At 37.9% G+C, this 288,358-nt stretch overlaps 6 protein-coding genes and 4 long non-coding RNA genes across 22 annotated transcripts; 3 read left to right on the top strand and 7 right to left on the bottom strand.

Moving 5' to 3' along the window:
- Positions 1 to 52,101: 52,101 nt before the first annotated feature.
- On the bottom strand, positions 52,102 to 58,512 carry LOC137240682 (uncharacterized). The gene is made up of 2 exons (XM_067767259.1): positions 58,202 to 58,512; positions 52,102 to 58,135 (listed from the first exon to the last, which is right to left on the bottom strand). Exon 2 carries the CDS (start codon positions 57,957 to 57,959, stop codon positions 56,151 to 56,153), a length of 1,809 nt encoding a protein of 602 aa, XP_067623360.1. The 5' UTR covers positions 57,960 to 58,135; positions 58,202 to 58,512; the 3' UTR covers positions 52,102 to 56,150.
- Positions 58,513 to 66,784: 8,272 nt separating this feature from the next.
- Positions 66,785 to 105,662, top strand: LOC137240678 (uncharacterized). Of its 3 annotated transcripts, none has more exons than XM_067767255.1 (7): positions 66,785 to 67,111; positions 82,803 to 83,005; positions 83,067 to 83,317; positions 83,381 to 83,480; positions 85,910 to 86,038; positions 91,262 to 91,384; positions 101,368 to 105,662. In XM_067767255.1, exons 2-7 carry the CDS (start codon positions 82,880 to 82,882, stop codon positions 102,163 to 102,165), a joined length of 1,527 nt encoding a protein of 508 aa, XP_067623356.1. In that variant the 5' UTR covers positions 66,785 to 67,111; positions 82,803 to 82,879; the 3' UTR covers positions 102,166 to 105,662. The 3 variants fall into 3 exon arrangements, with proteins under 3 accessions (XP_067623356.1, XP_067623357.1, XP_067623355.1); XM_067767256.1 differs by lacking the exon at positions 66,785 to 67,111 and adding an exon at positions 70,009 to 70,305; XM_067767254.1 differs by lacking the exon at positions 66,785 to 67,111 and adding an exon at positions 82,535 to 82,737.
- Positions 68,974 to 71,300, bottom strand: LOC137240681 (uncharacterized). Its single transcript, XM_067767258.1, has 2 exons — positions 71,012 to 71,300; positions 68,974 to 70,930 (listed from the first exon to the last, which is right to left on the bottom strand). Exons 1-2 carry the CDS (start codon positions 71,049 to 71,051, stop codon positions 70,590 to 70,592), a joined length of 381 nt encoding a protein of 126 aa, XP_067623359.1. The 5' UTR covers positions 71,052 to 71,300; the 3' UTR covers positions 68,974 to 70,589.
- CaBP1 (Protein disulfide-isomerase A6 homolog CaBP1) lies at positions 104,975 to 110,185 on the bottom strand. Its single transcript, XM_067767257.1, has 3 exons — positions 109,907 to 110,185; positions 109,172 to 109,818; positions 104,975 to 106,035 (listed from the first exon to the last, which is right to left on the bottom strand). The coding sequence occupies exons 1-3, from the start codon at positions 109,920 to 109,922 to the stop codon at positions 105,394 to 105,396; spliced, it is 1,305 nt and encodes a 434-aa protein (XP_067623358.1). The 5' UTR covers positions 109,923 to 110,185; the 3' UTR covers positions 104,975 to 105,393.
- A 2,519-nt stretch (positions 110,186 to 112,704) lies between these two features.
- On the top strand, positions 112,705 to 257,051 carry jhamt (juvenile hormone acid methyltransferase). Of its 11 annotated transcripts, XM_067767245.1 has the most exons (7): positions 112,705 to 113,041; positions 229,709 to 229,853; positions 229,927 to 230,019; positions 230,517 to 230,740; positions 255,367 to 255,677; positions 255,748 to 256,031; positions 256,091 to 257,051. In XM_067767245.1, the coding sequence occupies exons 4-7, from the start codon at positions 230,732 to 230,734 to the stop codon at positions 256,327 to 256,329; spliced, it is 843 nt and encodes a 280-aa protein (XP_067623346.1). In that variant the 5' UTR covers positions 112,705 to 113,041; positions 229,709 to 229,853; positions 229,927 to 230,019; positions 230,517 to 230,731; the 3' UTR covers positions 256,330 to 257,051. The 11 variants fall into 11 exon arrangements, with proteins under 11 accessions (XP_067623346.1, XP_067623352.1, XP_067623344.1 ...); XM_067767251.1 differs by having other exon boundaries at positions 229,709 to 230,019; positions 255,376 to 255,677; XM_067767243.1 differs by having other exon boundaries at positions 229,709 to 230,019.
- On the top strand, positions 113,051 to 117,415 carry LOC137240675 (uncharacterized). The gene is made up of 4 exons (XM_067767253.1): positions 113,051 to 115,365; positions 115,427 to 115,613; positions 116,144 to 116,321; positions 116,534 to 117,415. Exons 2-4 carry the CDS (start codon positions 115,570 to 115,572, stop codon positions 116,981 to 116,983), a joined length of 672 nt encoding a protein of 223 aa, XP_067623354.1. The 5' UTR covers positions 113,051 to 115,365; positions 115,427 to 115,569; the 3' UTR covers positions 116,984 to 117,415.
- On the bottom strand, positions 133,857 to 134,616 carry LOC137242650 (uncharacterized). The gene is made up of 2 exons (XR_010950320.1): positions 134,430 to 134,616; positions 133,857 to 134,338 (listed from the first exon to the last, which is right to left on the bottom strand). It is a non-coding gene; the product is annotated as an uncharacterized lncRNA (long non-coding RNA).
- LOC137242649 (uncharacterized) lies at positions 151,837 to 152,962 on the bottom strand. The gene is made up of 2 exons (XR_010950319.1): positions 152,410 to 152,962; positions 151,837 to 152,318 (listed from the first exon to the last, which is right to left on the bottom strand). It is a non-coding gene; the product is annotated as an uncharacterized lncRNA (long non-coding RNA).
- Positions 156,992 to 157,763, bottom strand: LOC137242648 (uncharacterized). The gene is made up of 2 exons (XR_010950318.1): positions 157,631 to 157,763; positions 156,992 to 157,538 (listed from the first exon to the last, which is right to left on the bottom strand). It is a non-coding gene; the product is annotated as an uncharacterized lncRNA (long non-coding RNA).
- Positions 162,631 to 224,523, bottom strand: LOC137240676 (uncharacterized). The gene is made up of 2 exons (XR_010949802.1): positions 224,434 to 224,523; positions 162,631 to 163,191 (listed from the first exon to the last, which is right to left on the bottom strand). It is a non-coding gene; the product is annotated as an uncharacterized lncRNA (long non-coding RNA).
- Positions 257,052 to 288,358: the final 31,307 nt, after the last annotated feature.

Here is a 288,358-nt window from a genome sequence, read left to right as displayed (position 1 = left end):
TATCGAAACCGCTACAGCTTCATGGGTATCCTTAATTTGTTCTAAGATATCCAAAGCATCCAAAAAGCTATTCAAGTTTTCAGCTTTACCATTGAATTCTGGCAAAATTGATGAAGCAGTCTTTAAAAATTCGACTATTGTTTGTATTAGTTATACATAACCCTGTATTATAACGGGCAAACCAAATCGTCACATTCCCTTTTTAGTGTTATTCGTATATTCAATACAATTATCTACTTTGTGTTATTTTGTTACTCACTCGAATAAAGTATATGAAATCGAACGGTCGTGGTGTTTAACTTGTCTGACATCTCCTTCAAAGGTTATGGGCCCAGACTCATAAGAAACACGTGATTCGAAAAAATATATACTTAAATAAAAAAATCGGTCGATATACATATATTTTTATATTATCGTGTATTTTTGGGTAACGAGTAACAAAAAAAAACAAAAAAAATTTGTTCAAAATGAGCATCGGTTCCGTTTTAAATATTGAAAACCTAAATGGTGAAAATTATGAGAGTTGGTCCCTGCAAATGAAAAGTTTATTAATAACCATGGACTATTGGGAAACAATAACAACTCCCTGTCCAGAAGGTGCTAGTGCGCTACTTAAAACTAAATGTGTAACTACTGACCAAAAAGCATTGGCTACATTAACGCTTTGTGTTAAACCATCGGAGCTCCTGCATGTAAGGCAATGCAAGCATGCAGCTGAAGCTTGGAACAAATTGCAAGAAGTATATCGTGCAAAAACGCCATCGAAAAAAGTAAGCTTATTTAAAAGCTTATTTCGGTTTCAAATTAAAAGCGACGAAAAAATGGCAGGTCAGATAAATAGTTTTTGTAGCATAGCTGACAATTTACGGAAAATTGATATTGAGGTACCAGAAGAACTTCGGTGCATTTTGTTGTTGTGTAGCTTACCCGACGAGATGGAAAGTTTTGTAGTTGCCATGGAAAGCCGCGATAATTTGCCGACTCTAGAACAACTCAAGGTCAATATTTTGGAAGAAGAGCAGCGTCGTGGAAGTCGATATGACAACAGCAGAGCAGAAAAGGTGTCTGCAGCGAAAATCGAAAGAAAGCAAATGGATAAAGCAGTTCATCGCAGTGGTGCAAGCGACAACAACAACCACAATGGCAGGGGAAATAGACGGCGAAATATCAGTGCTATTCGTGTGGTAAACGTGGTCACATTAGATCGAAATGCAGCAATAAGTCACAAACAAAAGTCATGAGTGCATGTGAGAAGGTATTAAGTACCAACAACAATCATTGGATTATGGATAGCGGTGCATCCTCTCATTTGTGCCGAGATATCAAATGTTTTAATAACCTGGAAAAGAGTATACAAACAATATTATTAGCTAGTGGCGAGAGTGTTATAGCGCAAGGCGTGGGCGATGTGTTTGTAAAATCGGCACATTGTGATATTACTTTACGCAATGTTCTTTTTGTTCCAGACTTACATTCTAATATTTTGTCGGTTAGCAAAATAATTAGTAACGGGTATAGCGTTCACTTCGGTAAAAGCATACCGGTTGTGGTCGATAATTGTGAAAAAATTGCTTTAAAGCAAATATGGTGGCTGGTATATTTAGTGTATCCTTGGAAACGAGACGAGAGCGTGCTTTATCCGCAATAGACGGTGATAAAAGCAAAATTTGGCATTGCCGATTCGGGCATTTAAATTACAAAGATTTGCTGGCTCTATCAAAACAAAATATGGTGCGTGGTATGGATGTTTGTTTAGTAGACGGATTGTCGTGTATCACCTGTGCAGAGTGCAAAATAAAAGTTGCCCCATTTAAAAGCAATAATACAGTTTATACTAAAAAAATGTTTAGAGCTTGTCCACTCGGATATTTGTGGTCCGATGCGCGTATCATCTCAAAGCGGTTCAAGGTATTTTATAACCTTTATTGATGATTATTCGCGGTATGTATGGACATATTTTTTGAAAAATAAATCGGAAGCGTTGGCAGCATTTAAAGATTTGGTTTCCCGAGCAGAAAACCAAACGGGTTTGAAGGTAAATGTTTTGCGCAGCGATAATGGGCGGGAGTATCTGAGCAACGATTTCAAAGATTTTTTGAGAAAAAAGGGCATTCGCCAGAAAACCACCGTCAGTTACACTCCGCAGCAAAATGGAGTTTCTGAGCGCGCGAACCGAACGTTAGTGGAAATGGCCAGGTGCATGTTGGTAGGATCGAAGCTACCACAAAATCTTTGGACGGAAGCTGTTAATACCGCTACCTATATTCGTAATAGGTCTCCAACTAAACTGTTAAAGCATAAAACTCCGTATGAGTGCTGGTTCAATAAAAAGCCGAATGTTTTTCATTTGAAGGTGTTTGGTTGTGACGCGGTGTGTTTGAATAAGAAACCTGGTAAATCAAAGTGTTCATTCGTAGGATATTCTGACCAGTCGAAGGCATATAGGTTGTATTGCAAGAGCAACAAAACCATAATAATTTCGCGTAACGTAATATTTTTTGAAAACTCGTTTTCAAATACGGCTGAGGAGCTTGAAGAGTTTGATATCTTAGATTTGCAGAAAGCCGTTTTAGCTACTGGTGAAGAAACCATAGCTGTGTCAGAAAGTGTGGACGATATATGTACCTGCCGGGTCAAACGGCGCAGCAGGGTTGTCAGAATCTGAGGTCAGTGATGAATGCTCAATAGTGGATGTTGGTGTTAAGCGCAAACGTTGGCGACCAAAAATTTTGAGAGACGGCCATGTCGGCAGGCCGCGGAAAATATTTGCAACAGAACCGCAGGAGGTACTAAACCAAGTAATGACTTGTGCGCGTGATCCAGTTACAGTGGCGGAAGCTATGTCGGATGGTTTTTCTAAATTATGGAGACGGGCAATGCAACAAGAATATGAGTCACTGATAAAAAACAACACCTGGGAGTTGGTGGTTAAACCAGATGCGAAAAATATAATTGGGTCTCGCTGGGTATTCACCACGAAAAAGAGAGCTGATGGAACTGTTGAAAAACATAAGGCACGGCTAGTTGCTCAAGGTTGTAGCCAGAAGTTCAAGGTCGACTATAACGAGACGTACGCGCCAGTTGCGCGTTATTCCACTATTAGGCTTATTTTGGGTTTAGCTGCACATCAAAATCTCTTGGTTCATCACATTGACATTGTTGCGGCTTATCTAAACGGCGACTTATAAGATGAAGTATTTATGAAGCAGCCGGAGATGTTTGAGGACAAAAACAGCCCTGAGAAGGTGTGCAAGCTTAGAAAAGCATTGTATGGCTTAAAGCAAGCCGGCCGCGAGTGGAACCGAAAAATTAACGACATTTTGTTAGGCATTGGCTTTAAGAGAAGCTTTACAGACAGTTGTGTGTATTATAGTGGCGAAAAAGGCAAAATTTCAGTCATCGGTTTATACGTAGATGATATGTTGATTGCGTGCCCTTCGGAAGCTGATATTAGGCAAGTGGTTTTAGAGCTGAATAAACACGTAGAAGCCATAGACCGAGGTCCGACGCAGTATTTTTTGGGTATGGAAGTTTCAATAAATTCTGAGAATAAAACAATCCAGCTCCATCAAAATCGTTTTATACAAGATCTATTGGAAGAATGGGGTATGCAAGATTGCAAGCCAGCGTCAACCCCTTTGCCTAGCGGGACAGTGCTGACCAAATGCGAAGATAAAAACTGTTGTAAAATTTGTGGTTTAAAAATGTACCAAAGCCTTATTGGTTCATTAACTTACTTAGCCATGATCTCCAGACCAGATATAGCGTATACGATTTCGAAATTGTCACAGTTTAATTCACATCCTCACCATGAGCATTTCGTGGCGGCAAAGCATGTACTTCGTTACTTACAAAATACAGCGAAAGGTATTATAACTTATTATTTAATACTAATGGTTTGGTTTCTTACACAGATGCCGACTGGGGATCGGACTCCATTGATCAAAAATCGTACAGTGGATATGTAGTTTTCTTTGCTGGAGGTCCAGTGGCGTGGGAGTCAAAGAAGCAATCCGTAGTATCTTTGAGCTCGATGGAAGCCGAATACATCGGCATGTGCCAAGGGTCAAAAGAAGTATCCTTTATACGTAGCCTTCTTAACGAGATGAGGTTTACAAATTTTACTGACTCGGCTACAACATTTTTTTCGGACAATCAAGGTGCGCAATTTGCAGTGAAGAACCCAACTGTTCACAAACGAAGCAAGCATATAGACATCAAATTTCATTACATAAGAGAGAAATACAACAACACACAAAATGATATAAAATATATACCCACCGATAAAAATGTTGCCGATATTTTTACAAAATCTCTTTCAAAAGAAAAACATAGAAATTTTTGTAAAATGTTAAATTTGAATTTTCCATGAACTCCAATAATGTATTTAGTAAATAATGTTTAAATTTGTTTCAATTTCAATCTGGTTTGACCCGGAGTATGTTAGTTATACATAACGCTGTATTATAACGGGCAAACCAAATCGTCACATTCCCTTTTTAGTGTTATTCGCATATTCAATACAATTATCTACTTTGTGTTATTTTGTTACTCACTCGAATAAAGTATATGAAATCGAACGGTCGTGGTGTTTAACTTGTCTGACATCTCCTTCAGTTTGTGACATTTTGTTGCTTTCAGTTTGTGAGGTTTTCTTAAAAATTTCAATTTTTGGGGTTTCCCCTAGATTTGGTTGAGTTTCAGGTAATAAGCTAGCAAAATCCATTTCTATCTCCCCTTCAAATGACGTTGGGACTAATTCCTCAATGTTATATCTACCTAATGAGGATACTAATTTATCTCTAACACCGGAAAAGATTTGTTGTGCTTCTAGTTGATGGCTGGCAGTTAATTTGCTATGTACTTCTTGTATAGCTTTGCCTATATTATTCAATGGCTGCAATATTGTCGTGAGATCTTTTAAAATGGTTATTCTTTGTATGCTTATATTTCTATTAATACATTTATAAGCTTTTTCTGCTAAAATTTTTTCTTCCACAAGTGTGTTGAGAATAGTTTCCCATTTGCCTATCGAGGTAAAAAATATATATTTTTTTTTTGGGTTTAGACTTTGTCTAGACCATCTGCTCGGCTCATGTATTTTTTTTTTTTAAATTTATTATGAGTTGAGTATAATTTTAGAAATAAGTTGACGCAAGTGCAGACCGTCAAAATTATCAACAAGATTTTGATAAGGTCAAATGCCTCACTATTGTCAATTACTTGAATGGAATTAATTACGTTTGCATTGAGTTCTTCTACTTTGGATTCTTTGCCTCCCATTTTGAAATAATAATTGTTAAAAAAAAAATTTTTTATGTTCTGTAAGGTTATACATTATCAGCGCGCGTCTGGTTTCCTCGATTCTAGTAGTAGGATTAATGACATCCTCCATATTTGGTTCCCTAGTCATACCAATATCTTTCCAAAAGCCTTTTAGCCATTGTAACTCCTTTTCTAAATCCTTTTTTTCTATTTTATTCTCAAGCGTAGTGATTGGGTTTTTGTTCGGCATTATAATTTAAAAAAATTTTCCTTTAAAAAAAAATTCTTTTATACTTCTTTTAATTCCCTAATTTTATTTTTTAGACGTATCCTTTCCTCTGTGTTTGTTGTCAAATTAATTTCTTGATACAATATGGCTACAGCCTTTCTTATGTTAAATCTTTTTCCTCCTCTTTTTCTTTTATTTTTAGTGGGTTTCGGAATCTTTGGTTCCTCAATTTTTTGTTGTTTTATTCTACGCCTATATTCTTCTATGCTAATTGCGTATATTCTTCTATGCTTGTTTAATTATTTCTGCTTCTTTTTCTTTTTCTAATTTATTTAGTTCTTCCTCAATTGATTTACAACAATGCATGAATAATGTGTCAAATTCTTTTTGATTATTGATTTCGTTCATCGAAAAATTTAGTGTGAGAAAAAAAAATTCTTAATTTTATTAGCAAAAATCTACTTTTTGCCCGTAAACTGGCAGCCTAACGCCAAATGCTTTTAAAATAAACTACCTAAATAATTACATACATAATCTGCTATCTGCGTTTGTCTTCTTGATGTGTGTCTGGAGCCTAAGGTCTATTCCATGTCTTTTTGAAGCCTTACGCTTGAATTCCATGTGTTCATAATAATCTGCTATCTTCTTGATGTGTGTCTGCGGCCAAGGTCTATTCCACTTCTCTATGCCTTGCGCTTCAATTCTATGTGTTCATAATAATCTGCTTTCTTCTTGATGTGTGTCTGCAGGCCAAGGTCTATTCCACTTCTCTACGCTTACGCTTCAATTCCATGTGTTCATAAGAATCTGCTATCTTCTTGATGTGTGTCTGCAGGCCAAGGTCTATTCCACTTCTCTACGCTTACGCTTCAATTCCATGTGTTCATAATAATCTGACATCTTCTTGATGTGTGTCTCTTTAATTATACTCAGTTGACCAGAGCTCACAGAGTATATTAACTTTGATTGCATAACGGTTGGTTGTACAGGTATAAAGGAATCGAGAAAGATATAGACTTCCATATATCAAAATCATCAGTATCGAAAAAAAATTCGATTTAGCCATGTCCGTCCGTCCGTCCGCCCGTTAACACGATAACTTGAGTAAATTTTGAGGTATCTTGATGAAATTTGGTACGTAGGTTCCTGGGCACTCATCTCAGATCGCTATTTAAAATGAACGATATCGGACAATAACCACGCCCACTTTTTCGATATCGAAAATTTCGAAAAATCGAAAAAGTGCGATAATTCATTACCAAATACGCATTAAGCGATGAAACTTGGTAGGTGAGTTGAGCTTATGACGCAGAATAGAAAACTAGTAAAATTTTGGACAATGGGCGTGGCACCGCCTACTTTTAAATGAAGGTAATTTAGAAGTTTTGCAAGCTGTAATTTGGCAGTCGTTGAAGATATCATGATGAAATTTGGCAGGAACGTTACTCTTATTACTTTATGTCTGCTCAATAAAAATTAGCAAAATCGGAGAACGACCACGCCCACTTTTTAAAAAAATTTTTTTTTAAATTCAAATTTTAAAAGAAAAGTTAATATCTTTACAGCATATAAGTAAATTATGCCAACATTCAACTCCAGTAATGATATGGTGCAACAAAATACAAAAATAAAAGAAAATTTGAAAATGGGCGTGGCTCCGCCCTTTTTCATTTAATTTGTCTAGGATGCTTGTAATGCCATAAGTCGAACAAAAATTAACCAATCCTTGTGAAATTTGGTAGAGGCTTAGCTTCTAGGACGGTAACTGTTTTCTGTGAAAAAGGGCGAAATCGGTTGAAGCCACGCCCAGTTTTTATACACAGTCGACCGTCTGTCCTTTCGCTCGCCCGTTAACACGATAACTTGAGCAAAAATCGATATATCTTTACTAAACTCAGTTCACGTACTTATCTGAACTCACTTTGTATTGGTGTAAAAAATTGCCGAAATCCGACTATGACCACGTCCACTTTTTCGATATCGAAAATTACGAAAAATGAAAAAAATGCCATAATTATATACCAAATACGAAAAAATGGATGACACATGGTAATTGTATTGGTATATTGACGCAAAATATAACTTTAGAAAAAAACTTGGAAAAATGGGTGTGACACCTACCATATTAAGTAGAAGAAAATGAAAAAGTTTTGCAGGGCGAAATCAAAAGCCCTTGGAATCTTGGAAGGAATACTGTACGTGGTATTATATATATAAATAAACTAGCGGTATCCGACAGATGATGTTCTGGATCACCCTGGTCCACATTTTGGTAGATATCTCGAAAACGCCTTCACATATACAACTAAGGGCCACTCCCTTTTAAAACCCTCATTAATACCTTTAATTTGATACCCATATCGTACAAACACATTCTAGAGTCACCCCTGGTCCACGTTTATGGCGATATCTCGAAAAGGCGTTCACATATAGAACTAAGGCCCACTCCTTTTTAAAATACTCATTAACACCTTTCATTTGATACCCATATCGTACAAACAAATTCTAGAGTCACCCCTGGTCCACCTTTATGTCGATATCTCGAAAAGGCGTCCACCTATAGAACTAAGGCCCACGCCTTTTTAAAATACTCATTAACACCTTTCGTTTGATACCCATATCGTACAAAAAAATTCTAGAGTCACCCCTGGCCCACCTTTATGGCGATATCTCGAAAAGGCATCCACCTATAGAACTAAGGCCCAATCCCTTTTAAAATATTCATTAACACCTTTCATTTGATACCCATATCGTATAAACAAATTCTAGAGTCACCCCTGTCGATATCTCGAAAAGGCATCCACCTATAGAACTAAGGCCCACGCCCTTTTAAAATACTCATTAACACCTTTCATTTGATACCCATATCGTACAAACAAATTTTAGAGTCACCCCTGGTCTACCTTTATGGCGATATCTCGAAAAGGCGTCCACCTATCGAACTAAGGCCCACACCCTTTTAAAATACTCATCAACACCTTTCATTTGATATCCATATCGTACACAAAAGTTCTAGAGTCACCCCTGGCCCACCTTTATGGCGATATCTCGAAAAGGCATCCACCTATAGAACTAAGGCCCACTGCCTTTTAAAATACTCATTAACACCTTTCATTTGATACCCATATCGTACAAACAAATTCTAGAGTCACCCCTGGTCTACCTTTATGGAGATATCTCGAAAAGGCGTCCACCTATAGAACTAAGACCCACACCCTTTTAAAATACTCATTAACACCTTTCATTTGATACCCATATCGTACAAACAAATTCTAGAGTCACCCCTGGTCCACCTTTATGGCGATATCTCGAAAAGGCGTCCACCTAGAGAACTAAGGCCCACACCCTTTTAAAATACTTATTAGCACCTTTCATTTGATACCCATATTGTACAAACGCATTCTAGAGTCACCCCTGGTCCACGTTTATGGCGATATCCCGAAAAGGCGTCCACCCATAGAACAAAGGCCCACTCCCTTTTAAAACACTTATTACACTTTTCGTTTGACACCCATATTGTACAAACGCATTCTAGAGTCAACCCAGGTCCACTTTTATAACGATATTCCGAAAAGGCCTCCACCTATAGAACTAAGGCCCACTCCCTTTTAAAATACTCATTAACACCTTTCATTTGATACCCATATAGTACAAACAAATTCTAGAGTCACCCCTGGTCCACGTTTATGGCGATATCTCGAAAAGGCGTCCACATATAGAACTAAGGCCCACGCCCTCTTAAAATACTCATTAACACCTTTCATTTGATACTCATATCGTACAAACAAATTCTAGAGTCACTCCTGGTCCATCTTTTTGGCGATATCTCGAAAAGGCGTCCATCTATAGAACTTAGGCCCACGCTCTTTTAAAATACTCATTAATACCTTTTATTTGATACCCATATCGTACAAAATAAATTCGAGAGTCACCCCTGGTCCACCTTTATGGCGATATCTCGAAAAGACGTCCACCTATAGAACTTAGGCCCACTCCCTTTTAAAATTATCATTAACACATTTCATTTGATACCCATATCGTACAAACAAATTCTCGAGTCAGGCCTGGTCCACCTTTATGGCGATATCCCTAAATGGCGTCCATCTATAGATCTATGGCCCACTTCCTCTTAAAATAGTCTTTAATACCTTCCATTTGATACACATGTCATACAAACACATTCCAGGGTTACCCTAGGTTCCTTTTACAACATGGTGATTTCCCTTACTTTGTCTCCACAGCTCTCAACTGAGTATATAATGTTCGGTTACACCCGAACTTAGCCTTCCTTACTTGTTTTTTATTAACCTGTCTGTAATCTACAACCATTCTCCATCTTTTTTCTTGGTTATTCGGTAGTGATTTTTTCGGTACTAATAAAATTGGACTATTGAATTCTGAAATTGAAGGTTCTATTATGTCATCTTTAACTAATTTGTTTACTTGTTTATTAATTTCACTCTTATGAGCTTCTGGTATTCTATACTTTTTTACGTAGACTGGGTTATTGTATTTTATATGAAGTTTTTGTTTGTAAAAATTATTAGTGGTAATTGGTTCTGGTTCCAATGAAAAAATGTCAATGAATTCCGCACATAATGCATTAAGTGCATTATTCGCGAATTTTGGAAATTTTTTATTTAATCTTTCTAATTTTTTCTTATTGTTGGTCTCATTTTCGAGTTTTTTATTTTTAACTATTGCATAATCATTCAAATTTTCTGTACGAATATTAAAATCTTGAAGTGTTGCATTTTTATCTGTTGTATTTATAATTCTAACGAATGTTTGTTGTGAATTGGCAAACACACTAGCAATAAAAATACCTTCAGACAATTTTTGTTGTGGGATTAGTAAATCTGAATTGTTATTTTCTATGTGAATTTGTCAACTACTTCTGATAGTGCGGTAATTGAAATACTATTAATTGTTGGTTTGTTAGTCATCTGAATTATTATGTTTTCTGGGTAGTCATATGGTCTTAGTATTAGAGTGTCACCTTCTGTTTGATAATCTAAAATGCAATTATATTTTTTAATGAAATCTAATCCCAATATTCCATCGCATGGGATTGGGAAATTGTCTTCTACTACGTGAAATTTGTGTCTAATTAGTAGGTAATCATCTTTTAAGTCCGCTTTAACCGTGCCAATAGTGCTTGTTATCCCTTGACCAATTCCTCTTGCATCTGTTTTTTGAGAATTATTTATCGTGACATTACTGTTAATTGGACCCTTTTTTATTATTGAAATATCCGCTCCCGTATCGATTAGGAGGGTTGATATGGAATCATTCAGAGTTGTTCTGGAAGATATGTAGCTATTAAGGTGTAAATTGAAAATATATAATTTTTTATTTATTGAGGTGGAGTTTGTTGGTTTTCCTGTTGTGTAACATTTCGGACATTTCTGTTGTTATTGCGGGTATTTCCTCGCGATCCGAAATTTCGACCAGATCTTTGCTTATTTTGTCTGTTATTATTATTATTTTTATTATTGTTATAGGTATTGAAAAAACGTCTATAATTTCCTGTATAATTATTGTTTTGGTAACTCCTGCGGAAGTTACCTCGGAAATTGGAATTTTGTTGGAGAATATGTGAAATTGAATTTGTATTTCCAGTTACTTCTGTGCAACTGTTAATAAATTTTGATATAGCTTCGTTCATTGTTGTGAACGTTCCAGCTTGCATAATTGTTTTTACTTTATCGCTGGAGCAGTTTTTATACATAGCTTTCACAGCTGATTGTGTAGCATACTTGGTTGCTAACTCTGGTGTTAGTCCGTCAGATATGTATGCTTCTTCCAACGATTTTGTGAGCTTTTCAATTTCAGCAGAGTATTGATTTGCAGTTCTACCGCGCTGTTGGATATTCAGGAGTTTTGCTGCCAAAACTTCAACTGATTCACCCTTAGTTGCTGTTTTTAATTTTTGTTTTATTGCCTCAATTGAGCTTTCAGTGCTTATAAGGTTTCTGGCTGTTCCTTTCAGCTTGGTTTTTATCATCGAAACCGCTACAGCTTCATGGGTATCCTTAATTTGTTCTAAGTATCCAAAGCATCCAAAAAGCTATTCAAGTTTTCAGCTTTACCATCGAATTCTGGCAAAATTGATGAAGCAGTCTTTATAAATTCGACTATTGTTTGTGACATTTTGTTGCTTTCAGTTTGTGAGGTTTTATTAAAAATTTCAATTTTTGGGGTTTCCCCTAGATTTGGTTGAGTTTCAGGTAATAAGCCAGCAAAATCAATTTCTATCTCCCCTTCGAATGACGTTGGGACTAATTCCTCAATGTTACATCTACCTAATGAGGATACTAATTTATCTCTAAAACCGGAAAAAAATTGTTGTGCTTCTAGTTGATGGCTGGCAGTTAATTTGCTATGTACTTCTTGTATAGCTTTGCCTATATTATTCAATGACTGTAATATTGTCGTGAGGTGTTTTAAAATGGTTATTCTTTGTATGCTTATATTTTAATTAATACATTTATAAGCTTTTTCTGCTAAAATTTTTTCGTCCACAAGTGTGTTGAGAATAGTTTCCCATTTGCCCATCGAGGTAAAAAATATATATTTTTTTTTTTTTTGGGTTTAGACTTTGTCTAGACCATCTGCTCGGCTCATGTATTTTTTTTTTTTAATTTATTATGAGTTGAGTATAATTTTAGAAATAAGTTGACGCAAGTGCAGACCGTCAAAATTATCAACAAGATTTTGATAAGGTCAAATGCCTCACTATTGTCAATTACTTGAATGGAATTAATTACGTTTGCATTGGGTTCTTCTACTTTGGATTCTTTGCCTCCCATTTTGAAATAATAATTGTTAAAAAATTTTTTTTTTATGTTCTGTAAGGTTATACATTATCAGCACGCGTCTGGTTTCCTCGATTCTAGTAGTAGGATTAATGACATCCTCCATATTTGGTTCCCTAGTCATACCAATATCTTTCCAAAAGCCTTTTAGCCATTGTAATTCCTTTTCTAAATCTTTTTTTCTTTCTATTATATTCTCAAGCGTAGTGATTGGGTTTTTGTTCGGCATTATAATTTAAAAAATTTTTCCTTTAAAAAAAATTCTTTTATACTTCTTTTAATTCCCTAATTTTAGTTTTTAGACGTATCCTTTCCTCTGTTTGTTGTCAAATTAATTTCTTTATACAATATGGCTACAGCCTTTCTTATGTTAAATCTTTTTCCTCCTCTTTTTCTTTTATTTTTAGTGGGTTTCGGAATCTTTGGTTCCTCAATTTTTTGTTGTTTTATTCTACGCCTATATTCTTCTATGCTAATTGCATATATAAAAAAATTCTTAATTTTATTGGCAAAAAAATACTTTTTGCCCGTAAACTGGCAACCGTTAGGTTGCCAAATGCTTTTAAAATAAACTACCTAAATAATTACATACATAATCTGCTATCTCCGTTTGTCTTCTTGATGTGTGTCTGCAGCCTAAGGTCTATTCCATGTCTTCTTTATGTGTTTCTGCAGCCCAAGGTCTATTCCACTTCTCTATGCCTTACGCTTGAATTCCATGTGTTCATAATAATCTGCTATCTTCTTGATGTGTGTCTGCAGGCCAAGGTCTATTCCACTTCTCTACGCTTGCGCTTCAATTCCATGTGTTCATAATAATCTGCTATCTTCTTGATGTGTGTCTCTTTATCGGTAATTCCTCGAATTTTTTTTTTTTTTTTGTGTTATATCGCCGTAATTTTGATATTTTGTCCTGTTTCAAATTTTGCAGGATTTTTTAGAGGAAGTCTGCCTATATTTCAAGCAGCAGACGAGGGAAGCTGCCTATTTAATTCAGCAGTTCTAAAGGATAACAAGGAAATGGCAGGATCGCCATGTAATGTTTGCGGATAAGAGGAAATCGAAATCTAGGTTGCAGTGCCCAGTTAGCGCCACCAGATAGAATTTACTGCCAATTGAAACGGCAGCAGGTTGAATTCTCTTCTTTATTCAAAAGTTGTTTTCTTTTATACAAAATTTCTATGAGCTAAAATACTTACTTACACTAATACTTACGAACTAAGTATAACACACATATACATTCAATTCAGTTCCCTGGGAACTGCATTCTAAGCATAATTAAAATTGGCTGTGGAATGTGCAACGCAAGCATAAATGAATCATGCTAATAATTTGTCTACAGGTAAAGGATTGTCGCGAGCAAGCTCTAAACGGTGGCATACCAAGGCTCATGTTACCATATGATGCACGGTGTATAAAATATATGTTTGTACAAATGAAAGTGAATGAATCTCATGCCGTACCAAACCGAGCCAAAATATACGTATGTACAATTGTATGAATATGTATGTAAGAGTCAATATATTTTAAGACATTCCAAAACGGGTTGAAATATATGTTTGTACAAATGAATGAATAACTTAATGAGTGAATGCTACAGTAGTCTCTAATTGGAAGCACAAGAAGAGAAACGTAAAAATTTTACAGAAAATAATATAGGTTATCTACTGACGATTGATTTTAGATTAAGGCATGTGAAACATAATCTAAGATTACGTTAGGCGCACCTATATGAAAAACTGCATATGTGACGGTGATTTAAAGGCCCTTGCCATATCCATATCCATATAAACGGCCTGGCAAAGTTAACATAGTCATAGCCATATTTTTCCTTATCCATATCAATTGTCATCAGTTATTGGTGCCTTAAAATATGTGACAATTTCATAAGAACACAGAAAATGCAAAAAATTACGAACAAACTTCACAAATAGAAAGTATTTTAGTCAAAACGTATCCAAACCAAAAAACAAAATATCCAGAAAGCTAAAGAATTCACCAAATAAAATATTTATAGATTATGGATATGGTGAAGAACCAATTGGTTGGTGTGGTATGGCTATGGTTAGGGCGTTATGGTATATCACCATTGATAAACAACATTGATTTCCATAAGGATGGTTGGATCATCTGTTTTTGTACGGATATGGATATGTCAACCTTGCCACGGCTTTAAAACAGCTTTTCCAAAGTTGCTATGTATACATTTATTTCGCTACATTCGCTCAATGTGTTTATTCGGTTATCTGGTAGTTCTTTGATATTTTAAAGTGTTGGTTATGAATACAATGTTTCCTCTAAATACCATAGTGAAGTGTAAAAAATAATTAAAGAAGTTATTTTCCTTAAAATTTAAGGATAATTATTTCATTTGGCAATCAAAGATTATCTTCATATTCGTACCTAACGGGAGTTATACATGATAGCAAAATTTTTAATTTGAATGTCATACTGCCATATAGAATTACCACGTAGACCTAGTTTACATATATGGAGATTATCTTGTTTTTCGTACTTAAAGGGGCAATTAAACTTCCCTAACGCCATATTCGTAACCATACCCATATCCATAACCATCCCCAATGTGATCGATTAATGGTGCCTTAAGGTCCATGCACATTATACGACGCGACATGTAGCGACATGGTCCAACAATTTATTCGCGGCATTTTTGCCCTAATTTGTCAACTTTGTCGTGTCGTGTCGTACGACTGTCGCTAGATGTGCATGGTTCCGTAAGAATACATGCAAAGAATATTTTGTCGCTACATGTCGCGTCATATAATGTGCATGAACCTTTAACCTAAAAATCGTGAAAAATAAGCCTCTTAGTCATAACGTATCCAAAACAATGAATAAAATCTACAAAAAGTTATAAAATTCACCAACTCAAATATTTTTAGGTTATGGATATGGCGAGAAACCAAAATCCAATTGGTTGGCTATGATATGGTTATGGCGTTAGCGTTATGGTATGACACCATTAATCAATTACATTGATTTCCATAAGTAGGTTCGATCAGCTGTTTTATCTGGTTATGATTTTATGGTTGTAAGTCACCATTAATTGGCCCTTAACTCCTAATCGAATCTCTATAATAGGTATAGAAATTTTGCACAGTGTAGTGGTGCTATCCTTCAAAAAACGCGAGTACTCCATAAATAGTGTAAGCATGGCGGAACGATACAAGGTGGCAGCATGGTTACATGCATACAAACATATAAAAATTCTATGTACTTTGTTTTTGTAAATTTGATGGACAAATGTCAAAATCGTACTGCGCCGGAAGTTGATGTATCAAATTAAATACAAAGTTTATAATCAGCTGTCCCATGCTGCCACCTTGTATCGTTCCGCTATGAGTGTAAAGCTGCAGACATTCGTGCTTTATCGGTTACCGCATCGGTAACCTTATAACAGCTGATTCGACCAACCTTATGGGAATCAATGCAATCGATTATTGATGCCGCTAAGGTCTTAACCGTATCGTAGCTAACCACCCTACAAGACGGAGGTAACCAGTTCACCCACACCTTCAAAGCTTTTTTCGCTCTCCACTAACACATCGACGTTTCATGCTGTCATCGAAATGACAGTTCATTAATTATTCCGGAAAACATTCACCCTTATTGTCATTGTCGTCGTCGACATCGACGTCGTATTTCAGTCGACGTCACATCGTATCGACGTCGTCGTCACTTCGACACCAAATCGGTATTGGCCATGGTTGAACTATATACAGGTTGGCTCATCTGTAAAGCAACAAAATATGTCTGTTCAAATTGTCAAAATCTGTGTATTGGTGTTGGTGCGAATGGTATGGTATGGAAACATAAAACTTAGCAGTTTTTGTATGTGTAAGTAAAATGTTGCCAATGTGTTGGTTTCATTTTGAGTTTGCCATCTCCTTTTGACAGTCCCTTCGACCATGTAATGACATAAATAAAATCAGCTGATGAGATGAGCCAACCTGTACATAATTGAACCATGGGTATTGGCTAAGCTTGTTGAGACGACGACGACAATTTATCGATAAAACGAAAGGAAAATATACCATCTCTGTCAATTCTGGATCAGCTGTTGGATTTTTTTTTACTATTTCTGTATCTTTTTTCGCGATTTGAGATTTGTTTAAATATTTCTTTTCAAGATTTTACAAAAATGTTTTATTATGAGCTCTAGTGACGAAAATAATAAAGAGGAGCTTAGACTCAATAGAAAAAAAATCAGAAATAACTTCGATTTTTTCTAGCCCAGCTACAAGAATCTCTAATTATTGCACACACGTTATTTTCATTTTGAATATCTAAGAAAACAATGCATATTACATATATGTATATTTAATTAATTAAAAAAAATGTTTTACTTACAAATTTTCCTTCTGTCGTCAGTAAAAGCCGCGTCGACACAAATGGCGTCGTGTGAGCGCGACGACGACAGCAAATTTGCTTATCCAATACCAAACATATTTCGATTGTCGTCAATAGTTATCGAAAACGACAACGGCAATACCGAATTTAACATGTCGTCGTGAGACGTCGTCGTTCAGTGACGACGACGACAATGACAATAAGCATTGTTTACTATATAGTTTGGCAGCTTAAGTAGAGGTTATGTTGCGAATAGAGTGGAAGGCAGTGGACTAGCAGTCGAATGTCATATAATGAAGGAATGGTGTTCGGAGTTTTTTCAAAGTTAAAAAAAAATGATAAAAGCTTTAATATAAATAAAACTATTGTTTAAGCGACTTAAACTATGACTTTTTTTCTTTCGTTTGTTTCATTAGCCATTGAGTGTGCTTGTAATTCTCAACTTGTTAGTGAAATATTCTAAAGATATAGTTTTAGTCGCCTCCATATCACATTTTTTAAGGGTTCTTCAAATAGAAGATGAGGTGGCTCATTAGAGCGAAACCTCAGAGCCCCCAGTGCTCGCCCCCAATGAAGGAGGTTCTTCGAGTAGAAGATGGGGTGCCAATACCTCAGAGCCCAGTGCTCGCCTCCATATCACATTTTTTAAGGGTTCTTCAAATAGAAGATGAGGTGGCTCATTAGAGCGAAACCTCAGAGCCCCCAGTGCTCGCCCCCAATGAATAAATACAAGAGGTTCTTCAAATAGAAGATGAGGTGGCTCATTAGAGCGAAACCTCAGAGCCCCCAGTGCTCGCCCCTAATGAATAAATACAAAGGGGTTTTTCAAAGCAAAACAAGGTGGCTCATCCCGCAGCCAATACCTTGGAGCCCCCAGTGCTCGCCCCAATGAATAAATATAAGGTGTAACAGGTACATAGTGACCTCTCTCTAAATAAATTTAAAAATAACAAACAAATACATTAAAATAAAGATATCATAAATAAGGTGTACCGATGCTTTGTATTGTCCCGTATTTTAAATACACCATAAACAAAGTAAAATAACATACAGTCCATTAAAATAGTAATTTATAAAATAAAAAAATCCAAAGTTGCTATGTATACATTTATTTCGCTACATTCGCTCAATGTGTTTATTCGGTTATCTGGTAGTTCTTTGATATTTTAAAGTGTTGGTTATGAATACAATGTTTCCTCTAAATACCATAGTGAAGTGTAAAAAATAATTAAAGAAGTTATTTTCCTTAAAATTTAAGGATAATTATTTCATTTGGCAATCAAAGATTATCTTCATATTCGTACCTAACGGGAGTTATACATGATAGCAAAATTTTTAATTTGAATGTCATACTGCCATATAGAATTACCACGTAGACCTAGTTTACATATATGGAGATTATCTTGTTTTTCGTACTTAAAGGGGCAATTAAACTTCCCTAACGCCATATTCGTAACCATACCCATATCCATAACCATCCCCAATGTGATCGATTAATGGTGCCTTAAGGTCCATGCACATTATACGACGCGACATGTAGCGACATGGTCCAACAATTTATTCGCGGCATTTTTGCCCTAATTTGTCAACTTTGTCGTGTCGTGTCGTACGACTGTCGCTAGATGTGCATGGTTCCGTAAGAATACATGCAAAGAATATTTTGTCGCTACATGTCGCGTCATATAATGTGCATGAACCTTTAACCTAAAAATCGTGAAAAATAAGCCTCTTAGTCATAACGTATCCAAAACAATGAATAAAATCTACAAAAAGTTATAAAATTCACCAACTCAAATATTTTTAGGTTATGGATATGGCGAGAAACCAAAATCCAATTGGTTGGCTATGATATGGTTATGGCGTTAGCGTTATGGTATGACACCATTAATCAATTACATTGATTTCCATAAGTAGGTTCGATCAGCTGTTTTATCTGGTTATGATTTTATGGTTGTAAGTCACCATTAATTGGCCCTTAACTCCTAATCGAATCTCTATAATAGGTATAGAAATTTTGCACAGTGTAGTGGTGCTATCCTTCAAAAAACGCGAGTACTCCATAAATAGTGTAAGCATGGCGGAACGATACAAGGTGGCAGCATGGTTACATGCATACAAACATATAAAAATTCTATGTACTTTGTTTTTGTAAATTTGATGGACAAATGTCAAAATCGTACTGCGCCGGAAGTTGATGTATCAAATTAAATACAAAGTTTATAATCAGCTGTCCCATGCTGCCACCTTGTATCGTTCCGCTATGAGTGTAAAGCTGCAGACATTCGTGCTTTATCGGTTACCGCATCGGTAACCTTATAACAGCTGATTCGACCAACCTTATGGGAATCAATGCAATCGATTATTGATGCCGCTAAGGTCGTAACCGTATCGTAGCTAACCACCCTACAAGACGGAGGTAACCAGTTCACCCACACCTTCAAAGCTTTTTTCGCTCTCCACTAACACATCGACGTTTCATGCTGTCATCGAAATGACAGTTCATTAATTATTCCGGAAAACATTCACCCTTATTGTCATTGTCGTCGTCGACATCGACGTCGTATTTCAGTCGACGTCACATCGTATCGACGTCGTCGTCACTTCGACACCAAATCGGTATTGGCCATGGTTGAACTATATACAGGTTGGCTCATCTGTAAAGCAACAAAATATGTCTGTTCAAATTGTCAAAATCTGTGTATTGGTGTTGGTGCGAATGGTATGGTATGGAAACATAAAACTTAGCAGTTTTTGTATGTGTAAGTAAAATGTTGCCAATGTGTTGGTTTCATTTTGAGTTTGCCATCTCCTTTTGACAGTCCCTTCGACCATGTAATGACATAAATAAAATCAGCTGATGAGATGAGCCAACCTGTACATAATTGAACCATGGGTATTGGCTAAGCTTGTTGAGACGACGACGACAATTTATCGATAAAACGAAAGGAAAATATACCATCTCTGTCAATTCTGGATCAGCTGTTGGATTTTTTTTTACTATTTCTGTATCTTTTTTCGCGATTTGAGATTTGTTTAAATATTTCTTTTCAAGATTTTACAAAAATGTTTTATTATGAGCTCTAGTGACGAAAATAATAAAGAGGAGCTTAGACTCAATAGAAAAAAAATCAGAAATAACTTCGATTTTTTCTAGCCCAGCTACAAGAATCTCTAATTATTGCACACACGTTATTTTCATTTTGAATATCTAAGAAAACAATGCATATTACATATATGTATATTTAATTAATTAAAAAAAATGTTTTACTTACAAATTTTCCTTCTGTCGTCAGTAAAAGCCGCGTCGACACAAATGGCGTCGTGTGAGCGCGACGACGACAGCAAATTTGCTTATCCAATACCAAACATATTTCGATTGTCGTCAATAGTTATCGAAAACGACAACGGCAATACCGAATTTAACATGTCGTCGTGAGACGTCGTCGTTCAGTGACGACGACGACAATGACAATAAGCATTGTTTACTATATAGTTTGGCAGCTTAAGTAGAGGTTATGTTGCGAATAGAGTGGAAGGCAGTGGACTAGCAGTCGAATGTCATATAATGAAGGAATGGTGTTCGGAGTTTTTTCAAAGTTAAAAAAAAATGATAAAAGCTTTAATATAAATAAAACTATTGTTTAAGCGACTTAAACTATGACTTTTTTTCTTTCGTTTGTTTCATTAGCCATTGAGTGTGCTTGTAATTCTCAACTTGTTAGTGAAATATTCTAAAGATATAGTTTTAGTCGCCTCCATATCACATTTTTTAAGGGTTCTTCAAATAGAAGATGAGGTGGCTCATTAGAGCGAAACCTCAGAGCCCCCAGTGCTCGCCCCCAATGAAGGAGGTTCTTCGAGTAGAAGATGGGGTGCCAATACCTCAGAGCCCAGTGCTCGCCTCCATATCACATTTTTTAAGGGTTCTTCAAATAGAAGATGAGGTGGCTCATTAGAGCGAAACCTCAGAGCCCCCAGTGCTCGCCCCCAATGAATAAATACAAGAGGTTCTTCAAATAGAAGATGAGGTGGCTCATTAGAGCGAAACCTCAGAGCCCCCAGTGCTCGCCCCTAATGAATAAATACAAAGGGGTTTTTCAAAGCAAAACAAGGTGGCTCATCCCGCAGCCAATACCTTGGAGCCCCCAGTGCTCGCCCCAATGAATAAATACAAGGTGTAACAGGTACATAGTGACCTCTCTCTAAATAAATTTAAAAATAACAAACAAATACATTAAAATAAAGATATCATAAATAAGGTGTACCGATGCTTTGTATTGTCCCGTATTTTAAATACACCATAAACAAAGTAAAATAACATACAGTCCATTAAAATAGTAATTTATAAAATAAAAAAAAAAAAAACAAGATAATAAATTTAAAAAAATGCTTGCAGTGGGCTTTGAACCCGCAACACCAAACGTGTGAGTCGGGTACGTCATCCACTGTGCCACGACTCATACGCATACAATCACATCAAATTACTCCCTTATAACTCACATTAAACTGCTCGCCCTCAACTGCCCCACGCTTAGCTAACTATTGTTTTAATAACAACAAACACGCCATATATATTCTGTATAAATAAATTTGTAAGGATTATCTCACTTTAAAATTTGAATTAAATAATCTAAAATTTTTTTTTGAAACTGAGTCGAGAACTGTGCGTGTGAATGTGCGAATTTTCATCGATCAGCTGTTAGTTGCGCTACTTGGTAAAATTTACAATGACAATAAGGGTGATTGAAACGCAGAAAAAATATCTTTGTTTACAACGAAAAATATCTTGTGTTTTTAGTTGTGACATGTGACGGAAATTAAAAATTTTGTTGCAGAGAACACCTTTTTGCGTTGGCGGCCTTCGCCCAAAATAACATTAAAAGCCGATTTCACCAACTCGACTTAACTTAGTTAAGTCATATTTTTTAATTTTTCTGTTTCACCACCAATGCTTAGCTAAGTCACAGATAAGCCTACCTGCCAGCTGGCTTAAGCCGGAGTCATTGGTGCCGTATGTCGTATCGCTGTATCCGTATCCCTAACGTAATCAGCTGTTTATCGTAACGACGGTAAACCAAAACCCAATTGGTTGGCTACGATACGGTTACGACCTTAGCGGCACCAATAATCGATTGCATTGATTCTCATAAGGTTGGTCGAATCAGCTGTTAAAAGGTTACCGATACGGTTACCGATAAAGCACCAATGTCTCCAGCTTTATTCTCGACTTTCAACAGTGTTGCTGTAGTACAAATTTTAAGTCGAATTAAATGGCAGTATTGATACTTAAGCCGGAGTCATTGGTGCCGTATGTCGTATCGCTGTATCCGTATCCCTAACGTAATCAGCTGTTTATCGTTACGACGGTAAACCAAAACCCAATTGGTTGGCTACGATACGGTTACGACCTTAGCGGCACCAATAATCGATTGCATTGATTCTCATAAGGTTGGTCGAATCAGCTGTTAAAAGGTTACCGATACGGATACCGATAAAGCACCAATGTCTCCAGCTTTATTTCATTATGCAAATATAGCAACCCCGCTATTGTTGACATCTGCAATTTCTCTGAAGTGGCTTATTTGTATTCTCGGTGGAAAATTTGTAAAAAGTTTAATGGATCTTCGAGATTCTGGTGAAAGTGATTGCGATTTTGAAGCTCTGCAGGTAATCGTGCTTCGACGAAAAAGAAAAATTAAAGAGCGTCCTAACTTTTTTCATTATTATGACGATGTTGACTTTCGCGAACGATTTCGTATGTGCAAAGATGCTGCTTGGTTTGTTTTTTCTTTAATAAAAGACAAAAGGGCCGTTCCATTGGTTTATCGAGCTCTGGCTCTGGCTCAAATCTCATTGGAACGATCTGGATCAACTTTATGAGAACTGGCAGCACTAATATAAAACATCTGTCTTGTTGAAAATAAGAAGAAACGTACACAAAATTTTAAGATACTGATAGAATTATTAACATTTAAATAGTTTCGCACGTAAGCAAACTATTTATTTTCCTTACATCATCTTCAAGTTGTTTACTCTTTCAGTGGTTTTGCTTTTAAATATGGCGAATTCTTTTATGTATACACAAATGTACACATATTTAGTTCAGTGCTACAATGGCTCAACTATATGGTTGGCTCAACTATATGGTTGGCTCATCTCACCAGCTGATTTTATTTTTTTCATTTCACTGTAGTAGGGATTGTCAGAAGGAGATGGCAAACTTAAAATGAAACCAACGAATTTACAACATTTTCTTACTACACACAAATGCTGCTAAGTTTTATGTTTTCATTCCATTCCATTCGTCTAACAGCAACACTCTGATTTTGGCAATGTGAACAAATGTATGTTGTTGCTGTAGAGATGAACCAACCATATAGTTGAGCCATGAGTGCTACCAACTCAAAAGTGGTTAGCTGTCAAAAAATCTACTACAGAAAACGAAACGAACAGAACTGCTATACGGATCAGAAATTGAACCAGATAAATATCAGGATCACAACGTTGTTGTTGCATTTGCATGTTAAATTTCTATCCGTATCTCGCTCAAGTCTCAATGGAACGTAACTAAAATTTATCTTGGAGCACGGTAAGTTTACATCATATTTTATAAATGTTGTCCTAAATTACTTCTTCGTTTACAGCAACAACGCAATGCAGCCACATCAAATGTTATTCATTGCACTCCGGTTCTATGCTTCAGGATCTTTTCAGCAAATTGTGGCAGACCTTTCCGGAGCTTCAAAAGCAAGTACCTCACGTGCAATTACGCTAGTTTCCTACCACCTAGCATCCTTGCGACCAGATTTTGTGAAATTTCCTCAAACGGAACAGGAGCGCTTGGAAACACAGGCTGCTTTTAAAGAAACGGCAAATTTTCCGCGTGTAATTGGGGCTATGGACTGCACCCATGTTAAAATTAATTCCCCAGGTGAATATGCGTGAATAGTAATTGGAAAACAATATCTCTATATTAATTTATAAACGCTTCCTAAGGCAGCCGGTTCTGTCCGGCTGTCATTTCAGTGTAATCCCGTTTAATTTGTTGCGTCCCTCCCACAAATTGTCATCCTCCCAGCAAATCCTTGCAGCGGGGTAAAAATATAGTTGAGGGGTCGACTACTAATACGCCACCAAAAATATCGAGAGAGGTATCAAAAGACGCGTATTAATCTCGAAAATAACAATCCGAAGGCGGAAAATAAAAATTTTATCTCAGTTCGCAGATATTTGCAGTTGAAGTTGACGATTTTCATGTGGTTGTTGTAATGTTGTCGTACCCACAAAAAACATTGTGAACATAAGTGTTTTGCGCGGACGATAACCACGCACAATAACCACGCCCACTTTTTCAATATTGAAAATTTATAAAAATGGAAAAAATGAGATAATTCCATAACAATTGCCACTAAGGTAGTGAAATTTGCTAGGTGGATTTGTTTTATGACGCAAAACATAAATTCCCAAAAATATTGGTATATGGCATGGCAAAACCCACATTTAGAAGAAGAAAATTTGGAAGTTCAAAAAGCCGTAAATCAAAAGCCGTTAAAGATATTATATTTGCTTTGAAAATGAACAAAAGTGCCTGAAAGCTACTCCTACTTCAGCGTTTCAATTGCACAGCTGGGTATGTAATGTTTGGTTTCACCCGAACTTAGACCTTCTTACCTGTTTTTTAGTTTTGATTTTGCTCTGAAAAGTGTTAACACTGCACTAAATTTTTTTGTGTGAAGTTATCATAAATAATAGCTTAAGAGAAAAGTTAATAATTAATAATTATTTCAACTGGAATGATTTTTTTCTGTTTTTCACAACAAAAAGTGAAACTGTATCCTATAAGAAGACTCAAATTTTTAGTTGCAGAGAGGTCATCTTCATTGTGACTCTTTCGATGAATCTTTTAAACAGATTATTTTACAATTACACGCACATGTGCACTTAAAAAAATAATTAAATTATTTCTTGTTGGTACATTTAAAATTGTGCTTTTGTCTTCTGTTTTCGTTCAAGAAGCTGAAGCTCAAGTAGTAGTTACATACACATAGTTAAACCAAAGAGGATAAATACAATAAGAGCCGTCACTCGTTATTTTTTTGGCATTTACTCGATGTATACTGAGAGGTAGTCGCTACTTTTTTTTTGGCGAGATGTTTATAAATGTCTTCTATACATTTTCGTGGGGTATTTGTGTTTATTTTTCGACTGTATTTAATTAATTTATTTAATTCTCTTTCCAAAAATCACAGTTGCACAAGGGGCCTACACGGCATGGATAAATGCGAGACAATTAAAAATGTCCCTCTCAGAAAACATTCGGCATCAATTTTTTCAATTTCCAGCGAGATACTCGCCACAAAATAACGAGTGACGGCTCTTATTGTATTTATCCTCTTTGGTTAAACGAAGTCAAGGTCAAAATGAGCACAGCCTTCAATTAAAGCTTAAGTGGTGTTACCACATTGCATAAATGTATATATGTACTAAAATACTTAAGTACATACAAACATACTTATATAAATAAATAAATGTAAGGCGCGATAACCTCCGAAGAGATTTTAGGCCGACCTTCTCTTCCAATTTGCATCGTGCTCCTTTTTAATTTTTCCTACAAATTGGCGGGACGGGAAATACTTGTTTTATGTTGACACCGAACGGCATCTGCGAGGCAGATGAGTTTTCACTGAGAGCTTTTCATGGCAGAAATACACTCGGATTTTCATGTGGTTTTTGTAATGTTGTCGTACCCACAAAAAAAATTGTGAATATAAGTGTTTTGCGCGGATATAGTTTTGGTCTGCAAACCGGTGTTGGACCCACCCAGGGTAATTTTTTATAAGCGCGGCCGAAGGCCGCCAATGTAGAGAGGTGCAAAAATACTATGGATCCCACTCCCGGTTTCGGAGAGACCCGCGGGTCATTTTTAGGTTTTTCGTTAATATCTTTTGAACGAGCTAAAATTTTTATTTTCCGCCTTCGGATTATTAATACTGATGTCAGGACGCCTCGTTTGACACCTCTTTTGATATTTTTGGATGCGTATTAGCAGTCGCGCCCTCAACTAGACTATTACCTGCAGCGGGACTGCGCCATACTCTCCTGCTCCGGGAAGATATCGAACCCCTTACTACTTTCCAGCAGCTCTGCTGCTCAACAAGCCACGTCCCACGGCACCACCAGCTCATACGGCCGCTCCCACTCATGACTACAATCTCCGTAGTTGAGTTGGTAGCAATGCCGAGCATCAGCACCCACCCCCGTCTTGAAAATAGGGGGTTTCAGAATGGCTTAATTGTTGCTGATAGTGGCTATGAAAACTCGAGCGTCGTGTTGACACCTCTTTCAAATTGTACAAATAGAGCAGAAAATTTGTATAATGAGTCGCATATCAGAACACGTAATTGCATCGAGCGCTCATATGGTGTGTGGGAACGTAGATTCCCTGTGCTATCAATGGGCATTCGAATGAGAGTCACTAGAGTTCCTTACATTATTGTAGGAACAGCTGTATGCATAATGTTTGCATTCGCTTTAATGATAAATCCGCACCAGAACTTTCACCTGAAGTTAACGATGCTGTAATTAATGTTTTGACAGTCCCGCTCAAATGAAGGGCGATCTCGAAATGACCATACCAGAAGAACAATAATTGATACATATTTTGCTCGACTACAACTTCATAACAATTTGCAAAAATAAGGCAATATTAAAGTATATTTTGCTTGCCCCGCATATTCATATATCCTTTAATGCGAAACAAAATTTTTAATACATATTTTCAATGGTAGTCACCTATGGCCAAGAGAAAATTCTGCATCCAAATGTAACCCGTCAGGGTGATGTCGATATTTTCCAGCATAATGGTAACCGAACCAAATTTAGTACAACGCGCCAACATTTCAAAAACTGAAAAACTTCCAGCAACCGATTGATAACAACACTATATTCGATCGCATTGCGGCCAATCACAAACAGCAGCAGCTCTATAATGAAAATACTGTAAAGTCAACAAAAGCCTTTGATATTCCTAAAGGAGAATTTAAGTAGAAATGCATTTCTGTATTTTCATTTTAAAATAAATTGTATTATTTCTTCACAGATCCATTCTATTAAAGCTAACTGGAAAACACCAATGCTACTACGTGAACTCAATTCCTTCGTGGCAGATATGTCGCTGAAGCCAGAAGTCGAAGGCATAATATTATTAATATAAATAATAATAATTTAATACTTTATAAACACTGTAATTAATTTATGTTGATTATATTTAGTGACAAAAAACAACACCCAACACAGTGTTGTAAAATGAATTGCTTATTATTTTTTGGCCACTTAGCCCGGCGCAAATTCCGAAAGCTTCCTTTTATGTTACTGATAGGCTTGCCAGATGTACGGGTTTCACCCGGATTCTCCGGTTTTCGAGCGAAATCTCCGGGCTCCGGGTTAACCATCAATTTCTCCGGGAATGCAATAAAAACTCCGGGAATCTCAGGGAAATTTTTCTAATTTTTGTATTATTGAAATTTATAGGCCAAGAGTATTCATGATAGAAGGTTTATAAATTAAAGACGTATCTTCTTTTGATAGATTTGCACAACCCTATATTTATCGAAGCTATTAAAGACATATCTAGTTTTGGTACATTACCACCCTATCGTTATCGAAGCTATTATCGATTCGATAGGCAACACTATTCCCTAAGCAAAACAGCTGTTTTACATTATTTGCAATAATTTGCGCGTGTTAATAAATTGATTTAATTTATCCAAAAATGTCAACGCCGCGAAAAAAGAAATCTTATTGTTGTTTCAAAGATTCTTGGCTGGCTGACGATAAGTTCGGCACTTGGATTAGAAAAGTGGACACATCTACTTCAGAATGTGCAATATGTAAAACCAGATTTACAGTGAAACACGACGGGGAAAAGGCAGTAAAAACCCATTTGAATAGTGATTCGCACCGCAAAACAGCAAAGGACGTTGCAACAAGTGAAATTATGTCAGCTTTTTTAATAAGAAAAGGTAATATAATTCGTTTTTTAATTGATGACGAATAAAAACATCTTAATTTTGTAGATTCTCCCGATGAATTGAATGTAGCCATAGCTGAATTAGCACAAGTTTATCATGGAGTATGTCATCACCACAGTTACATTAGTATTGACTGCGGAGTTAAATTGAACTGCAAATTATTTTCGGAAAGCAGCATTGCAAAAAAAGTGAAATGTGGAAAAACCAAGGCGGAGGCGTTGGTTGAAAATATATTAGCTTCTCAATCACTTGAATTGGTTCTTAATGAAATTTCAGTACCAAAAGACTTTAAAGTATTTTTTTCAATCGCCTTTGATGCCTCAAATAAAGGTAATCGCAAATTATTTCCGATTGCTATAAAATATTTTAATACAAAGAAGGGCATTAGAGAAAAATTGATTGATTTTTATGAAGACCCTAATGAGTCTTCTGAAGCAATAACGAAACAGATCCTCAATTGTCTAGCGAAATATGACCTTGATATTGGGAATGTTAGTTCTTATTCAGCAGATAATGCTGCAGTAAATTACGGTCAACACAAATCAATTTATCAAAAACTTACAACGCTAAATTCCAATATCGTTAAAAGTAACTGCAATGCTCACGTAATTCATAATGCTGCCAGAAATGCATGCAAACTTTTATTGTATTGTATTGTATTGTATTGTATTTTATTAAACATTTTCCAGATGCATACTTATTAACCTAAGATTACAATATTACATTAAATAATTTCAAATTACTATGCAGCATAGGAAAAGTATATGGCATTTTTTATATTAAAGTTTAACATAGTTCTAAATGCCAGTCCTAGCTTTGGTATATTGTTTTGTGTGGGGTGTACAAAAATAAAAATTTCATAAAGAGTTTAAGTTATACATTAAATTAAATCATCAAAGATATGAAAGAGAATCAATACTAAATATTTGCAGCTTCCTAAGGTATGTACGGTTTATAGGGTCATCCTCAGCATCGTTTCTAATTCATAGTGATTATAACCAAAAAGATACAGCTTAACTTCTTTTCTAAATAAGTTGACATTTCTTATTACCTGTACAGTGGGAGGAAGGGAGTTGAAAAATTTGCACGACGTGTATGTGTAAAAACTTCTAAAGTGCGACGTCCTAGTATGCGGAATTTGTACCATCGGAAGTAGATTTCTTCGTAAGTTGTAGACTTCCGAAGGAAAGCTTTCCAGGTAGCCACACCGTATAAAGAATGTTTTTAAAACTTTGTAAAGATAGAGATGTCGACACGGAAATATATCTAGTTTCCTAAAATATAGCATAGAGTGAGACCTATAGTTTGCACTACAGATTCGCCTTATAACCCCCTTTTGAATTGTTACCACTGCTGACAGCTTATTAGCCGAAGCGCCGCCCCAGCATGTGATACCATATTGCAGTTTAGATTGAAATATTCCGTAGTAAACTGTTTTTAAAGTGGATATTGAACATAACTTTTTCAGACGATAAAAGTGACGAGTGGTATATAGAAAGTATTTTTTTAGAGCATTAATGTGCTCAGACCAACTCAAGCGGTTGTCTATTATAATTCCTAGGTACTTGAAATTCTCAACAACTTCAACCCTGAAGCAGCTCTCACTACAGTTTCTATTACAATCAAAAGATCTCATCGCGTCACTTTGAGTGCACGCTATATGGTGCATGTTAAAGCGAGAGCACACTGCGGAGTGAAATATGACATCATAACTTGGTTGTTCTTTGAGAACATGACTGAAATACATAAGTCTAGTTTTACTACTTACAATCAGTTTGTGTGAAGCGAACCAGGTTCGTAACAAATGTATATCATGGTTAATGTCACATATTAATTCAAAGTAATTCGGTGTACTGTACGCAATTGCAAGATCGTCTGCAAAGGCAGTGGCCTTGCCTCTCAATGGAAGCTTAAATATTGAATTAATATAGACCAAGAACAATATTGGACCAAGAACTGAGCCTTGGGGAACACCCAGATTAACAAGCTGTAAGCTACTGTAGCTACATTCTACTTTAACTTTTTGTGTTCTGCCCGATATATACGATTTAAGCCACTTATGCATAACACCGCGGAATCCTGCACTATATAATTTATCCAATAGTACACCCCTATCGACCATATCAAAAGCTTTTGTTATGTCCACAAAGAGACCAGCACAACTTCTTTTTTCATCCAGAGCTTTGTAGACGTTGGTGCAAAAATCTAGCAAAGCGTCTTCTGTTGAAAGGTCAGAACGAAAGCCAAACTGCATGGAGCTAAAAAAGCTCGCTTTATTTAGAAAATTAACAATTCTGGTTTTAACAGCCTTTTCAAAAACTTTAGATATGGCCGAGAGTAGTGAAATAGGTCTGTAATTATTAACATCTTTTTTATCCCCTTTTTTCAAGATCGGAATTACAATCGCACATTTCAAACCATCGGGAAAAATACCCTGAGTAATGCTGGTGTTGAATAAGTATATCAGTATATCAACCACATTAAAATATATCTTTTTTAAAATTAAATTGGAAATACCATCCTCACCGCATGAACTAGAGTTTTTTAAGGTTTTTATAATGCTTATAATTTCGAAACCTGTGATAGGGTCAAAAAAGAAGCTATTTCGAGCATATTGGCCCGATGGTAAATGGGTCGCAAACCGACAATTGCAGTTAGTTAATACTGTGTTCCCAACCGTTGTAAAGTGCGTGTTAAGTTTATTAGCTACTTCCACAGCATCCGTAATCGACTGACTTCCAGCTTGTAATGCTATTCGCTCATTATCTTTTTCACCGTTTCGATTAAGAAGATTATTGACAACTTCCCATTCTTTCCTAATATTACCAAGTGCTGAATTAAACTTGTTTCGAAAGAAGTGTTCCCGCGTCAGTCGTATGGCCTTATTGGTGCTATTACTTATTTTGTTGTATCTAGTGCGGAGCCTTCTATTACTAGGATACTTAGCACATTTTTTTCTTAGTTGGTTTTTGAGCTTTATTTTCTGTAGGAGATCCCGAGTAATCCAAGGCTTAAGTCTCACATTTTTTTTACGATTATTTACAGTATACGAAGAGTTGAGAATGTGCGCGTTTAAGGTATCTAAAAATATGTAAAAAGCTACTGATATGTCATTTTCAGCGAGGACATTCGACCAACTTTCGAAACATAGCTTATGGTTCAGCATAGGGAAATTAACTTTGGTATATGATTTCTGAACGCGATTTGCTTTTGGTTTGTCGAAAACAATTCCAAATATTTGCAAACCCGTCATCGTGTGATCAGTTATTTGCAAGTCAATGTTAAAACTATTACAATATCTATATGGTACGGCATTAAAGCGGCAAAAAATATGATCAATACACGTACCCGAACTTAAGCGCGTCGGCTCATTAATATAGGAAGTATAACCATTTCCAGCCGTCAAGGCCAAATAATCGTCAGTTGTATTACAGTGATGCAAAAGGTCTAAATTAAAATCACCCAGTATGAAAAAGTTTGTAGTTTCTTCACACAGCACGAAACTGGAGTATTCTTGAATAAATACAGAAATAGGAACAGATTGTAGTCTGTATACCCCTAGGAAAACAAATTGTTCGCCTTTTATATTAAGAGAAAGTTGTAGCATATCAGCACTATAAAGATTTTTACTTACTGAGGTACACTCATAAGTATCGCGCACAAAGGCTCCAACACCTCCCGCACTGTATCTATCATTCGCATTGGCATAAAAATTGAAATGAGGTATGCTGTAGTCACTTACTTCATAAGAATATATCCAAATTTCCGTTAAAAATATAATATCTGGTAGGCAACCTAATGCATCGATATGACTTAAAAATAAATCAAAATTCTGCCTAAGGCTACGTATATTCTGATGCACAACTTTTATATCGTTAGAACCTACTGAGGGCGCTTTATGAAAAAAATTTTTGCTAGCGATGATTGGGTTATCATCAATCAGAACGTCAACAAACATCGAAGAAAAATAAATGAAGAAAAAAAGAACAAAGAGTATAGCTACAGAGTAGCTAATCAACAATAAATTTGATGTCTTCAAAAGTTCTGATGTTGATAACCCTCTCATTTTCTGCTCTTTTTAATAGGAAGCTCGATTTCCCTAACCATAAATATTTGTAGTGTTTCTCTTTCTTTAATTTATATGCTGCCGTAAACAAAGCTCGATTAAAACCCGTGAGTGCATCATTAATATATATTTTGCTATTGCTAGTTCCATCAAACATTCGCGCTGTCAGCTTACGTGCTTTTGTTTTTCTCGCTGCCATAACTCTCTTCTTGGTATCAGTTGAGGAGAAATGCACGCGTATAACACTGCGGGTGAGCGAAGCGTCATTTTTTTGCTTTATGCTTCTTACTACGCATTTTTCAATCTCAGATGGTGTTACTGAGATTCCCAAAGTGTCCACGATTTTCTGCATACATTCTTCCGCATTGTTGCTGTGTTCTTGTGGAATGCCAGCAATTTCAATCACGTTGTTAAGGTCTCTCTGGTCTCTCCAGTTAAGCTTGCTCTCTAACGTAGTCACCTTTTCTTTTAATGCTTTGTTTTCATCAGCAAGCATACTCAGTGTGCTAAGCATTTCAGAGTTAACACTTCTGAGGGCAACTATCTCTTCATATAGCAGCTGAAGAGTTATTGGCTTTTTGCTGCTATTCGGTAATCCGCAAGGTTGTTGACTCGTAGATGCCTGAATTTGACTTTTTATTTGATTGTTACCTTTATTTTTCATGCTAATCGTATTGGCATGTGTGTTACACTGAGCTGCACGTTGTTTTTGTTCCTCTGCACCTGCTGTAGCCGAATTAGTGTACAGCGCAGTGGGAGTTGTGGAGGCGACAGGTGGATCAGAAACAGCTTGCATTGGTGCCAGGGACTGCGTCTGCATCGATTTGCGACGGAGGATGGAACATCCCTCACATCTATAGTTAAGATTATTGGCTTTCATATATTCCACATCAGTCTTGTCCATCTTGGCGCACAAACAATGAAATATGCACTTACAGTCTGCACAGGTGACTTTGGCAGGATCTGCGCGGTCAATTTTTTGCTTGCAAACTTGGCAGTTCATAATTATTTATGTAAATTATTTAGTGTAAAAGAAAAAACTAAATCAGTTTAGTGAAACGAAATAATCAAATGCGCGCACCCCACACACACCGAAAAACACGTCCACTCGTGACGACGATTACTCTCTTTTTTATCTTTCGATGTTGAAAATTTGGTTCTAAAAATATTCGCGGAGTTTTCGAATAATTCAAAAAAAGTAGAGAAATTAAAAGAATTTTTTGAGTTCTTAGAAATGAAGTACGAAACTGTATTGCGCCATGTCGTCACGTGGTGGTTATCACTTTTCCCTGCAGTTGAAAGAATAATTAATTCTTGGCCCGCTATAAAAACATACTTCCGCCGGCAGGGACAAGATGACACAAATAAAATAATTTGGAGTTTTGTAGAGGACCAAATCGATGCTAATTTAAATCTATTAACTGAGACTTCTACCTTGCCTGAATGCTTCTTATATTTTGCCCATCACTTTATGCGAATTTTTGAAAGAGCCATTAAACCACTCGAGTCAAAGTCGGTATTGAGTTCAGATGTTCATTTAATAATGTCTTCACTGCGGGATAACCTTAAGAGTAGGCTACGAGACAAATACTTCGGTTATAAAGTCAATGCTAGTTTGCCTCATCTTGACCCCGAAAAAAGACACGCGTTTGAAGTTGAAGTTACTAAGGTATATTCCAAAGCTATTTCGTACCTAGAGAAATGGTATAACTTTGAGAGCAGCCCATTTCAACATTTCGCTGTAATTAATTTAAAAAATGAATTGGGTTGATATGATGACTTTTTAAAAGCGGCATGCGCAGTAAAACTTGATATAAACCAAGACAACTTGTATGACGAATTACAGATACTCTCAAAACTTTGTTCATCAGTTCAAGGTCTTGATATCCCATTAGATATGAAATGGGTAAAAATATTTAATAATTAATATAATATCTCCGGAATTCAAAGAACTGCCGAAACTAATTGGCAAAATCCTCTCTATACCAGTAAGCAACGCATATTGCGAAAGGGTATTTGCTTTAATGGCAAACATATGGACCGATTCGAGAAATAGGATGAGAGTCGACCTTGTAAAAGCAGAATTATTTACGAAGTTAAATTATGAAATGTCTTGTGATGAATTCGAAAAATTTTTACACGAGCCTCAACAACGCAAATTGCTGCAAAAAGTATCTAATAACGAAAAGTACTCATTTTCAAAAAAATGATATGGATTTAAAAAAAATGTAAGTTAATTAAATGAATTCATTTGATAATATATTTATATATCGTTACTTTAATTCACAAAGGCCCTATTTACAGTACAAATTCCAATATGCACATAGATGTTCTACTTTTCTAACATACTATTAATTTATGTTTTTCTTTTGTTTATTTACTTTTCTATTCTATTTTATAAAAAATGGAAGTTAATTGAATTTACGTAATTGATTTAATAGATGTTCTACATTCCTAACATACTATTGGTTTATGTTTCTCTTTTGTTTATTTATTTTATTACACTGTTTTATAAAAACGCGAATACGCTATATGGTACAAATTTATGATCTCAATATGAAATAACTATGTAACAAATAAAAATAAAAATAATAAATGTACATACATATATTCATTTTACTAGTGGATCAGTAGTAGAAATGGGGCCCCTTAACAAGAAAAAATCTCCGGGTCTGCTGTCGTTCCAATCTGGCAACCTTAGTTACTGACCATGCTTTGCTCAAATCCTGCTTGAGAAGCGGCACCAAGCAGACAAGCGCACAAAAAGCAAAAACACCATGATGCGCCTCTTGACATAACCGTCGAGGAGGATGCGTTAGCCATCAAAGAAGCCAAGTCTTCCATAGCAATAAGTCCGGACGAGATATCCATGCTGATGCTTAAACACCTCGGCACAGAAAGAATCGAGTACCTCACGCACTTTTTCAACCATGTCCATGCTGACGTTAAAATGTCTAGGCAATGAGGGAATGAGCTACCTAACGCGAATATTCAATATGTCATTCCAGAGAAATGGAAACAGGCAAGAGTGATACTGGGATTTCCACAAATCAAGGAGAGTCATACCGTCCGATATCTCTCCTTTCACCAGTACCCAAGCCATTGGAATCCGTTCTATCCCCTTATTTTAATTCCAACCAATTTATGGCAGTTAAGTAAAAACTGTCGGCTTAGTTGTTACGCTGCTTGACATTGACCATTTTTGCCTTCTGATGAAGGTGGGTCTCAGACGACATAAGAAGACATCCGTTAGCAGTTCTGATGGCAGTGTTTTGGCAGACTTGTAAATTCCTCCAGTTGATATCGGAGAGGTTGGGCGACCATATCGGGCCGCGTAATCAATGACCGGCCAGTCAATAGCCTTATAAGTAGTTAGAACACCAACCTGTGGTACGCCCTACTGCATAAAATAGTTCCCATGACGACAATTTTGACATACCATGTATATCTACTATTATATATTTTGAATGCAATTTTTCTGCTAGTAAAACTCGAGAACAGCCTAATTAGGTCTATACACGATGGGTCTGACTCGCGAGTCATCTGTGTACGTGTTGACTCGCTGTCAATATCTAATAGGGTTTGATTTTCATGAGTCACACCAGAGTCTTGTCGGTGTACCTAATACTAACATATTTTCACTACCACTTTCAAACTGACTTTTGATTCAGACGCACCTTGTATAGACCCTATAACCGATCATAATGAAATTTGTGACGCGAACTCTCTATGTGCATGGTTAAAGACCTACACATTTTTCTAAAAGGTATCGGGTTTCGAAAATACCGGTATACAGAGGGTTCAGCTCTATTAAACAGCTTCCTAGCTTGGCGAAACTCATGGCAACGGTTACGAGTATCTTTTGACCTGAATGGCTACTTGTGAAAGAAAGTGGTGAGCTACATCGAATCCGGAGGTCTGCTGGCCATGGTACTCTGCTACCTTACAGATAGAGCCAGCTAAAAATAAAATTTGAGGTTTGACTTTTACTACACAAATCAGAAATAATAGTTAACAATTAATTTTGGGATAGAACTTGAATAGTTGAAATTTGTTTTTTATTATAACGTTGTATGTAGTATGTATTTATTTGAAAATTTGTCCCTAGCACAACAATTTTGACAAATTATTTAACAGTGCTAGTCATGAGTAGCATGAGCCATAAAAATTGAACATTTATAATAATAATAAATTAGATCATACATGTTAAATTCCAATTATAATTAGCAATTGATGCAATTGGCTTATATTCTGTAATTCATTAAACAATTAGAAATAGTTCAACTAATTCACATTAGATAATTGAAATTTTTATTCTAATGGTAAATCTAATTGCAATTAGTTGCCACTAGCAAAAAAATTGGGTTACCTTTACAATTAGAAATCTAATTGACTTCTACTAATGCAATTAGATATTCAATTAGCTCGAATTAGGATCAATTATTTATATTTATTTACATCATTATTCGTTCACTTCAATAATTATTTGAAACAAATTTATTTTTATAAAAATAATTGATTCTAATTCGAGCTAATTGAATATCTAATTGCATTAGTAGAAGTTAATTAGATTTCTAATTGTAAAGGTAACCCAATTTTTTTTGCTAGTGGCAACTAATTGCAATTAGATTTACCATTAGAATAAAAATTTCAATTATCTAATGGGAATATAACCGCACTGCGTTACCCGCCTTTACGCAACAAAACACACCCCTGCATGCAAGTGGCATCGCCGTCAGCTGTTGCTGAACAGCAATGCCAATTGCACTCAGCAGTGGCAATGGCATTGAGAGAGATGGAAAAATGGCAACGCAGCGTGGGTACATATTTTTAGAGTTGATATAGAACCGGTAAATGACAGACACGAAAATTAAAGTGAAAAAAATAAGTGACTAGAGAAATTAAATTAAAGTTAAAACTAGAAACTAAGAAGAAACTAAAACGTGTAAAGAACCAAGTTGTAAATAAAAACAATTAAATTTAAAACATTAAAATAAACATTTATTTAAAAAAGGAAACTCAAAAGGAAGTAAGTGTGCGCATAGCGGCGTGTGTGTGTGTGTAGAACATTTTTGGTATCTAAGATGGACACCTTTCATGGCGACCGTGGGCCGAAGGCCTGCAAATGCGGGGAGTGGCCATTCAAGCCCCCCAACAGGCAACAGGAAAAATCTACACAAAATTTAAAAATTTAAAATCTTAAAAACTTAAAATGCTAAAAACCTAAAATCAAAAAGTTTGTTAAAAATGAATTAAACAAAAATTAAAGAGTTATCGAAGGAATTAAAATTTAATTCACACAAAATTTAAAAATCTACAAAAAAAAAAAAAAAAACATAAAGATCCAAAAAAAATACAAAACTTACAAAAACCCTACAAAAAAAAAAAAATTTAATACCATTTATAAATCTACAAAAAAATTACAAAATTTAAAACCTATTACAAAAAAATATATAAAAATGCAAAACTCTTACAAAAAAATTTAAAAACGAAAAACTACACAAAAAAAATGTTCTTTAAAAACTATAAAAACACTTACAAAAATATATAAAACTTTCAAAAAAATGCAAAAGTTACAAAAAATGCATACATACATATGAAAATCATGGGTTGGGGCTGTACCAAAAACCCAATACGCAAAATAACGGAGCATCAGACCATATTTCAATTGTACAAAAACACGCCACGACAAGTATAACGGCGTAAATCCCACCACAAAACTACAAGTATAACATGATACATAAAACAACAAGTATGCTAACCAACGACTTATAAAGCGGCAGAAGAAAACCAGCAGAAGAGGCAAACCCTAGGAGCAGCAGCTGAATTCGGTCAGCAATTCGGAAGCGGAGCAGCGTTAATAGCAGCAGCATAAAGCAGTATCATTCGGCAAAAATATGTATGTATGTATAACTTTTTGGAATTTGTAACTTAAAATTTTAAAATTTTGATGAAATACACCTATATCGAATTTATTAAACTTGTATCACTAAAATTTCACATTTTCTACTTGCGACCATTCAAAATAATCATTTCAAATTGCATACATATTTCAGTAACTGCCATATTAATATTACGACTTTTTCTCCTTTTATACATAAACTACAACAAATACATTAAATATTCTTGTGAATATGAACAATATATTGCTAAATAGATGGAACATTTGAGGAGCTTCAAATCAAGCGCATAAGTGTACATACAAATATTTTTTTTCGGAATTTTGACATAATCTTATTCTCATGCGAATATCTAATTTTGAGAATTGTGAGACTAGTCTACCTAAGATGGTCAGCAAACATTGTATTTTTCACCAGATCAATACTTTTTGCAAATTTTTTCTAACTTCACAAAATTTTTTTTTTGTCGATTGCATTTATCGTGTTTTGATATGAAGCCCCTGATATATAAATCAGAGGTGAAAAATTTAATTTTTGAGTAATCTTACATGCTTAAGAAATATGGGATTTTTTTTTGGACATAAACAAAATAAAACCGTAAACAAACATACATAATTTTTTTTGCGTAAACGGTTTGAATTTTTTTTAATCCCGGTGCGTCCGAAGATAATCGTATTACAAATTTGAAAAGAAGCGGTGCGCCCGTATCTATAAAAATAAAACCATACAATTTTAATAAAAACGGTGCGTCCGTAAAAGCACAAACACATTGAGATCTTTTTAATAAAGCGGTGCGTCTGTTATCAACAGCCAAGTCCTTTCACCAAAATAAAATATTTTCTTTGAAATCAATTTAAACTAAATTACTTCAATATACATTCAATTTATCATTAAATATTCAGTCTTTCATTAAATTGCCGGATAATTCTTTCAATTTCACATCAACATTCAATTCAATTTCAATTTCTGTTAAATTTTCGTAAGCAATTTCTAGAAATTCGACTTTAATCAGTTTAAATATTCCTTCTTTGCTACCTACTACATATGTTCCTTAGAAACCAAAAAGTAGTTCCCAGAATTTCAGAACAAGACTCAGATTCCGAAAATTCCAAAAATTCAGATTCCAATTCCAAAAATTTTAATTCCGAAAGTTCCGCCTCCGAAAATCTCGATTTTAAAAGCCCAGTTTCCGAGGGCGCAACCACATACTCGCCCATTACAATCAAAAACCTTGTTGCTAGACTTACTTTGTCCGGAGAATTTCACGGATTTGAGGAATTGCCCGAAACAAATATTTCAAATTCTCCTAATTCCGATACAAATATGGCGACTCCTGAAGAAAAAAGGACGTTTATCGGCATATGTGCTGGTATTATGCGTGAAAATTATAGCGGTGAGCCCCTAGAAACAATAACAATTTTAGAAATTTTCAAAGTAATAACCGAGGTCGAAATTTCCAAAATCAAAGTCGTAACATTAACAATTATAGACAAAATAGACCATCTTTTGGTAACTATGGCAACAACTTCAATCGCGGAAATCAAAGGCAAAATTTCCGTTCCGGCGCCGGAAATCGGAATCAGCCTAACAATAACAATAATAGCAACAATAGTCGTACTGGCAATAACAACGGTTCTAACACTACCAATAATAGAGGTAGAAATGCAAGCGTCCGGGCTTTAAACAGGGAATCCCCTCAGGAGCGAACACTGAGGGAGGACGAGACAAATTACTAACTGATTCAGCTCACAGTTTTTCTTCTAAAACGTTTATTGTCTTAACTTAAATTATTCCGATTTTATACAAATAAATTTAACTGGCTCTAACAAATTTTGTACATTTCTAGTCGATACACAAGCCGACATTTCGTTAATTAACATTTCTTCTCTTAATAAAAATCTGTCAATTAATAACAATGATACAATTAATATTACTGGAGTAACTACAGATACAGATTCTACATTAGGTACTTTTACAACTAACTTACACTTTTCAAATTTTTATATCAAACATACGTTGCACGTGGTAGACAATGATTTCAACATTCCATCAGATGGAATACTTGGTAAGGATTTCCTAAAAGCAAATAAATGCGATATCAGCTATGCAACAAATTGCATTTCCTTCTGGATAGGCAATGAAAAGATCGCACTTCCCATCCTTCACGGAATGGATACATTTGTTATTCCACCTCGTTGCGAAGTTTATAGAATTTTCGCCTTGGAAAAAGACTCAGAACCACTTTTCGTGGATTCTCAAGAGATTTCTGACGGTGTTTTCACAGCGAAATGTATAGTTGATACTAGTAATCCGATCATTAAGGTAACAAATACCACAAATAGCGTAAAATACGTAAACAACCACAACATTCAAACCGAAAAACTTTCTAATTATAACGTTTATAAAATCAATAACCCAGTAAAGCAAGATAGTCGTATCAAAGAACTTAAAAGCGTTTTAGAAAAGCAAATACCTAATTATGCTGAAAACAAGCTTATTAACTTATGTTTACAATATTCCGATTTTTTTGCGCTAGATAATGATAAAATGACAATAAACAATTTTTATGAACAAAAACTAAGACTAAATGATACGACGCCAGTATACATTAAAAATTATCGCCTACCGTATTCTCAACGCGAAGAAATAAATAAACAAGTTAATAAATTATTGGAAAACGATCTGATCGAAAATAGTTGTTCGAATTATAACAGTCCCTTGATTTTGGTACCGAAAAAAGAGCTAAATGGCCAAAAATCGTATAGAATGTGCGTTGACTTTAGGGCTGTAAATAAAAAGTTAATTGCCGACAAATTTCCCTTGGCACGTGTAGACGATATTTTGGATAACCTTGGCCGTGCGAAATTCTTTTCTACATTAGATCTTTTTTCGGGGTTTCACCAAATTCCACTTCACAAAGATTCAAGAGGCATAACATCTTTTAGTACTGACCGCGGAGCTTTTCGATGGAAGGTTTTACCATTTGGTCTAAACGTAGCTCCAAATTCATTTTCAATAATGATGTCAATTGCATTTTCTGGTATTTCACCCAACCAAGCCTTTATGTATGTAGACGATATAATAGTAATTGGATGTAGCGAAGCACATCATCTCAATAATCTAAAAAAAGTTTTCGAAACCTGTAGGAAGTTCAACTTGCGACTTAACCCAAAAAAGTGTAATTTTCTTAGACCTGAAGTAACTTTCTTAGGGCATAAATGCTCAGCAAATGGTTTGCTACCAGACGATTCAAAAATTGAAGCAATTAAAAGGTATCTTAAGCCACGCGATAAAGATGCTGTCCGAAGATTCGTGGCATTTGCAAATTATTATAGGAGATTCATTCCAAATTTCGCTTCTTTAGCAGCTCCATTGAATCGTTTGTGTAGAAAAAAAGTTGAATTTAATTGGGATACGGCATGTGAGTTAGCTTTCGAAAAACTAAGAAAAAGTCTAATTTCTCCAAAACTATTACAATATCCAGATTTCACCAAGGAATTTTTAATTACGGTTGATGCTTCAAAGTTAGGTTGTGGTGCGATACTGAGTCAAAATCATAACGGTAACGACTTGCCAATTTGTTTTGCTTCAAAATCCTTTAGCAAATCGGAACAAAATAAAGCAATAATAGAATTTGAACTTTTGGCAATATATTTTGCAATAAAGCAATTTCGTCCATATATTTATGGCACTCACTTCAAAGTTAAATCAGATCATCGTCCACTAGTTTATCTATTTAATATGAAAGATCCGTCGTCGAAACTTTCCAGAATCCGTTTGGAATTGTCCGAATATAATTTTACCATAGAATATATTAAAGGAAAATGTAACGTAGGTGCAGACGCATTATCGCGAACTTCAATTCAAGAACTTAAAAATTCCACTAATCAAATTTTAGCGGTACAGACGAGGTCTATAACGAAACGTCACGAACAACTACAACAAACGGCTGAAGACATAAACGAAGAAAATGTCAAATTACAGGTATTCGACAAATTTTCATTTAATTTTTCCAAGAAAATCCATAGGATAAAAAGCCAAATATGTCATGACATCGATAATGATAGAATCAATTTAAAAATATATGCGCATTTAAAACATAAAAAACTCGAGTTACTTAATATTGTGTGTACTAACAAAATAATGCAATTAGATGAATTACTTTTGAAGCTTGAAAAAGAAGCTGGTAAACACAGTATTAAACAAGCAGAATGGCAAAAAGATGATCAGTTATTTATTTTCAAATTTTAAAAGTACAAGGAATTCAATTTTAAAAAATTTAAAAATACTATTAATAGAACCTGTCGAAGCAGTTACGGACAACGACAAAAAACTTAAATTAATGGAAATTTACCACAATGACCCGATATCAGGTCACTGCGGAAATAAAAAGCTTTACGCAAAAATATGTACAAAATATTATTGGAAAGGTATGACCCGTGACATTGCCAAATACGTCAAAAATTGCAAAAAATGCCTTTTGAATAAAGTCAAGCCAAAAACCAAAGAAAATTTGGTGCTTAAACCAACACCCTGCAAACCTTTCGATTTCGTAGTTATAGATACAATAGGACCTTTGCCTGAGTCGAATAATGGGAATAGGTTCGCGGTTACCATTATGTGCGACCTAAGCAAATACCTAGTTACAATATCAATCCCTGATAAGACAGCAAAAACAATTGCAACAGCCATTTTTGAAGGCTTCATCCTCATTTATGGCATAATGAAATCAATTAAAACCGATTTAGGAACCGAATATAAAAATGAAATTTTCTCTGAATTAACTAAACTCCTAAAAATCGAACATAATCTTTCTACAGCTTACCATCATGAAACCCTAGGTACAATTGAAGGAAACCATCGGGTGTTTAATGAATATTTACAAGCTTTTCTGAATGATAACTTCCCCGAATGGGACGTTTATTTGAAATATTTTACATTTTTGCATAATATAACTCCTAGTACAGTTTTTGATAATGGATTTACTCCATACGAATTAGTATTCGGTAGAAATGTTACCTTACCAAATGAAGTTCAAAAGCAACAAATCGATCCAATTTACAATGTTGAAAATTATGCAAAAGAAGTAAAATATAGACTACAAAAAACGCATAAATTAGCAAAAGATTTAATTAATAAATATAAAATTAAAAATAAGGATCTTTATGAAGAGAGGGCGCGTCCGTTAGCTATTAATATAAACGATAAGGTAGTAGTACAAAAAGAACCTAGAAATAAACATGAAAGCATTTACCAAGGACCATATATAGTCACAAAAATTGATGGAGTTAACGTCACGGTTTTAGATGAAAGAAATAAAAAGGAAAAAACCGTTCACAAAAACCGAATCAATAACGTAAACTGAAAAATTTTTTTTCTCACACAAATTTACAAACTAACTTGTAACTAATTTTAAATTTTCATTATTCTGTTAGTGAAGCATGAAATCTCAAATTAAAATTTATATTAATATACGAAAACAAAAATTTCAATTTGCATGTAAATAAAACCAAATATTAATATGCCCGCACTATTTGTAATAAATATATATAATACATTAATTTAGTGCAATATAAATTAGAAAACAAATTACATGTAAGTAATTGAATTAATGTTAACAAAATTTCAAATGTAAAAGAAAAAATTGTTCTGATTGGACGAATGAGAAAAAAGGGGAGGAACACCCTAATATCATACATTCATTCAACCAAAACAATTTGAAAGTCATGAGAACAAGAAGAATATGACAAATCTGATCAACTTGTCAGATTCTTCTTTTTCTAAGGAAGGGTGGTATAACCGCATTGCGTTACCCGCCTTTACGCAACAAAACACACCCCTGCGTGCAAGTGGCATCGCCGTCAGCTGTTGCTGAACAGCAATGCCAATTGCACTCAGCAGTGGCAATGGTATTGAGAGAGATGGAAAAATGGCAACGCAGCGTGGGTACATATTTTTAGAGTTGATATAGAACCGGTAAATGACAGACACGAAAATTAAAGTGAAAAAACTAAGTGACTAGAGAAATTAAATTAAAGTTAAAACTAGAAACTAAGAAGAAACTAGAACGTGTAAAGAACCAAGTTGTAAATAAAAACAATTAAATTTAAAACATTTATTTAAAAAAGGAAACTCAAAAGGAAGTAAGTGTGCGCATAGCGGCCTGTGTGTGTGTAGAACATTTTTGATGTCTAAGATGGACACCTTTCAGGAATTAGTTGAACTATTTCTAATTGTTTAAGAAATTACAGAATATAAACCAATTGCATCAATTGCTAATTCTAATTGGAATTTAACATGTATGTATTTATGTATGTAGATGTAAATCTTAAAACTAAAGAAAAGTAATTAATAAATATTAAAAGACAGCAGTAGTGATGATGAATAACCTTTGGCTGATTATAGATCGAATAGTATTTAACAAATAAAGAAAGAAGAAACAGAGACACGTTTATACGGCATACAATTTTTGCATTGCCAATTTGACTTTCTGTAAACGAATGTTGAGTATTTCCATTTCTAAAGCCTGCCGCTCCTTGCATTGGAGAACATCTAACTCGTGCCGCTCACGCATGATTTTCATTTGGAGCTCCACCCTCTCCTCTTCTCTCTTTGCCTGGGAAACCTCTGCCTGCTATTTAGCTTCCGTCCATTTGCTTTTAATGGAAGCCAAATGCTCCCAAGATGTCCTCTTATTATCCTTCTCGCACTGTTTTTGAGGCGTCCACAGTGGTGTGCTCATTTTCTTTCTCAAGGTGGCAGGACCAGATGCAGGCGTTTCCAAATTGGGCTGGGGATTATCATTGTTTTCCGCCCCTGGGAGAGTAAATCATTATTCAAACAAAAAAACTAAAATTTTACTGCAACTTACGATCCTCTTTCACAGCATCTGAGTCGGCAGAATTTGGAATACCATCAATCTCCTTTTCATTTAACATCGACAGCATCCTCTCCTCTGGACCTGTGAAGGTGTGCGTTGTTGCTGGACCGCCGCTCGTACCATAAACGCTTTTACGCTCATCAGCTGCCTTGTTTTTCGTCGTAAATTTTATGTTTTTATATTTCTTTTTTAATTCCTTACACTCCCGAAAAATTTCAGTTCTAACACATGCCGCAATGTAAATACCCGTCGCACAAAAGTTTCCTTTAAAATTTTCCTTTTTTTAAATCCAGTTTTAGGCAAAAGTTGACAATTTATATAATGCGTTTTGAACTTTATGCACAATTTATTATTTTTATTATAATTTTATCAAAAGTTGCCAATACGCAGCTGACAGCCGTAACTGACAATACTTCAATTGTATTGGGTTGCGTGAAACTAAAGAGTAGCAAAAAATACTACTATGTATAAAACAGCTGATAGGGTTGTTGTATGTCAATTTCGTTAAGTAACTAAATTGGTGAAACCGAAAAAAACTAAGCCGCAAATCTGGACTAACTTAAGTCAAAACTAAGTTTTAGCCTAAGTCGAGTTGGTGAAATCGGCCCTAAGTTAATTTTAGTTGTGACATGTGACGGAAGTTAAAAATTTTGCTGCAGAGACCATCTTTTTGCGTTGGCGGCCTTAATTTAAAAATATCAAGTAATAATAAAAACGGAGCTCGAGGCGCGTCTTTTGATTCCACGTTTGATAATTTTTGATAAAAATTAGGTGGCGCACCGTCTTTTAAATCGTTACCATATTAAGTTGTATAGAATCGACGGGATGGCCTACAAGGTTTCATGTCATACTAAATCGCTCCCGATATGGTCGGCCTAGTACCTTAATGGTTCCCGGAACGTACCCGATCTGCATGCGGCAAAGGACCAACAAAGTCGATAACGGGGAGTGTCCTTATCGCTACAACAACAACAACAGTTACTTTCTGATTTTCATTCATACGTATGTGCGGCCGCCGTGGTGTGATGGTAGCGTGCTCCGCCTATCACACCGTATGCCCTGGGTTCAACTCCCGGGCAAAGCAACATCAAAATTTTAGAAATAAGATTTTTCAATTAGAAGAAAATTTTTCTAAGCGGGGTCGCCCCTCGGCAGTGTCTGGCAAGCGCTCCGATTGTATTTCTGCCATGAAAAGCTCTCAGTGAAAACTCATCTGCCTTGCAGATGCCGTTCGGAGTCGGCATAAAACATGTAGGTTCCGTCCGGCCAATTTGTAGGGAAAAATCAAGAGGAGCACGACGCAAATTGGAAGAGAAGCTCGGCCTTAGATCTCTTCGGAGGTTATCGCGCCTTACATTTTTTTTTTTTTGTATGTGCATTTTTAAATAATAAAAAAATGTTATATTATTTTAATAGATAGCATCTCCGCCGGATTGCGAATCAGCTCAGAATATGCCAAAATCAGAGGAAATCTACAATTAAATGCCGATTCACGTGGCATTTGCCAAGGATACAAGATACTTTACAAGCAACATGCTTTGGAATACGGTACCAAACTGGTATTTCCCTAAAAAAGGGTGGAACTACGCATCTTGGTTTGCCAGTATTTGCTTCGGTAATTTATATTGATCTGTATTGATTAAAAATTGCAATAGTAGATAATGTAATGTGAATTAAAATTGAATAGGTACCCGGGGCAAAAAAGGCAACTGATCGGCATGCAACTGTTATTTATGTGGCGCCACCGGGAGCTGCTGCTGCTATCCTAGAAGCATTAGTAGCAGAAATGTCTTTGATTTTTTGCATCACCAAAAGTTTGTCATAACATGATATGGTTCACGTTAAGCACGCTCTCTTAAGGCAAAAAAAATCGCGTCTAGTCAGGCCCGATTTTCCAGCAATCATCGCGCCAGAAAGGGTAAGTAAATTGGCTACCATATTAAATATATAAGCAACATGTATGCATTTTTTAGTGATAATTTGTCATGCTTTTGTTGATAATCAACTGAAGAATGCAAATACGACAGAGTTCGAAGTTCATGTGAAAACTAATTAATTTTTTTAATTAGCGTTTGGAGAGAAAAATACATATGTATGTATGCATAGAACTGCATAGAAGGGGAGGAATTAATTAATTATTATCAGTAGATTTGCAAGATTTTTGTCATTTTCCCTGCATCGCAGTTGTCATTACATTGCGTTAAGAGAGGACATCAACACCTTACTACCCACAGCCAGTTAAAATTTTAGTAAATTTTGCTCTTTTCATCACTGTTTCAAAACGTGGAAAGTTATATATCGAGCATTCCATGGTCATTATTAATATTCAATCCCTAGAAGGTTTAATGTAGTCATATCAATAGTTCCCGAGATGGTGGGGCTAGTACCACAATGGTGCTTGTTTATTTATTTATTTATTAGTCTAAAAATATAACAATTAATCAGACTAAGAACTAAAGACCGGAACGTAGATAGATAGATAATTTATTGAGGATTGCACAGTGACTTGCACATCTCCTTCACAGCACCTCATCCTAGCCGACTTCCTTGATGAACCCAAGCAGTGTTCTTGGCTTGAGGGATTAAATGTGGGAATGCTCTGGCCATGGTGAGCCCATAAACTTAGCCCTACGTCTTGAAATCGCCCCGCAATCTAGAAGGATATGGTCCACCGTCCGCTGATCCATCACAAAATCGGTATGTGTTGTTCGATATTATACCCAGCTTTTGCATGAGACTGTTCAGTCTACAGTGTCTAGTAAGAATAGCCGTAAGGATTCTTAGGTTATATTTTTGAGAGGCCTATTAATGCCCTATATCGAGTTGTGTTGTAACCCCTACCAGTAACTTAGATTGACTCAGGCCTGGCATATTGCGCCAATGTTCTCTCTTTTCCCTCCCTTCTGCTAATAAATGCCCCTGTGTACCAACTCGCAGGAACGGCTCGGGATCGATGGGTCATGCAGTTGCTGCCTCTCTTTCCGTGTTGTCCGCCTGCTGTTGTAGCAGTGCTTCGCCCCATCCAATAGGTGCGACCGATCACAAATTGTCATCAATGTCCTCTAACGGGAGTCCAAAGAAACTTTCTGTTTCAACAGGGGTGGACCATAATGAGAGGAGTGTTAGAGGCGTTTGTTCCACAATACAGTTAAAGAGATGGTTGGTGTCATGTGGGGACACATTACAAGCAGGACAATGTTTTGTATGTCGGGGTTGATTCTGGATAGGTAAGAGTTTAACCTGTTACGGTATCCAGATTGAAGTTGAGAGTGACTACTCGCGTTTCCCTAGGGAGAGTGCGTTCCTCCTCTGCTAGTTTTGTTCTTTGAGTACAGAAATCACCGGCATAGAGGTCCGACGCCTGTTTGTGGAGTTCACTGAAGACATGCTTGTGTTTTTTAGCTTCATACGGCTGTGTTCTCAGGTGCCGTATTTCCTCATAATGTAATGCGAGTGATTCCGATCAGCAATAGTAAATATCGGCTGAAAATACCGAATTTCAGCGAAATTAGTTTTTGGAACTGTTTGGAGTTACAGGTGGCGACCGATTTTCTTTTCCATAGGGCCGGATGCATTGTATTTTGCTGCTTCCAATATTACCATTCCCTTTTTGAGCTCCAGTATCGGATATATCATGTAAAAAATAATTTATTTAATTTAATTTAATTTATTTATTATTACGGCTGTTTAGGCCTAAAACTTAAACTACTAAGTACAATTCATTATTATATCACTTATTTCTATTGAATATGCTGTTGGAATGCCATGTGATTCCGATCAGCATATTTACTGGCGTGACAAACGGACGAGTCTGGGAGCCAGTCATTTAAGGAAGGTTGGAAAGGACGCGTTTCCAATCCTCCAGTGCTCCCAGCTTAAGGCAAAAAAATTTGGAACTTATATTTTTCAAATATATTTGTATTTTAAGCTGTCAGAATGTATTGGTATCCGATCAACACAGCTAAACATGTCTTTGGATGTTGGAATTGTGTACCCAATGACCCCTCTACTTTGTTTAGTAAATATGCTGTCGGAATACATGAAGATTCCGATCAGCACAGATCAAAATATAATGGGAGGTTGAAAAGGACGTGTTTCCAATCCCCCCTGCTCCAATTTTTGTTTAACCTTATTTTGGTTACACATCATATAATTTTATTGTTATATTAATGCTGTCGGAATGCGAGTGATTCCGATCAGCAACAGTAAATATAGGCTGAATATACCGAATTCCAGCGAAATTAGTTGTTGGAACTGTCTTGGAGTTACAGGTGGTGACTGATTTTCTTTTCCTTAGGGCCGGGTGCATTGTATTTTGCTGCTACCAATATTACCATTCCCTTTTCGCGCTCCAGTATCGGTACATCATATTAAAAAATAAAAGAAAAAAAAACTTTATCTTATTGGAAGGGTTTTACAATGCTTCAATAAACTTTTTTTAAAAGTATTGAAGTTATTACTAATTTTTATGTGATTAGGAAGTTCATTAAAATATTTCAGGCCCTTATATATATGACCGTCCTAAAAAGATTCTTTTCCGGCAAACGCAGCAAACCCATTTCTCAGTACTGGGGTCAGGAGGATCTGCTGGGAGGTTGACAATTTGTGGGAGAGACACAACAAATTAAACATTGAGTCCGCCTGCTCATTACCCTCCACTCCCCTGTGGCCTAGGAACCAGGGCAACAGTACTACGTTGTGTGCTCCTAATTGATTCAGCTTTTCTACGCACTGAAGGACCAGTGCTGACTTTATTTCAAACGCCGCAAATGCCTTTAGTGGGGAGTGACTGTCTGACTGAGTAAGGCAATTGTTTCATTGGGGTATCAGCGCTGAAGGTTCAGCTTAGCGCACTAACTTATGGCGAATACTTCCGCTTGGAAAATGCTCGGATGCGCTTTTAGTGGTACTGATAATTTGGCTCTGGGTCCGAAAACTCTGGCTCCAATCCCCTCTGGCGTCTTCGAGCCATCTATGTACCATACGATCTTGAGCAACTTAGTAATACATTGCACCCGCCTATACCTATAAAGCCGTACCAAGAGACGGAGCAGCCCATTACATATTGGCGCAACCGGATCACTGCTAGACATCCATCCTATATGAAAGCTATGCATTCAAAAGTGTTTGTACCAGTGGCTGGTGCATACAGAACTGAACCAATGTATGCTATATTGAGGCCTGCACAAATACCAAGCTATGTTTATGTAAATAATATTACTGCTAATGTCAATTTGCACGGTTGAGCACATACAGTACCTACGTTTATACAAGGTGGAACACCACACTACCTACATGGCGATGTAGCAACCGATCAGGTTGTTGTAAGAGATTAATTAAAATATGTTATTCATAAACACTGATTCTTATATTTTCATTATCATTAAACCGTACACTAGACTCATGACGGGTATTCTTACTGGATACTGCCTTCTGGCGTCACATGCCTTTAAATTAGGCTTGGTCAGTGATAGCAGATGTAGGAAGTGCGGGTTGGAGGCGGAAACGATCGATTACGTTCTGTGCTCGTGCCCTGCGCTTGCCGGGCTAAGACTCCAGCTGACAGCTGTCAGATCTAGAAGCAGCAAGTGGCTTCAGTTCTAGGAAGCCGCTAACCCACTGGAGCCATGAGAAGCGTGAGTGCACTTTGGGTGTCCCAAGACAAGTTCCGTACCTGCTCCGAATAATTTGTAGCTATCTAAGCGACAAAGTACTCCCTTTTGATACAGATGAGGGACTAAGAATGCACAACACCACGGGCGGTGTCCCTCAGGGATCTGTTCTAGGTCCAACTCTTTGGAATGCGATGTATGGCGGGGTGCTACAAATCGACCTTCCCGGAGGCACGGAAATTGTCGGCTATGCAGATGATATTGTCGTAGTAGCAGTGGCCAAGAAACTTGATCTGCTCCAAGCATTATGTAATGACGCCGTGGGAAGAATAAAGGAATGGTTGATGAACACGGGGCTGGAGATGGCTAGCAATAAGACAGAAGTGGTTCTGATGACCTCAAAGCGGACTGTGGATGAGTTGGTCCTAACCATTGGAGATTATCAAATAAATTCAAAGCCCTCCTTGAAATATCTAGGAGTAATCATTGACTCAAAACTAACTTTTAGGGAGCACTTCAGGGCGGTGGGTGAGAAAGTTTATAGAGTTAGTGGAACCCTAACACGAAGAATGCGCAACATCGGCGGCCCAAGCGAAGCTACCCGTCAGCTATTATCCAACGTAACCAGCTCTATAATATTATATGCAGCACCAGTATGGCACAGATCTAAAATGGTCCACCAAAAAGATATACTAGCAGCGTACCGTATTACTGCTATACGAATAGCATGTGCTGTTCCCACGACGCGATCCATGTTTTATCCAGGAAAATCCCAGTAGATCTACTCTCAGGTGAAATGGCGGATCTGTATGGCATTGGATTCAGCAGACCATCTGAAGATGATAAGAAAAGCGCAAGGTCACGAACAATAGTTAGGTGGCAAGAACTGTGGGAAGATTCGAGAAAAGAGCGCTGGACCTTCATGCTAGTCCGGAATATAGCGGAATGGTACAAGCGAAAACACGGCGAACTAAATTACCATCTCACACAGATATTGAGCGGGCACGGTGGCTTTAAGGAATATCTACATAAGCGTGGGGTAGAGGAGCATCCTTTCTGTCCAAGCTGTCCATCCGAATTGGAAAGCGCAGAACATGTAATGTTTCACTGCCCTCGTTTTCACGGCGAAAGACTGTCTGTAAACAGAGTTTTTGGAGAGGAACCTTCCATTAGGAATTTAGTTCCACGAATTTGCGGACAAATAGATTGTTGGATTGCTGTGAGCAAGATGGCCTTTATAGTAATGACGAAATTGATGCATGCCGAAAGGGAGCGCAGAGATATGCGCATACGAAGTAGTGGCGACTAAATCGCCTGCCCCCCCCCGTGACGTTATGCCTAACGGCGGTCCCACAGGGTGCGTCCAATAAAAAAAGACAAGTTCCGTCGTGCCTGGTGTTGTTGGGTGAGCGGCCAGACAACAGGGTGCAACAAATGCACCTTTCAGGGGAAAATAAGATGTAACAAACGAGTATATTCTGTATCATATGATCAACTTGGAGACAACCAAACGTTTATTTTCCTGTCCAAAACAGAACTGGTGCACGGCACTGCTGCTAAAGAATGATAGGCGTAGTCATATCAATTCGTTCCCGGGTTAGTCGGGGAAAGCAATTTTAGCATTAATTTGTCCTTTTCAATTTGAACATCGATTCAAGAACTTCGCATAATAGATTAAACAGTCATCTGTATTTATTTGTTATTGTAGCACGTCTAATTAATTTACTTCGTAACATCAATCAATTGTCCCTTGTTATAATTTTATGTTCTCTATGAATGCAACAGCAAAGTATCTTTGGGTACCCCTGCCAACGGAGGATGCATAGGCATGTTGGAGTTTCATTTGAAGTTACTTTACCAGGTCCTGATTCTAGTTATCTGAAATTTCTCTTGTGCCTTTGGCCTCTCAGAAAAGAGCTATGTGTGGAGCCCTATTTATGGAACACTTTTCGGCTTATATTAAAAACTTTAAATCTATTCTTACTGATATGAGTTTCTTTTTCATTCTAGGTAATTTGATTTTGACGATGTGAGGATAGAAACATCCCAAATATTACAGCTGTGGCTGTAAGAACATACATTTGCTCAAATTAGAAGAAAACTGCACGGTTGAGCACATCCAGTACGTTTATACAAGGAGGAACACCACACTTGTCGTCGATGCGAAATAAAAATCTGTCGTCAATTACGATTTGCGAATTTAACTCCACGTATTAATTTATTTGCGGGTGTTTTGTGGGTTTATTTCTACATATTTAAAGGAAACTATTACAAATATGCTTAACATTTAACAAGCTAACAAACAGTAATTACCGCAGTGTTGTTCGCTCCAATTCTTCATCGACGACTAAAACGGTCACCAAATTCATAGCAACTTTGTATGCAAGAGTTAGAGCGACTAACATTGCGGTTTACAAATAAATATAATTGAACAGTTATGAAGTCAAATTTATGTACCTATGCGAAAGAGCGAGACATTTTCACATATGTATTCATGTTTAGCGGACAATTTCCAGGTTTCAATAAAACAAACAGACTGTGACATATGTACGTACATATGTATGATGATAGAACAATAAACAAGGATGACAAAATATTTGAAACAGTTCATACCGTAAAAGGGCCGTGCTTTAACATCCCCGCCTCCGTGAATCAACCAGATTCACCACAATTTATGTCAAGAACGGCCAGATTCGACGCCGCTCTACGTTTTACGCCACCAGAAGTTCTAACGTCCGCTCGCCGAACTTCGCCGTCATGCCCAGGGTAAATGCGTTCTATTTTACCGCGACACCAGTCGCGTCTAGGCACGTTCGGGTCGCAAATGAAGACAAGGTCCCCTTCCTGCAACTTCTTTGGCGAATTAAACACCCAGTCAACTCCTCGTCGAGACAACTCATCTTGCACGCGAGTACAATCAAAAACTTCGCTAAATCTCTTGGCCTCTTTGTCAGCACCCACAAAATTTTTCCCGTTATCCGAACGCAAGCGTATAGGTACACCGCGACGGTTTACAAAATTTCGAATTGCAATGATACAGTAATCGGTGCTCAAATCGTGGGCCAACTCCAAATGAACCGCTCTCACAGTCAAACATGTGAAGAGTACCCACCTCTTCTCCGTGCTGCGTCGTACAGTTACAGTTACCGGGCCGAAATAGTCCAGTCCTGTATAGCTAAATGGCCGGATATATGGTGTAAGCCTGTCAGGAGGCAGTGGTCCCATCAAAGGGGCCTTCGGCTGTGCTCTACTTATGCGACAGACTAAACATCGTACTATTACACCACGTAACAAATTTCTCAGCCGTGGAATCCAGTAAGTTCGACGAATTTCACATATGGTAGCTTCTGTATTTTGGTGATGCATGATACAGTGATAGTGCGTTACGACAAGCTTTGTGAATGCGTGTCTCGGCGGCAATATAATAGGGCGTCTAGAACTTATGGGCAGCCAACTGGCAGCGTCAATGCGACCTTCCACACGGAGCACCTTTTCTTCATCAATGTACGGCGAGAGATGGAAGAGCTCGCTATTATGGGCGATGTTCTGTCCACTTTCGATTTGCTGGATTTCCGTGGAGAACGTCTCACGTTGTACAAGTCGACATAGTAAGCGTTTTACTAATTCAGTTTCTCTAGCGGACAGACCATGACATTCATTTGCTTGTGTTTGGCGGCGGCAAATGGCAATAAACCGCAATACCCAGGCGGCGGTTCTGACCAGTTTCCTGAAGGTAGAAAAACGTTTAAATTCAAAGAGATTAGTGTCAATAATTACCAAAGCATATTTAGATCGGAGCTCTTCATCAGGATCTGCATTCTCGCAAAACAAAGATTCACCAATAGGCCAAGAAAGATGCGATGCTTTGAGAAATGGTGGGCCGGCTAACCAGGGCGTTGTCGAATCGAGACGCACCTGATTATTTGTACGAGTGGCTACATCTGCAACGTTAAGATCAGTAGGAATCCACCTCCAATTTGTTGTTGTTGCCAATATTTCTGCAACCCTGTGTTGCACGAATGGCTTATATCGACGGTGCTCGCTATTGATCCACCTTAAAACCGTCATTGAGTCGCTCCACAAATAGTAGTTTTCACTGTCTATCGGATGACCTTCACGCACACAGTTAAGTAGGCGAGTTCCTAACACAGCCGCCTGTAGTTCAAGTCGCGGCACAGTTAGTGGCTTTATAGGGGCGCATTTGGACTTGGCGCATATGAAAGATACTTCTATTTCTCCGCTCGAACTTACCGATCTGAAGTAGGCTACAGCTGCAAAGGCCTCCTCACTTGCATCTACAAATATGTGAAGCTGCAGCATTCGCGGAGTGCCACATCGAAAATAAAACGGGGCATGGTGTACTCACTGACCGCAGCCAACTGGTTTCGCCACTTTACCCACGCGTCGTTGATGTCATTTGGCAGTGACTCATCCCATCGCATATTTCTTTTCCATACCTCTCGCATTATTAGTTTGGCGCTAACAATAAAATGAGCTAGAAAACCTAAGGGGTCGAAAATAGACATAACGACACTTAATAGCTCACGCTTAGTGGGGCATCTTGATCCGCTTATGACCGCGGGATCGACGTTATTAAATTTTAACTGAAACCCAAAGCAGTCGGTTGATGGTTTCCAAAATAGACCTAAAACCCTTTCAGTCAAAATGCCTTGTTTTTGGCTCATTAGGCGTGTGCACTCGTTACCACCTAGCCTGTTAACTACCCTTTGTGAGTTTGATGAGAAATTTCTAAGCTCGAAACTAGCTTTCAAATGGATATCCCGTACTTTCTCTGAGATCGTGATTGCTTCTTGCTCCGTTGCGAAGCTGTCCACAAAGTCGTCTACGTAGTGATGATTTAAAATAGCATCTACAGCTCGGGATGTAATTTCGTCGGTATTTCCATATTTCATTGCGTTGATGGTTTTAACATAATTTGCAGAGCATGGTGAGCAAGCGGCACCAAACGTCATCACTCGCATTTCATAAACTTCAGGCTGTTTTGTGGAGTTACCATTGCGCCACAGGAATCGCTGCGCACATCTGTCGTCTGGTTGCACAAGCACTTGGTGAAACATTTCTCTTATGTCACCACATACTGCATAGGCACCTTTGCGAAAATGAAAGAGTATCGAGGGCAATGCTTTGTACTCCTGCGGTCCCTTCAGTAGGCACGAGTTAAGAGAGACACCTTCAACCTGAGCCGCTGCATCGAAGACTAAGCGTAATTTGCCTGGCTTATTGGGATTTCTGACGGCGAAGTGAGGTAAGTACCATGTTTTGGGCGACAATAAGGCTGCTTCTGTTGGTAGGAGCTTACGTGCGTATTTCTTCTCTATATATGAGTTTATGATTCGTTCATATGCAGCGCCAAATTCAGCGTCGCGACTCATTTTCTTCTCTACACCAACCAACCTCTTCAGTGCTAGCGGGAAGCTATCTGGTAGTACTGTGTGGTCACTCTTCCAAATGAGCCCAGTCTGGAACCTTCCATCAATACGAAGTGTGGTTGAATGCAATATCTGTCGTGCTCGGCTGTCGGATTCACTTTCTATTGGCGGTGCGGATCTAACTCCGAAGGATTCAGTATCGAAAAAGTTGGCCACCATATCATGGAGTGACTGATCGCTACAATTGTTCAGCAGCAAACATGACGACATCATTGGGGCGGGCATGGGTATGGATATGCTCGATGTTGGGCCAAACAATACCCATCCTAGTTCGGTGTTCGCAGAGAAAGGACCACTCTCTCTAACTCTTACGGTAGTGGATGGCAATCCGAGGTGGCAATGGTCAAGACCGATCAGAAGTTTCGGTCTAACTTGCGGATATGTCTGTACTGGCAACTCACTTAGATGCGACCCATGGCAATTCAACTCGGACTTACTTAAACTTTGAAATGGAAACTTCAAATTTGAAACCCCATATACGTTTCGTAGCTTGTGCTTCTTGCGAACACTTACTCCACTTATTGACAGGTCAACAATGAGGGCTGGCTCCTGTGCTGCGCGACCACCGAACCATTTCAAAGTCCAGACTCTGCTCACGTCCTTGTAGTCCAAGTTCGTTCAGAAGAGTATTGTCAATCATTGTTATTGAAGAGCCTTCATCTAATAGCGCATACGTCTCGACCGATCTGTTGATTCCATACAAAATGACTGGTAAAATTCTAAATAATAACTTACTTTCAGCGCCGTTACTGCAACTGAGCACAGCTGCTTCTGCGTCCTTTGGCTGTTGACTACCTACTGGCGGCTGCGTGTGCATTACGGTGTGATTCTTGGCTTGAACCATCGAAGTTTCGTGTCTTTTGGCCGAATTTACTGCTTTCGGCAAATTGGTCGTTGGACGTTCGACCTCATGTAGGAGTTTATGGTGCATTCTCCTACAACCCTCTATAGCGCATGGCTTGCGCCGTTGACAATCACGCATACCGTGTCCAGAGCTAAGACACCCGAAGCAAAGGCGGCTCTGCTTTACTTGAGCCCACCTGTTTGCAACAGTCAGCTCAATAAATTGTTTGCACTCAGATGTTTTATGTTGACCCTGGCAGATTGCGCAATTTGATTGACGGTAAGTTTGCGCAGTGTGAAGTACGACCCGGCGTTTATGGTCCCGCACTGGATCACCATCCTGAACTGTACAAATGACACTCGCGAGATTCGTGAGCCACTCGCTAAACTGTTTCACGGTCGCATATGATTGTACCGTTGCCGCATAACTAGCCCACTCGATTCGTTTGCTTATTGGCAATTTCATGACAAGCTCGTCGAGTAGCGTAGGGTTGGCTAAATGTAGATCTCCTCCTCTCGCCGATTGTAGGAAAGCGCAGATATTGTTCACGTTACTGGCAAACGGGACAATTTTTACCATTGCATTTTCCGCTATGGGTGCAATTTCTTTTACGCGTGCTAGCTGGCTACGGATCAGCTGTTCTGGCCGGCCAAATCTAAATTTAAGTTGCTCTATTATGTTGCTAACGTTGTTCGGGTGAATAAGTAGAGACTTTACCGATTCTCTAGCTTCGCCCTTCAAGCTTCTCTGTAGCCGCTGATTATTTTCGAAATTGCTGTACCCGTAGACCGCCGTAGATTCTGTAAAGGCAGTATAGAATATTGGCCAGTCTTCTGGTTTCCCACAGAAATCCGGCAAAGCTTGCATTTTTCTAGGTAAGCAAGACGACGGTGCAGCTACAGAACTCATTTGTGTATAGGCAGGAGTGCTGGCAGGGTTAAACCCTAGCGGAGTGGCCCTAACAGCTGGCAGCGGATTAGCATACATATTATTAAGCGAAATATATAGGCAATTTTCAGTAGACGTAGTACTACAGGCAGTGAAAAGTGGCGGCGAGTACCGAATGTCGGCTCGTAATGGAAAAGGTGGTGTATTAGCAGTCGTAGCTGTTATTTCTTGCGTTCCCGTCGGGTGCGCAGATGGCAATTGCGTCGTTGGTGGCTGGGGAGCTGCCGACGTAGCACCCATACCATTGTTTGCTGCATTTTGCGCTTCATGATCCCTCAACTTTGCTTGAGCAACTCTGAGGTTACTTTCGAGTACGGCTATACGTTGTTGCATTGCGCTAACCACGCTTTCTTGACTTGCTGCTGAAGTTGTTGAGGAACCTGAAGTAATTATAGGCGAGGCTGGTTTTGTTGCAGGCATACTAAGTGTTGTGTTTGACATTGGCATGTCTTTTTCCATTAAAGGCATGGCTGTTCTTTTGTGCTTACCACTGACTGGATTTAAACGAGTACTACGGCGTGGGGATTTATCCATAAAAAGGGCCATGCGCGGCTACTTATTTTTATCCCCAACGATTTGACGAGTTCCATAAATATGTAAATGTATTTACATTGCGAAATAAAAATGTGTCGTCGATGTGAAATAAAAATCTGTCGTCAATTACGATTTGCGAATTTAACTCCACGTATTAATTTATTTGCGGGTGTTTTGTGGGTTTATTTCTACATATTTAAAGGAAACTATTACAAATATGCTTAGCATTTAACAAGCTAACAAACAGTACTTACCGCAGTGTTGTTCGCTCCAATTCTTCATCGACGACTAAAACGGTCACCAAATTCATAGCAACTTTGTATGCAAGAGTTAAGCTGGAGACATTGGTGCTTTATCGGTAACCGTATCGGTAACCTTATAACAGCTGATTCGACCAATCTTATGAGAATCAATGCAATCGATTATTGGTGCCGCTAAGGTCGTAACCGTATCGTAGCCAACCAATTGGGTTTTGGTTACCGTCGTAACGATAAACAGCTGATTACGTTAGGGATACGGATACAGCGATACGACATACGGCACCAATGACTCCGGCTTTAAGCTGGAGACATTGGTGCTTTATCGGTAACCGTATCAGTAACCTTTTAACAGCTGATTCGACCAACCTTATGAGAATCAATGCAATCGATTATTGGTGCCGCTAAGGTCGTAACCTTATCGTAGCCAACCAATTGGGCTTTGGTTTACCGTCGTAACGATAAACAGCTGATTACGTTAGGGATACGGATACAGCGATACGACATACGGCACCAATGACTCCGGCTTTAGAGCGACTAACATTGCGGTTTACAAATAAATATAATTGAACAGTTATGAAGTCAAATTTATGTACCTATGCGAAAGAGCGAGACATTTTCACATATGTATTCATGTTTAGCGGACAATTTCCAGGTTTCAATAAAACAAACAGACTGTGACATATGTACGTACATATGTATGATGATAGAACAATAAATAAGGATGACAAAATATTTGAAACAGTTCATACCGTAAAAGGGCCGTGCTTTAACAACACTACTTTCACGGGGATGTAGCCACCGATCACGTTGTTGTAAGAGCTTATTTTAAATATGTTATTCATAAACACTGATTCTAATATTTTGTTTTGGTTTTTACTTTAGAGTCAACCTGTTATATAAGCGATGTCAGCTATGCCTGTAACTTAAGCGCCTTCAGATGTAATAGTTACCGCGGACGCGGTCACAGGAGTAGTGCACTACGTGGGGATTACACTAATCAAGGACTTTCAATATCGGAAGGTTTTCCAGCACCATAACAACACCAACAATATGTGCAATCACCCGAATAAATTGTACAACAAACGTTAACACCACATCATTAGCCAGCAACAACAACAACAATCGCAACAATTTGAAACTTCTAAACAATTAATGACTAGTGAACCACCAACATATCCGCAATATGCGCAAACATCAACACCAACATATGTCGCCTACTTTGCAACACGGTGAAGATGGCCAAGGCCATTCTGATTCTGATAAAAGCGAACCGTTGGCAAATTTAAAAACTCAAACAGACCACGAAAAATGTTGATGATGGTATTAATTCTAGTACGGATAGTGAAGAATTTAAACCTAGGAAAAAAGCTAAACTTGATAAAAACTTAACCGAATATGACGATGTTTCTAATTCTAATACTAAGGAAGATGAACCTTTGATAAACATGAAGCTTAAAACAGAGTTATCAAAAAATGACGATGATGATAATGATGTTGATGCAAAGTCCAATGTTGAAAATGATGAAAATTATGAAACAGAATCTGAAAACAGTATGAGTGTGGATTATAACCTGAAGGAAAACTGTCATATCCGGTACGACCAGATTTAGATGTTAAGAAAAGAGGCTCAGTATATTTATGGAAAATTTATCATGAGACAATGCCCAATGTATGTATTTCAATTAAATTCAGCACATTGTTGGAAAAAGCATCTAAACTTTATGCATCGTGTAGAGAAACCAGAACATTTACAATTTAAATATAACGAACGTGGTGCAAAATGTAAATTTTGTGATATTCAAGCAGCTACACCAAGCTTCAACAAATTATTGGACCATGAGATTTCTCATGTGCCCAATAGTCATTATTTAAAATGTAAATTATGCAATTGGAAGACGAAAATACATTCAAGTATGAATTTTCATTTACGTGTACAACACGCTGAAACAATTGATGTAACAACGAAAAGTTTAGTCCATATTGTAATCACAATTGTATTTACGCAAACACTTAATACAGGAACATGAGAAATCAGTGGATGAAAGAACATCTTTTCTATGTTTAGAATGTGGTGAACAATTTAGAACAAATACAAGTTTACGTGTACATGTTTATGAAAAGTTTGCTCATTGTACACCACAAGATTTGAACGGAAAGATCTTGAGGGTATGGTTACACCTATGTGGCATCTACAAGCTATTTATAATGACTAGTATGGAATGAATCCGGATATGGAAGAAAACGGAGGTGACGAAATGAATCACTATGCTTCTTTGGATTCTGGTGATACTCCTGACAGGCTTCCTAATTTCGCTACGTCTGATCTTACTATACCTACCAAACTAATATGACTCTGCAAACTGATGAGCAACACTACCAGCGCAGGAAAAATAAGAACTTCAAAACAAGGTTTCGGAAAGGGCCCGACTATGAATAGACGTTAATGTATTTATATAGTTTATAAATATAAAAATTCACATATGTAAAGTTCACTAGAGTAATAAGGGAATAATTTAAATTGTAAAAAAACATTGTATATATGAACTATTTATAATTAAATATTATCTGAACATAAAGGACGCGTTTCATTCATGGAAAAAGCGATTTGTCAGAAGGTAACCGGTACGGGTAACCTATAGGCCAGTTACCCGTGTTGTTGTTGCATATGTTTTGGTTAGCGATAACGAAAACATACCTAATGAAGTAACTTAAAAATGTAAATAACATCGAGCGAGAAGGAATGTCGAAAACACAATAGGTAAGAGCGAGAAAGCGAGTCACACGTACACTATTTTGAGAGAGCGCATGCGTTAAATCCTTCCGCGATTTGCAACCAGATTGACTGAATTTTGGTATGTGTGCGTATCGGGTATTTGACGCTTGCCCCGCGACTATCAAATAAAAAGCCATCAATCAACATTTGCATTGAGAAACCGTAGCGCTCGGACGTGAATATGCCGTCATCGGGTGATGACTTTTTGTTACTTGCAACTACAGCAGTTTTATTAAATAATAAAAAAATTAATAAACATTTTATTAAATAATAATAAAAGCTTTACATTCCATAAAGCTGAATAAGTTGTTGCCATAGTAAAATTTTATTATCAGTTATTTGTATTCCATATTTTACTTTTGGCAACTCTGTTCGAACGTCATCATGTCGTGATCACGGTCGTTAAACAACGAGCAATGATCGGCTGATGGTGGTCCGCAAACGCATTGCAAAGGAGTATTGTTAGAGTACTCCAACATGAAGAAAATAGAACACGTAATCTAACAATTTTTGCAGGGTAGGAGTGTTCCAAAACTAATCTGTATTCATACAAAAAATGTGCTCCAATTAACATTGCGATGTCCTAGGAGAGGATCAGCTGATCCCACTCTCGCTTTGTTTGTGATTATTCCATAGAGTACATACGTGAGAGTACTTTCCAAAGTAATTTCACTGTAGTACTCCATGGAGCGCCCACAGAGGATCATATGCCAAAGTACTAAAGAGGAATTGTGTCGGAAAGAATTATCTAAGTGAATTGAATTTAAAATGAAAGTAAATGAAGAGGGGCAATACAACTTTTATATTTTATACTACGAATATTCTTATGTTATTTAGCATTTGCGTGAATAAAGAAAATAATATTCTCTATACATACTATAGTACGTATACATAAAACCAGTGCGCGGTCGCATTTTATCAGAGTTGCCATAGTAAAATTTTATTATCAGTTATTTTCATGCAATATTTTACTTTTGCCAACTCTGTTCGATCGTCATCGTGTCGTGATCACGGTCGTTAAAAAACGAGCAATGATCGGCTGATGGTGCTCCGCAAACGCATTGCAAAGGAGTATTGTTAGAGTACTCCAACATGAAGAAAATGGAATACGTAATCCAACAATTTTTGCAGGGTATATATAGATGCAAAAATCACAGACATAAGATTGTGCATTGCGCATGTAAACACATGATCAGCTGTTTTTGATGACGTAGAAATAGCTTATTTTCATTTAGCCGCGCTTGGATATACGTGTATTTGGCGTTATTTGTGAGAGTTTTAATTAAATAAATCTATTAATAATACTTTGTTCTGTGTTTGGGTGTAAAAACAACAACAGGAAAACCAGTGAAAACAAATGGAGATTTTTCCATTTTCCAAATGATGCAGTAATGGCTAGGAAATGGCTTCATTTTTGCCGCCGAAAGGACGTAGTGAGTCTCAAAACAGCATGCATATGTGAAGTGCATTTCACTCCACCCACCATTAGGTGGTCTTGCAAGCTCCATGTGATGTTCAAGCTCGTTGTCTGATAAGCATACATCATTATCTTATCAGCATCCTGTCGCCCTTTACATTAGGTGGTCTTGCAAGCTCCAAGTGCTGTTCAAGCTCGTTGTCTGATATGCATACATCATTATCTTATCAGCATCCTGTCGCCCTTTACGTTAGGTGGTCTTGCAAGCTCCAAATATCTTTTCGAAAACATATACATAAGTAATTTAAGGTTGTTGTTGTTGTTGTAGCAGTGCTTCGCCCCACCTAATAGTTGCGACCGATCACAAATTGTCATAAATAGCCTCCAACGGGAGTCAAAGGAAACTTGCTGTTTCAACAGGGGTGGACCATAATGAAAGGGGTGTTAGTTAGAGGCGTTGGTTCCACCTTACAATTAAAGAGATGGTTGGTGTCATGTGGGGACACATTGCAAGCGGGGAATACATTTTGTATGTCGGGGTTAATTCTGGATAGGTAAGAGTTTAACCTGTTACAGTATCCAGAACGAAGTTCACCTAGAGTGACTCGCGTTTAGTAATTTAAGGTCGAGCTGAAGGTTCGAAGGGAAAGTTCTGGTAAAACTCTCCTAACATTCAGGGAGGGAAACACAGGATGAAGTTAACAGCATAAGATCAAAAGTCGTAGACCTGTTATGGAAATGTCTTTTTTTTATTTCTATAGCAACACAACATATTTTTGAATGCAGGTTTAAAATCATGAAGTATTTTGTTCTACTAGTGGTTCTATCATACCTCATTTAACGTAAACTGGGAATCAAAAACTCCTCACGGAAGGACGTGTTTGGATGATCCAGCTTGAAATCGATCCCGATATAGTCGGGCTAATGTCTTAAAGGAACGTACCGAATTTATGTATATTCGGCAAAGGATTAAAAACACAGACCCCGGCGGGTTAGGGGGTCAGAATATAACCGCGGTGGGTATGCCTGTCGTAAGAGGCGACTAAAATAACAGATTCAAGGGGTTGTGTAGCGCAACTCTTTCGGCTTACCAGCGCATAATATAGCTTCTCCAAACCCAATTGTCAACCCCACCTATCCGTGGCGAATCCTGTTTCATTAACAGCCGAGGCTCTGCCCACCCCGACCTCCTCATGGATCTAGGGCGTGGGAGGGCGGTATGGCCAAGAAGGTTGCATGTGGTCATAACAAATCGCTCCCGAGATGGTCGGGCTTGGTATCGGAACGTACCGGATCTGCATCCGGCAAAGGACCATCAACATCAATAACACGCCCCAAGGCCTTGGGGAGTGCCCTTATCGCTACAACAACAACAACAACATTAACAACACTGGGATTGAAAGAGTTGTTTATAAAGGGTCGCACATTTGACCTACTACCACACCAAGGACAATGAAATATCTGTTTACATATTGCCGAATCTGATCGCATTGCTCATGACAATGACCCTTTTCAAAACCACGCTCAAATCTATGTATTTATGCATTAACTTTTAAGAACTATATAGTTTCACTTACGGCATTTGCTGCACAGAAACTTCAGTTGGTTATGACGCCTCAAGTGCACATGATAAAATGATTTTAGTAAAGCGCGTCCACAGAGATTACAATCCATATGCTCATCCTTTTGGTGAACTTGCCGTCTATGTAAACGTAAAGCATTTTTCGCAAATATCACAGGGGAAATTTAGATTTTTATCTCCCAAAAAAATGGAACAATTTAACAAAACTTTTGGTATATAGCGCAGAACTCCGTAAATACCTACCATGATCTAATTCATAGTGATGTAACAAGTCCCTCTGAAAATCGAATATAGATGTACAAAACTCGCATTTTAAATCAAAACAAGTTTTACGTGTACCACCAATACTTGGATCATCTGGTAAATTATCATCATAGCCAGCAACTCCTTTTGTCAGCCCATTCTCATCATTTGCAATACTATCCTCTTGCTCAATACAAACGATGCCGTCTACACTTTCACTAAGGTGTGACTGCTTTTGACTAGTATATTGGGCGGTTTTATGTGGGTTGAGGCTTTCTACCACTAATTTAGTTAGCTTTTCGTTTGCGATTTCTAAATCATAATTATCGGTATCACTTATGTCAACGGGATCATCAACAATGTTTGCGTTTGATTCTTCGTATTCGAACTCCTTAAATTATATTTAGTTACATTTCACTTTGAGAAAGTGTAAATGACTCCATCAGATCTATATAGTCATTAAGTTCGTCCTGACTAGCAACGAATAGACACGAGCGACAACAGCGCATATATTCCAATGAAACTTCTGTTCTTTGTGAGGAATCCATATTTGATTTAAAAGCAAAGATATTTTCACTTCATTTTACTGATGAAAAAAGATTTATCTTTTGCCCAGCCAGCCCCTTGCCAAAAATCACACACACAAGATTGTGCACAAGCGTTTCATGTGGCGGTGGATCTAAGTGAATTATATCATTTACACCAAGTGCTTTAAGCATAAGCACAGCATTCCCAAGATTTATAAGCCGTATCCCTGGTACAATATTATTTTCTGATTCTTGTTTGTAAGCCCAAGCGGTATAGAGGCGAAAACATTTGCCTGGCGCAGTATGTCCAACACGTCCTGCACGCTGATGCTTTAGAAATCGGTACAACCATTAATGATTCCATACCAGTACCAGGATCTATCACACATATATAATGTTTTCAATTGTGAGCGAAGTTTCGGCGATATTTTTTTAGATATGTTAAATTATATTTGACTGCTAAGAACGATACATTTCTCGGTAGTAGTGCAGTTTAGGGGCCCCACCCTAAAGTTGGGCCAAAATTTTCGAGTGAGCTATCAAAAGACGCGTATTAACAACAACAATAATCCGAAGGCGGAAAAGAAAAATGTTATCTCTGTCCGTAGATATTTGCAGTTGAAGTTGGCGATTTTCATGTGGTTGTTGTTGTGTTCTACCCACAAAAAAAATTGTGCATCATCGTGGCGGTAGCCACGGTTATACCACACAACCGGACTTGGCATGGCGTAGCCCAGGGTTATTTTTCATAAGCGCGGCCGAAGGCCGCCAACGCAGAAAGATGTTCTGCGCAAAAATACTATGGATGCCACCCCCGGTTTCGGAAGTACCCGCGGGTCTTTTTTCGATTTTTCGTTAATATCTTTTGAACGGGTAAAAAAAGTTAACTTCCGCTTTCGGATTCTTGATCTAGACGTGAATACGCGTCTTTTGATGCCTCTCTAAAAAAAGGAACAATTTTAGGGTGGGCCCCTAAACTGCACAATTACCCATTTCTCGGATACATTTACGGTTAAAAACATTTTAGATAAACAATTAATTAAAATAGAATAAATTTGCACAAAAGCATGCTCTTTTATTTTGCAATAAAAACAGCATATCAGCTGTTCGCTCAAGTCAAATGTGACGTAGATGCGCAGAACGAGGAATTTTGAACTCGTCAATGCGCAATAGATGTGTCGTTAAGCGCCAAATACACGACAAGAACATTTCCGCGAACATTCCGCAATCTTATTCGTAGCTTTGGCCATACACCATACGAACTTTTGGCCGAACATTAGTTCTCTTTCAGACAGCGATGAATACGGACAACAATTGTGCTGCAGCAATATTGCTCGCTGTGGCAATTAAGCGTAAAAAAAGAGAGAAGATCGCTAAAAAAGAATTTGGTGCAAAGAATGGTTTAAAAAACGAGCAGTTCTTGGACAAAGTGAGCTTATTAAAGAACTGGAATTCACGTCACAAAATGATTTTAAAAATTACGTTCGTATGAGCAAGGCAACATTTGACCAACTTTTACAAATAATTTTGCCACTCATAACGAAAAGGGATACAATAATGAGAGAAGCGATTCCCCCTCATCTACTTCTTTTAATTTTTCGATTAAAGTCGCATAATCATTATTCTTTTTAATTCTATTACAATAATCTTTGCTTTTTACTTGCCACAATGATGGCAAAGATTTATACATTTCAATAAATTCACTCAGAATTTTTTTATTGTCCATTTTACTTTTCCGCGCACGTCTGTTCCGTTCAGAAATTACTATGATTATGAGCTATTTCGCCATACATGCACGAACAGTTCGCGCAAATGTTCGCCAAAAATTAAAATATTTTGATTTTTGGCGAACATTTGCGCGAACTGGCAAACACCACCATACACGACAGAAAAGGTCGCAGAAACATGACATAACGGGAATGTTCGCGGAAATGTTCGTGTGGTGTATTTGGCGCTTTAGATTAGCTCGATTCAAAGAAATCGATTACTTTGATTTTTTGCTTAAGAGGCGAATCTACCATCTCAAATCATATTTTGTTATTCTCCAAATGTTTACAAACATTTTCATTTATGCTAATAAATGCTTGATACTCATAAAAAATATCAGTAGTAGTGTCAAAAGTAGCGTTTTAGGAGCAGCATCGCGAAAATAATGGGCAAAATTTCAATTCTGTCAAGGAGCGATCTATAAATTATATGAGTCTAAATCCCTCCTCCCTTATTTCTGATTTGAGATCCTACCTGAACGTGTAGGTGTTTGGAGTGCCGACAGGATGTCTAAAATTACCAAAAACCAATATTGCGCTCCTCCGTCGTATCTAACATAACGACGTAGCTGAAAATTTGGAAAATAAACTATTCCGTAAGTTTTTTTATTTATTTTAAATGCGCTTTTCTTCTTTCAACAGCGTTACAAAATATTTGTTTATCGTGCTACATATAACTAACCCGTGCAATGACTGATGACTGACCTAGGTTAAAATCCAAATTCTGGATTTTGTAAAAATCAAACATTTCGTTCCTAAAAATTATGCGGGATGATACTAAATGACCGTATATCCAAAAACAATATCAAGTCCACTTGTGTAGCCTTAGGTGCCTTCCTGCTGAGTTGCAGGAAGATTACAATGAGCTACAAATCTAGTGAACAGTGGTACGCCGTGGGGCAAGGTACTATGACCTCTGTTGTGGGTTTTGGTTTTCAATCAATACTCAAGGCCTTTCGTGACGGCGTACGTAGATGATGCTCCAGAAATCTAATGTGGAAAATGCTAGCGAAATAGTGGCTCTCCGTTGGCTCAAACATTGACATAGGTCAATTGGAACTATGTGATGTTTTTGTTATTGTATTAACATTAAAGATACTCCCCGAAGGTTTGAGGGAGTGTTATCGATGTTGATGGTCTTTTGCCGAAAACGAAATTCGTTGTCTTCGGTGCTAACACCTTCTTGTTGTTGTTTCACTGCTACAACATCCAGCAACTTGTTGTACTAGCCTCACTGCCTTGGGAACGATTGTTTTGACCCCTTAAACCTTTGGACTCTAGTCGCCTTTTACCACAAACGTGCTTAAAATTTTAATTTCCACATGCGACCTTCTTGGCCATCCCGCCCTCCCACCCCCCACACCCATGAGGAGTTCGGGGTCGCCAGAGCCTCGACTGTTAATGAAACAGGATTCGCCACAGATAGGTGTGATTGACAAATGGGTTTGGAGAAGCTATATATTGCGCTGGCAACCTGTAAGGGTTGCGCTACACAACGCCTTGAATCTGGTATTTTAGTCGCCTCTTACGACAGGCATACCTACCGCGGGTATATTCTGACCGCCTAACCCGCTGGGGGACTCGGTTTGTCGTCGCGTTGTATTATGTTCAGGGTGCTCTACCATTTGGCCGTTGGTGTTTTACCATAAGTACACAAGTTTTACATAAGTACAAGTTCTTAATAAGTCTGCCGCGTTCTTAAAAGACCTTTCTTGTGAGTCCGTAGTCCTACCTCGGGTGTGATAGTGAAGAAGTCACAAATTGGTCTTAATTTACGGTATGAATGCGTTCATAGGCGCCCTCGGTTCCACAGAGCCACAAACTACAACGCCAACTTGGCCGACCGCAAGAAGTAATAGAGTAGTAAAATACGATGGTACCAAAAGTGATTTATTTATGTATTTAATAAATGTATGTACGTCGGTATAAAAAAGTTCATATAAAAATCTTAAAAACTATTTGCTTTTGTATATGCATTAAATTATCATAAACAAACTTTCTACAATTACACTATGCATTTTGTATAAACTTTTTATATGTATACGAATAAAAATGTATAGATAAATGCAGATATATTTGTATATGTATAAAGTGTGATACGAGTGGCATGGTACTTGCGCTTTACTTGTGCCCTAAAAGTTTCCCTCCCTAAACCTAATATTGGAGAAATTACAACGATTTTATATAATAAATTAAAAAAAAAAAAACTAACTACATAAAGTACATAATGTAGGTAATTTAACGGCCTTTAGACAATGAGTTAAAAGATTCTATTGTAGTATGTATAGCTAGAAAACTTATTACTGCGTATAATGACAATGAGCATTGTGCTTCTCATAAAAAAAAACAAAAATGCAAATTTTAGCGACACCAAACCGAGTTTCAAATTGATCGGGAGGCATTAAGATTTGAATTTCATTTTTTAAATCTTAAAAAAAATTTGACTTTTATTTTCTGACTCCGAGTCTAAAATAAATTTGAAAAATTTTCCATCAAGAATTCTAATTCAATTTTGTGTAGCATAAATTTTGCAAACAGGTTCATTTATCTATTTCGAATTGGTTGACGCTTTTACTAAAGGAACATATTATTTTTTTATGAAAAGGTACGGCCCCTGAATTCGCATTGGAAACAATTACGAAGTTAAAACTTGCATATTCTAATAAATAAGTCAAAGTGAAAACGCAAATTGTATCTTTGATTTGAATATAAAAATACTAAAATAATAATAAACGAATTTTTACTGTAAATTGTGACATAAAATTTACCTTTTATATCTCAATAAAAAGCATGTGATGTTACGCTACCTGCTTATAAATATTCGAGTAGTTTTCGTATACGTAGTTTTTTAATAAGCTACATTATAAGGGTTGGCATGGATTCTAATTTTTGTTCGTTTTGAAATTGAAAGCAGTCAAGGCGAATCCATACCTCAGCTGTTGAGATAACAACACCTGGTACTGAATTCGCCTTGGAAAGCAGTAAATATTTCTTTCTGTATTTTATTTAAAAAGCAGTCAGGTATATGTATAATTGAATTAGGCTTTTGTCTATAAATCTTATTTGAACATCAAAGCTGAAATGTTTATCCAAACCCAATTCTGACATCAATTTTATACCATGACAACCCGAGTTAACTCCTACTTAAATATATAATTCTATGGTTTAGTTAACTTATACTAATTTTATTATTTCTATATTTTTGTTCGCAGATACAGTTTGTAAGTTTAAGTACGATTTTTTACTAACACAAACCTAAGTTTCTAAACATATGTTAATAAATATTAATTCCTTAACCCTTTCGAAGCAAAGAAAACTACTGGGCTACATTAAAAGCATTTAAGCCTACGTAAAAAGAAAATACATATCTTTTGACAATCAAGTAAGAAACGTAAGGGCCAAACGAAAATGATAGAGTATATCATTGCTAGACGAAATCGTGTAGAGGCGAATCGTTCGTCTGAGCTTTCGTTCGCAATACAGAATGAAGCCCAAAGTTTTATAAGTCAACTATAACAATTTTGCTTTCATCTATGCATGTACATATATTGAACAGATTGGGTCGAAAGGGATAAGGCATTGGCATTATATTAAATGTAGTTTAAACGGCAAGAAAATGCTGCTTTTGAACAAACACAAAAGCACTTAACTGTTGGCTACAATTTTACATCTAAAAGTGAAAGTGGCTGTTTAGTACACCTGGCAGAGTAGTAGCTGTTGCGTTAAAAATCATACCAAAGTTCTAAGTACATATGTTTGTAAATAATTCCGTGCTAAGTTGTAAATGAAGGTAAAAATACTAAAAATATTGGCACATTTCTTTTCTTATTAAATCGAAATTGCTTATAAAACTGATGACTCAGCAACAGTTGTCGTTTAAGCCATATCTGTTTTTTTTTTTGGAAGAGCTCGACCAAAGGTTATCTACAAAACTATGCATATGTTTAACCTTATATAATTCGATTATAAAATTTAAGTACAAAAGTATAAAAAAAAATGTTTGTTAGTCTTTAAAGTAGCCTAAAAAACTACAACCTACCACAGCGTTCTCAATGTCTCGCCATATATTTCATCTCAATGCTTTTGGTCAACTGGAAAATTTTCTATTGATTGTATTGAGCGTGATGTAGCCGATGTGATTGTAGAAGATACATCCATAAAACGATATTTTTTCTCATCGCGACACAAAAACGGATAGCATATAATGCCATAGTAGAATATTAAGCATCCCAAAATGATAAGAAATATTATCGAAATTATACCAAAAGTAGAGAAGCCCGATCTTTGATCCAAATACTCTTTGGGTGTTTGTGGTGGTTCAGTTGCTGCTGGTAGATAGCCGTCACCATAATTACCACGGCGTCCATTGTAATTGTTAGTGCGACCCGCATGTATCAATGAAAAATGGCAGGTAACTGCAGGCATACAAATGTACAAAAAGAATTTATGTAGTAGCTAATTAAAGGCCGTGAAATTTTGTACAATAGAATCATTACCAATTATAAATATAAGAGTAACAATGGTATTTTTATGCATTTCGATTTTAAAACAATAAGCTAAAGTCCTTGTTGATATTTTCACCTTCACCGTGTATAATTAACTTTTTTCACAATTCCTTTTTGTTCTCTGATTTGTTGCTATTGCTGCTTCCTTTTTCAAGGCAAGCGCGTTCGTGATATGCATGGCGGAACGATATAAGGTGGCAGCATGGGACAGCTGATCATACCCTTTTTTATTTGATTTGATACATCAACTTTCGGCTCAGTACGATTTTGACATTTGTCCATCGAATTTACAAAAACAAAATATATGGAATTTTTATTTTTTTTTTTTTTTGCTGCCACCTTGTATCGTTCCGTCATGGTGATATGTGCTGCAAAACAGGCGATATCTCTATCGATAGTTCCTTGACGTCAGTAGCGAAAAATTTGTCACACTGCAATCACGGTAACCACTTTGGTCATGTGATGTCAAAATGAGGCTTTTTTTTTCGCAATTGTGGGATTTTTAAATAATTGTTGTGTTTTTTCTACATCTATATACATATACGCTTAAACTTTTTATGGACTGCTAAGCGTTAAACTTTATCTACACTTCTGAAATTGCTGCGCAGAAAATTACAAAAAAAAAATAAATAAATAAAATAAATGTAAGGCGCGATAACCTCCGAAGAGATTTTAGGCCGAGCTTCTCATCCAATTTGCGTCGTGCTCCTTTTTAATTTTTCCTACAAATTGGCGGGACGGGACCTACTTGTTTTATGCCGACTCCGAACGTCATCTGCAAGGCAGATGAGTTTTTACTGAGAGCTTTTCATGGCAGAAATACACTCGGAGTGCTTGCCAAACACTGCCGAGGTGCGACCCCGCTTAGAAAAATTTTCTTCTAATTGAAAAACCTTGTTTCTAAAATTTTGATGTTGCTTTGCCCGGGGTGTGAACCCAGGGCATTCGGTGTGGTAGGCGGAGCACGCTACCATCACACCACGGTGGCAGCGCAGAAAATTAGTACTCCTAAATTTCAATACGCATTATATACAGATGCAACTGAAATATATGTCTGTTTCACCTCTACACTACCTCCATGTATTACATCTGCAAATGGTGTGTGCCCACTATTCAACGCAACGGATTCATAACCTGTAGTATATACTATGGCCAACAGAGGTGTGTCTCCGCTTTTTTATTTATTTATTTATTAGTCTACAAACTTAACAATTAATTAGACTTAAATAGTACGGATTACAGATAAATTAGAGAAGCATACAAATTGAACAAAATTATATTATAAAATATGTAGGTACATTATTAAATCAGTTGTCGGGATGGACTGTGATGACTGTGATGCCGAGCAACGGGAATTGATTATTAGTGCTTTCGGAATGGACGTGATCTCGAGCAGCTGATGTATATTTGACACATAACAAGTAGGGCTGCGATGTGTGGGAGGTTGGAAAGGACGTGATTCCAAGCCACCCGCCCAAAGTTACTGGAGCTTGTGCTAAGAGTGGGAGGTTGGAAAGGACGTGATTCCAAGCCACCCGCCCAAAGTTACTGGAGCTGGTGATAAGACGTGATTTCGAGCAGCTGATGTATATTTGACACACAACAAGTAGGGTTGTGATGTGTGGAAGGTTGGAAAGGACGTGATTCTAAGCCACCCGCCCAAAGTTACTGGAGCTTGTGCTAAGAGTGGGAGGTTGGAAAGGACGTGATTCCAAGCCACCCACCCAAATCATTGCGTATTTAGTATAGTCAGCAGATATTTTTTATTACGTAGAGTGTGTCACACGTATCAATGTTTTTGCAGTGATTATTGAAGTCAGTACACAGACAACGAAGAGGTTCGTGCATTTCTGCATGTGCTTATATGAAGCGGTTGAAAATGTCTAGATGGTCGAAAGGGAACATTAAATAAAATTTCACCGAGCAGAAAAGGGCTATTTACCATCCCTCTGTAGGACGACCGTTCAGTTTAATGGTTTACTTTATTCTGATTTTCTTGTTGTACAAACTGTCGCTTACAAGCTACGTATATTCTGCCTATACATATATTCCTGTGTATATTATATGACAAATACTAGATACATGAAATTATTTGAAACATAACCGCCTTATTTTCTATTCATATTCTATATCAAAGTACATGAGTGTCAAGCTTCAAACGCAATGCAGTATGTACGAGTATACATGTATTTAGAGTAGAGAAACACATAAATAAAAAAAAAAATAAATGTAAGGCGCGATAACCTCCGAAGAGATCTAAGGCCGAGCTTCTCTTCCAATTTGCGTCGTGCTCCCCTTGATTTTCCCTACAAATTGGCCGGACGGGACCTACCGTTTTATGCCGACTCCGAACGGCATCTGCAAGGCAGATGAGTTTTCACTAAAGCTTTTCATGGCAGAAATACACCCGGAGCGCTTGCCAAACACTGCCGAGGGGCGACCCCGCTTAGAAAAACTGTCTTCTAATTGAAAAACCTTATTTCTAAAATTTTGATGTTGCTTTGCCCGGGAGTTGAACCCAGGGCATACGGTGTGATAGGCGGAGCACGCTACCATCACACCACGGTGGCCGCCAGACACAGAAACACATACTTATGTATTATGTATGCATTTATACTCGAACGTGTTGATCAATAGCGCTACAAGGCAAGAGCGAGCGCTCAAACTGTAACTATAGCATGTTCGCTATTTACCAACATAGCCAACCATATGTAAATCCATTGTCTCATATATTTTATGTACAGTGTGTGCCACTTAGATGTTACCACAGTGTGTGCCACTTGGATGTTACCTACTACACCTCTAATAAGTTTTACTACATATAACACACCTACCATCTTCCTACGACTCCGTAACGTAGGGAGCTGAATAAGTTTTAAACGGCAGGAGCAGGGGGCAGAATCCTTGAGGGGTCCCATCGTAAGTCCCTTAGCCCAAAAATCAAGAATTGCTTTTGAACCGATTCTAATTTGTCGCAGTGCGTCTGGTACGAGGGTTCCAGATTATCGAAGCGTATTCTAATATTGGCCGCACCAAATATATAAAGAGACTTTTAGTAATATATGGATCATCGAATTCTTTAGACCATCGTTTGACGAGCGCCAAAGACCCTTTGGACCTGTTCACGCAACCTTCTATGTGCAATTTACAGCCTGATTCTAATGTGGTAACAACTTTCTTCACCACGGCAACTTTTTTCATGTGGTAGCTTTTGTACTCTTTTGGTATTCTGCCCACGAAAGTAGCCGGATAATTGTTTACCCACTAAAATAGGTGGTAACATCGATGTAACCACACAAAAGCTGTTGTTTAGAAAAAGGCAATACTGAAAAATAAAGAATTGTGAGCGCAAATAAGTAAACATAATAGTAAAAAAGTGTTGCCTCTTGCTATACATATTTGTTTCCATGTACTTTCACAGTATATATTACAATATAGCTATGTAAAAACGTATGCATGTATGTACATATGTATATACACATCGTCCCGTTTATTCGTTAACATCGTATCTACGAGTGACACATTTTCGGTAAAGCCATGGCGGAACCATACACGGTGGCAGCATGGTAACATACCTACAAACATAAATAAAAATTCCATGTACTTCGTTTTTGTAAATTCGATGGACAAATGTCAAAATCGTACTGCGCCGGAAGTTGATGTATCAAATTAAATAAAAAAAAGTTTATATTCAGCTGTCCCATGCTGCCACCTTGTATCGTTCCGCCATGGGTAAAGCGAAGAAAACCCACTTTTAAATTTCACCACAGACACTGGTGAGTTTTTCGGTGATGACAGCGTTACCACTTTGGTCAGAATCGCGAATAAAACAACTGGGGGCCTACGGCTGAATTCTGTAATTCAGTCTCATCTCAAGTCTCTAAATTTGAGATTTTCCTTTAGAGACAATTTTTGTGACTTGAGATGATTTCGGTATTCAGTAAACGAAAGTCACAAAAACAATTCACCATATCAACGAAATTCACCAAAATGACAATTTACTCATACATTAAACAAATAATATAGCATTGCATTTTGTCAACGCAATGTTGAGTGGTGTTTTGGCTGAGCTCGCTAAGACGCCGTTCACAAATTTTATAGAAAAACGCAAAGTGTGTATGTTCGAATCTCAGCGGCGCCACATAGAGTTCGATGTTTTTTTAAGTATTTTCTGTTTTTTAATTTTTTCTATGCTTATTTTAATTTGAGGAATAAAAAAAAATATATTTAAAGCGTTTTTCGCAAATAATTTTCATACTTTTTCTGAAATTTTCACGTTTGTGATCTGCCACGGCCCAGCTCACAAATTAGTGATTGCTTTTGTGAGGCTGGAGACGCGAGACAGCTTACAGAATGGCAAATTGTCTCAAAAGTGATTTTCACCCCAAATAGTCTCTAATAGTGACTAGAGACGGCTTGCTGAATTCAGCTGCTACTCTGTATTGCGATGCGAAAGGCAGTGCGATGCGAAAATAAATTGCAATGCGAAAGGTAATTGGAACTCTGTAGCGCTATCGCATCGCTAACAATGTCGCTTTTTTATTTTTCGCTAATTTTTTGCTTGAGTATGCATCACTGACCAAACTCAAAGAAAGAGAACAAAAGAAACAAGGCGATTACAATTTCGGCAAACGATTAATTTTTGTTGAAAAAATTAAAAAAAGGATTCTGTAGCATTATGGAACGATTTAAATGAAGAAAGGATTGATTTAAATGAAGAAATCCTCCCAGTTCAGAAATTGAACTGGAAGAAGTGAACGTGATAAATACAGAAAACGTGGAAAATCATAGAATAGGAAATATTGCTAGTTGTATCAGAGAACCAATTGTGACCAATTGGCGCCGGTTGGCGGAACGAAGGAGCGACTGGCGCGCCTTGTTGGACGGCCATAACCGTTTAGACGGTTAAACGCCAATTAAGTAAGTAAGTAAGTATCAGAAAACAAATAAAAAATGACATGATTTCAAATAGAAATGCTTTATAAAAAAGTGGTTTCGATTTAATTGTTATTTATTTATGTATTTTAAGTCCACTAGGATTACAAATTGTTGCTTTTGTGTTTGTTTTGTTTTTTGAGTTGTCCTATATATTTTTAAATGAATATAAAGATATCAATTTATAAAATCATCAATCAATACTTACATATTTGAACAATGCGAATGCCTATTACTTGTAGCAAGAAAAATGCGAAAATGAATGCTGTTTGACATTCGCTTTCGCTTTACAGAGTGCCGGCAATGCGAAAAGGGAGAAAAATTGCGAATGGGCAAAATGTGAATGCGAAAGTCAAAATATACATGCGAATGTCAAGATACAGAGTACCGATTTTGCGATTTCGCGTATTTTTTCTTTCGCATCGCAATACAGAGTAGGCCCCCTGGTAACGATTTTCGGTTACATAATGTTCTGGGTACTATTTTACCGGTAACGCTAAGAATCGTGCCGTTAAAGTCGAGTTTACGGTACAACATGTTCTTTAGCTAGTCATTTAACCACTGCCGTTAAATGGGTCTCCTAAACATTATCTAAGTGTAGATAAGCGTATTTTTTACCCGCAAACGTAAGCTATCATCCGGTGGCAAAATCCTGAGCCAGAATAATTTTGCATGTAAATGCAACAACAACGATTTGAGCCAGATAAATCCAGATAGAAGTCTGGTTCAATTTGTGAGCCAGATAATTTGTTAATTACTTCTTTTTAGGTTGGCAACGCGGCCTTTAATATACCTACTTTTACAAAAATAGATGTCGCTGCTTAGCCTTTCGCCGTATGAGTTAAATGAAAAACAGCAGCGACATCTGCCTATCACATTTCTCGTGTGCTAAAATTTCACGACATCTGCTTCTCAAGTCTCTCAATGATCTAGAGCATTCCCGTGAGAATTGAGCGTGAGCCGGAGCTGTAAAACTCACTGAAAGACGGCAGTAGACGTATATATGTGTAAAAAACCACGGCTATTATGTATTATATTTGCCCGTGTTTGCTCTCTCTGGCTTTATATTTCACGCAGTATATTCCATGTTTAAAAATGAATCATGTGCTCAGACGGTGCAGTGAAACTACGCTTTTATATTATTTTGTGTTATATTATTTTTTTATTTTATTTATCTATTTATTTAAATATATTTGTACCACAACTATTTGGTAAATTATATCAGAGTGGTAGTCAGGGTTTGTAAATATAAATTTTTTTATTTTTGTTATTAACCTACTATCAACATATTTAATATTTAATTTATAATTTTATTTCAATATGGGCCTTAATATGTTGATAGTAGGTTATAATTGGTAACAGTGTCAGTGGGCGTTATTTCTCTTATAGAAAAGAAATAAATTCCGCAAGTGTTAGTTCTTTTAGTCAACGGGCGTTATTTTCCTTTTGAAACGGAATTAAGGCCCGCGGGATTCACATCTAAAAGTAAAGAGATGTATCGGAAATTTTCAACTCTGCTTGCGTATAATTCTAGACAGAATAAACATTTTTCCTTTTCGCCTTCGGATTATTAGCCATCATCCAGTGAGTTTTGTAGCTCCGTATCATGCTCAATTCTCACCGGAATGCTCTGGATCGTTGGGAGACTTGAGAAGCAGAGGTTGTGATATTTTTGTACACATTATTTTAATAAATGAAATGAAATAAAAAATGCGCTGCGAACGACAGATGTCGCTGCTGTGTTACACTTAACACTTACGGGTAAAGGCCAAACAACTAAATCTATTTTTGAAAAAGTAGGTTTATTAAGGGCAGTGCCGCGAAGCTAAAGACAAAAAATTGGCAAATTATCTGGCTCACAAATTGAACCAGACTTCTGTCTGGACTTATCTGGCTCAAATCGTTATTAGCTGTGTTTTTTTACAAACGTATACGTTTACGTTTGCGCGGTAAAAAAAACGCTTATTTCGATCAGGAAGTCATTTCCGACGTATTTTTGCGCGCTGAATCTGGTCCAGCACGTCAGGTTTTTGAGATACCCTAACCTAAAAGTGCGAAAAACGCTGTTTTTAGCATTTTTTGTGTTTATATTTTAATAATAAAACATTTTTTTGTGCAAATCTGCTTACAATATCTTTGAGAACAACTCTTCACCACAAAATCTATTTCGATTCGATTTTTTCCCCGAGATATGGTCAATTCAAATTGGGGTCTGTTGTCGAAGTCACATATCATGAGGTCAAGGCCTGCAAGGTTTTTTTGTTTCGGATCAGGAAGTAATTTTTGACGTATTTCTGCGCGCTGAGTCCGAATCCGTCCTCAGGTTTGGTCCAGCACGTCAGGTTTTTGAGATATCCTAACCTAAATGTGCGAAAAATGCTGTTTTTAGCATTTTTTGAGTTTATATTTTAATAATAGGTTTTACGGTCTGCTGCTACGGTCTACGACTACGATCCACTTGGGAGCGTGATCACGCGAACACACCTAGCGATGTGGCGAAAGTTGCAATAAAAAAATATCGAAAAACAAGGAAAAGACAGACCTGCCATCACTAGCGAAAAAGAGGGGATGGAGTTTCCGGCAAGATAAGTGTGTGGAGGTACGAAAAATTTTAAGAATCGAAAAACATCCTCGCCGGCTGTGCACTTACCCAAGGAACTGTCTAAAAACGAGGAAAGAGTCAATAGCGCAAAGCACCGAAACAGTTCTTTGCTATAAATCTCGCTTTACGCGGCTATTTTGGGTGATAATAAACGCTGTACAGGTTATGCTGTGTGGACACAAGGTCCAGTTGAAGTAGGTCGGCGTTCGCAGTCATACTTAGCGAGATAAACCTCTTCCTCTACGTTTACTAAGAACACTACCACCTGCGGAAAAGCGTTCGACACCACCAACGGCACCTACTATTATCACGGGCGTCACCATCAGTAGTATCTCCCCCAACCCATCCATTAGCGCCAAACACGAGCGCACAACCACCAGACGTACCGCAACCGCCAGCTGCAACGCACACAGCGGAGCAGCGAGCATAGGCATGCGGCCACTAATGTAACACCTACAACAGGCGGTACCACCGACAGCAATACTAGCCGCACCTTCATCATCTACGCCCATATCGGCTATAACAATACTAGCGCAATCCTATCAGCTACGACTATAACGGCTATAATAATACTAGCGCAATCTTATCAGCTACGACTGTAACGGCTACAACAATATAGCCGAATCTTTATCAGCTACGACCATACGGGCTACAATATATCGGCTACCGTGACAACCACCGGACAGCGAACCTAGGCCTGCGGCCAGGCCAACGGCGACAGTGAATATCAGCGGGTAAAGCGGTGAGTCCGTTCCTTTATATTTTGTCTACGTTTGAGTGAATTTATGAATAGCTCTACAAGTTTTTTTTACGAAACCAAGAAGGTTTGCCACCGGCACCAGGTCGATGAGGAATAACCAAAGCATACACACCACCCTATATGAAATGGTCATATAGCTAAAGCAAGCAAAACTATGTACAACATTTAGATAATTCGCTTGTAAATGTTTTGATTTTGTATTCGACATATTTCACCGAGTTAAAAGGTTAGATAAATTGTTTTGAACCGTGGGTTAAATTGTAATATGTAAAGGCTCGTAGAATGTAGGATGTCGTATATACACCTGCGAGCAATAAAATTGCAGCAAAAATGATACGCAATTTTTATCATTTTCAAAGCAAAATTCTCATTGTTGTATGGAACGAAATTATTTATATGATAGTTAATCATTAACCTTGGAAATCTCGTAAATTATATGGGTTTCAACGTATGTTTACGAGCTTTATACGGTTAACTAGATTTGGGACTTTTCATTAGCTATTTTACGATTATTATCTCTATATATTTAGGTCTAAAATAAATTTTAAGAATAACGCAAAAAGAGCACTAGCCGCTGTGGCTATCAGCTCGGCATTATTATATTAAAGTAATATACCAGTTGGATAAAAAGTTTTGACTGTTGTATAGAATAAAAATGTGTAGCTTCCGTGATCACTACTACAAATTTGAATGTACAGAACAAGAGTGCTAGTTTAGTGAGCATCACTGTAAATTTTAACATCTAATTTTGTATTAATAATAAGTCTTACACATATCCTTAAATGAAACAAAAGTTAACAATGACCTTACTTGTTTAGTTGTCGAATGAAATTTTTTTTTCTGCCTCCATTACGAAATTTTATTAAGGAGGGAATTTAAAAATAAAAACAATGATATTCTACATATGCCCACAACGAAGTGAGCAAGTATAAGGAAGCTTCCATTTATATACATGCATACATTTAAGTTGTGATGGTCTAATCATTCTTGAATTTAGTACACAAGTAAATATTACCTTGATTTAAAACAGGTTTTACGCCAACAGAAAGAAATATAAATATATGTGTTTATTTTACTAATCACTCCTGGTGAATCTCTTTTTTTGTACGGCATCATTTCATTCACTTTTAACGTACCTACCTTTAAACTTATGTAAACTTAATCGTAATCATAAGGAATAAGCAGTAATTGCCATGAATTTTAAATAAATTTTGTAATTTAAAATGGGAATGCTGGCGTCGCCACTTATTTAGAAGGCATGTAGGCATACAGGTAAGGGGCCACCGGAGTTTTAGGTGCGACGGTGGCCATGGTTTTTGAGGGTGGGGTAATGCACCGGGCGTCGCAACACCACCCGCGGCGCCCCTATGTATATTCGGTCTTTTTGTTTTCCTTTTATTTGTATTTTTATTTTTCAGCGTTTTTTTTTATTTTGATTTTGAACTTGTGGTAACCGGTCATTTCCGGTTCGGTAAATATTTTTTTGTTGCGTTAGATTTTTTTTTTGAATTTAAATTTTTGAATGTTGTAACGGTCTGTCCGTGACATCCGGTTCGGCCGGATGTTGTTTTATTTTGTATTGATAAGCGTTTTGAGTCGGTCTCTGCGCTTCTGTCAGTTTGTTTTGAATTTGACAGCTGCTCGTTTTGATAGGCATGATAGGATTTTTTTCTGATTATGGCGCAGGAACAGTAAGGTTGGCAAGGACCCGCCCCAGCCGACAATGACTAGCCACTGTGCACCACAACATCATGCCGACCGCCTTCCTTACTGCTTCCACTGTAAATGCGAATCCATAACATAGGAAATTTTTTTGTGCAAATCTGGTTACAGTATTTTCGAGAACAACTCTTTCCCCACAAAATCCACTTTCTAACGCCAGAATTTGATTTTTTTTTAGTAGCACTTATATTAATAATAAATACGTGACCCAAAGTGTTAACGGCCGCCTCATGATATATGGCTTCGGCAACAGAACAACAGATCCCAACTTGAATCGACCATATATCGGGGAAAAAAATCGAATCGAGGCGTTCGAAAATGGATTTTATAGGGAAAGAGTTGTTCTCAAAGATACTGTAAGCAGATTTGCACAAAAAGATTTCGTATTATTAAAATATAAACTCAAAAAATGCTAAAAACAGCGTTTTTCGCACATTTAGGTTAGGATATCTCAAAAACCTGACGTGCTGGACCAAACCTGAGGACAGATTCGGACTCAGCACGCAGAAATACATCAGAAATGACTTCCTGATCCGAAACAAAAAAACCTTGCAGGCCTGTATAATGCTTAGGAGACCCATCTAACGGCAATGGTTTTATAACTAGCAACAGAACAGGGTGTACCTAAAATCGGAAACACAAACCTATGGTGGCCATAATGTATAACATATAGCTGAATCAGTTGCGATGAATAGTGGACACGCACCATTTTAAGAGGTGATATATAGAATTAGTGTAGAAGTGAAACATAGACACATATTTCAGTTACATCTGAGTATAATGCGTATTGAAATTCAGTAGTACAAATTTTATGAGCAGCAATTTCAGAGGTGAATTTAAAGTTTGACGCTTAGCAGTCCATATAAAGTTTAAGCGGAAACGTCTATAGATCTAAAAAAAAACAACAGCTATTGTTGCATTTACATGCAAAATAGTTTGTCTGGCTCCGAATAATTACGAAGGGATGATGGTTATTGCTCTCTCCCGACATAAAGAAATATTCGTTTTTGGTAATGCTTTAGATACTCTAGCTCAAAACTGTTAAACTCGTCCAAAAATAATGGGAGAGGTGTTAGAAGACGCGCTTTGGGCCTAGGACCACAAATCCGAAAGCGGTAACTAAAAATTTGATCTCTCTAGAGATTTTAACAAAAGTAATTAAAAATATGGTTGTTGTAGCTTTGATGATTTTGTAGTACTCACAATTCATTGCGCGTCAATTTTTTGCGCTAGTTTAAAAATGAATATTGCGCAGTGTTTTTGAGCCGTGTATGTCAAAATTCTCCTTTGCACAAATTTCGTCGTTTTATATTTGCGCATGGCTTTTGTGTCGTGTATGGGCCGTATAAAGAATTACCTCGCTTTTTGCTACTCGAGAAATTTGTATTTTATATGAGACGTTTCCTCCGTTTTAAGAAACGTTGTATTCAAATATTACTCAAAGGGGGTAATTTCCTAAAATCTGACATCACTGAGCATGTTGTTCAAACAGCTTATAGAATCTGACATATGCAAAAGCGTGTGAAGTGAAAAAAAAAAACTGCTTGGTATACAAACTGCCTGTACAGAAATTAATATCGAGAAAAATGGATTGCAACCAAGACGAACTGCTTATTGAAATTAAATGCTCTGGAAACCACCAGCTAATATCATTTTCAAAAAGCAAGTTAAATGAACGACACTATATTGAAGAAACTGGTATACACATATGTATATGAAATCTAAGAAAAAATTGCATATACATTCTCCTCCATATATTCTAGTGGCAAATGCTTTCGGAATCGAAAGTGAAGGCATCACATTTTGTACCGCGAGGGGCAGCAAAATTCCAAAGGAAAAGATGGTGAAGTACATTTTGCAATTTAGCGGCTCAGCGTCTTTCTTGTTGGAAGTTGAAGATCCTCATTTTGAAAGAAAGTCCCGTTTAAAACGATTAGGCGATCAGGGCCATAGGATAAGCAGTCAGGTATATAGCTTTCATACTACTTTTGTTAGGAATTTATGTACATGCTAACGCATTTTTCAAGCTTTTGAAGATCCATCTAGAAAAGAACGAATGCCACCATTTATTTAAAGAATATGCCGAAACGAACACCCTATCAGATGGATTACGTCGAGTTCTCGTGAATGAGGCTGTTAATCTCCTAAAGACCCAATGTTCGAACTATCCTACCAAAAATGAAAAGAATGCCATGGCTTTAGCCATCACCAGTCTTTTCCCTAATCTCAATACAGGCACCGGACAAAATTCTTTCTACGATATTGAAACTAATACAGGGTAAGAATATATACAGTTCCACACAATTTATTTTTTAATCATAGACTATTTTTATTTTCCTAGATATCTAGTATCCCGTCTCAAAAACCTCAATTTTAAAAGGAAAAAGCTCAAGACAAATCTACATGAAGAAAACAATGTGGTGAAAGTTTCCTTACCATCCGTAGGTATAACAGCGTTGTTCATTGTGACATGCAGTTTTTTTATGAGTTGCCTAGCTCAAAAGCTGTTTCATTTTCGGGCGGAGATCTTATATACATATATTCGGGTTAACTTCGGAACGGGTTTGAGATGCATCGGTTTAAAACCGTATATCTGAGTATAAATTCATATTTTGACTTTGGATAGAGCGTTTATTAGTAATTTTCTTAGATAGGCCATTTTTGAACATGAAATTATTTTGAAACTAATCATGGAATGGGGCGTTTTTGAAAAAATGTACGGAGATAGCAGCGAATTTATTGAAGTGGGCAAAACTTTATTGAAGACATATGTTATTGGAATTGAGTTTCATATTTTTCTTTATATTTTTGGAGAAATGTGTTTAAAGTAATAAGCAGTTGTGAACATAGAACGTACTCAACCGTTTCTTTCTGTAGCCCGCATTTCCTATGTAAATCTGCTGTTTACTGGCAAGGCGAAACTATTTTCCACTTCATCTACCCGAGGGGCATCCTGTTGCAAATATGAGTGTATCATTCAAATATTCAGCAGGGAAGCTGATGGCAACCCCGATTTCCTAATGGAATTAGGGGGTGGGGCATGGGATGGCCTAGAGATCTTATTAAATCATAGTGACCTTAATAGTGCTTGTGACTGGATCAATAACACTTCCCAAAACCGCCGGGAAATGTCTATCACTATTAACGATAACAAGCCTAATTTACAAAGGGTCAATTAATGGTGACATAACCATAAAACCATAACCAGATAAAACAGCTGATCGACCCTACCTTATGGAAATCAATGTAATCGATTAATGGTGCCATACCATAACGCTAACGCCATAACCACCCCAGTGCCAACCAATTGGTTTTTGGTTTTTCGCCATATCCATAACCTAAAAATATTTGAGTTGGTGAATTTAATAACTTTTTGTAGATTTTATTCATTGTGTTGGATACTTTATGACTAAGAGACGAATTTTCGTGGAATATGTTTGTAATTTTTGTGCGTTTTCTTCATTTAGCTCTCCAGGCGTATTCTTGACAGCATAAAAATTAACGACTTAAATTTTGTAGTGTTTAAACTTCACATTTAACTTCATTTCGATTATTTTAGTCCCCTAAATTATCATTATTATGCACGTAACCAAATATTATCTAATTAGTTAAATTAACATATATTCGGATATAATGTATACATTGTTTTTTTTTATACTCAGCGTGCTTTGCGCACAGAATATATTAACTTTGATTGGATAACGGTTGGCTATACAGGTATAAAGGAATCGAGATAGATATAGACTTCCATATATCAAAATCATCAGTATCGAAAAAAAAATTGATTGAGCCATGTACGCCCGCCCGTCTTTCCGTCTGTCCGTTAACACGATAACTTGAGTAAATATTGAGATATCTTCACCAAATTAGGTACACGAGCTTATCTGGACACAGAATAGATTGGTATTGAAAATGAGCGAAATCGGATGTAATAACCACGCCCACTTTTTATATACATATATAAAATTTTGGAAAACACAAACAACCTGATTATTTAGTAAATAATACACCTAGAATGTTGAAATTGACGTGTGGACTGATATTGAGAATTGATAAAAATTTGAATTTTTTTTTAAATGGGCGTGGCACCGCCCACTTGTGATAAAATCAATTTTACAGATATTAATAATAAATCAAAAATCGTTAAACATATCGTAACAAAATCGGCAAAGAGGTTGCCTTTACTATAAGAAATGATTTGAAGAAAAATTTACGAAATCGGTTAAAGACCACGCCCACTTTTATATAAAAGATTTTTAAAGGGTCGTAAACGAAAATAATAGGCTATATCTTAGCGAAAAAGAGCTTTGTATCAATAGAATTTTTCTTTCTAAATTGAATTATAAAATTAAATTGGAAAACACTAAAATTTTTGAAAATGGGTGTGGCACCGCTCCTTTTATGACTAAGCAATTTTTTATGTTTCGGGAGCCATATCTCGAAGAAAAATGGACGGGATTGGTTAAAGACCACGGCAACTTAGATATAAAACAAGTTTAAAAGGGTCGTAGACTAGAATAATAAGCTATAACTTAGTAACAAATAGTTTTGAATCAATGATATTTCACTTATCAAGTTTTATTGTACGAGGAAATGCGGAGGCATTTTTTTAAACGGGTCGTGTTATGTAGAAAAGTAATTTATCTGAAATGAAATGTGCGATTGAAGCTCACGCTGAGTATATAATGTTCGGTTACACCCGAACTTAGACACCTTTACTTGTTTATGGGAGGGACGCAACAAATTAAATGGGGTTACACTGAAATGACAGTCCTTGGTCGGGAAAAATCTCGAGTCGCTCCGGTACATAGAACCGACTGCCTTGGGGAGCGTTTATATTGACATCAAATTATACCTTTGAACATTTTAGAAAATGGAGCAGTTGAAGCGGATCCCAACATCAACGATGAGCACTACAAAAGGTGATAACTTATTTTCTGATTTAGATGTGACCAATATATGGCTCCATAAGGATGGAAGTATGGCCAACGAATTGAAGGTAAGAGCAAAATAAACTCATAAAAAAATTCATGTATAGCTGTTTCTGAAACCCATATTTTCAATTAATGCAGTTATTAAATGACCACTCTTTAAATAACTGTTAGATGCCGGTACTGCTGGTTTCGGTTTCTCATATGCGTGGTACTCATTTTGTTTGGATAAGTTAATGATTTGTTATAGGTTTTTTGTAGGCGTATATTATCGGCGAAGTATAGACCAGTTGGCGATTTGTTATCGAAATTTTATCAAAAAATATCGATTTGTTATAGAGAAAATATTGATTTGTCATCAAAAAGTTATTCATTTGCTATCGAAAAAATTTCGGGTTATCGAAGTTATCGAATTGCTTACAAAAAAATGATTTGCTATCGGAGTCTTACCGTTTTGTTATCGATGCGGTGGCACTTGGGGTGTTCGAAAGTTTTATCCGAAAGTTTTATCGTACTTTCCTTGAGACGAATGGCAAGTATTGAATGGGGTATAATGAAGAGATGTATGACAACTATTTTATTTCCACAGAAAAAAAAAAAATGGAGAAAAAATCGGTATCTTCCATGGAAATCCGATAGTTTTTCGATAATAAATCGATATTTTTTTGGTAAAAAATCGATAATGAACCAATAAGACGTCCTCAATGTCGTCCATAATTCACCAATAGTATTCCGATAACTCTTCAATAACAGTTGTTATCAATGACATGTCGTCAACCACATGCCTTTAATAGTCCGACATTAAAAACAGCCCGATAAGCTTTTGTATTCATAAAAGAATTTTTCCGAATCCTGATAAATAAAAGAAGTGGTCACTAAAATTATTCCGAAATTATCTTGAAATCGTACCGGAATAATCCTAAGATGATCCTATAACGATTGCAAAATAGTACGGACATCATTCCGAAATAATGCCGAAATGTTTCCTAGGTAGGTTGAACTGGCCGGTCCATGAGGGCCTCACATAGACTGATTGAGTCCGTAGTGTTACCAGAAGTTTGTTTTAACGACCAAACTGAAAAACCCTATCAAAAACCAGGACCTATGTTATAAAATAACTCCGTCCTCTTGGCAAATACTAGAAGCTTCTTAGAACTTAAGCCACTTGCTGCTTCTAGATCTGACAGCTGTATCACTCCTAATAGTTGGAGTCTTAGCCTGGCAAGTGCAGGGCACGAGCACAGAACGTGCTCGATCGTTTCCTCCTCCAACCCGCACTTCCTACATCTGCTATCACTGACCAAGCCTAGTTTAAAGGCATGTGACGCCAGAAGGCAGTGTCCAGTCAGAATACCCGTCATGAGTCTACAGTCCTCTCTTTTTAATGATAGGAGCAACTGTGTTAGTCTAAGGTTGTAAGACCTACACATAATCTTCGACACTTTACAGCCCCGCGCTTGAACCCACGCCTTTCCCGCTTGGTCGATCATGTGCACCTCTCGCCTTCGCTTAATCTCGCCCAATCAAATTGGGACATCTACGGAGCAAGCTTCAAGGGATGCGCCCTTTTTAGCTAGTTCGTCCGCTTTTTCATTCCCATCTATTACCATATGCCCTGGGACCCAATATAGATGTATGCTTCTCCCTGTCCCGATCCTCTCCAGAGACTGCTTACACTCTAATACGCATTTATAGATACTGTGCTATGCGAGATTATTGCCATAATTGCTGCTAGACTGTCAATATAAAAGTTAACACGATTGCAGCTTAAGCTATTCTCTTCCAGGGTTTCTACTGCTTTGGTTACGGTAAAATTTACAAATCTCCCTGGCACAATAGTGCGCTCAAACATCTAAAAAATTTGAGAAACAAGTTCTTTAAAAAATATAAGTTTACTAATCAGCGTCGATTTTATGATTTGTTTATTGTTTATAAGAAAAAATTTAACAATCTTAATAAGTCTTTATATGCTAAGTACGTCAGAAATTTTGAGGTAAACATCAAGAGCAATCCGAAGAACTTTTGGAATTACATTAACTCCATGAAGAGCGTATCTAGCATACCGAAATCAGTAAGCTACAATAATATTACTGCCAACTCTGTTAATGATGCTGCTAATCTCTTTGCTGACTTCTTCTCGGCGAATTTTATCACAGATAATGATTTAACTGTGGAAGATACAGATAATATACACAAGTTAATTAAGTCTCCCTCTGCTAATAATTTTGGGTCACTTACTCTCACTGAGGCAGACATAATTGAGGGGATTATAAAACTTAAAAATTCCTCCAGAACTGATGTTGATAATCTTTCAGTTATTCTATTGAAAAATTGTCCTTCTCTAGTACGACCCTTAATGATTATATTCAATAAATCATTGGAATCGGGTATTTTTATTGATGACTGGAAACAAGCATCCGTCACTCCCATTTTTAAGTCTGGCAACAAAAGTAACTGTTCTAATTACAGGCCTATTTCCAAATTGTCTACAACTTCGAAGCTATTTGAATGTGTTGTCAATGACAAGCTTTACTTTAGCATTAAACACCTGATTTGCGCCAATCAACATGGTTTTGTCCCGGCCAGATCCACATTAACGAACCTTGCTGTCTTTTCTGAGGATTGCTACGCAGCATTTAGGCGGGGTTTTCAGGTTGATACAATATACCTTGACTTCTCCAAAGCATTCGATAAAATTTCTCATAAAATTTTAATTGCGAAATTAGCTTGTTATGGGTTCCACTCTACGTTCCTACAGTGGATTAAATCTTATCTGCACAACAGAAGTAATGTTGTAAATATTGACGGTGTTTATTCGAAACCATTTTGGGCCACCTCTGGAGTGCCCCAGGGCAGTATTCTGGGCCCTTTACTATTTATCTTGTTCATTAATGACATTAGCTCTTGCTTCTCATCTACCAAATTTCTGCTTTATGCTGATGATCTCAAGATCTATTCTGAGATCAGTTGTTATAATGATGTCGTTGTTCTTCAATCTGAGATTAATAAGCTTTATATCTGGTGTGTTAAGAACCGTCTTTTCCTTAATATAAGTAAGTGCCACACGGTGACGTATGGTAAAATGCTGAGGCCACTTCATACCTCCTATCATATTGCAGAAACCTTTCTTCGAACGAATCTTGAAGTTAAAGACTTGGGGGTATACTTCGACTCAAAGTTTAATTTTAACACTCACGTCAGCTTCACAATTTCTAAGGCGCTTTCAATGCTTGCTTTTGTCAGACGCCATTCCGCAAACTTCTCTGACCCCTACACACTCAAAGTTTTATATACGTCCTTTGTGCGGTCCAAACTTGAGTATGCGGCTTTCATTTGGCGGCCCTACCACACAGTTCACATCAACCGCCTGGAGCGGGTTCAAAAAATCTTTATGCGCTTCGCGCTTATTTCATTACGTTTCTCTGAACCGATCCCGTCTTATGAGTCTCGATGCCAACTAATATCCTTATTATCCCTTAACAATCGCAGAATTCTTTTGGCCTCGTTGTTCATTTTCGATCTTTTCACGGGCAAAATTGACTGCGCGCTGCTTCTTGAAAGACTATGCTTAAATACTCCCTGTAGAAACCTCCGCCACTTTGAAATCTTTTTCATAGGGCTGAGTAGAACTGTTTATAACTCAAAAGCGCCTATTAACAGAGCCCTATCAGAAATTAATTGCTTCTCTAGTGTTTTGGATTTTGATTTCTCCGACTCAAAATACGCTTTTCACTAAAAAATTACTTAATCTGTAATAATATAAATTCTTCTTGTTAATGTTCTCCATTGCTTAATATAAGCTGGTCTCTGTAATTTAGTCATAAGTGTCTGTACTAAACATTTGTTACTAGACTAAATAAATAAATAAATAAATATTTCCGCTTGGAAAACGCTACAGTAATCCGGCAGCCTGTATGATCTGCTTATTTCCGGATCAGCACAGTATACCGCAGACCCTACTCCTTCCACTACTTTGGAACCATCGGTGTACACATGTATCGCCTCGTCCGCCATTTGCGCACCCTTGCGGCAACCGTCCACCTCTATTGTGACCTTAAGATCTCCCTCGAAGCGCAGATAGGGAATCATGTAGTCTGTTCGTCTTGTGATTGATGACGCTATACTACTATGGCCATATGGTCGGCGCTCAAGCTGCTCCGAAGCACCGAGCCTGGTTGCGGTCGTTAACGCTATGTTCTTTGATACCAGGTCTACAGGTGGGATGTGCAAAATGGCATACAGTGCAGCCGTCGGGGTTGTTTTCAGGGCTCCCGTAATGCTAAGCATAGATAGTCTGCATACCCCCTCTAATTTTTTGAGGTATGTTGTTTTTTGTGTGGCTTTCCACCAAACAAGAACTCCATAGTATAGAATAGGGCTTACAATCGCTGTAAAAACCCAATGAGAAAGAGAGGGCGACAGGCCCCACGTACACCCCAGCATTCTTTTACATGCGTAGAGTGCCGTTGAGGCCTTCTTGACCCTCTCCTCCACGTTGAGCTTCCATGACAGCTTACTGTCTAGGATGATTCCTAAATATTTTGTGCAAGGTTTCTCCTGTAAGGTCACCCCTCCTAACTTAGGCCTGGTCCAATTTCCTAACGCCATCCCAAAATTATATCGAAATTGTGTCAAAACCATCCCAAAAAATCCAGAGTAATCCTGTATGATTTCAAAATGCCACACGATTTCAAAGTACCACAAAAAATGTAAAATGTAAAACAGTAATGCAATGATTTCAAAATAAAAATAAAAAAATGGTCTGACATGATTCCGAAATAATACCGAAATGTTCCCCAACGCCGTCCCAAAATGATAATGAAATTGTATCAAAACTTTTCGAAAAAGCCCAAAGTAATCGTGTACGGTTTTAAAAAAGTCCCTGATAGATGCCCACATTACCACAAAAAAGTCTCCCGAACAGTAATGCAATGATTTCAAAATAAAAAAAATGGTCCTGGAAATTGTCCATGTACGACATCAAAAGTATACAATTAAGACCTAACCACGACCTGTTAGAATAGTTCTGATGGCGGATTCGGATTGAGGACATCAAAAGGCATGGTAGCATTACCATATTCAAGTAACTTCTTTTGTGTAGCTTTTAATTTAGCGCTGATATTTTTTTTCGGAAAAAGGGTATGTCCGATTTCAAACTTCCAAAGGCAAATTTCAACTTTTTTTTTGCTCTTTTTCAATAAATGGGTTCGGTCCAGCACCTAGCCGAGTGTTGTACAATATTATGAATATTCAAATACAGTAACTATTTTATGAAATGTATGATTTTTTAGCCCACAGTATCAAATGACATTATCAAGCCAGAAAAGGCTATACATTACTGGACGGATTTGCAAACTGAAACACTTGTTCAAACGGTTTTTGAAGCAGTATATAATAAGCCTGGATCTTTCGAGGTGACTAAAAATATAAGTAGGGGAGACCGGGGTAGCTTCGTCGTTGGGTACATTCGTCAACGACGTTCTTGGCATGAAAGAGAAATGTGTCATCATTAAATATCGACGAAAACACACCCACCACCAATAATAATGACCATTTCAAAGTTGCACATCTCTAGCTGTATAACTGAAACAAATAAACGTACTTTTGTGTTTTCGCGAGTGCCGATATATTATTTCAAGTCTTTTGTGCAAGTGATTTTCAATATTTACATGTGTCATTAAACAAATAATTTATTGAAAGTGAAAGGTGAAACTGTGATGTTTGTGGTAAAGTGTAGTTAGTTTTTTTTTAAATAATTCATAAGCCTTTTTTTTTTGTGGTTTGAATTTCGTGTGGCTAGCTCAAAAAGCTTCAAAACGCCAATTGTCCCTCTTATTTAGTATTTATTGTCTTTGGTTATTTAATTTGTGTGTGTATCTGTCATCTACTTCAAACACTGACACAGCTGCTTGACTGGTGTAGAGGCACTACACACGGGAAATTTTAATCCCATTATTAATGTTGGGAACAGTTATATGTTCCGTTAGCCTTCGATAGCGTCATGTATTGTCCTGTTATATTAGCTCCGTTATTTTCAGTAGCTTGTTATTCCGTTATTTTACTTATAATTATTAATTTCACTTTAAAGATTTTTTTTCCATTATGTATTCATGGTTTTTTGTGGCACCACGCCAGTTAATAGTTTGATTCACTTTCGAGAGTTTTCTTTCAATTTTTCCAATATATGGCTTGAAGCCATGTTTTTTCCCATTATGTATATACAGTTGTTTCTTCTTTTTTATTTGGCACCACGCCAGCATTTTAATTATTAATTTCACTTAAAAGTTTTGTTCAATTATGTATTCATGGTTTTTTTGTGGCACCACACCAGTTAATTAGTTTGACTCACTTTCAAGAATTTTCTTTCAATTTTCCAATATATGGCTTGAAGCCATGTTTTTTCACATTATGTATATATAGTTGGTTTTTATTATTTTTTTTATTTGGCAGCACGCCAGCACTGATGTTTTTTCAAAATGTTGCTTGTAGCCATGTTTTTATTTCACAATTGCGTTTGTATATAATGTTTGGTATTTTAAGTGGCACCACGCCAATTATTATTTTACTGATTCCTGCTAGGAGTGCAAACACACCACCCTAACTCCAGGTTATGGAGGAATTGCAACTCCTAACTCCGCCAAAACGCCCGAGGAAAGCACAGAAGCCTACCTTTAGGCATATTTTGATTTTCAACTCAACGTAAAAAAAAGTCAGAAAAAATTGACGTTGAGTTGAGGATGACACTGCACGTCCACTCGCGCGAAAAGACAAGAACGGAATGATTCATAAGCCTTAAAAAAATGGAAAAAATAAGAATTCAAGGTCCGCGGTATATATAGCGTTTTTTAAGGGCTAATTAATGGTGACTTATAACCATAAAACCATAACCAGATAAAACAGCTGATCGAACCTACCTTATGGAAATCAATGTAATCGATTAATGGTGCCATACCATAACGCTTACGCCATAACCATACCATAGCCAACCAATTGGTTTTCGCCAATATCCATAACCTAAAAATATTTGAGTTGGTGAATTTAATAACTTTTTGTAAATTTTATTCATTGTTTTGGATACGTTATGACTAAGAGACTTATTTTTTGTGGAATATGTTTGTAATTTTTTGCGTTTTCTTCATTTTTATGAAACTCACGATTTTTAGGTTAAGGCACCATTAATCGATCACATTGGAGATGGATATGGATATGGGTATGGTTACGGCTATGGCGTTAGGGTTAAGGAAGTTTAATTTGGCCTTTAATGGGGCACATCTCGGCGGCCGAATGTGCCCCATTAAGACGCTGTATCTACCCTGGACATTAAATTCTTATTTGAAGTAAAACTTCCTCCTTTATCGCATTAAAAATGGTTCCTCAAGCGAAAGTGACACAAGCGTTATATATGTAGATAAATAAATAAATGTAAGCCGCGCTAACCTCCAAAGAGATTTTAGGCCGAGCTTGTGTTCCAATTTGCGTCGTGCTCTCTTTAATTTTTCTTACAAATTGTCCGGACGGGACCTACTCGTTTTATGCAGACTCCGAACGACATCTGCAGGGCAGATGAGTTTTCACTGAGAGCTTTACATATACAGTAAGCTTTCTTAGGATACTTGATATTTCGACATCCATATTTTTCAAGTCCAATGTGGAAGACATTTCTTTGGTTTTGAGTTAAAACTTACACAGCCCTCAAATTCTGATTCAACATCGCGATGTCGCACAAAGTATATTTTTTAAGTGGATCTAAGCATTTTTAATATAAAATAACTTTTTATATCATTAAACTGGCATTAAATGTATTTTTATACTCAGAGTGCTTTGCACACAGAGTATATTAACTTTGAATGGATAATGGTTGGTTGTACAGGTATAAAGGAATCGAGATAGATATAGACTTCCATATATCAAAATCTTCAGTATCGAAAAAAAATTCGAGCCATGTTCGTCCGTCCGTCCGTCTGTTCTTTAACACGATACCTTGAGTAAATATTGAGATATCTTCACCAAATTTGGTACACGAGCTTATCTGGACCCAGAATAGATTGGTATTGAAAATTAGCGAAATCGGATGATAACCACGCCCATTTTTTTATATATAACATTTTGAAAAACACAAAAAACCTGATTATTTAGTAAATAATACACTTAGAATGCTGAAATTTGGCATGTGGACTGATATTGAGACTCTTGATAAAAATTTGAAAAAAAATTTAAAAATGGGCGTGGCACCGCCCACTTGTGATAAAATAAATTTTACAAATATTATTAATCATAAATCAAAAATCGTTAAACCTATCGTAACAAAATTCGGCAGAGGAGTTGCCTTTACTGTAAGGAATGCTTTGAAGAAAAATTAACGAAATCGGTTAAGAACCACGCCCACTTTTATATAAAAGATTTTTAAAAGGGTGGATTAAAGTGGATTTGTAACAATAAATACGAAAAACTTCAAATTTTAAAAAATGGGCGTGGCACCGCCACTTTTATGACTAAGCAATTTTCTATGTTTCGGGAGCCATAACTCGAAGAAAAATTAACGGATCCTAATAAAATTGGGTACAAAAATTTTCTCCATAGCAAGAAATATTTTTAGAAAAAAATGGACGAGATCGGTTAAAGACCACGCCCACTTTTATATACAAGATTTTTAAAAGGGTCGTAGACGAAAATAATAAGCTATATCTTAGCGAAAAAGAGCTTTGCATCAATAGAATTTTACTTTTTAAATTGAATTATAACGTTAAATTGGAAAACACTAAAATTTTTGAAAATGGGTGTGACACCGCCCCTTTTTTGTCTAAGCAATTTTCAATGTTTCGGGAGCCATAACTCGAAGAAAAATTTACATATCGTAATAAAATTGGGTACACATATTTTCCTTATAGCAGAAAATATTTCTAGTAAAAATGGACGGGATCGGTTAAAGACCACGGCAACTTAGATATAAAACAAATTTAAAAGGTTTAAAAAAGTCGTAGACTAGAAAATTAAGCTATAACTTAGCAACAAATAGTTTTGAATCAATGATATTTCACTTATCAAGTTTTATTGTAAGAGGAAATGGGGAGACATTTTTTTTTAAACGGGCGGTGCCACGTGTTATGTAGAAGAGTAATTTATCTGAAATGAAATGTGCAATTGAAGCTCACGCTGAGTATATAATGTTAGGTTATACCCGAACTTAGACACCTTTACTTGTTTATTTATAATATTATATTTAAGAAAACTAATTTTTTTTAACAATTGTGTTTGTTTTTATGGGCCTATTGATAAATGATTCAAGGTTCGATTCGAGCTCAAGGCCAGAACAATAATTTTTTTCTAATAATAATTATTGTTATTTTTTAATTTTTCTAAATTTGAAAAATTGTATTTTGTTCTGGCCTTGAGCTCGAATCGAACCTTGAATCATTTATCAATAGGCCGATAAAAACAAAAACAATTGTTAATAAACCATGAGCACTTGGGAATGTCAAACAAAGTAATTGACAATAAACAAAATCCAGCATTATCAGTGATTTGCACCAGATGGCGCAACACTGAATAAATAAAGTTGGTAAAAAGGAATAGAAGTAGCAAATTTGCCAGTCAAACAAACCACCGCTGTATAGCTAAACGGTTAGCGCAGCATGCCTAAAGCGTACTGATGATGAAGGCTTAGCACCCTTCGAAATTTGGTACACGAGCTTATCTGGACCCAGAATAGATTGGTATTGAAAATTAGCGAAATCGGATGATAACCACGCCCATTTTTTTATATATAACATTTTGAAAAACACAAAAAACCTGATTATTTAGTAAATAATACACTTAGAATGCTGAAATTTGGCATGTGGACTGATATTGAGACTCTTGATAAAAATTTGAAAAAAAAATTTAAAAATGGGCGTGGCACCGCCCACTTGTGATAAAATAAATTTTACAAATATTATTAATCATAAATCAAAAATCGTTAAACCTATCGTAACAAAATTCGGCAGAGGAGTTGCCTTTACTGTAAGGAATGCTTTGAAGAAAAATTAACGAAATCGGTTAAGAACCACGCCCACTTTTATATAAAAGATTTTTAAAAGGGTGGATTAAAGTGGATTTGTAACAATAAATACGAAAAACTTCAAATTTTAAAAAATGGGCGTGGCACCGCCACTTTTATGACTAAGCAATTTTCTATGTTTCGGGAGCCATAACTCGAAGAAAAATTAACGGATCCTAATAAAATTGGGTACAAAAATTTTCTCCATAGCAAGAAATATTTTTAGAAAAAAATGGACGAGATCGGTTAAAGACCACGCCCACTTTTATATACAAGATTTTTAAAAGGGTCGTAGACGAAAATAATAAGCTATATCTTAGCGAAAAAGAGCTTTGCATCAATAGAATTTTACTTTTTAAATTGAATTATAACGTTAAATTGGAAAACACTAAAATTTTTGAAAATGGGTGTGACACCGCCCCTTTTTTGTCTAAGCAATTTTCAATGTTTCGGGAGCCATAACTCGAAGAAAAATTTACATATCGTAATAAAATTGGGTACACATATTTTCCTTATAGCAGAAAATATTTCTAGTAAAAATGGACGGGATCGGTTAAAAACCACGGCAACTTAGATATAAAACAAATTTAAAAGGTTTAAAAAAGTCGTAGACTAGAAAATTAAGCTATAACTTAGCAACAAATAGTTTTGAATCAATGATATTTCACTTATCAAGTTTTATTGTAAGAGGAAATGGGGAGACATTTTTTTTTAAACGGGCGGTGCCACGTGTTATGTAGAAAAGTAATTTATCTGAAATGAAATGTGCAATTGAAGCTCACGCTGAGTATATAATGTTAGGTTATACCCGAACTTAGACACCTTTACTTGTTTATTTATAACATTATATTTAAGAAAACTAATTTTTTTTAACAATTGTGTTTGTTTTTATGGGCCTATTGATAAATGATTCAAGGTTCGATTCGAGCTCAAGGCCAGAACAATAATTTTTTTCTAATAATAATTATTGTTATTTTTTAATTTTTCTAAATTTGAAAAATTGTATTTTGTTCTGGCCTTGAGCTCGAATCGAACCTTGAATCATTTATCAATAGGCCGATAAAAACAAAAACAATTGTTAATAAACCATGAGCACTTGGGAATGTCAAACAAAGTAATTGACAATAAACAAAATCCAGCATTATCAGTGATTTGCACCAGATGGCGCAACACTGAATAAATAAAGTTGGTAAAAAGGAATAGAAGTAGCAAATTTGCCAGTCAAACAAACCACCGCTGTATAGCTAAACGGTTAGCGCAGCATGCCTAAAGCGTACTGATGATGAAGGCTTAGCACCCTTCGAAATGGATCTATCTGCGCAGCTATGGCAGGTTGTCTGAAAAATTTTCTATTTACTATTCCAAAAACAAAATAAAATTTTTCAAATTTAGAAAAATTAAAAAATAACAATAATTATCATTAGAAAAAAATTATTGTTCTGGCCTTGAGCTCGAATCGAACCTTGACTAATTTTTTTATACTCAGTTGAGCAGAGCTCACAGAGTATATTAACTTTGATTGGATAACGGTTGGTTGTACAGGTAGAAAGGAATCGAGATAGATATAGACTTCCATATATCAAAATCATCAGTATCGAAAAAAAATTCGATTGAGCCATGTCCGTCCGTCTGTCCGTTAACACGATAACTTGAGTAAATTTTGAGGTATCTTGATGAAATTTGGTATGTAGGTTCCTGGGCACTCATCTCAGATCGCTATATAAAATGAACGATATCGGACAATAACCACGCCCACTTTCGATATCGAAAATTTCGAAAAATCGAAAAAGTGCGATAATTCCTTACCAAATACGGATAAAGCGATGAAACTTGGTAGGTGAGTTGAACTTATGACGCAGAATAGAAAACTAGTAAAATTTTGGACAATGGGCGTGGCACTGCCCACTTTTAAAAGAAGGTAATTTAGAAGTATTGCAAGCTGTAATTTGGCAGTCGTTGAAGATATCATGATGAAATTTGGCAGGAACGTTACACTTATTACTATATGTATGCTTAATAAAAATTAGCAAAATCGGAGAACGACCAGGCCCACTTTTTAAAAAAATTTTTTTTTTAAATTCAAATTTTAAAAGAAAAGTTAATCACCCCTATTCTGCATTTCGATAACGTTCCCGTTCTACGCTCCGCTTCAATCGAAGTTTGGTATTCTGCATTACGACGGAATTGTAAAGAGAAGAGGAAGAGCAAATGATTTTTCGAAATCAGCTGTTGGTACGGAATGTGTGAACATTGGAACAAAATAAATTAAAGAAAATTTGTAAAAAATACTGAAAAACGTTTATATTTTATTATCCACGCCATTTTGTACAAAAAAAAGCAATAGAATATATTGCCGCAGTGTTATATTTTTTTGAGTGAAGTGCTTTCATAATTGTAAGTGTGTTTTTGTCGTTCTTTTGGCCAATCCTCTGCCGTGGCCACCATGTTTTGTTAAAACGGATTCCTGCACGAACATAGTGACATTTTCTGAATTTTATGGATGCTAAATTCATTGCACTGGCCTAAAATACTTTATAAAGGTTTATTTATTCTTTCCGCAAGGATTGTTTACGTTTTCGCTTCACCTTCCTCTACTCCGGCAGCTTGCTTTGGCATATAACTGGACCCAACGAACAGACACAAATTATAGCTGTCTATTATAACGGAATCAATAGCCGCGGCATTATTTGTGGAGTTGGAAAGCAACGCATACGAAAATGGACAGGCGAGAATGGAAAGGCAAATATTGCGAGATTTGTGTAATCCATTTAAGATGAGTGACGAATTGTAAGAAATTGAACTTAAAAGTGGTATAGTTTAATGACTTATTTTCTTATTTAGGTTCATAAAAAACTTTCGACTTAACAAGGATGCTTTCAAGTATGTGTTAAATACTTTTGCGGCGCAAATACGTCCAAGGACTTCGACATCGATATGTTGTTTTTGACCTGGAAACATATAAAAAACAATCATCATCAAGCCTTCTACGTTTCTTAACAAGTTTTACTTACATTTTTGTTAAAATTCTGTTATAAATTAATAAAAAAATAAAAAGAAAATATTTTTCCGCCAACTAATTTGCAACTTAGAAAAACGGAACTACGATCGAAATGCAGAATACAAAAAATCTAACGATTCGAAGTTGGATCGAAAGAGATTGGAACACAGAATACCAAAATTGCCAAATCGAAAAAATTCCAATCCAAGTCGAAATGCAGAATAGGGCTGAGTATCTTTACAGTATATAAGTAAATTATGTCAACATTCAACTCCAGTAATGATATGGTGCAACAAAATACAAAAATAAAAGAAAATTTCAAAATGGGCGTGGCTCCGCCCTTTTTCATTTAATTTGTCTAGGATACTTTTAATGCCATAAGTCGAACAAAAATTTGCCAATCCTTGTGAAATTTGGTAGAGGCTTAGATTCTAGGACGATAACTGTTTTCTGTGAAAAAGGGCGAAATCGGTTGAAGCCACGCCCAGTTTTTATACACAGTCGACCGTCTGTCCTTCCGCTCGGCCGTCAACACGATAACTTGAGCAAAAATCGATATATCTTTACTAAACTCAGTTGACGTACTTATCTGAACTCACTTTGTATTGGTGTAAAAAATGGCCGAAATCCGACTATGACCACGCCCACTTTTTCGATATCGAAAATTACGAAAAATGAAAAAAATGCCATAATTATATACCAAATACGAAAAAAGGGATGAAACATGGTAATTGTATTGGTCTATTGACGCAAAATATAACTTTAGAAAAAAACTTGGTAAAATGGGTGTGACACCTACCATATTAAGTAGAAGAAAATGAAAAAGTTTTGCAGGGCGAAATCAAAAGCCCTTGGAATCTTGGAAGGAATACTGTTCGTGGTATTACATATATAAATAAATTAGTGGTACCCGACAGATGATGTTCTGGATCACCCTGGTCCACATTTTGGTCGATATCTCGAAAACGCCTTCACATATACAACTAAGGGCCACTCCCTTTTAATACCTTTAATTTGATACCCAATCGTACAAACACATTCTAGAGTCACCCCTGGTCCACGTTTATGGCGATATCTCGAAAAGGCGTCCACATATAGAACTAAGGCCCACTCCTTTTTAAAATACTCATTAACACCTTGCATTTGATACCCATATCGTACAAGCAAATTCTAGAGTCGCCCCTGGCCCACCTTTATGGCGATATTTCGAAAAGGCGTCCACATATAGAACTAAGGCCCACGCCCTCTTAAAATACTCATTAACACCTTTCATTTGATACTCATATCGTACAAACAAATTCTAGAGTCACCCCTGATCCATCTTTATGGCGATATCTCGAAACGGCGTCCATCTATAGAACTTAGGCCCACGCCCTTTTAAAATACTCATTAATACCTTTCATTTGATACCCATATCGTACAAAATAAATTCTAGAGTCACCCCTGGTCCACCTTTATGGCGATATCTCGAAACGGCGTCCATCTATAGAACTTAGGCCCACGCCCTTTTAAAATACTAATTAATACCTTTCATTTGATACCCATATCGTACAAAATAAATTCTAGAGTCACCCCTGGTCCACCTTTATGGCGATATCTCGAAAAGGCGTCCACCTATAGAACTTAGGCCCACTCCCTTTTAAAATTATTAACACATTTCATTTGATACCCATATCGTACAAACCAATTCTAGAGTCGGGCCTGGTCCACCTTTATGGCGATATCCCTAAATGGCGTCCATCTATAGAACTATGGTCCACTTCCCCTTAAAATACTCTTTAATACCTTCCATTTGATACACATGTCATACAAACACATTCCAGGGTTAGCCTAGGTTCTTTTTACGACATGGTGATTTTCCCTTACTTTGTCTCCACAGCTCTCAACTGAGTATGTAATGTTCGGTTACACCCGAACTTAGCCTTCCTTACTTGTTTATTTTAGTTTTGATTAGTTCAGGATGTATTATTTTTCGATCCTGCAACTTTTTGTTTGTCACAATATGTTTGATAAAATGAATTCATAACAAAAAGACTTTAAAAAGATTTTTAATCTCATTTCGGAGCTTTACTACATGCCTGATGAAGGTCCCCATCAATGCCGCCAGCTACCCCGCCATGGGGCACATTCAGCGAAATCAACTATTTTCATAAAATGGTCAAAAATTCAGCCTCCATTACTATTTCAATAAATGTTTATTTAGGATTTTATTCTATATATACTGGGGGATCGAATGAACTTATGTATATCTGTTTCAATTCGTAAAACATATGTCGAGATATAGGGCTCAAAAAAAAAGAGACGAAGCTACCCCGGTCTCCCCTACCTACTTACCCAAAAACTAACATTAATTTTACTAACAGAAACCGAATAGGCAAGCCTTTTACGAAAAATTGAAACAGAAATCACCAATTCTGCAGCCAATGTTGTGGATATCTTTGAATAGTAGAATGAAGTACATGAAAACACAATATTTGGACGCCGCTATTTGGAGAGAAGCAAATTCTTGTTCCAATATGCCGTTAGAATATTTACACCAAAAATGCCCACATTTCGACAAACTCGCGGTTGTATTTAAAGATTGTGTAAGGCGTAATACTTCACGTATTGTATATGATACCGCTTATGACGATAATGATGGCAATAATAAATATGCAGATGCAAGTGAAATTGTTACTATGCCCGATATTAAAAATATACTTTTAAATAATAGTTATGAGCTGGAACTCAAAATTGAAGTAGAAAGTCGTTGCGGTACGCCGGAGCCGTCAAGTTCACAGAGCTGTTACGATATTATGGAAACAGAATGCACCCCGCCTACAACAGCAATAGGCATTTATAATCGCCAATGCACACAAGCGACGAAAGCGGAAGGTGGTAGCTGTTATCAGCAAAGAATGTATACACGACCTAAGAAGAAGAAAGAAAATCCGACTGAAGTTAGTAATAACGAAGTTAAAATTAAGCAATTATCTTTAGAAAAAGAGAAACTAGAATTTGCGAAAGAAAAAAAGGGACACGAATTTGAGTTAAAAACAAATAAAATGCAAAAAGATTTTGAATTAAAAAAATTGGAAATTGAAAGAAAAATCGAATCTGAAGAGCGATTGAAAAAATTTGAAATTGAGTTGAAATTAAAAAATGCACAAAATATTTTGTAAAGTTAAGCATACTGAGCAGGGATCACGGAAATCTGTTTCCACTCAAGCGATATATATGAGAATGTCCAACTATACAGAAAAATAATAATACATTTTAGAATTACGCTTCATTTCTAGTCACACATGTTATTAAATCGCGTAACCATTTGGGAGATATTATGAATTAAAAAAACGGCTTGCGATCACGGATCGTATAACACGATACGGGCCCAAACCTGTAAAACGTGATTACTAAAACTGGTACTTGGGAAGTACAAGTATTACCATTGGCTGAAATATAAAAGTATAAGTATGGTACTTCAAAGTACTTTGTAAGTAGAAGTGTGTTTTGTTTCCTGCGAACATTTTTTAAGAACTTCTTTTGTTAAAAAAAAGTATTTTGAAAAAGTTGTTAGTATTTCATAACTATATTTGAACATAATGCGAGAGAATGAAAAATGACACAGAAGATGCGATGCACAAAGTTGGAATCGTGCTTGTACTTATTTGGTACCAGTATATACGTACATACTTAGTACTTTACATATGTTGTATTTATATATGTATACGCAAACGTTTTTATTAAAACAAACATTTGGGAGAGAAAAATAGATCTTAAGTTATTTACCACTCATACATTGGATTGCCTTTAGCTGGTTAGGGGGCTTAGAATATACTCGCGGCAAGAATGTCTGTCGTAAGAGGCGACTAAAGGGCCAATTAATGATGACTTATCCACTACCAGATAAAACACCTGATGGAACAAACCTTATGAAAATCAATGCAATCGATTAGTGTGCCATGGCATAACGCTACCGCCATAATCATACCTTAAGGGCCAATTAATGGCGACTTATCCACAATCACACACAGAAGATTGCGCATGTAAACAAAAGATCAGCTGTTTTTTAATGAGCAATTCAGACGTCATTTTCCATTAACTCTTGTTTTTCCCCTCTTTCTTTCATTCGCTCAAGCAGTCAACTGTGACGTAGATGCGCAGAACGAAGCAATTTTGAACTCGTGAATGCGCAATTTTCTGTGTGTGATTTGTGCTTATCCACTACCAGATAAAACAGCTGATCGAACCTACCTTATGGAAATCAATGTAATCGATTAATGGTGCCATACCATAACGCTAACTCGATTACATTTAATTCCATAAGGTAGGTGTGATCAGCTGTTTTATCTGGTTATGGCTTTATGGTTATAAGTCACCATTAATTCGCCCTTTATGCTGCCATACCATAACGCTGACGCCATGACCATACCATAGCCAACCAATTGGTTTTTGGTTTTTCGCCATATCCATAACCTAAAAATATTTGAGCTGGTGAATTTATTAACTTTTTGTATATTTTATTTATTGTTTTGGATACGTTTCGACTAAGAGACTTATTGTTTGTGGAATATATTTGTAATTTTTTGCGTTTTTCTCATTTTCATGAAAATGTCAGCGGTTAAAGGTTATGGCACCATTAATCGATCACAATGGAGATGGTTATGGATATGGTTACGACTATGGCGTTAGGGCTGAGGAAGTTTAACTGGCCCTTAAGTACCCAAATTCTTCAATGGGTTGTGTGGTGCCACCCTTTTAAAGGTCTTCCAGCGCAATTTAAGCATCCCCAACCCAATTTTCAACCCCACCTACCCGCGGCGAATCCTGGCGGCCCCAGGCTCCTCATGGAGCTAGGGGGTGGGGCGGGATGGCCTAGAATGTCTCAATGTCTCGTTCTCGAGATGGTCGGGCTAGTACTGGAACGTACCGGGTCTATATCCAGCAAATGACAACATGGATAACACTCCCCTTCGAGAAGTAATAAACTCCAGCGGGTTAGGGGGTCAGAATATACCCGCGGTAAGTATGCCTGTCGTAAGAGGCGACTGAAATACCAGATTCAAGGGGCTGTGTAGCGCAACTCTTTAGGTTGCCAGAGCAATATATAGCTTCTCCAAACCCAATTGTCAACCTCACCTATCCGCGGCGAATCCAGTTTCACTAACAGACGAGGGTCTGGCGACCCAAAGCTCCTCATGGAACTTGGGGGTGAGGAGGGAGGGGATGGCCTGAAGGTTTAATGTGGCCACATAAATTGTTCCCGAGATGGTGGGGCTAACACCTTAATAGTGCTGTGGTACCGGAGCGTACCGGATCTGTATCCGGCAAAGGACCATCACATCGATAACACTCCCAAAGCTCCGGTACCAAGCCCGACCATCTCGGGAACGATTTGTTATGACCACATGCGACCTTCTATGCCATCCCGCCCTCTTAGCCAAGTTCGGGGCCGCCAGAGCACCGGCTGTTAGTGAAACAGGATTCGCCACGTATAGGTGAGGTTGACAATTGGGTTTGGAGAAGCTATGTATTGAGCTGGCAACGGGCTGCTCTACACAAACCCCTTGAATCCGGTATTTTAGTTGCTTCTTACGACAGGCATACGTACCGCGGGTATATTCTAACTCCCTAACCCGCAGGGGATTAAGTTGAATCACTTCGGTTTATAGAACCGGCTGTCCAGGGAAGTACTCATTCCCTTTTCTTACGTCTATGTGCGTGCACTGAGGTTCGGTTTCAAGCCACCTGCCATGTGAGAGCAAGCATGTGAAATGTCCAAAAGTTTTCATCGAGTGGTTTCTACAAAGCTGACATAAAAACCATGCAGAAAACTGAATGGACGGGATATGCAGAGGACAAGGCGCTAGGGACGTCTACCAAGGTGACCCGAAGGTAGCCACTCTACATAACTTTTCTTTAGTCTGGGTTCTCATCACTTTTGCGTACATACCCTTTTTTTAAATTATATACATATCGGAAACAAGAATGTAGGATGGGAAAAATGTTAAGCTTTTATTTTTATTTAGAAATTTATTTATAATATTTTATGAATACTCTAAAATATACATATTACATAACTAAATTTACAGCCAATTAAGGTTACATAAAAAAATTCAATGTGAAAAAACATGTAAATTATGTAAATAGGTTTAATGCTATTTCATATTTTTTAAAAATGCATTTGTGTATGACAATTAAAAAAAATAATATCACACACAAACAATTATTTCATTAAGTAAAGGATTTGAACTTGAAATCAAGTTTGTTATTAGTTTTTTTGGTGGTTTTAAGTTGGCTTAGTAATAGACCCTTTTTATATTCTTATAAAAACTTTCCCTTTCCATACACAACGCACTTCAGTGTCTTCAATAAGTAAGCCTTAGAGTAATAGTGCTTGCACAAATACTTTACAGCTCATCCTTCACATCATCCAATTCAACATCGGATAAATCGATATCATCATCAGCTGGCAATTGACCATCTTTACCATCCCATGGCTGTACAGTTGCAATTGATGGTTTCTTAGCACCACGCACTGGTGCAGTTCGTCCACGCCCATAGGATATATCACGCAAGAATTCATTAATACCGTCTTTGGAGAAAGAGCCCTTCAGGACGGAGAATTTCATTTTCTTAAAATTCACAACAGCCATAGCAGGATAGCCGAATCCACCAATTTCAAGTGACTCCTCGAGTTGGCTCTGTGCACCACCTTCGGCCCAAGCCCAACCCCATAAATTTTGCTTATATTTTTCACCCAGCTCACGTAATGTATCAAGGAATTTATTGCGACACTTGGCATCACAATCGAGTATATGTGGTAATACTGATACGACGCATAGGGGCTTACCTTCACACGCTTTATCGAAAGAGGTTTCGTCAAAGATTTCGTATAGTTCTGGTGCGGGTGCATTATCAATGTGTTTTTCTAATGCAAAGCTGACAATGTCGGAAGCAGTTCGGCCACCACTATAGTCTTGTGCATCACTACTGCTCTTTTTGCCGGCAGGGAAGAACTTAATAGTTGGATAACCACGTACATTATATTCCTATAAGGAAGAAGCGAAAAGAAATTTGTATAGACATTAATATTAAATATATGTTTATACTTTTTATAAGTGACATCAACAACCCACCGAAGTCTCCTTTATAACCCTATGAAAACAAAGTCTCCTTGGACTGCCTTTATATAAATAAGGTATATAAACCAATGCATCAGATTGCTTGTGGATGAACACAAGCGGGCGAAATGGGACGAGCACCTAAGCGGTTGTAACCTCTCTGGCGGTGTAGGTAAACTTTGGTCGACCTTAAAGTCCCTATCGAATCCGTCTAGGCACAATGACAAAGTTTCCATCGCATTTGGCGATAAAGTGCTGTCGGATGCGAAAAAATGCGCGAGCGCTTTCTGCCGACAATATATAAAGCATCCTACGGTCGACAAAGACAGATGGAGGGCCAACAGACACGCACATAAACATAAATTCAGCGCGTCACCAATTACCATCACCGCCAAAGAGGTTGAGGATGCCATCGGTCATGCTAAACCATCCAAAACAGTGGGACCAGGCGGCATAGCTATGCCGATGCTAAAAGCCTAGGGAAATGGGGTTTCAAATATTTAGGACATGTCTTCAACCTGTCTCTTTCCACCTTTTTCATTCCCATAAAGTGGAAAATGGCCAAGGTGGTCCCACTACTAAAGCCTGGGAAACCAGCTAACATTGGAGTCATATGCCCAGATATCTCTCCTATCGCCAGTAGCCAAGACGCTTGAACACATTTTGCTCCCCTACTTCAAAGGAAATTTGCAGCTAGCCTGTCATCAGCATGGCTTTAGAAAACTCCATAGCACCACCACGGCGCTAAATGCCATTAGCACCCAGATAAATTGCGGTTTAAATCAAAACCCCCACCATAGAACAGTACTCGTTCCGTTAGACCTATCAAAAGCTTTTGATACGGTCAACCATGGCACGTTACTGCAAGACCTGGAAGGGTCTACCCTTCCCCCATGTCTTAAAAGGTGGACCGCAAATTATCCGGGTGGTCGGCAGGCATCGGTGCAATTTAGAAACGAAACATAAAAACCAAGAAGAATTAAACAAAGTGTGCCACAGGGTGGTGTCCTATCCACACTTTTGTTTAATTTATACATATCTAAGCTACCTTCGCCACCAGAAGGAGTTACTATCGCTTCCTACGCCGATGACTGCACAAAAATGGTCACAGGCTCAGGCTCACAGATCGATGAGCTTTGCAACAAAATAAACGGCTACCTCCCTGATCTCTCCAGTTTTTTCGCCTCGCAAAATCTGGGGTTATTACCGACTAAATCCTCCGCGACCTTATTTACAACATGGACGTCCCAAATGTCGACCATTTTGAACATCCACGACGATGGCACTACGCTACCGACTGTCCTACACCCCAACATCTTGGGTGTGACGTTTGATCAGGATCTACATTTTGGTGAGCATGCAGCCGCAATTGTACCGAAAATCGAGAGCCGTAATAAAATCCTCAAATCCCTTGCTGGCAGTACTTGGGGAAAAGACAAAGAAACGCTCATTACCACATACAAAGCAATTGGCCAGCCGATTGCATCCTACGCGTCCCCTGTATGGTCGCCAAGCCTAAAAACTACTCACTGGAAGAAGCTACAGGCCTACTAAAATACTGCTCTCAGAACCGCCGCGGGCTATCTTATATCCCCAGAACACCATCTACATAATGAGGCGAGAATACTCCCATCAGGGAGAGAAATGAGATGCTAACCAAACAGTTCCTGTTGAATACCCAGAAACCTGGGCATCCCAACAGACATCTGATTGACGAGCCAATACCGCCTAGGGGCTTAAGAAGTCATCTCCGTAAGCATTATGATGAAATACGGCAACTGAGACCTCAGCCGTATGAAGCAAAAAAACACAAGCAGGGCCTCAGTGAACTCCACAAACAGGCGTCGGACCTTTATGCCAGGAATTGCCCGGTGAATCCAGTACTCAAAGAACAGTACCCAAAACTTGCGGAAGAGGAACGCATACTCCCCAGGGAAACGCGAGTCACTCTAGCTCAACTTGGTTCTGGATACTGTAACAGGCTAAACTCTTACCTATCCAGAATCAACCCCGACATACAAATTTATGCCCCGCTTGCAATGTGTCCCCACATGACTCCAACCATCTCTTTAATTGTAATGTGGAACCAACGCCTCTAACACCCCTTTCATTATGGTCCACCCCTGTTGAAACAGCAAGTTTCCTTGGACTCCCGTTAGAGGATATTGTTGACAATTTGTGATCGGTCGCACCTATTAGGTGGGGCGAAGCACTGCTACAACAACAACAACTGCCTTTATGGAGATAAGTTGCACCACGACTGAAAACTACTATTACTAAAAGATCTGCTGAGGTACCACCTCACTAATGACTTCTCTGATGTACCAGCTCTTAAAAAGGAAGTTTTAGATATGTTTCGATGTTGATGGTACTTTGCCGGAAGCAGATCTGGTACATTCCGGTAACAATCACCATTAAAGTACTAGCCCGACCAACTCGGTCACGATTTAGTATGATCACATGAAACCTTCAAGGCCATACCGCCCTCCCACCCCCTAGATCAATGATGAATTTGGGCACGCCAGATCCTCGGCTGTTAAACTAACAGGTTTCGCCACGGGTAGGTGAGGTTGACAATTGTGCTGGCAACCCTTGAAAGGTTGCGCTACACAACCCCTTGAATCAGTTTGGTGTTTTAGTCGCCTTACGGCAGGAATACCTGCCGCAGGTATATTCTAAGCCCGCTAACCCGCTGGGTTGAGATACGTCCTTGTTAAGAATACTTTAAGTTTCGACTTTTCTTTTAGAGTAGGTCGATATTAGCTGTTACAATACTCAATTTGAATTCAAAATTAATTTTCCATCTAAGGTGATGGGGTTATATCTCATTGGAACAAATAAACAATAGAAAACGGTTGAAAGCTCTATCTGAAATATTAATAGTAAAGCTGTAGTTTTTGGAAGGCGAATCAGAGCAGTTCTCGAAAACTATGCCATAGGAACGTTTTCAACACTGCTGGCTAATTAATTCTGCATAGAAGTTAAAATTAAGTTTGCACCACGTAATAAAAGTAGGCTTGAATATTTCCTATCAAGTTTCACTTCTAATACATTTCCCACTTACCGACGCTTTGCTTTGATGTACAGTAGCATCCAATGCTCCCAACTTCACTTTACCCTTCAACTCTTTCGCAGCTTTAGCCCATTCCGGTGCTAAATTTTTGCAATGTCCACACCATGGGGCAAAGAATTCAACAAGCCAAACATCATCCGATTCCAAAACCAGTTTATCGAAATTGTCATCAGTTAATTCAATCACAGCACCACTGCCGCTGCTACTACTACCACCGCTTCCGCCGCCACCGCCAAGCACACTTTGTACTTTCTTTTTAGCTTCAGCAAGTGCCGCCTCCGCAAAACCTTGTGCTGTACGTTGACCATTATAGTTTGTGGGCGAACGTTTATTACTACCGAAAACTTTAATGGTAGGAAAACCTTTAACACCATATTGTTCGCCAAGTGCACGATGTTCATCAGCATTGACAGCACCCAATTTGACAATACCCTTTAACGCCGTGGCTGCTTTTTTGAATTCAGGTACCAATGATTTGCAATGGCCACACCATGGGGCATAAAATTCAACAATCCAAATTGCATCATCATTGACAACGAGACGGTCGAAGTTTGAGGGCGTTAATTCTACCACGTCATCGTTTGATGTATATAAAGCGGTTGCCGGAAATGTGGTCAAAGCGGCCAATAAGAGTGTGACTGCAAAGATAAAAGAGACGTCCCAGTATTGGCACAAAAACATTGTAGGCTGCTTGTAAATTCAGATTGCTATAATCTTTATACTTACATAGTATTATTTTCATATTGTCTATAATTAATTATCTGTACGGCGTTGATCAGAATCTCCAAGACCAATTGGCTTATATTAAAGCCAGCCGAAATGGAAAATCTATGTTATTTGTAAATTAATCTATTTACTTATTATCAGGAAGACTTTGTGCTTAAGCTCTTTTTGTTTTATTTCAAATAATTCTTTTTTTGTTAAAATATTTAATTTTATACAGCTTTGTGTCACCAATTTCCTCAAAGCACAGATTTCTTCTAATTTTCCAATCACAAATGTCAGAAATTTTCTTAAATACTACACTTCCTCTTCTGTTTTTCTCTTCTCAGATATTTGTTGAATTCTGATTGGCTAATTTTTAGTACACGTATGGCCGATAGAGCTGCCAGCTGTTAATTTCCGACAAAGGTCCCGTTCACAACTCTTCCGGGAAATAAGATTTTTGCAATCTTGGGATTTGGGAATTTGAAAATGATAATCCCGGGAATCCGATATTTTTCGGGATCATCAAGAGACTTACCATTGAATTGTGGTTCGAAGAAAAGGTAATTCTATACGACTCATAACACTCTTAATACACGTCCAAAAATATCAGGAGGAGTGCTAAAATAAGCGATTTGAGTCGTTCGTGGGATCAAAATTAAATTTGTACAAAATCCCTTTGTACACAAAATTTGTTTCAGTGCACAACAACCACATAAAAACTGCCAAATTTACCTGCAAATATCTTCGGACAGAGATATCATTTTTCTTTTCCGCCTTCGGGATTTTTGCTGTCGAGATCAATACGCGTCTTTTGACACCTCTCCCGATATTTTTGGACGTGCACTAGCAGTTGACTCCTGTTGTTGTTGTTGTAGCAGTGCTTCGTCCCATCCAATAGGTGCGACCGATCACAAATCAATATCCTCTAACGGGAGTCCGGGAGGATGACAATTTGTGGGAGGGACGCAACAAATTAAATGGGGTTACAGTGAAATGACAGTCCTTGGTCGGGAAAAATCCCGAGTCGCTCAGGTACATAGAACTGACTGCCTTGGAAAGCGTTCTAGACTTTTACCGTAAAATTTCTGTTTACTTTGAAATCAGGTCATCTAAATTTGGGATGTTAACAAGGACTACACTTTACCAGGAAAAGAAGGTCCTGTGATTAAAATTGAAAATTAAAAGAAATAAATAAATTAAAGATATTGAAATTTACAATTCGAGATCCAGAAAAAAATTCCGAAATCGGGGGTTTTTCGTAAATTATATTAAACTTTAAAGATTTTGTTATATACACAAAAACAATGTGTAGAAAGGTTTTTGGGCGGATATAATTTCGAACGAACCCAGGGGAAGGGGGCTCGGGAGGCTCAAGCCCAAGCCAAGAATTAATACAGCCTTTGCGCGAAATTAGACAATCTGCTGATGATTTCTTCGGGCAAATCTTTTTTTCTGCATCGAAAACTGCTGAAGACTTTTTTGACGGTGAAATCCGTACTCCAAGAGTGGTATAGCGTCAAAGAAGTTAACCCGGTAACAACGTTGAGTGAAGCGTATTTCAGAATCGCAATATTCCTACCATGCATCGATTCATTACTTGAAAACTTACCGGAACGATTTTTAGAAAACGAAGGTATTCTACCGAGCTTCCAACTGCTTCTTCCAGGATTTGCTGATGTAAGTAAAGCAGATGAGCTTGACAACTTGGCGCCATTCTTCTAAGAACAAATATCATCAACAGCACTAAAGGCAGAATATAGGTTGTGGTGTGCGAAAATATCGTCGATTGGAAAAACACCCGAGGTTTTAAAACTACTGGAGTACTATGATGGAAACTATTTCCGTGTTATAAAAATTCTTCTCACTGCCTTGGAAACTTTGCCCGTGACAACGGCGAGCGTGGAAAGACCATTTTCTACCATCAAAAGAATCAAAACTTTACCTCGGAGTGTAATGGGTCCTGAAAGATTGAGTTCACTCGCTATGATCTCCATTCACTGGGATATTGCTGTTGATCCTGACCATGTCATAGACATTTTATCAAAAAACAAATCCAGAAGGCTACTTCTTTGATGAAAAGGGCTGGTTCAATTTGTCCATTATTTCTGTAAGCACTGAAAACTATTTTCGCTCAAACCTTAACTATGCAACTGTCAAACTATTATCGCTAGTTCAACTATGTAATTATTTCGATTCACCTTTTAATAGCTATTGGTATTTAAAAAATTAGCTTCGGTCAAGGATCGTTAAGTGTAATACGGGCCCTGGAACTGGATTCACTAACTGTGAGTTTTAAAGTGAACACTGAAAATTGAGTACACTTTAAAATTTTGATTCTGTAAAACAAAACCGTGAACAAGAAAACTTATTGATAGAAACTTCGTGATTTGTCTTGACAGCTAGTGTACACTATTGTGACATTCAAAATTCACAGCCACTGTTGCAGAATGACGTTTTGTTTTAATGGCATTTGTAGAAAATATTTTCTCATTGACCTGGCATTTTCTAATCAGCCACTGTGCCATTGTAAACCTTAAAAAGTAGCGCTATAAAAGCTGATCGCTCAAAATTAGCACACACACAAACCTCAGCATAGTACGAAAATCTTTTTGAAAATCCAAGTTAAATTTTTAAACACAAATAAACTGTGATAATTTTGGAATATATAGCATTAAGGACCCATTATTTTAAGTAATTAAGTTTATATTCAAGTATTTAATTATTTCTTTTTACATTTATCTTTAATTAGATGCAACTCTTATCTTCCTACTGTTTTTCATTCCACTCCATTCAACTGCCTTCTTTTACCGTCTTCTACTCTATCCGCAACATAACATCAATTTAAGCTGCCAAACTATATAGTAAACAATACACTTTGAAATCAGCGCTCATTCAGAAAAACAGTATGCACAATACCTTACATAATCGGTTTAGTTTTAAGTGTAAAATTTGTGTGCAAATGGGTTTTCAATCAAAGCAAAGAGGATAGAGAAGAATTATAATAAGAACCAGCAGTTTGCTACGAGCGGCCAGTAACCCGCTGGGAATCAACTAATTTATTCCGTTGTTTTCTATGTTTTCTATGAGGGGCATTTTTTAATTGTCTCGCATTTATCCATGCGGTGCAGACACCTTATGCAACTGTGATTTTTGGTAAGAGAATTAATTAGTTAATTAAATACAGTCGGAAAAATAAACATAAATACCCCACGAAAATGTATAGAAGGCATATCATGCACATCTCGCCCAAAAACAAAAAAAAAAAAAAAAAACTAGTGACTACCCCATAGAAAACAGCGAGCAAATGGCTACGAGTAAAGGGCCAATTAAACTTCCTTAACCCTAACCCCATAGTCGTAACCATGCACATATCCATAATCATCTCCAATGGTGCCTTAACCTAAAAATGTTCATAAAAATGAAGAAAACGCAAAAAATTACAAACATATTCCACATAAAATAAGTCTCTTAGTCATAACGTATCCAAAACAATGAATAAAATCTACAAAAAGTTATTAAATTCACCAACTCAAATATTTTTAGGTTATGGATATGGCGAGAAACCAAAAACCAATTTGTTGGCTATGGTATGGTTATGGCCCCTACAAGAATACTGAATCATCTGATTGTTAGCAATGTCAACCTAACTATCAGCGCCTCATACAAACTTTCTATTACAAACTTAAGGGGACTTGCGAAAATGTGATGTAAACAATGTGAGTTTTTGTCTCATTCTTATACACCAACATGGCCTACTGATTAAGTATATGGCCGTACTGCTCACTCTCATTCCTTTTCCTGGATCAGTGCTGAGACTCTAACTATCAAAAGTGTCATAAATGATAGTTTACTGTAGATATCAGGTTTGACTGTTATACTATCATAAATGACCATTGTTATATTCCGCCAAAAATTAAACAATGCTTTTTGCTTTTTATTTACTTTATTTCCTTACGTTTTTAATTTTGTACGTGATAAAAGCATACGTGTTTCTTATTTGTTTAAAATAAATAGTTTTATAAGAATTCGAGTTCAGAATGTTCAATTTAAATTCAGAAAATAACAAAACAGAAGAGCGCTTTCCTCATGCGGAAACACATTTAAAAATGAATCACCACTAACCACTATTATTTTTGGCGTATAAATTTTTTGAGTGCGCCCATACATTCCGACAGCTTTTGGTATTTTTTAATATTATTTTCGATTTTTTTTCTTTTAGCATGGAGCTTTGAAATGGTCTCTTTTTCATTTTTTAAACTTATTTTTTATATGGTTTTCGTCGGTTGAAACTGGCGGAATTTAAAAAATAGCAAAACAACCGTGATAATCATTTGATTGTCATATGACAGTCAGTAGTGACAACATGATTAAATCGGATAAACTGTTCTCGCATACATAAAATTCCGTTAAGAATTATGTATCTGTCTCACATGCGTAATGGTATATGCTGTATGTTCTTTTGTTCTGTACCAGGTGTCCGAAGCTTTCCCAGTTTGAGTCCTTTTTCATGATTATAGGCTGTCGTTGGGAACATGCGTGAGCGAACAAAGGAACATACTTAAATTTGAGTATCAATGTTTACGTCATCGCAGGATCAACATTGTGAATTACAAGTGTGAGTGTATTAGTAAAACTATCAGCGTTTCTTGTAGGGGCGTTAGCGTTATAGTATGGCACCATTAATCAATTACATTGATTTCCCCAAGGTAGGTTCGATCAGTTGTTTTACCTGGTTATGGTTTTATGGTTATAAGTCACCATTAATTGGCCATTAACGAGTGACGTCTCTTATTATAATTCATCCTCTTTGATCAAAGTACACTTTTCAGTTTCACCTAAATCGGATCGCTCGCTTCCATTATTCAGGCAGCACTTTCCGCTCATTGTTTTGTACTAAATTTCATGCAAGGTGAATGTCTTCACTATTTGCTTACAGTAGCGTCCGGATAAAATTTCTTTCTACAGTATCGGGACAATTATTACACATATAAATTTAATATGATAAACTTGAAGAATTGGCCAAAGCCGTATGCTTGGTTTTAATTAGGTTAAAATTACTGACATCAAAAACTGCTTCAACCTGACCCGCTTGTCAGTTGGGGTCAAGAGCGTTTCCATTAAGTCACATAACTGACTCGAAGTCGATGCAGCAAACCAATTTATTTTACAACCCTTTTCACTAAGTCCCATTGTTTCACATGCTGTGGTAGTATAAATTGCTAAGACGCCAGTTTTCAAATGAAAAAAAATTGCCAACAAGTTTGCAAATGAAGTTTTACGGCCCTATGCTGCGCGTAACCGGTAAAATTGTTATCGGCAAACAAAATTACCAAAAGTCGTAACCCCCAAATGTAACCGCGACTCTGAGCAGATGGTAACGCTGTCATGACGAAGAAACTCACTAGTGTGCATGGTCGAATTAAAAAACATATGTTTTTGCAATCAAAAGAAGAAAAAAGGAAAATGGAAATCAACAAGTAAGTAAATTTTGGTAAATATTTTGTTAAATTCATCACTAGTTGTTTATTTTAATTATAGAAAATATGCACGCACCACCCCGTCCCAGTTGCGATTATATGTGGCGTATTGTAGGGATCATCCCGAGCTCCTGCAGGTTAAAAACTGTCCCACATCGCCAAATCATATTCAAAGGATGTGGGAGGAGCTCACATGTAAATTGAATGCGATGGTGGGGCCATCAAGAACATGTGATACTTGGAGAGAGGTAAGCAAATTGATTTTTATATAAATAAGAGTTTTGTGTGCCAAAAATTTAAGGGCGAATTAATGGTGACATAACCATAAAGCCATAACCAGGTAAAACAGCTGATCGAACCTACCTTGAGGAAATCAATGTATGCGAGTTAGCGTTATGGTATGGCACCATTAATCGATTACATTGATTTCCATAAGGTAGGTTCGATCAGCTGTTTTATCTGGTTATGGCTTTATGGTTATAAGTCACCATTAATTCGCCCTTTACTCCGGCTACAGCGTGATTGTGCATTCAAACACGTAGCCGGAGTAATGCAATCTGCAGGATTTCTGTGTCAAGTACACATTTTAATGTCCAATAACATAGAAGAGCGCACCTGTGTAATTAAATACTAAAATTCTTATTTATAAGTTATTAGTTGTTGAAAGCATGCATGAGCGCCACAAACAACAGAATAATACCATACATAACTACATATTACTATATTATTATTGGAAAGAGGTTAAGAACTGATTGTTTATCTTTATTTATAATTTCAGAGTTTGCGAAACTGGCGAAAACAGTTGCGTTCCCGGGCCCGAAACTTTTCTGCCGAGGAGAAAGGCAGGTGGTGGACAAAATCCTGGGGCAGAGCTAACTGACTTCGAGCAGAAAGCGTTAGAGGTGTTTGGGATTGCTGCTGTGGAGGGCCACTCAACCTCACGGCTCGGCTTCCAGGTAAATATATTTGTAATAAACTTGTGTAATACAATAATAACCGCTGGTAGTGTATGTGTGAAATTGTTATGCCCATGTACATGCATTTCTTGCATTTTTATGTAAGAATGGAAATATGTTTACATATACTTAAAATATACTACCGATATTGTAGTATTACATTTTTATATTATAAAAAAATGGTTGACGATAATACTTTTATTTATTAATAGAACGCCAACAATGCCGAAAATGTTCCTCCAATGCCAGAAGAATTACCAGTGGAAATTCCACTACCTGCTTTTCCGGAAGATCCGAACGGGTTTGCCTCGTTTTGCTTAGTGGTAAGTGAATCGCCCATTCGAACTTCCTCACGTCCTGTTACTCCCAATACCGTGCCACGCAATCCTGCTGCGAGCAATTCTGCGGCGCCGTGTGCTGATACGGCCAGACAAGTTTTGTTGCCAACGTCACGCAACAAAAGAAGGGGCGCTAGGGATGAAATTTTAGAATTGGTGCAACAGGACATGAGGAACAGACGTCATGAACAGTCAAGACTGGCTGAATCCCTAGGCAATTTGGTAAATGGGTCGATGTCGTTGGCTGCGGCAATTCAGGAGATGGTGGCATTGCAAAGACAACACCGGGACTACGTACGTATGATGTCAACCAGTATGCTTTAAGTTTAGCTTAAGAACATTGAATTCCTTTTTTTAAGTATTAACTAATTTAAGAAATTAAAAAAAGACTGAAATAATTTTAATTTGTTTTATATTATTGAATTTTTATTTAATTTACACGAATTTCTTTTAATTTTAAATATATCAATATAGTGCAGTAATTTTTGCTTTTTAAAGAACCAATATGAAATGTGATAAAATTATTGAGAAACTTAAAAACAAACTATTCTGTACTTTTTGCTGTTTTATTTACTTTATAAACAAATGTATATTAGTTTTTAAGCAAGCAATATGGAATGTGATAAAACTCATTACTATGAAACCAAATTATCAGAGAAGATACTCAGTGCTATTTTTTTGTTATTGACTTATTTAGAAATATAAACCCACAAATAAGAAACCTGCAAGTCAATCATATAATTAATAAAGACTTTTGAAAATTTTAAATTTTGTCTACATTTTTATTCATTCTTCAGTATTTGTTTGTGTTGTGTTTAAATATATTATCCTATTCGAGGCACAGTCAGGCTATATGGTTGATTAACTGCTGTCGAATCCTTTCGCCTTGGTGGTGAAGATAGGTGTTGGTGGCATTTTCTGGTGCAGTCGTTTCCTCGTCTGGCTCCACTTCTTCAATTTCCACTTCGTCACTCGGAAAATGTTTTCTTACAACATTGTGAAGAACAAAGCAGGCGTTTACAATTATAGTTACTCTTTCGGGACTATAATTTAAAGTGCGATGTTGTGCCAAGCATCGAAAACGTGACTTAACCACTCCAAATCCTCTTTCAATAACATTTCTTGCCTTACAATGCACTTTATTGAATTTTTGTTCCCGAGGATTTGCGGGCTGAGCTAAGGGTGTGATAAGTCAAGGCTCTAGGGGGTAACCCTGATCACCTAGTAGTAAGCTTCCTCTCTGCCCGCTTATAAACGCACGCACGTTTGATGTTGTCCATATACCTGAGTCGTGACATGACCCAGGAAAGTTGCATCAATTGCCAGAAATTTTAAGTTGTCGTCGCAAACAGCTTCAACATTGACGCTGTAGTATCCCTTGCGATTTATGTAGAGGCTACACGGTCTGGCCGGAAAAGTTCTTGGTGGACAAATGAGCGCCACATGTGTGCAATCGATTGCACCGATAACACCTTTCAAACCAAACTTTGCGTAGAAATGTATGTAATGTATTTGATGCATTGTGATGTATCGTGATGCAGAAGATTGGCTGAGCGCAGCATATACATATATTATTAGCAACACATTTTTGATACGATCCATGTGCTAAAAATGTGAGACAACAAAAAAATCGTACTCCAAAGGGCAGAGAAGTAGGTTGGTCATCCTTTGGCCACAACTCTTCTATAAGTATTTTACAGGCTTCTTTCGGTAAACGGAGATGCTCTTTGAAGGTACTACAAGGAAGGTTCAATGGATCACTACTGTCTCGAAGACTCTTTAAGTTATGTCTCTGTTCCAAAATTTCATCATATTCTTCATCTTCAGCAAGCAGCAATAATAGTAAATTGGATATTTTTATTATATTAAACTAATTATTGGCGTTTGAAACGTTTTGGGTAATTTTTACTTTTCGTTGTCTTTGTTTATTTGTTTTTAAAATGCTCGATTTAATTTTCCCTTTCGCTTTATTTATTTTACAGAGTAAACATCAGCTGTTTTATGTGGTTACGTCGATGTTACCACCTGTTTTAGTGGTTACGTTGTTATCCGGCAACTTTTGCCTTCAGAATACCAAAAAGGTGTAAAAGTTGTGAGAAGATTTCGTAACCGGTAACAATGAACTTGTTACCACTGTAGAATAGGACAGTTAATGGTAAATTTGCCATACTGTTGGGCTATTGCCGTTTTCACTTATTGGTCCATTTAAGACCAATTTTTCAGTGGGAATTTAAATTCCAGTTAAGGTTGACTACAGCTTAACCATGCCACTTCGGTCGCTTAAACTGAGATCAGCAGCCGAATTTTCTGTAAAGTGCCTAGGATAAAACCTAATTAGCTTTATTGCGAGTTTAAACTCGCACTGGAAAACCAGACCTTGTTGTCACTTTGTATTCAAATTCATATGGCCAAGTCCGTAGTGTTACCAGAAGTATATTTTAACGACCAAACTGAAAAACCCTATCGAAAACCAGGACCTATGTTATAAAATAACTCCGTCCTCTTGGCAAATACTAGAAGCTTCCTAGGACTTAAGCCACTTGCTGCTTCTAGATCTGACAGCTGTATCACTCCTAATAGCTGGAGTATTAGCCTGGCAAGCGCAGGGCACGAGCACAGAACGTGCTCGATCGTTTACTCCTCCAGCCCGCACTTCCTACATCTGCTATCACTGACCAAGCCTAATTTAAAGGCATGTGACGCCAGAAGGCAGTGTGCAGTCAGAATACACGTCATGAGTTTACAGTCCTCTCTTTTTGTTAGTCTAAGGTTGTAAGACCTACACATAATCTTCGGCACTTTACAGCCCCGCGCCTTTCCTTCTTGGTCGATCATGTGCACCTCTCGCCTTCGCTTAATCTGGCCCAGTCTAATTGGGACGTCTACGGAACAATCTTAAAGGGATGCGCCCCTTTTAGCTAGTTCATCCGCTTTTTCATTCCCATCTATTCCCATATGCCCTGGGACCGAATATAGATGTATGCTTCTCCCTGTCCCGATTCTTTCCAGAGACTGCCTACACTCTAGCACACTTTTAGATGCTGTGCTTTACGAGATTATTGCCTTAATTGCTGCTTGGCTGTCAATATAAAAGTTAACACGGCTGCAGTTTAAGCTATTCTCCTCCAGTCTTTGTACTGCTTTAGTTACGGCTAATACTTTCGCTTGGCAAACTCAAAAGAGATCTGGCAGCTTGTGGAATCCGTTTATTTCCGCATCAGCACGTCATACCACAGACCCTACTCCTTCCACTATTTTGGAACCATCTGTGTACACACTAGAGGTTTACGCCGATCACTTTATCGGCGACGGCGGCGTGAGCGGTATGAGGTAGGTTGTTTTTGTGTGGCTTTTCACCAAACAAGAGCTCCATAGTGTAGAATAGGGTTTACAAGCGCTGTAAATACCCAAAGGGAAAGACAGGGCTATAAACTCCACATACACCCCAGTATTATTTCACATGCATAAAGTGCTGTCGAGGTCTTCTTCACCCTCTCGTCCACGTTGAGCTTCCACGACATCTTACTGTCTAGGATGATTCCTAGATATTTTGTGCAAGGTTTCTCCTGTGGTGTCACCCCTCCTAACTTAAGCCTGGTCCAATTTGGGACCATGTACCTCTTTGTAAACAAGATCATATCCGTCTTCTCCGCATTGGCTGTCAATCCGACATTAGATGCCCAGGTATGAACATATCCCGAAGCGCCCGATCCATCAAAGAGCTAATCGTTGGAGGGCACTTTCCAATTTTGAAAATTGCGACGTTATCTGCGCAAGCCGTAAGCTTTACGGGTCCCTCATTGAATCGCCTGAGCAGTTGGTTAATGACCAGCGTCCACAGCAGGGGTGATAGCACCCCTACCTGCGGCGTGCCCCTGTTCGTGGCCTCATACAATCCTCATTGTGAGGTAACCTTCCCGCAATTTAACATGCAGCCGAACTAATTAAGACAATCCATGATCTCCCATTTAGAAACATTGTTGAAATCCCCGGCAATGTCTAAGAAGACTCATAGAGTATATTCCTTATATTCCAGGGCTTTCTCTATACTTATTACCACCCTATGCAATGCGGTGTCTACCGATTTGCATTTGGCGTCCGCATGTTGTGTTGTGGAGAGCAGATTTTCATCCACCTTGCACTTTATGTACACATCTATCAGCTTCTCAAACTATAGTAGGCACCTTGGCGTTGGTGTGAGGGCTTAGCCGAACTCCATAGCGCCCGGCTATAGGGCTGAGCGGTTTGGGGCACGCATCTACGCCGTTTCGCTTCATAGGAGGGCGGCGGGATGTCGGTGACCAAGAACTGCCAACCCTCTAATCCACGGTGTTATGCGGACCGTGCCTATTGGACGATTTGTAGCCAGGGAATATACTCGGCTGTATTTGAACGGAGCCTTCCCATTACCGTGCCGCCACGGGAAATAATGATGGCCTTACCACTCCCCCAGCGGGTTAGGGGGTCAGAATATACCCCTGGCAGGTATGCCTGTCGTAAGAGACGACTAAAGAACCAGATTCAAGGGGCTGTGTAGCGCAACCCTTCAGGCTGCCAGCGCAATATATAGCTTCTCCAAACCCAATTGTCAACCTCACCTATTCGCGGCGAACCCAGTTTCACTAACAGACGAGGCTCTGGCGACCCCGAGCTCCTCATGAACTTGGGGATGGGGAGGGAGGGATGACCTGAAGGTTTAATGTGGCCACATAAATCTTTCCCGAGATGGTCGGGCTAGCACCTTAATGGTGCTGTGTTACCGGAGCGTACCGGATCTGTATCCGGCAAAAGACCATCACATCGATAACACTCCTCAAAGCCTTGGGGGGGGGGGGGGGGGGGGGGGGCAACTTTATCGCTACAACAACAACAAAAACATGGCCTTGCCACAGCAAGGGGCGCTGGTGGGCAGGTGGTCGTACGACCAAGATGAACTCAAAAACTTTAAGAGAATGTAAGGATGCGAAATAAAAGGCGACGGGGTCGCAAGCCGGGGAAGAGGAAATCGCTATCAGCGATGACTCGTCAGTGCGCGCGGTAAAGGAGCGGCATACTAGCCCGGACAAAGAATTAATGTTAGAACGGAAACAAAGAGATAGGGAGCTTAAGAGAACCCTCTCAAAATATTGGGCTGCATTAAGAATTATGCAGCGCTAGGGCCCAGTGGATCACCCATCCAACGAAGAGAGCAATCGCTTGGCATAGGCCCGTGAGTCGGTGGAAGAATGTCGAAGACAATTCACAGACGAAAGCTTTGCTGCGAACAACCCTCAATTTTGCAACCGCATCGAAGAGGAAAAAGCCCCTGGAGGCAAGAGGCAGCGATCGGCTGAACCTGACGAGCTTTTAAGAGGCAGAAGGGGGAGGGTAAACGCCCCAGTCCAAGAGCCAGGAGGCGAATTAGCCGGAACGCCAGGAACCAACCCTCAAAATCTGCAAAGGGGATCAAAGAGGGAAATATAAGTACTTTAAAGCGATGTACCTCAAAAGCTGTAATACAGGAGGAAGAAGGAAATAATGGCTTGAGAAGCAAAGACACAAGTGTTAATAAGCTAAAGGGAGATAACAATCAGACTAAGACTATACTAAAGGGAGCTAACGCTGAGACTCCGGTTTTAACCGAGAAGAAGATGAGTGAAGTTGCGAAGCAGTCCCTGACTGTGGCACTAATAGATTTCAGCGTCCCCAATGAGCAAATGTCAGCCAAAAAGTCCGTAGAAGGGAAACTGATTAGTATTATGATCAAAATAATGCATGATGAACCAAACAGACCGCTACCAGCCCTCGAAACAGCTGGATGGCGCAACGGGGTTAAACTGATGACCTGCACCAATAAGACGGCTTTAGAATGGCTGCAGTGAGTTGTCCCAGACCTTCAAAAACAAAAAGGCGCAAGGTTAAAGGTGGTGCATAGGGCACTTATCCCCACGATACCAAAGGCCAAGGTTTGGATCCCCCGAGTGGTGAAGGCGGAATACACGCTTAGCATACTGCAGCGGCAACATATCAATACGGGATTGGAGGGTACTCCAGGAATCGGAGGATCTGTTGCACTCAAAGCTTGGGAAAATGTCCTGGGGCGCAGGTAGTATATTTATACGCCTTAAAGAGAGGAGTCCTCAGGACAATAACCCCAATACGCTTAAAGCAGGGGAGGTGGAAACGGACCTCCATAACCTGAAAGTAGCGGCAAATGATGGGGGCAAAGGCGCAGTGGCAGACTTGCACGACCAAATCAACGGTGCTGAAAACCTTAAGAAAAACCAAAACATGCTAAAAGCAGGACAGGTGGATAAAGCTACGAGGGCCTGGAAGTAGCAGAAAAAGACAAGGGTATAAGCGTAGAGGCGAAGGTATTGGAAGTGGAAAAACAGTTCAATGATGCTGCGAGTCGAACAAAGACGCTTCGATCAGGGGAGGGAGAAACGGACCTCCAGATTCAGAAAACAGCTGAAAAATGCATTGCGTTAGCGCAGTGGCTGATAATTTGGAGGGAGACAAACAACTCAATGGCGCTGTGAGTCTTACAGATAAACCTCCACCACAGTAAAGTGGCATCGAGCGAGCTCCTCCTCACTCTTGAGGAAGGTTCGTTTGATGTGGTGCTGATACAGAAGCCATGGCTTTCATCTGGAGGAAAGGTTTCTGGACTCAGCACTCGCGGATTCTGCAGCTTAACATGGAGCCGATCTAATTTGCTAAAGCTGGATTTCGAGACATTGTTAAAAGCTCCGGCCATTTCCAGAAAAACACCTAGGGCATATTAAGGGCATTCCAAGGCCTTCTCTATGTTCATAACCGCCCTATGCAATGCAGTATTGACTGGCTTGCCTTTGGTGTAAGCATGTTGTGCTGAAGATTCGTCGTTCATTTTTGATTTTATAAATACATCTTTGAATCTCTCTAGGGTTTTGAGTAGAAAAAATATCAAACTAATAGGCCTGTAGTCTTTCGGGTGCAGATGACTGGCTTTTCCCGCTTTCCGTATGAAGACTACTCGGGCCGTTCTCCAAGATTGCGGGATGTGGTTCAGTTGTATGCCGCCCTCAAAGATTATTCTTAGCCATTCTATAATTGTTCCACCGGCCATCTGCAGAATAGCACGGAATATCCCCTCTGGGCCCGGCGATTTGAACATAGCAAACGTTTTTATTGCCCATTCAATTTTGGTCTTTGTCACCAATCCTGGTACCTCTAGATCCGTATTATGACTGTAGACGTGGTTACATAACTCTTGCGCATCGTCTCCTGATGGGAAGTGTGTGTTAAGTAGCGCTTCAGGGGACTCTTCACAACTGTGTGACCATTCCCCGTCGTCCTTTTTTATCAGTCCCTGAACTGCATCTCCTTTAGATAGCCCTTTCCTCAGTCTCGGGGTTTCGCTGGAGCATTCTATGTCGGCACAGAAATTCTTCCATGAAACCCGCGTTGACCTGTTGATTTCACGTTTATAGATCCTCAACAGATCTCTTTATCAGTCCCAGCACTCCTCGCTTTCCGCAACTTTTACCAGCTTAAAAATCTTTTTTACCTCCCTCTAAGAAAACTCAGCTCCTTACTGCACCATGGTGGCTTTTGCTTCCCCTAGAATCTTCTCAGATGACAAGCTCTGTTGTACGCAGTTGTCAGGGCCTTTGATAAGAAGTTGTTGCACTCCTCCAACTCCTCTACGGTGGCAAACTCTTTAGGCTGCCCCAGTCTTCCTGATACATCTTTCTGAAATTTGTGAAGCGCATTCGCATCCATGCCTATGACAAGCCGTGTTCTACACCCTTCTTGATCCACCAGCCTTTTGAACTCCTCTGGTGGGGCTTCCACGTCATGGGCCATGTAGCAGGATGCTAGGATAAGGGAATGTTCTTTCTTTCCCTCTATTGCGACTACTGCTAGGTCTTCGGTGCTGAAGTTAGGCAGAATGCACGAGTATAGGTGTTTCCTTACCATGAATGCAGCTCTAACCCTGCTTTCCGTCTTTGCGTAATAAACGCTGAATCCGCGAGCGCTGAGTCCAGAAAGCTTTCCTCCAGATGAAAGCCATGGCTTCTGTATCAGCGCCACATCAAACGAACGCTCCTCAAGAGTGAGGAGCCACTTTACTGTGTTGGATGTTTATCTGTGAGACTCGCGGCGCCATTGAGTTGTTTGCCTCCCTCCAAATTATCCGCCACTGCGTTCACGCAATGCATTTTTCAGCTGTTTTCTGAATCTTGAGGTCCGTTTCTCCCTCCCCTGCTCGAAGCGTCTTTGTTAGACTCGCAGCATCATTGAACTGTTTGTCCACTTCCAATACATCCGTGTCTACGCTTATACCCTTGTCTTTTTCTGCTACTTCCAGGCCCTCGTGGCTTTATCCACCTGTCCTGCTTTTAGCATGTTTTGGTTTTTCTTAAGGTTTTCAGCACCATTGATTTGCTCGTGCACCTCTGCCACTGCGCCTTTGCCCCCATCATTTGCCGCTACTTTCAGGTTATGGAGGTCCTTTTCCACCTCCACCGCTATAAGCGTATCGGGGGATCCAAACCTTGGCCTTTGGTATCGTTGGGATAAATGTCCTGTACACCACCTTCAACCTGCGCCTTTTGTTTTTGAAGGTCTGGAACAACTCTCTGCAGCCATCCTAAAGTCGTCTTATTGCGCCATCCAGCTGTTTCGAGGGCTGGTAGCGATCTGTTTGGTTCATCATGCATCATTTTGATCATAATACTAATCACCTCCCCTTCTACGGACTTTTCGGTTGACATCTGCCCATTGGGGACTCTGCAATTTATTAGTGCCACAGTCAGGGACTGCTTCGAAACTTCACTCATCTTCTTCTCGGTGAAAACCGGAGTCTCAGCGTTAGCTCCCTTTAGTATCGTCTAAGTCTGATTGTTATCTCCCTTTAGCTTATTAACACTTGTGTCTTTGCTTCTCAAGCCATTATTGCCTTCCTCTTCCTGTATTACAGCTTTTGAGGTACATGGCTTTAAAGTACTTATATTTTCCTCTTGTATCCGCTTTGCAGATTTTGAGGTTTGGTTCCTGGCGTTCCGGCTAATTCGCCTTCTGGTTCATGGACTGGGGCGTTTACCCTCCCCCTTCTGCCTCTTAAAAGCAGGCTCGTCAGGTTCAGCCGATCGCTGCCTCTTGCCTCCAGGGGCCTTTTTCCTCTTCGATGCGGTTGCAAAATTGAGGGTTGTTCGCAGCAAAGCTTTCGTCTGTGAATTGTCTTCGACATTCTTCCACTGACTCACGGGCCTATGCCAAGCGATCGCTCTCATCGTTGGTTGAGTGATCCACTGGGCCCTAGCGCTGCATAATTCTTAATGCAGCCCAATATTTTGAGAGGGTTCTCTTAAGCTCCCTATCTCTTTGTTCCCGTTCTAACATTAATTCTTTGTCCGGGCTAGAATGCCGCTCCTTTACCGCGCGCACTGACTGCACACTATCTTCGATATGCGCAAGAAGTAGAAATGTCATATCAGCTAAAGAAAGTAAAAATTAGCTAATAAACTTCCACCATCTGTATGGTTTTGCCATAATGAAACTCTTTAGCTAGTTGAAGAGTTTTTTTCAAGCTCGCTTGCAAAAAAAACCAACTATTGTTGCTAGTGTTGATGCTGGTTCCCAAATAAACGATGTCTTTTACTATTTCGAAATTATGGCTGCTAACAGTAGCGTGGTTGCCAAAGCGCATATGCGCTAACTCTTTGCTCGATGATAGCAGGTAATTCGTCTTGTCCTCATTCACCACCAAACCCATCTTTACCGCTTCTTTTTTCAGTTTGGAGTAAGCAGAACTAACGGCGCGGGTGTTTATGCCGATGATATCAATGTCATCAGCATGCGCCAGTAATTGCACGCTTTTATAGAATATTATTCCACAGCGGTTAAGTTCTGCTGCTAGTAAAATTTTCTCCAGCATCAAATTAAAGAAATCGCACGATAGGGGGTCACCCTGTCTGAAACCTCGTTTAGTTTCGAACGGCTCAGAGGGGTCGTTCCCAATTCTGACTGAGCTGATCGAGTTGCTCAACGTCATTTTGCACAGCAGTATAAGTTTTGCGGGGAAACCAAATTCAGACATAGCGGCATATAGGCAGCTGCTTTTCGTGCTGTCGAAGGCGGCTTTAAAACCGACGAAGAGGTGATGTGTGTCGATTCTTTTTTCGCGAGTTTTTTCCAAGATTTGGTGCATTGTGAAAATCTGGTTGATGGTAGATTTACCAGGTCTGAAACCTCACTTATAAGGTCCAATCAGTTGATTCACGGTGGGCTTCCATCTTTCGCACAATATACTCGACAGGACCTTATATGCGATATTAAGAAGGCTGATTCCGCGATAGTTGGTGCAGTTTGCAGTATCCCCCTTCTTCTGGACTGGGCACAGAACACTTAGATTCCAATCGTCGGGCATGCACTCGTCCGCCCATATTTTGCGAAGAAGCTGATGCATGCGCCTTACCAACTCCTCGCCGCCGCAGGCAATCTATCCGCAGGCAATCTATCAGCGCCCGCGGCCTTGTTGTTTTTCAATCTTGTTATTGCTATTCTGACTTCGTCATAATCGGGGGGGGGGGGGGGGCGGGGCATTTATTCCATCGTCATCGATTGCGGGATCGGGTTCGTCATCTCTGTGCAGTAAATCTTTTCCTCCAGTTGGGAGAGCAGAGGTGTGTTCCCTCCATAATCTAAGTACTCTCTGGACATTAGTTACAAGGAACGCCATAAGGTGGGGTTTTATCACCAATGCTTCGGATGCTGGTTATTAACCAATTGCTTAAGCGGTTTGACGGAGGACCAGTCAAACTTACGGCATATGTAGATGACGTTTCTCTTATCATAAGCGGCAGATGCCTAAGAACACTCAGCTCTCTGATGGATCAGGCACTTCGGGATGTACATGCCTTGGCATCTGGAGTCGGGTTAACCGCCAACGCGGAAAAAACCGATCTAGTATTATTTACTAGGAAGTATAATTGGACTAAGCCTAAGCTTGGAGGGGTAACCCTGCAAGAAAAATGAAGCACAAAGTATATAGGAGTTATACTAGATAGTAAGTTGTCGTGAAAACTCTATGTGGAAGAGAGAGCGAAGAAAGCCTCCGCGGCACGCTATGCATGCAGGAGGATGCTAGGATGCACGTGGGGCCTATCACCCAAACTCTCTCATTGGGTATTTGCGACAATTGTCAAACCCATACTTTACTATGGGATTCTTGTTTGGTGGACAGCCACAGAAAAAAGTACGTATACCAAAAAACTATAGAGGGAATGCAGATTATCAATGATTAACATAACGGGAGCCTTAAAAACTACCCCTTAAGCAGCATTGCATGCCATTCTACACATCCTGCCTGCAGACCTAACGGCCAAAAACATCCCGTTAGCAACGGCAACAAGGCTTAAGGCCTCGGGGCAGCTTGCGTGCAGGCCTTATGGCCACAGCAGTATAGCGCCATCTAATATCGGGCAAGCGGAATATATTGGGGCCACAATTGAGCCGGAGGGTTGGTGCCGGGGTGCAGAAATGGCAAAACACGGTATACACGTGTATACCGATGGTTCCAAATTAATGAAAGGGGTTGGGTCTGCTGTTTACTGTGTCGACCCAGAAATAAGTAGATCCTAAAGGCTGCCAGATTACTGCAGCGTTTTTCAAGTGGAAATTATAGCAGTGAAGAAAGCAGCAGAAATTCTGGAGGAAGCGTGCTTAAGCTGCAGTCGCGTCAATTTATATATTGATAATCAAGCTGCAATTAAGGCAATAATATCACACAGTACTTCATCAAGAAGTGTTCTGGAATGCAAAGAAGCATTGGAAAAACTTCTCTCAGGCCGGGATAGAAGGTAACGAAAAGGCCAATGAGTTGGCAAAGGAGGCTGCAACACTCGCTGAGTCGACGATAGACGTTCCAATCCGTTTGGGAGAAATCAAAAGGAGACAGAGTTGCATATCATCCATTAAGCAGGAAAAGTCTGGACAAAAGCGTGGGGCTGCAAAATTTCTAAGATCATGTGCAAAGCCTACGATGTTAGACTCACAAAGTGCCTCATACCTCTGAAGAGAGAAGACTTACGGCTCACGATCGGTGTACTGACTGGACACTGCCTTCTGGCGTCACATGCTTGTAGGTTGGGCCTCGTCTGTAACAGCAAGTGTAGGAAGTGTGAGCTGCAGAAAGAAACGGTTGAGCACGTTCTGTGTTCATGTCCTGCGCTCGCCAGGTTAAGGCTCCAGCTATTAGGGGCGGCAGAGTTACCAGATCTTGAGGCAGCAATTAAGCTGGGTCTTAGAAAACTGCTAGTTTATGCCAAGAGGACGGAGTTATTCTATAACACATGTCCCGGCACCTGATTGGGGTTCTTCCGTTTGGTCGTCAAACAAATTCTGGTAACACTATGGACACATTCAGTCTATGAGAGGTCTTTATTGACCGCCCAGTTCAAGCTAACCTAACCTAATGGGTCTATAGTCTTTGGGATACATGTGACCGTTCTGCCCCGCCTTTGGCAGGAAAGATACACGAGCAGTTCTCCAAGAGTGCGGTACATCACTTTAAACTATTCCACGACCACCCTACTTTAAACTTGTAGCATTGCCGGGAATATACCATCTGGGCCCGGTACTACCCGCTCCGCGATCGAAATGTGAGTGCTGTCGGCTAGCTCTTCCAAATCTTCTCCCGATTGGAAATGTGTATCGAAAAGCACCTCAAGGGACTCCTCGCTATTACGTGACCATTCCCCGATCTCTTTCTTTATTAGTCCCTGGACTATGTTTCCCACTGCTAGGAATTTTTTCAATCGGCGTTTTTAAGGGCAACCACGGCACCTTTAAAATGGTTTCGAACCGGTAAACATACCTCACCACCACGAGTAGTATTGGTAATTACAATGGCGCATAGTCATAGTCAAAATAAAATAGGTTTTAAATTTAGTTACAGCATTTTTACATAATTTTCTATAAGCTATCTTTCAAAAAATCTGCAAGTAAATATAAAACCTATTTTATTACTTCCTTTATATTAGGTCGGTTGAATGGTTGTCCGCTTTTCATACAAATCTTGTAATCGACTTTTAAGTAACTTCTCATCGAGTTACAAACATGAAACTTTACACATAGGTTAGAACATCGTGGCAATGCAACAAAAGGAAAAAAATCCGTTAGGTGGCGCACGGATCGAAATAATTAGATAAGAATTCGAAAATTTTCAAATCAGCTTTTAAGTAACTTCTCGATGAGCTAGAGGCTAAACATTTAAAACTTAATTCAGAGGTGGATGACAGCCGATGACACAATACAAAAAGTTTCGCTAGGGGGCGCACGGACTGAGATATTTAGAAAAATCAAACGGAACGGAGGGAATTTCGGAATTGATTTTTATGTAAGTTCTCATTGAGCTACAAGCGTAAAACTTAACAGATAGGGTTAAGGCACCGAGAAAGTGTAAGAAAAGGAAAAAAAAATAAATAAAAAAATTGTAAGCCCTTCCTTTATATAAATGGGCAAAAATCAAAAATGTCTCCTTATATAAATACATATTCTTGATGAACTTTGATTTTTAAATTTTGACATAACAATTGCAAAACTATTTATGAGAAGTAAAAATATAAAGGTGGAGCACAATTGATTAACTAATAATATCTCCTTTCCTACCAACTTTCCAATACAAGTAATGTGCGCTCCACTTTTATATTTTTACTTCTTATAAATATTTTTACTTTTTCTATGTCAAAATTTAAAAATCAAAGTTTAGCAAGAATATGTTTTTATATAAGGAGAAATTTTTCGCTGATTTTTGTCCATTTATATAAAGGAAGTGTTTAAAATTTTTTTATTTTATTTTTATTTTAACTATGACTATGCGCCAATATTTTTATTTCTTTGGATTACTGTTAAAATAGCACTAAAGAACTCAACTTTAAGTCACGTATCTACCTAAACGATAATGTTATCATCACATACGCATCGGTTTCATATTCCTGCTATATGATCATATGTATTTAATTAGCGAGCTTTGCTCATATTGCTTTATACAATGGTTTTTGTAATTGATATTAGAGAAAAATTGTAAGTTTACAAGCGGCGATGGTTACTAGGACATGTTTCTGAATTTCACTTCTTCATCAGCTAGCTTTTCGGGAGCTGAGCGTTGAACTCGAATCTCCAACATTCATATCAGTGCAAGCCTTTTCATATGGCTTAGCAGCTAAAGGCTTGCACTGATATGAATGTTGGAGATTCGAGTTCAACGCTCAGCTCCCGAAAAGCTAGCTGATGAAGAAGTGAAATTCAGAAACATGTCCTAGTAACCATCGACGTTTGTAAACTTACAATTTTTTCTAATATCTATTCCTGCTATATTCTGATAGTATATTTTGAATCGCGCCGACGTATTTAGTTTGTAACATTCCTTGGGCCTTTGCTGTCTTCACAAAATAGGTTCTCTGCTGCTCAGGGTTGCGCGTTTACAACATTTTTTGGACTGTTTACACTTTCATTGTAAACAATTGTAAACAATTGTAGACATTTACCAGCATATGTAATTTCAACTTATACTGTAAACTGCCAAGTAAAACAGATCGATTTGAAAGGTCCAAAAAGTTACTTTTTATTTATTATAAAATGAAAATTGACCAAAACAATGAAGAATTGGACAGTGAAAATGAATAAAAAATATTAAAATACTAAATATTAAAGCGTATTTTTTTATTATTTTTTTACAAGCTTGGAAAACTGTTTGAAAAATAGTGAAAATACTTAATTAGTAGTAGATAATTTCTGACTCATAAAAAAGCAAAGAAATGAATTGTTTACAGTTGTTTACAAAATTGAATTGTTTACGTAAACAATTGCTGTAAACAATGTAAACAGCTTATAGGCCCAACCCTGCTGCTGCTGAATAAAGACCCTTCAATTCCATGAGATGGAACACGCTTCGAAATAATTTTACATAACAACAATTTCATAGGAGCAGTGGAGCTGGTATGAAGCGGTTTTTATACCAGGCATAACCATAATACCATACAATTCTCCCCTTCTAAGTTGAAAATGAGGAGTTTTCAGAGAGAAGTACGTGTCATTAAGCCAATTAGGACGAGGGTGTAGTTCTAGAAATGGAAATAAAAATAAGGAGAGGTGATCAGGAAAGATTGGACGTCAAGGCCGAAGTCGGAACCGTAACCAGACAGCCTGTTATGAATTTCTTTTAAATTGTTAACGGTTTGTTATCGATCAGTTATCGGTTTGTTTTTGTAAAAAGTTATAAATATGCTATCGATAACAAACGCTGCCAATGAGATACTGATTTTTTAATGTCTTGTTAACGAAAATTTATCGACCTATTAACAAAAAGTTATGTATTTTTGGTCGAAAAGTTATCGATATTAAAGCAAAAAGTGATCGAATGATTATCGATTTTTTAATGATAAAATTATGAAAAAGAAATATTACAAGTTATCGATATGATATAGAAAAGTTAACTATTTTTTATCAAAGTGTTTCCAATATGTTATCGGCATGCTATGGACGACTCATCAGTTTGATTTGAAACAGCAACCGATAAAACTTCACTATAAAATCATCTGTCACCCGACCATGACAAGCCGAAAAGAAAAAACGGAAGCTGATGAATCGGCGATAAAAAGTAGATAACTTCGCTGTTGATAACAAGCCGATAGCAAAACAATAATTTGTAGGTGTCGGTTGTTTCGGAAACTGACCAGACTCTTTCTACAAAGTCCGAAATTATTTGTTTCTGGTAAAGTTGAAGATGAAGTTTAACTTCAACACCTGGGCGAGATCTACACCATTTCAAGTTGGATTTTAGAAAGTGTTTACTGTATTTTAGAAAGATTTAATTTGATTTTAGAGTAGTCTGTTGGATTTTCGAAAGCGTCAGTTGGAATTTAGAATTGTCAATTTGAATTTGGAAAGCGTTATTTGGATTTTCCAATAGAAGTTGAATTTTCGAAAGCGTCAGTTGAAATTATGAAAGCGTCATTTGGATTTTAGAAAACGTAAATTGATTCTTGAAAAAAACCAAATGAATTCTAGAAAACGCCAGTGGTGAAAAAATGCAAAGAAATGTAAACAAAATTATGTTCACGATAACTAAAATACAATTCTCACTCTGTAAAATCCAATTGCCAGTTCTTTACTCTTGCAAATTTATTTTGAATTACCCAAATAGGATTTTAGAAATGATCAATTGGATTTCATAAATAGTAAATTTGATCTTTTGAACATTTTCTAAAATCCAATTTATACTTTCTAAAATCCAAATAACATTTTATAAAATCCAATTGACAATTCTAAAATCCACCTGAGGCTTTCAAAAATCCATCTGCCCATTCTTAAATCCAATACATGCTTTCGAAAAAACTGACTGACCATTTTAAAATCAAATTGACGCTTTCGAAAATCAAATTGACAATTCTGAAATCCAACTGACGCTCTCAAGAATCCAACTGACTATTCTTAATTCCAATTCACATTTCTAAAATCAATCTGGATATGGTGTAGTTAATTTAAATATAAGTTTTCTTGATGTATTATTACATATAGAACTTGACAAGTACTTGATACTCACGCCTTATTTTCATATTATATCCATAAGCAATTCGAAAAAGAATACCAAATTCCTTGCAAAAATAAATGTTAGGATGGTTAGGTTAGAGTGGCTACCGGTGCGAGCACCAGTGCACTTAGGCCCAAAAGGTACCATTGTGATACTACGTGGATCTCTCGCCTACTCAAACCAACAGGTCGATTCAGCAAATGTCAGGAATTTCTTAGGTTCCAACTTAGCCAGATCACAAAGATCGTCAAAGAAGGGAGATCGCAGAGATTCTTCCTCTTGCGCCAAAGCGCAGGACAGTCGCACAGAAAATGCTTGACTGTTGCTATCTCCTCTTCGTCTTTGCAAGCTCCTGCAGTAATCATTATAAGGAGCACCCAGCCATTGTGCATGCTTCCCGAATGCTATGTGGCTGGTTATAAGTCCAACCACCAGTTCAGTTTTGGCTGAATTGACCGATAGACCTTTACTCCTGGCACAGTTCTCCACCAGTCTCAGCTTAGTTTGCATTAGATCGCATAGTGTCTGCGGAAACTTCCCGCTAACTAACAGCGCGAGGTCATCTGCATATGCGATTACCTTGCTGCATCCGTCCTTCTCCTGCAATAGCTAGTTCAAAATAAAGTTGGAAAAAAGTTTGATTTTCGTGTATATTTATTGTGCAAAAGGCTTTTAATTAGTACAGCTCATCGCTATTGTTAAAAACATTCAGCCACTTTATACCTTTTTATTAACCTCAGCAAGTGCGGCCTCCACAACAGCATCAACAGTGCGCTCATTACTATAGCTTAAGGGCGAATTTTTATCTTTACCGAATATTTTAATGATGGGCGACTGATATATTCCATAACGATCGGCAATTTCGCTTTGTTCTATTGAATTGATAGCTCCCACTTTGACAACACCCTTTAATTTTGTCGCTACCTTTTTGTATTCTGGTTGAAATGCTAGAGCATGCATACACCATGGGAAATAGAATTCAATAACCCAAATATCAACACCATTGATAACGAGACGATCAAAGTTGTCAAGAGTTAGTACTACCACGTCATCGTCCAATCCATATAATGGCGCCGCTTGTAGATACGTTGCGACCGAGGCGATCAACAGAATTGTAGCTGCAAAGTTAAGAGAAACGTATCAAGCACTGGGAAGTAAGTATTGTTGAATATTTTTGACTCTGATTATTACTATAACCACTACACCTACATATCATTAATTTCATCTTGAGTAAAGTTTTATTTTTTGATATTGATTAAACTTTTGCTGTTATTATAGTAGTCGGATAGTGTTTTTTGCAGCCAAGCGAAATGAAATTCGTTTTATGCGTGAGCGTTCACCCACTTCACAGCTTGTTAAAGACTATAGGTAGAACATATATTTTACCGAATTTTATATATCCAGTTTCTAATATTTTATAACTAGATTTTTTTCTAAAGCATATTCCAGGAATCCGTTATAAGAGAGCAATTAAATTATGTCGATTATTTGACATTCCAGTGGCGGTTCTGGGATTTCGTTATGGGGATTTTCGTTCGAAGATGTTGGTAAAATATTTTAATGGAAACGTGAGCAATGTCAAAATGTCTTCATAAACATAATCTAATACCTAAAATAAGAACTTCGAAAGAAAAATTTCGAGAGCTCATAGCTGTTTTTTGCAGGCTAACTTCGAAAAATGGAGAAATTCTTTTTTTGCTTATAGCTCGTTTACTCCAAAAAAATTGGGGTGGTCCAAAACCCAGTTGGTTGCTTATACCAGGCATGCTTAACCAACGAACCGATATCATTTCGTTGCGATAATTAACGTTAATAAACGAAACAAAGTCATTTCGTTTCGTTTATTACCGTTAAGAAAGTCAAATTAACGAAATGATTTTGTTTCGTTTTCTGCCGTATCAAAACGAAATCAAATCGTTTATGTTGATTATTAATTTCAAACTATGCTGGCAAAGCTGACTGGTGGCGGAGTCATTAAAGGTGAAAGCATTAGCTAAGCTGATTGCAACTTTTCTCATGAATTTTGACAGTACGAACATTTCTCAGAGTATTTTTGACATTACCACCAACGAATTACACAAACAAATTACATGCAGTTTGTGTGTATGTCCGCTCGCTGTTGCCACCTTACGGCTTCACCATGGCTATAGCATTGCCAGCACAATTCAAACATGAAGTATCACGTTTTTGTTAACGTTTTTAACGTTAACGAAAGCTCTTCGTTTCCGTTAAAAACGAGATACAATTAATCTTGATAATTTCTTTATCGATAATATTTCGAAGTGTTTCAACGGAAACGGTGGAAATTTTTTGATAAACGATTAGCTTAACGTTAAGGTGCATCCCTGGCTTATACTATGTGGTGCTCACGGACCGGCCAGTTCAAACCAACCTAACCTATTTGTTAGATGATAACTCAGCTAATTATTGCGTATTATATTCCCAGATCTTAAGCTAGACAAGCTGTTCGCTTTTCGCAATTAGTCGGTTTATTTGTCTCGTAGCAATTTGTTTAAATATTGATTACACTGGTTTACAGCCAAAATGCACCAGAGACGCCATTTGCCTGATTCCGAAAATCAAGGTTATTTTTAATTCTATGGCAAAGTTTTTGAGATATTTACGAATAACCGTTAAAAAAAAAATTGGGTGCACTTAATTATATATATCTCAAGAACGAATTGAAGAATTCCAAACCGGTTTGAAGCTTTTAAAATACGATAAAATTTGCTATAAACTGTGAATACGGCACTTTCTGCTAGGTCCGCAGATTCAAAGATAACGAACAATAATTACGGATTTTTTCATTTTTTTTGTAATAATATAAAAAAATTTGTATTTTGCGAGGAAGGATCTCGAAAACCTTTTTATTTTTTTGCAGATTTTTTTTCTCTCTAAGCTCTGTTTTATTACAAAAAAATAAGCTTTCATTCAACAAAATCGATGGACTAATACAAAAGTTAAAAGCATTCAAGTAAATATATCCATTTAATACTTAAGTACCCTACTGGTACATATGTGTTAGTATTCGTATATCAGTTAGTTAGCAGGTAGATTTTCGAAGGGTTATTAGATACAAAAAACTGTTAGTGTCGTTTTCTCAAACCCAGGTACATTTAAAGCAAGAGCATATTTTTAAGGCAGGTAGTGTTTTCTTTGTACAACTAGGGAAACTTTTTTGTCTAGGTAGGCTTGAATTTTTACTTGATCTAAGTATAAATAATAGTAAGTACATGCGCCTTGTTCCTTCATAATATCTGCAAGGCTCGCCGGATACTGATGAGTTTATAATTGCAGTTTATAACCCGTCAGTTACTTAAAAATATAATATGAATAAAAGGGCTCGAGAGTTTGAGTGTACAAATGATCCAGATATGTTCTGTTTCACCTGCGGTCAATTTATCGTTAAAAGGATGCGACGTATGTTTTTAAATCCTTTGAAAGTTACATACTATAAGTATTTTGGAATTGAGCCTAAAAACAATGAAAAACCATGGACACCGAATACTGTGTGCACCACATGTCGAGTCGAATTGATTTTTTCGCAAACCGGAGCAAAAAGTTGCGTTGTAAAAATTAGGAATTTCTCCCTTTTAATGCATAGCTGACTAATTTCTGAAACTATCTATTTAGGCGACATATGAATTTTATTACACCAATGAAGTGGAAGAAACCAACTGGCCGACTGCTATATTTGTAATACAAAAGTACTTGGAGTTGGAAAGTCAAGAAAAGTAACCTATGCGAGCGTATCTATGGTGTCATTACCAGAACTAAATTCAACGGAAGCTACATTGCTAGAATCAAATTTAACTTTAGTCCCGGCTCCAGTTTCAATGTCAACAGCAGTATCTGATTACGCGGCATCATGTTGTACTAGATTTCAAACAAAACACGAAAGAACTCTTTGTCACAAGCACAACTCAATGATTGGATAAGGAATTTGGAATTGTCAAAGCAAGAGGCCGAACTACAGAAAATCTTGGCGACGAAAGTGACAAGCATGGCGAAAGGTTTCACCAGCTAATGAAAATGATTGAAAGTCGGTATCAAGGATTCTGGGATGTCGCTATGACGTGTGACTACTCGATCCTAAACTAAATAAGCGTCAAAACAAGACACAGAACTTTTTCAATTATAAAATAAGATCATAGAGGTAGAATCATATGTACATATGCTATTATTTGTAGGGTACTTAAGTTTTACTATATGGATATATTTTTTTGAATGCTTATAACTTTTGTATTGGTTTACCGATTTTGTTGAATGAAAGCTTATTTTTTTTGTAACGAAACGGAGCTTTGAGAAAAAAATAATCTGCAAAAAAATAAAAAGTTTTCGAGATCCTTCCTCGCAAAGTACAAATTTCTTTATATCTTTATAAAAAAAAAATTGAAAAAAATCCTTATTTATAATTATCTTTGAATCTGCAGGGCCTAGCAAAAAGTGTTGTATGCACAGTTTATAGCAATTACCTTCTAAAAGCTTCAAACCGTTTTGGAATTGCTCAATTCCTGCTTGAGGTATATATGATTAAGTGGACCCAATTTTGTTTTTTGAAAAAAAAAAAAAACGGTAATTCGTAAATATCTCAAAAACGTTACGATAGAATTAAAAACAACCTTGATTTTCGCAATCAGGGGGTGATTTTACATAAGAATTTCATATTGGCGTCTCTGGTGCAGAAAAAAATATTGGATTTTGTGATCCAGTGTTATTTCTGAAAAAAAAAAAAAAAAACATGTAAGGAGGGAGCTGTGTTCGACTTTGGGGACGGCCTTATACCTTTTATGCTTTTAACGAATCTATAACCGCAAAAACTAAACAATCAAAAAAATCAATTATTTTAAAGAACATCAGTTTTGTACTACTTGAAGTGTCTCCCGAAATGTTTATGGAGTAAATTTATAGACACTAGAGTACCCGGCAGACTTTGTTCTTTCCAAAAATTACTTTGAAGACCTCATATATTTCAAGAATGAAGCTGAACAATAACACGACTCTACAAAAAAAATATGTTTTTTGTCCTAAAGTTTATTTCATGATTTTCTGTTTTATTATAAACAAAAAGGAAAGAAAATACCTTTTTTCGGTATAAAGTTTGCTTTCGTAATAGTTATAGTAACAATACTCATGGCGCTAGAGTGATAACTAAACAACGATCAGGTGTTTTGTACAAGACATGGGCTCCATATGTCGCTTGTAGTTATTGCAAAAGATGTTTGGAAGGTAAGCAAATTTTATTTAAATAGTAAATTAAATAAAGTAGACATATTGATTTCTCTTTCTATATTTTAGGTTGGTATCGAGGTGAGAAAATATCTATGAAATTTACAACATCAAGAAACTGGCGAGAACCAAATCCGAGTAAAAGACGTAGAGGTAAAAATGCAAGACCTATCGAATATCCTGATCTTGAATTTTCCTCTGCTCCAGTATGGGATACTATATGATGGGAGACTATATTTGGGGTTTATTGAGGTATGGTACCTATTAGAGATATACGCCGTCGATAAACGCCGCCGCCGCCGCCGATTTTGGTCGTATTTTGCATGCCGCCGCCCAATGTCAAAAATATCGGCGCGGCGGCGGCGGCGGCGGCGTCCGGCGCGTTACTATATTTTCTACTCGTTTAAGACTGTTTAGGCCATTTATTGTTCATGTCGAAAATTGGTCGGATATGGTCGAAAGTGGTATCAACGGATGCGCATCACTGCCAGTTATAAGAAGCTAATTGCGAAATTTAACTCTTTCCAACTGTTTAAAAGTTATTTAAAACAAGTAAGGAAGGTTAAGTTCGGGTGTAACCGAACATTACATACTCAGTTGAGAGCTATGGTGACAACATAAGGGAAAATAACCATGTAGGAAAATGAACCGAGGGAAACACTGGAATATGTTTGTATGACATGTGTATCAAATGAAAGGCATTAAAGAGTATTTTATGAGGGAGTGGGCCATAGTTCTATAGGTGGACGCCATTTAGGGATATAGCCATAAAGGTGGATCAGGGTTGACTCTAGAATGCGTTTGTACGATATGGGTATCAAATGAAAGGTGTTAATGAGTATTTTAAAAGGGAGTAATCCTTAGTTCCATAGGTGGACGCCGTTTCGAGATATCGCCATAAAGGTGGACCAGGGGTGACTCTAGAATGTGTTTGTACGATATGGGTATCAAATTATAGGTATTAATGAGGGTTTTAAAAGAGAGTGGTAGTTGTTGTATAGGTGGTCGCCTTTTCGAGATATCGCCATAAAGGTGGACCAGGGGTGACTCTAGAATGCGTTTGTACGATATGGGTATCAAATGAAAGGTGTTAATGAGTATTTTGAAAGGGCGTGGGACTTAGTTCTATAGGTGGACGCCTTTTCGAGATATCGCCATAAAGGTGGACCAGGGGTGACTCTAGAATGCGTTTGTACGATATGGGTATCAAACGAATGGTGTTAATGAGTATTTTAAAAGGGAGTGGGCCTTAGTTCTATAGGTGGATGCCGTTTCGAAATATCGCCATAAAGGTGGACCAGGGGTGACTCTAGAATGTGTTTGTGAGATATGGGTATCAAATTAAAGGTATTAATGAGGGTTTTAAAAGGGAGTGGTGGTTGTTGTATAGGTGGTCGCCTTTTCGAGATATCGCCATATAGGTGGACCAGGGGTGACTCTAGAATGCGTTTGTACGATATGGGTATCAAATGAAAGGTGTTAATGAGTATTTTAAAAGGGAGTAATCCTTAGTTCCATAGGTGGACGCCGTTTCGAGATATCGCCATAAAGGTGGACCAGGGGTGACCCGAGAATTTGTTTGTACAATATGGGTATCAAAAGAAAGGTGTTAATGAGTATTTTAAAAGGGAGTAATCCTTAGTTCCATAGGTGGACGCCGTTTCGAGATATCGCCATAAAGGTGGACCAGGGGTGACCCTAGAATTTGTTTGTACAATATGGGTATCAAAAGAAAGGTGTTAATGAGTATTTTAAAAGGGAGTGGCCTTAGTTCTATAGGTGTACGCCTTTTCGAGGTATCGCAATAAAGGTGGACCAGGGGTGACTCTAGACTTTGTTTGTACGATATGGGTATCAAATGAAAGGTGTTAATGAGTATTTTTAAAAGGGAGTGGGCCTTCGTTCTATAGGTGTTCGCCTTTTCGAGATATCGCCATAAAGGTGGACCAGGGGTGACTTTAGAATATGTTTGTACGATATGGGTATCAAATGAAAGGTGTTAATGAGTATTTTGAAAGGGCGTGGGACTTAGTTCTATAGGTGGACGCCTTTTCGAGATATCGCCATAAAGGTGGACCAGGGGTGACTCTAGAATAAGTTTGTACGATATGGGTATCAAATTAAAGGTATTAATGAGAGTTTTAAAAGGGAGTGGTGGTAGTTGTATATGTGAAGGCATTTTCCAGATATCGACCAAAATGTGAACCAGGGTGACCCAGAACATCATCTGTTGGATACCGCTAATTTATTTATATATGTAGTACCTGCCAAGATTTTAAGGGTTTTTTATTTCGCCCTGCAGAACTTTTTTCATTTTCTTCTACTTAATATGGTAGGTGTCACAACCATTTTATAAAGTTTTTTCTAAAGTTATATTTCGCGTCAATAAAACAATCCAATTACCTTACCATGTTTCATTCCTTTTTTTCGTATTTGGTATAGAATTATGGCATTTTTTTTCATTTTTCGTAATTTTCGATATCGAAAAAGTGGGCGTGATCATAGTCGGATTTCGTTCGTGAGTTCAAGTAAGCACGTGAACTAAGTTCATTAAAGATATGCCGATTTTTGCTCAAGTTATCGTGTTAACGGCCATGCGGAAGGACAGACGGACGACTGTGTATAAAAACTGGGCGTGGCATCAACCGATTTCGCCCATTTTCACAGAAAACAGTTAACGTCATAAAATCTATGCCCCTACCAAATTTCAAAAGGATTGGTTAATTTTGTTCGAATTATGGCGTTAAAAGTATCCTAGACAAATTAAATGAAAAAGACCGGAGCCACGCCCATTTTGAAATTTTCTTTTATTTTTGTATTTTGTTGCACCATATCATTACTGGAGTTGAATGTTGACATATATTACTTATATACTGTAAAGATATTAAATTTTTTGTTAAAATTTTACTTAAAAAAAAAATTTTTTTTAAAAGTAGGCGTGGTCCTTTTCCGATTTTGCTAATTTTTATTACGCGTACATATAGTAATAGCAGTAACGTTCCTGCCAAAGTTCATCATGATATCTTCAACGACTGCCAAATTACAGCTTGCAAAACTTCTAAATTACCTTCTTTTAAAAGTGTGCGGTGCCACGCCCATTGTCAAAAATTTTACTACTTTTCTATTCTGCGTCATAAGTTCAACTCATCTACCAAGTTTCGTCGCTTTATCTGTCTTTTGTAATGAATTATCGCACTTTTTCGGTTTTTCGAAATTTTCGATATCGAAAAAGTGGGCGTGGTTATAGTCCGATATCGTTCATTTTAAATAGCGATCTGAGATGAGTGCTCAGGAATCCGCATACCAAATTTCATCAAGATACCTCAAAATTTACTCAAGTTATCGTGTTAACGGACGGACGGACGGACGGCCGGACGGACGGACGGACATGGCTCAATCAAATTTTTTTTCGATCCTGATTATTTTGATATATGGAAGTGTATATCTATCTCGATTCCTTTATATATGTATGTACAACCAACCGTTATCCAATCAAACTTAATATACTCTGTGAGCTCTGCTCAACTGAGTATAAAAACAGGCGTTTTCGATGTCAGCTTAACACCGCCTTTGCATCACCCAATTCACCAAGTTATTAAAACAAAACACTAAAAGAAAAGTTATATAATAAATTTATTTGCTCACTTTGATAATTTTTTTTCAAAAAATTAATAATGAACAATGAATTCAAATGAAATGACCAAAGGCGAACATGTCCTCGAGTTGTTAAAAAAGCAAAATACCCAAAAAAAGGTCCGATTTTAAAAAAAATTTTATATTGCGATTGGCTGAAAGAATAAGCGAAATCAGTGATGCAAAATCCTTTATTAGGTTCCAGTAGTTTAAACACTCCTTTGAAATGATTCTCACCTCATACTTAAGTTGAGGATATATGTACGTATGAGAAGGGTTTGAAAAATCACTTGGGTTTACATTCAAACATCTGTTGTTTATTTGCGTAACTACACAATAGCTTTTGAAATGTTAATTTTGATTTTCACACTTACTCTTTCACTTAAAATCGATCGACTTTCATTCTAAAATATCGTTTTGATTTAACGAAGACTATTGAAATCAATGTTGTGAACACAAACATCTGCAAACTTTGGTCTACATTTTAAAATTTTTATCCAGGGTCCTTGTAAAATTTTAATTATGTAGATGTGCCGAGGATTGTACGATTTTCACGATGAGTTACGCAATGACATCCCCTTAGACTGCTTATGATTTGGAGGGCGGCATCCTTGGCCGAAAAGTCACTCCCTAACGTTTCAAGGTGTTTCTCTGGTGTAGCTCGGCAGCATAGCGCGACAAAAGCATCCGTTGGAAAGTCTTGGGAGCTACACCTAGAGCTTCGAGGAAAGTGAGGTCGACGAAGGTATGAGTTCGAAGTCGCAGTCCTATAGCTTCTGTGCTGGCATATGTTGTGAGGGTCAGGAGGCGTGGTAGCGACTGGTGGTCGGGATTGCTACTGTTCGACTTCGGGAATTGTAGCTCTTAAAAACAGCCGAAAAACTGACCATTAATAGCAACCGTAACTCGCCTTTGTGCCTGACCGCCGAGGAGCCACAAATAATTTAAAGAAATTGTGTTCGCGATGATTATTAAGAGTTATCCCTAGGTGAAACTACGCTTTGCACGAGATATACATACAAAAGTCTGACTCTTTTATGTATCTTTATTTTTTCAGCAGACGCAGCAGTACCAATTCCAAGGACCGGGGTTAGGTTCGAAGCCTCTCTGGGTAAGCGAACGAGGGACAATCCCTCCGCAAGGATCTACTCCTGAAAATTTTTGAACGGTCTGTGACCAACACGTCGATTTCCTTAAATGCATACAAACAAAACCTTTCCTATATATAATTTTTTTAAATAGAAAAATCAAGCTTTTTAAAATAAGAAAACCGGCGTCCGCCGCGCGCCGCCCACGCCGCCACCGCCGGTATATAATAGAGCCTACGCCGCCGCCGCCGATAAAGTGAACGGCGTAAACCTCTAGTACCTATGAACATAAAAGAAAAAGTAAAAGTATACACTTTTAAATCAGTTTCCAGTTTTTTGTAAGTTATTTCGATATTAAAACTTAATAAAAATATTTATCTGAATGGTTTCAGTATAAAGCAAAAATTAAAACCACAGATTTTGAAAAATTTCATTTATCGGTTTCACAAATAGGAAAGCAAACTTTCTCATGCCATATATTTTTTTTTCGTCAAATGATGACCTAAAAACTTGAAATTTAATACTTTGAAGTCAAAGTCAAATTTGGTGTTGACCCGTGTAATCTGATGAAATTTCAAAAAATGTATAAAATCTGAACAATCAGTTGAATGGGACATATATTATACATATATACGACCGATCTTGACTTATTTTCAGGCAGCAATGTATGCCTTATGTGCAATCATCTTGAGAAATTCCAAGCTTTTAGCTGCTAGAATGAGCAAGAAATGATGTAAAACTTTTTATCTGAGGAATCCGTTGTAGTTGCTAAATTTTATATATAAGACCGATCTTGAAAATTTTTTCAGTCAACATTGTATGCCTTGTAGGTAAGCTTCCTGTGAAATTTCATATTTCTCCCGAATTTAGTTGTATGAGAGATACATCCAGTGGCTGATCCACGGCGGGAGGCAACTGGGAGAGTTGACTGTGTTTATTTAAAAGATGAACGCTAGATATCCAATGTAGCAGTCGTCGCATCCTTCATACTTTGCCAATTTTCTACTTTTGACATACGTCATATATGTTGCAGTTTATTTTCTAGCCATTTGTAGGACGCGTTTGTGAAAAAATGGTGCCTAAAATAAGCTGACTTATTATTATTATTTTCATAATGGAATCTACAATTTTATTGCTATATAAAAGTATTTACGTCGTGACTGTGACATTTTATATCTGCTGAGCTGGTTATTGTCATCCCTGCTTCGCGTTAACTGACATTCTATATTACCAAGTCGGGGTTCAATAGGAATACTTTCTGAGCAGAAGCTTTTTATGCATTCGCATAACTTGACCTTGCCATCGAAGCTTTTGGGCTTTTATTAGTTGCATCCTAGTTGAAAATATTGGCGACATAACCAAAATTCAGATTATCAACGCTTTTAGGCGGAATTATGACAAAGATAAGTATAGTGTAGTATCTAGGTCCATAGCGGAACCAGTAACAGGTGTCTGCCGGATATCAGCTGATTGGTACTTTTTTAATATGATTTGACACTTCAACGCAGTACGTTTTTGACATTAGTCCATAGATTTACAAACACAGAGTACATGGAACTTTTTTTTATGTTTGTACTGGGGCTGGGACTATCCGCATATTCGAATATTCGGTATCCGTTCACACGGATAAAATCCGGACGGCATGGATATCCGGTTAATATTCGTTTGTGAAACTATCCGGATATCCGGATTTATGATGATCCGGTTAATAACCGTGTTTTTGGATATCCAGTGAAAGCAACAAATTGATGTACCATATATGTTTGTTTAACATTAATAACAATAAATTTGTGGGGCATTTAAATCAATTAACAGCGTTTTTTCACAATATAAACAAATGGCACTGTTCTTATTTTCACTTGTTTGTAAAATTGTAGCTTTTTAATTTTTGACGTTAATTTAATAATCTACAAACATATTTTGTGAATAATTTTTCGATGTTTGCTTCATTCAATTCTGATATGGAGATATTCAACTTTTATATTCCAGTATCCGGACATTCGGATATCCGGATTTCCCATTTGTGAATCCGGATATCCGGATAGCCGGATTTTTTGCTTAGCTATCCGGTTTATCTGGATCGTTGAAAAATCCGGAAGCAGTTCACAGCCCTAGTTTGTACGTATCTCACCGTGCTTCCAACTTGTATAGTTCTGCAAGGTCTAGGTCAATAATTGTAACACATAACTGACCAAGCATACAATCTACGTTTTTGAGGGCAACCACGGCACCTTCAAAATGCTTTCGAACCGCAAAACATACCTCGCCACCACAAGTAGTATTAGTAATTAAAATGTGTCTATTTTAACTCAACTTTGAGTCACGTGTCTACCTAAACTAAGGTAGCTAAGATACTTGACTTGGATATCATACGTGGTTCCAGGCTCTGGATCAGGGAATGTTATCAGGCTGAGACCGGCCATAGTGACGAACTGTCACGCGTGATTAGTTATCACGTCCTGCACGAGGTGCCCCTGCTTCTACTGATAATGGCGGATCTAGAGAGGAAAACTTGATAAAACCCGCACCCCTGAGTCATTGTGCCGAGCTCAGGGGAGGGAGGACTCTATTAAGTTTCAAGATCGGTATACAACGGTGACGAACTGGATTGCTAGGGCTTTTGATTATTGACTTGATGACTTTGGGCTGGTAGGTGCGGTATTCTGGGGTGAAACCCTATCGAAATGGCTGGTAGGCTAACGCTGCACCTGCCCACGTCCAGCTAAAACCGTGGCGGGCCTCAAGGTACGCTCCGGCTCCGTCGCCGTTATGTTGGTGGTGTAGGTGCGGTTGAAAATTTTCCCGCTTTGCGTCCGGTCTGGCTCTGAACGCATTACCCATTAGGCAATGCGTCAACCCATGCGTGGCCTCCCTGCGTAGCATAGATAACCACGAAACCGTTGAAGGACAACTACACAATCGGCTCTGGATAGCGGCCCTGAGGGGGGAATTTTTAGAATGGGCACGACTAACACGAATCCGTCAAGGATGGGGTGCGCAAGAAGAGCGGTTTTGATGGAAATCCGTCACATCAATCTTCAGCACTCTAAGGCGGCTTCCACAAATTTGTTGCTCTGCCTTGAAAAAGGCGGAGTGGATATAGTCCTTGTCCAGGAGCAGTGGCTGAGTAGTAACGGCAGAAAGATTTCTGTATTAAGGACTGGAAATTCAACACCTTGGTGCATTGGGAGGTACGTAGGCCTAGATCATGTGTGCCTGTTAAAAAAAGAGATTAAAGCCTATATTTCCTCTAATTTCACCAATGTGACGTAACCACGATTTGCCTCTAGCGAGGCAGTACTGAAATGTGGGTGATCTCAGCGTACATGCCCCATGGGGACGTAGCGGGATCACCACCTGCGATACATTGCGAAATCATCGCTGAAACAAGACGAAGAGGTGTTGGCGTGATCATCGGTGCCGATTCTAATGCCCATCAAAGCATCTGGGGAAGCTCGCATACCAACACTAGAGGTGAGTCTTTATTTAATTTTATTGTAGATGAGGGACTTTGTATATGTAATAGGGGGAATGACCCGACTTTTATTACTGCGGTAAGGGAGGGTGATTAGTAGAGAATTGGAAGTTTGGATATCTGGCTGGAAGGTTCTCAATGAGCACTCCTTCTCTGATCACCGATATATTCAGTTCTCGGTGAACGAAGAACGGCCCGGTAAAATATCTTTTAGGAACCATAAAAGTACTAACTGGGGCTTGTATTGTAGGAAGCTGGGAGAGCTAATGCCTGCGGCGCTTGCAATTAGTTCGGACCTGTCCGAATCTGAGGTAGACATTTTGGTGGAAAACTTCACCTCGGCAAGCAATAGCACCTTTCAGCTGTCCTGTCAATTGAAAACTTACAGGGGGAAGGGCAAGCCGCCATGGTGGTCTGAGTCTCTTGACAACCTAAGAGCGTCCAGTCGGCGGCTTTTCAACAGAGCCCTCGGACTGGGAGCTCTATAAGGTGAGTCTGGGGATTTTCGCCTGCATGATCGGCGGTCGTTGGCCATGCAGAAATGCCTGCCATTCCACTACGGGAAAGTCAAATAATCTGGGCTATAGGGTCGCACAAACCCGGGCCCAGATGAAATCATTCCTGTGCAACTTCAAAAGTCTTTAGGGATTTCCTGCCGCTGGTTGGCCATCATCTACACTAACTGCCTCAGGCGTAAATATATCCCGCTTAGGGTCATCTTCATTCCGAAGGCCGGCAGAAGCTCTCATGTATCACTTAAGGATTCCAGACAATCTTAAGACGATTGAGCGGTTGATTGACTTGTACCTACGGGAAAGGATTCCTCGTGGGTTACTATCGGCTTCACAGCATGCGTACTGCAAGGGCAGATCGACGGAAACGGCTCTCCATTCGCTTGTAAAGCAAATAGAGGGGTCCCTAGAACACAAAGAGTTTGCTCTGGGTGCCTTTCTAGACATCGAGGGGGCTTTTAACAATGTCTTACTGGGGGCAATCGTAAGAGCTCTGCTGGGTTTAGGAGTCAAGGCGGCTCTGGTTGAATTTATTAGCAAATTTCCATGCGGCAGAATTTTTGCAGCGGAGTGGGAGGGTCAATAATTGAGAGCAAAGTGTGCAGGGGCACGCCACAGGGGGGTCTCCTCTGCTCTGGGTTGTGGTAGTGAACGAGCTTCTTGTGGAGCTGGAAGCCAATGGTTGTCGGGTGGTTGCCTATGCAGATGGCCTCGCTATCCTAGTCAGAAGGAAATTTCTGGACACCCTGCACGATGTTCTGCAGGGCTACATGTATGCTGTGGTTAGATGGGCTGAATCATGTGGATTGGCAGTCAAACCAGGAAAACGGAATTGGTTCTTTTTACAAAGAGATATTAAGATGCCCGATTTCAGAACTCCCTCGATTGGAGGGGTACCGTTGTTACTTTTTGACAGGGTTAAATATTTGGGGATTGTTTTGGACAAGAAACTGTCCTGGATACCCAATGTGGAAGCTAGGGCCAGGAAGGCCGCGGTTGCCTTGTACTGCTGCAGAGGGGCTATCGGAAAGAGATGGGGACTCTCGCCAGGAGTAGTACACTGGCTTTATGAGATGGTGGTCAAACCGATTCTGCTATATGGGGTGCTGGTCTGGTGGAAAGGACTGGACACGGCGAACACCTCCAAAATGTTAGTGTCAGTGCAACCAACAGCGCTGATCGGTATCAGTGGCGCTCTCAAAACAACACCTACCTTGGCACTGAACGTCAAGCTGAACATATATCCAGTAGCTGAACATATTGCGTGAAAGGCGGCCACGGCCCGGTCGTTAGTCAGGCTTCATGATATGGGCTTTGGGCTTTCTGACTTCGGACACTCTAGCCTTCTTACCAGTTTCGACTTTATCCCGGAAAGAACGGACTATTGTATGCCGATAACTGCTCCCTATACAACCTTCACCCCAGTCATTCCACAGAGAGAGGAGCGGGAAGAGGAATTATCTGAGGCATGGGGACGATTAACTTGTTCACAGATGGGTCGAAGTTGGACGGAAAGGTTGGTGTGGGGTCTTTTGTAAAGAGCTAAATGTGAGCCGCAAGTTTAAGTTGGCTGATTACTGCAGTGTATTCCAAGCGGAAGTTGCTGTGATTAAGAATGCGGTGGATGAAATGCTATCCAGTGCTACTACGGTTAGGGAATTTAACATCAACTCTGATAGCCAAGCGGCTATCAAGGATTTGAGCTCAACTACAGTGCAGTCTAGGGTGGTTTGGGAGTGCCTGACCTCGCTTGCGATTGCATCGAATTTTTTTACAATTAAGATTATCTGGGTCCCGGGCCAACTGTGATATCCCGGGTAACTGTCAAGCTGATCTCTTAGCCTGCATCGGTACAACTGAACCGGATGAAGATGGCTGTAGGGATTTCGGTATTCCACAGGCCACCTGTGGATTGCTCCTCCCTAGCTGGGCCTCGAGTCAGCTCTCAGCAAACGTTGGACGGACACCACGTCTAGCAGGGTAGCAAGATCTTTCTGGCCGAAAGTGGATGGCAGGAGGTCTGTTGAAATGATTGGGTTCACTAAGGCTCACCTATAAATGGTTACATGGGTATCCATGCGGTACGTCCCAATATACTGGAAACTCCATCCTGCTGCAGCTGTATGGAAGATGATGAGGTGGAATCACCAAATCACTTTATGCTTTGTCTAGCTTTTGCCAGAACTAGGCGAAAGTACTTCGGTCGCGGCTCACTTGGATCTCCCGAGGATTTATCCAAAGTTGAGATCGGTATCATTCGGAGCTTTATCGTTGCTACCCAACTCTCTAAGTAGCTAGATCTAAGTCAAGTTGTGGTATCACAACGGACCTTCGTGTTGTCCAAGTGAGCTTTCCTTATCAGGGCAGCTACCACCTAACCTAACCTAACTATCTATCTAAACGATAATGTTGTCATCACGCAGGATGTCGCATAAACGGAAATCGGCTTCGTAATCCTGATATATTCTGGCAGTATATTTTGAAGCGCGGCGACGTCTTTAGTTTGTAACTTTCCTTGGAGCTGGGCTGTCTTGACAAAACACGTTATCTGCTACTTAATTTATCCCCTTCAAGTCTATGAGATGGAACACGTCTTTAACTGACATCGCTTCGAAATAATGTTACATAACAGAAGTTCAAAGAAGCAGTGGAACTGGTATGGAGTGGTTTTTACACCAGGCATAACCATAATACCAAACAATTCTACTCTCCTAAGTTGAAAATGAGGAGTTTTCAGAGAGAAGTACGTCTTATTAAGCCAATTAGGACGAGGGTGTAGTTCTAGAAATGGAAACAAAAATAAGGGTAGGTGATCTGGAAAGATTGGAGGTCAGCCTGTTATGAATTTCTTTTAAAGTTTTAACGGTTTGTTATCGATCAGTTATCGGTTTGTTATTGTAAAAAGTTATAAATATGCTATCGATAACAAAAGCTGTCAATGAGATACTGATTTTTTATCGTCTTCTTATCGAAAATTGATGTACCTATTAACAAAAAGTTATCTATTTTTGGTCGGAAAGTTATCGATATTATAGCAAAAAGTGATAGACTGAATATCGATTTGTTAATATAAAATTATGAAAAATAAAGATTACAGGTTATCGATATGATATAGAAAAGTTAACTATTTGTTATCGAACTGTATCCAATATGTTATCGGCATGCTATGGACGACTCATCAGAAACAGCAACCGATAAAACTTCACTATAAAATCATCTGTCACCCGACCATAGCAAGCCGAAAAGAAAAAACCGAAGCTGATGAATCGGCGATAAAAAGTCGATAACTTCGCTGTTGATAACAAGCCGATAACAAAACAATAACTTGCAGGTATCGGTTGTTTCGGAAGCTGACCAGGCTCTTTATACAAAGTCCAAAATTATTTGTTTCTGGTAAAGTTGAAGTTTAACTCTAGCTCTACACCATTTCAAGTTGGATTTTAGAAAGATTTAATTTGATTTTAGAGTAGTCTGTTGTTGTTGAAAGCGTCAGTTGGAATTTAGAGTTGTAAATTTGAATTTTGAAAGCGTTATTTGGATTTTCCAATAGAAGTTCGATTTTCAAAAGTGTCAGTTGGAATTATGAAAGCGTCATTTGGAATTCAGAAAACGTAAATTTATTTTTGAAAAAACCCAAAACCCAAAAACAATTGTTAATAAACCATGAGCACTTGGGAATGTCAAACAAAGTAATTGACAATAAACAAATCCAGCATTATCAGTGATTTGCAACACATGGCGCAACACTGAATAAATATAGTTGGTGAGAAGGAATAGAGGTAATAATTTGTCAGTCAAACAAACCACCGCTGTATAGCTAAATGGTTAGCCCAGCGTGCCTAAAGCGTACTGATGATGAAGGCTTAGCACCCTTCGAAATGGATCTATCTGCGCAGCTATGGCAGGTTGTCTGAAAAATTTTCTACTTACTATTCCAAAAACAAAATAAAATTTTTCAAATTTAGAAAAATTAAGAAATAATAATAATCATCATTAGAAAATGGCCTTGAGCTCGAATCTAACCTTGAATCAAATGGATTTTCGAAAATTCCAATGGAGAAAAAATTAAAAGAAATGTAAACAAAATTATGTTCACGATATCTAAAATGCAATTCTCATTCTCTAAAATCCAACTGCCAGTTCTTTACTCTTGCAAATTTATTTTGAATTACCCAAATAGGATTTTAAAAATGGTCAATTGGATTTCAGAAATAGTAAATTTGATCTTTTGAACATTTTCTAAAATCCAATTTTTACTTTCCAATCCAATTGACAATTCTAAAATCCACCTTCCCATTCTAAAATCTAATACATGGTTTCGAAAAAACTGACTGACCATTTTAAAATCGAATTGACGCTTTCGAAAATCCAATTGGCAATTCTGAAATCCAACTGACGCTCTCGAGAATCCAACTGACTATTCTTAATTCCAATTAACCTTTCTAAAATCAATCTGGATATGGTGTAGTTAATTTAAAATATTAGTTTTCTTAATGTACACCCATATTATTACATATCGAACTTGACAAGTACTAGGCACTCACGCCTTTTTTTCACAATATAATTCCAAAAGCAATTCCAAATTCTCTGCAAAAACAAATGTTAAGATACCTGCTTTCAAAGTTCAACGCATCTGAAATAGCCTGTAATACCTCGTTTAAAATAAAGTTGGCAAAAAGTTTAATTTTCATGTATATTTATTGTGTAAAACGCTTTTAATTAGTACAGTTCATCGCTATTGTTAAAAACTTTCAGCCACTTTATACCTTTTTATTAACCTCAGCATGTGCGGCCTCCACAACAGCATTAACAGTGCGTTCACCACTGTAGGTTAAGGGCGAACTTTTATCTGCTCCGAATATTTTAATGATGGGCGACTGATAGATTCCATAACGATCGGCAATTTCTTTTTGTTCTATAGAATTGATAGCTCCCACTTTGACAACACCCTTTAATTTTGTCGCTACTTTTTTGTATTCTGGTTCAAATGCTTGAGCATGCCCACACCATGGGAAATAGAATTCAATAACCCAAATAGCAGTACCATTGATAACGAGACGATCAAAGTTGTTAAGAGTTAGTACTACCACGTCATCGTCCAATCCATATAATGGCGCCGCTTTTAGATACATTGCCACCGAGGCGATCAACAGAATTGTAGCTGCAAAGTAAAGAGAAACGTATCAAGCACTGGGAAGCAAGTATTGTTAAATAATTTTAGCTCTGATTATTACTATAATCACTACACCTACATATTATTAATTTCATCTTAAGTAAAGTTTTATTTTTTGATATTGATTAAACTTTTGCTGTTATTATAGTAGTCGGATAGTGCTTTTTGCAGCCAAGCGAAATGAAATTCGTTTTATGCGTGAGCGTTCACACACTTCAGTAGCTTGTTAAAGACTATAGGTATAACATGAGTTTACCGAATTTTATATATCCACTTTCTAATATTTTATAACTAGAATTTCTAAAGCATTTTCCAGGAATCCGTTATAAGAGAGCAATTAAATTATGCCGATTATTTGCCATGCCAGTGGCGGTTCTAGGATTTCGCTACGGGGATTTTCGTTCGAAGATTTTGGTAAACTATTTTTATGGAAACGTGAGAAATGTCAAAATATCTTTATAAACATTTTCAAATACCAAAACGAAGAATTTCGAATTATAAACTTGGAAAGCTCATAACTATTTTTTTGGTGGATGGAGAGAATGGAGAGATTGTTTTTTTGCTTATGGCTCGATCACTCCAATAAAATTGGGGTGGTCCAAACCCCAGTTGGTTGCTATATTATGTGGTGCTCACGGACCGGCCAGTTCCAACCAACCTAAACTATTTGTTAGATGATAATTAAGCTAATTATTGCCTATTGTATTACCAGATCTTAAGCCAGATAAGCTGTTCGCTTTTCGCAATTAGTCGGTTTATTTGTCTCATAGCAACTTGTTTAAATATTGATTACACTGGTCAACAGTGAAAATTTTCCAGACTTTTTTTTAGTCGTTTTAAGTCAATTTAAGGGTGTTGATTACGAAAAAATGATTTGTTTCTTTCTAACAGCTCTGGTTTTTAATTTTCGTATAGGTGTTAAATTCTTACAAAAATGAGAATTTTTACATACTTAATTTTAATGATTTACCTATTATCAGCACAAAATTGCTTTTATATGACTTTCTTGCCTTTGGGTCTTGTTCAAGATCCCGACAAAGACTCCAGAAGTAATCGGCCATCATATGCGTGTCCCATCTTCCTTGGTGTCGCTCTTCCATAACACCAATATCCTGCTGAAATCTTTCACCCTGCTCTTCACTATAATCTCCAAGATTCTTAGGAAACCAATTTAAAAGGCTATGCAAATATTGAATCCTCATTCTCATATTGCAGCCTAGCTGTTTCATATTACACAGCATATCGTTCGCCAATTGCTCATAATTCGCAGATTTTTGGTTTCCAAGGAAATTTTGCACTACCAAAATGAAAGATTTCCAAGTACTTTTTTTAAGCTCGTTCATCGACCCAATAAAACCTAGGTCTTTGATCAGCTGTCTTATCTGGGGGCCATCGAAAATACCTGCTTTTAATTTTTCGCAACTCAGCCCAGGGAATTTTTTTTTTATAAGTAAGCAAAACATTGACCATCTATTCTTAGCGCTTTAACGAACTGTTTCATTATTCCGAGTTTAATATGAAGCGGTGGTAATATAATGCGGTTTACCAAGGGTGGATTTCATTTTAAACTATTGGTTTTTGTATTTGTTGTTTAATTTAACGAAAGTTTAAGAACAAAAACAAAATAATGTCGATCACTTTCGCTGAGTCCTTCTTATTGACATTCTTATAGGTTTTTTTTTTAATTTTCGTTAAATGAAACAACAAATACAAAAACCAATAGTTTAAAATGAAAATGAAATCCACCCTTGGTAAACCGTGATAGCATTATATTACCACCGAAAGAACAAAGGCAAATAATAAATGAAGTATTAAAAAAATTGAGGTTTACATTTGTAAATTGTTGCATTTTTATTAAACGATTTTTTTTAGCTTGAGTTGACAGGCAGGCCGCACGACCGCATGCACGGCCGTTGTGAACGGATTTTGTAATTGAAATTTAAGTAACTTCCCGATAAGCTACAAGCTTGAGACTTGGTATAGTTCAGAACCCGATGACAATGCAATAATAAGAAAAAAATCACCGCTAGGTGGCGCAAGGATCGAGATATTCGCAAAATTCGCACTTGTGGTCCGATTTGGCTCATATTTGGAACACATAATACATGCAAGAATAGAAATCGACCTGTGAAAAAAAAAATCGCCCCTAGGTGGTGCATGGGTCGAGATATTCACAAAAATCGTATTTGTTGCCCGATTTGGCTCATATTTGGTACACATTATACATGCAAGAATAGAAATCGACCTGTGAAAAAAATCGCCGCTAGGTGGCGCATGGATCGAGATATTCACAAAAATCGTATTTGTGGTTCGATTTGGCTAATATTTGAAACACATAATACATGCAAGAATAAAAAGCGACTTATGAAAAAAAATCGCCGCTTTGTGGCGCATGGATCGAGATACTCACAAAAATCGTATTTGTGGTCCGATTTGGCTCATGCTTGGAACACATAATACATACAAGAATAAAAAGCGACCTATCAAAAAAAATCGCCGCTAGGTGGCGCAAGGATCGAGATATTCACAAAAATCGTATTTGTGGTCCGATTTGATTTGGTCCATATTTGGAACACATAATACATACATGAATAGAAAGCGACCTATGATGCCCGATTTGGCTCATATTTGGAACAAATATTGCATACAGTCCGGTAGAAGTGACATCAAAATATTTTGGAGTTAGAGGATGGACAAGCATACGTGGCGCAGAGTCGAGCAAAGTCTTTGGAAGGATTATGTATTGAGGACTTAGGTTGCAACAAATTGTCAGGAAAGAGTCCTTGTAATAATGAGTCACTAAATGAACTAAATAGAATGAGAAAGAATAGGCAATTAAATAAAGACTAAAAACTTGAAAATAAAATAATTTAAAAAAAATTTTTAAGTTAAACGGTTTTATTGAAAACAATACTTACATGAAGTAATAATAATACGAAAAGCTAGAAAATAATTAGGTAGGTTCTAGGTACTAGTCATCACACTCCTCATCAATCTAAGGCGTTGATCAGACAATTAAATAAAAGCATTGGACGCGTAATATTTCTATTGATAGTCATAAGTAAAACCAACTGAACCTTAATTAGGTTATGATACGCCTCACATTTTTAGAAATTTCACGCGCCCAACGCTTTTATGTAATTGTCTGATCAACGCCCTAGATTGATAAGGAGTGTGATGAATAGTACCTAGGACCTACCTAATTATTTTCTAGCTTTTCATATTATTATTACTTCATGTAAGTATTGTTTTCAATAAAACCGTTTAACTTAAAAATGTTTTTTTAATTATTTTATTTGTTGTTGCACTTTTCTACTCCTGTGGGATTAGTTTTCGGGTAGTCGAAAATATGTCGAAAACTAGAGCTGTTACAAAAAAAGTAAAATGATTTATGAAATCAGCACACAAAATCACATCTAATATGATAAAAATTTCCTTGGAAAATTTTGAAGAGTGAAAATTTGTTCCACAGTGTTATTTCTGAAAAAAAAAAAAAAAAACATGTAAGGAGGGAGCTGTGTTCGACTTTGGGGACGGCCTTATACCTTTTATGCTTTAACGAATCTATAACCGCAAAAACTAAACAATCAAACAAATCAATTATTTTAAAGACCATCAGTTTTGTACTGCTTGAAGTGTCTCCCGAAATGTTTATGGAGAAAATTAATATGATACGAGATTACCCGGCAGACTTTGTTCTCTCCAAAAATTACTGTCTACATTTAAAAAAAAAGGACAGGGCTGCCTTTGGCCGTGCCGAAGACTTCATATATTTCATGATTGAAGCTGAACAATAATCTGATGAAATTTCAAAAAATTTATAAAATATGGACAATCAGTTGAATATTGACATTTTCTCAGGCAGCAATGTATGCCTTATGTGTAAGCATATTTTTATCTGAGTAATCCGTTGTTGTGGATAAGTTCTACATATAAGACCGATCTTGAATATTTTTTCAGACAACATTGTATGCGTTGAATAATATACCCACGCACCGAATTTCATCAAAATATCTAAAAAATCGAGCGATTAGTTTGCATAGAAACAGAAACATTCATCCTGATCATTTCCGTATACTTGTTGGTGGTTCTATCTCTTCTCCGGTAAGGACGAGATTCGAACCAATTGTGATAAACCCTTTAATTTGCATGAAAGGTATATAAGTGGGAAGGAAACGGAATAGTTAAATGCAAATGTAAAGGAAACAATAGTAAAGTTAGGCCGAGACAGTAAAGTTTAGTAAAGTAAAGAAAAAAGAAAGGAAGATCTGAAATTAGACATAAAGAAGGGGCGGACCCGAAACCAGACCTAAGTAAAAGCCATAAGCGAAATTCAAACTGAAACAGATACAAATGCAAATGGTATCTAAGTCAAAACCAGGGCCGATTAACCGAAGTCAAAGTGTAAACGACAATCGGTTTCTCAGTCGAACACGAACTAAATTATTTCCAGATAGATTTTAGAAAGGGTTAATTGTAATGCAGAATAGTCAGTTGGATTTTCGACAGCGTCAATTGGATATTCGAGAGAGTCAAGTGGAATTTAGAATTATCAATTGGAATTTTGAAAGCGTAATATGGATTTCAGAATTGTAGATTGGATTTTAGAAAACGTTGAATAGATTAAATTTACTCTTCATAAAATCCTTCTTAAAATGGAATTGTTTTATATGTAGACGTACATCCGTATATTTACACATCGAACTTGGTACTTCCACATTTTTAAAATACTGAATACGTGAAAATTTATTGTGCAAAAAACTTAAAATTAATACAGCTCATCGCTATTGTTAGAAACTTTCGGCCACTTTATACCTTTTATAAAACTCAGCAAGTGCGGCCTCCACAATACCTTCAGCAGTGCGTTCACCATTATAGCTTAAAGGCGAAATTTTATCTGTACCGAATATTTTAATGACGGGCGACACTACAATTCGATAACGTGCGGCAAGTGCGCGATGTTCTGTAGTATCGATAGCTCCCACTTTGACAACACCCTTTAACGCTGTTGCTACAATTTTGTATTCTGGTTGTAATGACCGACTATGTCTACACCACGGGAATAGAATTGAACAACCCAAATGGCATCATCATTGATGACGAGACGATCAAAGTTGTCGGGCATTAGTTCCGTCACGTCATCTTTTGCTGTATATAATGAGGACGCTTGTAAATGCATTGCGACCGCAGCGATCAACAGAAGTGTAGCTGCAAAGGTAAAGGAAACGTATCAAGTACTGGGCCACAATTATCGTCGAATTATTTTGAAATCTGATCAAAATTACAATCTCTATACTTACATATCATTAATTTCATCTTAAGGGGCTTGATTAAAATTTTGCTGTTATAATCGTAGACAGACAGTGTTTTTTGCACCCAAGCGCAATGAAATTCGCGTGATGTGTGAACGTTCACTAACTTCAGTGGCTTCTAAACGACTATTGGTGGAATATATAGATTACCGTAATCTATTTATACTTTCCTAAAAATCTAGTTTTCCACATTTTGTAATTGTAATTTCTATAGAATATTCCAGGAATCAGTTGTAATAAAGAAATTCAATGCTGTCGACTATCTGCCAGTGGCGTAACTAGGATTTCATAATGGGGGGTTTGGTTCGAAGATTTGGGTATAATTATTTTATGGAAACATTTTCCACATTTCCACGGCATCACGTCTTTCTAAACATATTCTAATACCTAAAAGGGTGCCGAATTTCGAACTTCGAAAGCTCATAACCATGTTCTCAGGCTAACTTCGAAAACCGAGAGACTCCTTTTTGTAATCTCATTAAAATGAAATGATGTATTCAGTTTGGTCCAAGTCTCGAAAGTTTTAAGTCCCTAGAAAATAAGAGATAGAATCACCAATGAGAATATCGAAATGATTAGGTTGATGAAATAATTGATTTAGCCATATTTGTCTGTCTATTTGAAAGCAAACCCGCCATTAAATTTTTGAGATATCTTGATAAAATTAGATGAGATGGTATATTTAGGGGGCCGATTGGACATTTGCCAGAACCGACTGGACCGGACCGCTACAGCATCTATCTATACCGCATCGAGCCGAATTTTAAGAAAATCGGTTTTTTATTATACATATCTCCCTCATTTCATGAGATATAAGCTTCAAATTTCATCAGATGTATTCTTGTCTGAGAAAATCGTTTGATTACTTCAATTGATATTTTATGAAGTAATTTAAATAAGTAAGGACGCGGCTGGCTTCGTCACATCCGATTTTTCTTTATTTATACATATATCCCTTACAACCGATTGTTGCAAGAGCTAGGGGTATAAAATTTTACAAAATGATGACATACGTAGCATTTGTAGATATCGGCCGTATATATCCTATATAACCGATCGTTCAGTTAAAAAGCTTTTCTAATTTCTGCCTCATTTTAACAGCTAAACATTTCAGTGGCATCAAACAATTACATATGTGGTATATATTGTGGAAACAAAATCATATATATCGGTCATATACATATACTCGTATAGTACGATACATATCACAAACAATCTATTGTTCAGATAAGAGGTTCACGGTCATAGCAGACAACAAGAAACGTAAAATTTTGTGTGAGGATTACCGATCTACTGCTAATATGATATTTATCAAAAACGTCGCTTATGCACATCTGTTCCATATATATTACATATTTTATACAGCCGATTATTCGAATACTACAAATAGGATAAGATTATTCATCAGATCTATTCATGAAAGATATAAAGTTTTCGGCATAGCCGAATATAGTCCCACCCTTACTTGCTTGTTTATAACTCTATCAAAATTGGGTACTGTACTGCCCAATTAACACTTTTTAAGCTTTATTCTTTTGATTGAAAAGAAAATATCAAATTACTTATTTATAAAACGTTTCTGGTAACACTATGACCTCATTCAGCCTATTTGAGGTTCTCCAGAATATACATATATAAGTTGATAATTAAGCTAATTATTGCCAGATCTAAAGACAAATTAGCATTTTTCAAGTATTCGTTTTATTTTTGTTTCAATGAAAAATTAGAACTAAATAAATATTGACTATTTTTGGGGCAAAACAAGCACTGACGCAGCTGTGTTTGGCAGTGTGGACGGCGTTATACCTTTCATGTTTTTGATGGGACCATAAACTCAAAACTTAATCAACCAAATAATCATTTAAAGAGTATCAGTTTAAAGGATATTCTTCGAAATGTTAATAATACTAGAGTGCACGGCAGATTTTGTTCTTCCCAAAAACTACTTTGCTCAAATGTGACAAGCAAAGACGAGACTGCCTTTTGCTGTAATAGAGTAATTTTTTATAAGCGCGGTGGAAGGCCGCCTATGCAGAAAGGTGTTCTGCACAGAAATACTATGGATACCACCCCCGGTTTCGGAAGGACCCGCGGGCCATTTTTCGTAAATATCTTTTGAATGAGTTAAAATTTTTCTTTTCCGCCTTCGGATTATTAATACTGATGTAAAGACGCGTCGTTTGACACCTCTCTCTCAATATTTTTGGTAGCGTATTAGCAGTCGACCCCTCAACTAGACTATTACCGAAACCTCTTATCGGATACAAATTCTAATAGTCCGAGCCGAGCGGTTAGACGGATGTGGCTAAATCAACTCAACTCATCCTGATCATTCCGGTATAGTTGTTGTTGGGCCTATCTCTGCTTATCTTTTTGGACCAAACTTAATATATTATTCCATTTTTATGAGAGGTATAAAAATGGCTTTTGAAACATAATTATAAAGTTTCTACACTTTTCCCCGAAATTTAAAATTTACCCAAAAATTGGCGTAATTTCCACTTATATAAGCCTCAATGACGTTCGTAAAATACTACATTCATTAAAGTGATACTTTTGATATCAAAATATTATGATTTTAAAAGGTTCTGAAGTGAAACAACCAAAACTTATCCGAACTTTTTGTTTATATCATCAAAATTAAAAGTGGTTCATCGAATGCTAGACCACAGATCTTTTCGGTTTTAATAAGCACTCATTTTACCCAAACCAAATACATATTCATACTTGGTTGCCTCAAAAAACTTTGAGAAAAACCTGCAAATATTACGAATGAGTCAAATATGAGCTACGCTTCTTTGGGTGCTCATAGTTTTGAATAATGGAGGTGCGCAATAAATTTACGCCAGCTTATGGAATTTTTCATGCAAAATCTACACCTAGTTCAAAATTTCCGAACGATACCTCAGTTTTCTGCCCATCTATCGGAATTATGAAAATGAGTAGGTAAGTGAGACTTACATAAATCACAATATTTCACAAAAATGTTTGGCGTTGAGAGATTCGAACCAATCCTGATAAACCCTTTAATTTTCATGAAATGTATAAAAGTGGGAAGGAATGGAAATGCAAATGTAAAGGAAACAAAAGTAAAGTTAGGTAGAATACAGTAAAGTTTAGTAAAGCAAAGAAAAAGGAAAGGAAAGGAAGCAAAAACCAGAACTGAAATTAGACTTAAAGAAGGGGCGGACCCGAAACCAGCCAGAACTATATACAAGCCTTAAACCAGGCATGCTTAACCAACGAACCGATATCATTTCGTTGCGATAATTAACGTTAATAAACGAAACAAAGTCATTTCGTTTCGTTTATTACCGTTAAGAAAGTCAAATTAACGAAATGATTTTGTTTCGTTTTCTGCCGTATCAAAACGAAATCAAATCGTTTATGTTGATTATTAATTTCAAACTATGCTGGCAAAGCTGACTGGTGGCGGAGTCATTAAAGGTGAAAGCATTAGCTAAGCTGATTGCAACTTTTCTCATGAATTTTGACAGTACGAACATTTCTCAGAGTATTTTTGACATTACCACCAACGAATTACACAAACAAATTACATGCAGTTTGTGTGTATGTCCGCTCGCTGTTGCCACCTTACGGCTTCACCATGGCTATAGCATTGCCAGCACAATTCAAACATGAAGTATCACGTTTTTGTTAACGTTTTTAACGTTAACGAAAGCTCTTCGTTTCCGTTAAAAACGAGATACAATTAATCTTGATAATTTCTTTATCGATAATATTTCGAAGTGTTTCAACGGAAATGGTGGAAATTTTTTGATAAACGATTAGCTTAACGTTAAGGTGCATCCCTGCCTTAAACGAAATTCAAACTGAAACAGATACAAATGCAAATGGTATCTAAGTCAAAACCATATATGGGGCCGATTAACCGAAGTTAAAGTGTAAACGACAATTGATTTCTCAGTCGAACACGAACTATGTACATTATTTCTAGATAGATTTTAGAAAGGGTTAATTGTAACGCAGAATAGTCAATTCGACAGCGTCAATTGGATCTTCGAAACAGTCAAATGGAATTTAGAATAATCATTTGCAATTTTGAAAGCGTCATATGGATTTCAGAATTGTCAATTGGATTTTAGAAAACGTTGAAAAGAATAAATTTACTCTTCATAAAATCCTTCTTGAAATGGAATTGTTTTTAATGTAGACGTACATCCGTATCTTTACACATCGAAAATGGTTCTTCCACCTTCAACACCACACAATAAATGTTAACGTATTCAGTATGTTAACATTTATTGTGTAAAAAACTTAAAATTAACAAACTCATCGCTATTGTTAGAAACTTTCGGCCACCTTATACCTTTTTATTAACCTCAGAAAGTGCGGCCTCCACAATAGCTTCAGCAGTACGTTCACCATCATAGCTTAAGGGCGAACGTTTATCTGTACCGAATATTTTAATGACAAGTGACTCTGGGATTCGATAACGTACGGCAAGTGCGCGATGTTCTGTAGTATCGATAGCTCCCATTTTGACAACACCCTTTAAAGATGTTGCTGCAATTTTGTATTCTGGTTGTAATGATTTACTATATCTACACCATGGGAAATAGAATTGAACAACCCAGAAGGCATCATCATTGATAACAAGACGATCAAAGTTGTCGGGCGTTAGTTTTACCACGTCATCGTTTGATGTATATAATAAGGACGCCTGTAAATGCGTTGCGACCGAAGCGATCGACAGAAGTGTAGCTGCAAAGGTAAGGGAAACGTATCAAGTACTGGGACACAAGTATTGTTGACTATCTGCCAGTGGTGTAACTTGGATTTCAGAATGGGGATTTTGGTTCGAAGATTTGGGTATAATTACACGGGTCAACACAAAATTTGACTTTGACTTTAAAGCATTAAATTTCAATTCTTTAAACCGTAATTTGACGAAAAAACAATATATGGCATGAAAAAGTTTGCTTTCCTATTTAGGAAACCTATTGAACGTAATGAAACAATTCAAATAAATATTTTTATTAAGTTTTAATATCCGAAATAACTTAAAAAAAAGTGGAAAATAATTTAAAAGTGTACACTTTTACTTTTTTTTATGTTCATAGGTACTATCCCTCAATAAACCCCAAATATAGTCTCCCATCATGTTTTCATATTACTGGTCTTGATAACGTTGTTCGAAGAATAGCCTAAAAGCTCTGCTTTACTTTTTGGTAAATTTAAATATCTAATCAAATCACTAAAATCTGCAGTAGTGATGAAATGATGTTTTGGTTGTTCTGGTGTTGGTAAAAACTCTTTATCGGCATTGCTTTTCTAGGAACTAAGGGATGATCCAATTCCCTGCTATAATTTTTTCGTTGGCTCTGGTCCTGGTCGTGTCAGATCGTGTGCGACTGGAGAAGAAGAAGATTCAAGATCAGGATATTCGATAGACTTTGTATTTTTAACTCTACGTCTTTTACTCGGATTCACAATGCAAAAGTAGCAGTCTTTAATGTGGTCTTTTGGTTCTCCCCAGATTCTTGATGTTACAAATTTCATAGTTCTTTTCTCGCCTCGATACCAACCTAAAATATAGAAAAAGAAATCAATGTGTCTACTTTACAATGACATTTTAGGTTATTCTAGATTTGTACAAAACACCTGATCGTTGTTTAGTTATCACTCTAGCGCCATGAGTATTATTACTATAACTATTACGAAAGCAAACTGTTTTCCGAAAAAACGTATTTTATTTTCGTTTTTGTATATAATAAAAGAGAAAATCATGAAATAAACTTTAGGACAAAGAACAAACTTTTTTTTGTAAAGTCGTGTTATTTTAAGGAAGCATTTCCACGGCATCACGCCCTTCTATACATATTCTAATACCTAAAACAGTGCCGAATTTCGAACTTCGAAAGCTCATAACCATGTTTTCAGGCTAACTTCGAAAACGGAGACACTCCTTTTTATAATTTTCATTAAAATGAAATGGTATATTCAGTTTCAAAGTCTCGAAAATTTTAAGCTTCCTATACTCGCGCCAATTATTATAACATCAATACTCGCGCACGGTCTCACAGATCGATAGTTCATACCCCCTACAATATATATATTTTTTTAAATATCATAATTATTTAAAAATTTAGGGCATAATGAAACAAAATAGTGTGCATAGTACTTTATTTATTAATTATTTTACAGGCTTTCAGTCTATCACAAATCAGTCTCTAAACTTGATATATTTTTCTTAAGTAATAGGAAAACAAAAATAAAATCTGAATTTCTTCTTAAAAACAAAATAAAGTTCTTAATAATAACAAAAAACATATCAAAGTATATATTTATCTATGTTTGGCTTAGTTTTGAGGCTCGCCATAACAATCAAGGCATACTTGCGTGGGTCTCACGGACCGCTTGGCGCCAAATGCTACAACACATACGCTTCGTACGAACGTACAGCGTGCACTAAAACGAAGTAAGCCACAAATCCTACAGCTGGCATAGAGGTCCGCTTCTCCATATTTTCGTGCATAAAAATAATTACGACAAGTAAGGAAGGCTAAGTTCGGGTGTAACCGAACATTACATACTCAGTTGAGAGCTATGGAGACAAAATAAGGGAAAATCACCATGTAGGAAAATGAACCTAGGATAACCCTGGAATGGGTTGTTTGTACGATATGGGTATCAAATGAAAGGTGTTAATGAGTTTTTTAAAAGGGCGTTGGCCTCAGTTCTATAGGTGGACGCCTTTTCGAGATATCGCCATAAAGGTGGACCAGGGGTGACTTTAGAATTTCTTTGTACGATATGGGTATCCAATGAAAGGTGTTAATGAGTATTTTAAAAGGGTATTGGCCTCAGTTCTATAGGTGGACACCTTTTCGAGATATCGCCATAAAGGTGGACCAGGGGTGACTCTAGAATTTGTTTGTACGATATGGGTATCAAATGAAAGGTGTTAATGAGTATTTTAAAAGGGAGTAGGCCTTAGTTCTATAGGTGGACGGCTTTTCGAGATATCGCCATAAAGGTGGACCAGGGGTGACTCTAGAATTTGTTTGTACGATATGGGTATCAAATGAAAGGTGTTAATGAGTATTTTAAAAGGGAGTGGGCCTTAGTTCTATAGGCGGACTGCTTTTCGAGATATCGCCATAAAGGTGGACCAGGGATGACTCTAGAATTTGTTTGTACGATATGGGTATCAAATGAAAGGTGTTAATGAATATTTTAAAAGGGCTTGGGCCTTAGTTCTATAGGTGGACGCCTTTTTGAGATATCGCCATAAAGGTGGACCAGGGGTGACTCTAGAATTTGTTTGTACGATATGGGTATCAAATGAAAGGTGTTAATGAGTATTTTAAAAGGAGGGGCCTTAGTTCTATAGGCGGACGGGTTTTCGAGATATCGCCATAAAGGTTGACCAGGAGTGACTCTAGAATTTGTTTGTACGATATGGGTATCAAATGAAAGGTGTTAATGAGTATTTTAAAAGGGAGTGGGCCTTAGTTCTATAGGCGGACGGCTTTTCGAGATATCGCCATAAAGGTGGACCAGGGGTGACTCTAGAATTTGTTTGTACGATATGGGTATGAAATGAAAGGTGTTAATGAGTATTTTAAAAGGGAGTGGGTCTTAGTTCTATAAGCGGACGGCTTTTCGAGATATCGCCATAAAGGCGGACCAGGGGTGACTCTAGAATTTGTTTGTACGACATGGGTATCAAATGAAAGGTGTTAATGAGTATTTTAAAAGGGAGTGGGCCTTAGCTCTATAGGTGGTCGCCTTTTCGGGATATCGTTATAAAGGCGGACCAGGGGTGAATCTAGAATGCGTTTGTACAATATGGGTGTCAAACGAAAGGTGTTAATGAGTGTTTTAAAAGGGAGTGGGCCTTAGTTCTATGGGTGGACGCCTTTACGAGATATTGCCATAAAGGTGGACCAGGGGTGACTCTAGAATTTGTTTGTACGATATGGGTATCAAATGAAATGTGTTAAAGAGTATTTTAAAAGGGAGTGGACCTTAGTTCTATGGGTGGACGCCTTTTCGAGATATCGCCATAAATGTGGACCAGGGGTGACTCTAGAATTTGTTTGTACGATATGGGTATCAAATGAAAGGTGTTAATGAGTATTTTAAAAGGGAGTGGGCCTTAGTTTTAGTTTTATAGGTGGACGCCTTTTCGAGATATCGCCATAAAGGTGGACCAGGGATGACTCTAGAATGCGTTTATACCATATGGGTATCAAACGAAAGGTGTTAGTGAGTATTTTAAAAGGGAGTGGGCCTTAGTTCTATAGGTGGACGCCCTTTCGGGATATCGCTATAAAGGTGGACCAGGGTTGACTCTAGAACACGTTTGTACATTATGAGTATCAAACGAAAGGTGATAATGAGTATTTTAAAAGGGATTGGGCTTAAGTTCTATAGGTGGACGCCTTTTCGATATATCGCCATAAAGGTGGACCAGGGGTGACTCTATAATGTGTTTGTACAATATGGGTGTCAAATTAAAGGTATTAATAAGAATTTTAAAAGGGAGTTGTGGTAGTTGTATATATGAAGGCGTTTTCGAGATTTCGACCAAAATGTGGACCAGGGTGATCCAGAACATCATCTGTCGGGTACCGCTAATTTATTTATATATGTAATACCACGAACAGTATTCCTGCCATGATTCCAAGGGCTTTCGATTTCGCCCTGCAGAACTTTTTCATTTTCTTCTACTTAATATGGTAGGTGTCACACCCATTATACAAAGTATTTTTCTAAAGTTATATTTGCGTCAATAAACCAATGCAATTACCATGTTTCATCCCTTTTTTCGTATTTGGTATAGAATTATGGCATTTGTTTCATTTTTCGTAATTTTCGAAATCGAAAAAGTGGGTGTGGTCATAGTCGGATTTCGGCCATTTTTTATACCAATATAAAGTGTGTTCAGATAATTATGTGAACTGAGTTTAGTAAAGATATATCGATTTTTGCTCAAGTTATCGTGTTAACGGGCGAGCAGAAGGACAGACGATCTACTGTGTGTAAAAACTGGGAGTGGCTTCAACCTTTTTCGCCCTTTTTCACAGAAAACAGTTATCGTCCCAGAATCTAAACGCCAACCAAATTTCACAAGGATTGGTAAATATTTGTTCGACTTATGGCATTAAATGTATCCTAGACAAATCAAATGAAAAAGGGCGGAGCAACGCCCATTTTGAAATTTTCTTTTGTTTTTGTATTTTGTTGCACCATATCATTACGGGAGTTGAATGTTGACATAATTTACTTATATACTGTAAAGATATTAAATTTTTTGTAAAAATTTCACTTTACAAAATTTTTTTTTTAAAGTGGGCGTGGGCGTTCTCCGATTTTGCTAATTTTTATTAAGCATACATATTGAAATACAAGTAACGTTCCTGTAAAATTTCATCATGATATCTTCAACGACTGCGAAATTACAGCTTGCAAAACTTCTAAATTACCTTCTTTTAAAAGTGGGCGGTGCCACGCCCATTGTCCAAAATTTTACTTATTTTCTATGCGTCATAAGTTCAACCCACCTACCAAGTTTCATCGCTTCATCCATCTTTTGTAATGAATTATCGCACTTTTTCGATTTTTCGAAATTTTCGATATCGAAAAAGTGGGCGCGGTTATAGTCCGATATCGTTCATTTTAAATAGCGGTCTGAGATAAGTACCCAGGAACCTACATAACAAATTTCGTCAAGATACCTCATAATTTACTCAAGTTATCGTGTTAACGGACGGACGGACGGATGGACGGACATGGCTCAATCAAATTTTTTTTCGATACTGATGATTTTGATATATGGAAGTCTATATCTATCTCGATTCCTTTATACCTGTACAACCAACCGTTATCCAATCAAAGTTAATATACTCTGTGAGCTCTGCTCAACTGAGTATAAAAATGTGTTTCGTCGGTCTCAGAGACCAATGCGCGAGTATAGGAAGGTTAAGTCTCTAAAAAAGAAGAGATAGAATCACCAATGAGAATACCGAAATGAATAGGTTGATGAGCTAAGTGGATTTAGCCATGTCCATCTGTCTATTTGAACGTAAACCGGTCATTAAATTTTTGAGATATTTTGATAAAATTTGATGAGAGGGTATATTTAGGGGTCATTTGTCGGAACCGACTGGCGCCGCCACTACAGCATCTATAACCCATACAGCCGAGTTTTAAGAAAATCGGTTTTTTATTATACATATCTTCCTCATTTTATGTGATATAAGGTTCAAATTTCATCAGATGTATTGTTGTTTGAGAAAATCGTTGGATTACTTAAAATGATATTTTATGAAGTAATTTAAACAAATAAGGACGCAACTGGCTTCGGCACATCCCAAATACAACATTTTTCTTTATTTATATATCCCTTACAACCGATTGTTGCAAGAGCTAGAGGTATCAAATTTTATAAACTGAGTACATACTAGCATTTGTCGTAGATATCGGTCGTATATATAGCATATATCCCTTATTACCGATAGTTCAGTTAAAAAGCTTTTCTAATTTCTGCCTCATTTTAACAGCTAGAAATTTCAGTGGCATCAAACGATTGCATATGTGGTATATATTGTGGAAACAAAATCGTATAGATCGGTCATACATATACTAGCATAGTACATATCCCAAACAATCTATTGGTCAGATAAGAAGTTCACGGCCATAGCTATCAAATGCAGACAAAAAGAAACGTAAAACTTTGTGTGAGGATTACCGATCTACTGTTAATGTGATATTTATCGAAAACGTCGCTTATGCACATCTGTTCCATATATATTACATATTTTATACAGCCGATTATTCGAATACTACAAATGGGATAAGATTATTCCTCAGATCTATTCATGAAAGGTATAAAGTTTTTGGCATAGCCTGTTTATAGCTCTATCAAAATTGGGTACTGTACTGCGCAATTAACACTTTTTAAGTTTTATTCTTTTGATCGAAAATAAAATATGAAATTACTTATTTATAAAATGTTTCTGGTAACACCATGGCCTCATTCAGTCTATTTGAGGTTCTCAAGAATATACATATATAAGTTGATAATTAAGCTAATTATTGCTAGATCTAAAGACAAATTAGCATTTTGTTTTTCTCAAGTAATCGTTTTATATTTGTGTCAATGAAAAAACAGAACTAAATAAATATTGACTATTTTTGGGGCAAAACAAGCACTGACGCAGCTGTGTTTGGCAGTGTGGACGGCTTTATACTTTCATGCTTTTGACGGGACTATAAACTAAAAACTTAATCAACCAATTAATCATTTAAAGAGTATCAGTTTCAAGGATATTCTTGGAACTGTACATTTTTATGATACTAGAGCACACGGCCAACTTTCTTCTTCCTGAAAACTACTTTGCTCAAAGCCGAGCACTTCATATATTTTGTGAATGGAACTGAATAATAACCTGACGAAACTTCAAAAATTCATAAAACCTGAACAATTGGTTGTATCGACTGATCTTGAAGATTTTTTGAGGCAACATGTATTGTACATATGTATTTAAGCAACTGGTGAAATTTTAAGGTTCTAGCTATTAAAAAGTTTTTTCGTCTTTTTAACGAAAACCCCCTTAAAGGAACAATCAGTTGTTTGTGATATATGTATATTATACTAGCCTTTACCAGCGGCCTCGTCAGCAAGGAGAAAATGAAATATATGGGCTATTCACGTTAACCTGCTTACCAAGTTATTTGTTTAAAAAAAATTGTCCATCTAATATATTTTAACAATGCCGACTCATTCAGTCTATGTGAGGTCCTCATGGACCGGCCAGTTCAATATATTTTATTTTTGTAATAGAGTAAAAAAAATAACTAAATGAGCTGATAACCTGATAGGATCCCCAAATGATCGAAATTATCCAGATGAAGCCACGAAATGACCCCGACGTATCGCGGAGGGATCCCGAAAGCCATCCAGAAATGCTCCCAGAAGGGTCTGGAAATGCTCCCAGAATAGTCCCAAAAAATTGCCGAAATGACAACGATTCTAGACTGATCCAGAGGACCATGATTCCTAAGGGGTATCCAAATGATCCCGAAATAGTCTCGAGAAAGTTCCGAAATTTCCCTGACAGGCTCCCGGATGGTTCCCAAGCACCATCCCCAAATAATCCCGAAATACTACCGAAATTGCCCCGGTGGGATCCCGAAAACCATTCAGACGGGATAAAAGTATGTCCGTCTCCTGATTCTAAGCTACCTCTCCACCAATTTCCAGCCAAATCGGTTCATCCGTTCTTGAGTTATAAATAGTGTAACTAACACCACTTGCTTTTATAAATGTACTAGCCTTTACCCGCGGCCCCGTCCGCAAGGAGAAATTGAAATATATGGGCTGTTCACGCTAGCCTGCTTATCAAGTTATCTCTTTAAAATTTTTTTCTGTCTAATGTGTTTTATTTTTGTAATAGGGTTAAAAAATAGAACTAAATGAGATGATAACCTGATAGGGTCCCCAAATCCCGATATTATCTAGAAAAAGCCACGAAAGGACCCCGACGGTATCGGAGACGGATCCCGAAAACCATCCATAAATGCTCCCGGAAGGGTCTCCAAAAGGTCACGGAATAGCCCCAAAAAGTCCCGAAATAACGACACGATTCTAGACTGATTCAGAGAACCACACATCCCTGAAGGGTACCCAAATGATCCCGAAATAGTTCCGAAAAAGTTCCAATGACGGGATCCCGAACGGAACCGAAAACCATCCAGAAATTATCTTGGAAGGGTCCCAAAATGATCCCGAAATATTCCCGAAAAAATTCCGAAATGATCCCGATGCGATCCCGGGCGGCTCCCGAAACCATCCAGAATTGATCTTTGAGGGATCCGCAAATGACCCCGAAATAGTAGAGAAAAAGTCCCGAAATTACCCCGATGGGATCCCGGACGGATCCCGTAAAGCATCCAGAAATGATCCGGGAAGGATCCCCTAATGATCCAGGAATAGTCCCGAAAAGGTCCCAAAATAATCCCGATGGGATCCCGGACGGATCCCGAAAAAAACACACAGAATTAATCTCTGAAGGATCCGAAAATGTCCCCGAAATTGTAGAGAAAAAGAACCGAAATTACCCCGATGGGATCCCGGACGGATCCCGTAAAACATCCAGAACCAGAAATGATGCCGGAAGAGTCCTCAAATGATCTCGAAATAATACAGAAAAAGTCACGAAATGACTTCGGCGGGATCCCGAAGACCATCAAGAAATGATGCCTGAAGGGTCCCCAAATGACCCCGAAATAGTCCCGAAATTACCCGACGGAGTCCCGACAACCATCCAGAAATGATGCCGAAATAGTTCTGACGAAGTTCCGAAATGATCCTGACGGGATCCAGGACGGATCCGAAAGTCATGAAGAAATGATTCTTGAAAGGTCCCTAAATGATCCCGAAAAAGTCCGGAAATGACCCTGACGGGATCCCCCCCAGCGGGTTAGGGGGGGGGTCAGAATATACCCGCGGTAGGTATGCCTGTCGTAAGAGGCGACTAAAATACCAGATTCAAGGGGCTGTGTAGCGCAACCCTGCAGGTTGCCAGCGCAACATATAGCTTCTCCAAACCCTTATGGAACTTGGGGTTGGGAGGGAGGGGATGGCCTGAAGGTTTAATGTGGCCACATAAATCGTTCCCGAGATGGTCGGGCCAGCACCTTAATGGTGCTGTGGTACCGGAGCGTACCGGATCTGTATCCGGCAAAGGACCATCACATCGATAACACTCCCCAAAGCCTTCGGGGAGCAACCTTATCGCTACAACAACAACAACAACAACGGGATCCTGAAAGTCATCCAGAAATGATTTCGGAAGGCTCCCCAAATGATCCCGTATTAGTCCCGTAATGACCCTGACGGGATCCATAAAATCATCCAGGAATGATCCGGGAAGGCTCCCCTAATGATCCCGGAATAAGAACTGAAAAAGCACGAAAAAGCACCTAAATAACCCTGACGGGATCCCGGACGGATCCCGCAAAACATCCAGAATTGATTTCTGAGGGTCCGCAATTGACCCCGAAATAGGCAGACTTATCGTGGAGGCCATCGCTTTGCTTTCCCGGCCATCAGGTGCCGTGCCGCCACAAGCTTGTCTCGTTCAGCATAGTTGAATGCCTCAAACACATTTTCCAAATCGCCAATCCACTTCCGCACATCTTGGAGCTCCGAGCCATCAAACTTATTGACCATAGCATCCAGCACGGCCAAATCTATGCTCTTATCATTACTTGAGCTGAACTCCCGCTGCAGTACATTCAGATCCTGTCGTTTTCGAGCAATTGCTAGCTGACGATCCAAGAGTTCTTCTTCTTGCTGTGCTTCCAACAAACATTGACGAGTTGCAGCCATTGATATTTCCGGCACAAATGTTCGCTGTTAAATTTCACATAGAGACTGTTTTGGGGCTTCTGTAGTGAGTAACGCACCTGGCTGCTGTGGCGCATCTAACTGCTGTTGTATAGTTGCATCCTATGGTACATCTGGCTGCTGCATTGCGTCTGTCTGCTGTAACTGCTCTGATTGTTGCTGCTGTAACGAAGCACCTTTTTGCTCCTCTTCATAAAGTGCACGCAATTGCACCACCGTTGCTTCACTATCGAACTGAACACTCATTCCGCGTCATACGCATCCTCATTATATCTTTCATGAACATGAAATGGTATATTAACTTTGGTCCGATGTTTGTAACGTTGAAAAATATACAGGTATGCTTAACCAACGAACCGATATCATTTCGTTACGATAATTAACGTTAACAAACGAAACAAAGTCATTTCGTTTCGTTTATTAACGTTAAGAACGTCAAATTAACGAAATGATTTTGTTTCGTTTTCTGCCATATCAAAACGAAATCAAATCGTTTATGTTGATTATTAATTTCAAACTATGCTGGCAAAGCTGATTGATGGCGGAGTCATTAAAGGTGAAAGCATTAGCCAAGCTGATTGCAACTTTTCTCATGAATTTTGACAGTACGAACATTTCTCAGAGTATTTTTGACATTACCACCAACGAACTACACAAACAAATTACATGGAGTTTGTGTGTGTATGTCCGCTCGCTGTTACCACCTTACGGCTTCACCATGGCTATAGCATTGCCAGCACAATTCAAACATAAAGTATCACGTTTTTGTTAACGTTTTTAACTTTAACGAAGGCTTTTCGTTTCGGTTAAAAACGAGATACAATTTATCTTGATAATTTCTTTATCGATAATATTTCGAAGTGTATCAACGCAAACGGTGGAAATTTTTTGATAAACGATTAGCTTAACGTTAAGGTGCATCCCTGGAAATATAGAAGATAGACTCACCGTTAAGTATACCGAAATGATCAGGGCGACGAACTAACCCTACAAGAAACGCTGATAGTTTTACTAATACACTCACACTTGTAATTGACAATGCTGATCCTGCGATGATGTAAACATTGATACTCAAATTTATGTATGTTCTTTTGTTCGCTCACGCATGTCCGCATGTTCCCAACGACAGCCTATAATCATGAAAAAGGACTCATACTGGGAAAGCTTCGGACACCTGGTACAGAACAAAAGAACATACAGCAGATACCATTATGCATGTGAGACAGATACATAATTCTCAACGGAATTTTATGTATGCGAGAACAGTTTATCCGATTTAATCATGTTGTCACTACTGACTGTCATATGACAATCAAATTATTAACACGGTTGTTTTGTTATTTTTTAAATTCCGCCATTTTCAACCGACGAAAACCATATAAAAAATAAGTTTAAAAAATGAAAAAGGGAGCATTTCAAAGCTCCATGCTAAAAGAGAAAAAAAATCGAAAATAATATTAAAAAATACCAAAAGCTGTCAGAATGTATGGGGCGCACTCAAAAAATTGATACGCGAAAAATAATAGTGGTTAGTGGTGATTCATTTTTAAATGTGTTTCCGCATGAGGAAAGCGCTCTTCTGTTGTTTTGTTATTTTCTGAATTTAAATTGAACATTCTGAACTCGAATTCTTATAAAACTATTTATTTTAAACAAATAAGAAACACGTATGCTTTTATCACGTACAAAATTAAAAACGTAATGAAATAAAGTATATAAAAAGCAAAAATCATTGTTTCATTTTTGGCGGAATATAACAATGGTCATTTATGATAGTATAACAGTCAAACCTGATATCTACAGTAAACTATCATTTATGACACTTTTTGATAGTTACAGTGTCATCAATGATCCAGGAAAAAGAATGAGAGTGAGCAGTACGGCTATATACTTAATCAGTAGGTCATGTTGGTGTATAAGAAGGAGACAAAAACTCACACGTACACAGTTGTTTACATCACATTAGCGCAAGTCCCCTTAAGTTCGTGATAGAAAGTTTGTATGAGGCGCTGACCGTTAGGTTGACATTGCTGACAATCAGATGATAGTCATATGATAGTCAGTATTCTTGTAGGGTAAGTTGATATAGCCATGTCCGTCTGTCCGTCCGTCCGTCTGTCTGTTTGAAAGCAAACTAGTCCCTCAAATTTTGAGATATCTCAATGAAATTTGGCACAAGGATGTATTTTTTATTATATTAGACATTTGTCGGATCCGGTAGGATCGGACCACTGTAACATATATCTCCCATACAACCGATCGTTCAGATAAGATGATTTTGGTCATTCCTGCCGCAATTTAGAAAGTATAAACGTGAAACTCGGTGATATATATTCTAATATATCATAGTGGATATCTTGAAAAATCACCTTGATCGGAGCTATACATAGTTATATCCCATACAACAGATCGTTCAGATAGAAAGATTTTTGGCAACTTTCAACTTGGTGATATTTATTTTAATATATCATAGAAGATTTCATGAAAAAATCTTTTCGATCGGAGCTATATATAATATATATCCCATACAACCGATCGTTCAGATAGAAAAAGTTTTGGCCATTTCTCCCTTAGTTTCCAATATAAAAACGTGAAACTTGGTGATATATATTCTAATATGTCATAGAAGATTTCCTGTAAAAATCATTTCGATCGGAGCTATATATAATACATATCCCATACAACCGATCGTTCAGATAAGGGAGTTTTTTGCCATTCTATATATATAAAAATGAATGCCATTTTTCGTTCTGATTTTATAATTCAAGAACGGCTTTTTTTAAGCTTTGTTCTGACTATTCAGTAGATGGTTTGTGTTTTGAAATTTTAAGAATCGGATACCAGGGTGTCGAGATATAGGCCAAAACGTAGACCCGGGTAACCCTAGGATGTGTTTGTACAATATGGGTAGCAAAGGGGAGCTGTTGATGATTGCTATATTACGGATTATATTTCATGCCCCTCCGTGTCTAGGGTCGCGAGATATAGACCAAAGCGTGGACTCGGATAACTTTAGGATGTGTTTATACAATATGCATATCAAATGAAAGCTGTTGATGAGTGTACAGGATAATTTTCATACAACTGGGAGGCTAGGGTCTCGAGATATAGCCCAAAACGTGGACCCGAGTACCCCTAGAATGTGTTTATACAATATGGATATCAAATGAAAGCTGTTGATGAGTGCTTTAGTACAGGGTAGTTTTAATACTATTTGTGACTAGGGTCTCGAGATATAGGCCAAAACGTGGATCGGGGTAAGACTAGGATTTGTTTTTACATTATGGGTATCAAATTGAAGCTGTTGATGTGTGCTTTAGTACAGAGTAAGTTTTACACCTCTGGGTGACTTGGGTCTCGAGATATAGGCCAAAACATGGACCCGGATACACCTAGAATGTGTTTTTACATTATGGGTATCAAATTGAAATTGTTGATGTGTGCTTTAGTACAGAGTAAGTTTTACATCGCTAGAATGTGTGTGTATTATGGATATCAAATGAAAGCTGTTGCTGAGAGCTTTAAGGTAATTTTCATTTGTATATTCGATTTAGTCGCATCAACCTGGCAAAACTCATAAATATGCATGCGAAGCCGAAAAAAAGACATGAGTTAATAATACCCATATTATTTACATACGTCCTATTCAATTTGTCTGAAATTTGGTATATAAATTTGCCTATATTAGTATTTACGATCCTTTTTTCCGGGAAGTAGACCAGAGACGGACTGGGACTTGGATTAGGACAAGGGACTGAGACTGGGACTGAGACTCGGAATGGGACCGGAACAAAATACATACCACCCTCTGGGACTGGCAATATGATATGCAGAAGAGTGAGAAAAACTTGAGAGAAGAGAAAAGAGAGAAGGAGACTGAGAAAGAGATAGAATGAGACGAAGATGGAGATAGATGAAGCGAAAAATACGGAGGGAGGAGTAGGTAAATACAAAGATTAGGAAAAAGTAGAGGGGCGAGTGCAGAGTGAAACGGAATAAGCTTATTAAAACGTATGCAGATAGACCAAATTTAGGGCAGAACAACGTCTCCCGGGTCTGCTAGTTCTTTATAAAATGTTTCTGGTAACACTATGACCTCATTTAGTCTATTTGAGGTTCTCCAGAATATACATATATAAGTTGATAATTAAGCTAATTATTGCCAGATCTAAAGACAAATTAGCATTTTGTTTTTCTCGTTTTATATTTAAATAGAACTAAATACATATTGACTATTTCTGGGGCAAAACAAGCACTGACGCAGCTGTGTTTGGCAGTGTGGACGGCCTTATACCTTTCATGCTTTTGACGGGAATATAAACTCAAAACTTAATCAAAATAATAATTTAAAAAGTATCAGTTTTGTACTGCTTGAAGGATCTCCTTCGAGTACTTTGATAGGCGGTATTTTTCGTACCCCTGGGTGACTAGGGCTCGAGAATAGGTAAAAACGTGGACCCAGGTGCCCCTAGAATGTGTTTATAGAATATGGATAACAAATGAAAGCTGTTGATGAGTGCTTTAGTAGAGGATAATTTTCACACCCCTGGGTGACTAGGATCTCGCCGCCGCCGCCGCCGATTTTCGTCGTTTTTTGCAGACATTTATTGCTAATGTCGAAAATTGGTGTGATATAGTCAAAAGGGGTATCAACAGATGCGCATCACTGCCAGTTTTAAGAATCTAATTGCAAAATTTAACTCTTTCCACCAATTCAGAAGTTATTTAAAAAAATAGTCGCTTTCAATGCCAGCTTAACGCGGATTTGGCATCACCCAATTCACCAAATTATTAAAACAAACCACTAAAAGTTATATAAAAAATTTAAATGCTCACTTTGAAAATTTTTTTTCAAAAAATTAATAAGGAACAATGATTTGAAATAAAATTACCCAAGTCGAACATGTTTTCAAATTGTCCTTAAGTTGTTAAAAAAGCAAGTTCTCGAAAAAAATGCCGATTTTTTCAAAAATTCTATATTCGGATTGGCTAAAATAATAAGCGAAATCAGTGATGCAAAATCCTTTAGTAGGTACCAGGGGTTTAAACACTTCTTTGAAATGATTCCCACCTCATACTTAAGTTGAAGATATATGTACGTATGAGAAAGGTTTCAAAAATCTCTTGGCCTTATATTCAAACATCTCTTCTTTATTTGCGAAACTTTAAAGTAGCGTCTGAAATGTTAATTTTGATTTTCACCATCGTATAAATATTACAAGGTAAAACCGGTGAGAGCCGAAATGACGTTTAAACAAATTTTAAAATTCTCACTGCTCTCACATTTTTGTTTTATTTTGGGTTTAATTTCATAATAGAAATATAACAAACTGTAATATATTTGGTAATTCTATACGACAGCATGACACTCTTAATACATGCCCAAATCTATCAAAGACACGTTTTAGATCGAGGATCGCGAATCCGTAAGCGGAGGTAAAAAAATTTGGGTATGTCACCGTGGTGTGATGGTAGCGTGCTCCGCCTATCACACCGTATGCCCTGGGTTCAACTCCCGGGCAAAGCAACATCAAAATTTTAGAAATAAGATTTTTCAATTAGAAGAAAATTTTTCTAAGCGGGGTCGCCCCTCGGCAGTGTCTGGCAAGCGCTCCGATTGTATTTCTGCCATGAAAAGCTCTCAGTGAAAACTCATCTGCCTTGCAGATGCCGTTCGGAGTCGGCATAAAACATGTAGGTCCCGTCCGGCCAATTTGTAGGGAAAAATCAAGAGGAGCACGACGCAAATTGGAAGAGAAGCTCGGCCTTAGATCTCTTCGGAGGTTATCGCGCCTTACATTTATTTTTATTTTTTTATGTCAAGAGATATTTGCAAAAAGAAATTCTGAAAATTTTCATGTGGTTGTTCTAATTTTGATCATTTTGTTGTACCCACAAAAAAATTGTGAACATAAGTGCTTTGCTCGGATATAGTTTTGGTCTCCAAACCGGTGTTGGACCCACCCAGGGTAATTTTTTATAAACGCGGCCGAAGACCGCCAATGCAGATAGATATTCTGCATAAAAATACTATAGATTCCACCCTCGGTTTCGGAGCACTCCAGGGTAATTTTTCGGTTTTTCGTTAATATCTTTTGAACGATCTAAAATTTTTATTTTCCGCTTTCGGATTATTGTTGTCGAGGTCAATACGAGACTTTTGACACCTCTCTCGGTATTTTTTGGACGCGTCATGCTGTCGTATAGAATTATCATATATTTTTGCGTTCTAACATTAATATTATGATATTTTATCCAAAACCGAATTTTTTATTGGTGGAAATAACCAGAAAATAAGAAATCTCAACGGTCAACCGCATTCTAGAATTTTCAATTCAAGAATTGTTTTGTGGTTTCCCGCAAAAGAAGCATCAGGCCACGATCCTCTTCTGAGGAATTTTCTTCAAGAAATTATTTAGAAATGTATCAGCGTCTGCGCGACGTGAAGAAAAACCCGACTTACCGCCAAGGTGTACGGAAGAGATACATATCTACTAATAATAACAATTTGGTGTTATATATATCTGAGGAGATTAAGGTCTAGCTTTCCATCTAATTCGAAGGCTACTTATCGTGTATTCGTTTTTCTACGAACTAGCTCACCTAAATATATGATTTGTGCCGACCCAAAAATTTATCTGCTTATTCGGACGAACATTTGGTGCCAAGGTAATGCTGAGGGACAACCAATACCATTTATACAAATTTTCTTATATATTTTTGATGGATAGGCCAAGACACTAGCTCAACACCACGGCGGCAGACTTTGACCGTTCAGCCGGTAAATGCAGCCTCCACGAACTATCATACCCCAACTGGACGATGATGTTTAGCTAAGCTGCGAAGAGCTACAGCGTTTTTCGGAGAAGCAGGTGGGGGAAGACCTTGATCTCTCTTGGTGCCCCCTGTTGGCGTCAGTAATCGTGAAACAGGGTTAGCTGGAGTGACTTGTTACGCAACGACCAGCATCTGCTAAACGGTTAAGCGCCAATAAAAAAATGTATCTTCCAACCGCGAGGAAAAGGACCAAAGCAAACCAAAGAATATCTCCAAGATAATTTTTTTCCGCAGTAGCGAGGACACTTGAGACTGGTGATTTCTTATAAAGTGAAGTTTCAGCATATTTCAGGGTTAAAGACGTATCAACCAAGTGAAGAAGGATGAATGAAAAATCGGTAGGGGTAGTCTCCAACATTCGTTCGTCTTTCCCTTTGTAAAAATAGCACGTGTTGAGGCATCCATTATATTGGTAACACATTTTTTGCCATATACATAAAAACCGATTTCAAAACTTTTCGAAATATTTTTTCACTTATTTCATAAGCATTTTATTTTTTGGTATTAAAAAAATGAAAATGTGAAACCAGCAATTTTTTTGTGTTTACTTTGGTTTGGCATTTCCACAAAGTTTAAGAGAGTGAGTTTAAAATTTTTTTAAAAATCAAAAAACCATTATGGCCGCCAAGAAGAGTAAATGGTTTTACCTGGTAATATTTATACCATGATTTTCACGCTTCATCCTTCAACACCCAAGTCTCCCGGTTTGACATTTCCTAAAGTTGGCGGCCCTATCCAAAACTAGTCCCTTGGAGTGAATCACATTGGATATAGCCCATCAATTGTGTATAAATATCACCTACACGCTACCGTTCCTGTTACAAATGTGAATACGTAGGCACATATATTTACCAGGTGAGGCTTTGCCCTTCGCAAGAACACTCAAAGTGGTTAAGCAAAAGCTTTCCCAAGACAGTCGAACAAATGACCGGATGTGCAACTACCCTAACGTAGTGGACAGTCGAACTAGTCTCAAAGCTGAAGCTACGCGACTATTTATAATGAATTCTTGTATCAAAAGGCAGGAAAACAACATCTTTCAACTTAAAATCGGTCGACTTTCATTCTTAAATATCGTTTTGGTTTAATAAAGTCCATTGAAATCAATTTTTCGAACACAAACGTCTGCAAATTTTGGTCTACATTAAAAAAAATTTATACAGGGTCTTTGCAAAATTTAAATTATGTAGGATTATACTATTGTAACAAATTTACTTGCAAATCCTCTCATTTGCCCTTTTGATAAGTTCGATCACTAAACTGTTGAATAAATAACTCCAATATTGAATAATGGAAAAAATGGCCTTTATTAAAGTACTTCACAATAACACTTATACTTTGCAACTAGCTTGCTTAACAACCAAACTGATTGATAGCTCAAATGAAACTCTACTATTACCCGCCAGATTGCGTGCTTAATCAATAACTGCTTGATTTGTTGCCTTTTATACTCTCTGATTTCAACGTTCGCATCTTCTAGGCGCTTCCAGAATCTACTAGTTGCCATCAGCTCTCAAACTTCTCAGCTGTAACTACAATTGCACGATTTTATAGCTTCTCTCATTGCATACTTACAGGAGTATCTCAGATATATGCATGTGTTTGTGCATTGACTCTCCGCTGCTCGTATACGTACATGGTACATATGTGTAGACGCAATTATTGTTTCGTTTATGTAGATACATAATGATTGAATTATTGATGTGAATTCACGTCACTGTTTAGCATCGGCTTAGAGAGAGCAGCACACCTTAGTTTTGCTAATATTCATAACACTGTCCTCCACCTAAGTCTGATCGTCTCGATCAGACAAATCTCCCGATCTAAACGCCGCTAGCATCTCCAGATGTACCACTTTTCTACTCCGTGGTTTCCCAGTGGTTTGTATGCGGTAGATGGTATCACTGATCTTCTTCACAACTTTGTACGGGCCTTCCCAACTGCACCGAATCTTGGATGGAACACCTTTCCGCCGGTGAGGGTTGTATAACAGTATCAAATCTCCGGTCTTTTTCTCGCAGGTACTTTTAATTTCTCTTTATTTGGCCCATTCGATCCATCAACCTTTCCTTTTGACTTTCGTGGCCTTTGTCGAGTCTTCTCCACCATTACTCGATTACTACTGAACCCTTTCTCCAACTTGAAGTTAAGTGGTACATCCTGGTTCTCATAGCGCATCACCATTCTCTGCATATCGATTTTGATGTCATGGTCAACCAAGAAGTCCACTCCCAATATGACTTCATCAACGATCTCCGCCACAACGAATTTGTGTAAAACCATGACCTTCCCCATTAAGACTTCACAGATCACTTCTCCCCGGACTTGGTTATACTCGCCAGTGACCGTACGCAACCTCGCTCCAGGTAATGACTTTACTCTCCTGTAGACCAAATCAGATCGAATCAAGGAATGAGATGCGCCCGTATCTACAGTCAGTACATGTTCTTTACCATCCACATTCCCTCTGACGGTGAGACTGATCGATTTTCTACCAATTTGCAACACAGATATCATTCAATAGCTGGATCTAGCTCGCGATCTCTACCTCTTAATCGCTCTTGCTCATCTCCTCCAGCTTTGCGTTTACGGCCACCCACATTGTTGGAACTATTAGGACCAAGATCGCAATGACGTGCAATGTGACCAGACTCCCCGCATTTGAAGCATTTGATAACTTTTTCACTCCGCTTTTGCGATCCTTCCAGCGCCTCCAATATTGCGTCTACCCAGTCTGGCCTTTCCACTTCCACGCGATGAGCTTTGTATGCGGGCTTACTCAAAAGTGACGCTGTTTCCTGAGTCAGTGCGTGGGATACCGTTTCAGCAAATGTTAGTTTTGGATTCGCATATTTAGCCTGCTTCGTTTCCACATCTCGTATGCCATTTATGAAGCTCTGGATTTTTACCCTTTCAGTGTATTCCACGGGTGCGTCCGCATTTACCAAATGAGCCAACCTTTCAACATCCGAAGCAAACTCTTGCAAAGTCTCATTAGCTTTTTGGTAACAGTTTTGCAATTCTATTTGAAATATCTGTTTCCTGTGTTCGCTTCCGTATCGCCGTTCTACAGCAGCCATCAATGCGTTATAATTGTTCTGTTCGTACTCTGGAATAGTCTGCAAGATTGCGGCAGCTGGTCCTTTCAATGCTACGAAAAGTGCGGCAACTTTATCTTCCACATTCCAGTTGTTCACTGCTGCGGTCTTCTCAAACTGTAGCTCAAAGACCTGGAAAGGAACAGAACCGTCAAAGGATGGTGTCTTTACCTTCGGATTGCTTGCTGAAACAGTTGGGCGATTTATTTGCAACTCCTGTATACGACCTCTCAAAGCTTCTATCTCGGCATCCATTTTGTCCTCGAGCTGTACAATTTTTGTATTCTGTGCTTCTAACTGCGAAGACATTTGTGCCACCTGCAATGATAAGCGCTCCTCTTGTGCTTCCATCTTAGATGTAATCTGTGTCGACATTTCTGAAATACGCGTTTCTTGTGCTTCAATCTTCGATGTTATTTCTGACGACATTTCTGCAATACGTGTCTTCTGTTCTTCCAACTTGGACGTTATACGTGTCTCCTGCGATTCCAGTTGAGATGTTATATCTGTCTTTTGCGATTCCAGTTGAGATGATCTTCAATCCTTGTTGTCTTCTGGAATTTATTCAACAATTCCTCTTCTGACACCAATTGTAACGAATTTACTTGAAAATCCTCTTATTTGCCCTTTTGCTAAGTTCGATCACTAAACTGTTGAATGAATAACTCCAATATTGAATAATGGAAAAAATGGCCTTTATTAAAGTACTTCACAATAACACTTATACTTTGCAACTAGCTTGCTTAACAACCAAACTGATTGATAGCTTAAATGAAACTCTACTATTGCCCGCCAGATTGCGTGCTTAATCAATAACTGCTTGATAGCTCAACTCAAACTGAATTCCAGCGCCTCTACATTTGTTGCCTTTTATACTCTCTGATCTCAACGTTCGGATCTTCTAGGCGCTTCCAGAATCTACTAGTTGCCATCAGCTCTCAAACTTCTAAGCTGTAACTACAATTGCACGATTTTATAGCTTCTCTCATTGCATACTTTCAGGAGTATCTCAGATATATGCATGTGTTTGTGCATTGACTCTCCGCTGCTCGTATACGTACATGGTACATATGTGTAGACGCAATTATGGTTTCGTTTATGTAGATACATAATGATTGAATTATTGATGTGAATTCACGTCACTGTTTAGCATCGGCTTAGAGATAGCAGCACACCTTAGTTTTGCTAATATTCGTAACACTATTTTCACCTATAAGTTACATAACAAGTAAGGAAGGCTAAGTTCGGGTGTAACCGAACATTACATACTCAGTTGAGAGCTATGGAGACAAAATAAGGAAAATGAACCTGGGGTAACCCTGGAATGTGGTTGTATGACATGTGTATCAAATGGAAGGTATTAAAGAGTATTTTAAGAGAGAGTAGGCCATAGTTCTAAGGATGGACGCCATTTAGGGATATCGCCATAAAGGTGGACCAGGGCTGACTCTAGAATTTGTTTGTACGATATGGGTATCAAATGAAAGGTGTTACTGAGCATTTTAAGAGGGAGTGGGCCTTAGGTCTATCGGTGGACGCCTTTTCGAGATGTCCCCATTAAGGTGGACCAGGGGTGACTCTAGAATGTGTTTGTACGATATGGATATCAAATGAAAGGTGGTAATGAGTATTTTAAAAGGGAATGGGCTTTAGTTCTATAGGTGAACGCCTTTTCGAGAAATCGCCATAAAGGTGGACCAGGGGTGACTCTAGAATATGTTTGTACGATATGGGTATCAAACGAAAGCTGTTAATGAGTATTTTGAAAAGGAGTGATCCTTAGTTCCATAGGTGGACGCCGTTTCGAGATATCGCCATAAAGGTGGACCAGGGGTGTCTCTAGAATGTGTTTGTACGATATGGGAATCAAATGAAAGGTCTTACTGAGCATTTTAAGAGGGAGTGGGCATTAGGTCTATAGGTGGACGCCTTTTCGAGATATCGCCATTAGGGTGGGCCAGGGGTGACTCTAGAATGTTTGTACGATATGGGTATCAAATGAAAAGTGTTACTGAGCATTTTAAGAGGGAGTGGGCATGAGGTCTATAGGTGGACGCCTTTTCGAAATGTCGCCATTAGGGTGGGCCAGGGGTGACTCTAGAATGTGTTTGTATGATATGGGTATCAAATGAAAGATGGTAATGAGTATTTTAAAAGGGAGTAATCCTTAGTTCTATAGGTGGACGCCTTTTCGAGATATCGCCCTAAAGGTGGACCAAGGGTGACTCTAGAATGTTTGTACGATATGGGTATCAAACGAAAGGTGTTACTGAGCATTTTAAGAGGGAGTGGGCATGAGGTCTATAGGTGGACGCCTTTCCGAGATATCGTCATTAGGGTGGGCCAGGGGTGACTCTAGAATGTGTTTGTACGATATGGGCATCAAACGAAAGGTGTTACTGAGCATTTTAAGAGGGAGTGGGCATTAGGTCTATAGGTGGACGCCTTTTCGAGATATCGCCATTAGGGTGGGCTAGGGGTGACTCTAGAATGTTTGTACGATATGGGTATCAAACGAAAGGTGTTACTGAGCATTTTAAGAGGGAGCGAGCATTAGGTCTATAGGTGGACGCCTTTTCGAGATATCGCCATTAGGGTGGGCCAGGGGTGACTCTAGAATGTGTTTGTACGATATGGGTATCAAATGAAAAGTGGTAATGAGTATTTTAAAAGGGAGTAATCCTTAGTTCTATAGGTGGACGCCTTTTCGAGATATCGCCATAAAGGTGGACCAAGGGTGACTCTAGAAAGTTTGTACGATATGGGTATCAAACGAAAAGTGTTACTGAGCATTTTAAGAGGGAGTGGGCATTAGGTCTATAGGTGGACGCCTTTTCGAGATATCGCCATTAGGGTGGGCCAGGGGTGACTCTAGAATGTGTTTGTACGATATGGGTATCAAATGAAAGGTGGTAAGGAGTATTTTAAAAGGGAGTAATCCTTATTTCTATAGGTGGACGCCTTTTCGAGATATCGCCATAAAGGTGGACCAAGGGTGACTCTAGAATGTTTGTACGATATGGGTATCAAACGAAAGGTGTTACTGAGCATTTTAAGAGGGAGTGGGAATTAGGTATATAGGGGGACGCCTTTTCGAGATATCGCCATTAGGGTGGGCCAGGTGTGACTCTAGAATGTTTGTACGATATGGGTATCAAACGAAAGGTGTTACTGAGCATTTTAAGAGGGAGTGGGCATTAGGTCTATAGGTGGACACCTTTTCGAGATATCGCCATTAGGGTGGGCCAGGGGTGACTCTAGAATGTTTGTACGATATGGGTATCAAACGAAAGGTGTTACTGAGCATTTTAAGAGAGAGTGGACATTAGGTCTATAGGTGGACGCCTTTTCGAGATATCGCCATTAGGGTGGGCCTGGGTGACTCTAGAATGTTTGTACGATATGGGTATCAAACGAAAGGTGTTACTGAGCATTTTAAGAGGGAGTGGGCATTAGGTCTATAGGTGGACGCCTTTTCGAGATATCGCCATTAGGGTGGGACAGGGGTGACTCTAGTATGTGTTTGTACGATATGGATATCAAATTAAAGGTATTAATGAGGGTTTTAAAAGCGAGTGGCCCTTAGATGTATATGTGAAGGCGTTCTCGCGATATCGACCAAAATGTGGACCAGGTGATCCCGAAAATCATCTGTCGGGTACTGCTAATTTATTTATATATGCAATACCACTAACAGTATTCCTGCCAAGATTCCAAGGGCTGTTGATTTCGCCTTGTAGAACTTTTTCATTTTCTTCTACTTAATATGGTAGGTGTCACACCCATTTTACAAAGTTTTTTCCAAAGTTATATTTTGCGTCAATAAACCAATCCAGTTACCATGTTTCATCCCTTTTTTCGTATTTGGTATAGAATTATGGCATTTTTTTCATTTTTCGTAATTTTCGATATCGATAAAGTGGGCGTGCTTATGGTCGGATTTCGGCCATTTTTTATACCAAGATAAAGTGAGTTCAGAATTTGCGTCGTGCTCCTTTTGATTTTTCTTACAAATTGGCGGGACGGGACCTACTTATTTTATGCCGACTCCGAGCGGCATCTGCAAGGTAGATGAGTTTTCACTGAGAGCTTTTCATGGCATAAGTACACTCGAAGTGCTTGCCAAACACTGCCGAGGGGCGACCCCGTTAGAAAAATTTCCTTCTAATTGAAAAAACTTTTTTCTAAAATTTTGAATTTGCTTTGCTCGGGGCGTAAACCCAGGATCTTCGGTATGGTAGGCGTAGCACGCTACCATCTCACCACCTCGGCAGCATAGCGCGAAAAAAAACCTTTAAAAAATTTTGGGAGCTACACCTAGAGCTTTTAGGAAAGTGACGTCGACGAAGGTATATATGAGTTCGAAGTCGCAGTCCTATAGCTTCTATGCTGGCATGTGGTGTGATGGCCAGGAGACGTGGAGCGACTGGTGGTGACCGGGATTGCTACTGCTCGCACATCGGGAATTATAGCTCTTAAAATAGACGAAAAAACTAGAGGCGTCCTTTGGAGCGATTAAAAATAGGCCAGCGTTGATGCTAATCGTTAAAACTGCGCCGCGAGAGTCATGAGCATTAAAAGACCATTACTAGCAACCTTAAGTCGCCTTTGTGCTTCACCAGCAAGCAGGCACAAATGATTTAAAGAAATCGTGTCGACAAGGAGTTAGATCAGAACATCTAATTTGGTGAAGCTGCGCTTTGTACGACACAACAGGCAAGTGTGACCATTTTAAGTACTTAAATTTTTTTCGGCAGACGCAGCGGTACCAATCTCTTAGACCGAGGTTAGGTTCAAAGCCTGCCTGGAATAAGTGAATGAAAGACAGTCCCCCCGCAAGGAGCTGCTCCGCGAGAAAGTCAAAGCTTTTTAAAGTAAGAACATAAGTGTACGCCGCCGCTGCCTATATCGTGATCGGCGTAAACCTCTACTCGAAATATAGGCCAAAACGTGGATCAGGGTAACACTAGGATGTGTTTTTACATTATGGGTATCAAATTGAAGTTGTTGATGTGTGCTTTAGTACAGAGTATTTTTTATACGACTGGGTAACTAGGGTCTCGAGATATAGGCCAAAACGTGGACCCGGATACCCCTAGAATGTGTGTGTATAATGGATATCAAATGAAAGCTGTTGCTGAGTGCAAAGTAATTTTCATTGTGATATTTGATTTAGCCGCATCAAGCTGGCAAAACTGATAAATATGCATGAGAAGCAGAAATAAAGAAAGTAATTAATAATACCCACATTGGGCTGGGTCGATTTGTATGGACGAAAAAGTTAACCTATATCAACCATCGATTTTTCGATAGGATTTGGGCTCAGGAAAAAAAAGTTCCACTACGCATACCCAAACACAAAATTTTCGAGCCTGCGAAATTTAAATTTTTTGACTTTTTTTCGACTTTGATTTTTAAGGTTATTTTCATGACCGAATAAAAAATTTTCTTATGTATATACAATAATTTAATTTTTTGGACTTTTTTCGACTTTGATATTTAAGGTTTTTTTCATGACTTACTAAACAAATTTCATTTGATTGTAAAATTTTCATGTATACCCTGTCCGACCCAAAAATGTGCGCTAAAAACGTTGTCGATAACAGTTTTTTGAAAAAAAAAAAAATAATAATAATAATAATAAATGTTATCGCCAACGTTTTTAGCGCACATATTTGGGTCGGACAGGGTATACATGAAAATTTTCCAATCAAATAAAAATTTTTTTAGTAGGTCATGAAAAAAACTTTAAAAATCAAAGTCAAAAAAAAGTAAAAAAGAATGAAATTTCGCAGGCTCTAAAATTATTTTTTTGTGCAGGCGAAGTGAATTTTTTTTTCTTGAGCCCAAATCCTATCGCAAATTCGATGGCGCGATATCGGTTAATAAATCGACCCAGTCTAACCCACATATGTACCTATTTACATATGTCCTATTCATTTTGCCTGAAATTTGGTATATACATTTGCCTATATTAGTATTGTGACGAATATTAGCAACACTAAGGGATACTATCACCTCTAAGCCGATACTAAGCAGTGACTTGTATGTACATAAACAAATCAATCAAGACCAATTTTGCATAATTGAATATTGGAGTTATTTATTCAACAGTTTATTGATTCGAATGTTAGCAGCGGATTTGGAATAAGCGGAATTTCCCTAAATTCGTTACAGTATTTACGATCCTTTTTTCCGGGAAGTAGACCGGAGACGGGCTGGGACTGAGACTCGGAGTGGGACTGGGACTCGGAATGGGACTGGAACAAAATACATACCACCCTCTGGGACTGGCAATAAGGGATGAAGAAGAATGAGAAGAACTTGAGAGAAGAGAAAAGAGGGAAGGAGAAGGATTCTGAGATAGAGTGAGACGAAGATAGAAATAGATGAAGCGAAAAAAACGGAGGGAGTGAATAAAAGGATTAATAAAAGTGAAGGGGAAAGGGAGAGGGGAGGGTAGAATTAGACGGAAAAAGCTTATTAAAAGGTATGCAGATAGACCAAATTTAGGGCAGAACAATGTCTGCCGGGTCTGCAAGTATTTCATGTATTGAACTGAAATCAATCAACTCAACTCATCCTGATCATTCCGGTATAGTTGTTGTTTGGTCTATCTCTTTTTATATTTTCGGACCAAACTTAATATAAAATTTAGTTTTCACGAAAGGTATAAAAATAGCTTTCGAAAAATAATTATAATTTTTCTACACTTTTCCACGAAGTTTAAAATTTCTCGAAAAATTGGCGTAATTGCCACTTATATAAACGTCAATGACCTTCGTAAAATACATTCATTAAAGTGATACTTTTGATATCAAAATATTGTGATTTTAAAAGGTTCTGAAGTGAAACAACCAAAACACCACCTGTGCCAACAAAAAAACACCCTTCGAGCAAAAGTTGCACTGCCAACTTATCCACAATTTTTGCTTATATCATCAAAATTAAAAGTGGTTCATCGAATTCGAGACCGCAGATCTTTTCGTTTTTTAATAAGCACTCATTTTGCCCAAACCAAAATCAAAAACTTTGAGAAAAACCTGCTAATATTTCGAATGAGTCAAAAATGAGCTACCCTACTTTGGGTGCTCATACTTTTGAATAATGGAGGGGCGCAATAAATTTACGCCAGCTTTTAGAATTTTTCATGTAAAATGTAGACCAGTTCAAAATTTTCGCACGATACCTCAGTTTTCTGCACATCTATCGGAATTATGAAAATGAGTACTTAAAGCCCCGACACATATGCAGTTTTTCATATAGATGAGTTTAACACAAGTTTATGCATTATGAGTAGATTGCACGTATTTTTATGGAGAACGGTAGAATGAGCGACACTTGCGCCATCTGATATTGAAAAGTACCCAACTCCTAAATTTTGTTAAAAGCAAATCATAAGAAGAAGAATTTGACATTTGCTTTGGCTAAGGGTGTTGGCACACTTTGCAAGTGAAATTATTTTTCCCACTAGTTGGTAAATTTTCTAACATTTTTCGCAATCAAAAACTGCAATATAACAATCGAATACGACACAAAATATGTTAGCTAGTATTTTTGTGGTATGGGGAGAATGTTTATAACAGTGCTTCCCGAAATTTTGTATGTGAATGGGCAAGGCGTAATAAACTTCAATTGCCAAGTCTGAAATTCCTTCATGTTTACGAACGCAACATCTTGGTTGATTGTGGTGATGTTATTGAAATGCATAAGCATCTATATGAAAAATTTCATTGTGCCGCGGGCATTAGGTAAGACTTACATAAATCAAAATATCTCACAAAAATGTTTTTCTTAAATGAGATATTAAATTTTGAAAATATTTTTTAGTATAGCAGTGATTTGTCCCATCTTTTCAATACAAGCGCCTCCTCCTCCTCCTAGGAAACGCTCAGCGCATTTAAATGATCATGAGGATAATGAATTGGATTGGCATGATATTTATAAGGAGACAGAAACGACTTGCGTGCTTGGTTGAACTTGTTCAAAGCTTCCTAGAAGGTTAAGCGCGTGTACAGAAGAAAGGAGAAGAGTAGGTAGATAGATAGAAGAAGAGTAATAGTCTGCATAATGTTTTCTTAGATTTACAACGTTTTAATTACAAAACAAAGTATTATTTTGTTTTTAAAACTTGTGTTTCTTTTTTAATGGAAACTTAAAACTTTGCATCCCAAGTTCGGTTATCATTAAAGTTGTATATAACAATGAATTATGCAATGTACACTACGGGATTACTTACGGGATGTGTAAGTATTTTGTACGTATTTACGTATGCCAAAAAATATTACTGTGAATCTAAACTCTAACACAACATACATTTTTCCCATCCTCCAGTAAATAAACCTTGGTATTATAAATAAAATATTTACTGACGAACAATTACTGCAATTTCCTTGTTTCTCTCACTTTACCCAGTTATTTAAGCCCATGAGAAAACATAAAACAAAATTAAAGTAGCAAGTCTAATGCACCCGACGCCCAGTCTGCATCAAGAAAAAACAACATAAAATTATTGCGATATAAGATCATGAAAACAGTTCAAAAACTGTTCAGAAAATAATATTTAAAAAGGTTCTGAAATTATAGTGAACACGATCGCGTGATAGTATAGAGATAAACCCGTAATGATCTATAGAAGAAAGAGATTGATCACAAATAATCCCAAAAAGACCTGAATCACATCCCCTTACAGTCTCGAAATAGTCAAACAAATTTTGAAAGTAGATGGTTGAAAAGATCCCCAACAATTATAAAACGGTCCCTAAATAGTCCTGAAGTAATCTAGAAATCGCTTCGAAACGTTTCCGAAACAATCCCGGAAGGGTTCTGAAGTAATCTTGAAAAAGTTCCGAAATAATTCCGGCCATAGTCTCGAACTAGCCCAAATATCCCACTTATCTCAAAATTAGCTTCTAGACGAACACCTAAATATTTACACTTCCAACTTCACGAGTACTTGGAACTCATGTTTTCTTTTTAGGGCGAGTAGTTTAAACAGCGTTGAAGGCCCTATTTTGTACCTAAGGCGGTCTAGTGAATATCAAATAAACGGGAAGTATAAATTCACTGTCGTTGTTGTTGTATTCAAACCCCTCAAAATAATATAGCAGAAAAGAGCAAATTACATATAGCTGACGCCAGCAGAATGACACGAAATCAACGCGCTGAAGTCAAAAAATTAGAATCGCTGACTTCTACCTGCCAACGAAGCACGCACCAAGCACTCACTTAACGGGCGCGTTTCACGAATGCATACGAGCTGACTACCTGCTATACACACAAGACGTACCTAACAAACAGTTCAGTTCAATGGAAGACTATAAGCCGTAAACATGATCAGGACCGAGCGAAAATGAACCCTGAAGATGGAACAATGCCGAAACAGGTTTATCTTCAAGTGAAAACTGGCAAGGTATGACAGCAACTCGTCCCAAAATAGTTTTAGCTCTAACACTGCAGTCGCGTCAACATATATATTGATAGTCACGCGGCCATAAAGGCAATAATCTCACACAGTGGTTCATCAAGGAAGTATCCTGAAATGCAAAATGGGATTAAAGATACTTTAGTCAGGTCGCACAGTACATCTTCAACAACATTATAACAACTACATGAAAATAGCCAACTTCAACTGCAAATATATCCCGGCAGAGATAAAAATTTTCTTTTCCGCCTTCGGATTATTGTTGTCGAGGTCAATACGCGTCTTTTGACACCTCTCTCGATATTTTTGGTAGCGTATTAGCAGTCGACCCCTCAACTAGAGTTTTACCGACAATTCAAACACCAATTTGCTTGCAATTGAAAACGGTTTAAGAGCACATTTTTATTTCTGTGAAATAAATTTCTATTTTTAAAATTGTTGCAAAAACCGTGCACGCAAAATTTTACTCTCTATGATATTCCGTTGATAAAAAAATGGCACACAATATTGATGTTAGATATTGTAACGAATATTAGCAACACTAAGGGGTACTGTCATCTCTAAGCCGATGCTAAGAGTGACTTGTATGCACATCCATTAATCAATCATTATGTATCTACATAAACGAATCAATCATTATGTCTACACATATGTACGTTCACGCAGCGGAGAAGCAACGCACAAACACATGCATATATCTTATCTGAGGTGCTCGCAAGAGAGGGCAATAATTTGTGCAAGTATTACTCACGCGCATATGAGAAGCTATGAACGTAGTTGTGGCTGGTGATTTTGTAGCTGATAACTAACTAGTAAGTTCTGGAATGGAAGCGCCTAGAAGATGCAACGAGGAAATCAAAGAGTATAAAAGGCAGCAACAGTAGGGGCGCTAGAATCAGTTTTGATTAAGCACGTTATCTGTCGACCAATAAAAGTGTTATTTTGAAAGTAGTCTAATAAAGACCATTTTGCATTATCGAATATTGGAGTTATTTATTCAACAGTTTAGTGATTCGAACTTAGCAGAAGGTTGCAAATAAGAGGATTTGCAGTAAATTCGTTACCATATTTTCATTTCCACACCTTGGAGTATAAGCTTTCCAACTAATATTTTAAAAAATCCCTTTCCGTTTTCTAACTGTGTTCCTGCTAGATTTGGTATTTGATAAAGAAGCGAAAAGATTTAACTATGACATATAGAAAGTCAACGGCCACCGACACAATAATACATAATACCTCAAATCACCCCCAACAGCATAAAAATGCAGCATTAAGGCATTTGGTACATAGACTTGAAAGAACACCTCTTACACAAGAGGCATATAAGATAGAACTTGGGGTCATATATAACAGCACTAGTAGATAGGATAGAAGGACAAATGGACATTAACACAGCATTCAAAACATCGAACAATCTAGGGCGAAAACTAAGAACTAGCACTAACTCAGAGGATCCGTTTAGCAGCCACGGCGTATACAAGCTTACCTGCGGAATCCAAACATTACACCAGAGTCTAACTTCGCGAATCACATGTTCGAGAATGAATGTTCCCCAGAAAACATCAATAAAACAGTTAGGGTTCTTCACATACAAGCAAATGGCCGACGTCTCAACGTAATCGAAAACATGGAAATCTACAAACAGAAAACAAGGGATGACGGGATGACGGGATGACGGAAAATCGTTCCAATATACATCATTTATCCACCCTGTCGGAATATCAACAAAACATAATAATAGAAAACTTGTAGTATTTAGCAAGCGGATGGAGTTATTTTATAACTAAAATTCTGGTACCTATTTGGGGGGTTTCCGTTTGATCGTCAAATAAATTTTGGTATTGCTGGCAAGTTCAACCTAATTTAACCTTCCCTGTCGGAAAAATCAACTACCAAGAAAATGTGAATTACCTTAATCCAATCTATCTATGTTGTTGTTGTTGTTGTAGCGATACGGTTGCTCCCCGAAGGCTTTGGGGAGTGTTATCGATGTGATGGTCCTTTGCCGGATACAGATCCGGTACGCTCCGGTACCACAGCACCATTAAGGTGCTAGCCCGACCATCTTGGGAACGATTTATGTGGCCACATTAAAACTTCAGGCCATTCCCTCCCTCCGCTCCTCATGGAACTTGGGGCCGCCAGAGCCTCTTCTGTTAGTGAAACAGGATTCGCCGCGGATAGGTGAGGTTGACAATTGGGTTTGGAGAAGCTATATATTTCGCTGGCAACCTGAAGGGTTGCGCTACCCAGCCCCTTGAATCTGGTATTTTAGTCGCCTCTTACGACAGGCATACCTACCGCGGGTATATTCTGATCCCCTAACCCGCTGGGGTCCAATCTATCTATACTAAGCGGGAGTATACTTACATATATATTTAAGTAATATATCTAACATATGAATACCCATTACCACTGCATAAATATAAAGCCGAAAAATAAATATTTTTATTTTATTATTATTGAATTATAATGCGTATCGAATGGCAGACATAAACATTCAATGACAAAAATCTCAATAAGTCGATGTAAATAAAAAACTGCTACTATCAAAAGAGGGTGAAGAGTTAGGCAGAATGATGTTAAGCCGACATGAAAAAAAGAGGTAGCATTCAACCATTTGAAAGTATAACAAACGAAAAATAAACATTTCTTTTTCCAAACGTCAGCGCTCCTGCGGGAGTCATACCTATCAACCATCATTGCCATCATCAGCAACATTATCCTCATTCAGATAACCCACAAAGAAGTCAATGTGTTTGAAAAGTGCAAAAAGTCATTATTTGGTCGTATTTGTGTACTTAACGTTTTCGATTGCAAATATTTACAGCCATCACTCAAACATTTATTGTCTGTATCGCACGTGTATGTATGTATGTGTGTGTGTTTGCATATGCATATGCATTCATATGTGAGCATAAAAAGAATCCTTTCGCCATAAAAATTGGCACGTAAAAATGCCTCCTTTTAGCATAAAATGTTGTCACGCAAATCAAGACGAACAACAGACATATGTACACACATATGCGCTTACATAATGACGTTCCAAGGGTGTTATCGAGTATATTACTGTACTCAAAAGAGCGTTTTCGATACATTGATATGCTATTATACCACAGCACGGTAGCCGAGGGTGCATTTGGTGATATTTGTATTGGCGGAAAACTCCGATTTCCATTTGTTGGGTATATGGTTGACTGTTTGTTTGCTAAAATTATTGTACTCTGCGCGTCACAAATTAGTAAACAATAGGAGAAAATAGTTATCTTTATCGGGTTTCCCGCGATTCACTCGAAACTTCGAGGGTGTATGAGCCACTCGAATTTAGCGCACCAACAACTAACCAGATATGTCGCTAGGAGGATATGGTGAAGATAATAAAAGTAGAAGTCTGAACGTGACGTGGTTTTCACAAAAAAATTAACCCAAACACGTCTATCGGTATATTTTCCGACATGCTAATCTCGAATTTAAGGTCCATATAACTCGTACACACTTACTCCAATCTACTTCGATGCTTCACAGTTAAACTTAGAACGATCACCGAGTTCCAAGCGAGCTTGTCATGCCGCTTTCAATAGCAACACAACTATTCAGTACTGAATGCGTCATACTACAGTGGTAATATCGCAACCACGGTTGCCACACCATGTTTTCATATGGGACCAAAAGTCATCGAAAAAATTGACAAAATCTCTATTAAAATTAGGATTAAACGAGTAGAAGGCTTTATGAATTGCCTAAATATGTATATGTGTAAAATATGAAAAGGTTGCACAAACAAAAATAAAGTGTATTATTTCACCCGTGTTCCGTCGTCTGTCCACCGATTCCATCGGCAGTCACGCGCTGTCCATTGACAGTCAATTATCTCACTGTAGTTTAAATTTTAGCTATCCAGTTCTGCTTGCTGTCTGTTCCTAAGCGTAGGTACTAGGCCTTCGTTGGGAGGTTTGTTGGAGTTTATCAACCTTAGGTGAGAAATAAATTTACTTTGGGTTAGGTTCTGTTAGGTATGGTGGCGGTATGGTGGCCCGCCCTGAATAAATCCACGACCGTTCTTACTCTTCAAAAGGTGTAAAGATCTGCACTACTATGCATAAGCGGAGCCATCCGCACAACGCCAAAGGAGGCTATGAATGTAATACTGAACCTACTACCCATAGATATAGTAGGCATAAAATATGCAGCATGTGCAGATATTAGGCTGAGGAAACTGACAACATGGTCTCACTGCAACCATACTGAAATTCTCGACAGATTCTCCATACCACAATAGACAGATTTCTCCAAATCGCATACCAACTTTAACAAGGGATACGAGATATTAATCCCTGAGAGGGAACATTGGGTGAATGACCCTGATTGGCCCACTAACACCATTCAGATCTACGCAGATGGATCTAAACTGGATAACAGGGTCGGAGAGGGTGTCTATTCGGAAAGATTGGACATGCAAAGATCGTTTCGCTTTCCGGATCACTGCAGCGTATTTCAGGCCGAACTTGCGGCCATACAAGGCGCTGTGGACTGCCTTAGGCAGACGGCAGTCTCTCAGAAGCACATTTATATTTTCTCAGACAGTCAAGGAGCACTGAAAGCCTTTGACTCTGTCAAAACTAATTCTGAAACTGTAGTAGGCTGTTGCAGATCACTTAACGTAATGGCTGAACAGTTTAATCTGCATTTGGTATGGGTTCCGGGACTTAAGGGCATACCAGGTAATGAGATGGCGGATGAACTTGCATGAAAGGGTACTTCCATTCCACTTTCACCATCCTGGAAGAGGTTGGGCATGCCGCTCTCCACCTGCAAGCTCAAGATAAAGGAGGCTCTCCTGATGGAAGCAGGAGCCAGGTGGAAGCATAATGATAGATGCCACACGGCAAAACTCACATTGCCGGAATGAAATGAGAAGAGATCGCGAGAGCTTCTCACCCTCTGTAAGAGGGATCTGTCCTTAGTTGTAGGTTTTCTCACTGGTCACGTTTGTATTGGACCGCATGCGGAAAGGATTGGCGCTCCATTAAAATATTATTGTTGAAGCTGCGGCAACGAAGAAGAGCCTGAAACTGTTAAAGCATCTACAATGTGAATGTCCAGCGCTTGGTAGAAGAAAGCAACGTTTTATGGGCAAGATGTTTCTCGTAGATCTGACTGATATAGCTGAAGTCAATACACGACGCTTAATTAGCTTCATAAAGTCAACGAAGTGGTTTGATTAGGATAGTAGGAACAAATCCGTGTGGTTTCACAATGGGCCTATAAAGGACTAGGTGTGCCGCTCCGATGCGGACGGCAGCCACTTAAACCTAATCTAACCTAAATTTACTTTACAAAGCCAAACTTTGTACTGCTGAACATTTGTTGACCACTTGGTACTACTTATGCTCATGTTCGGGACGCCTGTGACATTCATCAGCCTTGTCCTATTTGGATATGCTAAGCCGCTGATGTACATAAAATTGAATTCCGTACCAGTTTACTAATATGTGCACCTTCTAATGACGCTCATTGTATCATAACCTGCAAAATATAAGTTTTTATACTCAGTTGATCAGAGCTCACAGAGTATATTAAGTTTGATTAGATAACGGTTGGTTGTACAGGTATAAAGGAATCGAGATAGATATAGACTTCCATATATCAAAATCATCAGGATCGAAAAAAAATTTGATTGAGCCATGTCCGTCCGTCCGTCCGTCCGTTAACACGATAACTTGAATAAATTTTGAGGTATCTTGATGAAATTAGGTACGTAGGTTTCTGAGCACTCATCTCAGATCGCTATTTAAAATGAACAATATCGGACTATAACCACGCCCACCTTTTCGATATCGAAAATTTCGAAAAACCGAAAAAGTGCGATAATTCATTACCAAAGACGAATAAAGCGATGAAACTTGGTAGGTTGGAGTAGGAGTTGAACTTATGACGCAGAATAGAAAATTAGTAAAATTTTGGACAATGGGCGTGGCACCGCCCACTTTTAAAAGAAGGTAATTTAAAAATTTGCAAGCTGTAATTTGGCAGTCGTTGAAGATATCATGATGAAATTTGGCAGGAACGTTACTCCTATTACTATATATATGCTTAATAAAAATTAGCAAAATCGGAGAACGACCACGCCCACTTAAAGAAAAAATTTTTTTTTAAAGTCAAATTTTAACAAAAAATTTAATATCTTTACAGTATATAAGTAAATTATGTCAACATTCAACTTCAGTAATGATGTGGCGCAACAAAATGCAAAAATAAAAGAAAATTTCAAAATGTGCGTGGCTCCCTCCGCCCTTTTTCATTTAATTTGTCTAGGATATTTTTAATGCCATAAGTCGAACAAAAATTTACCAATCCTTGTGAAATTTGGTAGGGGCTTAGATTCTGGGACGATAACTTACTTCTGTGAAAAAGAGCGAAATCGGTTAAAGCCACGCCCAGTGTTTATACACAGTCAACCGTCTGTCCTTCCGCTCGGCCGTTAACACGATAACTTGAGCAAAAATCTATATATCTTTACCAAACTCAGTTCACGTACTTATTTGAATTGGTATAAAAAATGCCCGAAATCGGACTATGACCACGCCCACTTTTTCGATATCGAAAATTACGAAAAACGAAAAAAATGCCATAATTCTATACCACTCCCTTTTAAAACCCCCATTAATACCTTTAATTTGATACCCATATCGTACAAACACATTCTAGAGTCACCCCTGGTCCACCTTTATGGCGATATCCCTAAATGGCGTCCACCTATAGAACTATGGCCCACTCCCTAATAAAATACTCTTTAATACCTTTCATTTGATACTCATGTCATACAAACACATTCCAAGGTTACCATCGGTTTATTTTCCTACATGGTTATTTTCCCTTATGTTGCCACCATAGCTCTCAACTGAGTATGTAATGTTCGGTTACACCCGAACTTAACCTTCCTTACTTGTTGTTTCCTATTTTTGAAACCGTGGATGTTGTTACGGTGATAAAAGTCCTGTCACAGTCAACACCTTTCACGGCACTTTTTCCTTCCTTTTTGTATATTTTTTTCTTTTTGCAAAATATCACATATCTATTTGTATATTCTCAGCCGCATATGAACACACTCCGTTTGTTTTTTTACTCCTTTAAGTCTAAGTTTTTTCACTTTCACATTTACCTTATCCATTTTTCTATTTCATTGAACTCTGCGCCTTTGTCTGCCAATCGAATGATTGTGCTTATAATTCCACGTAGACATATTTACGGTCTATATTTATTTATATCATACATTAGTGATGCTCTGTTAAGAGTATTTCAGGATTCGAATGGATAAACAAGTCGGTTATGAGATCGATCCCAAATCTCTGGTGCGACAGAAGAATATAAAGGTGAGTTTTATGAAAACATGCTAAATAGGTAGTGTCCAACGAGCTGCACTTGTGATGTGACCACAGGGAAGAATAGACCATGTCATACCCACACTATCAAGAGGAGCACGACGCAAATTGGAAGAGAAGCTCGGCCTTAGATCTCTTCCGAGGTTATCGCGCCTTACATTTATTTATTTTTTTTACAACCATGAATTTAATGATGCATGACGGGCCACTTAAGAAAACGCTGACTTGCCAGGATCTGATAATTTAGAGTCTTAAGTATCGTTACTGTGCCCAGAACTCAACTACCGGCTTTGCTATCATAGAAGATGCAGCAATTCTTTCCATGTCTCTTCTTCTTAAATGATGGTGACGTGCCGCTAGATGGAAGATCGAGAGGAGGGATCAAACAAGTCGTTATAACTAACTAACGAATATGATGTGCGAATCATCGCATTATCAATCTTTTCTAGGGACGGGCAATATGTATCGATGACTGTGATAGAGCATTTTTAGACCGTTTTAGTATTTCCAGAATCTTAATTCCCAAGGTAACCTTGGGATAAGAACGTTATATCGATAGCATGGGTATGACATGATCTATTCTACGCTACGGAGGCAATTGGCCAGCCGATTGCATGCTACGCTTCCCCGATATGGTCGCCAAGCCTAAAGACTACTCACTGGAAAAAGCTACAGGCCTGCTGAAATACTGCCCTTAGAACCGCCACGGGTTGTCTTCTTATGTCATCAGAACACCAACTACATAATAAGGTGATGGGAATACTTCCCATCACGGAGAGAAATGAAATGCTAACCAAACAGTTCCTATTGATTACTCAGATACCTGGGCATCCCAACAGACATCTGATTGATGAGCCAACACCGCCCAGGGGCTTAAGGAGTAATCTCCGTAAGCATTATGAGGAAATACGGCACCTGAGAACACGGCCGTATGAAGCCAAAAAGGACAAGCAGGTCCTCAGTGAACTCCACAAACAGGCGTCGGACATCTATGTCAGGAATTGCCTGGTGAATCCTGTACTCAAAGAACAATACCCTAAACTTGTAGAGGTGGAATGCACACTCCCTAGGGAAACGCTAGTCACTCTATCTCAACTTCGATCTGGATACTGTAACAGGTTAAACTCTTACCTATCCAGAATCAACCCCGGCATACAAAATGTATGCCCTTCATGTCCCCACATGACACCAACCATATTTTCCATTGTAATGTGGAACCAACGCCTCTAACACCCCTCTCATTATGGTCCACCCCTGTTGAAACAGCAAGTTTCCTTGGACTCCCGTTAGAGGATATTGATGACAATTTGTGACCGGTTACAACTATTGGATGGGGCGAAGCATTGCTACAACAACAACAACAATCAAATTAATAAGTAAGAAGAGACGCTTTCTGATCTGTTGGGGTACCCATCGGGTACTAAGCTTTTGTCGGTAAGCGGCATGAGTTCAATTGGAACACAATAGCTCCTGTCTCATCAAAAACTATAACATTTCTTGTAAACCCATTTTTCGAAAACCTCTCAGAACTCAGGAATATTAAAGATATTTGCCCAGGCGTGTTACGGGTTTGAACATACTTTCGGCAAGGCACTCATATTATCAAAGGCGGCTACCGGCCAGATTACCGTTTAGTACTTAACTGGCTGTAATTTTTTTACTGTCTTCTTGTCTACTTTTATGCTGTGAGGTGGATGATACGACTAAGCGTTTTCTGTACTCCAGCCTCGCCTTCGATAGGACTGGGTATGCTGCTTTAGAATCAGACGTGTAACAGTTGGCTTTAACTTTCCTTAAATCCTTGTGAAATATGGTAATGTGAAGCATTTTCTACAAGTATTCCCGGCACGTCAAACTAAGGTCTTATAGCTCTTTTGGGCGGCCCATTTCTGTCATTTGCAACAAAAACATTTTTTATTGCAACGGCCAAGTAAGCTCCTAAATGTTTACATAATCCCTGAGGAAGTAAAAACATTATGGAGCATTACGATGGGTTTCGTCGACTAAACTCCGTTTTGGGTTTGTGTAAGACCGAGTCCATTTCACTTAGTTGTTTACTGAAAGATTTTTTCTGGGTCCACATCTGTGCATCACTATCGCATACGTAAACACACGCTTGCATGTGAATTTCAACGGAAGGATGTACGCAAAGGAAATGGGTTCACATATGTTGTGTTTTTTTGCGATTTCAAAGTGGATTTGCTCTTATCAAAGCGTTATTTGTTATGACACACGACTCCGCATCCTTTTATTATTCGTGGTTTTTTCTTTATCAGTTTTTATTTGATGGTGTCATTTATTGCCATTTTATGAACTTAGGGGATTATCTAATCAAAGAAAATTGAATACCTTTGGATATTGGAATGTAGTGCACATCTTTGTCGCAAAGCCTTTTTTGCTTATCGAAGCTTCATTACAAATATAATAAAAATACACTAGTCCAATAAGATATTCAGGATTATTACGAGTAGTGTCTATTTGTAAGGCAATTTAAAGTTAAAGTCTTCTCTGGAAATCAAGCTCTTTGAGAAGCTCATCATATCTGATGAGGGGAAATAAGATGATTTTTAGAGTGTTTGAGAGAAAAGGGACTCGAAAGATAGCTCGCAGGTTTGAGTTGCCCGTCACTGTAGCGTCTTCCAAGCGGCAGATTCGCTCGCAGTTCTACTACGGTTAGGGTATTACACATCTAGCACCATACCCAAGCGGCGGATATTAAAGACTTAAGTTAGCTTAGGTGCGTTGGAACCATTTGGTGCGGACAAGGAACCTGCCGATATCTTTTACATAGCAATTACCTACTGCCTTAAGTTTCGGCATTATATCACTGCCCATAGTTAGAAACCTAGTGTATGCTAGAGCTGTCCATTCCCACGGGTAGTATGCGACTGTTTCTTTACTACCCTCCTCGCCGCTCTCGCATATGCTGTTAAATGGGATCCCCATTCTCTCAGCATGCAAGTCAAGTGGTAAGTGAGCCGTGATTTTGGCAATTATCATAAAGACTTCTTTCCTTGACCTATTCAGTAGGTAAAAACCTCTTTTCGTATCGTAGTTTGGCCACGTTTGTTTGGTTATCTTGTAGATGTTCGAGGAGTACCATTTGGAGACTGCCATCTTCATGAATCTGCTAAGTATGTTTTTTTTGATTGGTGCAAGTGGACTATGCATCTCGACCGCTTTCACAGCCTCCATCAGTGCCTCTGCCCTTGCAAATTCCTGTGAAGCGCATGTAGATGGCTGTAGAGAGTACGGCGTTCCCGTGCCAACCAGTGCAGGGAAGCGAGAACCCTCTGGCTGAAAGTGTATAGCAAGCGGCCTGATAAAGTTATCGTGTTCACCAAAGGTCCACCTATCAATGGTGATTGGGATTTTGACGCGTCACTGTCCAGTGCGAGTAAATGCGATACGTGTCAACATACTGGAAAACTCCTCTCCAGTGCATGGACGATGACGGGGTGGACTCGTCAATGTAATTCAAGTCCAGTTTTGCCAAAGCTAAATCAATCTGCAGTGAGAGTATTTACGTATGTCCTAATAGGTCATTGTGTCATTGCTCCGATTCTCTATGGGGGCTCATACCAACAAGATGCATGAAGCAGAAGCTGTTAGGAAGAGAAGGAAGAAGAGTCGATTCATCACTTTATCTGCCAGTGTCCAGGACTGCAAATAAGACGACTCAGATTTATGTGTGTCCCGTTTTTCGACAGCCTAGCCGATATTGGATATTTCCCTACTACTTAAGTTCATCAGAGAAAGCAAGTGGTTCGTTGAGGGCTACAAGGAAATAATCTGATTGAACGAATGTGCCGGCACTTATTGAGGCACTCACTGGCGGAAATTCACAATGGACAGAAATGTCTCCGAGTAACAGTGTAGGAAATTCACACGCACGCCCTCTCAACCTAACCTAACATAAGTAGTGAATGAGCAATATGCTTTCACTTATCGTTTATATTGATTGGTCGAAGATTGTGCTCTGCGAGCACTTGTGAGAACCGATTAAAGTTTCTATGAGCTGTCTGTTGTTTGCGTAGCTTATAAACAGCAAAGCTGAGATCTTGGGCTAACATCCTTAGCGAACATTCTTTGAGTTGGTGTTGGGCCTTGGAATAATGGGAACATGACGTAGAGCTATATCTGTAGTCCATCGGCAAAGCTGAGATTCGTTTGATAAAATCAATTCCCTCCTAAGAGAAATGCGGTTTCTGTGTCAGTAACACAAAAAGCGCCTAATTTACTATACCAAACTCACCAAATTTAGTTAAACATGTTTTTAATTACTGTTGGAAGTTATAACGGAAAAACACTATTATTTGGTACACTTATCATACGAAAATATATATCCACGCTCATATGGGCACAAACAAACTTTCTTCATTCCATGCTTTTACAAGCACTTTGGCCGTTCTGCCCATCAAGTACAAATAAAACTTTATATACAAACATACATAAAGAAGGTGCAACCTGTGTGTGAGCTGCCGCAAAGAGATAATGACTATAAAATATATATAAAACACTTGATAAATATTGTGAAGTGAAGTATTAAACCGCGCCCCGCCTAAGCAACTACGAAACGGTCCAACTATATCCACGCCCAAAAATCAGCGCGACCTTAAAACTTCACACGTCTTATACAATATTAAATGATTTAACAAACATACGCACATGAATGTGCTTATACAGGGTGGTTGAACTATGAAGGTCCTTATTTATCTGCAAACTAACGCTTATGGTAAACGGTTATCAGCCTTGAAGCCCAAAGAAAAAAGGTCTTGGCCAATTGCGCTACTTTGGATTAAGTAAGCCGACTATCTGGCTCAGCGGTATAGGTGGTTGCGTTTTCACCGTTCATCTACATTGGAAGACGGCGAAGTGCCGCTGATCAAGAACTGGCTGCTATGCGGTTCGCGTCGGAAAGTAACTGTGCCCGTACCTCAGCTAGGAATTGCTGAACCAACTTTGATGGTACGACCGAGAAGGAGCACGCAGCAGTTTTTCAAGAAGACAAGGAACGAGAAGGAAGGAAATGAGTCTGAAAAGACAAAAATGTAGATAAGAGTACAAAACAGCGAGAGCTAGAAAGCCGTGTTATAGTACTGATTTGCATTAAGAACTGCTCAGCGGTTGCGATAAGCACGCTTTTAAAGGCAGAAAGGAACTGGTCGCAGGGCCGTGAAATTGGCTACCGCATTAAGAAAGGTGGGTTCAAATATGTATTGGAGTCGCCAATAACAAGAGAGCAACTACCTCTAAAGCTGAATGTCAGAAAAAGGGAAAAGAGTGGTGCTATACCAACAACAGAGAACACATACTTAAAATTGGGTGATGAACCAAAGAGATGCAACATCAATACTATAGATTTCTCGGAGCCAAGATAAATAACGTATCGAAATAATCTATGGCTTTGGCACTAATTGATCGTAGCACTCCCTTCGGATAAATGCCTAATGAGAGGTGGACATCTGTAAATTAGGATTTTTTGGCTTCATAAGCAAGATGTTGCGGGATTGCTGGTTACGGCCCGATCACCGATCATACTTCATGGCACGGGGTATCGACTTTCTCTGGTGGATCCAGTTTCTTTGGCAGCCGAGGCTCTGGCAACCCCAAGTTCCTCATGGGTGGGGGCGTACGACCTAGAAGGTTCAATGTGGTCATATTAAATCGTTCCCGAGACGGTCGGGCTTGTACCTTAATGGTTTTTGTTACTTCGATAACGCTACCCAAAACCTTCGAACAATGTCTTTATCTGTACAACAACAACAACAACAACATGTCACTGCTTTTAAGGTTTGAGAATCCGACGTCCACTCGGATAGCCAATCGCCTATTAAGGCGATCGAGGGTGACTGAAAATTGGATAGGTTGCGGTTTGCTGAAATAATTTGGTGCGCCAAGGCTCTTCTATTAACATTGATTGAGGGTTTGAGGGTTACTGCCCTATAGAAGCCCATTTTGTATGTCTCAATGTACTGAAGACCTCTTCTTGCTGAAGTAGATGAAAGTATTTCGCTGCCGGCTCACTATAACCTCCAACGGAATTATCCAGGGCCAAACATCGGTCGAATTCCAAACTATTTCGGTGCTACATAAGGATTCTCTAAGAAGGTATAGCTTAGGTTGCCGTTATCTTGTGTTGTCTTATAACGGACCGCCATGTTGTCCAAGTGAGCTTCCCCTTCCTGAGTGCGGGTGGCTACCGCTCAACTAAACCTAACCTACCCTGGTTCTTTATAGAGGTTTTCAGTTCGGCCGTCGAACAAAAACGTCTGATAACACTACAGACACCGTCATTCTATGTGATGTTAAAACAAACCGGTCAAGTCCAGTTCAGTTCAACACAACTTTATCTAGGTCTGAAAAGCTTTCTCTGCTTTCATCTTTTATCAGCCACCCTGTACGTGCTCATAAAACGACTTGAGAAATAAGAAAGAATTGTGTGTGTAAGCATAATTGGTAATGTTGGCGGGGTGGGTGTATGGTGAAATCACACAACACTTTGTCACTATTTTAATGTTATTTTTCAATATTAGTTTGTGCTTGTTTTTGTTGCTTCGTATTGTTCATCACCGCCACCAGCACTCCGAGTCGTGCCACAAAACGGTCGCATAATTTTGTTTAGGGAGTTTTTATTGCACAAAAACAATAACATTTACTGCCTACTTTCGCCTCATATCCACTGCCCGGCCGGTGTGACTTTATCATAAGATATTTGTTTGTATGTTAAAGTGTTTGCGAGAGGAAAGTCATATATGAACCAAAGGCGCTATCATTTCGATTAAAGTTTTCTTGCAAGTTGTACCCACATTACAGAAAAAGCTTTACGTGCGTGTGGATGTTAAATCGTTTGCTTGTGTATGTGTATTTGTTGTAAACACATCTTTGTTGTTGTCATGTTGTCACTGTAGCAGCTAGTACATACTTAGGTGTAATAGCGCTTATTATTTTTGTTGTTGCTTCTAATGTCGGCAATATTGTCTTTGGCTTGCGCCACCCATCAAACTCTTAAACACATCCAACCAACTTAGAATTATTGTCTTACAAGTTTTCTTGGCTCATATTGGTATATTTTAATAGCCAGTTGCAATAACGAACAAGGGAGTATGCGACTATAGCCACTTCTAGTCTGTTTTTATACTCAGTTGAGCAGAGCTCACAGAGTATATTAACTTTGATTGGATAACGGTTGGTTGTACAGGTATAAAGGAATCGAGATAGATATAGACTTCCATATATCAAAATCATCAGTATCGAAAAAAAATTCGATTGAGCCATGTCCGTCCGTCCGTCCGTCTGACCGTTAACACGATAACTTGAGTAAATTTTGAGGTATCTTGATGAAATTTGGTATGTAGGTTTCTGGGCACTCATCTCAGATCGCTATTTAAAATGAACGATATCGGACAATAACCACGCCCACTTTTTCGATATCGAAAATTTCGAAAAATCGAAAAAGTGCGATAATTCATTACGAAATACGGATTAAGCGATGAAACTTGGTGGGTGAGTTGAACTTATGACGCAGAATAGAAAACTAGTAAAATTTTAGACAATTGGCGTGGCACCCCCCACTTTTAAAAGAAGGTAATTTAGAAGTTTTGCAAGCTGTAATTTGGCAGTCGTTGAAGATTTCATGATGAAATTTGGCAGGAACGTTACTCTTATTACTATATGTCTGCTCAATAAAAACTAGCGAAATCGAAGAACGACCACGCCCACTTTTTAAAAAAAAATTTTTTAATTCAAATTTTAAAAGAAAAGTTAATATCTTTACAGTATATAAGTAAATTATGTCAACATTCAACTCCAGTAATGATATGTTGCAACAAAATACAAAAATAAAAGAAAATTTCAGAATGGGCGTGGCTCCGCCCTTTTTCATTTAATTTGTCTAGGATACTTTTAATGCCATAAGTCGAACAAAAATTTACCAATCCTTGTGAAATTTGGTAGAGGCTTAGATTCTAGAACGGTAACTATTTTCTGTGAAAAAGGCGAAATCGGTTGAAGCCACGCCCAGTTTTTATACACAGTCGACCGTCTGTCCTTCCGCTCGGCCGTTAACACGATAACTTGAGCTAAAATCGATATATCTTTACTAAACTCAGTTCACGTACTTATCTGAACTCACTTTGTATTGGTGTAAAAAATTGCCGAAATCCGACTATGACCACGCCCACTTTTTCGATATCGAAAATTACGAAAAATGAAAAAAAATGCCATAATTATATACCAAATACGAAAAAAGGGATGAAACATGGTAATTGTATTGGTCTATTGACGCAAAATATAACTTTAGAAAAAAACTCGGTAAAATGGGTGTGACACCTACCATATTAAGTACCAGAAAATTAAAAAGTTTTGCAGGGCGAAATCAAAAGCCCTTGGAATCTTGGAAGGAATACTGTTCGTGGTATTACATATATAAATAAATTAGCGGTACCCGACAGATGATGTTCTGGATCACCCTGGTCCACATTTTGGTCGATAACTCGAAAAAGCCTTCACATATACAACTAAGGGCCACTCCCTTTTAAAACCCTCATTAGTATCTTTAATTTGATACCCATATCGTACAAACACATTCCAGAGTCACCCCTGGTCCACGTTTATGGCGATATCTCGAAAAGGCATCCACCTATAGAACTAAGGCCCACTCCCTTTGAAAATACTCATTAACACGTTTCATTTGATACCCATATCGTACAAACAAATTCTAAAGTCACCCCTGGTCCACCTTTATATTCCGAAAGGCGTCCACCTATATAATTAAGGCCCACTCCCTTTTAAAATACTCATTAACACCTTTCATTTGATACCCATAGAGTACAAACAAATTCTAGAGTCACCCTTGGTCCACCTTTATGGCGATATCTCGAAAAGGCGTCCACCTATAGAACTAAGGCCCACTCCCTTTTAAAATACTCATTAACACGTTTCATTTGATACCCATATCGTACAAATAAATTCTAAAGTCACCCCTGGTTCACCTTTATGGCGATATCTTGAAAAGGCGTCCGCCTATAGAACTAAGGTCCACGCCCTTTTAAAATACTCAGTAACAGCTTTCATTTGATACCCATAGCGTACAAACAAATTCTAGAGTCACCCTTGGTCCACCTTTATGGCGACATCTCGAAAAGGCGTCCACCTATAGAACTAAGTTCCACTCCCTTTTAAAATACTCATTAACACCTTTCATTTGATACCCATAACGTACAAACAAATTCTAGAGTCACCCCTGGTCCACCTTTATGGCGATATCTCGAAAGGCGTCCGCCTATAGAACTAAGGTCCACGCCCTTTTAAAATACTCAGTAACACCTTTCATTTGATACCCATAGAGTACAAATAAATTCTAGAGTCACCCTTGGTCCACGTTTATGGCGATATCTCGAAAAGGCGTCCACATATAGAACTAAGGCCCACTCCTTTTTAAAATACTCATTAACACCTTTCATTTGATACCCATATCGTACAAAAAAATTCTAGAGTCACCCCTGACCCACCTTTAAGGCGATATCTCGAAAAGGCATTCACCTATAGAACTAAGGCCCACTCCCTTTTAAAATACTCATTAACACCTTTCATTTGATACCCATATCGTACAAACAAATTCTAAAGTCACCCCTGGTCCACCTTTATGGCGATATCTTGAAAAGGCGTCCGCCTATAGAACTAAGTTCCACGCCCTTTTAAAATACTCATTAACACCTTTCATTTGATACCCATATTGTATACACGCATTCTAGAGTCACCCGTGGTCCACGTTTATGGCGATATCCCGAAAAGGCGGCCACCCATAGAACTAAGGCCCACTCCCTTTTAAAACACTTATTAACACCTTTCGTTCGATACCCATATTGTACACACGCATTCTAGAGTCACCCGTGGTCCACGTTTATGGCGATATCCCGAAAAGGCGTCCACCCATAGAACTAAGGCCCACTCCCTTTTAAAACACTTATTAACACCTTTCGTTCGATACCCATATTGTACAAACGCATTCTAGAGTCAACCCTGGTCCACTTTTATAACGATATTCCGAAAAGGCGTCCACCTATAGAACTAAGGCTCACTCCCTTTTAAAATACTCATTAACACCTTTCATTTGATACCCATAACGTACAAACAAATTCTAGAGTCACCCCTGACCCACCTTTAAGGCGATATCTCGAAAAGGCATTCACCTATAGAACTAAGGCCCACTCCCTTTTAAAATACTCATTAACACCTTTCATTTGATACCCATATCGTACAAACAAATTCTAAAGTCACCCCTGGTCCACCTTTATGGCGATATCTTGAAAAGGCGTCCGCCTATAGAACTAAGTTCCACGCCCTTTTAAAATACTCATTAACACCTTTCATTTGATACCCATATTGTATACACGCATTCTAGAGTCACCCGTGGTCCACGTTTATGGCGATATCCCGAAAAGGCGGCCACCCATAGAACTAAGGCCCACTCCCTTTTAAAACACTTATTAACACCTTTCGTTCGATACCCATATTGTACACACGCATTCTAGAGTCACCCGTGGTCCACGTTTATGGCGATATCCCGAAAAGGCGTCCACCCATAGAACTAAGGCCCACTCCCTTTTAAAACACTTATTAACACCTTTCGTTCGATAACCGTATTGTACAAACGCATTCTAGAGTCAACCCTGGTCCACTTTTATAACGATATTCCGAAAAGGCGTCCACCTATAGAACTAAGGCTCACTCCCTTTTAAAATACTCATTAACACCTTTCATTTGATACCCATAGAGTACAAACAAATTCTAGAGTCACCCTTGCTCCACCTTTATGGCGATATCTCGACAAGGCGGCCACATATAGGCCCACGCCCTCTTAAAATACTCATTAACACCTTTCATTTGATACCCATATCGTACAAACAAATTCTAGAGTCAGGCCTGGTCCACCTTTATGGCGATATCCCTAAATGGCGTCCATCTATAGAACTATGGCCCACTTCCTCTTAAAATACTCCTTAATACATTCCATTTGATACACATGTCATACAAACACATTCCAAGGTTACCCTAGGTTCTTTTTACAACATGGTGATTTTCCCTTACTTTGTCTCCACAGCTCTCAACTAAGTATGTAATGTTCGGTTACACCCGAACTCAGCCTTCCTTACTGGTTTTGATATGGGTTTAAGTGATCTCTTTCGTTTGAGGATGTCCTATGGAGATACCAACTGTACCTGTCTTTAATAAAATAGGGGTGTTGGAATGGTCCTCTTTATACCCCTACGAGTACTGTAAGACAGGGTCTCTTTCTACTATCCTCTTATGTTTAAAAGAACTGTCCGCAGGTCCTCTTTGCCCCCGTCTGTTTATGTTGCACCTATCCTCTTCGTATCCCTAGGAGTGCTATCGGATAGATCTTCTTTTTGCCTTTAGCTATGGTCTGACAAGGGTATACTAGTATTGTCCGAGTGTGAGTTGTTTGCGATGGCGTCGATTGATTTGGACGCGAATTCTTGTTTTTGATTGCCTATGGAATGGCAAAACGTTTTTGTTCGACGAATTTGAAGCGAAGTCTTTTTCCACCAAGAGCCCATGTGGGCTCTTCTCTACCTCTTCTGCTAATGGTGTATGCCGATAGAATTGTTTTCTTGGTCGGATATGTCAAATTTATTCGCATGTTCTGAGTCTAACAGAATCTTTGTTAAGTAGGACTTCACTTCCCAAGTCACAAGTACCGCTTGTCAGCTATTCTTTGTCAAAGTGTAAATGGGCTGACTTCTTTTGCAACCTATAGACTCGAGTTATCGAAATATTTAAAATTTTGTTTATCGTTTGATGACAAATGGAGTGAGAGCTGGATTTGGATTCGGGTTCTGGAATTCCTGTCCAGGGCAAAATAATGTGGGCTCCTTACATTTTCGAATCAGTTTCAGAGGAGTTAGAGGGATAGCCAGCTTCTTTTCTGCAACTTATCTCTCACCTGAGATGCGGCAGCCGCTTCGGCTCCGCCTATTAGGACTACCTATGAGAAAAGTGAAGTCTCTCACCGTTATCTTAAACAAATCAGCTTAGTAACTGATCCAAAGTCAGATGCGGATATGTCTGCGAAGATCCCAGACTCAGTATAGGAATTATGTCAATATTGTCCTATAAAGTCACTCGACCTTGAAGAACCCCTTCAGCTTTGCCAATGGTGGCATATAATACAGTGACACTGAAGTCCTCTCACACATCTACTTTACATCACCCCATGTTATTAGCAAAATTGGTTCCTTTGAGGGTTCTCTACGAAGGCGTACTTAGGGGGATAGTAGGTGCAACATTACATACAGAACTTTGAAAGCTTTTGGGGAAAAAGCTTCAAAGATAGTTTATTGAGGTTTGGGAAGCTCATTGCCCATACGCTTGATTTACTGGTTGCTCTACCATTCCACAAATCTAACCTTAGAGGCGTCATCTACATCTACTTGACATCACCCCGTGTTATTAGGAAAATTGCTACTTAAGCAAATCAGCTTAGTAACTGACCCAAAGTCAGATGCGGATATGTCTGCGCAGATCCCAGAATTATGCCAATATTGTCCTATAAGGTCACTCGACATTGAAGAAACTCCTCAGCTTAGCCAATGGTGGCATATAATACAGTGACACTGAAGTCCTCTCACGCATCTACTTTACATCACCCCGTGTTATTAGCAAAATTGCTTCCTTTAAGGGTTCTCTACGAAGGCATACTCAGGGGGATAGTAGGTGCAACATTACATACAGAACTTGGAAGGACTTTAGGGAGAAAGCTTTAAAGATAGTTTATTGAGGTTTGGGGAGCTGATTTCCCATACTTATGACTAACAGGTTGCTCTATCATTCCACAAATCTGACCTTAGATCATAGGATGGATCTAAGAAACATATGCATATTTGTTCACAAAGGGGACTGGTCTTCTTGTAGCACTTGTAAGACCACTGCGTTCTTTCTCAGCATAACTTTTCTCGACGCTCCAAGACTCTTCTAAGATCGTGAACAAATCATATAAAATTTAGCCGTCTCGTAATTTCAGCATAACCTGATTCATCTGCGATGTATTATACTAGAAGACTGTGGTCTCAGGAGAGACAAAATGCATCAGAGTTACTCCCTGGTCCTATCGGGTTTTGATCGAGTTTTTTGAAGATCTCATATTCCATCAACGTTTATTTAGTTATGCCAATCGATTTTTTCGTTTGACGTCACCTTTCGGTTGCACAGCTCAGTCACAAACACATGTACAGAAAATATATATATTAAAATATTCACATAGCTGATTGTTCAGATTTTATGAATTTTACAAGTTTCATCGGATTATTGTTAAGCTCCATTCATGAAAGGTATGAGGTATTAGGCACAGCCAAAGACAGTACCGTCCTTACTTGTTTAATGTTAATATAGCTTAGCAATCAACGTAGCTCGATCACACCTGTATACACATTGCCGTCGAAAAACTTCTATTTGGCCCATTTAGATTAAGTACACATTGTTAATTGATGCCATCTTATATTTAAGTTTTTGAACTTAGCTAAGTCATATTTTTTAATTTTTCTGTTTCACCACCAATGCTTAGCTGAGTCACAAATTAAAGGGCCAATTAATGGTGACTTACAACCATAAAACCATAACCAGATAAAACAGCTGATCTAACCTACCTTATCTAAGTCAATGTAATCGATTAATGGTGCCTTACCATAACGCTAACGCCATAACCATACCATAGCCAACCAATTGGTTTTTGGTTTTTCGCCATATCAATAACCTAAAAATATTTGAGTTAGTGAATTTAATAATTTTTTTTAGATTTTATTCATTGTTTTGGATACGTTATGACTAAGAGATTTATTTTTTGTGGAATATGTTTGTAATTTTTTGCATTTTCTTCATTTTTATGAAATTTTCACGATTTTTAGGTTAAGGCACCATTAATCGATCACATTGGAGATGGTTATGGATATGGGTATGGTTACGACTATGGCGTTAGGGTTAATGAAGCTTAATTAGCCCTTAAGGGCCACTTAATGGTGACTTATCCATAACCAGATAAAACAGCTAATCGAACCAACCTTATGGAAATCAATGTAATCGATTAATGGTGCCATACCATAACGCTTACGCCATAACCATACCATTGCCAACCAATTGGTTTTTGGGTTTTTCGCCATATCCATAACCTAAAAATATTTGAGTTGGAGAATTTATTAACTTTTTGTGGATTTTATTTATTGTTTTGGATACGTTTTGACTAAGAGACTTATTTATTGTGGTATATGTTTGTAATTTTTTGTGTATTCTTAATTTTTATGAAATTTTCACGATTTTTAGGTTATGGCACCAATAACTGATGCCAATTTGATACGGATAAGTAACAATATGGTTACAACTATGGCGTTAGGGTTTTAAGGAAGTTTAACTGGCCCCTTAGCCCACCTGTCAGCTGGCTTATTCTCGACTTTCAACAGTGTTGCTGTACAAATTTTGAGTCGAATTAAATGGCAGTATTGATACTTATTTCATTACGCAAATATAGCAAACCCCACTGTTGTGTGAATTCACTGGGTGGCGTGTAATTAAAACGTAGCCAAAAATACTACTATGTATTAAACAGCTGGCAGGGTTTTTGTATGTCAAATGGGTTTCGTAGCAAAGTTGGTGAAACTGAAAAAAAAAACTTTGCCTCAAATCTGTGCTAACTTAAGTTGCAACTAATTTTTAGCCTAAGTCGAGTTTGTGAAATCGGCCTTTAGAGCCGTAATAAATAAATAAATAAATAATTGTTTGGTAAGAGAGCGAATCAAGCATTCTTGCTGAGATAGCTTCAGAATTTTTATTTACTCGATGTAGTAGAGCTGAACCAATCTTGTTCTATATGAAATTCCGTGCACAAGTGTTAATTTTCTCTTTGTTTACAAACACCAAATAAAATTAAATAATAATAACAACAACTGAAGAAAACTGAATTAAATATCATACAAACAGATGAAGTCATTCCGTTCTAGTCAGTTCCTCGGAGTGGTCGTGCAGTGTCATCCTCGGCTCAACTGCAATTTGTCGGTCTTTTTTGGTTGAGCTGAAAATTTAAATAGGCCTCATGGTTGGCTTTGTGCTTCCTTCTGGCATTTTGGCGGAGTTGGGAGATGCAATGCTTTCCTGACCTGAAGTCAGGGTGGTGTTTTTGAACTCCTAACAGGATTCAGTGTGACAAATAGCTTTGAAATAAATATTGCTTATTTTGTGCCTGGCATGGTGCCATTTAAAAACTAAATAACTATTGATTTTGTGCCTGGCGTGGTGCCATTTAAAAACCAAAAAAATTTACATTTCGAGAAATAACGGAATTTAAATACTGAATAACGGAGCTACTGTGAATAACGGAGCTATTGTGAATATCGGAGGAATCGTGAAATGAAACGACAATCTAGAAAGACCATATTGATTTTGTACCTGTCGCTATGGTCATAGAACCCTGCCATTAATCCCAACTCCCAAAAAAAAAACAGTTGAAGTCATAGCCTAGAGACGACTCGAGTTCAAATCTCTACTCGGGTAGGATATACTTTGTAATTCAAAATACAATGGTAACTGAACACATCTTTGGCAGGATCGTAATAGCTATAATATGTAGTATGTTTAATTCTTTTCAGTTTTTTGTATCATAAAATATTATAAAACATATTAAATTTAGCGAATTGCTAAGATGAACAGACCATGATGCAATAAAACCAAACAGGTGAAGTCAGTAACACAACAACAAAAATTTCACGGGCCTCCTAATCTGGTCATGAATTTTAAAGTAGTAGGGAGGGAACATTTTTGCTACTCTTTTACCACTTTAGTAATGCAATGCGCGGAAAAAAGTCAAGCTCGATGTGTCTTCACATTCAAAAAGGGAAATCAAAAGAAAAAGAGAAAGTAAGAGGGAAGTGAGACAAGTAAAGAGAACTAGAGGAATAGGGAGAGTGAGAGTAAAAGTAAGAGTGAGGTAATGGTTTGAGAAAAAGTAGGAGTACGAGGTTAGCAGGTAGAGTAAAGAATAAATATAAGAGTAAAGGAGAGTTAGGCTTCGATATGAAAAAGAGCAGGTGGAGTAAGAGGCAAAGGGGAAGATTAACTGAAGAATGACGGAAATATAAAAATTAAATAAAAAAATAAAAAATTTAAGACGCGATAACTTCCGAAGAGATCTAAAGCCGAGGTTCTCTTTTCTTCCAATTTGCGTCGTAGGTAGGTAGGTTGAACTGGCCGGTCCATGAGGACCTCACATAGACTGATTGAGTCCGTAGTGTTACCAGAAGTTTGTTTTAACGACCAAACTGAAAAACCCTATCAAAAACCAGGACCTATGTTATAAAATAACTCCGTCCTCTTGGCAAATACTAGAAGCTTCCTAGGACTTAAGCCACTTGCTGCTTCTAGATCTGACAGCTGTATCACTCCTAATAGCTGGAGTCTTAGCCTGGCAAGTGCAGGGCACGATCACAGAACGTGCTCGATCGTTTCCTCCTCCAACCCGCACTTCCTACACCTGCTATCACTGACCAAGCCTAATTTAAAGGCATGTGACGCCAGAAGGCAGTGTCCAGTCAGAATACCCGTCATGAGTCTACAGTCCTCTCTTTTTAATGATAGAAGCAACTGTGTTAGTCTAAGGTTGTAAGACCTACACATAATCTTCGACACTTTACAGCCCCGCGCTTGAACCCACGCCTTTTCTGCTTGGTGGATCATGTGCACCTCTCGCCTTCGCTTAATCTCGCCCAATCTAATTGGGACGTCTACTGAGCAAGCTTCAAGGGATGCGCCCTTTTTAGCTAATTCGTCCGCTTTTTCATTCCCATCTATTCCCATATGCCCTGGGACCCAATATAGATGTATGCTTCTCCCTGTCCCGATTCTCTCCAGAGACTGCTTACACCCTAACACGCATTTAGATGCTGTGCTATGCGAGATTATTGCCTTAATTGCTGCTTGACTGTCAATATAAAAGTTAACACGGTTGCAGCTTAAGCTATTCTCTTCCAGGGTTTCTACTGCTTTGGTTACGGCTAATATTTCCGCTTGGAAAACGCTACAGTAATCCGGCAGCCTGTAGGATCTGCTTAATTCCGGATCAGCGCAGTATACCGCAGACCCTACTCCTTCCACTATTTTGGAACCATCGGTGTACACATGTATCGCCTCGTCCGCCATTTGCGCACCCTTGCGCCAACCGTCCACCTCTATTGTGGCCTTGAGATCTCCCTCAAAGTGCAGGTAGGGAATCATGTAGTCTGTTCGTCTTGTGACTGAGGACGCTATACTACTATGGCCATATGGTCGGCGCTCAAGCTGCCCCGAAGCATCGAGCCTGGTTGCGGTCGTTAACGCTTTGTTCTTTGCTACCAGGTCTACAGGTGGAATGTGCAGAATGGCATACAGTGCAGCCGTCGGGGTTGTTTTCAGGGCTCCCGTAATGCAAAGCATCGATAGTCTGCATACCCCCTCTAATTTTTTGAGGTATGTTGTTTTTTGTGTGGCTTTCCACCAAAAAAGAACTCCATAGTATAGAATAGGGCTTACAATCGCTGTAAAAACCCAATGAGAAAGAGAGGGCGATAGGCCCCACGTACACCCCAGCATTCTTTTACATGCATAGAGTGCCGTTGAGGCCTTTCTTGACCCTCTCCTCCACGTTGAGCTTCCATGACAGCTTACTGTCTAGGATGATTCCTAGATATTTTGTGCAAGGTTTCTCCTGTAAGGTCACCGCTCCTAACTTAGGCCTGGTCCAATTTGGGACCTTGTACCTCTTTGTAAACAAGACCATATCCGTCTTCTCCGCATTGACTTTCAGCCCGACATTAGATGCCCAGGTATGAATATCCCGAAGCGCCCGATCCATCAAAGAACTAATCGTTGGAAGGCATTTTCCACTTATGACAATTGCAACGTCATCTGCGTAAGCCGTAAGTTTTACGGGTCCCTCATCGAATTGCCTGAGCAGTTGGTTGATGACCAGTGTCCACAGCAGAGGTGATAGCACCCCTCCCTGCGGCGTGCCCCTGTCCACTGATTTCGTGGCCTCGTACAATCCCCATTGTGATGTAATCTTTCTGCAATTTAACATGCAGCCGATCCATCTGATTAAGGCAGGATGTACTTTAATGTAATTAAGACCATCCATAATCGCCCATTTTGCAACATTATTGAAAGCCCCGGCAATGTCCAAGAAGACTCCTAGAGCATACTCCTTATATTCCAAGGATTTCTCTATGCTTATTACCACCCTATGCAATGCGGTGTCTACCGACTTGCCTTTGGTGTACGCATGCTGTGTTGTGGAGAGCAGCTTTTCATCCACGTTGGACTTTATGTACACATCTATCAGCCTCTCAAAGGTTTTGAGCAGAAATGATGTTAAGCTAATGGGTTTATAGTCTTTGGGATACACGTGACCGATCTTCCCCGCCTTTGGTAGAAAAGCTACACGAGCAGTTCTCCAAGAGTGCGGTACATGATTCAGTCTTATGCACCCATCGAATATTATTTTAAGCCATTCCACGACCGCCCTACTTGAGACTTGTAGCATGGCCGGGAATATACCATCTGGGCCCGGCGATTTAAACTTAGAAAACGTCTTCACTGCCCACTCGATCTTGGTATCGGTCACCAAGCCCGGCACCACTAGCTCCGTGATCGAAGTGTGAGTGATGTCTGCTGGTTCTTCTAAACCGTCTCCCGATGGGAAATGTGTATCGAGAAGCACCTCAAGGGATTCCTCACTATCACGTGACCATTCCCCGTTCTCTTTCTTTATTAGTCCCTGGACTATGTTTCCCTTTGCTAGGACTTTTTTCAACCGTGCTGTTTCACTGGAGCACTCTATGTCCGTACAGAAACTTTTCCATGAGTTTCTCTTCGCCCTGGTAATTTCACGCTTGTAGATCCTCAGTAGATCCCTGTACTCGTCCCGACACGCTTCGCTTTCCGCGGTCTTTGCGAGTTTAAACATTTCTTTTACCTGTCTTCTTAGAAGACTCAGCTCATTGCTCCACCATGGCGGCTTTGCTTTTCCTCTGAATCTTCTTAGAGGGCAAGCTTTGTTATACGCAGTCATAAGCGTCCTTGTTAGGAATTCATTCGACTCCTCCAGTTCCTCTACATTAGCAACCTCTTTGGGTTGTCCCAGTTTCGTTTCTACATGTTTCTGGAATTTAGTCCAATTCGTTGCCCTAGGGTTTCTAAAGGTTCCTCCCTTCTCTACCCTCTTTAGTGGAATGCTAAACCTTATATATGCATGGTCGGAGAAGGATGGTCTATCGAGAACCATCCAATCATACCTTGATATATCACGCTCGGAGCTCAATGTAATATCCAGAACATTGCTGGATGTTGGACCAATGTATGTAGGAATATTTCCCCTGTTGGCTATCTGCAAATTGGTTTGCAGGATGTAACAAAATAGAGATTCGCCTCTCTCGTTCGTATCTGCTCCTCCCCACGCATTGTGGTGCGCATTTGCATCTGCGCCTATGACCAACCGCCCTTTGCGCCCTTCCTCCTGTACTAGCCTTTTGCACTCCATCGGTGGAACCTCCGCAGCATGGGCCATGTTGCAGGACGCCAGGATAAATGCCAGCTTATTCTTTTGCTCAACGGCCACCGCTACGAGATCCTCGGTGGTGTAATTAGGCAGCATATATGAATGCAGCTGTTTCCTTACCATTACTACAGCTCGCACCCGTCCTTCCGTTTGTGCGTAGTAAACGCCAAACCCGCGCGCGCTAAGTCCAGAAACCTTTCCTCCCGATGAGAGCCACGGCTCCTGGATCAGCGCCACGCCAAACGAACCCTCCTCAAGGGTTAGGAGGAGTTCGCTCGACGCCACCTTACTGTGTTGGAGGTTTATCTGTAGGACTCGCAGCACCATTGGGCTGTTTGTTTGGTTTAGAGTATTCGAGGCCCCCTTCAGCCTCTCGTGAATGTTGTGCCGTGTGTTCCTCTGTGCAAGTCACAGCACCATTTAGCGGTTGGTCCTCTTCTAGCACGTTCGTGGTGACGTCGGGGACCTCCACCTGTCTTTTTTCCCTTAGGCTTCTGAGGTCCTTTTCGACTTCGCCCACTTCCAGCGTGTTAGGATTTTTATCCTCGGGACTTCTTTTCCTGAGTCGCATGTAAATTTTGCCAGTGCCAAAGGACATTTTGCCAAGCTGCGTTTACAAAATATCCTCCGCCTGCTTGTTTATTTGGAAGATGTAGAACTGACCATCCTCGGTAGGCCGAGATACAATAAGTACCTTCCAATCCTGTGTCGGTATGTTCGGATTCTGATTCTGCAGAAGTCGCAGTGTATCCTCCGACTTCATCACGCATGGTATCCATACCTTAACTTTTGGTACCGTGGGGATTTGCGCTTTATCCACCACCTCAAACCGCGCGTTCGTGCCTTGCCTTTGGAGGTTTGGAACGACTTCCTCCAGCCACCGCAAGCTCGCGATGTTGTCGCACGCTATCATCTTCACACCATTATACCATCCCCCCGAATCAAAGGTTGGAAGGGGCTTACTTGGTTGTTCCCGCATCATCTTAAGCATTAAGCTAATAAGCTCCCTTTCCACAGATCTCCACCTTTCAGTAGTCATTTGTCAGAACGGACTGCTACGATCAACCAGCGCCACAGTCACTGACTGCTTTGCCACATCACTCATCTTCTCGGGAAAAGCAGGAGTCTTAGTGTTATCTCCCTTTGGAACCTCCGAGAACACCGGAGTCTTCGCGTTAACTCCCTTTAGCGCCTCCGAGAAAGCCGGAGTCTTAGCGTTATCTCCCTTTGGCTTATCTCCTACTTCCGTAGTTGGAACTTCCCTCTGACTGGCAGCTTTCGAGGTAGTTGCTACCTCGCTATTGGAACCCATCTGTCTTACAGCTTTGGGCCTACTTGTCTTGTCTATGCGACTGCCCTGCCTCGCGGCTCTAGGACTGGGTCCTTTCTGCCTCTTGAAAGCAGGCTTGTCGCCTTCTGCCGAACGTTGCCTCTTCATTCTGCCATTCGACGCTTCTTCCTCCTCGTAAAATTTGCGTCGTGCTCCTCTTGATTTTCCCTACAAATTGGCCGGACGGGACCTACATGTTTTATGCCGACTCCGAACGGCATCTGCAAAGCAGATGAGTTTTCACTGAGAGCTTTTCATGGCAGAAATACACTCGGAGCGCTTGCCAAACACTGCCGAGGGGCGACCCCGTTTAGAAAAATTTTCTTCTAATTGAAAAACCTTATTTCTAAAATTTTGATGTTGCTTTGCCCGGGGTAGGAACCCAGGGCATACGGTGTGGTAGGCGGAGAACGCTACCATCACACCACGGTGGCCGCCAAATATAAAAATTAATTGGACCGATTAAGGTAACCTGAAAAAACGAAGAGGGGAGAGAAAATAAGAGAGGAATAAGAGAGTTCGACAGAGGTGAGGTGTATGGATAAAGAAAGTCAGAACAACGTCTGTCGGGTTTGATCATATGACTGGGAGGGATCTCGGTTAGTGCTCTCACTGATGTTAATCAAATTAACAAAATACAACAGATGATTGCAAACGGGTAGTTACAAATAGAGGGGGAAAGAAAGGAAGAGTATACAGCACTGATGACCTGATATCATGGCGGAAACATAGAAGGTTGCAGCATGATGACATACCTACAAACATGTACATAATTGGTTTTTGTAAATTCGATGGTCTAATGTCCAAATTGTACTGCGCCGGAAGTTGATGTATCAAATAAAGTAAAAACAAGTAAGGAAGGTTAAGTTCGGGTGTAACCGAACATTACATACTCAGTTGAGAGCTATGGTGACAACATAAGGGAAAATAACCATGTAGGAAAATGAACCGAGGGAAACCCTGGAATGTGTTTGTATGACATGTGTATCAAATGAAAGGCATTAAAGAGTATTTTATGAGGGAGTGGGCCATAGTTCTATAGGTGGACGCCATTTAGGGATATAGCCATAAAGGTGGATCAGGTTGACTCTAGAATGTGTTTGTAAGATATGGGTATCAAATTAATACTATGTTCAAACAGAAAAATAAATTGAGGAAATTTCGATTTGAATTGAGTGCTGTTCATACAACTCGATTTAGCTTACACAATAGTAATTTGATAGCTGGTTGGCTCATCGCTACAGCAAGAACATACCTTTGTTCAGACTGTCAAAATGAACACGCAAATTATTAGGCGAATGAAATGGAATGAAAACATAAAACTTTGAAATTGTTGTGTGTTGTAAGAAAATGTGTTCAATGTTTTGGTTTCATTTTGATTTTGCCATCTTCTTTTGACAATCCCTACTCCAGTGAAATGAAAGACATAAAATCAGCTGATGAGATGAGCCAACCATACAGTTCAGCCATGCGTAACTGACGTTTAAGTATACTCAATAAACACACTTTACAATGTTGCATTTGCAGTTTGAAACAATTTATTACGCAATTTTGTTTAAATTGGCAATTTATTATTACAATTTATTATATGACAAATTGCGTAATAAATTGCCCAAATAGTATAAATTGCCAATTTGGTGTGTGTTTGAACCTAGTATAAAGGTATTAATGAGAGTTTTAAAAGGGAGTGGTGGTAGTTGTATATGTGAAGGCGTTTTCCAGATCGCGACCAAAATGTGGACCAGGGTGACCCAGAACATTATCTGTTGGATACCGCTAATTTATTTATATATGTAATACCTGCCAAGATTTTAAGGATTTTTTATTTGGCCCTGCGGAACTTTTTCATTTTCTTCTACTTAATATGGTAGGTGTCACAACCATTTTATAAAGTTTTTTCTAAAGTTATATTTTGTGTCAATAAACCAATCCAATTACCTCACCATGTTTCATCCCTTTTTTCGTATTTGGTATAGAATTATGGCATTTTTTTCATTTTTCGTAATTTTAGATATCGAAAAAGTGGGCGTGGTCATTGTCGGATTTCGTTCATTTTTCATACCAAGATAAAGTGAGTTCAAGTAAGCACGTGAACTAAGTTCATTAAAGATATGTCGATTTTTGCTCAAGTTATCGTGTTAACGGCCATGCGGAAGGACAGACGAACGACTGTGTATAAAAACTGGGCGTGGCATAAACCGATTTCGCCCGTTTTCACAGAAAATAGTTAACATCATAAAATCTATGCCACTACCAAATTTCAAAAGGATTGGTTAATTTTTGTTCGACTTATGGCGTTAAAAGTATCCTAGACAAATTAAATGAAAAAGGGCGGAGCCACGCCCATTTTGAAATTTTCTTTTATTTTTGTATTTTGTTGCACCATATCATTACTGGAGTTGAATGGTGACAGAATTTACTTATATACTGTAAAGATATTAAATTTTTTGTAAAAATTTTACTTTAAAAAAAAATTTTTTTTAAAAGTGGGCGTGGTCCTTCCCCGATTTTGCTAATTTTTATTAAGCGTACATATAGTAATAGGAGTAACGTCCCTGCCAAATTTCATCATGATATCTTCAACGACTGACAAATTACAGCTTGCAAAATTTTTAAATTACCTTCTTTTAAAAGTGGGCGGTGCCACGCCCATTGTCAAAATTTTACTAATTTTCTATTCTGCGTCATAAATTCAACTCATCTACCAAGTTTCGTCGCTTTATGTCTTTGGTAATGAATTATCGCACTTTTTCGGTTTTACGAAATTTTCGATATCGAAAAAGTGGGCGTGGTTATAGTCCGATATTGTTCATTTTAAATAGTGATCTAAGATGAGTGCTCAGGAACCTACATACCAAATTTCATCAAGTTACCTCAAAATTTGCTCAAGTTATCGTGTTAACGGCCATGCGGAAGGACAGACGGACGACTGTGTACAAAAACTGGGCGTGGCATCAACCGATTTCGCCCATTTTCACAGAAAACAGTTAGCATCATAAAATCTATGCCCGTACCAAATTATAAAAGGATTGGTTAATTTTTGTTCGACTTATGGCGTTAAAAGTATCCTAGACAAATTAAATGAAAAAGGGCGGGGCCACACCCATTTTGAAATTTTCTTTTATTTTTGTATTTTGTTGCACCATGTCATTACTGGAGTTGAATGTTGACATAATTTACTTATATACTGTAAAGATATTAATTTTTTTGTTAAAATTTTACTTTAAAAAAAATTTTTTTTTAAAGTGGGCGTGGTCCTTCTCCGATTTTGCTAATTTTTATTAGGCGTACATATAGTAATAGGAGTAACGTCCCTGCCAAATTTGATCATGATATCTTCAACGACTGACAAATTACAGCTTGCAAAAATTATAAATTACCTTCTTTTAAAAGTGGGCGGTGCCACGCCCATTGTCCAAAATTTTACTAACTTTCTATTCTGCGTCATAAATGCAACTCATCTACCAAGTTTCGTCGCTTTATCTGTCTTTGGTAATGAATTATCGCACTTTTTCGGTTTTACGAAATTTTCGATATCGAAAAAGTGGGCGTGGTTATAGTCCGATATCGTTCATTTTAAATAGCGATCTGAGATGAGTGCTCAGGAACCTACGTACCAAATTTCATCAAGTTACCTCAAAATTTACTCAAGTTATCGTGTTAACGGACTGACGGACGGACGGACGGACGGACGGACGGACATGGCTCAATCAAATTTTTTTTCGATCCTGATTATTTTGATATATGGAAGTCTATATCTATCTCGATTCCTTTATATATGTACAACCAACCGTTATCCAATCAAACTTAATATACCCTGTGAGCTCTGCTCAACTGAGTATAAAAAGTTTATAATCAGCTGTCCCGTGCTGCCACCTTGTATAGTGCCGCCATGTCTGATATGAACCATTCATTCTCTCTCAGTTCGTTTCCAAGAATGGGTATTAAGTATCAGATGGCTATAGAGTTGCCTAAAATATGCAAACAAAAAAACTCATAAATTAAACCTTTACCATGTAAAATAACCCAAAGTTATTCTGTAATGCCCAAATTTGATATTGAGGATGATGGCATCTATGGTCAATAATATTAAAATGAACCTTTTAACGCACTCTCAGAGAACGATAAGTTTCATATCAGGACATCAGTGGTACACAGTGGGGACAGGTTTATCGCTTCAACAACAACAACAACAACAACAACAACAACAACTTCATGATATTGTTCCATATAGCCAGTCATCCCATTGACGTCAACGGTTTGTTTGCATATTCATTAGTTGCGAACAATGTGATACTCTAAAGATCCAGCCATTCAGTTCCGTTGACTAGAACTTCGTAATTCTGAGACCTGAAAATTAGTTGTACATAATGGCCATGGGTATTCTTTAATATGCAAAAAGAAGCAAAGACCCGCTTACAAACTGAAATACAGACCGTATGCGTTATTTTTCTGTATGTCAAGGTTCGATTCGAGCTCCATGGCAGAACAATAATTTTTATGATAACACGGTGCTACAGTAATTTTGCACTTTTCAAGTGACCTAGTGTACGTTTTGGGCCTTGACGAGTACATCAAGAAAATGTGTTTCAAAATTCTCTAACACCCTCAAGCTTTCATTGTTTAAAACCCGTTTTTCGTCTACTACGCCCACTCCTACAATCATCAAACAATTTTATCATACGCGCGGTCGAAGAAATTGTTAAAAGCTTCTTTCACGGCTTTATTCGTGACGTTGCTTACCAACGAACAACCCACAGATATAACAAAACTTGTTACGATTATCACACATTTTATAAAAAATAAAACAGTCATGGACCTTTACACCAACGAAAACAACCACTGACTAAAGCCGGAGTCATTGGTGCCGTATGTCGTATCGCTGTATCCGTATCCCTAACGTAATCAGCTGTTTATCGTTACGACGGTAAACCAAAACGCAATTGGTTGGCTACGATACGGTTACGACCTTAGCGGCACCAATAATCGATTGCATTGATTCTCATAAGGTTGGTCGAATCAGCTGTTAAAAGGTTACCGATACGGTTACCGATAAAGCACAAGCTTAATGTAATTGTGCTAAAACTGCACGGTACGACATCGACTTTGGTGGCAGTGTAGTTTTCTTGTTTACAGTAAGCGTCGTAACATATGCCCGATTTCAGGTGAAAAATTTGAGTGTCATTTAACTTTTTTTCGACGAAAAACCGTTTTTAAACAATATCTTAAAAATTTTGGGGTGTTAGACAATTTTGAAACACATTATCATAATGTACTCGTCCATCATTCAATTACTACAGGTTTGTTCTTCAATGGTGACAGATCTTTGACACTCTCAAATTAAAAAATCTGGTCGGTTGCTTTTACGAAGTAAGGAAAACGAGAAATAATTAAATTCCCTTCAGGGAAATTGTAATAGACAAATATCTTTGGTAGTATATTAGTAGTGATAATAAATTTGTGAATGTCAAAAGTTTTTGGGGAAATAATTCATTTTCTACTAAATATTTCATGAATTGATAAAGTTATGTCGGTTCGGTCATTCTCTCAGAAATTGTTTGAAGAGTGCCGTACGTCAGAATTTTATTCAAAAATGCACTATCTCAAAATTTGTTTCCAAAATTCCCTACATGAGCATAAGTTCAATGCATTTTGTCATAAGAGGGAGTTAATGAAAAGCATTCTGAGATGAACCGTTCTACAATCTAACTCTAATATAGGGCGGTTTTGTGACAAATCCTGAATTGGGAAATTTTTGAAAAATATTTTGAGATAGCATGATTTTGAACAAGCAGTCGACATGGGGTGATACGATACTCAGCAGCCGCAATGAACTAACAAAAACAAAAATAAAAGAAAATGGCTTATTTTCTTAAAACTTTATATTCCTACCTTGAATTTGACAGAAGGGTTAAGCTTTTGTGCGGTCCTGCTACACAGGGCGTATTCACCTTTTTATTCTGAAATTTCGGAAAGCTTTTTCCTTTAAGTATTCATGAGAGCGTCCCGGATAAGCAGTTAATTTAGAATATTCCGAATACGTTCATTTGATACTACCTCACGACGTCCGAATATGCATAATATTCCAAATATAAACCGATTCTCCAAATTCTTAAATGGAGACGAATGTTACGAACATACGGAATTAATGGAACAGAAGGTCGACTTTTAATACGCCCCCAAAAATATCGACAGAAGTGTCAAAAGACGCGTATTGACCTCGATAACAATAGCTCGAAGGCGGAAATAAAAATTTTAGCTCGTTCAAAAGATATTGACGAAAAACCGAAAAATTACCCCGGATTGCGTTGCCAGCCTTCAGCCGAGCTTATAAAAAATTACCTGGCCGGTCCACAAATGAGGTGGGATCAAAATTAAATGCGTGCAAAATCCCTTTGTACACAAAATCTTTTTCAGTGCACAAAAACATTACAACAACCACATGAAAATTGCCAACTTCATCTGCAAATATCTCCGGACAGAGATACAATTTTTAATTTCCGCCTTAGAATTATTTTTGTAGAGGTCACCTCTCGATATTTTTAAACGCGTATTAGCAGTAGACTCCTGTTGTAGCCTTTTACCTGAATAAGTTAACATGCCCATTAACATGTACATTTCGTTATGGCATCTCCATTATTTACTAATGACATTTTTACGTGGATCGACTTAATAGTCGAGGTTTTGACGTTAAACGATGAATTGTGAATCGGTTTAGGCTTCGTATGTTCATAGGTTTATGAAAGTGTACGATTCCTTGGTGTCCGTACTTTTCATAAAACCTATGTTCAGCCACACTAATAGATCATGGCGTAGTTAATAAATTCATCATAAAATTAAAATAAATATTCTAAGGAATTATGCAGTTAAGTATTTATCGGGTATTTGTAAACTGATTGCTTCCTTTTTCTACTACTAATATTTTTCGAAAATTCGCAAAGAAACAACACAGTTAACGGATGTCAATTCGATTTGGGAGCAAATGGCTGCAATTGTCAAAAATGTGTCTTTCGAGCAAACCTCTTGTGATTGAATTATGATGTTCTCGTCAAGACCCACAACGTACACTAGGTCGCTCAAAAAGTGTTTTGAATTTTGAAAATTTCAGACGACTTGCCATAGCTGCGCATATAGATCCATTTCGTAGGGGGCTAAGCCTTCATCATCAGTACGCTTTAGGCACGCTCCGCTAACCATTTAACTATATAGCGATGGTTTGTTTGACTGATAAATTGCTACTTCTATTCCTCTTTACCAACTATATTTAATCAGCGTTGCGCCAACTGTTGCAAATCACTGATAATGCTGGATTTGTTTATTGTTTGACATTCCCATGTGCTCTTGGTTTGTTAACAATTTTTGTTTGTTTTTTCGGCCTATTTATACAGGATTACAATAATTTTTATGATAATTATTGTTTTTTGTTCTTTTTTTAATTTTTCTATAATGGAATAATTGAATTATAAATAATTAAATTATTATACAAATTATTGTTCTGGCTTTGAGCTCGAATGGAAACTTGAATTTTATAATTCAGAATGCCATGAATGTGATATTTTTGCATGATACTGAAAACATTAATCATAGAGAGAAAAACTAGAAGCAAAACTTCAATTAAGAGAGAGAGTATTGTCAAATGCTACTCCATTTTGTAATACGAGCCGGACCCGTGCGCATCTTGCGCAACTAATATAAAAGTCTCTTATCAAATATCAACAGAAATCAGCTGTTCTATCAATCAATTAAAAATTACAGCTTGCGCTGCCATCTGGCATATGGTAGCAACTGCCGGTAATGCAGTGCAAATATTCACAATAGTGCCATAGTACAAATAGATTTCTTTGTGTGCTCGCAATCGTTTATTTTTAACAAATTATTTTAATAATATATAGCTAAACAAAAGCACTACGACCAAAATTGCCCAAAGTTCGCTAATAGCCCGAATCTCCATCTTCACAGCCAAAACTTTATATATAGATTTGGATTCCAAAAAATGAATGAGCCTAAAAGGGACCCGTACATAAAAACAGCAATTAGAAATAATATATATGATTGAATTCAACAGTCTGTTTTTTTGTATCATGGATCAACGATTAATTATTTCATTTGACAGTTAACTCAGCTCAACATTCATAAAAGCAAATTTCTATCACTCAACTGTTGGAACATGTTTGAATCGTTTCAATAACAGTTGTGTTCGCTGAAAGTTTTCAATCAAATAAAGCGCAGAGTTGCATTTCTCAAGTTAAATATCAACAGATATTAAGTCTAAAACACTACTCGATCGGTTAAAAAAAAAAAAAAAAAAACTTACAATGTGGTATAAAAGTGCAGTTTCAGTTGAACTTGGTCTGCCTTCCATGTTGTTTTGTTAGCTTGTATTATAGCTATCGCTTGTATTTTATTTGTTTCGCACGTAGGTTTGTGTACTGTTTTGTAGTTGTAATTGTTTTCCTGCTGACGTTAACTCGAAAATAATTTCATCCATTCAATTAAGGTTTTTCTTCGTTCATTTGCTCATTCCCAACTAAGAAGTTCTTACCAAAATCTCCTTGGACTTTTACGTGATTTCTTCTCACTCTTCTTCTTCTTCTCAGCCTTATTTATGTTCTTAGTGTTTGGCAGTTGTTTGTAATTGCAGAGTAATGGATTTTATAATAGATTTAGTTAGCCATACTGTTTGCTGTTGCTTGGTTGAATTTATATTTTTTATCAAATTAATAAGTTTGCCATTCGACCATGAAAATAATTAAAAGTTTGAATATATGTATTTAAATACAGTTATATTAGTGTTGGTAAATGAGAAAACTGTCTGATCACGTTCAAGTAAATAACTAACAATCTCTGACTAGGCAAGTCGCTCGTAGGAATTTGAAATCGAAAAAGACTGTCATAAAGTCTAAGAATCACTATAGGGAAACAACGACGTCTGACTCACAAGCTTGGGAATTCGCTCTAAAAACAACGAACCCGAAGTTTTGGGAGAGTACGGTTTAAAGCGCTGACCTGTTGCCCCTATAGTCTTTGGGCCTTAGGCATTCTCCTTCCTTATTGGGGGTATCAAAGGGGCGCAATGTTTAATGTGGAGATTCTCATAGATCTACCCCTCCTTACCTAAGGGAAACCCCTTTCTATGCCTAAAATCCATCAAGGTAGATGGAAGGTTATTCTAAGAACTGCTTCTGCCGTTACCTGCGCTCTCACCATTACCGTCGCTCTCTCTCCTCCTCTCTCTATCTCGCTTTCTAGGAACTAATGCTGCCGGTAATAAAGAAAAAGGGTCGCGTTATGTCCGCGTGCTCCGAGTAAAAACTGACTGTGTTATTATTTTATAGGGGTTTTGTGTGTTCTCCCTTGACCCTAGTGCTGCTGAGCTTACCTCAGCCTTCGATGAAAAAAGGCACCTCCACACTATTTGCATTCTGTCTGAAACGAGACAGGTTGTGTAACAACTAAAGGAGGAAGGCTCTAGCTCAGATAAGTCTTACAATCGTTAGTGTATCACGCAACTGCATAATTTTTTAACTTGTGGCTATTTTTTAGACTTTACCTAATCTCGGACCAAATGTTTTTATCTCGAAATAAGAAATCCATCTTTGAACCCAAGTCAAGCAGTCATCAGCGCAGCATATTATTTAACTCTTCTTGAAGTTGTTGCAGGAAGTTTGAAAGGTACCTCTTGAGTCTAGGAGTATGGCATAAAGAATATTTTTTCAAAATGGGATCATATCCGCTATGATTTGGCTAATCCTCCGATTGTATCTCTACCAGGAAAAGCTGCACCAAAAAAAAAATCCTTTACTCGTAGCATAGACTCTGGTTTGTTGAAAAAAACTTCTGATAACGCTCGCAATACCTTCAGTCTATATGAGGTCGCACCGGTTAGTTCTACCTAACCTAATATCGTAGTAGATACCATATAGAGCCGGGATTCAAGCTGTTGTGTAATGCAAGAATTTTTAGCGGCTCACAGCGTAATTTACAGCTTCTCCAATGCAATTGCCTGTTTATTTTGCAGGAGAGGTTATAGCGACCCAAACTTCGGCACGGAAGCTGTTCCCGAGGTGGTCGCGCTAGTACCAGCAAAGGACCATTAACTCTCCAAAACCTTCGAGGAGTATCATTATCGCTACAAGAAGAAGAAGTCGGCATATAAACTGAAGGTCTCACCAAAACAAGAAATAAAACGACGAGTTGTAATAAATATATTCACTTCCTTCTGTTTATCAAATGGAGTTCACAATGCTCTGCTCGGGGCAATGTATGATGTGTGTACATAAGTATCTTCCATATTCCAAACAACTATACCTTTCCTTCAACAAAAAATAAGTATGTAGAATGGTTAAAGTTTTATGTAATGGATACCTTTTTAATTATGTGTGATCACGTTCGGTAACTACATTCATTAATAAGTTCTAATTTTCTTCCACTACATCTTGTGTACTATTTCTATTGTACTATTTGCAAGAATCTCATTGTTCTTCACTCAATTTATAATGTCAATTATTTATTTGGGTATTGGGTTCATTTACTACTTTTCTTCCATTTTAGTTTTCAAGGGGGAAAACTTATCTTTAATGCGCTCTTGGAAAATAGTTTTAAAAGAATATGCATGATATACCAGGGACTGGGTTGGTAGTCACACACATAAACATTTCTTTTATTAGCCTTTTATTAACTCAAAACTAATTGGCAATGAATTATGCGTTGGAGGGTTTATTTTTGTTAAGGTGGAAAGCGGTACGACTGTACTGTGTATATTTGCATGACATTTTATTAGCAGCAAAGGGACACAGTGAACTTATATTCCTTTTGTCTCATTTCAGCTTTTCAGTTACTAGATTACAATTGTTAGTCTGGAGAAAGAGAGTCGGAAGTGGCTGACATCAACCTTTATAACTCATGATAATTTGCAATATCACAGTCGAACGGGGTAGCTTCCAGCCATTATCAGCACTATCACAGGCGGAGAGGAGCTGTTCTAATTATTGACGAAGATACAAAGGCACGCCATAACATCTGGAGTATACCTCGGATATCCATGCCAAAAGTGAGTTTTTATTTACTTTTATTGAAGATTAGCGTTCCTGACAAGCGAAAATTGGTCTACCTTCATGTAAAAAGTAGACCTCCCTTTTGGTTATCACTCTCAACTCTTTATACCTTCGATTTCTTTTTATTATTTCTGTCCATCACTTGCCTCCTTTGTCCTCATAAATTCTTATCCTTCTTCTCTCTCCCGCTCTCACTCCCACTTCCACTCTCACTGCCATTTTTACTATCGTTCCCTCTACATCGCCCATTTCATTTAATGTATACAATCTAGTTATTTAAAATACTATACGTACTTCAAATAATTGCGGAGATATAGCGATTTAAAACATTTCATAATAGTGGGTTTAGCACCACCCCTTTTCCAAAATTCTGCACAGGTTATTATTTAAATAATACCGAGGGACCACGAGCACCTTGTGTGAAAATATCATCAAGATAGGATACAAACACATACATGCACCCATACATATTCCTAAGATTAACGGCTGTGCATACATATGTAAAAGGTGGGCAAAACGTAGGTTATAGTGATGAGGCAGACGTCATTCAGGTAATTAGGGAACTCAAAAATCGGGTCGGCGGTTCTTATCGAACACTCTTTGTGATCACCGATGTATTCTCTGTTAATGTTTTGCGTACTAGCAGAATATCTTTCAGAAATCCAGTTGGCACAAATTAGGAAGTTGTAAGAGTTATTGTCACGTCTTTCTACAATCTTGTCCTGGAAAGCTTATAGGGGGAGGAGTAAGCCGCCTCCATGGAGAAGGCCTTTGAGTATTTAGTAGAAGTTTAATCAATTGTGCTAGGAGAACTAAGTCACCAAAGGACTGCGATATCTACAAAGTTGGGATGGGAAAAAGCTTCTTCGAAACGTTGAAACCTGCAGCCTGCAGCTTATAAGCAGAGCTTGGAAAATATTTCTACGGAGTTATGCCTCCTTGAAACACTGCGGACTCATTCAGTCTATGTGAGCGCCTCATGGACCGGCCAGTTCAACCTGCCTCCATGAAGTACTTGATGGAAGTGAATGGTGGCTGGGTGATGCGTGGCAAGGAACCACTGTAGCTTTTGATGGAAAATAATGTTATGATAAACCGATGGCTGTGCTGCCGGAAAATATCGGCTTTATAACTATGAAAACCAACTTTTGTGGGTTATTTATTGATTGAAGACGAAGAAGTTTCATCGGCCTTAGTGCATTATTCCTGTGCATCCTCAAATTTTTTTGGGGATATCTTAGCGCAGTCTGCCACAATATACACCACTGAAACTGGCCTAACTATAAGACTAGGTAACCATGTATTTACCTATATTTCAAAGAGATAAGAGTTGTCATCTACTACCACAAAATTGAAAATTTTTCTGCTCCAGCATTCTTCTCAATTTCGACTTTAACATAGGCAGGACAGACTTTTGCGTCAGCAAGTACCCCATGTGCGGGTTTCAAAGTTAGTTGCGTGGTTTGCTGTCACGCCCAAGCTGCGTGATTACTATAGTGTCTCCCAAATACTTAACAATTATAAATATATGCTTAACATTAATAGCTACCATGTAAGGCTCAACCTCGTGGTGTCAATGACACGGATCTAATTGCGTAATCAGCAGCCCAACGATCAGTTCCATGTACCCTGCCAAACACTTCAGTGAACAATTGTTATAATCATAAGGTCTTACCTTGATTTGATACACGGTATATCTAAACACTTTTCCGTTTTATGGATGATGGCATCCGGTTGCAAGCCGGAACAGTCTTTTTTGATTGCCAGGATGTCTTGGATCACATTCAGGGGATGTGATAATAACCTTTTCGTCATATCCAATAGAAATTTTCGTTCGTTTTTGCATGAACAAATCCCCAGCTACTAATAAAATTTACACTAGATCCGAGCCGCCGTTCAGCGTAGCCCAACGCAGTTTCAAAGATTTCAAAAGGGCACATACCCCATTCTTACAATTATCAATTGTTATCAACAAACGATAAGCATCTGCTTTGTCAGCCATTTATTGACCCAGATTACTCCGCACAATTAAGGGAAGTAGTCAAGATTTTTTTAAAACTTCCACAAAAGAATTAATTGAGAAATGTATGCTTAGGTTAGGATAGGTAAAAATCGCTTTTCCCATAAGGGCGGATCAGGGGGAAACTTTTTTGCAACTTTCCAGCGAAGAGACCGCATTACTCCGAAGATAATGCTTTATTGTCAACTTCAGCGGAGAGAAGGATGCTTAGCTCCGTTCAGTATGTCAACTTACCCAAAAGTGAACTTCCCTCGCATTTGAGGTGAAACCACATCTCCCGCGAATTTTCCACGAGGGGGCCGATCCAAAGGACAGAAGCTGGTACCTGTATACAAGTATCTATGATACAGTACATACAGATTACAACTGACTTTTCTGGTCCGCGCGGTACAGTTTTTAATAAGGACTGTGATAGGGTTCATAGATGCTTATGTCTTCAATCATCCCTTTCGAGTTACATCACGAATGGATTGGATTGCCGTGGTATTTTGTTCACCTTCTACGACCGCTATACCTACCGCGTGAATATTCTAGGTCCCTTTCCCACAGGGGTATCTGAGTTTAACATTATGAAACCAATAAATAAATATAAAAAGCACCAAAAAATGAAATAAAAAAATTTCGAAAATTTGTACGTAATTTTCACGGGGCATTTTTGAAAACAGTTCTGATAGAAGAATATCCATGATGCAATAAACCAGACACGCGAAGCCAATTTTACAAAATGGAGTCGCATTTGACAATAACCGCCTTTATAAATTAAAGTGTTGCTTCTTGACTTATCCGCAGCATTGCTTTTTTCAGTACCATCAGAAACTACTACATCGATGCTTTTTGAAAAATGAAGTAACGTGCAGGGAAATAACGCCTGTGGTCTAGAAATGGAAAATGTATAGTCAACGGAATTGAACGGCTGGATCTTCGTCCAAAACAAAGACTACTTTCACACATGCACTAATCTACACATGTGTCCCATCCCTAAGTCCTTTTATTTAATTTCATGACAGCCCAGAAGTGGTCCTTTGTCTATGAAAATAAATCGGTGTCATTAAAATTTATTCATAATTACCGATTATCGAAGGAAAAAATTTCTATGGATAATCTAGTTATTTAATTAAACGAGCCAGACCCGTGCGCATCTTGCGCAACAAATATAAAAGTCTCTTATCAAATATCAACAGAAATCAGCTGTTCTATCAATCAATTAAAAATTACAGCTTGCGATGCCATCTGGCATATGGTAGCAACTGCCGGTAATGCAGTGCAAATATTCACAATAGTGCCATAGTACAAATAAATTTCTTTGTGTGCTTACAATCGTTTATTTTTAACAAATTATTTTAATAAAATATAGCTAAACAAAAGCACTACGACCAAAATTGCCCAAAGCTCGCTAATAGCCCGAATCTCCATCTTTACAACCAAAACTTTATTTATATATTTTGATTCCAAATAAGAGCGAAAAAGAGACCCGTACATAAAAACAGCAATTAGAAATAATATATATGATATTAGGAGTTAAGTACGAAAGTAAAGGCAGTCTCGTTATATGAAAACTAGGTGTAAGAGATATCGAAACATACTGCTGACGTCAAATAGATGATTGACAATCTGAAACAATATCATGAAGTTGCGGATGAGTATATGGGGGCTTGTAATACCAGAAATCGCGATTGACGGTATACGGTCTCAAGACCAAACATTTATCTTTGTAAATAAAGAATTGAGATAGGCTCATTGAGCAGAAATAGGTGCCTGGTGTAAAAACATATAGCGGCAGAGGTTTTGCAGGAACGATGCTTCAACAAACCTGTTGGTTAAAAACAAATTTTGGCTTATCAAAACTTTATTCTAAACAGTTCTGGCTAACTCTGCAAACATTTGGACAAACAAGAAATAACCCCACCGCTTGATAAAACATGACAGACACTGCTCTGAATTTGTTTATCTATTCACCTGTACCTTTGTCTTACCCTCTTCCATTTTTATTTCCCCTCCACACAGCATTTTCATGTTTACCTTAATCAGCTTTTTAAATTTCTCTATCCCTTATATTCTTCCTTAAATATTCCAGCTTTTCACTTACTCTTCCCGCTTTTGATCTTATCCAAGTCTAGCTATCGCTATTATTCTTACTCTCATCCTAATTCTTAATATTCCTCTTAACCTCTTTTTGCTAGTTTTTCTAAATCAAATACCCTTATTCTCCCTTTTACTTTCACTCTTCATCTTCCTCTTGTTCTCATTACTTTTCCGATTTCACTCCAACTTCCAATACTTTTTATTACCATTTCCTATGATTTCTCTTCTCTTTTCTTTCAAGTCGCTGTTTTCAAAATGGAAGTATAGAGTTTGGCTCTTTCCGAACACTGCATACCAAAGTAGTAAAAAAGTAGCAGAGTAGTACCGCAAATTTTCCCTCCATACTATTTTAAACGTGATGACCGGATTATGTTGTACTACTGACTTCACCTGTCTGGTTTTATTACGTTATGAAAAATATCAGTGATATAAAATTGATTTTGTAAAGATTCGTTGGTTATTTGGCTATTTTTTTAAACAGTTTTCAACAACAAAAAGTGAGTTTTTTCAAACTAGCAAGCGAGATTGTGCAGTTTTTCACTCAGTCATGGACTTCGCCCCAAAATAGTTCGGTCTCTAAGCGTTCTCCTAAAATATGTACATAAAAAGCTAAAAATAAAATAAACCAAATATTTTCCTGATAATCCTTGCAACAGAATTTTAATTTGTATAGTCCTGGAATTTTAAAACAAAATAAAAAACGTTGCAACGAAATACCAAATTGTATAAAAGAATACGTTTTTTTGCAACTTTTTTGGCGGACCTTCCTGACAGCCCACTACTCCTGCTGTCACTTGGCTGCTATTTTTGTTGTTGATTTTTTATTTGTTTATTTTTGTGTCAAGTGAAAATTTTTTGTTAAGAGCAAATCAGCTTAGGGGCTCATTATCCACGTTATTCATTTAATTTTTAATTAATTTTCAACCACCTTACGTAGCGCATACATACAATAACAACAAAATAATAATAACAACACCAATGCTATTTGATGGAAATAAAAAAAATCAAAATATCAAAAGAAAATAAGTTGAAAAGAAAATTGGAAAATATGAATATAAAAAAATAAAAAAAAAAGTTGGAAAGCGTTGCAAGAAAAAATTTGGTTTAAGAAAAAATTATGAAAAAAATATTAAACAATTATTAAAAGTTTCGAAAAAAAGTGTGCCCTGAAAAAGGATGGCGCTCCGTTAAAAAAAAAATTACGTCAAAAGCTTATAAAAATGGAAGGGTGCAGTGAAAACTTCACATAAAGCGATGCTGACGATGTGAGATTGTTGCCAAACATGCAAAAAGACATGCATGATTTGATGGATTCTCTGGATGTACATATAAGATGAAAATGGAAGCAGCAACTATTCGAATAAGCGATTGGTCGATTAGTTAAGGTTGTCTAATCGACTAGTTTTGTGCATTTGATTCGACTATTCGAATTTTTTTTTGTAATTTTCGTAAAGATTTTGTAGAGGTATTGTTTGCCATCTACTATTTTGCTCTTTGCTACTTTGACATCCTCTTGACTAGTAAAGAAAGTATAATAGTTTTAAACAGGAGCCATACAGAAAAGCTTTCCGAACTCAAGTACTAATATTTACAAATTTTCTGTTACAAATACGAGCACAAACTTGAAAAGCAGTATGAATACGAACAAGTATACAAATACGATTTGGAATGTTAATTCGAATAGAAATTCAAGAAGCAAAGCGAAAACTAAAACTTTTGCGAATAAGCTTACCAAAGCGAATACTTCAACGCTAGGCTAAAGCGACTCTGGAGATTCCAGAATAAGTGATTTGAATAGGAAAATAAAGACATGGATACAACATTAGGAGAAAAAGCGAAAGCTTTTCGATAACAAGCCAATTTCCTTCCGATAAAAATCCGATAATAATAGAAGCTCGATAACTTTTCGTATTCTTAAATGAACTAGTCGTGCAAGGAATCCCGATATGTTCTCTAACACATTCGCAAAATGATCTCGAAAAAACATTAAAACAATCGATTAAAAAATTTATATTTTTTCGATAACAAATCGATACATTTTCAACGACAATTCAATAACAAATCAATAACTTTTCGGTATTATCTCGTTATGTGTTCCATAACAAATCAATAACTTCTCGATAACAAATAACTTTTTTCCATCACAAATCGATAACAAACAAATAACATGCCGATAACGGTCCGATAATAACAACTACCAGATGACTTTTCGTATTCATAAATGAATTTTTCCGAACCCTACCAAAGTAACTCCAAAATCGTCGTGCAAATATTCCTGAAATTTTCTTTGACACATTCCCAAAATGATTTCGAAATAATACTTAAAACAAAGCTGAAAAAACACTCAAAATACTTATCTAAAATGATATTAAAATGGTCCCGCAATGATTCTAAAAATGCTTCAAGAAAGTCTCGAAATCATTATGTGGGGATAACACCAGATATTATCTCAAAATGGTCGCTATGCAGGGACTATGATACTGAAAATATACGATCGGGACCTAGTTTGATTTTTCTGGTATAAATATTAAGGAAAAACTAACTATTGCAGACCCTGATAATAAAATAATGTTAAGCTTACCTTATGTTAATTTTTACAGAGCAGACGAGAGATCTATTCCCAATTTACCATTCAGATTAAAAAAAAAACTTTAACAAAAAATCACACAAAACGATCCCAGTGATATAAAGAAATATTCGAAAAGAAAAATTATTTACTGTAAAAATCGAAAAATATTAAAAGATAGCATAACTCACTGAGAAAGCCCTTTTCGAAACTCAGCGTGCTTTGCACACAGAGTATATTAAGTTTGATTGGATAACGGTTGGTTGCAAAGGTATAAAGGAATCGAGATAGATATAGACTTCCGTATATCAAAATCATCAGTGTCGAAAAAAAATTGATTAAACTATGTCCATCCGTCCGTCTGTCCGTTAACACGATAACTTGAGTAAATATTGAAATGTCTTCACCAAATTTGGTGCACGAGCTTATCTGGACCCAGAATAGATTGGTATTGAAAATGAGCGAAATCGGATGATAACCACGCCCACTTTTTATATATGTAACATTTTGGAAAACACAAAAACCTGATTATTTAGTAAATAATACACCTAGAATGTTGAAATTTGAAGTGTGGACTGATATTGAGACTCTTGATAAAAATTTGAAAAAAAATTGTTTAAATGGGCTTAGCACCGCCCAGTTGTGATAAAATCAATTTTACAAATATTATTAATCATAAATGAAAAATCGTTAGACCTATCGTAACAAAATTCGGCAGAGAGGTTGCCTTTACTACAAAGAATGATTGGAAGAAAAATTGACAAATCGGTTAAGGACCACGCCCATTTTTATATAAAAGATTTTTAAAAGGGTCGTGGACCAATAAAATAAGCTATATATTTGCAAAAAAAAGTTTTATATCAATGGTATTTCAATTCCCCAAGTGGATTTATAACGATAAATAGGAAAAGCTTCAAATTTAAAAAAATGGACGTGGCAACACCCCTTTTATGACTAAGCCATTTTCTATGTTTCGGGAGTCATAACTCGAAGAAAAATTAACGGATCGTAATAACAAATTTTCCCTATAGTAGAAATATTTCTAGTAAAAATAGACGGGATCGGTTAAAGACCACGGCAACTTAGATAGAAAACAAGTTTAAAAGGGTCGTAGACTAGAATAATAAGCTATAACTTGGCAAAAAATAGTTTTGAATCAATCATATTTCACTTATCAAGTTTTATTGTAAGAGGAATTGAGGAGACATTTTTTTTTTAACGGGCGGTGCCACGTGCTATGTAGAAAAGTAATTTATCTGAAATGAAATGTACAATTGAAGCTCACGCTGAGTATATAATGTTCGGTTGCACCCGAACTTAGACACCTTTACTTGTTGTAATCTGAAATCCCTTACTATCCGCGATAAGCCGTATTGCTATTCTTGCTTAACTGCTTCAAACTTATCAGATTCGAATTGCTGCCAAATTTGATATTTTTAATATTTCAAAATTAGAACTTTCAATTTGGAACTTAATTTTTCTCTTCATATACATACTTGACAACCCTATCAGCTACCACCTACAGTGCAATCACAATAAAATGTACAGCAAATGGCATAGCATCGGTGCTCCAGAGCAAAAAGCTCCCTACGAGTAACCGCCCATCAGTGGAGCTTGTGTACCTTTTGTTAAACACACACAAGCAAACGGTAGCCAATGGCAAATGCCAAATTTGATTTTAACATACAATCATATTATTGTAGGAAGAAGTATACAAACATACGTACAAGGTATTGCAAACAAATTTTATATGGAAGCTGTAGTAGATTTAATTATCTACCTTTTTTTCGAACACTAACATTGATCGAAAAAAATTGAAGGATAACTTCGCAAAAGAAATTTTTAATTGATTTTTATATTTAGCTTTCATATTTTTTGTAACTCTGAGATTATGTTCATGAAAAAAAGTTGAATTGTTTGCGTTTTCTTTTATTTGACCGTTTTTTTGGGTGATTAGGATGTAACAAATTGTGTTTATATACATAAGCAGTCTCTCACAGTGTGAATGGAACAATGTATTTAAACAAATTTTTTTAATATCTGCTTAAATTTTTTAATTATAACCGAACATTATATACTCAGCGTGAGCTTCAATTGTACATTTCATTTCACATAAATTACTTTTCTACATAGCACGTGGCACCACCCGTTTAAAAAAGATGTCTCCCCATTTCCTCTTACAATAAAACTTGATAAGTGAAATATCATTGATTCAAAACTATTTTTTGCTAAGTTATAGCTTATTATTCTAGTCTACGACCCTTCCAAACCTTTTAAACTTATTTTATATCTAAATTGCCGTGGTCTTTAACCGATCTCGTCCATTTTTTCTAGAAATATTTCTTGCTATAGGAAAATTTGTGTATCCAATTTTATTAAGATCCGTTAATTTTTCTTCGTGTTATGGCTCCCGAAACATAGAAAATTGCTTAGTCATAAAAGGGGCAGTGCCACGCCCATTTTTTAAAATTGGGAAATTAAATAATATTGATATAAAGCTCTGTTTTGCAAAGACATAGCTTATTTTATTCGTCCACGACCCTTTTAAAAATCTTTTATATAAAAGTGGGCGAGGTCCTTAACCGATAATTAATTTTAATTTTTCTTCAAAGCATTCCTTATAGTAAAGGCAACCTCTGCCGAATTTTGTTACAATAGGTTTAACGATTTTTGAGTCATGATTAATAATATTTCTAAAATTGATTTTATCACAAGTGGGCGGTGCCACGCCTATTTTAAATTTTTTTTTCAAATGTTTATCAAGAGTCTCAATATCAGTGGTGTATTATTTACTAAATAATCAGGTTTTTTGTGTTTTCCAAAATGTTATATATATGAAAAGTGGGCGTGGTTATCATCCGATTTCGCTCATTTTCAATACCAATATATTCTGGGTCCAGATAAGCTCGTGTACCAAATTGGGTGAAGATATCTCAATATTTACTCAAGTTATCGTGTTAACGGACAGACGGACGGACGGACATGGCTCAATACATTTTTTTTTCGATACTGATGATTTTGATATATGGAAGTCTATATCTATTTCGTAGAGTTGGGTCGTTCGTTCTGAACTTGTTCAATTGACCGGGTCTCTCAACTGAACAAGTGAACTAGATCTTCGATTTTGGTTCTATTTGTTCTTCTAGTTCGTTTTATCTAATGTTATTCTTTCTCTTTTCTCGTTCGCAAACATTGTAAATTCATACATACATACGCAGAAATTCACAGTGAGCACGAATGTCGATGATGCCACTTACACTAAAGACATGTGTGGTCATCTTTGTGTGTGGCACTGCTACAACAATATATGTATGTACTTATTTATAAAAAACATGTTTTGTAAGAAACTAATTATTACATTTATTAAACTTGAAAAGTTCATATTTACAATTTGTGTCTGTACTCTTTCAATTTCCTGGATCTTCCGGAATTTTTAACTTTTTTGAAGTTAATTATACATATATATATTAACTTACTTTATTCATAACACATTTAAATACACCTACACAAAGCATTGCAGCATACACACCCCCACCCCCACCTTTTTCACGCGTGCGACCAGCAGTGAAAAAATTTGCTTGAAAACAAAAAAGAACAGATGAACAAAAAGAACAACTTGTTCGTTCATCAGAAAAAGAACGAAAGAACCGAATCTCTGAAATGAATGAAAAAGCACAACTCTACTACTTCGATTTCTTAATACCTGAACAACCAACCGTTATCCAATCAAAGTTAATATACTCTGTGTGCAAAGCACGCTGAGTATAAAAATCTGTGCATATATAGTCTATTGTACATACTAGAGCTTAATATTTGTTAATTAACTAAAACAGGTTTACAGAAAAAAAAAACGGTGGGGCACGTTTTGCGCACGTGCAATGTGCTCGCCCGGTTAAGATTCTGTCTATCAGATCTAGAAGCAGCAAATGTCATAGGTGCTAGAAAGCTTCAAGTATTTGCCTAGCGGACAGAGTTGTTTGTATAACATTGGTCCGTTTTTACTAACACTATGGAGTATAAGCAAATCTAAAAATTTTCGATAAACAATCCATACCCGTAACATCAACATCAATTAATAGAAAATGTGTAGATACCAAATCTATAAATTTCAATAAAAATGAATAACTCATCGATAACAAATCGATAACTTTGCTATAAACAATTGATTACTGTCTCATAACATATCGTTAATCTTTCTATAAATTTTAGATAACATAACGCGAATTTTTCAACATCAAATCTTTAACTTTAAAGTAAAATTATCGATGGCTTTTTAGTACTTAATCGATAACTTTCCAGTAAATATTGGTACATTTCTGGTACTAAATCCATAACAAATGGATAACCTTATGATAACATATCGACAACGGTTAAAAAAACCGATAACTTTTTGGACAGTATACTCGTCGATTGAAATGGATAAATATCAAATCTATAAATTTAAACTAAAATTATCGAGAGCTTTTTAGTACTAAATAGATAGGTTAGGTTAGGTTTAACTGGCCGGTCCGTTAGGATCTCACATATATTGAATGAGTCCGTAGTGTTACCAGAAATTTATTTAACGACCAAACCGGAATACCCTATCAAAAACCAGGACTTATGTTATATAATAACTCCGTCCTTTTGAAAAAATACTAGACGCTTTCTAGATCCTATGCCACTTGCTGCTTCTAGATCTGACAGCTGCATTACTCCTAATAGCCGGAATCTTAGACTGGAAAGTGCAGGGTACGAGTACAAAATGTGCTCGATTGTTTTCTCCCCCAGCCCGCACTTCCTACATCTGCTATCACTGACCAAGCCTAATTTAAAGGCATGTGACGCCAGAAGGCAGTGCCCAGTCAGAATACACGTCGCGAGTATACAGTCCTCTCTTTTTAATGTTCGTCTAAGGTTGTAAGACCTGCATATAATCTTCGACAATTTACAGCCCCGCGCTTGAAACCACGCCTTTCCTGCTTGGTAGATCATGTGCACTCCTCGCCTTCGCTTAATCACGCCCAGTCTAATTGGGACGTCTACGAAGCTAGCTTTAAGGGATACGGCCTGTTTAGCTAGTTCATCCGCTTTTGCATTCCCATCTATTCACATATGCCCTGGGACCCAATATAGATGTATGCTTCTCCCTGTCCTGATTCTGTCCAGGGACTGCTTACATTCTAACACGCATTTAGATGCTGTGCTATGCGAGATTATTGCCTTAATTGCTGTTTTACTGTCAATATAAAGTTAACACGATTGCAGCTTAACCTATTCTCTTCCTGTGTTTCTACTGCTTTGGTTACGGCTAATACTTCGGCTGGAAAAACGTTATAGTGATCTGGCAGTTTGTAGGATCTATTTATTTCCGGATCAGCACAATATACCGCAGACCATATTCCTTCCACTACTTTGGAACCATCTGTGTACACATGTATTGCATCTACCGCCATTTGAGCACCCTTGCGCCAACCATCCACCTCTATTGTGGCTTTAAGAGCCTTCTCGAAGCAAAGATAGCGAATCAGGCAGTCTGTTCGTCTTGCGATTGGTGATGTTATACTACTATGACCATATGGTCTGCGCTCAAGCTGTCCCGAGGCCCCGAGCCTTGTTGCAGTTGTTAACGCTATGTTCTTTGCTACCAGGTCTGCAGGTGGAGTGTGCAGAATGGCATACAGTGCAGCCGTCGGGGTTGTTTTCAGAGCTCCCGTAATGCTAAGCATTGATAGTCTGCCTTCGTTAATTTGCTTTAACTGATTTGCTGTCGACTTTTCTAATAACAAATCTGCCATGTTTATTTCGCCCATATTACGCTACAGTGTAGTGACTACACTTACGCTCATATTCTGTATTCTCCCATATAGCATACCACTTCCAAACACTTTGTTTATGCTTATTACTTTACGCTTACAATCTGGAGCATTATGGTGTAACACCGCGAGAAAGACGTTTGATCATAAAAGATATCGAAAAATTATGTGAAAATTGATTGTTCTATTTTGTCTTATAGTGACTGTAAGGAAACATTTTTTGAATGCAACATTTACAATTTTTCCTAGCCTCTTAACAATATTTGGTTACTTTTGGGTTTTCTACTTGTTTTTTGTTGCTTTTTTTTAAAGAATAAGTATTCGAACCCCGCGCTACTTCCAACTAACGTTTACTTTTTCAATTCTTTATCACTTCCTTTTGTTTTTATGCTTAATTAAATATTCATCAAACAAAAGTAAGACGAATGAAAAACTTTTAAATTCTCATCAACACCCCCGCCAAGAAATTGAGCAGCCACATAGCATTGCACTACTACCTCTTCATGCATATCACATTCACATATCGAATATGAAGAGCTCAGCTTTCAACAATAACCCACCAGATTCATTGTAACCTTTACGATTTTTCAGCATCATAATCATTGTGTATGTTGTTGTTTTGTTGCTTGACGGCAGTGCTTTGCTTTTGTTTACTTAAGCCACGGCAGACACACACACACACATGCACGGAAGCTAAATCTTACGGGAAAATCTCTTAACCCTTTAGCTACATAGTTGCTCATTTGCATGTGGGGATGAGTGCGGCTGGCGTCGAATGAGGATCTGCTTGAGAGAAAGTTTTCAGCATTTCTTATGCTTAGTTGATTGCAGAAGACTTACTTAATACTGGCGTACGTATGTTGGTAAGTATGTGTGTGTGTGCGTAAATCTATTTGATCCACACACGCATGAAATTCATGTGTCCGTTTTAATCAATAACAACAAATCACCGTTTTATACATATTTTGTATTTACAATCCGTCTGCGAGTTAACTAGCTTAAACCAAACACACGCACACATTCATATGATCATTTCTACTACCTCTTCTTTTATTTACTTGTTTATCTACGCTTCAACCACTCCACATATTAACGTCAACACGTTTCGTCAGCTACTTTTAAGACACTTGAGTATTCCCTTTTGGGACATTAAAATCCCATTTTCAACGCATACACATACACACAAACACGCATATGTGGCAAGGATATTCATATGTGTACACAATATCCTTAAGCACTGTTTTAGTGTTGCATACTTTTGGGGGTGGTTAAAGATTTTCTTATGATTTTAGAACATTACTTATAAGTATTTATGTTTGCTGTTGTCCACATTGTTGTCTTGCTTACGAACTTCAATTTCAATTTAACATATGCAAGGTTTTTACTCACCATATAATTACAAAAACAATAAAAAGCCGTTGTTACCAGCATGCTCGTGGTTTTATTGTATTGTAATTGTATTTAGTTTTTATGCTTATGCGAACAAACGACATAAATGAAGCTAAAGTTTGGATATTGCGATTTTTTTTTCAATTTTCAGTTTGACATAACAAAAAATAGGTAATTTTTATTTAATAAGAAAAAATAATTGCCTGGAGGTTTGAATAAAAACGTTGTTTTATGTAAACCAAACCAATTACATGCACACTTCTCCACGATGATTAAAAACACGAAGTTTCGGATCTAGCTTTTTTGAAAATGTGGCACTTTGCACTGATGGTTGTTTTATAGAAGGAGAGCGACAAGGGAAAGAATTTGATCCCGTTTTCAAAAAAGTACTGAAATTAGAAAAATATGTATGCTTAGAGCCTTCAGGGAGAATATATCACCCATTTCTTCAGTAAGTACTAGGCAAGGACCAAAGAAAAAGAAAAGAAAAAACAAGTAAGGAAGGCTAAGTTCGGGTGTAACATACTAAGCTGAGAGCTTTGGAGACAATATAAGGGGAAGTCGCGCTGTAGGAAAATGAACCTAGGTAACCCTGGAATTTGTTTGTATGACATGGGTATCAAATGGAAGGTAATAATGATTACTTTAAAAGGGGATGGGTCATAGTTCTATAGAATGTGTTTCAACGGTATCAAATGAAAGGTGGTAATGAGTATTTTAAAAGGGAGTGGGCCATAGTTCTATAGGTGGACGACTTTTCGGGATATCGCCATAAAGGTGGACCAGGGGTGACTCTAGAATGTGTTTGTACGATATGGGTATCAAATTAAAGGTATTAATGAGGGTTTTTAAAGGGAGTGGCCCTCAGTTGCGTTTTCGAGATATCGACCAAAATGTGGCCCAGGGTGACCCAGAACATCATCTGTCGGGTATCACTAATTTATTTATATATTTAATACCACGAACAGTATTCCTGCCATGATTCCAAGGGCTTTTTATTTCGCCCTGCAGAACTTTTTCATTTTCTTCTACTTAATATGGTAGGTGTCAGACCCATTTTACAAAGTTTTTTTCTAAAGTTATATTTTGCGTCAAAAAACCAATCCAATCAACACTTTTTTGTATTTGGTATAGAATTATGGAATTTTTTTAATTTTTCGAATTTTCGAAATCGAAAAAGTGGGCGTGGTCATAGTCGGATTTCGCCCATTTTTAATACCAAGATAAAGTGAGTTCAGATAAGTACGTGAACTAAGTTTAGTAAAGATATATCGATTTTTGCTCAATTTATCGTGTTAACGGGAGAGCGGAAGGACAGACGGTCGACTGTGTATAAAAACTGGGCGTGGCTTTAACCGATTTCGCCCATTTTCACAGAAAACAGTTATCTTCATAGAAGCTATGCCCTTACCAAATTTCACAAGTTATGGCATTAAACGTATTCTAGACAAATTAAATGAAAAAGGGCGGTGCCACGCCCATTTTGAAATTTTCTTTTATTTTTATATTTTGTTGCACCATATTATTACTGGCGTTGAATGTTGACATATTTTACTATTATAAAAATATTAAATTTTTGTTAAAATTTGACTTAAAAAAAATTTTTTTTTAAAAGTGGGCGAGTTCGTCATCCGACTTTGCTAATTCTTATTTAGAGCACATAACAGGAGTGACATTCCTGCCAAATTTTATCATGAGATCTTCAACAACTGGCAAATTACAGCTTGCAAAACTTTTAAATTACCTTCTTTTAAAAGTGGGCGTTGCCAAGCCCATTGTCAAAAATTTTGCTAATTTTCTATTCTGCATTAAAAGGTCAACCCACCTACCAAGTTTCATCGCTTTATCCGTCTTTGGTAGTGAATTATCGCACTTTTTTGGTTTTTCGAAATTTTCGATATCGAAAAAGTGGGCGTGGTTATAATCCGATTTTGTTCATTTTAAACAGCGATCTGAGATGAGTGCCCAGGAACTTACGTACCAAATTCATCAAGATATCTCATAATTTACTTAAGTTATCGTGTTTACGGACGGACGGACATGGCTAATTGAATTTCTTTTCTTCGCCCAGATCATTTTGATATATAGAAGTCTATATCTATCTCGATTAGTTTATGCCGTTAAGGGTACCGTTATGCGAACAAAATTAATATACTCTGTGAGCTCTGCTCAGCTGAGTATAAAAAAAAAACAAAGACAACATGATATAAATCTAGATCTGACTGTCACACTGACGGCTTAAAGGCCGTTTCACAATGTTCGGTTAAGGTTATCTGGCAGGTTATATAACAGATCAGCGAAGATTTCATTGAAATAAACTGTCGATCAGAGTTAGTCGAACGTTTAGAAACTATTTTTATACTGCTCTTCAAAAGTGGCTCTTTCATTTCCGTTGGGGTCACGAACCGTATGAAACTGTTCTTGAACTGTTACAAATATTCAGCAATATATTGCATTTGTCAAGCGTTTCTGCAGCATAACGAGAAACTCGTATTTCGGTATCTTCTGTTTTGAAAACAATAGAAAATATTATAGAGTCCTACTGCATAAGACTCACAAAGTGGCTCATATCTATGAAAGGCGAAGACTCGACTCTCACGATGGGCATACTAATTGGACACTGCCTTCTGGCGTCACACGTTTATAAGCTAGGCCTCGTCAGAAACGGCAGATGTAGGAAGTGCGACTTTTCGGAAGAAGCGGTTGAGCACCTTCTGTGTTCGTGTCTTGTGCTCGCCAAGTCAAGGCTCCGGCTGTAGAGGGCAACAGAGTTGCCAGATCACGAAACAGCAGTTAAGATTACTTACTTACTTAATTGGCGCTTAACTGTCTAAACGGTTACGGTCGTCCAACAAGGCGCGCCAGTCGCTCCGCTAACCGGCGCCAGTTGGTCACACCAAGGGAGTTTAAATGGTTTTCCACCTGGTCCTTCCAACGGAGTGGGGGCCGCCCTCTACCTCTGCTTCCATAGGCGGGTTCCGATAGAAACACTTTCTTGGCCTGAGCATCTTCTTTCATTGGCATAACATGGCCTAGCCAGCGCAGCCCCTGCGGTTTAATTCGCTGGACTATGTTGATGTTTTTTCGGATGATCTTCTTCGGTACTCGTCATCGCCAACGCGTAGAGGTCCATAAATCTTTCGAAGAACTTTTCTCTCGAACACTCCCAAAGCCCCATATAGCAGGACGGGTACGATAAGTGACTTGTAGAGTATGATTTTCGTTCGCCGAGAGAGGACTTTACTTTTCAATTGCCTACCTAGTCCAAAGTAGCATTTATTGGCAAGATTGATTCTTCGCTGGATTTCAGTGCTGATGTTGGTGCTAGGGTTGATGCTGGTTCCCAAATAAACGAAGTATTTTACTATTTCGAAATTACGGTTGCCAACAGTAGCGTGGTTGCCAAGGCGCGTATGCGCTGACTTTGCTCGATGACAGCAGGTACTTCGTTTTGTCCTCATTCACCATCAAACCCATCTTTACCGCTTCTTTTCCAGTTTGGAGTAAGCAGAACTAACAGCGCGGGTGTTTAGGCCGATGATATCAATGTCATCAGCATATGCCAGTAATAGCACGCTTTTATAGTATATTGTTCCAGTGCGGTTAAGTTCTGCAGATAGTATAATTTTATCCAGCATCAAATTAAAAAAATTGCACGATAGGGGGTCACCCTGTCTGAAACCTCGTTTAGTTTCGAACGGCTCGGAGAGGTCCTTCCCAATTCTGACTGAGCTGATGGGGTTACTCAACGTCATTTTGCACAGCCGTATAAGTTTGGCGGAGAAATCAAATTCAGACATAGCGGCATATAGGCAGCTCCTTTTGGTGCTGTCGAAGGCGGCTTTAAAGTCGACGAAGAGGTGATGTGTGTCGATTCTCTTTTCTCGGGTTTTTTCCAAGATTTGACGCATTGTGAAAATCTGGTCGATGGTAGATTTACCAGGTCTGAAGCCGCACTGATAAGGTCCAATCAGCCGGTTCACGGTGGGCTTCAATCTTTCGCACAATACACTTGAAAGGACCTTATATGCGATGTTAAGAAGGCTGATTCCACGATAGTTGGTGCATTTTGCAGTATCCCCCTTCTTGTGGACTGGGCAAAGAACACTTAGATTCCAACCGTCGGGCATGCACTCGTCCGCCCATATTTTGCTAAGAAGCTGCTGCATGCGCCTTACCAACTCCTCGCCGCCGTACTTGAATAGCTCAGAAGGCAATCCATCGGCGTCCACGGCCTTGTTGTTTTTCAATCTGGTCCGGCTCGCTATATAAACGTGCAAGTAATATTTTCACCCCCGCTGAGCAGGTTATGCGCTGGGCTTGGGACCCGCCACGTAAAACCATACTCCAATGAAATATAACAACAAGCATCGGATAAATACACTCTCTATTGATGACGACCATGGCAAGCGTTTGAAGGACAATGAATTGAGGGCATGCACCAGGAACGTCCGCTCCCTGAATGGGATTGGTGCAGATGCCCGGCTGATTGGTGTCCTCGTCAAAGCAAAATCTGACATCACCGCCGTCCAAGAAATGCGTTGGACGAAGCAAGGAAGAAAGAAGATCAAAAAATTGTGACATCTATTGGAATGGCCATACGAATAAGCGCAGTTTCGGCGTCGGATTCGTGGTGTGAGAGAGACTTTGTCGCCTAGTGCTGGTTTTCACGCCGGTGGACGAGCGTCTCGCAGCTATCCGAATAAAAGCAAATTTTTTTAATATATCATTGATCTAAGCGCCGAGAGAGGAGAAAGACGATGAGGTGAAAGACACTTTTTATGAACAATTAGAACGCACATACGAGCGCTGCCCCCGCCATGATATAAAACTCGTGCTTGGCGACTTTAATGCCAGGGTGGGCAAAGAAGGTGTTTTTGGCCCTACAGTCGGAAAGTTCAGCTTACACAATGAAACTTCTCCTAACGTACTGAGGCTGATTGGCTTTGCCGGTGCTCGAAACATGGTCATATCCAGCACGAGGTTCATGCATAAAAAGATACATCAAGCTACATGGCTGTCTCCTGATCGAAATACTCGCAATCAGATCGATCACGTTGTGCTAGACGGACGGCATGCCTCCAGTGTTTTAGATGTGCGCACGATCCGAGGACCTAACATCGACTCGGACCATTATCTCGTTGCAGCCAAAATATGCACCCGCTTCAACGCGGCTAAAACCAAGGAACAAAAAACACAAGGAAAGCTAGACGTCGAAAAGCTTCAATCACAACAGACTGCCAATGATTTTGCAACTCGACTCTCACACCTGCTCTCTGAGAGCACAACTCATCCTGAAGGAATACAGGAGCAGTGGGAGCATATCTCCAAAGCACTTCGTACTGCCACCGAGGAAAAAATTGATTACCGGCGGTCACGAAAAAACAACTGGTACGATGAAGAATGCCGCGTTGCAACCGAAAGAAAACACGCTGCCTACAGGGCTACGTTAAAAGCGAGCGGACAAGAGGAGCGTGTGAACGCTATCGTGAGTTGAAAAGTGAAGCGAGACGCCTTTTCAGGAAGAAAAAAGCAGAAGCAGAAAGGCGTGAGTGCGAGGAGCTTGAGTTGCTAGCCACCAGGAATAACGCCCGAAAATTTTACCAAAAAAATACGGCGACAGACGGAAGGTTTTAAGACCGGGGCATACTCCTGTAGGAACGAAAACGGCGACCTTGTAACTGATGTCCAGAGAGTACTTAGATTATGGAGGGAACACTTCTCTGCTCTCCTAAATGGAGGCAGCAATTCACCGCGCAGAGAGGAAGAACCCGATCCCGCAATCGATGATGATGCAATATATGTCCCCCGCCCGCATGACGAAGTTAGAAAAGCAATAACCAGCAGTTAAGATAGGTCATATAAAACGTCTAATATTTGCCAAAATTACGAAAGTATTCTACAACATAAGTTTTGGCAGCTGATTGGGGCTCTTCATTTGGCCATCAAAAAAATTCTAGTAACACTTTGGACACATTCAGTCTGCGTGAGCTCTTATTAGACCGACCAGTTCAACTTAACCTAACTCTAAGTTTTTACACAAGTTCGGAACTATGGAAATAGTGCTAATAAAATAAGTAGTTCTAAAGTGGAAATATGTATCTAGTTCGGAACTATAGAAAAGGTAATACAACGAGGACAATTTCCACCGCCTAGGCCATCGCCATTTTAAATTCGCCAGTTGAAAGAATTTAATTGAGATAGAGAGAGAACAAATTGTGGTTCTGTATGTACTAGATCTAGAGATTTTTCCTTCAGGGCGCATGCAAAATTAATAAATGAAACGATGTGTTTTTGACAAAATTTATTCATAACTTGCCTAGTTTTGAATGAAGAACACACCCTCGAATGTGGTTAAACAAAAATGAATGATGAACCAAGTTTCATTCAAAACATCGACCGGAAATTATGTTTAGGAAATTCTAATTGATGTCTTATCTCTTATGTAACCTTTCCTAACTTTTTTGTATAGTTTGAGCTAATTAAGAAAAATTCTAACAAATAGGTTTCTAAAAATAAAAACAACCAACACAATACCCAACAAGAAAAAAACATAAACTACAAATAAACTATTCGTAAAAGGAAGTGTCTAATGGAACAATGTGATCAAAATTTTACGTAACTAGCTTACCCGGAAGGCTTTGTGCGGCCCGAAAACTAGTTTGCCTGCATTTAAAAAGTGAGCCTCACTTCCCTCTGCACTCTCTGTTTCATTCTCTTGTACTATATCTTCCATTTTTATACCTTTCAAGAACATGAAATGGTATATTAACGTTGGTCCCATGTTTGTAACGTTGAGAAATATAGAAGACAGACACACCATTAAGTATACCGAATTGATCAGGGCGAAGAAGTGAGTTGATATAGCCATGTCCGTCTGTTCGTCCGTCCGTCTGTCTGTTTGAACGCAAACTAGTCCCTCAACTTTTGAGATATCTCAATGAAATTTGGCAGAAGGATGTATTTTTGTATTATATTAGATATTTGTCGGATCCGGTAGGATTGGACCACTATAACATATATCTCCCATACAACCGATCGTTCAGATAAGACGATTTTGGTCATTCCTGCTGCAATTTAGAAAGTATAAACGTGAAACTCGGTGATATATATTCTAATATATCATAGAGGATATCTTGAAAAATCACTTTGATCGGAGCTATATATAGTATATATCCCATACAACCGATCGTTCAGATAGAAAGATTTTTGGCAATTTCTCTCTTAATTTCCAATCTAAAAACGTTAAACTTGGTGATATTTATTCTAATATATCGTAGAAGATTTCATGCGAAAATCGTTTTGATCGCAGTTATATATAATATATATCCCATACAACTGATCGTTCAGATAGAAATATTTTTAGCCATTTCTCCCTTAATTTCCAATATAAAAACGTGAAACTTGGTGAAATATATTCTAATATATCGTAGAAGATTTCCTGTAAAACTCATTTCGATCGGAGCTATATATAATATATATCCCATACAACCGATCGTTCAGATAAGGGGGTTTTCTGCCATTTTTTTATATTTATCTTAAAATCGTTTAGGTATGTACATCTGTTCACTATGTATTTCTTATCTTATACAGCGCATTATTTGGAGATTACGAATGGGATAAGATTATTGTTCAGCCCCATTCATGAGAGGCATAAAGTCTTCGGCCCAGCCGAAGACAGTCCTGTCCTTACTTGTTTCTGCTTATTATGGTTCATCCCTTATTCCATTTATCTCTCTCCTACTCCCAAACCTATTCCCACTCTAACTCCAATTTAAATTTCCATTCCCATCGCCAATCCCACCCCTATTCCCATTCCAACTCCAGTCCCCACTCCCAATCCACCTCGGTATCCCAATTAAACTCCCACTTTCAGCCCCACTCTTTCTCTGTAGATGTTGAATGCATTTTAGGAAATGTTAAAAAAAGAGAAAGAGCTCTTTGACATTAGAATACTCTGCTGGATTTTCGATAGAGTCAGACACACTGTCCAAAACCCAATTTACATTTTATAAAATTCTATTGCTTGGTTTTCACTATTTCAAACTAGTTCACAAAAACACAAATTGCATTGGATCAGATTTGCTCTTTTTTGTTTTCTTTGATACCTTACGAAATCAAACTGACATTTCGAAAATCCAATTAACGTTTTCGAAAATCCAACTTACTATTCTAAATTCGAATTGACCCTTTCTAAATCCACCTGGAAATGGTGGAGTGATGCATCACAGAATGTTGTTTCCATTTTACTTTTGTTCGAAAATCATCAAGTTCGAAAATTATATGAAATTTGATTTGAAAATTAATTATTAATATTCCATTTCAAATCTTTTTTCCACATGTTATACATATATTAAATTTGAAATGGGTAATTCCAGCCATATAAGGGATTGTTATGACAATTCGAGAAATCGAGGACTAAGTTATTTAGGTCGAGTATCTTCATGCGCCGAATTATTAATTTCAAACATTTTTTACTTAGTTATACACAATGAAAGTCTCACAATTTTATTACATTCCAAAAACTTGTAAATTTCACGAATGCCAACTATCAGTTAGTTTAATTAAATGTCAACTTACTTCCCTAAGCGCCATCTGTTGGTAAGTAGTTAAATGGTAAGATGTCGTTTTCAAATTGAACATATGCCTCTAGTGTTTTACGCTAGCAAATTACCATAGTGAGATATCTTTTTGCTATGGTGAGAAATCTTTCTAATAGTAATCTGTGAGAAATTGCAATTATTCATTTCATATTTGCCAAAAATATGCATTTAAATATATTTTGCTAGAATTTGCCACGATGCCTTGATATGGCATTTCAATTTTATTAGCGTATGTGAAATTAGGAAAATTAAGTCGAATCATGTGTAAGCTTTTTTTACGAAGATTTTTAAGTTTAATGTTCACCTTTAAAGCTTTAATAGAATATGAGTAAGTAGAGTACTATTTCGTCTAACTACCCCAAACCTAAATGCCACCCTTACTAAAAAATGCCCCTATTGTAATGCGGAGTGAAATACCTTTCGTTTAATACCCATATCGGGATATATCATGCAATTTTTTTCAATTTCGAATAAATGGCAACCTTGTGAAACATTCTGAGTGGCAACACTTAGGTAGAAAGTCTTAGAAGGTGATACATTATCACTGTGCCAAATTTTATTTAAATCGTCTGAGCCGTTCCCGAGATCATTCGGCTATACAAATATACAAGAATTGCTCGTTTAAAGTTATATAAGATATAAGATAAGTAAATTAAATTTTTTCTAGGGTATTTATTCCCCTGCATCCACGTAGTACTGACGCTCATTATTATACTTATTTTTAAAAAATTTATTCAAAATCAGGTGACTCATAAGTATTACGTGATCTATTCGGAAAGATAATATTCAATTTTAAAACCAATGTTCTGTTTGTATTGTATGACTTTATGTTAGGAATGTTACGAATACTACGGTATCCCTTCTGAAGCGTTGGAATTTCTGGTTGATTTAGACTTCTGATTGCAATTTCGGTTTCGACAGCTAGGTACCAGTATTCCTAAAGGGTCTGGCAAAGTCATAACGCCATAGTCATAACCATATTTTTACTCAAGGGCCAGTTAATGGTGACTTAACCATAACCAGATAAAACAGATGATCCAACCAACCTTATGGAAATCAATTTAATTGCTCAATGGTGCCACACCATAACGACCTAGCCATAACCATACCATAGCCTACCAATTGGTTTTTGGTTTTTCGCCATATCCATAACCTAAAAATATTTGAGTTGGAGAATTTATTATTTTATTATTATTTTCAGATTTTATTATTGTTTTGGATACGTTTTGACTAAGAGACTAATTTTTTTTGGTATATGTTAGTAATTTTAAGCGTTTTCTTCGTTTTTATTAAAAATTCACGATTTTTAGGTTAAGGCACCAATAACTGATGCCAATTGATATGGATAAAGCACGTGTTAAAGTTGGCATAGTCATAACCCCATAGTCATAACCATATTTTTACTTATTATATGGATATGGATACGTCAAGTTTAAACGGCCCTTAAGCCTTTCCTTAAAGTATAGGAGTTAGGCTGTTCTTCGTGTGACTGCAACATTTAGTACCATACGAAATAACCGCTTAAGTCTTTCGTTAAAGTATAGGGGTTAGGCTGTTCTTCGTGTGACTATCTAGAACTAATTGTTTGCTTTTACTTGTTTCGATTGCATCTGATACGATTCTGGTTCCGGTTCCCATAAACTCACATCCGTAACATCTCTAGCATAATAAGCTAATTCTGGCGACGAGTATACAAACGATATCATCATACCCTTTCGACATTTGTTCTAAGGCTGTAATTAATTTCGGCTCATTTGAATTTACTTTGTGCATTTCAAATATCTTTGTCGCACGATACTTATTCAAATGCAAATAAACATTTACACAAAACAAAAAATAAAAACAACATAATTTTGAATCACTTAAGCTAAGGTGGATGGAGTACCTGTGTGTGTCATACACATGTTTGGCACTGCTCTTCATAAACTTGTTAGAGCATCTGTAAAATCAATGCCATTTAAACTGGCGATCGGTATAAAAAGATTTGCTTGGCATTTTTTGCATTTCAAATACACAAAGTCAAGTGTCTGGATAGCAGTTGTCGCAAATTTCACCTTAGTTTTTGTATTCCATATTCCACTTCAGAATTTTGTGAAAACCATATATCATGAATAAAGCTTCACTTTATCATAGAGCTAGTGCTGTACAACGTCGTGATTCGAAACAGATTTTTCAGGAATATATGCAAGTCATGCAATGGCGCACCGATGGACATGATACACTCATCGATATTGGTTCGGGCCCTGGTAATGTACTCATGGAATTTGTATATCCTATGCTGCCGCCACAATTTGATGCTGTCTTAGCTACGGATGTCTCCGAGCGTATGGTGGATTTTGCGCGTAAGAGCTACGGTGATTGTGAGCGTGCACATTTTGAGACATTGGATATTACGTGCGCGCAGCTACCAGCGCGATTGTCCGGGCAATTTGATCATGTCACTTCGTTCTATTGTCTGCATTGGGTGCAAAATCAACGGTAAGTTATCTTTTAAATGCGAGTTTACTCCTCTTATTGATCCTTCCTTAAAATTCGCTTTGTTTTCTAGACTTGCTCTACAAAATATTCATCAATTACTGCGTCATAGTGGTGGCGATTGTTTACTCGTCTTTCTAGCCAATAATGCAATCTTCGATGTTTATATTGAGCTTTCCAAAACCGAGAAATGGGGTAGATATATGACAGATGCTATGCAATTTATCTCACCTTTACACAATAGCAGCGATCCTGGCGCAGAATATAGTAAATTGTTACAGGAAACTGGTTTTGTGGACTTCAGCGTGGAGATACGTAATGAGATTTTTGTTTATGATGGCACGCAGAATCTAAAAGGTGAATGAAATAAAAAATTTGATTAGCTTATTTTCAAATAAAATCTACTTATATTCTAGATAACGTTGAGGCCGTCTGTCCATTTCTCGAGAGAATACCAAAGTTCCAACACGAGGACTTTCTGAATGATATTATTAAAGCTGTGGTTAATATGAAATTGTGTGATGGTGATTTTAATGCGAGAGATTTTAAATTTATCGCGCCTTACAAATTAGTCGTAGTCTATGCAAGAAAACCAAATAGTCTTTTGAGTAGCATGTTTGCAGAGGCAGAGAGATTGGCGAATGGACTTTTTTAATCGGAATATTGTAGGTGGAAAAATATATTCAAGGTGTGAATGTACGATCATCCAAATATTCCGATTAATTAAAAACTGATTATATTTTTAATCAAAAATATATTAGTTTTGATCAAAACTTAGCTTTAAAGTCTTAATTTGTAGATTAATCAGAATAGTGATTTATTATATTTCTATTAAACCGATTGAACGCACATGCCTTGTTAAAAGTTGGCTGAATATTGTGGATAAATTTAACATAATTATTTATTATTTTTGGCGGCCACCGTGGTGTGATGGTAGCGTGCTCCGCCTACCACACCGTATGCCCTGGGTTCACACCCCGGGCAAAGCAACATCAAAAGTTTAGAAATAAGGTTTTTCAATTAGAAGAAAATTTTTCTAAGCGGGCTCGCCTCTCGGCAGTGTTTGGCAAGCGCTCCGAGTGTATTTCTGCCATAAAAAGCTATCAGTGAAAACTCATCTGCCTTGCAGATGCCGTTCGGAGTCGGCATAAAACATGTAGGTCCGGCCAATTTGTAGAGAAAATAAAGAGGAGCGCGACGCAAATTGGAAGAGAAGCTCGGCCTAAAATCTCTTCGGAGGTTATCGCGCCTTACATTTATTTATTTTTTATTTATTATTTTTAACGACAAATTGTAGTTTAAATTAATCCCAAGCCGATGGTATTGACTTCTGACTATTTGACTAATTTCATGTTATGTAATCAATTTACGACTTTTATTTCAAACTAACATGAATTTATAAAAAAAACCGAATAAATCCGTTTTGCTCTATTCTTTAATTGATTCGGAAGGAGTACTGAGTTTACCTCTAGCTTACGGCATTCTATGTAATCATGCCATGAGTCAGTGTGAGAATCAATATCAGAAGCACTGTGTTGTTGTTGTTGTTTTAGCGACAAGGACACTCTCCGAAAGTCTTGGGGAGTGTTATCGATGTTGGTGGTCCTTTGGTGGATGCAGATACGGTACGTTCGGTACCAAGCCCGACCATCTCGGGAAAGAAATGTTACGACAACATGCGACCTTCTACGCCCAACCCTAGATCCATGAGGTGTTTGGGGTCTCCAAAGTCTCGGCTCTTAATGAGACAGGATTCGTCACGGATAGGTGAGATTGACAATTGGGTTGGAGAGGCTATATCTGTGGCCTCATGCAATAACCGCTTAAGTCGACTTAAGAAGAATTTGAGTTATAAGTGGTACGGTGTTCGCGAATTAAAGCTACATATTTGTGTCCAACCAGTATCCTTCTAGGAAAAACTAATAGAGAAGTTATTGGCAAGTGCATAACCGCCGAACTCGAAACTGTACTAATTTACATTTGCATAAGTAACTTATGTGTTCTTAAGAAAAAATGTAAACATTTATTTGTTTTGCCTATTAGGCTATCTCGAGATAAGCGGTTATGGCAAACAAAGTGGCATATTTTAGTATAAAGTAGAAATAGCTTAAATTATAGTAAGCAATTATTGCAAAATGGAAAACTTACAAAGTGGAGTGATAACTAAAATTAGGTTTTTATTGTAAATTTGTTATGCCACGAATAACGGACCTCTGCCGAGATAAGCGGTTATTGCACCCATTTTATAACACGTTTGAGTTCTTAAGTCTACTTAAGTAGTACAAACAAATAGCACACAGCCAGTGTATTTATCATAAACTTTCATAGCAGATGTTTCGTTAAAAGAAATACAAATGAATAAAAAAAACCGTTTTCTATCTCTGGATTTGATCTCACAACCTTTCGATCGCAAGCTAGTCACTTTACTCGTCGGCCAAAGGCTGTTCTCTCAGTTTTAAAATTGTCGGTATTCGAACATGATGTATTTAAATTTGTGGAAATTTGATTTCTTTAATGTAAAAGTTACGCACTAAGTATAAACGCATTAGTAAATTACATTTAAAAGTGTTCCATTTGAGTGAAAAGTGCAGTGTTAACTGTTTTTAATTTGGCGAGATGCTTAAATTTCCGAAGAGATCTAAAGAGTTGTGTATTTTTCAATACGAAAATAAAAAAAAAATTGGATTCGCCGAATTCGAAGTGTTTGCGTTTGGTAATGAGGATCGAGAATCCATCCTGATTATCAAGTTACTGACTTTGAATCTGAAATTGATAACCATGAAAATAATAAAATTAGTATCATTGAGTAAGAAGTGGATCACCAAGAAATCTATGAAACTATTTGAAGCACTGAAAAAGGTTCCTTATCGCGCTAAAACTCCAAATTAAACGGAATAGTGGTAAAACTTACGTAAACTCCAAAGGAGTAGCATCAGAAAGAGTTTTCCACCTTATAAATTACGAATGCCGCACAAAAAGAAATACTAAAATATCACCTTCTCTCGACAATAAAGTATTTCATAGCTTTTGCGCACTTGTTTCTCACAATGAACGAGTTTTATTTATTGAAACCCTTATAAATATTGATGGCAAGAAATTGGCCAAAATATATTACCACGCTAAAAAGCGCCGTCAACGTGACCATACCATTGTGTAAATTAAAAATTTGTTAGTTTAAATTATATTTAAATTGAAAAATACGATCTTGCCGTGATCGTCACAAATTTTATTCTGAATTTTCTTTCAAAGATTTTACAGTTTACATAATATCAAAAATCAATAGAAGTTTCTTAGGTTATATTCAGGCCTGTTCGGAATTCCGACTCATTTTGAAAAGTAAAACGAGGCTGATTCCGAGTCGATTTCGAATCGTTTTCATTACGAGTCGATAATCAAGCGAAACAACTGTTTTTATTTATTTTGGTTTTAGTTACATTAAAATTTTGCAAAAATTTGAACAAAATGCCAGCATCAATGGTTTTCGGAAAGGCAGAGGCAAGAAGACGTGCAATTGTGCATAAAAAACGCAAAAATCGATCGATCGAAATTGAGAACACGTCGGTTTCCTTTCGAACAGAATCACTTTGTTTAGCTTGGAAAATTTTTGATAGGAATTTTCAAATTAAGATTTGTTATACTAATACTATGTTCAAACAGAAAAATAAATTGGGGAAATTTCGATTTGAATTGAGTGCTGATCATACAACTCGATTTAGCTTACACAATAGTAATTTGCTAGCTGGTTGGCTCATCTCTACAGCAAGAACATACCTTTGTTCAGACTGTCAAAATAAACACGCACATTATTAGGCGAATGAAATAGAATGAAAACACAAAACTTTGCAATTTTTGTGTGTTGTAAGAAAATGTGTTCAATGTTTTGGTTTCATTTTGAGTTTGCCATCTTCTTTTGACAATCCCTACTCCAGTGAAATGAAAGACATAAAATCAGCTGATGAGATGAGCCAACCATATAGTTTAGCCATGCGTATCTGACGTTTAAATATACTCAATAAACACACTTTACAATGTTGCATTTGCAGTTTGAAACAATTTATTACGCAATTTTTTTTTAAATTGGCAATTTATTATTACAATTTATTATATGACAAATTGCGTAATAAATTGCCCAAATTGTATAAATTGCCAATTTGGTGAGTGTAAGAACCTAGTATAAATAACCAATAGTCCAGCAAAAAGTTGTTATAAACCTTCCAAATAAAATGATTAATTTAATAAAACTTATTTGTGGGAAAAATAATGTAATTATCTGTGCTTAATAGGCTAATTACTTTCGATTCCGACTGCTCAGAGGTAAAACTTTTCAAATCGACCAAGTCTGGTCGGAATCGATATTCAGAACACTAATCCATTTCGATTCCGAATAAATTAGTAAGAATCGCAATCCAGAACAGGCCCGATTATTTCTGTACAAAATAGTGATTATACAGATACAGTCGATTTTCTAATACTTCATGTTTGTAATCTGTTATTGATCAGTTATTATTATTATTTATCTAAATTAATATAAGTTAATAATAGGGGGACTCATGGAAGCATATAAACTTATAAGTTGTAAAATTATATCCATTTACACACGCTGTTATATGAACACATCTAGTAATATTCTTGATAAACTTAATTGTTTATCAGCTGTATTATTGCCAAAAAATAATAAAAATGTTTGATTGTTATACAAATTAAAAAATGCCAAGATTAAGTGAAAAATCAAAACTAAAACGTCTTTACTAAGATATACTTGTAAATGACTTGCTGATGTTGGAGATTTCTGATGGAAATGCTTGCTGTAATGTCTGCAAGGTTGCATTCCTTTGAGTTTACCGCGTTTAAACAATGAAATGTGCGCGTAAATTTATACAAATTGTGTGAATGATTTTTATACTCAGTTGAGCAGAGCTCACAGAGTATATCAACATTGATTGGATAACGGTTGTACAGGTATAAAGGAATCGAGATAGATATAGACTTCCATATATCAAAATCATCAGGATCGAAAAAAAATTTGATTGAGCAATGTCCGTCCGTCCGTCCGTTAACACGATAACTTGAGTAAATTTTGAGGTATCTTGATGCAATTTGGTACGTAGGTTCCTGAGCACTCATCTCAGATCGCTATTTAAAATGAACACTATCGGACTATAACCACACCCACTTTTCCGATATCGAAATTTTCGAAAAACCGAAAAAGTGCGATAATTCATTACCAAAGACGGACAAAGCGATGAAACTTAGTAGGTGAGTTTAACTTATGACGCGGAATAGAAAATTAGTAAAATTTTGGACAATGGGCGTGGCACCGCCCACTTTTAAAAGAAGGTAATTTAAAACTTTTGCAAGCTGTAATTTGGCAGTCGTTGAGGATGTCATGATGAAATTTGGCAGGAACGTTGCTCCTATTACTATATGTATGCTTAATAAAAATTAGCAAAATCGGAGAACGAGCACGCCCACTTTTAAAAAAAAATTTTTTTTAAAGTCAAAGTTTAACAAAAAATTTAATATCTTTACAGTATATAAGTAAATTATGTCAACATTCAACTCCAGTAATGATATGGTGCAACAAAATGCAAAAATAAAAGAAAATTTCAAAATGGGCGTGGCTCCGCCCTTTTTCATTTAATTTGTCTAGGATACTTATAATGCCATAAGTCGAACAAACATTTACCAATCCTTGTGAAATTTGGTAGGGGCGTAGATTCTGGGACGATAACTTATTTCTGTGAAAAAGGGCGAAATCAGTTGAAGCCACGCCCAGTTTTTATACACAGTCGACCGTCTGTCCTTCCGCTCGGCCGTTAACACGATAACTTGAGCAAAAATCGATATATCTTTACTAAACTCAGTTCACGTACTTATCTGAACTCACTTTGTATTGGTATATAAAATGACCGAAATCCGACTATGACCACGCCCACTTTTTCGATATCGAAAATTACCAAAAATGAGCTGTCAAGAGCTAAATTTAAGCCACAAGTTTAAGTTGGCTGATCACTGCAGTGTATTCCAAGCGGAAGTCGTTGCGATTAAGGATGCAGTTGATGGAATGCTATTCAGTGCTACTACGGTTAGGGAATTTAACATCTACTCTGATAGCCAAACGGCTATCAAGGCCTTGAGCTCAACTACAGCTCATCGCTTTCGATTGCATCGAATTATTTTACAATTAAGATTATCTGGGTCCAGGGCCATTGCAATATCCTGGGAAACTGTCAAGCGGATCTCTTAGCCCGCATCGATACAACTGAACCGGATGAGGATGGCTTTAGGGATTTCGGGATTCCGCTGGCCACCTGTGGATTGCTCCTCCATAGCTTGGCCTCGAGTCAGCTCAGCAAACGTTGGGCGGACACCACGCCTTGCAGGGTAGCAAGATCTTTCTGGCCGAAAGTGGATGGCAGGAGGTCTGCTGAAATAATTGGGTTCACTAAGGCTCAACTATCAATGGTCATTGGGGTTTTGACAGAGCACTGTCCCATGGATATACATGCGATACGTCTCAATATACTGGAAACTCCATTCTGCTGCAGCTGTATGGAGGATGATTGCCCAGGTTTTGCCAGAACTAGGCGAAAGTACTTCGGTCGGGTCTCACTTGGGTCTCCCGATGATTTATCCAAAGTTGGGATCGGTATCATTCGGAACTTTATCGTTGCTGTCCAACGATTCTCTAAGTAGCTAGATCTAAGTCACCGTTATTTTTGGTGTATGTGGTATCACAACGGACCTTCGTGTTGTCCAAGTGAGCTATCCTTATCAGGGCAGCTACCACTTAACCTAACCTAACCTAACTCGGTACGTTAATTTTTAGGAAAGAAAATTAAACTAGATAGTTGTCAAACATGTGATAAATTGGAGATAAATTGGAAGCAAAAATAGTTGTGCCTAATCAAGGCAACAATCAAGATCTAGTTCAGTAATTGCAGAATAAGCAGAATGAGCGGTCAGTGCACCAAGAAACAGCGGAGTTGGCTTGTAACTCCAAATGGGTAGATAAAGGACCTACTGGCATAATAAGTTTTACCTTCGACCTACAAAAATATTTGATCCTTTCCCGCGCATCTCCTTAAGCTATTATAAAAGACAATTGTGGACTTTTAATTTAAAGATTGCACAACAATATCTCCATATTGCTACATGTGGCACGAAGGAATATCAGGGCGTGGTAAAATCAGATCGCTTTTTGTTGATTCGAACATCTTAAGAACCTTCAGGGAGTGAGCCATGTTGTGTTCCACAGTGATAATTTCGTTCATTTGTGTTCGCAATGTTTACATCAGCAAATCGCATTCCCAATCTTATTTATATTATCGACCTAAAATTTATGGAACCAGGCCACACACACATGGAGTGCGGCGTAGATCACACGCTTATTGAAAGAAAGAAGAAAATCACAAATGCTACAATACACCATCCCCATGACTGGTATTATTTTGTTGGGCACGGAGGTACAAGAAATGTTTTTAATGTTATAGAAATGGATACAGTATACATTTTCCAATATACTTAAATCAAAATATAATTGGAGACTTAGTAATGAAGATAGCGAAAGATTTCTTTCGAAAAATGTTAGATGGTTACGATATAAAAAAGCAATTTCACCAAAATTTACTATAAAACTAGTCTTAAGGAAATTGAACCTGTGAAAGTTTTACATATTCTAAATAGAGGTTCAAATACAATTTATTTAAAAAAAATTCCATTGCTTAAAGAAAGGTTTATAATGAAACTTAGCTCACTATCACTATATATTTGTGAAAGTATGTCTGTATGTATGTTTGGACTTGCAGCCTAAACCGCAGAATGGAATCGAACGAAATTTTGCCATGGAATACCCTGAGTGCGTCAATCTATGGTAGGCTGCATAAAAAAAGTTTTCGACAAGGGGGCGTGGCACCTCCCATACAACTGGAAATTTTCGTAGTCAATATATCTGAAAGTGTTAAGGCGAGACGACTGAAATTAGGTGAGTGGTTATATGAGACCAATCCCTGCCCCCTCCAAAAAAACTGGGTGTAACGAAAAAGGGGGCTTGGCACCTCCCTACAACTGGAATTTTTCGTAGTCAATATATCTGAAAGTATTAAGGCTAGACGACCCTGAGTGCGTCAATCTATGGTAGGCTATATAAAAAAAGTTTTCGACAAGGGGGCGTGGCACCTACCATACAACTGGACTTTTTTTTAGTCAATATATCTGAAAGTATTAAGGCTAGACGACTGAAATTAGGTGAGTGGTTATATGAAAATCCCTACCCTCTCCAGAAAAACTGGGTATAACGAAAAAGGGGCGTGGCATCTCCCATACAAATGCGGGTTGGGATTAGTCTGATATATTAGTCTATTAGCTTTTATTTATACCCGAACGACGTCGGGTACTCTGCTAGTATTAAATATAAACATAGATATGAGTTCAATGACCCCGAATTTTTCCTTTTACTTTTTCTATCTTATGGAGTCAGTTTTTTTGTTAAAAATTTTATTTATTGTTAAATAAAACTAACAAATGAAATATTTAACTCGATACTATATATTTCCGTTTTGAGTTAAGTCGTAAGTTTTGTTTGGTTTTCTGTTTTTACTAAAAACCTGTTTCGATATAAGTTAGGCTGATATTTAAATTAAAATTTGCAATAAAGGCTTATATATATTGCGCTGGCAACGCCTTGAAAGGGTTGCGCTACACAACCCCCTGCATCTATTTGTTGTTTTAGTCCTACTGCGGGTATATTCTAATCCCCTAAGCCCTGTCCTTCGGCTTGGTTGCCATCTTAGAAGTCGATATAAGGTCCTGTGATGCGCTTTATGGAAAAAGTCAGGACGCAATGTTACCTGTAGTCTATATGTCAGACTCTCTAATGTAGGACTCCCTTCCTCCATTGGAGGGCTAACCGCTGATATCTATCCTTCTACAGCCCGCGCAGTTTAGCGTACCTAGGATCCGTACTTCGGGTATAGGTGCATCATACATGTGCTTCATGGCTACTCTTACGATAATGGGTAAGGCATCCATCTCCTTATTTGCTTAATCAATCGTAGGCAATCCGTGCGTCATGCAGATGTGCCCTTCGTGTCAGTTGGGTGGGGTTTGGAGGGTAATAATCCATTGGGTTTATTGTTATTGTTGGGCCCATCAAATGTGCTACGAGATGGTCAGCTGGCCCCCAACCATCATATTTGTTGATAGTAGGGATCCGACTGTTTGTGAATACCGGTATCTCAGATAGTCCCTAAAAATTTTAAAAGGTATTGAAGAACCCTGAAACAGCGTTCCAATGCCGCAAAACCTACATTTCTACCTGGCTAAACTGAGCGGGCGGAAACAGCGTTGCTGCGGATGGAGCGTTGGGGTCCCGTTTGACTTGAGAACTAAGAAGTAGCCATGATGTGCGTCATCTTCTGGTCGTCCATCAGCTGGTTCGGTAGATGGTGTTTTTTTTTATTACTTTTTTATTTCCTTGCGCCAGGGATCTCGATTTACTTCTTCGAAAAGTGCTTTCCAGCATCTAGTCTGCTTTGCTTGATGGCAGCGCAGTACACATTATTGCGGATAATATGTAGAAAAGTTAGATCTAAAATATTTGTATCCAAACATTTAAAGTGATTTCCCTTTCGTTTATGCAAAAAGAACACAATTATGCCATGGAATGCAGTCCCCTGATCTGGACGGGCAGTTATTATGTTATTATGTTGATAAACAAAACGCGACTACTGTATTCTATGTAAGATCTTGGGAAAGAGCAGCAGCTTGACTTAGGGGAGACAATGGTGACTGTGCTCAGAGTACACGACAACTCAATCTACCCTTACTATATAGAAGAAGATGTGACTGTTATACACTTCCTGCGCTTCTGTGTCGCACCTTCTAGTATCAGTTTTGAGATATTTCGGTACAAATGTGGTGCCCTGATTCTCACACAAACAGGACACAAATTTGTGATACGGAACTTATAATTTATCCAACCAAAGCATTTTTGTTGTTGTATCGCAAAGCACTCTCCGAAATTGTAAAGGTGTGCTATAGATACTCACAGACTCTGGCTTAGCAATACTGGCGTGGGTATGGGTTTTTTGACCCACACAAACTTTAGAACTGTGGGTTTTAATAGTTTCTTAAGACAAGCAGGTACTTAATAAGCCCCTTAATCAGCAGGGTTCCCCACTCAAACATACCTTGACAGTCTTACGGATGCTGGGCGTGGGATAAATCAGAAAGTTCGACTATCGACTGAGTATCTAAAGGCTTTAGTACCCGAGTGAACTGATTTTTATGTGGTAAAGGGCACGCAAGCCAACAGTACTCAAAAGCTTCGGGTAATATTCCTTTCGCTACTAAAATAAGGAAAACCCCAAATTATCTGGCGGTGGCACTAATTTTGCAAACTGACCTAGTATGATGGACTGCGAAGCTCAAAGTCTCTGCTGCTTACCATGTTCGTTTTGCTAATGCGCTTTCGGGTGAAAAGATCTGCTTTATATTTATCCGAAACTTCATTATAGGCCTTAGATGGTGAGATAATTGAGAGAGCGTTCAGGGTTTCGAGGGGAGCAACTTCCATCAGCGACTGCTGAACAACAACAACAACACTGCTGAGCTCAGGGGTTGCTTTTCTCTTAGCCGCCCAAGATAATCACCCCTGTTACGGTATCCGACGAATGCCATCCGCGGGGAATGCGAATCGAATTGAGAAGATCTGGTATAACCGATCGGCAATGCAGCTCGCGAATAAAATTTTGTAGATAAAGCAGTTCGGTGATTCCCTGCATTCCGATAACCGCAATAGAAACGCGATAGCTGTCATTTGCTCCAAGTGTCATTCGCTAAAAAACTGTTGCGGATTGAAAAGAAAAATTTGACATAACGCGCAATAAAGTTAAAATAGAGTGGAATTCAATAAAAGGTTAGTTATATTTTATATTTTTTGGTAAAATTCATGTAATAGTGATATTTTTAAACAGAAGTCGCACCACTAATCGCGAACAGTTTTCTTTAATGGCTGAACGGATGAAGCTCAACGAGAACATCGCCAAAAACATATCCAAGCAGCCGACAGACGTAATTTCAGTGTTTTGGACATCCCTAGGCAACGACTTAAATGCGTTGGGACCTCCAACAAAGTCCATTGCTGAGTGGAAAAAAATATTTTTTATATGTAAAAAATTTTGTTAAACTCATGTCAATTTCAGGTATGGTCAGATTTCAAATATTCCATTAAGAAGAAAATGTCACACAACCGCACCCAAATGATGGCAACAGGTGGTGGACCAAACACCACAATAAATTTGACTGCCTTGGAAGAGGAAGTTGCGCAGCTGGTATGTCTTGGTGACGCCATAGCAGTAGTTTCTGGCAGACAATTTGGCACACAGCAGAACCTGCCCCGCCATATTGAAAGCGGTGCTAGCGAAACATTCTTAAGTGTCGCGGTGAACAAGGCATAACTTGGCAACTGAATAGTTATTGCGGGACAAGACTCTAGTAAAGGGGCAACTCTTGCAAGTGGAGCTTGAAAGAGTGAATAGTGCGCTACTAAAACCTTCCCTTCCACATCCTAGCATGCATCAACCACCCCCTTCCCCCCAATATCCATCCCCACCTCTCTAGCAAAAAAAAAAATTTTTTAAAAATGATAAAAAAAAATTTCGTAATAAAGAAAATGAAATGATTTGAATATTAAGTGCAATAAAATTTAAAAAAAAATAGTATTAAAAAAAAGTATGTATGTAGTATAAAATGTTTGGCGTGGCCATGAAGGCAGTATTTTTATTTATAATGAAATTAATTTTTTTAATTGATGAAAATAAACAAAAAAAAAACGGACAAAATTTATAAAATTTGCAATGTACTACAGTTTAAGTATAGTAAATATTTTACATGGCCATGAAGGCAGTATTTTTTATTTATAATAAAATAAAATTGTTTACAAAAAAGCTTGAAGCATTTGATTTCGTAATTCAACTGCTTCACTATAATACCTTTCCGGTTGCTCAATTTCTTGAAAATGAGTTTCTCTGTCCTCCTCATTATTTACGTTATCGAGATACTTATCATGGATATTGTAATGAATGCGTAAATTGTGAAGTGCTGCAGCTACATTGATTATTTGCACAGCCTTTTCAGGAGAGTAGTGAAGTTGCCGTGCAGACAGAAGACATCTACACCAGTTCTTCCAAACACCAATAGTTCTCTCTATAATGTTTCGCCCAGAACTATGCCATTTGTTGAAGCGGCTTTGAGGAGTATTAGGTGCAGGGTTGCGAAAGTTATAAGACAGGGTGCAAGACCGTATCCTGCGTCACCTATGAATTTGATATAAAGTTATCGTTGAACAATAAATTATTATAAAGTTTCTTCTACCTAATAGACGTAGACTTTTATTTCCGCTTTCGTATTGAGCGTGGAAGAATTGTGATATGTCACTGTTAGACCAAACGAATGAGTCGTGTGTTGACCCAGGGTATTTCGCGTTAATATACCGTATACGCTGTTTATAATCATATATCTGAAAAATTAAACACATTGATTAAAAATATTACAATAAATATTTAGCACACTTACAACCAGTACGTTAAGACTATAAAAACCTTTTCGGATATAAAATAAATGGGAGTTCGCTCCTGAAGTTTTTGCTATCCTTACGTGCGTACCATCAATGCACATAACAATTCCAGGTATTTTGGATTTGTTGAAGAAGTAACTGCGGGATTCCATTTGCTCCTCGTCATTCATTTTCAAATTAATCCACTTTTCGCACAATTCCCTTTCCATAATTTCAAGAACCTCCGAAAACACCTTCGACACTGTTCGTTGAGCCATTCCTAGCATGTAATCTTTACCAACTGCATTCTGATAGCTTCCTTCGGCTAATATTCGCAGGCATAACGAAAGCTTTTGTTGGCGACTTATTGCTGTGGATTTAATCACGGGAGGAATATTACTGCAAATTATGCTTAAAAGATGTCTATAAGCGTTTTTATTGACTCGAAATTGTTTAACGAACCTTTAAATAAAAATGTACACTCGCATGTGTATTAAAATTTTCTTAATTTACCTACTTACTCTATGTCTGCCAGCTCGAAAAAGTCCGGTGCCTTATCCCTCACAGATCTTCTAACGCATGCGGTGTTGTTTTCTGCTTCATTTGTGTCAAAATAAAAAGAAATTGAATCCATACTTTTCTATTTTATATTTATATTTCTATTTTATATTTTTCACGCACAATTTAATCGCAACAAACAATTTTGATTTATTCAAAGAAATGTCAAACAGCTTTTGACACAATCCGCTAGGTGAGTGGGTAAATCAGTCGTCCGACGTTTATGAGAATGGCATCAATTTCAACAAGTGAGGGGAGTGCGAAACGAATGGCATTCGCGTGAGTGGCATTCGTCGGATACCGTAATAGGCATGAATATAGAACTTTTGGCCTGTACCTTAACGGCGTATCGGTCAGTGTGAATCTGCGGCTTACTTCTAGCGAAGAGATTTTAGGCCGAGATTGTCTTCGAATTTGTGTCGTGCTCCTATTAATTTTTACTACAAATTGGCGGAACGTGACCTACTTCTTTTATGCCGACTCCGAACGGCATCTGCAAGCCAGATGAGTTTTCACTGAGAGCTTTTTATGGCAGAAATACACTCGGAGTGCTTCTAATTGAAGAACCTTGTTTCTAAAATTTTGATGTTGGTTTGACCGGGGCGAGAACCGAGGATCTTCAGTGTGGGAGGTGTTCTACAAAAAGGATCCGCATGACCAATATTTTGTGCAGTCAGCGTAGCATCCTTGGTGAAAGAAGTGGAACCCTCCTATTCCTCTGTCAACATTATGAAACATATCTGCCTAGTTTAATACCTTACTCACAGTACTTTGGTACTCCTCCAAACGGGGAAGGTCTGTAAGTGCAGCTTGGAAAAGGTTTGCGAACTCAGAGTTTCTGATGCATCGACTTCTTTTCAGCTATTCAAGCAAGTGAGTAGACTGTACTTTAGGAACACGGACAGAAGCTCTCAAATGTAAATGGTAATTAAAAACCAAAAGACTGTTATTGCATAAACAAAATGAACATTTGACGAACTTCAAAGTATCTTGCGTGGAAAGTTATTTTTCATCACTTCGTCACACTTCAAAGCGCACAACAGCGCCAGTCACCAGCAGTCGCCAACAAAAGCCAACAAAAACAATTCGTTATAGTTTCAATATCAATTTTTCAATTTAACTACATGAATTGAGTATCTTATAATTGAAATGAGCAAATGATAGAGAAAATCGAAAACAACAAAAACAATAAATAAAAGAAAGCTATCCTACGGCCAGAAGTCGACAGCGCCAATGTTACAAATATGTACGTACGGAGATGGAGTGAGACTTGGTGGGCTTAAGAAATTAGCTAAAATGTAAGCAATGATGCGGAAATGAAACAAAACAAATTCCAACTTCCGGATGATGAGCCAATACAGGACTGGCCAATTAAATGCTTAAGAAAACTCTAAACACATTGTAAATACTTATTTACTTCAAGAAACTTTTTGAACTCCATCACGGCTATCGGTCGGTGAGGGTGGATGGCAAAAAATTCATTACAAACAAATTAGCGAATAAATCAAATTTCAATACGAAAATTGTTTATGTAAACAATTTTACAAAATTTTAAAGGAGTCTTAATAGTCTCAAGCAGCAGAGCGAGATGACATTGCAGCGCGAGTTGAGTGGGGCGGCGGGCAGCAATTAATCCAAACATCAGCTGGCTGACTTAAGCGCTGCCGCAGTTTGGTTGATTGGCTCAGAGGCTTTTCGTCGCATTTGATGGATAATACTGACAGGCGTGGAATACCAGCGATTGAATCGCAGCACAAGACTTCAAGCGCTCAACGTCTTCCACGCCAAAATGAACTTTTCTATTGACATTGCAATAAACACCCCGCTAAATAATTTGCTCTATTTACTCCTTTGTCTGAGTAACGGCAGCTTTTGGCTTCGAGTGGGAACGTTCTAGAGTTATCTTCAAAAATCATTTGTCTAAATTAATTCCTGTCGTTTACATTTGAAGAACAAATCAAAGATTAAGACAAACATTAGTTTTAACCTCTCCCACCACCAGCACCGTGGCACTGACGCAACGCACATTTGCACAGTTCTCACACAACGAAAGTTAGTGTCGAAGATATTGAGATTTAAGCATCTCGTCACTGCTCGATTTTGTCTGTTTTCTTATTTTTGATCTGGGCGTGAGTTGCGCTTCAAATTAAATACAGCAAGCGTATAATAAATGACATGCTCTCACATTTGATAAACTTTGTTATTGTTGGTTTTATTTAGATATCTTCCAAAGATTTCAGCAAAGATTTCTATCAGCATTGATGTTTGTGCTGTCAAAAAGTTTTTGTGTGTGTATGTCGGAGAGGTTTTGGTAATCCACATTTTGGGGTTAAACTATAGGCAAGACAACTCGTTGTGGTCGTGCAACCCTTAAGTGTAGTATATGTACGAGGGTGGTCCCAAAAAGAATTTGAAAACTGAAATAACTAGTTGTTTTAACATGAGCCGGGGGCAGAATAATATTTTGAACCCTCTATACAGTGTGAAGAATCTGAACTTTGGTTATAGCATTGGTATTGAAACCTAGTGTAGCCTTTCGGGATCACGGTCCTTGATGGTGATATTTACGTACTGTATAGATAAGATAATATAGATAAGATGTATAGATAGATAATTCAACATCGTCATTCTTCATGAACCGCTTAGCTGAGATTATCCAAAATATTGAGCTGCACCGAATGAACTCCGAACCGGTCAGAAGGTGCTCAATACATAGCAAAAGGTAGTGTCAACTTATTGCTTGCTTCATTAACACAAGGTCTGTCTCGACAAAACTAGACTACAAGTCGTCACAGAAGCTCCAAAGACCCTATTTTTATACTCCATTGGCTCGTTAGTTGCAATTAGTGATTGCTTGAATATTGGAAAAATGCTTAAACTTTCCTTTTGCTTCAAATTAGTTCAGCATTTCAAAAATATCTAAAGTTATCACAAAGAAGAATCATATTAAACAAGTACGGAAGGTTGAGTTCGGGCGTAATCGAACATTACATACCCAGTTGAGAGCTATGGTGACAACATAAGGGAAAATAACAATGTAGGAAAATGAACCGAGGGTAACCCTGGAATGTGTTTGTATGACATGTGTATCAAATGAACGGTATTAAAGAGTATTTTATGAGGGAGTGGGCCATAGTTCTATAGGTGGACGCCATTTAGGGATATCGCCATAAAGGTGGATCAGGGTTGACTCTAGAATGCGTTTGTACGTTATGGGTATCAAATGAAAGGTGCTAATGAGTATTTTAAAAGAGGGTGGGCCTTAGTTCTATAGGCGGACGCCTTTTCGAGATATCGCCATAAAGGTGGACCAGGGGTGACTCTAGAATTTGTTTTATTGTGCATTTTAAAGGGGAGTGGGCCTTGGTTCTATAGGTGGACGCCTTTTCGAGATATCGCCATAAAGGTGGACCAGGGGTGACCCTAGAATGCGTTTTTAAAATATGGGTATCAAGCGAAAGGTGTTAATGAGTATTTTAAAAGGGCGTGGGCCTTAGTTCTATAGGTTGACACCTTTTCAAGATATCGCCATAAAGGTGGACCAGGGGTGACTCTAGAATGCGTTTTTAAAATATGGGTATCAAGCGAAAGGTGTTAATGAGTATTTTAAAAGGGCGTGGGCCTTAGTTCTATAGGTGGACATCTTTTCAAGATATCGCCATAAAGGTGGACCAGGGGTGACCCTAGAATGCGTTTTTAAAATATGGGTATCAAGCGAAAGGTGTTAATGAGTATTTTAAAAGGGCGTGGGCCTTAGTTCTATAGGTGGATATCTTTTCAAGATATCGCCATAAAGGTGGACCAGGGGTGACTCTATAATGCGTTTGTACAATATGGGTATCAAACGAAAGGTGTTAATGAGTATTTCAAAAGGGCGTGGGGCTTAGTTCTATAGGTGGACGCCTTTTCGAGATATCGCCATAAAGGTGGACCAGGGGTGACTCTAGAATGTGTTTGTACGATATGGGTATCAAATTAAAGGTATTAATGAAGGTTTTAAAAGGGAGTGGTTGTAGTTGTGTATGTGGTCGCCATTTCGAGATATCGGCATAAAGGTGGACCAGGGGTGACTCTAGAATGCGTTTGTACAATATGGGTATCAAACGAAAGGTGTTAATGAGTATTTTCAAAGGGAGTGGGCCTTAGTTCTATAGTTGGACGCCTTTTCGAGATATCGCCATAAAGGTGGACCAGGGGTGACTCCAGACTTTGATTGTACGAAACGGGTATCAAATAAAAGGTGTTAATTAGTATTTTTAAAAGGGAGTGGGCCTCAGTTCTATAGGTGGTCGCCTTTTCGAGATATCGCCATAAAGGAGTCCAGGGGTGACTCTAGAATATGTTTGTACGATATGGGTATCAAATGAAAGGTGTTAATGAGTATTTCAAAAGGGCGTGGGGCTTAGTTCTATAGGTGGACGCCTTTTCGAGATATCGCCATAAAGGTGGACCAGGGGTGACTCTAGAATGTGTTTGTACGATATGGTTATCAAATTAAAGGTATTAATGAGGCTTTTAAAAGGGAGTGGTGGTAGTTGTATATGTGAAGGCGTTTTCTAGATATCGACCAAAATGTGGACCAGGGTGACCCAGAACATCAGCTGCTGGATACCGCTAATTTATTTATATCTATAATACCACGAACAGTATTCCTGCCAAGATTCCAAGGGCTTTTGATTTCGCCCTGCAGAACTTTTTCATTTTATCCTACTTAAGGTGTCACACCCATTTTACAAAGTTTTTTTCTAAAGTTATATTTTGCGTCAATAAACCAATCCAATTACCATGTTTCATCCCTTTTTTTCTTATTTGGTATAGAATTCTGGCATTTTTTCATTTTTCGTAATTTTCGATATCGAAAAAGTGGACGTGGTCCTAGTCGGATTTCGGCCATTTTTATACCAATACAAAGTGAGTTCAGAAAAGTACGTCAACTGAGTTTAGTAAAGATATATCGATTTTTGCTCAAGTTATCGTGTTAACGGCCGAGCGGAAGGACAGACGGTCGACTGTGTATAAAAACTGGGCGTGGCTTCAACCGATTTCGCCATTTTTTACAGAAATAAGTTATCGTCCCAGAATCTAAGCCTTTACCAAATTTCAAAAGGATTGGTAAATTTTTGTTCGACTTATGGCATTAAAAGTATCCTAGACAAATGGGCGGAGCCACGCTCATTTTGAAATTTTCTTTTAGTTTTGCATTTTGTTACACCATATCATTACTGGAGTTGAATGTTGACATAATTTACTCATATACTGTAAAGATATAAAATTTTTGTTAAAATTTGACTTAAAAAAATTTTTTTTTTTAAAAGTGGGCGTGGTCGTTCTCCGATTTTGCTAGTTTTTACTAGGCATACATATAGTCTTAGGAGTAACGTCCCTGCCAACTTTCATTATGATATCTTCAACGACTGCCAAATTACAGCTTGCAAAATTTTTAAATTACCTTCTTCTAACAGTAGGCGGTGCCACACCCATTGTCCAAAATTTTACTAATTTTCTATTCTGCGTCATAAGTTCAACTCACCTACCAAGTTTAATCGCTTTGTCTGTTTTTGGTAATGAATTATCGCACTTTTTCGGTTTTTTGAAATTTTCGATATCGAAAAAGTGGGCGTGGTTATAGTCCGATATTGTTCATTTCAAATAGCGATCTGAGATGAGTGCTCAAGAACTTACGTACCAAATTTCATCAAGATACCTCAAAATTTACTCAAGTTATCGTGTTAACGGACGGACGGACGGACGGACGGACGGACATAGCTCAATCAAATTTTTATTCGATCCTGATGATTTTGATATATGGAAGTCTATATCTATCTCGATTCCTTTATACCTGTATAACCAACCGTTATCCAATCAAAGTTAATATACTCTGTGAGCTCTGCTCAACTGAGTATAAAAACTTGGACAAATTTTGAAATTTTTTCTTTAACACGTTTTGCCTATCCAACTAACCGCACTAGCTACTTCTATTTTTATCAAGTTAGTGCTAATTGGAGATCCTAAGGGATGTTAGGTCGCTATACAGATGCACAGATGAGGGCCTCCCCCTTCCTCTTGCTCCAAAGGCAGGTTCTGGAGAGAATAACTTCTAGGCCAGATCATCTTAATTAATACGAACAGAATTGATGTATCCTTTAATCTTGTGTGGTAGGAAACAGGGCAAGTGTTCGTAGGAAACAGGGCAAGTGTTCATGACTCCCAATCCGACAAACTGGCTGGGGCCAACGAGTATGGCTCCCCGCTTTGTCCTTAAACAATAAAACCACAAGGTATGTGCGTGGAGTGTCCAGTCTTTGATGACTTTGATGCCTCTGGCCGGTGGGTTGATCTCCCCGCTATTGAAGAAATGTATTGGGCCGAAATATGGATATAGGACTAGTGGAATATGTGACATTTACTGTGGTTTTCATGCTTCTAAGCGATACTTCCGGTCGGATTCGCAGTGGGACAGAGATTTCATCGCAAAACACTGTCATTCACGTATGTGGATATACGTCTCTAAACTTTCCGTTTAAAGGCAAGATTCCTTAACATCTAATTCATCTGTGCCCATGCACCGAAGGATATAGTCCTTATCGACTATAGGTTGACCCACATTCGGAAAGTTCGTTCTCCACGACAAAGTCCCACCTAATGGATCTAAGCACAAAGATATGTATCAAGGTTCATGGCTCTCTCCTGATAAAACACCACGCATCCAGATCTACCAGGTTGCCAGTGCAGTATGCCTTGGTGTTTAGATCTGCGCATGAGGTCCAAACATACACACCATACTATTCCAAAAAGTTATCCCACAATCATATCTTTACGGTCTATGTTCTTAAACATGTAGCGGTATACTCTTCAGTGTCACAGACCTTATCGAATTTCAGCTGCAGGTAATACTGGCGAAGCTTCTGATCTTCCGTTTCCCTAAACTTTATTCCTGCATACTTCTGAACCACCCTAATGATGTATCTTTTTATGGCTCAATATGTGTACGCACTTCGTTTAGCTGAATCTCAATTGTCGAAAATTTGCATATCGCTTAGCGATAATAACTCATTTTGAAATTCCGCCGCAACATTTTCGAAAACAATTAAAATTTTTAGATCTGAACGGGCATAAACATACATGGTGTTTTTGCGGTGTACATGCATTGAGGATTGATGGAAAGACGAAGAGGTTGCCAATAAGTGAACACTTAGCGAAATAAAAGAAGTAAAATAAAGAAACTTTAATCCGGTCAATTCACAATGATCAGTCCACGGAAGAAACAAAAGTGGGAACAAGGTATTTATTTCAGAGGGTTTTGGAGGTTATGGAGGCGAGGAAGATAATTCGGTAAAAAAAAATTGTTAGCGCAATACGTTTGCTATGTTCCTACTCAGATGCTCAATTTTAAGTTCCTATGGTCAGATTTGTATAAGAAAAGGACGAGCTTGCTTCTCAAATTAAAGAAATCTACAGAAAGCATTTTTACAATGGCCATCACTAGTCCCTGTGCTAATACACCGCCGCCCCTACGAAGATGTCAGAATGAGGAGGAAAAGGAGTCGATTGATCACTTTCCTTGCGTTGTTCAAGGTGCCTACTTGATAGTCTATCGGAGGCAAGAGAAGTCACTGGAATTCATATTCCAATGTTCGTTGATCAATACGTATTAAGTAGGTACGAGCACCCAACAAACATTCACAGAGTATATATAAATGTGGAAGCTCAGTAAGGCATTGGACACGGAAGGCACGACAAAAATATTGGTGTCTTTACAATTGAAAGTTTTGGTGGACTACAGCAACGCTCTTAAAATAGCAGCCACCTTAGCACTAAATGTAGTGTTGAATATAATTTCGGTGAAAATGTTCTTGTTGTTGTTGTAGTAGCCACAAAACCCTCCACGAAAGTGGAAAGTGCAGCGGATGTGGGAAGCCCTTTACGGAATATTGGCACCTTCTTGTTCCAGCCCCGCATATTTTCGAGAAGAAATCCTCAGCCAAAAAAAAAAAAAAAAACCAAAAGTTTCTTCTCTATCAAATTCGACAAATGCTAAAATTCTAATTGCGAGTACCTCAAACGATATTAAGATTAAGGTCATGTGGATACCCTGCTACAGCAATATATCGGCAACAGTCCCGCGCAAATATCAGCCCGCATGGGTACAACTGAGCGGAATATAGATGTCCATATGGAGTTCGGTGGCTATGTAGTTTTCCATTCTATAGGGTAGCGAGGTAGAAAGTGGATGGCAGACAACCTGCGGCGATTGCTGCGACTACCAAGGAGCAACCATCGATGGCGATTGGGGTTTGTTTGTGTCACAGTCCAAGGCATCAACTTAGAGCACGATGAGATGAAATAACCGAGCCACTTCATGCTTAACTTTTCAGTTTGGTCAGAACTAGGCCGTATTTCGGTCTCAGCTCATTGACTTTCCGAAGGAATTATCCATCATCGAGATATGTATTATTGGAAGCAAGCCAAAAATCAGTAGTATCAAAAGCCGAACTGCAACAGCCTTTCCCGCTATATCTACCGGTTACCGCGCTTGCGATAAGGGGCTTATAATGTAAGATGCGTCTAAAAAGCGCTGACTCATAGACTCTGGAGATCAAAAAATCATTCTCGAGGCAAATTTTAAGCTCTAGGCTGACACTGTGGTGTGGTGGTAGCGACCCGGGAAAGCAACATCAAAAATTTAGAAAAAAGTTTTTTCAACCAGAAAACAGTTTTTATAAGCGCCTGTTATGCCCTTTGCTTTGAGTGTGCGCCACAAATTTTGGTTGATCCTGTTATTTTTGAGGAACAACGTGATCTGTAAGATACCCTTTTAGTCATACCAGCTTTTGTCGTGACTGTGACTGATTCAGAGTAAACACCACTACAATTGGAAATTGCCTAATGAAAGTTTTGTGAATAAGAACCGCCAGACGCCGTAGCTTCCTCAAACATTTAAGTCTGTGATTGCCATTATTGGTTGGCGTGATTGAGAATGGGAAGCGTCACAGTAATTCACGGTTGTTTCTTCCAAGCTGTCGCTGAAATTTACTGCGATATTTTAGTAGCTGGGATAAAATTACAGGTATACGAATATTTGGAAACTCTATGCGCCACAGAAAAATCAAAACAGTTTAAAGCATGCTGTGTTATTATTTTGTTGGTTGTTAGGAGCTAAATAGAGCCAAAGTGATGTTAAAGTGAGCAATAGAGTGCAACCTAGAGAGCCATAAAAGAGATGTGTGTGCATCCTTGGAAAATTATATCAAAAAATTTTCTTTGTTAAAAATTTCTTACAGTGTACACATAAACGGAAACCCGAATTTTAAGTTTGCTGACAAATAATTACAATAATTCCGCGAGCTCTACTCATTCGGCAGTCTCGTGTTGTTCTTCTTATCGACTACCATGCAGTTATTATTTTCATAACGACTACATATTCCGCTTTCTCTCCCCGCTCCGACCAAGCAAATAATCAAATACTTCTCAAAACATAATTTCAGCGCTTCTAACCTTCAACCCTTTTCAATGAACGCCACCAACCGACTCACATCAAAAAAACATAAACAGTTTCGAAAATCTCTCCGTTCATTGCCATATGCAATCCTTTCGTCAAACGGCTTGTGCCCCTGCTCCCGCATTCAACATATACCCTCACACAATCAATTTTTAGCGCGCTTCGCAAGTTTAATGAATTTTTCAGCGTTGCTTCGACGTTTTTCACCAGATCTGTCAGAGTTATTATGTATAGGAAAATCATAATTTTCATTTCTACGCTCAGCAGCCGTCATACAACCCCCCCTCCTCGACTCTGCACGACTATTTTAAAACGGCTTGTAATTTTCATGTGCACTTAAAAAATTTGATGAGTTTATATTTTGAGTGAGGCGTTGAATTGCTCTTGTTGTGGTGTGGGGTGTTGGAGGTAACTAAATCGAATGCCATTTCGTGCGCTCAATTTTTGGGGGTTTATAAATTTTTTGGGTTTGATGATTCTCCACAATTTTGGAGCGCGTCATTTTGCTGTCGCTTTTTCAATAATTAGTTATGTCAAAATCAGCAATTATTCAAAGAGGGCAAAAGCGCTTAATGTTGTATTGAAAACAATAAATATTTATGTATGTATGTATATGCAAACATATTTACGGAACGTTATGACAGGCTGCTTCGAAAATCAGCATTCGCTAAGGACCAGTTAATGCCATCAAGCAATGAGATGGAATAGGATTGAAAGCATGATGACATGGGAAAATTTTTGAAGTCTATAAAGAGTTGGAGTGAAAAGGAATTATGTACAAATGAAATATTTTTGAAGGAGGTATAAATAAATGGGATATGTAAAATCATAAAAAGTGTTATTAATGCATATTTATTTGTAAAGTCATGGTCCTTCGATATTATTATCACAGCCGAGATCTAAACATTGTGGTAATACCAGATCTTGAGTGATTATGACTTTTGGGCAATGTAAGAACTGAAATTTGTTGACAGTTTTGTTGTTATAAGAAGGTTATAGAGCGAGGTATTGCAAGTCTCTGTAAGCCTTAAGAAGTCAAAAAATTTTCTCTCTGTGCGATGACTAAAGGTGCTGCACAGTTTGGTAACCTTAGAGTTACGGCTACACTCATTATGGTTTACGGTTACTACTGCTACTACGGCAACAAGTAATAATAACGGTGGCGTTTATAGTTTCGGTAATTGTTCCTTTTATGGCTACAGCTAGTGTTATGGTGTCAGTTGTGATTACGGCTACGGTCAGCATTATGGTTAAAGTGACAGTAACGATGAAGCCATTGCTACTGTTACGGTTTCAGCTACGGTGGGGATTATGAGAACACAAATGGTTAGCTTTGTGGTTATGGTAATGGTTACGGTTATTATTTCAGCTATGGTTATGATTTAAAGAACAGCCTAGGTTACGGTAACTGTTTTGACTATGATTAGTTTAAGGCTGCGATAAGGGTTACGGTTATGGATAAAGAATCGTTAAATTTGAGAGTACAGATATTGTTACGTTACCTTAACGGGTACAGGTACCCAAAAGCAACTTGCTAACATTTAACGCAACATAAGTACTGGATACTGCTTACGGTTAAGGTTACAGTTAAGGTTGCGGCTACGGTTATAACATAAGTTAGGATTATTTAAAAGTAAAAACACGGCTCAAATTCCAAGTACGCATTAAGTGTGATGCGTAAACAAACAGGTTTACGCTTAGAAAAGTATTTTCTCCAAGTTATTTAGAGCTTGCCAACAGGTTGAATTAAATCAAAACAGAGGAACTTTGTCGATTTTATATCGGTCACAATCGATACCGACAAGTCATTGTTTTATGAAAGGCTTATTATCCATAGCTGAAAATTATAATCGAATTATAGGTTTGTTATCGCCCTCTGATCGGGATCTTATTGGTTTTTTACAGCTTATAATGTACGTGTTAAAGATGTGTCATCGATTATATATTGAGGTTAGGTTAGGTTGCATAGGCTGGTTCGTGAGGACCTCACATAGACTGAATGAGTCCATGTTATTAGCAGTGAGCTTTTTTAGTGAACATGCCGGTAACAAATTGGAAACAATCTAATAACCTTTCGATAACAAATCTATGCACGCCGATGACAAATTGGTAGAACACTGTAACTTTTCGATAAGAAACCGACAAATTTCCGATCACAAATTTATAGCTTTTCGATTATATCTTTCTGACAAGAAATCGATAACTATGCGATTACAAATCGATAATTTTTCGATAATATTCGATAAAAAACTAAGACACTTTAATTGAAATTTCGATAACTCGTTGATAAAATCGATAACTCATTGTTAACCTTTCCTATCAATAGTATATTTCTTCGATAACAAATCGATACCTCGTCCTTACCTCGACAATAACATATTCATGTCTGCCGATAACGTCGATAAAAAACGAATAACTCACTTATAATGTACGTGTTAAAGATGTGTATTGAATTACATATTTAGGTTAGGTTGAACAGGCTGGTCTGTGAGGACCTCATATGTACTGAATGATTTCATAGTGTTACCAGAAGTTCTCTCAACGAGATTTCATAGTGAAGCTCTATCGGCATTTCTATAAATAAAAATTGGTAAAACTCTGAAAACAATGGGCTAAATTTTCAATAAGAAATCGATAACTTTCTGATAGCGAATAGATAAATTCTCGATACCAACTTTTCGATAAGAAATCGATAACTTTCCGATAGCTAATCGACAAATTTTCGATATTAACTTTTTGATAAGAAATCGATAACTTAGCGTTAGTAAATCGATACATTTTCGATAGTAAATTTCGATAGTAAACAGAGATATTTTCGTTAAAATTCCGATAACTCGTCGATAAAATCTATTAATTAGTTAACCTTTCTTATTGATAGTAGATTTATAACTCTTCGATAACAAATCGATAACTCGTTTTTACCTCGCCGATGACATACCATTGTCTGTCGATAACGTCAATAAAAAGAAAAGATAACATACCCACAACCCGTCGATAAAAAACCGGTAACAAATCAAAAACAAATCCATTGGGATAGCAATTTTATAACACGACGACCGGTTTCGGCTTTTAACTTCTAATGTTTCCTTCTCCTCACCTTCTTTTCTTACATACCCTTCTCTTGCCTTGCCTTAATTTATTTTCTGATTTGGCTCATACCAACTCTATCACGTACATTGTTTTTATGCGTTATTCAACAGTGTAGTTACTACACTACGTTTACGTTTTATATTCCCGCATATAGTTTACTACTTTCAAAGATTACCCTTATGCTTACAATTGCCTTACGCTTACGTTCTGGAGCAAAAATGTTTACACATCAAAAAAGTAAATTATTTACTTATCACAAAAACCCAATGCTGGAGTGAAAAATTAATTGCATTTGAATGGTTCAATTTGCTTATTTATATAGCATAATATACATATGTATGCGAATATTGATTGATAACCAATTCAACTCCCTAGATTCGCGCCACCAAATTTGTAAGCCCAATTCATTTATCTTTGCCCCATGTCGTATAAAATTCGAATTCAACCCTTGAAGTATTGTTACTTTACTACCACTCCTTTAATAAAAAAGTGAACATATAACAGGTTTTAATAAATCAATTTTATATTTTTATATGTATGTGTGTATGCATGTACATATCGTACATATCTCAAGAGATATTTAATAGTTTAGCAATTTGAGTTAGTTATATGCATGCATATATGTTTATGAATATTTTGTATGAGTTGGTAATGAAATTTCCCTTAGGAATAAGTTATATAAATTTTATATTGTTTTAATCACATTCTACTTGGATATACGAAATTCCAAATATTAACGTTTGCGTTTGCTTGAATTTTCTATTTGAAAATTACCAATGAAATGTTAAAAGCACGAAACTAGCCACATCCGGTAACGCTATACAAAGTCCAATAAAGAAAATGCTAAAGTTACATTGTTGTATATGAATGTGAGTACATGCCATTGCTTGTACGCCTGTAAGTATGCAGCAAATTTGTGTATTGCAGCTACAAGCAAGTGCAGCTATTTCAGAATGTTAATATGCATATATATTTGTAAGTTGAATATCTTGTAGTTACGTGGAGGAATTGCTTTCGAAATTTGTGCAAACACATCTGCTTATACATAGTTAGGTATATACATATCTATAGGACGAGCAGCTATGCAGCTCACGCTCAACACGTAACCGCCACCAAGAAAGGTAAAATGCAATCAACCCACAAAGACGAGAACGGCTTCCGAAATGTTACTGGACAGTAGCGGCTTCATATAATGGCATTTCGCTAGCATTGCAACGGACTTACACCTATATTAGCAATGTTGAGACACACGTACGTATGTATGTGTATCGATGTTTTGGGCTAGGTAGTGTAGGTTAAGCATAATTCGACTTCGGCTACGTTCTTCCTGGGCATGGTCGCAAGTGTGGTAAATAGTTTTACTATGCAAACAGGTTGAAGGTAGCGTACTTATATCATATAAAGGTGTGTGTGTGTATGAATATAACTTCACATACATACATACATATGCATATGTTACAATGTTTGTGTACACATTTACATATTGTAACATACTATTACTACTGCCATTTCTAGCAATATCATAATTAATGCAAAGCCTCAAATGAATGCAACACCTGCGGTTAGTTTAAAACGACCTCAAAGTCGGCCGCAAGTATTTTTGGCAAAAGTCTTATTACATTTATGGGCTGAGTTAGTAGAAAGTACTTACTTTGGAAGCACGATATCTAAATGTGGCTGTGAAATTTTGTTGGCTTAAAATTTCAGCGTAGAGAAACAAGTCTAATATTTATGCATTTATTTGAAAAGTTTCTGCTACCAAGAAATTTTGCGACTAAAAAAGAATAAGAAGTTTTAGTATGTGAACCCTTAGGGTTTTCAATGTAAACAATGCTAGTGTTGTTTTAGCAGTTCAATGAGTGATCGTTGGATCTCTAGATAGCAAGAGAACCATGGCCCATGAGTAACACGAGATATATGTGCGAGCTAAAGTACGGTGGGCACAGCAGAAATATGGGAGGCTATATGTTGACCTCGTGATCTCTGCTTATGCACAAGGCGAATGATTTAAGAGGCAAAATCGAGGGGAAGATAGGAGCGGTTCTGTCATTAATTTTGCTCCGCATCTGAAGATTACGATGAGGAATGTTTTACTAATTTAGTAAGGAAGCACACTGCATACAAACAAAGTGTGCCTAAAAGAAAATAAACGTGTTAAGTGAAAAAGTCAAACCGAAGGGCATCAGTAAGGAGAGTAAAATAGGTCCGGTTCCGTCCATTGCCAAGCAGATGGTTAAAACTCTCGGAAAGTAGGGATTTCTTTACCTCGTTCTTGTCTTAAATCTGTCTCTAGCCACTTTCGTCATCTCTGAAAAATGGAAAATAACAGGTTGGTACCGCTACTAAAGCGAAGGAGACTCATGTCGTACGATATCTCTCTCGCCAGTAGACAATACACTTGAAGCAGTCCTTCTCCTTTATTCCACCGCAAACCTCCTACTTGCCAACCACCGGTAAGGTATCAGAAAATTACAAAGCACCGTCAACTCACACGTAAATTGTAGACTTAACTGAAAACCCCACCACAGAACAGCACTTGTATATGAAAAGCTTTTGAGACGGTCAAACACAGCACGTCACTGCAAGACTAGGAAGGGTAAACCCTTCCATTTAGAGTCAAAACCAAGAAGAAATAAAAAAAGGGGAACTATACCCACGTTTGTTTAGTTATACATATTGAGGTTCTATTCCCCAACCGAAGGAGATATCATTGTTCCTTATGGTGATGGCTGCACGATAATGACAACAGGACCTGCCCTTACATTGATGAGCTGTAAAATAAACAACAACAATCTACTTCATCTTTTCAGTCCTTTCGTCTTGCTATAACTTACTAAGTCCTAGTAGACCTTATTTACAACTTGAATAAAGCAAATGTCAGCAATACTGAACAGCCACGTCGATGGCATTTCGCTACTCACAGTCTGGGACAAAAAAAAAACGGGTTGGTAACGAAATCCTGTTTTTGCAAAATCCCGAAAGCAAAATCCTGCTTTTTAAAATCCTGTTTTTTAAAATCCTTCTTTTTTAAAATCCTGCTTTTTTAAAATTCTGCTGCTCAGAATCCCGAATTAGAAAATTCTGTATTTAAATGTAATATAAACAATGTTAAAGTGGACATGTCATTACTTGAAAAGTGCGCACTTTTCAAAGTAATGACATGTCCACTTTAACATTGTTTATATTACATTTAAATACAACACTGTGCACACATTATTTTTTATTTTATTATTCCGCCCATATGAACATACATGTGGATGTATGTACACATGTTCATTGACGAATTGCTGGAACTAGAAATACTGTTATACATCGTAGACTAAAAGTCATTGTAGGTAAAAGTACCTCACAATTTTATAAACTCGTATCAAATTTACAAAAGGAGTTTTTTTATGCGAAAACTCAAGTACGAAGGAAAAATGGAGAAATAATAAGAAAGAAAAGAAACATAATTAACAAGTAAGGAAGGCTAAGTTCGGGTGTAACCGAACATTACATACACAGTTGAGAGCTATGGAGACAAAATAAGGAAAATCACCATGTAGGAAAATGAACCTAGGGTAACCCTGGAATGTGGTTGTATGACATGTGTATCAAATGGAAGGTATTAAAGAGTATTTTAAGAGAGAGTAGGCCATAGTTCTATGGATGGACGCCATTTAGGGATATCGCCATAAAGGTGGACCAGGGCTGACTCTAGAATGTGTTTGTACGATATGGGTATCAAATGAAAGGTGATAATGAGTATTTTAAAAGGGAATGGGCTTTAGTTCTATAGGTGAACGCCTTTTCGAGAAATCCCCATAAAGGTGGACCAGGGGTGACTCTAGAATATGTTTGTACGATATGGGTATCAAATGAAAGCTGTTAATGAGTATTTTGAAAAGGAGTGATCCTTAGTTCCCTAGGTGGATGCCGTTTCGAGATATCGCCATAAAGGTGGACCAGGGGTGTCTCTAGTTGTACGATATGGGAATCAAATGAAAGGTGTTACTGAGCGTTTTAAGAGGGAGTGGGCATTAGGTCTATAGGTGGACGCCTTTTCGAAATGTCGCCATTAGGGTGGGCCAGGGGTGACTCTAGAATGTGTTTGTACGATATGGGTATCAAACGAAAGGTGTTACTGAGCATTTTAAGAGGGAGTGGGCATTAGGTCCATAGGTGGACGCCTTTTCGAGATATCGCCATTAGGGTGGGCCAGGGGTGACTCTGGAATGTGTTTGTACGATATGGGTATCAAATGAAAGGTGGTAATGAGTATTTTAAAAGGGAGTAATCCTCAGTTCTATAGGTGGACGCCTTTTCGAGATATCGCCATAAAGGTGGACCAAGGGTGACTCTAGAATGTTTGTACGATATGGGTATCAAACGAAAGGTGTTACTGAGCATTTTAAGAGGGAGTGGGCATTAGGTCTATAGGTGGACGCCTTTTCGAGATATCGCCATTAGGGTGGGCCAGGGTGACTCTAGAATGTGTTTGTACGATATGGGTATCAAATGAAAGGTGGTAATGAGTATTTTAAAAGGGAGTAATCCTCAGTTCTATAGGTGGACGCCTTTTCGAGATATCGCCATAAAGGTTGACCAAGGGTGACTCTAGAATGTTTGTACGATATGGGTATCAAACGAAAGGTGTTACTGAGCATTTTAAGAGGGAGTGGGCATTAGGTCTATAGGTGGACGCCTTTTCGAGATATCGCCATTAGGGTGGGCCAGGGGTGACTCTAGAATGTTTGTACGATATGGGTATCAAACGAAAGGTGTTACTGAGCATTTTAAGAGGGAGTGGGCATTAGGTCTATAGGTGGACGCCTTTTCGAGATATCGCCATTAGGGTGGGCCAGGGGTGACTCTAGAATGTTTGTACGATATGGGTATCAAATGAAAGGTGTTACTGAGCATTTTAAGAGGGAGTGGACATTAGGTCTATAGGTGGACGCCTTTTCGAGATATCGCCATTAGGGTGGGCCAGGGGTGACTCTAGAATGTTTTTACGATATGGGTATCAAACGAGAGGTGTTACTGAGCATTTTAAGAGGGAGTGGGCATTAGGTCTATAGGTGCACGCCTTTTCGAGATATCGCCATTAGGGTGGACCAGGGTTTACTCTAGAATGTGTTTGTACGATATGGATATCAAATTAAAGGTATTGATGAGGGTTTTAAAAGCGAGTGGCCCTTAGATGTATATGTGAAGGCGTTCTCGCGATATCGACCAAATGTGGATCAGGTGATTCAGAAAATCATCTGTCGGGTACTGCTAATTTATTTATATATTCAATAACACTAACAGTATTCCTGCCAAGATTCCAAGGGCTGTTGATTTCGCCTTGTAGAACTTTTTCATTTTCTTCTACTTAATATGGTAGGTGTCACACCCATTTTACAAAGTTTTTTCCAAAGTTATATTTTGCGTCAATAAACCAATCCAGTTACCATGTTTCATCCCTTTTTTCGTATTTGGTATAGAATTATGGCATTTTTTTAATTTTTCGTAATTTTCGATATCGATAAAGTGGGCGTGGTTATGGTCGGATTTTGGCCATTTTTTATACCAAGATAAAGTGAGTTCAGATAAGTACGTGGGCTAAGTTTAGTAAAGATATATCGGTTTTTGCTCAAGTTATTGTGTTAACGGCCGAGCGGAAGGACAGACGGTGGACTGTGTATAAAAACTGGGCGTGGCTTCCACCGATTTCGCCCATTTTCACAGAGAACAGTTAGCGTCATAGAATCTATGCTCCTACCAAATTTCAAAAGGATTGGTAAATTTTTGTTCGACTTATGGCATTAAAAGTATTCTAGACACACTAAATGAAAATGGGCGGAGCCACGCCCATTTTGAAATTTTCTTTTATTTTTGTATTTTGTTGCATCATATCATTACTGGAGTTGAATTTTGACTTAATTTACTTATATACAGTAAAGATATTAAATTTTTTGTTAAAATTTGAATTTAAAAAAAATTTTTTTTAAAAAGTGGGCGTGTTCTTCATCCAATTTTGCTAATTTTTATTTAGCACATATATAGTAATAGTAGTAACGTTCCTGCCAAATTTCATCATGATATCTTCAACGACTGCCAAATTACAGCTTGCAAATTTTTTAAATTACCTTCTTGTAAAAGTGGGCGGTGCCACGCCCATTGTCCAAAATCTTACAAATTTTCTATTCTACGTCATAACGTCAACCCATCTACCAAGTTTCATCGCTTTAACCGCCTTTGGCAATGAATTATCGCATTTTTTCGGTTTTTCGAAATTTTCGATATCGAAAAAGTGGGCGTGGTTATAGTCCGATATCGTTCATTTTAAATAGCGATCTGAGATGAGTACTCAGGAACCTACATACCAAATTTCATCAAGATACCTCAAAATTTACTCAAGTTATCGTGTTAACGGGCGGACGGACGGACGGACGGACAGACGGACATGGCTCAATCAAATTTTTTCTGGATCCTGATTATTTTGATATATGGAAGTCTATATCTATCTCGATTCCTTTATATATGTACAACCAACCGTTATCCAATCAAACTTAATATACTCTGTGAGCTCTGCTCAACTGAGTATAAAAAAACAAGCAGCTACGAAGAGTTTTTAAAAAAAGGAATGAATTAAGTCAACCAAGTTATTTGAAGAGAGTTGCAAAAAATATTTCAATTTACTAGACTAAAATATTTACATACATATAAAAAAACATATTACGAATAAAGTTTATTTGATTTCTAAAATTGCTGTGTATGAGTTCGAATACTCTTCGCTGCGTAAGTCGGTTCATTTCGTTGTTCAGAAAGTTTATCTAAAGGGTAAGTACACTAAAAGTAGAATTTGTCAAGCCGGATTTAGCGAAAGCAGAATTTTGGAAAACCAGGATTTTGGAAAAGCAAAATTTTAGAAAACCAGGATTTTATCTATGCAGGAGTTTTTAACATTTTGCAGGATTTTGCGAGGTAGAATTTTCTAAAACAGGCAAACGTTAC

This window comes from Eurosta solidaginis, chromosome 2 (assembly GCF_040869045.1).
Source record: "Eurosta solidaginis isolate ZX-2024a chromosome 2, ASM4086904v1, whole genome shotgun sequence".
Taxonomy (NCBI): Eukaryota; Metazoa; Arthropoda; class Insecta; order Diptera; family Tephritidae; genus Eurosta; species Eurosta solidaginis.
Note: the sequence above shows the minus strand (reverse complement) of the source record. Positions and strands in the feature narration are given on the sequence as shown.

What these genes read in the sequence shown, in the direction of transcription:
- LOC137240682 (XM_067767259.1), bottom strand. Translation starts at nt 57,959, where the DNA reads ATGGCCCTTTTTATGGATAAATCCCCACGCCGTAGTACTCGTTTAAAT.
- LOC137240681 (XM_067767258.1), bottom strand. Translation starts at nt 71,051, where the DNA reads ATGCATAAAAATACCATTGTTACTCTTATATTTATAATTG. An exon ending in TACTCTTATATTTATAATTG is followed by an intron (nt 70,931 to 71,011) that starts GTAATGATTCTA and finishes GTATGCCTGCAG; the next exon opens with TTACCTGCCATTTTTCATTG.
- LOC137240678 (XM_067767254.1), top strand. Translation starts at nt 82,626, where the DNA reads ATGGATTGCAACCAAGACGAACTGCTTATTGAAATTAAATGCTCTGGA. An exon ending in ACACTATATTGAAGAAACTG is followed by an intron (nt 82,738 to 82,802) that starts GTATACACATAT and finishes CATATATTCTAG; the next exon opens with TGGCAAATGCTTTCGGAATC. An exon ending in GTATGGCCAACGAATTGAAG is followed by an intron (nt 86,039 to 91,261) that starts GTAAGAGCAAAA and finishes ATGATTTTTTAG; the next exon opens with CCCACAGTATCAAATGACAT.
- CaBP1 (XM_067767257.1), bottom strand. An exon ending in TACATCAAAGCAAAGCGTCG is followed by an intron (nt 106,036 to 109,171) that starts GTAAGTGGGAAA and finishes TCTTCCTTATAG; the next exon opens with GAATATAATGTACGTGGTTA.
- LOC137240675 (XM_067767253.1), top strand. Translation starts at nt 115,570, where the DNA reads ATGCGATGGTGGGGCCATCAAGAACATGTGATACTTGGAGAGAG. An exon ending in CATGTGATACTTGGAGAGAG is followed by an intron (nt 115,614 to 116,143) that starts GTAAGCAAATTG and finishes TTATAATTTCAG; the next exon opens with AGTTTGCGAAACTGGCGAAA. An exon ending in CCTCACGGCTCGGCTTCCAG is followed by an intron (nt 116,322 to 116,533) that starts GTAAATATATTT and finishes ATTTATTAATAG; the next exon opens with AACGCCAACAATGCCGAAAA.
- jhamt (XM_067767242.1), top strand. Translation starts at nt 255,307, where the DNA reads ATGAATAAAGCTTCACTTTATCATAGAGCTAGTGCTGTACAACGTCGT. An exon ending in CATTGGGTGCAAAATCAACG is followed by an intron (nt 255,678 to 255,747) that starts GTAAGTTATCTT and finishes TTTGTTTTCTAG; the next exon opens with ACTTGCTCTACAAAATATTC. An exon ending in TGGCACGCAGAATCTAAAAG is followed by an intron (nt 256,032 to 256,090) that starts GTGAATGAAATA and finishes CTTATATTCTAG; the next exon opens with ATAACGTTGAGGCCGTCTGT.